General features: G+C 42.7%; 1 protein-coding gene across 2 annotated transcripts; it reads right to left on the bottom strand.

Moving 5' to 3' along the window:
- Window positions 1-38,531: 38,531 nt before the first annotated feature.
- Window positions 38,532-217,141, bottom strand: FGFRL1 (fibroblast growth factor receptor like 1). 2 transcript variants are annotated; one of them, XM_042808251.1, is made up of 7 exons: window positions 216,658-217,141; window positions 215,333-215,442; window positions 128,638-128,910; window positions 52,057-52,137; window positions 46,356-46,640; window positions 42,057-42,410; window positions 38,532-39,110 (listed from the first exon to the last, which is right to left on the bottom strand). In XM_042808251.1, exons 2-7 carry the CDS (start codon window positions 215,391-215,393, stop codon window positions 38,701-38,703), a joined length of 1,464 nt encoding a protein of 487 aa, XP_042664185.1. In that variant the 5' UTR covers window positions 215,394-215,442; window positions 216,658-217,141; the 3' UTR covers window positions 38,532-38,700. The 2 variants fall into 2 exon arrangements, with proteins under 2 accessions (XP_042664185.1, XP_042664186.1); XM_042808252.1 differs by lacking the exon at window positions 216,658-217,141 and adding an exon at window positions 216,131-216,195.
- Between the last annotated feature and the right edge of the window lie 71,217 nt (window positions 217,142-288,358).

Raw genomic sequence — 288,358 nt, forward strand, 5'->3', positions numbered from 1 at the left:
GTTAATGAAAGCTTTTTGTTTCCAGCAGATTTCTCCTTGGTCTGTCTGAAACAATACTGCGGTTCAGCTCTGTGTCTATCGGACACCCTGTGGGTCTACATTCCCTCTGGGGCACTTTTGTTACTCTCTTGCCATTCCGTGGTTTCTTGGTCATGGATTCAGATGGAGCCTGCTCTTGCCAGAGGGACCTTCCTCCATGAGGATTCAAGCATATTCATAGGCAAATGTAGAGAGGTCTGGGGTTTTGGGGTATATATTTCATATATCAAGGGTCTGATGACTTCAGGGCAGCTTGTGCTCAAGGGCGACCTGGAATAGAGGATGCTGCTCACGCTTTCACATAATCAGTTCAAAACATATGCAAAATACATTTAGGGACAGGATTTATGAAACAGCCTTGTATTAGGCAAAATCTGCTCCCATGGTGATATCTGAGTGGTACACACACATAAATGGAGCCATGCTAGGCCAGCAAAGAGTGCTTTTGGAAAGCTGCCAGAGTACACAGTTGTGGGATGACATTTCTCAGTCACGCCCCAAATTCTTATATTCTTCCATCCTGTTAGAAGTGAAAGTCTTGTTACTTGGAAATTGTTAGTTATGCTTCCAGTTCCTAAACAATTATTAAAGAGGGCTATCTTGGGTTGTTTATGGCCCAGCTGCAATCAGAAAAAAATGGCTGTAAAAGTGCCATTGTGGATATCTGGTTCATGAGCAGCTTTCTTCACTCTGTTTACAAATCAGGGGAATTGTCAGCCTCACAAACTCAGCCAGGGAACTGAGATTTAAATGGGGTCATTTCTGGCTCAATAATCATTAGCAGTACTGAACTTTCTGCAAGATAGAGTCCTCCATCTAGGCACAGATTTATATCAGTAGGATCAGAGCCTCCAGCACATAAATTCTTTCAAGGCCAGCACTACCTACATTTATGTTTTTAAAATACCTCACTGAAAGGGGCCTCAGAGCTATATTATATCAGAATTAAATGTTATTTTAAAATCAATGTGTTCCTGAATCCGTAAAGCAGTTTTTTCCAACCCGAGGCATTACTGTTGATAGAAAAAAAAAAATAATTTAATTTTATTGGCTAATTCATTCCGGACACCTTTAGATGAGGCAGTGACCTGATGTCCTTTGAGACTAGTGGAGAGACAGAGGAAATACAGGAGAGGAAAATCTCTGAAGCTTTGACTAGGAAGTCCAAATTTGGAGAAAAGGATTCTGTGCCATACAAATTTGGTTATTGTGAGTTTGGGACTGAACTGTATCATTATTTTTTATAGTGCTATAAAATGAAAAACTCTTTTTAATGAATCCAGTTCTAGCTGTCCCTTTTGGGTTGTCAAGTCCAAGCGTGCTGTGCACAGGATATAATTACCCTGATGCACAAGTTAATGAAATAAATGGACTTTTAATGATGCTCAGGGTGCTCAAAGAAAAGACTAGCCAATGCAAAAAAATGCATTAGAACTGGAAGTGAAATAATATTGCTTCTTGTAAATTACTTTCTGGCATGTTTTCTCATTTTGTGTCTGGATGTCTCTTGTTGCTTTTTATTTCTTCTTTTCTTGTTTTCTTTTGACTGAATTATTCTTCATAGCTTCCAGGGAGGCAAACCTGCTGCAAACTTCTCTATCTGATCTTCTTACCCTGTCCCAAACAGCTGCCATTTCCTACATTCCCTCACAAGAAACAGACTTGCCAGCTCTCCCCTGGCCCACTGCCCTACACCTAGGGGCTGTCTGATGAGGATGCCCATGGGCCAAGTGGGCTGCAGGCTGATGAGGCTGAGCCTCAGCAGAAGTGGGAGTCAGGAGACCTCTGATCTGCCCCTTCTTCACTGTGCAGGAATTTCATTCAATTTTCTGTCTTGCTTTTTTCCTGGAAGTGGAAAAACTCTTCTGAATCCCACTGACTTCTGCTTCTGCTCTTTCTCTTCAAGAAAAAGCAAGTTCAGTCCTGAACTTCAAGAGCCCTTTGCTTAGAAGCTGCCATTTGAAGAGGAATTTTTCTGGTTTTAAGTGATTTCAGTTTTCAAGTGCATATAATTTATAAAGACCATAAGTCTCATGTTAACTATACATATCCTGTAGATGTTCATACTGAAAGGCCATCCTTCTTCCACGATGTACTGAAAAACAGAAATGAATCACATAACACAATCCTCTGTGAGTTGGACAGAGTGCAAGTGTCTCCCTATCTTGGTTCAAAGAAACTTTTGGCTCTGAGCCCAAGATCCATTTGAACTGGTGGCAACCTTCCTGCATCCTCCAATGGCATTGAATTTGGCCTTGGACATTTATGTTGTTAAATGCAACTAATAGTCCCAGGAGAAGGGTCCCCTCCAGCCTACAGGGTCATGGAGCCTGACTGTCACTTATTCAAACACACTAGACAACACCATCAAAAGCTCATAAACAGTATTGAAGGCTGGAGGTTAAAAGAAATGTCTGCTTCACAGAAATCCAAAAGCAGTTGTGCAACTGCAAACACATTAAAGCATGAGTCAGCTCGGCATTTGGAGGGAAAACATGTCCCATGGTGGACAGATATAGTGGGTAGATGGACCACATGGCCCACTGCCATCTTAAAATGATGCTATTTTAGGTGTCTTATAGTACATTATTTGCAAAACAATCCTTTCAAAATTACTTTTGTGCCATGAAGTGAGGTGTATCTTCCCTGTAGGTTGGGTTTCTGTCCCGGATCTCAGTATTTTTCCTGTTACACTCTCAGCTTTCCACTTTCCTTTTCTATGATTCTGCTCCCATTTTTCTTAACAATGTCCTTTTTTTGAGCTGCATTCTCCTCCCTGCTCACACCTCCTTAATCCCAATGTTTGTAGTTACTCTCCTGTTACTTTTCCATCAGTCAGTATCCTTCTGTCCCATTAAACAAGTTATTTATGGAGCCCTGTTTAATTGTTACTTTCTTCTCACCTGATTCCGCATTCCATGTTTTCTTTAACTCTGTGCCAGTATTGGTGCTTGATTATTTGTGTTGTTATTATTATTATTAACTGGTCTGGTATGTGCCCATATTTATGCTAGTTTTTTTCCAGTTCAGTCAGTACCCTCACCTACCCTGTTTGATGGACTCTCCCTTTGCTTTTCTAAGGACCATCTTTGCTAAATTCTCTTTTCCTTAATATGTTATGGAAAATCCAGACTGGGGAAAGCTCAGCTGTTAAAGATCTTCTTATTTGGGAATAGCTGGAAAAGTGAAGGTGAGTCAAGCCACTGATGCAAGATTGCTTTGAATGCAGTATTTGTTTGGTCACCTTCTACTAACAGGTGAAGTCAGCATCCCTTTACTCACCTCGTCACACAGCTGTAAACCTCATGCAGCTTGTGACAACATCTACAGCAGTCAGTATGTGGGAGAAATACAATTCTGGCTCTAAAATTTTACACACTGTTGTTATGAACTGTGAAATGATGGCAGCTTTCCATCCGGAAACAGCTGGACTTGTATGTGGGTTAAGTAAGCCCAGTATTTTAAATCTATATTTGTCTTATCTACAAGGTAAGTATTTCTGGAAAATGGATCAGTCACTGCATTAATATACAAAAGCATGTTGCTATCCTCGCAATAAGTGTCATAGAATGTAATGAAATTTTCACACACAACCCATGATCCATTTACATGTAGATTTTCAAACCCAGTTTGGCACATTTTATTGGAAAATGTGACTTTTTTGGTGAACCAGCCATTCAGTTGTTAAAATACTGCCTTTTTGCAGAGCATGATTGAATGTGTCTTGGATGCCAATCAGCTCACTCGGTGAAGACAAAGAACAGACACAACTCTTGGAGAGTTAAAAGGCTCCTTAGCTGCCATCTACCTTCCTGCTTTCCTTAAGCAGCCAACCTGGTGGGGAGCTGGTTTTTCTCTCCTTGCAAAAATACTTGGGCATGGGCGGTGTAAGGCTTGAGCAAAGCAGCTTTCAGCAGAAGCAAGTCACTTCTGAACTAAGAGCACGACTAAACTCAGTGGAGACAGAAATGAAAAATGGAAGGTTAATATTTTGGCTCCAAGGTCCTTCTGGCAGACTTGAGATTATCTTTGGATATGTCAAGAAAATGTTTCAAGACAGACCCCAGAGCCAAACATTTCTGAAGTGACTAGCAGTTTTTGGAAACTCAGCTGTGCCATACCCAGCTTGAGAAAGAGACATCTGAAAACTCACCTTGTGAGAAATCAGGCTCTTTTGCAGGGCTGGGAGGAGGTAACTCAGCCCTCTACCTCCAATAATTCCCTACATATAAAAGCATTGAGCAAAACCTTCTTGAAGGTGCCTTCATTCCGTCCCAGTAAGACATCTCTGCAAGATGATTCTCATTTCAACATGAATGTCTGGACCACATTAGCTTTTGAAGTGTTTTTGTGTTTCTGTTACTGAGGTTTAATTGCTTTCAGTAAAATCCCTCCCAGTAGAAAATTGATAGAAGTTTTGTCACCTATTTCAATGTCACTGAGATTTCTCACAAGTGAGAGCTTAGATGTCAGCCTGCTGCTTCAGGAAGGCCTGGTAAATCACATTCACGAGGAAAACACAGCATGTTTGGACTCATGTTCATTGGTTAGACCTCAAATTTGACACCATGAACTAAAAAAAATTCTCCCATCCCCATAAGGCAAATGAAGAATTTCCTGGTGAAATCAGTGGGGCAAAAATAGTATAACTGAAGGGAAAGCCTGTGTCAAAGAATCAGCCTTTTAAGGCTGTATTCTGATTTTATATACACTAGGTCAGGTCTGGTGTATGCCTGAGACAAAGACTCTGCAACTTAAAACTTGCACTTAAATGTGAAAAATTGACAAAGCAAATTAAATATTACAGTGCAGTTAGGTATGTAGCTCAGCTGTGAATCCTTTGCTACTGTAAAGTCTTCAAGCCTGGTCTATCTTTCCTACAATTCTGTTATATAGCCACAGGGTAAAAACACACACCTAAAAAGTAGGAGACTGAACCCAAGATGTGAAAACAATATTCCTCCTCCAGCTCATCTCTCCCTGGCTCCCTGACCTGATGGATATTTAAATGTGTACAGAAAGTATGAAAACTTACTAGGGGTGCATCACTTCATCAGCTTAAAGGCTTTCTGATCTTGCAAACAAAGCATGAAGTGATAGCTCAGCTTCCCATAAGATGGAGGAGAGGTTCTCTGCACAGCCACGAGTCACTCAGCTGACCTTGAAAGGCCATGCCCCTGCATTATGTGAATACACCTATACTTTGGTCCATAGGCAGGAGAGAGAGAGGAATGTCTGGTATGCGAATCCCTGAGGCTCATGCACATCTCCAGGTGTCTTAGCTCTGCCAGGGCTTGACAGGTGTGCTTAGACTTTTTGGTAGAAAATTAGGCACCTGCTGCACGTCAGGTGGCAGCCGACATGAAGGTTGGAGCATCTCAGCAGAGCCTGTGTGCTGAATTCAAGCACCTCATCATCCAGCCTGTCCCCAAGTCTTTTCTGGAATTAATCCCTTAATTTCTCTGAAATGTTGCTCTGAGTTCAGACATGCAAAGAGGAAGAGCTCAGATTGAGATGGTAAAAAATTAATTCGGCTGCACCATCACTTTTCCAAGTGCCATGGTCCAGAGGTGTCCAGCAAGCAGATGTACACCTCTTCAAACTGTGATCTGCCCAGCATTGCACAAGCTAATTATATTTCTTTCACTGAAGAACATTCCTTCCAGCGTCTCATCAGGGCAGGGATAGCTTCATCTGTCAATTAAGGAGAAAGTTTTGATTACTGATTTTTGTGGATGGGTTGGGGCAATAGCATCTCAGCTGTTGCAGCAGCACACAAGCTCCAGACTCCAAGTTGGCTGCCTGCTTCTACTATGCTCTCAACATTCAGCCTATTTGGGCCTTTTTTCACCCCCAGACTTTGGCAGCTGAGCAATGGAAAACAGAACATGTTCAACATGTAGGAGTGTTTACTCTTGTCATGACACAATCTGGGATTTTCCATTTAAGCTTGAAAAACAAACCTTAAACAGAGTTTATTAGGAAAATAGTAGCTATGAGGTAAACTTATATCAACGGATGCCAAGAGGTCAAACAGCTGATGCATGACATTTTAGTTGAATATTCTGTGTGCTCCTAGAAGCAGTGTGAAAGATGGCTCACAAAGTATTTGTTGGAGCATTATAGTGGCTGGGGAATACGACAAGTCTAGAAAGTTCCTGAAAGCAAAGCCTTATTCTGCTTTGTTGAAACAGAGGCCTTTTCTTCATATACCAAACCTGAGTGCTCCAGATGCCAAGGTTGGGGGATAGCAGGAGATGCTAACACTGGCGTGGTCACATTGCCAGCAGTAGCCAGAGAATGCAGGACAGGATGTTGTTGCGGACATCCCTGCTTCAACCTGGGTGGAGAGTAACTCTGAATTTTCCCATGCTGCTCCCAAATAAATAATTCGTAGTTCCTCTGGAAAGCATTCCTAACACCCCACCAAGGTGAGAGATTCACAGCTGATTCTGGTGAAGGTGTTCTGCTCTCATTAACAGAGACAGAAATCTGCTCAGCCAGCAAGAGGAGAAGTAAGACTAATGGTGAAAGCTGAATATGAGGAAGAGGAGGATAACCACCCCTGCTTCAAGTAAGGATTATAAGTTGTCCTCAGCAATCACGAACCTGTATGATGCACTTCACTCATTTTTACATCTCATTCATTTACTCATTTTCACATCTCTTTCTTCATTTTTAAGTCCATGAGCGCTGTTTTTAAGAATTTCACATGACATAAGGTTTATAACGGATATCACAAATTAGACTATTCCTTTATTTAGGCAGCAGCTGGAGACTGGGTAAATCCTGTGTTGTCAGAGCTCCTGCATTCCTGGGTTACTAGTTCTCTACCAAAATCTTTCCTTTGTCCATCTTCAGGATGCTTTGGCATAATACGAATAGAAATATTGAATACATATAATATCATATGTAACAATATGTTTTAACAGTTATACTGTTTTAATATTTTCCAATAACACTGCAAAATTAACATTTAATCATGTTATCTCCCCTTTCTTCTTATTCTGATTGTTGTTTCAGTGCTAATAATGCCATTTCCAGCTGTGCAGTTCCCTGGTATACATTGCAGCACACAGTGTTTGCAGACAGTGAATAAAATTTACTGAGCTTATGAGAGGAGAATTAGAAGAAAGCCACCAACAGAGGCAAACAGGGCAAATTACCATTCCTAGAGCACCCCAAAGAAGTTAAGACTTCAGTGTTGTGTAGAACTATTTTGCAGAGAAGTAATACACTCCATAATGCCCTCTCCTCTCAGTAAACAGGGAAAATGCTCATATAGATACATGCTATGGGTTGAAACACAGTGATTCAGGAGAACTCACATATTACAATTAGGTGTGCAAGTTTTCACGGCTGTGATAACCACACTGTGATGGGCATATTCCAACAGGTCTCTTGTAAGCTGCAAATACTACATAACACTGTGTTGTACACAGGGGTTCCTGGAAGATGCCATGACAGAATTCAACATTTTGCTGTGTATCTCTCATATGAGGTGCAAATTCACATGCTTTATGAGACTTAATTTACAATGCTGAAAAACAGGAAAACAAGTAATACAACAGGGAAGGAAAAAGGTGGAAAAGATAAGATATATTAAATGGTGGAAAAAAATTTCCTGCTGCATCTGTGTGACCTTGGAGGGTAAAGGCACAACTGTACCAGCACATTTCCGTGGACAAGGACATAAACAGGAGAAAACCTGGTATACGGACTGTGGGCCACATCATGATGACTAAGTGTAGGAATGCTCTGGTGTGACAGCTAAGACCAACTACTTTGATTGACCTCACACCCTGTCATGGGAAAGAACAAGCATTTACACAGAGTCAGTGAGGTGAAATAAATCCATCCCCTGGCTCATTCTGCGACGACTTGTTTGTGCCTCCATGCCCTAGATTTCAAGTCACAAAGTTCAAGTAACTTTGAAAAACAGGAGTTTGGGTAAGTCATGATCAATTTTTTGCAACATTTGTGGTACCTAAAGATGCCCAGTAATATTTCACATTTGAAATCCCATTAGGATCACAACACGTCTGTGATTTCAGACTCCAAAAGAGTCTAGGTGTGTAAGGTGTGCCTATGTGCAAAATGTAGGTCCACTGAGCCCTTCAGCTATAACTCCAAAGTTTCCCCCTAAACATTTTGACTTGTACTGTGAACAGCAGTTTTTCTTCCAGGCACCTAATTCACGTTGAAGCCTGGTAGGGAACAATCACTGCTGTGAATGGAGGTCCTGGGGCAAGCTCCTACTCAGACCAGGTGGGATGTAAATGTACAACCAGCTTCCTCTGATATCCCAGTGGCTGGAAAATTAACCTTTTACAAGAGAAAGGAAAGAGGATAAATCCTGGGCTCTGGTAACATTTTACACGTATATATGTCATATAGTTTGAGATGTAAAGATCTTCATGCTTTAGATGAGTACTGAATTGAGATGCTTTAGTCAGCAGGCTGTCACTTTCCCAAGTTTCAGGAGGTGCAAGATTGCAAACATAGGCCAATATTTAGCCTTTTCTTGGGGTTAATCAGTGTGGATCCCCATATGTTAACTGGTCCACACTCTTTCTTAAGTGATCTGTGAAGTATATAAACTACAGCCCCTGACTCACCGGTCTGGACCCCTCCCTAGAAACTAAGCATCTAAGTCAGGTTCTTAAGTGACAGATCTTCTTCAGTCTAAATCCTTTATTAGTTCTAGTTCTCAGCCTCTAAATAGGGCTAAAGGTGTGATAATTAGACTCAGGAAAAATCTTATTCCTTCTCTGTGTAGAGCTGCATCCACACCTCTGGAACACCAGCACATCTTTTTTTTGCAGAGATTAAGAGCTTTGATGAGGCAACCATCAGTGGTGCAATCTGAAATCCAGATCTTAGACATTTGCCAGTAGGATTCAATTTTAAGTACAGTGAATTTAGAGCTTCAACATGTCATTTTTGAACCAGTAGATCCATCTGCTCCTGACATGGTGTAGCATAGAGCTGTAGGACTGAGATGAATAAGATAGCAGAATCTGGTCCTCTCTGACACAGGGGAACAGAACCCAGATCCTGCCTTGGGTACCCTGGCTAGAGCTGGCTGGTGTGCGGAGGCATTTCTAACACAATCCCACAGCAAATCTCAACAAAAAGACAAATGGAGGTCAACGCACTTCCCCACCAAGCCATTCTTTGATGCTAGCCCCCCCCTTCCATTCACCCACACAAACCCTTGATGTAAATGGGTCAAGACACGCTCTCCATATGGGGCAGTGCATGCTATTTTTAATTTTTGAAAGTTAAACCAGCTCTGAAGCTGGATTAGTGATGGCAGATCCCCCTAAACTATAGGCACGTAAACTGAGGGTGGACAGCTGCTCCGACGTTCCTGGCTGGGAATCCAACCCTTAAACACACTAGATGCACATACATGGCTTCTTGGCTGCCCCATTTATGCCCATCTGTTACGATGGCACACTGCCTGCTTAGAAGTTGGTCAGATCGTTGCCCTTGGGTAATATACCAGGCAATGATGGATATACAAGGACAGTCTGCATACGGTGGCAAGAGATCTCTTCCCCAGGAAGTGCCTTCTCCTGCTCTGCCTGAACTTTGCAGTTTGGTGCAGTGGTACATCCTTGCACTCCAGGCACACCTGTTTCATTACTGGCCTCCTAATAAGTAAGCAAGCTGAGAAGAAGAAAAGTAGCCTGTAGACTTCATGGAAAGTTCTGGCTGTCAACAATGAGCCAGGTTGTATTACAGAGCATTCCCGAAATACATGCGGTCACCAATGGGGACATCAACATGACAGTTCCGCCCACTGCCACCCTGCATAACAGGCAACAGGACCAGGAGAGAAATCAAATTTCAAAGGATTGTATACATCTGAGCCCAAGATACCACTTGTACATTTGCCTCAAGAAGAGAGCCAAGGGACATAACCCTCCCTGGTCTTTAGTAGGGTACATGGTGCCCTTTCACATGGGAGCATGATGACATGAATAACTATGTCAGGTGAAAAGTGGGGATTTTCTTGTGTTCCTTTAAGATGTGTCCATTTCCCTTTTCATAAAGTGGGACCCCTTAAATTGAAGACTGAGAATTTTATGAGCTTCTCTTTCCCCTTGCCCCAAAGATTTTTTACCAGAAGCAAAGATCTTGAGTCTATAGGATAAGTAATATTTGGCTTGATGCAGAAAAAGGCATGCACTGATCTGTGTATGTATTTGCAGTAACACTTAGAGACCTCAGCTGAGATTGAAGCCCTAGTCAGTCTTCAGTACAGCTTCTATCCTGGGAAGCATAAAATATAAGCTCATAATATGGAAAAAGGCAAAAGAAGAATATTATCCTGCAGCTAACTACCAAGAATTGGATAAAATGACTTATCTGTGCTCACAAAGGAAAGTTTTATTTTAGAAAAGCACCTATAAATCCCTCACTCACACTTTATCTATGAGATAAGTCATCCTATATTATAATTGTCTCAAATACATTTGCACTAGTGCAGGTTGGTACCAGTGCCTCTATTGCTGCCTTTCTCTCTAAATATTTTGCAGAACCTCATGATTCTGCATCAAGTTGATTTATTTAGTTCAACAAAAGCTTAAGAAAAACAAAATTGTTTTGATGTCACCTTGGAAGCTGTTGTTAGAACGATCTCCCAAGATCCAGCATCCTGACTCAGGAGAGCAGGAACATGGTTGATTCAATGTATAGTACCAGTGAGGATGCTACAACTCTCTCAGCCTATTGTACTCTCCCAGTAAATCTGCATCTATTTCTACATGGTCTGCAAAGCAGCTTCCAAACCCTGTGTGAGATCTGGTGCCCAAATGAGTGCAGTGGGTCAATGCACCAGTGCATGTGCACTCTGGCTCCACCATCTCATGGACAGGCGGTTGGCAGCCCTTCAGAGGCCATTCTTGTATGATGATACATACATCCCCAAGGGTAGGTCTTGGAAGGGTAACTGCATGTCTAGATCACACTGAAATCCTATCATCTCCTTGTCCCCCAGGCTTCCATATAAATTGGGAATAACAGGAAATCTCTAGCTTAGAAGAGTGCTATGAGGCACGTAGATACTGATGTAATTACATCTATTTATATACTTCAGGTGCACGGATCTGATGTATTACCCGTGATGGTCCTCTTACTGTCCAAACCAGCCTCCAGTGTGTGTTCATTTCACTGCAACACGCTGGCCCATATCCCATAGCTAACAGATATTTACAGTGTGCTTTGAGACTTTCTGGTGAAACCTATATTGTTCAGTCACCAGGATGAGATAACATTTTAATGAAAGAGAAAGTCCATTGTTTTCTCACCACCACCAGTGAGAAGCCCTTGATGTGAACTCCTGTCTCTGGAAGTGTGGTGCAGGGTGCTGTCCCACCGACCTCTGGGTCTGGTTCAGCCCCAGAAGCCAGGAGTGGACAATGTATGCAGTTTCTGACCATAGGCCATTTCTCTCACTCTAATTAAATCTGACAAGCCTAGTTTCTCCTTACACATTGAGCTCACATGTTCCCATATGAGAAAATTTTATTCCAGCTGCCATTGTATAATCAGAAGTATTATAGGTTTTGTACTTTCTTGCCAGACAGTGTTTTTTCTCTAATTGGATCCATAACAATGCCCTTACTCCTGAGATGAGACAAACTTTTGCCAAGACTAATGTCTGCAGAGAGGAGCTAACCTCATTTATACCTTGCAAAGTCATGCTTTTAATCCAGCAAAAGGATTTTATCATTGTGTTATTTGGATGAGTGATATGGGGTGGAAGCCACCTAAGTAACCTTATCACTCTTAAGTAGTTAATGGTATAACTTCTTCTTCCTAGAATATCTTCCTTCAGTCTTGTGTCTGCTGGCTACATATTGCAAAATGTGTGTCCTAACAGATGCCTTGTAAACACTATTGGGTGCGCACATTGTTGGTGAAACAGCTGGAGAAATGTTTCTTGTATGCAGTCTGGCAGGATTTAGCTGTAAGTGAGATGTGTCAGTGTCCAGCAAGTTCAAAGTTTAGCTGGATGTGCACAGGGTGTACTTGATGTATATATATATATATATATATGCTTGGGTATCCAGCAAACCATCCCTAACTTCTGGCAAAACATGTGCCAGGTTGTTCACAAAAGACCTGTCCCATCTCATCAGTCTTCCAGTGTCCTTAGGCACAAGAAATATCCATGTAAAGGACCCCTCCTTCCTCCTTCCCTGTGGTGGTACTTTTCTGTATGTCCATACCACAGTGAAACTCATACTATAAAGTGAACACTTGAAGGCCCAAGTCCCCATGCAAATCATGTCCAGAGACTTCAGTAGCACACACAGACAGCAGCTGAGCCAGGGTTGGAGGATCTCAGTTTTGCACTTAGGACCACAGGGAGTTTCTTATTCATTTTGTGGAGCTAGGTCAAGAGCACAGATATTTCTTTTTCCAAATGTCTCCTACTCGTTAAATTATATTTCTGTTGGCAACTGAGGGCCTTTGACCTCTCTGAGCAGCATGTTCTTTCCAGAAGAAAGTTTATATGTAGACTAGCTAGTTCATTACCACACAAAGAACCACTTCTTTAAGAATAGACTGTACTTGAGCATAGTTAAAGATGAAAACACAAAGGAAACTGGTCTTTTCCAGGCAGGATATCATGGATATGGGCTTCAGCTCTGAGTGAAGTAACTGAACTGCTGCTCTTTACAGTGGCATGAGACAGGAAAGGCACTATACAAAGCTGCAATGTGATGCCGCCAGGTAATTGCTAGGGTTGGAATCACTCTTGAACCAAAGACCCAGAGAATCAAAGGCTAAGGACCGCCAGTGTTGTCTTTCTTAAAAATCTAAATGACAAACAGATCTAGCAAAGCTTTTTGAGCTGATGTAGGTTTGAGAAACTCTATCCTACAGAATACTTGAATGCAGCTATGCTACAACTTCAGGCTGTCTATAGGAACAATGCAGAAGGGAAGGGGGAAAGCATAGGGATATGTCCAGGATGTCTGCCTTACACAATACCTTCCAGAAGAAAGGCCAAGATTTCTAACTTCTTGGATGTACTCACCCAAAAACTTGCCAAAGCTTTTCATTCTCTGTGCTGTGAACAGGAATAAGGTAATGGTAACGGGAGGTGAAATTCAATTAGGTGGAACAAAAGGGACCTTTTATGAATTTTCCATCATAAATCCTATACTCAGATTTTTTTTTTTTTTGGGGGGGGGGGGCGAAATCATACTGTTTAAAGAAATGAGGCATAACATATAAACTAGTAATGGTGATTAAATAAACATAAATCAGTACTTAGTGAAAAGTTGGTGCAAATGCAATAGCAGAACAATATGTCATTGTCCTTTTGCCAGGAAGACTGCTTAAAAGTAATGGGTGAAAAACTGCTCTTATTTAGACACCATCTAGTCATGAGATGGATGCCAAATGGCATCTGAGATTTTAAATCACAGTCTATGTTTAATGCACTAGGTTCAATGAGTCTCAAGCAAGGGACTACTTTCATTTCTTAGACCTTCCACACTTACTTCATTCTGATTTCCACCTTTTCCTGTCCCAATATAATGAGGAATTACAAAGCATAAATCTGGGCTTTGTCCACTGATAGTGAGGGGACTGACTTGGGTCCTACTGATGTCAGGGCAGCTGCTGCAAATTTAGACCCTGGCTAGCTTCCTTGTGATATTATTTTGATTTTTTCATTGGCATATCTCAAAACCCTTTCATGGTATAAATATTGTCACACTGATATTTGTATTCAACTGTATAAATTAATGATGCATCTACATCACAAAGACTCTCTCCCCATACCCTCAAAAACACTCAAGTAGTAAAATGAGGAAAGCGACCATGCAGGATCTCGGTTTTCCCTCCTTTTCTCATCCTTAGGTCATAGGTCCAGGGAGAACAGGATCATGACCCAATAAAGATTTCTGGCAGGTGACCTCAGTTTAGCTGGTAGTGTTGCCAAAGGCAATGTGGGATTCTATGGGCTTTGGGGCTGCTGGTACAGGTGAGTTTTCTTCCCTCCTCTCGAATAGGTCCTTACTGGACCAAGGAAGATGAGGCTATCATCTCCTACATCCCACCAGATAGTTTTACATTCCTCCAAGGCCAATGATTCTTCTCCAAGAAAATTTTGTCAGTCATGGTCTCCATGCCACCCTCTGGAGCCTTCAAGGCCTTTGGGTCATTTTCCATTTCAGTCACAGTCAAAAAAATGGTTCATTGCTCAGCACCTTTTGCACAACAGGGTCTGACAAATCCCCTGGCACTGCAGTCAGCCATGGGGGGTGAAATGAACACTGGATCTGTTTCTTCAGATGGTGGATGAGCCAGAGCCATGGACCCCAGGGATTGTGCAGAAGTGGGGGTGGTGGTTCAGGTGATGGAAGCATTCAGGAATGGCAAGGGTGACATCACCATCATCTGCTCCTCTGCACGTTTTGCAAAGGCAGGTAGAACTAAAGCTTACAGTGTCATTGGCACCTAATGAAACATTGAACAGTGAAGTCAGGAAGAGCTGTTTGCATGGTTAGTTAACTACAATGATTAGATCCTGAGAGTGCTCTATGTCATGGGGCTGACCTATCTTCAGTGATCTTCCAGTTTTACCCTGGGAGAGTGATTATCAGCAGGAAAGCAGAAGACTTCTGGAGCTTAATGAAGAAGAGCCCAGGTCAGCGTTATGTGGATACAGGCACTAGATCATGGGAGTGAAATGCTCAGAGCCTGTGGCTCCATCTATACCAGCACACAAACTGGAGCAAAGAGCAATCTTGGTCAATGCAATTCAGTTGTTTTTACTGTGCAGTGTTAGAACAGGCACTGTCACGGTTTTGTCCAGGACTGGATAGCATTGCCATAAACATTTCTGGGCATAGGTCGGGAGTTAACGGTTCCCAGTGAGCAGTTTTCTCATGGTTACCACTTGGGAGACTTAGAGACAGTGACTGGGATCATTTGGTACTGGCAAGTCTCAATGTATATCAAGAGCATACTTTTGTTGATCTCGAACACAGATCAAACACATACTTCATTCACCACTACATACACAGCGCTTAAGGCCTGAAAGGTCTATTTCGAGCAAGAAGGCAATGGCTGGAGCCCTCATCCCTCAAACCATTTTTGTTATGTCAACTTAAAAGAGGGTATCCCAAGGACAGAAGAGCATATATGACTCTTCAGTTACCCATTGTATCATACAAGGTCCTGTAAAAGCTGCATTTTGGATGGAAAGGCAAAGGTGCATACTTATCCCAGATATAGCAGCACGAGGCCCATCCCTGTTTAAAGCTGTAATTCCTTGAAGATGGCCCACAGCTCTCATCTGCTAACTCCAAGACCTGAGTCAAGAAGCTCCATGTTTTCCAAGTGATAGAAAACCTCCACGGAGGCAGTGTTACTGAGCTGTTGAAAAGGTTTTACATGAAGGCCAATGCCTAGAGGCTGTGGAGGAGGAAGAGCTCTCTATACTGTCTCTGCTTTTAGTCATATGATTTAGTTATAGGTAGTCCTGTGAGGAGCATGGAGTTGGACTCAATGGTCCTTTTGGGTCCCTTCCAACTTGAGATATTCTATGATTCTATGTTTTTACCCTTGTTGCTCTGCTGGGTCATGATAATCGCAATCTCCCTCAGGAGAAAAGAAAATAGGTCCTGCACTGATTAGGTACCTTAAATTTCTCTTCCTTGATGAAGCAAATATTGCAAAAAGAATGCCTTTCTTGTACGGTCCAAATCCCTTAGGTAGAGCAGTTTTTGTACACAAAAATAACACATACACTATATTACAGAAAATCACACTCCACAGACATCAAAAGAAGGGAACCACACATTTCGCCACTCCTTCAGGAGCCCACAGCAACCCAGGCCTTGAATGGAGAGGATGTGGGCACACCAGTCACTCATCATCAGGCAGCATTTACTGGTCCTGCCCACAGACAGAGACATTGGTCACACGTACACAAGAGCTCAGAGAATGGACCACGGTGAAGTGTACAATTTAAAACCCATCCAGTTACATTCTTGGAAACATTCTCCCCCAAGTCAAACCAAGAAAAATATGTATTCAAAATACCAATAAGAGGCACAAGGAATTGCATCACTCTCCTATGACTCCAGGGTTGATGCATGGCCAAACAAGGAGGTGTGGGAAGGGCAGGATGCAAAACTGCAGCCCTAATTGTTACCTTGGAGGAGGCTTGGGGGTCCTTGGGTTCAAACAGGAGAGATTACAGCCCTGAACCTGAACTCCCCTCAGCTGCCAACACATCACCCATAGACGTGGTGAGCTGATTTTGTATAAGTCTTGCCCTCAGTGAAATCGGTGCCAAGACTTCTCCTGACTCTTACTGAATTAAAGGCTTATGCAGACCTGGGTGCAACCTTGCATCAGTGTGTCCACCAATGTCCAGTTGTGTACACAGCAGCACACAAGTGTGCTGGTAACACAGTGAGCCCACAACAGACACACAGTAGTGCATCTGCATGGTTACATGTGTAAATAATCTGTTTTTAAGTACGATGATGGAAATGAGTGGTTTAAGATGGTCTTTAAGGAGGTGAGGGCTTCTTTTGGAGAAAAAATGATTTTTTTTTTCTGTCTTTTGAAATCATGAACAAAAGAGTGGTATGTTTAATTAATGTTCTTTTTCTGCAGGGGTCATTATTTGCAATTTCAAGAATAGAGATCTTAAAAAAAAAAAATCAAATACAACCTGTTCTTTAATCTGGCCTTTCTTTGAATCTCTCCTTTCTTTGTAGACATGTCCACTAGTCCTTAACCTTATTTATGTGATTGGTCAATTGTGAGTTAATGAAGGGGATAAAATGATTTCTGGAATGCTGGGATAATCGACAAATAGCAATGACCAGTAACTGGACCACGGCCAAGACAGGAACTTAATCCCCTGAAGTCCAAGGGTATTGTGAAGTTGCACTGAAGTGGGAACTGAAAGAAACCAGTTACATCATTCTATTTGTTTCCTTAGATTGGGACAAATTCACTCACTCTAGTAAGCATATTTGAAGACCAATTATATAGGGAGAAAACAAGTTAGGAAGGAATTTCTCTCCTAGGCATATATGATCTCAAGTGCAGTTTAAGTGTTTTAATCCTCTTCTTTTCTGGCAACTTTTTACTATTTGATGCATTCAGTGTAGGTTGTTTCTTCCAAAGGTCACACACTCTCACCCCCTACCTCTGTTTTCCTTAATGATGCAGAGCAGCTCCCTTGCCCTCGGCCAAATATTTCGCCTAAATTCTCAGTGGCAACACAAGAACCGAATGGTTCAGTTGCAAGGATTAAAGAAGTGGGTTTAAAATGTATGTATATCCTTCAAGTGTAAAATTTAAATTAGAATACAGAGACACCCTTGCTTGCTCTGTCTTGGATTTCATGTAAAGGTCAGAATTCATCACTGCTGGAGTCCCCCTGAAGTTAAGCAGTTTTGTCAAGGATGAACTTGGGGCTATTCAGTCCAGCCAAGGCTTCTCAGCCTGAATCCTTCTTGTTTTGAATGCACACCTCAAGACACATAGTGGGGGAGGACAGGGAGAGAGGATTTTCAGGTGGTTGGTACACAGTCATTGAATTTAAAAGTTGAAGCTATACACATGAAACCTTGATCAATTCTTACAAGTACAACACACCTAGACAGGGACGGAAGCACAGCACCTGTAAGCCCGCCAAGAAGTAAGTTATCGTGCCTTTGGTGAAGGGAAAAGGATAGTCTAGAGGCAACCCACTAGTGATAGCAAGAGGACAAAGGGGATTCTAAATACTCCCTCTGCCTGTGGTGGGTACCACCAGCACCAAGGAGCTTGCCAGGAATAGAGGGAGGACAACCCAATTTGCCCTGTGCCTCCAGTTTTGAGATGTTAGTCCAGGTCTCCAATGTATTTCATGATATATGTCAGTACAAAGAGGTTCACTGACTCAGTCCTTGTATTAAGACTATGCAACACTTCTCCCAGAAAGGCAATTTTGGGGACACCGCAGGATGACCCTTGTTCTCTGATCAACACCCAGATGCTCAGTAATATTTTCTCAAATATACATAATCTTCTCAGACCCTAGATCCTTCTAGAATAAACCCTCCCCTCTACAAACAAACTGAAGCAACAGATATTCTTCATGAACTCCCTTGCATGGGAAGGCTAGCACACTCCCATATGTTTCCGTGCTGCTTAGACTCACTTTTCCTTCAATAAGTAGTTAATTTTTATACCATCTTATAGATATTTTTCTGACAAGAGGGTCTGGAGAGCCAGTGTTGCACATGCAGATGGACTGTAAATTCACTGGGGAGAAGGCTAGGGTTTATTTGCCTCATTTGCACCTCAGACAGTGGGCCCTGATTCCACTGCTACGCCTAATTCATGTAATTGATGGGCAAGTAGTTGAACAGCTTAAAATGCCAGGGAAGGCCCAGGAGAAGGTTCAAATGGAGCCATTGCTTTTCTTAAAAGAACAGTTGGAGCTTGTAATGATGTGAGCTTTGAAGGGAACAAGAGATGCTGTTTGTGGTAATGAGATTTCCAGAGCCAGAAGTCCATGGGGAATCATGAAGAAGAGTGAAGTGAGACATGAGGAGTGAGGAGAGATTAATTACTGGTAAGAAACATCCTCTTGGTGCTCTCAATATTCGTATATGTAAAGGTCAGAATATATAACTGTGTTAATAGCCCATGGTGAAGCACCGCATGGGCCAGCACCACGGTCTACACCCAAATGTAGTAGCTCTGGGGCAGTCCTGGTGCTCCTCTCCCTGTCTGGCTCTGATCTGAACTTGCAGGCTCCTCATCATCCTGAGCCACCCAGACATATCTCTGATGAAGTCAGATGATTCTTCTTCTACCTCTTACTGGCTCCACCACACTGGTCTCTTTATGTTTCTGTCCTTGCTTTGTGTGTTACTTCTGCAATTTTGCCTCTTTATTAGCATTTCAACAAGCTAATTGCTGTCTTCCTACAGCTGGCTGGATAACAGTATTGGTCAGGCAGCTGCACCTCACTTGTGTTTAGGGATTTGTTGATTAAAATGATTAGCTCATCTAGTTTGACCCTATCAGCTCCAGCTTCCTTTGCTGCTGATGAGAGGCACATGTTGGTGGGCCTGAAGCATTTCACAGCAGAGCTCATCGGCAAGAGAAGGGGCTGGACAGCAAGCAGGTGGGCTCTGGTAATGCAAATTCCTTCTTGCCATGGTTTCAGGACAGATCCATAGGGACCAGTGGTAATCACCAGCATGGAAAATGCTGCTGGTACCCTGGGATTCCATTTAAGAAAAAATTCAGCAATAGGTGGCTTCAGAAAACAAGGTCCTTCTAGAGAAAGGTTGAAAAAGATGGTGTTGGTTGGGTAAAGTCTGTGAACTTAAGGGAGAAGACATAGTATTTAGATCTAATTTGTTAAAAAAGACAAGAATTATTGTAGAAATGCCTTGTGAAGAAATAGAAATTCTCATCAAGTTTGTATGTGGTGTACTGAGGACATCTACTAATACATTGCATAAATTCAGGAGAGTTGTGTATGCTCTGTGTCACAGGTTTCAGATGAAGCTTTTGTTTCTAGTCAGCTTTCCAACTCTCTGAACAAAGATAGATCTGATTAGGTTACAGCCCAAGCTGCTAAACCTCATCTCCACATCCTTTTAGTCAAAGAAAGGACTTGGAGGAGATGTCCAGAAATGTTTCATTTATTCATTTGCCTTCAATCCTTAAATGCCATAAGGTACAGACTTTTAAGGTCTAATCTGAATCAGGTTTAAATCTGGAGGACAATTGCTCTTAAAGACAATGAAATACAGATGTCCTGAAATGAATGTCTACAATAGTTCAGATCAAGGCCTGATTCACCTATCTCAGGTCTCTTAGAAACCTTTCAGTAGAAAACTTCCTATGCAGCCTATTCCAACCCTTGCCTATCCATCGAGTTATAGAGCTTTCTGGTGTTCAGTAAATTTGATTCTTTCATGTGTCCATGGTTTTTCCATCTATCTTCTCTCCTGTGATTGGGATCTCATGTGTCTGGAGTGCATATTACTTAATCTGTAGCGCCTGAAGCTGGAAAAAGTGCTCCACATGTCTCAGATATGCTTCTCAATTAAAACCATAAAGTAGAGCTGCCAAGTACTGATTTAATAACACATCTATTAATAGTGACTGATAGAAGGAGAAAAACAGTATCAAATTAGACATTTCTCTGAAAACATACTTCATCTTAACCACAAAATATAGTCAGATAACGTGCAGACTTATGGCTATGTCGATGATAAGCCTCCCTTTAATTTTTGCACAGGAAATTCTTTCAAATTAACTTTTTAGAAGGAATAAGAGAAGTAATTTACTCCTACATGCACAAAACCCCACACTAGCATGTTTATGCACTGCCATGGGCAAAGCACCTTCCAGGCAGTCAAAATTGTTCCCTTCTCTAAGCATTGTGCAAAGCAGACTGGTTTTGTTGCTTATTGGGTTATAGCAGCACTGATTATTAAGTTTGTAACATAAATATTTAGAAACAGCAGTCTAGAGGGATTAAACAAACACAGAGACCAATGCTTACAGGATTTACCCTGCATTGTTATTCAACTTGCACATTTCAGAGGTAGCAAAACCAAACCATATAGGGCTGCATTGATTATTCCCAAAGACTAAATGCCTGTACATATGGGACTAGATTGACGGGAAGGATTTAAGGATCAGTATTAGACTCTGTTCCTAAATCCTAATTAGGTAATTCCTAAAGATGGTAGTTCACAAACCCCAGCACCATGAACACAGCTGTGCCTAGTACTAGAACCTTGATTTAAAAAGCAACAAAATGCTGAAGGGGAGAAATTTCATGTGAGTTTAACAGCTCAAGGTTTTTTTCTTAAATCTAAGTACTGAATCAGGTCAGTCATTCCTCTCCCTTTCCTCAAAAAATATTAGAGTTGGGGTATCTTGTGCAGAGCTTGTGCTCCAGATGTTAACCTGCACAGGTCTGACATGAGGGACCCCCCTCAATGTCCACATCCTGTGCTGAAGACCATTTTAGAAGTTGGGTCATTAGGTCTCCTGGTGTAATTATTAAGATTTTTTCAGGCAGAGGGGATGGCTTTCTGCAATAGCCTATGCTATATGCGCTTCATTTCCAGCATGCTTTTCCCATCCATGGCCTAAAGAAAACCTAAAACTAAGGTCTGAGTGGGAGGAGGCAGCTTTATGTGGTGAGCCACTGGGCTTATACACAATGAACCCTATTTTGGATGGAAAAGCTTCAGTTCCAGCTCCAGAAACATGCTAGCGTCAGGGGACTGACCAAGTTATAATTGAATCTCTTTGTGTTATTGGTCCTTTGGCCTTCCTAAGCTGAAGCAAACTACATTTGATTTCTTTGGCATCGTCTAGCATGTGTACTGCCAGCGTGTTGCCCTTGGTGCCTTGTGTAAGCCAAACTGCCCACTTCTGTGACCTCTTGTTCCTTCTATACATGGAACATATTTCAATGATTTTATAACTCTTCAAATAAGGTCTCTTTTATTCTAATCTGAATTACCCTGTTAACTTGGTTTTGGATCCTCTCCCAGTCTCCAGAATACCTGATGCTTTATATTTTGGATATATCAGACTGCCTGTTGCTCCAGGTTGTGAGAGTGTCTGATTAATACACTTCTCCCTTTAGATGTTAGACTGCTTATTCCAGTTCCTCATCATCAATTAAAAAAAAAAAAAAAAAAAAAAAAAAAAAAAGGGAGGGTAAAAGATCATAAATAACTTCCTTTGAAATTCTCACTACAAAAGCTGCCTGTCAGCTCACATATGCTGTCTCATCAGCTAGCAAAAGCAAGAAGTCCCTCTTGTTGTTCACTTCAGTTTGTCCAGCCCATGTAAGTGGGCAGATTTTGAATTAAGAAAGCTCAGTGTAAGTTGTTTCAACACAGGTCTAAAGGCAATGTCTGAGGCATGGGGCTGTGGAGATGAGGATCTCCCAAGCACTGTAGGAAACTGGCATGAGAAGAGCCACATTTCCTGGAAACTGGTGTGTCAGAAGCCAACCTGCTTTCAGGAACATTTGGGGAGGGAAAAAATCTCCAGACTAAACATTTCAAAAATATACTTTTCAACTTGCCATAATGTGTTCTCTCTCTCTATCTCTCTTTTTGTTTTCCTTAACTGAAGAATTTCTTTTGATTCTAAAGCACCTTTGAAATTGCAGTACACCAAACTTTTCTAAAGTTTTTCATTATCTTTAGATATCAGAATTGAAATAAACTGTTCCCATATGCTTCAGATTAAAAATTTCAGTGGAACCAATCTGAAACTGGAGGGGGAGAGTTTGGCATGCAGAGTTTTACTTGTTCTTATTTATTACAGAAAGAGAAAAAAGAAAGCTCTGAAACCCCTGACAGGATGGGGAACAAGTTTCCTACTCACTTGTGAGGACCAATTTCTCCAGGCAGAGCTGCTTTCACAGCAAACCAGACCTCGTGCAGGTTTCTCTCCATCTGTTGGTGGAGAGAAAATACTCTTCTCTCAAATATAAACTGGTCATAGAGAGTATAATGAAAATTGGGGTGTAGATTAAGCCAAAGTGATCAAGCCTTTCTCTCATTCTCAATTAAGCTTCCTCCTCTTCCTTCAGATTAACTTGTTTCTTTGTACATCTCCTGCTTAGTGTTAAGCATGCAAACTGCAGCTGTAGTCATGGAAGATAAGGGTGTAGTTATATTAAATTATAGCAATTGACCCCAAATTTCTGCTTTTTACACTCTTATGGTTGCCTTTGACTTCTCCTTCTCTCCTTGGCCTTGAACATTTATTTCTTGAACTTCATCCTCAAAAAAACCTCTAAAATCCTGAAACAGCCTCTTGTATCTCCCTTGTCTGCAGATTTTCCAGTTGAAATATCCCAGACCATGCCAAACTTGATATCTTTTAGAAAACCCTCCCAGAGGGAAGATTCAAGTGTTTCCTCCTGATCTCCCCCTGCTCCACTTCACACCTTTTTTTTTTTATGGTTTGAACTCTGGGCTGTATCGTCTCTGCAACCAGTAAATTATCCAGGAATTCAGCATGTGTGTTCCTATCAGTTTCTTCACCATGCTCTATCTACCACAGCAGTCAGGAGAAAACAGTGGTTTCACCAGAAAAAAAGCAAGATGAGCAGCCCCAAGTGCCTTATTGGTCCTCTTCTCCTGTGACATTGGGAGGTGCTTAGAAAAGGCTACTGGACATCCAAGACTTCAGCTTCATTATGGACATGACTGATGAGTTTTCAAAAGGTCATGAGGTCTTGGAAGTGTGGACAAGACTGTCTGTCACCCTTGTCAGCTATTACAAAACCAATGTTAGCCTCTCTTCAGGTGTTACCATGAAAGCATGCAATTGCTTCTTAAATTCTTGTCCCTCATGAACTTTCTTTTGCACTCAGATTATTACAATACAGTTTTTTCTTCTTATTGACTGTCCCAAACTTCCAGTCAGGAAGAAAAATACTAGTCAGGAGCCAGGGACACCTTGCCAAGAGGGCACACCATTTACCAGCCCAGGAACAGCAGCTGAAACAAAATGAAGCCCAAACCGACTGCCCCTACATCTGTCAGGGGAGTAAACAGGGGAAATTGCTCCAGGTAGCAGATATGACTGGGAAACTCCAGGCTGTGTTCCAAAGGTCTTGCTGTATTGGCAGAGGATGACTCAATGCCACGTGAAGTGCCATCCTGTGTGCTGGGAGCAGTTGCTGCTTGCAGAAATCCCTGCCATGATTTACATCCATAATCCTGGGCAGTGGTGAAGTAGGGGTTCCCACAGGAGTCCTGTGACCAGCTAAAATTACAGCAGTGAAGAATTTTTAACAGAATAGGTCAAGTAAGGCTTCAATGAGGTCCTATGAGCAGTAAGAAAATAATTCTAAAGGTCCTTCTAAAATCCAATTTGCCTTTTCAGCTCTACACCTTTCTCTTTACAGGGAAGGAATTTTTCTGGGCACTGTTGCAAGGATGATCCTAAAGGGACAGGGAAGTATGATATTAAAAGGAGGTCAGGGATAGAGAGAGAGATGGAAACGTGGGACTGGCCTAGATCAGAAATACAAGACAATATGAAATGGCGAGGACTAGATACTTTACCTTAATTTCCCAGGTAAGGATGATATCCAGGTTTTCTAAGCCATCTCCATTCAGAATAAGAAAAACAGAGAATTGCAATCAATCTATCCCTACATGTCACTGGTGTTCTGAAGCTTAAAATAATAGCCTGTAATTCCAAGTGAGGAAACAATTACTAATTATAAATGTAATATAGAGAACATTTTTTTTTTTTTTTTAAAAAAGTCTCAGTTCCTCTTTCCTTTTCTCATAAATCTTTCCCTGAATTTTGTACAAGTGTTTGCTATTCATAAACCTACATTACAAATTTTGAATAATAACTTTCAGGAAGTGGGATGCCTGTGAATTGCTCTCTTAGATTAGTCTATATAGTTTCCCAGTAAGAGATTGCCACAAAGTAATTTGCAGTGTCAGAGTGACCAACTAAACCTTCCAGCAGTATCTGTATACTGCTATAAAATTAACTGTACTACAGCACGAGCTGAGCTAAAAGCTGAATTAAATTATTCTTTTGTCAGAAATGAGTAGTTACAGAGATGCAAACATTTTGAGAAATCCCCAGTGGGTGTGTTTGTGAATATGTTAATTATTTGATGGGCTCTGGGTTGCTATGGGAACTTGATCAACTTGGAGAAGACACAATAAAATGAGGCTCTTCCACTTTGGACTGCGATGTCTTCGGTCCCAAGCACTTCACAATATACCACAATTATTTAAATGCCAGAAGAGTAGTGATATCATGCAAACACATGACAGATCACACTTTTCTCATATTAGGAGAGAGTGCTGGAACATGTGAATATGTGTACAGGAGCCTGTTTGTAATGAAACCGCTATTATGGGGCCCTTGTGTGCTTGCAGTCTCATTTCATCAAGTTAAGAGTACTCACTGTTCTTAATGCTTGCTTAATGTGTTTGCTTAAATATATTTAATAGCCCATGGAGTCCATTTCCATTTACTGTTGGAGGTTTTTTTAGAGCATCATAGTGGCAAGGCTCCATAAGATAACTGTGAGAGACTTCAGTAATGATAACATATTTAAAGCACTGAGGAGTGCATGTTCAGGATGTAAGACATCAACCTTAGTTTTCTAATGAAAATAAGTAAATAAGGAAAACTGTGGGGACATATTAAAATACAGCAACCAGCCAGGAAAGTAACAAATTACTCTATGTACCCAAAGGGAAAGAGTGAAGAGGGCCAGTTTCTTTTTTCGGATGTTGCTTATTGTGAAAGCAGTAAATGCCCAGTTTGGAAAAAAAAAGTAATAATAGTACAAGATATTGCTCCCTGTGCTCCCTGTTCAACATATGACCTCATCACCATTCAATTCCTGGCTGGAAAAAAAAAAAAAAAAAGCTCAGCTTCAGGGAAAAGACTGGGCAGCTCTCAAGAAATCCTATGACCTGGTGGCTAGGACACTCTTAGTCTGAAGGAGAGGAAGGTTTAGTGCCCCTTGGTCTCAACAATCACCTCTTTCTTCCTTGGTGAATGCAGTACCATGCGAACAGCAGCCACTGCCAAGACCAAAGGCAGTGGCTGTCCTGACCCCACTCTGGGATCTTCTCTGGGAAACCTTGGGTTGACGTGGCTGGCTGTCCAAGACTGTGATGGAGCTCTGGTTAGGAGAACAACCACCTGGTTTTACCATAACAGGCTTTTCTGACCATGTCTGAGGACTAAAGCATCCGGGGAAATTTCAGGCCAAGTTGCTGCAGCTATTCATGTTTATAGGTCAGTATAGAGGAAACTCTGCTCAATGACCTGGGGGAAGAGAAGCAGCAGAAGAAGCTAAAAACATTGAAGCAGAAGCACCACATAATTGAGAATCTACCCTTAAATTGCAGGAACAGCAAGGGGATTTTGCACTCACCCCTTCTGTGTTTCAATGCCAGGAGTCTTGTTATTCCTGCTAGAGACATCTCTATGTTAGAAAAGCAGGTTCTGGTGGCAAGGGACACAATGATCTCTTCAGAATGGTCCCAGCTGCCTTTTCCTGTTCAGTGTCACTCATACTGCTGGGCCCAGGGAGCCTGTGCTCATGCATGAAAAATCACTCTTTTAAATTTTCTGTTTCTGAAACATGACCTATTGCTATACTACATCTTCATGAGGCAGAGCTGTCTGGAGAACATCTGTTGCAGTCCCAGCTGTTCGAGTACTTCCTCTGTCTGATGTTTCAGCCCTGATATGTGCAAATCACTGACAGTAATACATCCCCCAGTTCCTCCTACAAATCCTATTTTCTCTGTTCTCACAGGGAGAGGAGGAGGGGGGAGAAAGATACTTTGCATGGTTAAATATGGGCTAGATGCTTTATTCTCACCAAATCACACCAGTAGGGTCATTGTGGACTGACTCATACCAGACAGACAGTAAAAACCATCCCAGTGTTTATTCCCTTTGGAGCCTATATAATTAAAGCTGCCCACCTGCTCCTGAATTTTTCTGTCATTTTTTGATGCTATGGGCAATGTGATACTCAGTTATTATCATAAACTATGTTAAGCTCTACCCACTGTGGGGTTTATGACAACAATCCTTGAGAAAACTGTAATCCTCTGTGCTCAACTGTATCTCCTTGTTATAATGCTTATGATTCTTGGCTTGAGATGATGGCAGATGATGGCCATGAAGGATTTCCAAATATGGATCCTGGCAACTTTCTCTGTCCTGAGCTTGCCTGCGTTAGATATGTTAAATGAATCCATTTTCAGCCCATCTCTTCCAGCCTTTCAGCACAGCCATCGTTCCTGTTCCAGGATGCATGACTGAGAGATGTGATAGCCTGCCCCAGAGTAATAGTGCCCCTCTCATCTCCAAAGCCATCTTGTACAGATCTGCTGAGGTGGTTGCAAGGAGTTGGGGCGGCTGGGGTGTCATCTGAACAGCTCTCATGCAGCTTCACTCTGGCCTTTGAAAGTCACTTGCCTTCTTTCCCTGGCTGGTCCACAACTCTTCATCTCCACACAAGAGCAAGCAGAGGGTGCTCACTAAGTCAAGATTTGGGGAAATTTACAGGGCTTTGACCAGAAAATTCACTGGGCTGGAATGTATGGAGCCCTTCTCCCACATCTTAAGTGAGAGTTACAAGCACCAGATTGTCATATTAAAGGGTGGCAAATCCTCTGGGTATGTTTTAAAAGGAAACACTGCTTAGATTTTGAGAGAAGGATTGTTCAGAAGAGCACTCCAGGCTGTAGGTTCCATGCAGACTGATGGACTTTGGTGCTTCCAGTGTTTGATATTTCCCCTTGGAAAAAATGGGAATTACTGACTAGTCCTCCTTACACACTGAACAGGTATCAACAAAGATGAAAACATGTCTCTAATGCTCAACATCTAATCCGCTACATTTTTTTTTTTTTTAAATCTAGTTTCCAAGCTCCAAATACTGTGGAATAAACTAAGAACATCAACTTACACTATTAAAAATAGAGCTCAAATATTTGATAGTCTTGGAAACAATAAAATGGGTATCCCTATCATCCAGCACTGGTGACACATATGTTACAGTAATCATCATTAAATGATTACTGTAACTTCATGACTGAAAACAGCAATAACATGTTTTGTCTCTATAAAGTCTCTTTATTGGTTTCTGGAAAATTAAAAAGCATCAAGAATACATCTTTATACTATTTTTTTTTTTTTTAATTATACAAACATTGAAGGTTTTGGAAATTCAATTTTTTTGTGACCATTTTTTAAAATTCTGAATAACCAGACATCATAAATGTAACACCATATGGTTACAAAATAATCCACATCTGATATAGTTTTCCCTCTACTGGTGCCTCCAGCTACAGTTTCAACAAAGAAAAACTATCAAGATTAACAATCCAAACATGTTTCCTAGGCAGTCTGGTCATCCATAATTGTTGGAAGCAGCCACTTCTCTTCAATGCCAAAATATTGTCTATCATTTGTTGCCTGATACTCCTGGAGGGACTTATCAGTGTTTATTAAATAATTTGAATGTTCTTGGTAAAGTTTCCATTTAATTAAAGTTGAAATGTGAATTATCATGATATTTTTTTCTTCTAGCTTTCTTAAGGACAACTCATAGTTTTTGATAAAAGGTTTTGAATGCTGGACATACATGAGGTGGAACCACACACAACTAAGTTTCTGTAGTAGCTGTAGGACAAAGGTTTGATGTTGACGCATCATTCATGGTTCCTCCATGATGGTGCAAAGCAAAGTTACCCCTTGTATTTCTCTTGCACATACTTGCTCAGGAAAAAAAGGAAAAAAAAAAATACATTGCTCAGTGCTGATGACAGCAGTTGTCAAAAAGCTGCTAGCTTCTTAAGGGAAATGAGCTACTCTCCTAAGAAGTCCAGCATAAGACTCCCATTGACTTCCATGAGGCCAAGTTCAACCCAAACCACTCTGATGGCCTAACCTAGTGGCTGGGGAAAAAGCTTCACCTTTTAGACCATGTTTTGTGAGAAACAAGGATAAGTCAAAACCCTGGATGGAATAAACAATAGAGCCATGCCTTCCACTGACTATGGAACTGAGCTCAGCACTGGGACACAGCCACCCCAGTACAGCCTCCAATATCTTCACTCTGACATCAGCTCAGGTTTGGGAAATGATTGATCCTGGTCTTTGTTTGCTGCCCCTGATGCTCTGAAAGACAGTAAATGTCCTGTGATTTTCCTGTGCCAAAGAAGTGCTACTGATATAATGAGGAATGTGATGGCTGTGAATAGATATTAATTTGGTGCATGGATCCAAGTCCCCATCTCTGTTATTCCTGCTTAAAAAAAAACTTTTAATTTCTCTGTATTTCAATGTCTGTTCTACACAGTGAGAGAAATTATTGCTATAATTCACATGTACTGATGTAGTGAGAATAAGTGGGCAAAGGTATCTGGAGAGCAGATACTCTGGAAGTGGAGTCACTCAATTATTTACTTATACAATGTATATATTCTTTTCTCTTAAAATTATTTATCAAGTAGGTTATTTTTAAGTTCCGTTTTGACCTTGTTTTGCCCATGTGATTTTCTGCCTTTTGGTTTCTAGGTGCCGGTTCTAGCAAAAATGGCAAATCAGATTCAGTGCTGCAGACCTGGCACTTTAAAAGCTGACTGCAGAGTCATGTTTGCACAGAGGCCCCAGCAGCACTGTCAAGGAACCAAAAAGCAAGTGCAGACAGAGTAGTGCTGACTTTATGGCCCTTTACAAATCTTTTCTGGCATATGGGAGTATTAGGCCTTAAGACACCAAAAGTGGAGAAATGTGTTTTATCACTTCTCTGTGATATCAGGTTGAACCTGTCCTTACACGCAGTCTCTACCGTGCACACACATTTGGAAGAGAGCTTCAGCTAAACATCAAAATGCGCCTCTTCTGATGTCAAGCAGGAGAGCTCTGTGCTCTTACTGAACCGTGACAGAGGGCAGCTTGTGCTCCCCTGGCAGTGCAAGGCCGGGGCCAGCAAATGGCAGCTGGATCCGTGCGATGAAAGCCGGGGCTTGTACCGGCAGGCAATCCCACCACGCACACCTCTCCTCTCTGCTCCTCCTGGTTTCTTTCCTATTCCTATGGGCAGCGAGAGTTCAGGAGAACACCAGACTCCCAGGCTCAGTGGGATGCTGCAGGACATAGCAGCATAAGGAAAGTCACAATTATCATATGACAGATTTGGGCAAATTGAATGTAGATGGACACTTCACCAATTTGCTTCATATTTTTGTAATTTTCCAGTGTTGTATTTCAGTGCCAAATCCAGGTGCATCCTTTTGTTTTAGGGTACTGGATGAAACATTTAGTTTATCTCGTTGAATCCAGTGGAACAGTAAACACCATTGGCCATCTTTCTCCACCCAAAAACCCAACCACCTTTTGGTAGCGCCAGTTTGTCTTCCCTATTTAGAGGAGCTCATGATTACGCTGTCCCTAACTTTGTTACCTCCCTTAAGAACAATGAATCTAGGCCTTAAAACACATCTTTATTTCTCTTTGAAATCCACGCAAGGCAAGAACATCCTCTGAATTAAAGATGTTCTCCAGTGATACGGTCAAGAGAAATTGCTTATTATAGTGGGCATTGAGTGGTCTGGTTTGTCCTGGATCTGGGGGGAGCACCCTGCAGAGCCCCTGGCTGCCTCCCAGGCACCAACCAATGTGGACCAGCCAAAGCAATGACTTGACTTTACTCTGGAAACCTCCTATGGCATATCACCTCTCCCCCTCTTTTTTAATTGTTCCTCCTTACCATTCATTGCTCCTCTTTTTACATTCACCTCCCGTCTTAGATGGCATTAGTTAAAATATTAATATTTTAAATGTTCAATATGAATAACATTGATACTAATAACATTAATACTGAAGTAACTTAGCACAATTTGCCTTAACCCATACCCAGGCCCTCAGCAATATTTCAGATCCCAGTTCTCACTGGTTTCAGGATCTGGGCCTCCATCCTTATCTCTCTGATTAAATCATTAGCTTTAAAATCCTTTACCATTTCCAACCTGATAATAAAACACAGGAAAACATGGCTGTAAGTTTCATGAATATTTATTTTTTCAACAGTGAAGGAGCAAGTTTACCTAACAGCTTTGCTAACTGATTGTCTGCAGAACAAGGAAGTTATGGCCATGTTAACGCAAGCAGTAGTAGTTTATTGTTTTAGTAGACACTTCTTTTTCCTTCCTTTTGAATAAACACTCTGCAGGGTCTGGAAGGACGTGTGCCAAGAGCATTACTGAGCACAGCAACAGCCGAACAAAGTGCGGCAAAAGCACAATCCTAATCATAACAGAGCAAGCAAGTATTGTTACAAATGTTCTCTTTAGTATGGAAATGAGCCAGGGGTAATAAAAACACCATAAAAATGTCAAAATGACCGATCACCATGAAACACTGGCCTCTTTATAACCAAAACTTGCAATGAACTTAAAAATTTTCTGTTAAAAGAAATGTCATTTTTACTTAAGTTTATTGTTTGACTTATCCTCACCTCGCTGCACAGTTAAATGATTGCAGAAGACAACAACTTCAGAAGAGCATCAGTAAAGACTTGACTGATATTAAATGGCATTAGAGTACAATGTTAGACTCTGAATGGAAACAAACTGTTAACCAGGGCATTAACATTAACACTGCTACTGTCTCTTTATGAGAATATGGGACATATTTAGGTGCTAATTGTCTGAATAGCAGCAATAAAACATAATGCTTAATAACATACAAATGAAGAGCTCTGTAACTCGTGTAATTCCATCAGAAAATGCTTAGGAACAGTAGTTTGACTTTAATTACTCAGATCAAGGGAAAAAGGCATTTTGAAGTCTAGTCTAAAGTGTTATTTATTACTCTGCTCACTATAGCATAGATCAGCTTAGATAGAAATAATATTTTGGACTAGATTTGGTTAGAGAAAATGGGAAAAAAAAATCATTGCTTTGCTGATGTCCACGTAAATTGGGGATATGTTAAACCCTAATTACAACAGACTGACAGAAAGGGAAAGAGAGAAGAAAGAAAAAGTGTAAAAGCTGAAATAGGGACAAATAAAGGTCATCGTTCCATATATTGCTCTCTGAGTCCTGTAGCTGGTAAATACACACAAAGTTGTTGTAGCTAAACACAAAATGTATAGTGGGTATCCTCTTTCCTCCAGACTCCACTCTGTGCATAGACAATATGTATGCGCCACTTAACAGTCAGTGCAACACCGATATATTAAATATGGTTTTATCAGACATTACTTCCTATTTTCAATTAGAGTCATCCACATTTTTGCTGTTTTTTTTTTCTTTGACCTTTATAACAAACTTTTAAAAGCTGGGAATCTTGGCCCAGGAATTGCTCTGCTGGCAAGATAAGATCAAAAGAAAGTCTGAAATACTTACCACTTCCTAATTATTAGTGTTTTCTGGCAGGTCCAGAATACGGAATCAACCTGGCAGGTGGCCTTTGTGCATCTAAGCACATTTGGATGACAGACCATAAACCTGTTCAGTACCTTCATGCCTCATTTTGTCCTCTGTGAATTTGTTGCTGAAATCTATAGGTGAAAGCCACTCTGTAAAGCTAGGTATTTTTGTGACTATGCCCCTCACATCCTCACTACCTCCATCGATCCACAGAGAAACACACTCAAGTGCCCGCCCTGTGGGTCTAACACCCACTGGGATCCCATGAATGTAGGAGACCTGCACCGTCACTTTGGCCAAACAGTACAGCACAACATAAAACCCCTCATGCCTAAATGAGTGTGCTGGGGGTGCTGTGTCCACCGCAGGGCGAGGGCAGGGCAGCATCCCAACTGGCTCCCATGCATGGCAAAAAGGGAATTGGAGATACTTACACCAGTAACCAGTTTATGCAACTGAGCAGGCCATTAACCACATGTGTTTATATTCAAAATCACATGTAAATCCTTTGTGACACTAACTGCAACACAGCCAGTAAGATTTTCTAAAATGCTGGTAGCGTAGAGAAGCGGGGTGTGTACACACAGGGCTGCACTGCTGTTCACCCAAGGGGATTCTTGCAGACGCAGTAAATGTCGATGCACAGCCCCAGTATATATAAATAATGCCATTACTGTAGCAATAAGCCAGAAAGTGCTGAGATCACATACTTACGGTCTGGAGGCAAGCGGAGCTGGGTGTGCAGCCTGAGCGAGGCTGCCATGTGCCAAATGTTGCTGTAAGGTCTGTGGTGCATGTGTGCAGCTACAGCGCTCTCCAGGAGCAGCACAGCCGGGTGCAGGGGACCTGCACTTACATCTCCTTTTTTTCCACAGCTCAACTACATTTTTTAGGGCCAGAAGGGACCATTAGATGACTCCATCTGGACTAGATGTATCCCTTTCTCCTAACATTCCCAAAATCTTGCATCCAACTGAAACATCCTGTCCACAAAGCACCCAGCCTTGTTTTGAAGATTTTGAGATGCAGTGTCTACCCCTTCCTTTGATAGCTCCTTCCAAAATGTGTGCATTTCCCATTTAAATGTGTCTGGCTTCATACTCTGGACATTAACTCCTGTCACATCTTTCTCTGCCAGGGGGTCAGCCAGAGCAAAGATGTAAAAACTTTGCAATGACTCCATGCGTCCGACTGATTCCCCAGTGGACATTGCAGGGATTTTTTTCCCACTGGCATCTGCAAGAGCTGGAATAACCTCTGTATGTGAAATAATCATTGATTTGGGGTCTTAGGCACACTCAACATACCCCATGTAGACAGATGAGATGCCCAGATAGGAAAGTCATGATAAATTCCCCATTAACCTTTGACCACCTCCCAGTTTTTGCTCACTGATACATCTCCTCTGGGTTTTATTCTGGTATTTCAAACCTCTGAAGAGTTTCAGACAGCCACAAAAATGGAGCTGACAGAGAAATATTTCCTCTTTCCCACCCCAAATGTGTAATTTCTGCACAGGGCTCTTTGGGTCCAAGGTCTAGGTCAGGTCAAGATGAAGTCTGGGTGAGGGCCAGCTTTTCTGAACTTAAGACGTCACAGCTTGGGTGTTTGCTGTCTCTGAAGTGAGTAGTGAGACACTCACACATTTGCCTTGGAGGGGTGGAGGTGCTAGTCTTGACCTTGAAATCCTTGCTCTGCTCCAGGCACTGGAGTTTGGCCATAAGCTTTGGGGACCCTAAAATTTCATCTTTTTAATTGCAGTTTGGCTCCTGGTGTAACTATGGCATTTGGCTCTAGCAATAAAGAGATCAAAACTAGTCCCTTTTCATTAAAAAACAGAAACCTTTTCCAAACCATTAAAAAAATAATTCCTCTGCTAGATTCCCAGCACCTACACAAAGTATCAGACCACATTGTGGTGCAAAGGTAATTTTGTAGTATTTTCTGCTTTGCCTTGACAGCATGTATTCCTGATGTGTGCTAACACTCACACAAGCACATCCTCATACACACACACATGGCCATCCTTTCCTTCAAAACATAGTAAGTTTACAGAACTCTATCGTCTATTAACACAATTCCAGGCTTTTATTCCTTTTCTTCTGTAACTTTTATTACACAGACACCGACATAGGCACGCTCTGCCATCCTGCCTTATTTTAATGTGTTCAGTTAGATTTTATTGTCAATGACTGATAAAAGTTTTCAATTTGAAAGGGACCGAATGTACAAAGATTGTCCATACAAAGTTTAAAGATGGCACACACAAACTGGCATGTAAGGCCGTGTTTGATCTGTAATGCAAATAAACAAAGATGATGAGCTTTAAGCCTAAAATTCCTTTGATCTTGGAAGCCTCGTGGCTTTAAAATTAAAACTGCCTTCTGTAACACAGCCTGGCATGTGCATTTATATGCCTATATGTACACAAATAGATAAAATAAAATATTTTTGTGTTAAAAATAGTCAGTAGCTAATATGAGACCATGCTTTTATTTAAACACCCTCTATTCATGATGAAGATGAGCCCAAATCTCGTCCCACTGAAGAAAAACAAATTCAAACATAATCAGGACTTGGCTGAATTTATTTAGACTAAGGAAGACTTTGCAATACATGCAAGGCACAATCAAGCCCTAAAAATAAATGACATGCAGTAAGGTATGGGAGAGAGTGACTCTTAAAAGCACTTACAGGTACCCAGTGGAGGCAAATAATTCCTCAGAAATGCAAAATCCACCCAGGCACATCAAGCCAGCTCAAGGTCCAGACAAGATATACAGCCCCTCTTAAATAGGGCACATGATGATACTTTCAGAGGGGGAAATTTCACATCAATTGGGATGCCCAACAGAAGATGCTCAAGAGGGAGCTGATACCTAAGGCAGGATGAAAACCCAACACTTTCTGCAAATTAAGACCTTTATAGCATCTCACAAGGAGCATCCAAAACCCGAGCTGACTTCTCAGCACCGTGGTTGAGAGCTGCAGCTGCACTTGGCTGTTGCATCGTCCATGTTGAGTGGTCTTCTGCAATGTTTATCTTTGGAGATCTCTCCGTCAGCATCACTAGATATTTGTCTCTAAAAGCAGGAGCTTTAAAGGGCAGAAAGAAGCCACTCTTTCTGCTTGAGCCATGTGGCAATATGTAAAGTTTTTGACTGCATGGTACAACACTACGGAGCTAGATCACAAAGGGTAGAAGGCACTGGTGGAGACCGCTATGCTCAGAGTGGAAGATTGTGATGTATGGGAAATGCAGGACTGCTTATTTTAACGCACTAACCCTCTCTCTGAGAGTCAGAGGTATAGCTGCCATTTGAAAAAGTGCCATATTACAGTCTCTTAGGGTTTTCTTAGGGCTGAACCATACAAAGGCAGAGTTCACTTCCAACTTTGCAGCTGGTATGTTAACACAGCATGTGTATAAGTGTCTTCTCACTGCAGCACCAGTGCAGAGGGCAGGGAAGGACTTCAGGCTTTCAGGTAGATCCTGCTTTCTGCCATGCCCCCACTGCTGCTGAAACGCTGAAATGTGCTGTAGCTTGGGACACACTGAGGTGCAGTAAGTAACTTCCCATATGTATGAGATATGAGATGTGGCCCTTAGTATCTCTCATGGACACACTTACTTACTGCCTTCTTAAAATAAAGGTGATGCACTTAGTGTATAAATGTTTTTCAGTTGTTTTTTTGTTTAGTTTTGTTTTGGTTTGTTTTGGTTTTTTAATGAAATGACTCTGTAAGCTACCACCATTAAGAACTCCTCTCTAAATCACACCTTATATCGGAAGAGAACCCTCTGTGCTCACATCTAAGTCTCCCTGAAGCTGAAAGGATGCATACAAAGATATCCATGATCTAAATTTACATATTATGGACTTCATAAATTTGTGTTAACAAAGCGTAACTGAATCCTCCTGCTGAGAAAAAATAAAATAAGCAATGGGTTGCTTTATTATAACCTCTACAGGAAGACCATCATGAGGGATGGTTTTCCTGTAGAGGTTGTAACATGGATTTCCTACTACAGCACACAGGAAAGCAGCTGTGTGCTGTGCAGTGCTGTACTGTAACAGTGCCAGTTGGTAATTCCATGTGGGTAGAAAGGTCTCCCTCTTCTGCTTCCTCCGCCTCCTCTTCCTCCTCATTTTCCTCTTCTTCTTTCTCCTCTCTTCCCCAGGGTTATTGGATGGCTCCAGCCAGCACCAGCACAGTGGGCAGGAATGGAGCCACTGACCCAGGTGGCTGAGGCAAAAAAGGGACTTTTTGGAGCAGCGTGTCTTGATGGAGGAAAGTGGGAACTTATGAGCTTTGCTGAATCGGGGCCCCATTTCACAGCACTACGGCTGAGCAAACAGGGAACTGTTTGGTTTGCTGGTGATTCAAACAAGCCAGCAGAAAAATCACTGCAGGTCAACCCAGAGCAAATACCTTCAGAAACATTCAGAGAAAAGCAAAGCCTAAAGAACTGTTTTGTTTCAGGTTAAATTAAGTGTTTCACTTTTAAATGGAGCAGCTGGTTTCTTGAAGATCTCTTTCATGGAACATGCTTGAGAAGGAAGTAATTTCAAGCTTAAAAATGGGCATGTTTCAAATGTTCTGGGTTTTTTTAACAGCAAACTTTAAGTGAAACTCAAGTGAACAGCAAACAGCTGCAGCATGGTTGAACCTGCCTTTTCTAATGAAAATTTTGGCCACTGAAGGCTTGGGTGCCTCTCTGTGGCATGCAGCAGGATGAAGGTGTGAGCCCTCCTGGAGTGGAGCAGCTCCCCGAGTGCTTTTCTTACTGCACCCAACAAACCCTCCGCTGACTCCTTCAGCAGCTGCATTTACAAATGAAGTGTTTCACCTACATTTCATATTTTCCCCTCCCAAGCACCCTGAGGCCAAAGTTCATTTTACAGGCTCACAAATTATTATGTTTTGATTTACAAAATTTTCTTTGAAAAAGAAAACCCATTGCAGGCTTGTGCTTAAAAACCAAAAGTAATATCCTTCCTTCCCCCCCACCCCCCCACCCCCTCCAAAAAATGCATAGTGAGCAGAGAACTTTGCTACTGAAGATGATAAGGGGTCCATGAGAAGTGATCTGGACACTGCAGACCCTCACAACCAGAATATAAACAGTGGGAAACGACAGTTTCTGATGGAAAGGGTGGCACCAGCAGTACCTGGGATGATGTTAGGAGATTACAAGTGGCTAGTGTAAAAAAGGCATAGAGATAGATGACCTCGACGTTAGAAGTACAGTTGGTCACATGCTACATTGACTGTATTCTGAGCATGGCATCTATAGAACCTGAAAAAAAAATCTTTATTTTCTTTGATCAAAAATACGTATAGAAATGCCTGTTTCAAGGAAAATATCATACATTTTTTTTTTCTTGTTTAACAAAATAAATTAAATATACATGACTTCTGTTTAAACTCTATATAGAATTACAAAGGTTTTATATTTGCAATTGGATTAATTTCCAGTCCATATAGGTATTTAATATGGTCCTTATTTATTTTCTCTTCTTTATGTTTTTATTGTTGTTTGAACTGCAACAAATTTGCATCATTTCCAAAATGTTATCTGAGGGGAGGGGACAACCACACACAACCTAGGTGAATATTTCTTGAATTCATTTTTTTCTATAAGAGTCTCTCTTTGTTTCTTACTCTTTTTTCTAATGTTTCCGTGTATTTTGCATTGATGTTGAAAATCCAGTAGCTTGTCACTGTGAGCCATCAGAGGACAGCGTGTTTTGCTTTCTTCACCATCAGCAGTTCAATTATTATTATTATTAATTATTATTATTTCTTAAATATAAATATAAAGGTGTTCTGTACAATGTTCCTTTTTCCTTCTTTCTTTTTTCCTGGCAATGGCATTGAGTCCTAGGACTGGGGGATTGGAGCACTTGTGGTTTGATCCGCAGAACGTCCCATGGGGAAAATGATGCCTTCAACTTCCAGAAATCAAACCAACCAGCTTGGTTTGCATTTGAAATTAGTTTTTTCAGACCTTCTTGTGTTATTTTTTTCTTTCCCCTGGAAGCAATTAATTGGTTATGTCTTCTGTTGCTTTGGCACTAAACCTCAGGTACTTTAGAGCTCGAGTCACTCAGAGTGGGACAGGGTGGGGGCTTCCCACTGGAACAAGTGATGTGCAGCAGGCACAGGAACAGCCGTGCTCATCCAGAAAAGCACCACTGTCATCTCTTGCTCTTCTTGCTCTTTTTAGCAACACAAGAAGTAGGTGGTGGTTCACGTCCTTGTCTCCTCTCTCACTTGTTGCCACTTTGATTAAAAAAATCCGGGAACACTCCACTGTTGGAGACGGCCGCCTCTCTGCTGAGATTTGAAGTTCCTTCATTATTCCTCGGCTACATCCTGATTGCAATAATTAAAAAAAAAAAAAAAATCTCTTTTCTCTCTCTGTCTTTCTCTATTATATATATATTTATATAGATAGATATAGATATATACACATATATATATACACACATACACACACGCATATACAATTATATATATATGTATATATATATTTAAAACTATATATATAATCTTTTCTGTCTGCTTTGCCTATTGCTGGCAGTGTGAGCTGACTTGGAGCAGTCTCTTCTGAGGTACCATGAGGAAAAGCCCAAACGAGCTACTGTACACGGCCACCCTCTTAGCACTGGTACTGAATGTGCTGGTGCTGATGGACCTTGCCCTCCACGTGCGAGTGGGTGTGGGTGTGGATGTCCGTGTAAATCTTTGGGTACATTTTTGATGCCATGGCCGGGGCGAGTGCAGGCCCTTGGGACAGTAAATGCTGCTGCTGGGCGACATATTCCTCATAGTTTATGGAGGAGATGCAGTCTTTGTCCGGGACCTGGGAGACACAGATCCTGTCCCGGGGCTGCGGCCGGTGCACGGGGGCAGCAGCTGGAGGGGAGCAGGGTTTCTTCTTGGTCTGGCAAAGCCACAAGAGGATCGTCCCAAAGATGAAGACAGCTCCGGCAGGGATGCCGATGATCACGGGCCAGGGCAGGCTGCTGGCCGAGGACGGGGGCACAGGTGCACTCGGAGGCTTGGGATCTGGACATTATGGCAGGAGAGAGACAGAAAGAGTTAATTAAATGCAGGCAAAGTGGATTCAAAACAGATGTCATACTTGGGCTGGCTTTTGTACAGGCTGTCTGGCAACCCTGCCAGACCAAGTAACAAGGGAGAAATCAAGCCAGCACATGATGTTTGGTAACTGCTTTGCTTTTCAGTGCTCCTGGAAGGACAAGCAAGTTATTTTCTCTGGTTTAGGGGTCAGGAGGGGAGTCTTTGGGGGATTTTTTTAACTTTCTTATCCAAGTTTTAATGGATGCACTAGAGCCAACCCGAGAGAGTTTCCTAACACCCTCATTCTGCGTTGGAGTGGGCTTCGCTGCCCAGATTGGAGGCCACAACACGGAACGTGTCAGTAATACCTCCGTGTCAGCAGCTCAGGAAGCACGATCGAGTTGCGCAGAGCCACGGCACGTTGCCCACTTGCCTCTGACAGGTGTAGCTGTGTCCGTGTGGGTTTTAGATGCTATTTAGTATCCCTGTCTAGCAATACTGGAGCTATTCAGCACTGCTCTGCCGTGGCAGGCATCGTGAATGTGCTGGTTTTTTGGAGGGGTTGTCCTGAGTGTGTTGTGTGGCTGAAGGAAGGATGGGAAAACATAGGTGAGCTGGCATCCCCTCCTTGGTACCCAAGACATGGAGAAATGAAAGTTCACACAACATTAAAGTGAGTGTTCAACTCCCCATGACAAATGGGCTATATCTCCACAAGTCTCTTTGGAGCTGCTGTTGCTTTTCCAAGGGCAGCAAATGCAGCTACTGTAGGAGATAAGATGCTTCAGGCAGCATCTTTCACACCTACCTCCCCCTTCCCCTCTATGCTGTTGCCAGCCTGTACATCCCTGGGTAGCCACTCTGGTTTCTCAACTTGATCTCTTGATTTATAGACCCAAAAGGAGCTCTGGGGTAGGATCCTAGATATCAAAATCCCCATCTAGATAGCTACCTGCTGGGATTTACAAAGCCCTGAAAATTACCTAGGCACAGAATTCAGCTTGCAGGGAGACACTCAACGAACTGAAAATCAGAGGCTATCGAAATTGCCAAATATGTTGTAATCAAACATATATCACTTAACTTTCAAACCAGACTTCTTTAAAACACTAATGTCTTTTTCTCTCCTTGACAAATAATCCTACAGCTAGTTTGAAATATTAAATATATACCATGTGGTCTCTTTGAAGTCAGAAGGACCTATACTGTTGACCGTAATAGACAAAACTTTGATTCACCAACAGTGGAAATTACAGAATAATTTAGACTGGAAGGGGAGTCTGGAGGTCATCTGGTCCAGCCTCCTGCTCAGAGCAAGACAGGATCAGAGAAATGACCCATTATCTGACCACAAAAACTACAGTTTTCACGTTGGTTGGCAGAAATCCTCTGCTGGGCTGAAATGAAAGTGTTTTGATATTCATCTATGCTGTTCTTCAGAGCTGTCTATGTCAAATCTGGTAGATTTACAAGCAAAATGGTGTTTTTCTAACTCATGGCCTTGCAACCACATCTTTGCCTCTGAGGGCAAACTGGGTTTTCCTTCTCCGTCACTGCCAATAACAACAGGCCTGCAGGCTCTGGTTCTGGTATGAGGCCTCATTATATTCCCATTTAAATTAATGGAAAGTCTCCCACTGATTTCAGTGGGAGCTGGATCAGATTCTCAAAGTTCAGAAACTCCCAGAGGCTTTGAATTATATACCACCCACGCAGCCTTTTCCTTGGGATCAATAGGCTTTCAAGTTGGAGTTTAGTCCCAAATCTAAGTGATGCAAAAGAAGACACCAAGAGCATTCTCTTACTTGGCAACCCACTGTCAGTATCTAAATTCAAGCTAGTGACTCTCAGTGGCTTCTGAGACGCAGAGCTTTGGTGATCGGTGAGCAGAAGAAGCTGTGCTGTCTTAGTTACAGCACTCATGAGCATTTACCCACTACCTACACAAAAACCATTCCTAACAGCTTGGGAGAGTTAATGATCTCATTATTTCACTGGTGTCTTGACTAGAGAGACCCCATTAGACCTGACAGCTAAAATGTTCTGATACTGGCTCCAGCTCCTGAATTCTCTTAGCTGTGTTGTCCTTGTGACAGTGAAGGGAAGAAAAAGCAGTAAGATTGATTTTTGTCATAAAACTGGTGGATCTGGAGATAGATTCACACAGCAAGATAAGGAAGAAAGAAATGTCCTTTTCAATAAAAAATATTTATCAGGGCAGAACTGCACAGTCAGGCTGCAAAGGAATAAATGTCAAAGAGAGGTTGGTGTGGCTCAAGCACACTTGATATAGCCTCAGTTGGATGTGGCCATGAGCTTTGAGGCCTGGGGAGAGAAGGAAGCAGCTGTAGTTTGGTACAAGGGTCCCCAGGGGATCATTGGGTTAGAATTTAACTTATCAATCATTCTCTCTTTCACACTAGTTCTTTTCCTTTCCTTGTGACCGGGACAGTTTTTATTTGTCTCTCATTTTATGGGCCTCTATCATTGTTTCCTTTACCAGTAAAAGCAATATAAATAAGAGCAAGAGAAAGGAGAAATGTGATGGAATGGGTTTTCAAACTGTGCTGTTGTTCAATTCCCCTCTCATGTTCTGCACCCTATCACTGAAGTGATATAGTGCCTACAACTAGAGTATCTTTTCCCAGCTCAACTTCCATAGAGGAGCAGAGCATTCATTTTATTTCACCTTGCTGGAATTATTATTCTCCATGAAGGGAGAAAAGGAAACATCATAGAGAGGATTTCAACAGGGTCTGATTTAAATTAGGGTTGGTTTAGTCTCTCATGCATTCTTATAAGAACTGGGCTAACATAAATCAGCACAGCATTACAGAGAGCCATGGAGCCCAATGGGCATCAGTAGTTGTATTAATAAATAACATGATGCAGACTATTGGTTCAGACGCAGGGGAAAAATGCGAAACTCACCTGGCAGGACTGTGAGAAAAGCACTGCGAAAGCTGTAGCCCATGGTGTTTGCCCCTAGGCAAATATACATCCCTGCATCCTCTTCCTTGGCTCGAGTAATCATCAGTTTGTTCAGGTAGGAACCATCGGGACGGGACCAGACCTCCCCAGTGGGCAGCACAACAAACTTCTGTCCCCCAACATCGATGGTTGAGTTGTACTTGCTTTCTGTGCCATACTCCACCCTTTTCAGCCACTGGATGACGGGTTTGACGTCGCTGCGGACTTTGCACTGGAAGGATGTGGTCCCACCATAGTCTACCGTTGTGTTGACGGGGTGTGTCCCTGTCAGGATGGGCTTCGACCTCGTCCTCTCTGCACATAAACACAGGGAGCTCCATGGAAAAAGGTGTTTGCCAATCTCATTAAATTGTGATTGCAGAAGCATAGGAAAAAGGTGTAGGAGGGATGCAAAATAATTGTCTGGTCCAACTCCCTACCCCAAGGCAGGCTGAGATTTCTGCAAACCTCTCCTGATATAAATTTGCCCAGACTCTGCCAAAGCCTCTAATGGTAGATGCTCTCCAGTCTCTCCAGACAATTCCTCCACTGTCTGAGGCTTAGCACGTCTTTTTTTTTTTTGTGCTCAACCTGAATCTTCTGGTTTCTAATAAGGAAGTTACTCTATCTGCATCAGACCTGGAGAAAAGTTTGTCCTCCCTCTTAGCTCTTATACTCTGGAAAGTTTTCTTCAGCCCTCTCTTCTGTATGCTGAACAGCCCTCCTAACTGATAAGCAAACAAGGTCTTAAGAATCTCATATAGAAAGTTTTTCTGTCTTTGCTGTGTTTCTGCTCTCTCAGGTCACTCATGAAGCATTTATATTTGGGTACCCGGTTTTTGATGGTATTACTTGACATCACACAATTCTGATCTGGCCTTTTTGCTCCTTGGGAAGTATTGTAAGTCCAGTTTAGTCTGCTGAATTTTCCCATTCCCTTGCTGTACGCTGCAGGCATGGGATGTCAAAAGGGGCCATCCTACATTGTACTCTTACTTATCCCCATGTCTCAGGGACCATATCCTAGAATAATGGGATCTTAATGATGTACCTTGACCTATAAGGCCATAGGCTACAGTGATCTTTCTTGAGTCTTGACCAGAGAAGAAAAATGGCCTGATACTAGCCAAAAAGGCCAAGACCCATTTCAGGATTAAATTTGGGCAATAGTACAGGTCTGGACACAAATGAAGTGGATTATTTCACTGTAAATGTTCACTTGATATTGACCCTGATGATGTCTTTCCAATGTTTATAAATATCTGAAGGGAGGGTGTAAAGTAGATGAATCCAGGCTTTTCTCCATGGTGCCCAGTGACAGGACCAGAGTCAATGGGTACAAACTACAACAGAGGAGGATCCTTCTAAGGAAACACATATTCTCCATCAGAAAACACATTTTTACTCTGAGGATGATTGAGCACTAGCACAGAGATTCTGGCATCTCCATCCTTGGTGTTATTCAAAAGCCATCTGGATGTGGCCCTGCCCGAGCAGGGGGGGGTGGACCAGATGACCTCCTGAGGTCCCTTTCAACCTCAGCCATTCTGTGATTCTGTGATGCTGTGTCTCTTACTACCATGTCTGGTAGGGTGCAATTTACAGGTGAATATGATAGAACCTTATGTATTCTCAGACACAACCTCATTTTTTTACCGGATTATTTACCAGTATATATCCATTGAGAACCACTGTGCCTACCCGCAGTTTGGGGGCAGTGAGGGGTAGGGTAAGATATGTTCCTTCTCCTTTCGGTCTTCCCAAATGTTCCCTAAGGACAGATAAAATTGGATAGGAAAAGGCCCCTTCTTTCACAGACTAATGGCAGACTGTGGATATTGTCTCATCTTTTGTCTGGCATTCCTTCAGGAGATATCTGCCCATGGGGACCAAGCTCTACTGGAAGCCATCCATCCACTGCTGGGGGAGCTGAGACCACAGGTACTACCGACGAGGAAAACCTTCACTTCATCCTCACCTCCCTTCTTTTATTATTTCTTTCTTCAGTCTAATCTTCCCCCCACTCACTATGGAGCAAATTTTTTGTGGAGGAAGAGCTCAGAAGGCTTTTTCTTTTCTAGCCAATAATAAAATCTTTCTTACTTTTTTTTTTTTTTTTTTTTTTTTTTTTTTGCCTCAAGTCTCAACTGATGAAGGAAACAAGATGGTAGGAAAGGAAATCAAACATAAAAGGTTCACAAGACCATCCTTTCCAGCTTTTCATTGGATTGTGTCAACACCACATAAAGTTAGAGGAAAAATATATCCTTCATTCTGAGGAATGTTTAGATTTTTTTTTAGTGCTAGCATCAGAGAAACCAGTCACAGCTTCCAGACAAGGAGGCACTGCGAACCTCTATCCTAGGCACAGAAAGAAATTATGGTATCACAGTGGGTGGTAACTGCTGGCAATCATCAACTGTTTCTGACAGCAAATGCTGTTGGATGGAGCATGTAACAAAACAGCTCCCACCAGCATTGGCTTTGGGGTGAGAGGAAGGAACAATGGACCCTCTTTCAAAAACTCAGGATACATTCAATAATGAGGTCTCTAAAGATGTGCTTGGGAAACAAAAATACCACAGTGGTCTCTATAGGCTTTGCCTTGAGACTACAAGCAGGAATCACAGCTGGGGAGACTGAGACTCAGATAAGCAGGACTTAAGAGTGGAGGCTCAGGGGAAAATCAAAAAAGAAGGAAATTGAATAAAACCTGTAATGCTCCACAGAATGATGTTAAAAATAGAAAGATGTCTGAAAACTGCTTAATGCCCTTATCTCCTTGACTCTGGTTCCAGCTTTGGTTACTGTTTTCACTCCTAGCCAGCAAAAGCTAATGAAAACAAAGGTTACATACATCTTTAAGTTGATAAAAACCAAGATAAACAGGGACACAGAAAGGGGTTTGTTGCTGGTGCTGTCTGGTTTTGATGAAGTGAAAATGCCACAGCTGCCATTAGGATGGGGCTTGATTCATTTCCCTGTCTCTGCTCCTGGTTTTAGTGTAAACACATGTTTTTACTGTCTCCACACAGCTGCATCTTTATCAATCCCAGATGTCCAGCAGGTTTGTGCCTTCGGAGCCCAACAGACCTCCCCACATGTGCTTTTAATTCCTGTGATTCTAGAAAAAGGACTTATCAGAGAACAGATTTTTACCTTTAAGAACAATCTTTCACACTGGGATAAACCTTCTCATGCTAAAATGTATGCACAGACAGACAAACAACATGCTTTCCATGTGGCTGGAAATACCCTCCATGCCCCTGCTCCTCAATAATGAAGGGTATTCAATCCTCCCTCCACTCAGAACATCTTCTTCACTTTCTTGAGTTGGCTGCTCTATAATAATTTCCATGACCACTTATGATGATGTCATAGAAAAAGCACAATGATTTAAGAATAAGAGCTCTTCTCTGGTAGAATTAGGTAGGATTTGAGTATAATTATCTTCAGTAACAATAGAGGAAACAGGAGATTAGAGACCAAGAATCAGAATAGCTAGATAGCAAGAAGAGCAATTTACCCCACCACAATGCAGGGTAATCCCTCACAGCTCATCTTCTAAGGGTTGAATCTTTAAAGTGGTGTAGGCATCTAAAGATACAAACAGGATCCTAGTAGGTTTGGTTTTTTTTTTTTTTTTTAGTATCTCATTTGTACCCACCTGAACCTTCAGGTGGCCAAATGTTTTGTAAAATCTGGCCCTAAAGCCTTGTCTGGTCAATCACTCTAGTCATAAGATTTTTGCTAATTCCCTTGAACAACTTCTCTAATGAAGTGGGCCTCCTATTACAGCTATCTGGACTAAATTTTCAATTGATTGGTTTCAACCTATTACCACTCTGATAGAGTCATCTGGGCCATCCTAAGTATTTCCACCCCCTCTTCTATGGTACATGAAAGGGCTTTCTCCGTTAGTTCTCAGTCTGTCCTTGAATTGAGTCTGTTGGTAGCGTAAGATTGAACTGGGCATTGCTGAACTTTTATTATGCAGTTGCCCTTAGAGACGACTGTTTCCCAAGTAACCCTCCTCATTTCAGCTACTAAATTGTATTATTGCTACTCTGTTTTGCCCAGGTTTTAGGGTTATTCTAGAGTTTCAGTGATATTTTCTCTGTCTCTGCTGATGTTTTTAACAATTCCCCATTTCTGTGTCCAGCTATCAGCATTGCACAATTGTCATCACGCTCTCTTTACTCAGCCAGCCCCCCTCTCAAAGCTCTCTCCTTGCCTTTTCACCCCAGAAGCTGCACTTACGGATCACTTCAACTTTGTATGTTGCATTGATTTCTCCAACTTTGTTAAACACTCGGCAGGTGTATTTCCCACTGTCCTCTGGCTTCAGGTTCTTCAGGTTCAGTGTCCACTTTTTCTTCTTGTTCTCCCCAATCTCCTGGGGTGTGAGGGGCTTATTGTCCTTCAGCCATGTGATATCAGGCCGTGGGTTCCCACTGGCCACACACTTCAGGCGGATGGAGCTGCCGACAGGACGGGCAATCACTCTGCGTCTCATCTTGGCAGGCTGCGTGAACCTGGGCCGGGCTGCAAAAGGTGTGAAAAAATGACTGTGGTGAGCAAAGGACATGCAAAGAAGGATGCTGCTGTCAAGTGTTAAGGTCAAATTGTCTTGAGAGGAACTCAGCAGTCCCATACATAGCAGTGTATCATTCTAATATCAGCTCAAGCTGATTTCCTTAGAAAGGAGACACCATCCAGTCTGATGCATTTGAATGTCTGCTGGACCGCTGTGGCCACTGCATTAGTCTTCTGCATAGCACAACCCAGGAATTTCTCAGTGTCCATAAGGCAACTGTGTCAGACCTTCTCACAAAATAATACCAAGATCATGCTATTGTAGCTGAAGGCAAAATGTGGCCTCATAATCACATTATAATTGTTACCATATTCCATGCCACAAATGCAAGCCCTTAGCCAAGACGAGAGGAAAAACCTCAGATTCCTGTCAGGCTGACCATTTTCTTAATCTTTTACTGGTCACTTAATTTTCTGAAGATGTTTTGCCCCTTAGTTCTCACTAGCTTTAATGGAAATTAGGAAGAGTCAACATCTTTTCAATATGTAGGAAAGACTTAGAAGTGTGCCAGGCTTTTGTACATTGATCTGAATGTAAGTGTATGCAATTAATTCACCATTAATTTATGAAACATTCATGTTGGAAGGCCTGAAGAAGCAAACAAAGAAATGGAAAGACCCAATAAAAATTTGATTTGAAAAACCCAATAAATTGAGTTTTTTATTAGAAGATACTCCATGCCAGTCCATCCCAAAAATGGAGAAGCTGAAGCAATAGCTGCTGGTGGACAAAACCATGGGTTAAGACAGTCACCTCGTCTTAGCAAGGAAATCATCAGTATTTCTAATGGCATGGTTCTAGTGACAAGAACACTTGAGAAATGCAAGGTCCACACCTGGAAAAATCTGAAACTTGGCTGCACCTAACTTTAATTCAGATTATGTCAGAATTCCAGAGGGAAAAGAGGTGGCACATTTACAAACCAGTAGGTTTACTGATATTACAGAGTTTTCCTGTGAAGTCATGAGTTGGTCTAACTAATCAATGGAAAGAAAAAAGTTCTTTGTAAAAACTTTTAAGACAGTTGAAACAATAGAACATGATCTGTTGCACAACAACGGCTTGTAAGAATTCAAAAGAAATTACAAATTTCTCACAGTTATTTTAATTATGCGACGCCAGTCCAGGGCCACTTCTAACAGCAGTCTCCTGCTGAGATTAACACCACTGCTGGCTTGCACTTGGCACTCTCCTACTTCCAAAATACTCATGCCAAAATCACCTGTCTTCTTTTTTTATTTTGGCAAAGCCAGTTTCTCCTCCAAGTCCATTCAGCATTTCCACAAGAGGTTTCTCCCTCTGCTTTTGAATCCTGTTTCTTGCTTACCATGATCTTACTCTTCAGCCCCAAATGGCAGTCACCCTGCATTTTTGTACTCCCCTGGTAAATCCTCCCTGATCCTTTTATTGGGAAATAAGAGAAATAGGTAATGAGTGGCCTGCTCTGTGGCACACTGGGTTGAATTATGTCCATCAGCCACTGGCCTTCACCAATGGCAACTGGAAAGCCACAACCTCAGTAGCATATAACACACCAAAGACAAATGAGAATGTTGTGCTTCAGGTATCAGGGAAGTTAGCTACAGGACAGCATGGTGGGACTCTCTACTAAAGAGCCAGACCTGCTGCCCAGGGCTGAGGACCAGAGGCTCTGGGATGCGCATTATAGCAGAGTTTTGGTGGATGGAGGAGGCTGGTCTGCAGCTTCTCTGCTCCAAGCCCTGGGGAACAGTAGCCATTGCCTTCCAAGGTCTGAGAACATATCCCTTAGTCCTTCCCCCACTGCAGCCTTGCCCAACATCCCTCCCTCTCAGAAGAAGACACCCTTTGGCATACCACTCTCTTCAGAGTCCTTTTCTGTAGGGGAAACCATCTGCCTCCGCAGCCTTGCCTTGACTCCCTTGGCTGTCATTTTGGGTCCCAGCCATTTCATGTTATTTCAAACTCTTGCTCAGAAATGCTTTACTCTCTATACAGAGGCTTTCATGTGTAATCTAATGAACAGGAGCAACTCCGGCACTGAAAGTCTTTGCCCTGACAGCTGAGCAGCAAGTGTGACATACTAACCCACTCCACAGGTCATAGTGTGTAAATAGCTGGGTATTCCCTTGGGGGTCTGCTGCAAGAGGAGGCCCCCTCCCAGCAAAACCAATCACCCTCCCAGAGAGACAATTAACCCTGTCAGAGCTGCACGTTGTGAGAAATGACATGCTGAAGTTTAAACCAATTGAAACGTGCTGATAAGGGCTGTCATTGTGGAAATTGAGTAAATGTCTGCAAGGTGCATGGGGAGGTTAAGAACCAGCCATGAAACGGGTCTAAACAGTTATCCTCTAATATGGCAGGAATTTACTTCGAGATGAGGAACTGCAGGTCCAAATCTTCACTGGATGGGATTCCTGGGCTGGGATTAACATATCAAAGAGCAGGTTGGAGACAGGACAGTCACACTGCCCATACAGAGTGAAGCGTCAAGTGAGTGACTCTAAGCTCTCGCTTTCCCTTACCTCTTCCCTGCTTCCACAGCAATATTTCAGAAGGACTTGGTGGTGTCCCTGCTTAGTAAGGGCATTGAAAGACAGAACTGTCTTTCCTCCCATAAAAGCAGGCCTGTAACATTTCTGATTTTACTCCCACTACAATTCCTGTTAATCTGTCTGGAGTTTTGCATTCACTCCTCGCACATTGTTGCCCAGATACATACCAAACTACAGGTAAAGCTAAACTTCTTTGGCTCTTTCTGTCTTTCTTTCTTCTTCTGTTTAAAGAAGGTTAAGTGATTATGTGGTCTCAAAAGCTATCCAGGCTGTGTGCAATATGCTGAAACCAGATCCCATTTACACAGTCCTGAATGTTTCCTTGACAAAAGCCTGAATTGGATAAGTTTAGAAAAGCCAGTTAACAAAAAAGGAGAAAGAGAGAGAGACACACACACACATAAGAGAAAAAGAGGCCCAGCAAGCACAAAGGAGGAAGAAGGAGAGGGAGAAGCAGCAGTGTGAGAGGCAGAAAAAGTCTCTTTTGAGTTGATGCTAGTAAATGTCTGTCCCCAAATCTGTACCATTTACAGAAGTTTTGCTTGTTGGAGTGCCAGCAAAGGCCATTACAAAGTGCCTCTGTGTTATTTATACTTCACATGCTTGTTCTCCACATCACTTGGCGTTTGGTTCATAAACATGAACCACCCATTTGTACAGTATAAATTATGCCACTCACAAGAGCAAGGGAAAACACAAGTGGATGGGGACAAAGAGACAGTGTTGTGTATGCGTTCCTTGCTGAAATGCTGTTTACCATGAAGATTTATTCAAGCTAATAAAAATTAAAAGAAACAGAAGGCTGTTGGCCGAAAGATCTGGGAAGGAATTCAGCAGTATCCTCTCTCTGTGGGACACCTTGAGGTGTATGGATTTGTCCCAGAGGCTCCTATCAGACTTTGCTTATACAAAATGAGGTGGTTAGCTGAAACATGTAGTCCACTGTGATCTGCCACAACTGCCTCCACAGAGTGACAGTCAGTACCACTTCAAGCTTTCATGATACTTAAACAAAAAAAGTGCCATGATATGACTAGGTATTGAAATACTTTCAAGTCTTTTGGATAAGAACTCTGTCAGTTATAGGAAGACGTGGATGGGGGGTATCTGTCTTTCCCCACATCAGCTCCCTGCTCTTGATCGGGACAGGACTTATCCCCAGCAACACCACTCCATGATGGTAGCCGGAAAGCAAAGTGGAACATTTTTTTTTTAATGATGCTTCTCCTCTCCCACTTCTCTAGGGCCCAGGGTTCTGCAAACAGAAACTTCTCATTCATCCATTATCCTCCAGAGACCTGCAGACACACACTTACCCTTCCTGTGCATCAGCTCACATCAGCAATTTGCTGGTGAACACTGCTGGATGGAAAGGGCTTGGCTATGTGTGTGGCATGCCACAGCCATTTCCCTGCTTGGGGAGAGGAGACAGGAGGGAAAGAAAGGGGAAAAAGCAGGGGTACAGGAACACTGCAGCACAAAGAAGGACTGGGCCAGGGCAGCACAGAGTGAGACATAATCTGAGATTTTCAATGTCTAATAATTTTAGTAGTGCTTACATCCTTTTTCATATTACTGTTGTATTGATCCATCATCCACCAGCTCTATCAGGAGCACATCTGCCATGGCATTCAGTGTCTGCTCCTATCTCCACCAAGGTAATGAAGAGTGGAGCTTTTCTTGCTAGCTGCTGAGTCCCTCCTGAAGGATTCCTGACCTGTAGTTTATCTAAGCCACCCTTTCTCTAGCTCTGTAATGTTTTCATCCTTTTCCAGAATGCATGGCAATTACCTTCCCCTCCCAGAGCAAGCTCTGTCTCAGATGAATCTGTAATTCAAAGCTATTATGGCACTGCTTCCTCCAGGTGTGGCCTGGACTACACCACAGCACACCACATCCCTTGTTTGCCAGCTCCTAAAGAAAACTGGCAGCAACTCAGGTGGTGGGGACTCATATGGTGAAAGCTTGACAGGTTCCACCCCTACCATTGCTATGAGGTTACTCCCTGGCCATGAATGTGGTACAAAGCCACTTCTGCATTATAAAATTAAAAGGAGGTATGTACTACTGCAAGAGAAACATGTAAATACTGTGCTTCATCCCTTGAGGTCATAAACTCACATCACACTCCTGTCAGTAATGTCCAAAAGCTGTTTGGCATCAGACTGACAACTTATTGTCCTTCAAGGAGTGCTTGGACCAAACTTTGGACCCGCAAGTCTTGCGGTGATTCAGAACCTGTTCCAAGTGAGATTTTAGCAGTTCCCCAAAGCTCTGAAAAAGCATCAATATCCTATGTTTGAACAGTCCAGGGCTTAGAGAAGTTCATGCAGGTGTATAAAAGAGAGGGTAATTTTAAAAAATGCTCAGCTTTGGCCTAATGTTAATTCTCTTGAAATGAAGTCAGACCTCTCATTTGCCCTCAGTGGGAGCAGTGTTATGTTGGCACTGAAGGCTTCTGGAAATATTGCTGTAAAAGTCAATATACCTTTTATAAAGAGTCTATGAAAGCTATAATAGTTGCACATGCAAAAGAAAGTCACTGCCCAGAAAAACAAATGCAAGGGAGAACCATGCTGTGCTATATGGCAGGGGGCCCTACAGCAGACCATGGGTTGTATTTTGCAGAAGGACCCTTGGATGGGATCCTTTCGCACCGACATGTTCAGCTGATGCTCTGTTTATTATTTGACCATCTGTAGGGAGAACTCACTCCAGTCACTCTGCCTTGCCTTTCCTTCTGCAACTGAGAAATGTGCCACATATACAGCACTACAGCACTGAACCAAGAACTGAGGAAAAGCAGAAAACGTGCACTGCTCCTTACCCCATTGCTTCCCAGAATGATCTTCATATTCTCCATTGGATCCTTCAGGTGCCTGGCTATCCTTTCCTGAGCTGGCATCATCTGCAAAGCAAAGGAAAGGGAAGATGTAAAGGTCTCCTGCAGTGCAACAGTACGGTAAGAAGAGTTTGCATTTCCTCCTGGAGGCACCATGCAGCTGAAACACATTCAACATACATTTGGCATCCACATCCTGGCACTTACAGCCTGGCCAGTTTAATGAACAAATTAGTTTGCAGCTTAATGAGCTTTTCGGCAGGCTACCAAAGCAATGGGAGATTAATCAATGTTTCCATTAATAACTGACAAAAGTCTCTTTGTTTATGCTTACAGGTTGCTGTTCCCTACGAGAAGCTGATCTGTTGTATGTTTTATGCAAACAATATAAATCAAAATTACAGATAATTAAACCTAGGAGGTGGGGGAAGACTTATGTGATGAGTCGCACAGAGCACAAGCAGTGGAAATAGGGCCACTAAGTTGCTTTTCAGCTTCCATACAAAATCAGGAAAGCAAACAGGTCCGGGGCCAAATGAGCCCTCAAGGGATGCTGAATGCAAAGCTATAGCTGGAGAAAGCAATACAGAATTGAAAAGCTGTTTATGTTTTGTTTTGTTTTGTTTTGTTTTCAATTAAGATCACCCATCCACCTGTATCAACAACACACCACTTTGGCTGAGGGAGCAGGAAAGTGTCCTGAGCCTCCTTTTGCAACCCAGGTGATGCTGGAGGCCTCATACCTCTGCAGTGCCCACATGGGAAGTTTTTTTCTCCTCCAGTAACAGCCTGACGTTCACAGCACAAGCACTCGGCTCAGAGTAACCTCTTACAGTAATGCATCACACCAGGAAGGAGCTCCACCTGAGGCACTATGGGCATCTACAGGTGACGGCGCAGCAAAGCGTGGCTCTTCTGGAGCTACTTCTGGTGCTCTAAAGGTAACATAACTCCACACAACACCTGGATTTGAGGTGAAGATATTGATCAAGAGCTACTCAGCTCCTAGCTAAAGTGCACTGAAGTGTGTTAAGTTTGATTTTCAGAGACAGGTCAGGTGAAGGCATGGAAAATGTTCACCTCAATAAGGAACTTCCCTGCAAAGGTGTAAAAAAAAATAATCAAGAAAAGTGGAAACATCTGACCTAAGGAATTAATACCACAGAGTGCCCAACTCCTAAAACCCATAAGAAAAAGGTCTCATGAGCAAAAGAGAGAAAATTTCTTTCTGTAATCTCTGCAGCAAAGAAGAAAAATTTATCTCAGGTTATAGATTAGCAAGTTGCCATGAAAATGGGCAAATAGTAGAACTTCTCCTTACAGTTGCTTCAGAAGTTGGGTTGTGTTTAAACAATGTCTCATGCATAAACTTGTGTGCAGCTTTTGTGTAAGAAGAATGTGTGTTTAACCTCATTGTCACCCCAGTTTCTGCTATTTTGGAAAATCACCCCTTCTCTTCAGCATGGGGCATTTTATGCCAACACATGCTCCGCTCTCGTTTGCCACTGTGTCTTAAGCAGAGAGGATGCAATGCCATATGGGTTTGTCCCCCCTCGCCCCTGACAGATTTTTCTCTTCTCCTTGTGGTTACTTGGGCACAGTTTCCCCTGGAGCTATGTACAGCTGTCACTTGGAGGGAAAAAGAAAACTTTCAGGGCAGCAGCATGCTGTGCTCTTACTTCAGCAGCTCACGCTAGCTGACTGCTGCCCCTTCCCACCTCCCTCTCACCCGGCTTTCCCGGGGCATCCAGCCCAAACCACAGGGAAACAGCATGAAACACAGTCACACTCAGGAAAGATCAACTCCTGCGAAGTGCACTGAGTACAAACGTACCGTCCAGGCTCTGACGGAGCTGGCCCACAGCCTATGTTATGGAGGAGGCAAGTAACCCGTGTGCTGCATTTTGCAAATATTTTTTTATAACCTTGGCAAACCGAATGCAGGGAATACAAATATACCCATTATATATGATGGCTTGCATATGACAGATTGTCTCCTTTCAGTCAAAATACTGAATCGATTATCTTCTGGCACTTGTACAATTTTTCACATAAATATCAGAAGTGCTACGAATGAAACTTTGGATGGTCTCTGACAGAGAATTTAGTAAAACCCTTAGCACAATAAGAAAAATGTATTGGGTAACAGAGAAGAAAGAAAAACTGTGGTCAGAAAAGTAGGATTCCTGCCCATTGTTAAGTGGTGAATATCTAAAAAGTAGTTAAGACATTTAAGTGGCGATGTTCTGTCAATTATATCTTAATCCTACTCAGCTTGATGTACAAAGAGCAGAATATCCTCCCTTGCCTCCTGCCTCATGTTACAGTATGTCAGCCCATGTGCACTCCTCCTGCCTACACACAAGGACTGACTGGCGTTCTCAACACCCCTTGACATGCTGCCAAGCTTTTGATGTAAGTAAAATTGCTCTGAATCTGTTTGATCCTTTGAAGATACTTCTTCAGTTGTTATCCTGCCAAATCGCAAACCTGTGGAATAACCCATCAAACCCAGAAAAAATCATTTTGGGGGGAAAACATCAGGATAACTAATGCCACCATGCTGAGCCTATGCAATAGATAATTTGGCAGGGGATCAAGATTGAAATAAATAACTTCATGCATTTAAGCATGTTGGTTTAGATCCATTGGAACTCATTTCACGTTTGTTAGGAATGTGGTAATGTTAACAACATATAGCATAACTCTTCAGGTGGGGGGAAATGTCATAAACATGGAAACTCATGTGGAGTGAAACTACTCCTTCCCATCCCCAGGGCTGCACACTAGGTGAGGGATGTTACAGCAGTCTCCTTTCCAGCTGCAGTATGCAGTGAATTGTGCTCCTACCTTCAGTGTGACTGGATATGAACAAATTCACACTTACAAACTGTAGGAAAAAAAGCTGATTCATGTGATCCAGTAACTGGATGAAACTCAGTTCGGGAAGATTTCCTGAAGCCCAGGAATTGCCAATCAAACTTAAAAGTGTGAGTGACCCAGCAGAATAGCCAGTGATATAACAAAAAAGTGTTAACCTGAGATGTGAGTGACCCAGGGTTAAAGTTCCTCTCCTGCTGCATTCAGAGATGGATTTGAACATCCCCTCTTGCACCTTGGGTGAGTGTCTTAAGCTCAGAACTATGGTCTCAGAGAGCCAAAAAAGAGCTTATTATTACATAAAGTGGAAGAGCGCTGTGGGAGACAGATATCTCAGGAACATCCTTAGGATGGAAGACCCTTGTCTAATTCAGAAATTACCAAGATTTGACTTCCACCCGCCCCATCCAAAGTTAGTACTGTGGCTGCATGGAAAGAATCTGCCTCTCCCTATTTTGAAGAACTTTCTTATTTATTTACTTTTAATATAAAGAGGTTTCCTAGGGCAGGGAAAGACTTTTGCAGTTGTTCTAGTCCCCGTGCTAACAAGGATGGATGGATACCTTTCTGTACCACAGATACACTTTGGTCAGCCTGCTCACTCACAGGGAGCAAAGCCAAGTTTCCTGAAAGTTCAGAGGTATCTGGTTCAGCACAAATCTGCAGTCTGAAGCCTGGTAATAGTGTCAGATCTGAAGAAAAATTTTGTTTGCATTTCACCCCAAGCTTTACAAATGCAACTGGCAATACTCTTATTAGACAGATAGCAGACCTGAAAAAACAAGCCACATTCAGATATGTATGACCAGCATACAAAACAATGAATTAGTAGCAGAAATCACATGAGTCTTAGCTATATTCAAAAATGACCTAATAAGCCGATTGCTTACTCATGCTCTTGTCACCTCCCACAGAGGCAGACAGGTCAGGGTGATAAGTACATACAAAAAAAATTAGCCTGCAGCCAAAGGGCAGCAGGGACCAGCTTTGCAGCACTGTCAGTTTTGCTGCCAGCAGATTACAGCAAGAGGCAGTGCTAAGAACGATGAGCTGCTGAAGTTTCCTACAAGCTCCCTTTTCTGTGACCTATATTGGAAGGTTATCCTGTACTGGACTTCTTGGACAGTATCACAGACTTAGGAGAGCAGCCAGTTGGAAGATGAAGTGGAAAACCTGCCTTGAAAAATAATCACTGACTAATTTTATGTCACGAGTATCTGAAACTAAAATAATACATACATGATTTAGGTGTCCTCACTGTACAATTTAGTTCCATGGTGTTACAAAGAATGTTGGCTGGTCAAGAAATCTGAAGTAGGAGGCTCCAGTATCACGTCAGGTGATAGACTTGGAGACATGGGGCAATTTCATGTAGCCCCTTTCCCTCCAAATACCTCACTGGGCCATACAAAGCCAGGATGGATCCAGAGGCATCATCCCGTTGTTCAGGAGTGTCATCCCAGTGGCGTGATGCCCAGCCGCTCTCCAGCCATTGCCTCTCTCTTGCTTTAAGACCTTGTTCCAAGGTGGTCTCTAGGTCTGAGATGCCACAACACTGAGATGCTGGTGCTGTGCTGGGGAAGTGTGTGGTGGGGTGGTAAGGGGCTGTCATAGGGTTGGTTTTGCATGAGATTTGACACATTTGGGTGTATGAGGCCTATTTCTCAGTGCTGACGTCATGGGCCAAATTGCCCTTTCTCACCCCAGAAAGCATGATGTTCTATGCATAATGCTTGCCATGTGTCTTTTTGGTCTACCTCCTGTCCCAAAGCAGTCTGGATTTCTGCAGAAAAGGAATTTCTGTATGTAACTCCATCAATTGACAAAGCACTTCAGGGATCCTATGGGACAAAGAGTGCCACATAAGCGGGGTATAGTTACTGTTTATTACCATAGCAGAATTGTTCCATTCCCTCTTAAAAGTTAAAACAAATGGAAAATTCTGCATAACGGTACAGCTCTGAGAGAAACTGATGGGAAATATTCACAGACTGTTACTGATCCTGGATCAAATTTTATTTACCCACAGACTCTCCATGAAGGCTTCGTGTTTTAGCTGAACTGATATGACTAGTTTTCAGGCCAATACTACGTGCTGAGCATCCTACCACAAGTCAAAACAGCAGCCCAAGTTTTGAAGCAAAAATGTAGCCGTAATATTTCTCTATGATTCACAAAGTTGCTTTAATTTGTTATAATGCAAGGCCCGTCCCTGCTCTGACTTGATGGAACCAGCTTTGGAGTCTTTGATGTCAGAGGCCTTGAAAGCCCCATTTCACAGATGAGCCAGCTTTGCATAAATAAACAAAGTGACCTCTGAACTGGAGCCTGAGACCTGAGCACACTTCAAAGCACTGGGGGAGGCAATGGGGGCGCAACAGGGAATGAAGTGATCAGCATGCATCATTAAGGCAGCCCCCGCTCAACACTGCCGAGGAACAAGGGGTGTAAATAAAAGGAGGGAGGCAAGCGGGGAGGGAGTGAAATGAGGGGGAAAGTGTTGTAATCCAGTCAGGCTTGAACAATTATAATGAGGCCTTCTCCGGTGGATGAATGAGAGAGATCTCTCTGAACTCCAGCTTTAAGAGCTGACTCTTGCATTTACCCAGATACATCATATTTGCACATCATATTTGCTCCCTGATGTCCTTTGCTGCTACAGATGTCTAGTAGAGGGACGAAACACAGGTTGCTTGTGGGAGGTGGGTCTTGGGCCTTCCTAGGAGTTAAGTCAGAATTTGTTCTGTTGAGCCTAACCAGTAAAAGTGAGGGGTGGGAACACATCATAAACTTAGACCAGAAATTGATTGGACTTATTTTTCAGTAGTCCTGGTGGTGCAGTAGAAAGAAGATAAACACACATTAAGGTAAGTACAATCTGAAAAGTCTGTCTCTGCAGTTCATCTCAGATAAATTTAGGATTTCCTGTAATACTTGCTGGAATGTAAGGGGAAACACAAGGAAAAGATGATTCTGTATTTTGTGTTAGTGAGTCTTCTGCTATCCTGACTGATTCATCTGATGCCCGGATGAATGGTCCATGAGGTATATATATAGGCAGGCAGTAACAACTTTATCAGTGGGTTTGTGGGGATTAAGGCACTTGCTTCCCCCAGATCTCCTTAATGTGGATTAACACTTTAGGTTTCACTAGAATTTCAGCTGGTATTAACCTCCAATGGACAGGGAAACACATCTCAACCTATTGGCTAGCACATGATTTCCATCTGAAAGCTATAACTGCCAGCTGCCAGGATTTTATTGTTCATCTTGTGATATTTGGGGTGTTTCTGGAAGACTACTTGAAAATCTTTTTTTTTTTTTTTTTTTTTATTGAATAACAATTCTTAACATCTGTGATTGTAAAGATGAACTCTACATAAATATTCCCTAAAAGCTTGGAGAAGGAACAAAACACTAATTTTGCAGATCTTGAGATTTTTTGGCTTGTTTCATGGTTTTGTGTGGTCTGAATTATGGCATCAGGACCCTTGGGACCGGTGATACATAGATGAATCCCAAGGCTGATTTGAAATCATGAAAAAGATTAAGATGCAAAGTCCTCATCTTGACTAATTCTGTATTTCTTCCCATCAATGAGGTCTAATTTAGCAAGCCTCCTTTTTGAACCCTCCTTTCTGCGAGACGCACACAGAATAAAACTCCAGTGAACTTATCCCACTAACACAAACCTGGTGTAAATCTTAGGTACTATTTTGAATGGTTTTTGTAATTCCTCCATCAACCCTTCATCTCATGCTCACCATTCCTTAACCTGCCTACTACATTAACAGTGTCACCTACTGTATTAACAGTGCTTATGCTATGGAAAGACAGGAAATGTGTTTAGAATTTATTTGGAAAGGCACAGTGAAAGCAAAGGAATGGGAAGGGAAGAAAAAAGGTCTCATGGAGGAAACCCCTCTCCTTGGGCCCAGCCAAACAAAACCCCTCAAGATGAAAAAGAAGAAACCCACTCAGATGAGTGTATAGCCAAAGAACACTCTACTTTTCTGAAAAAAACCCTAACAAAATCAACACAAACTAAGGTTACTGGCAGAGAATTTGCCTCTGTAACAAGAACTGAAGACTTTACTGCCTACGGCTTTTGACTCCAGTTGGGCCAAAAATAACCAGAGGTATTGATATTGGAATTTCCTGAAAATAAAAATAAAAAATTATTGTGTTAGTGGCTTTCTTGGTATTTTCAGCTCTGGCCATTTTCATGTGAATTTCCATGCAAAAATTTTCACGGCTTTCACTTCAGCCCCAGCACTGGGAATCTCTCTGTAAGCAGGATGCTTTGCAAAAGAAACGTTTGCAGCCCCCATGCCTCCTGAAACACTGGAGAGGTTCCACAGTCTGCAGACCAAAGCCCTGTCTGGGGAGTGACGAAACAAGACTTCTGCCCCTCACACCTCTAACTCACATTTTTAAGTTTTAATGATGTACAGGCCTGACTTATTATCTGTAGATGACAAAACTCTTAAATGGTGGATATTGTTGCATCCCACATCTCAACACACAGGTTAACATATATCAGAAGTGACTGCTTTAAGGCCAAAGAAGATTTAACTCCCTTCCACAGAATGAAAGAAAGAGGGACTATGGGGTAGCATAGACATATCGGAGTCGGGTTATTTTATGGGCTGGTACCAATGTAGCTCCAACAGTACCAGTAAACCACTCCTACTTCACTGGAGAGTTTTAGCAGCCCACAGAGAATCTAGCACTGCTGTGTGTAAGCTGCTACCAGCACCTGAGCTAACTCTTTTACCACCATTTCCTTCTTAATACTGCAACCTCTGCTGGGAATCCAACACAGACATAACCCTGCTCCATACACTTGCAGACCACTAAAGAATGCTGTGGTTTATAGTTTGGTCTTGATTAAAAAACTTTGGTATGGAAGGGATCACATATTTCCTTAGAGAGGAAAATGTGTAAGGTGGAGATCTGGAACTTCAGAGAAGTGGGGTATTTTAGGCATATAAAGGAATTAACATGCAAATAATGAGATAGAAAATGAGAATATATAAATTGAACATATATGAAAGCTTCCCAGAAGAACATCTGCTAGGCTATGGAATAGTCATCCAGAAGAGAAAGACATTCTATTTCATAGAAACATAGAATCATTTAGGCTGGAAAAGACCTTTAAGATCATCAAGTCTAACCGTAAAACCTAACACCGCCAAGTCCACCACTAAACCACGTCTATAAATACCTCCAGGGATGGAGACTCCACCACTTCCCTGGGCAGCCTGTTCCAATGACTGACACCCCTTTCGGTGAAGAAATATTCCCTAACATCCAATCTAAACCTCCCCTGGCACAAGTCGAGGCTGTTTCTTTTTGTCCTATCACTTGTTACTTGGGAGAAGAGACTGACACCCACCTTTCTACAACCTCCTTTCAGGTAGTTGTAGAGAGCAGTAAGGTCTCCTCTCAATCTCCCTTTCTCCAGGCTAAACAACCCCAGTTCCCTCAGCAGCTCCTCATAACACTTGTTCTGTAGACCCTTCACAAGCTTCGTTGCCCTTCTTTGGACATGCTCCGGCATCTTGATGTTTTTCTCATAGTGAGAGGCCCAAAACTGAACACAGCATTCAAGGTGCAGCCTCATCAGTGCTGAGTACAGGGGGACAATCACTTCCCCAGTCCTGCTGGACACACTACTTCTGACACAAGCCAGGAGGCTATTGGCCGCCTTAGTCACCCGGGCACACTGCCGGCTCATATTCAGGCGGCTGATGACCAATGCCCCCAGGTCCTTTTCCACCAGGCAGCTTTCCAGACTCAGTCTCTGGAACATTTAAAATTATAATGGCCTAACCCTTGCTGAACTAGAGATTTTACAAATCCATTTGCCAAAGTTGGCTCATCTAGTTCCCAAAGAGAGCTTTAGCAACTCTGTGAATACTGTATGATCAATAAGAATGAAAAAGCACAACAGAAAAGGATGTTGATGAAAAAGGAGTCCTTGAAGACCGTAAAAAAAAAATCTCTGTTGTCTTTATCTATGCAGAGGAACTTTGGACCTCTTCTGATTTCCTGCATGGAGTTCTTCTGATTTCATGCAGGATAAGACTTGTGCACACCATGTTCATTTCTCTCCTCCCCTTCTCTGTCCCCATGACTCTCTATCTGGTTCAGATCTGCACCTACTTTATAACTCTTTCTCCATCTCCTTCCCCAACCACTTTCTATAAAGCTATGGAGGGAGAAGCTTTCCTGAAGGTTTAGTTCTCCCTTGTTCCTTGTGGTCTACTGCTATCCACAGAGATCACAAATTCATCTGAGACACATTCTCTGTCATGGCAAATCTGCACATAGGGATGCTCCAGGTCCTGCTGTAACCACACAAAGAACCACAAGGAGAAAAGGCTGGAGCTTTTCACTGAACCACTGTAATTCCCTGCCCTACCATTAAAACAACTACATTATAAAGGCAATCACAGGCCTTCCGCCATGATGACTCCTCCAGACACCAGGACCTCCCACCTGGCTTCAGGTCTCCGTTCCACAAGGAGAAAGAAAATAATTCTTCCTTCTTTGTTGTTGTTGTTACTTTTTTTTTTTTTTTTTTTTTTTTTTATCAGCATGCTCCAGCACACACAGACAGCAGTCCCAAGAGCTCTGCACCACAGGCACCAGTCTGTGGTTATATTCTTGATCTACTACTGCAGAGGATGAAAGGGAGAAGAAATCAGAGAACAAGATGAGTGGTTAGGCTTCTGCCTTGTCACCAGCACTTTTTAAGCATGAAATAGCATCACCAAAAAGAAAACAATTACCAATCAGCTGTTCCAGACCTTAAACAAATTGATAATATTTCCCAGCATTTTTTAATAGTTACTTGAACAATGATAATGTCAAGGATTTATTGGAGACAGGTTCCCTGTATATTAGATATTGTTCACACACAGCACAAAAGACAGACTCTGTTTAAAGAGTTTACTCTGTGGGGGTAGTATAGGGTACAGGCACAGAGTACAAGTCATGAATTAATAGGTTCCTTAAGAAACATATTTTTTAGCATCTACATCTTTTGGCCTGCTGGGGAAATTATGGACGTCTTGCTATAGAGTTGAGAAGCAAAGCTTTGTTTATAACACCAATCAGCCTATCTGAATTTATAACTATTTTATTGCACTTACTATTTATAATAAAAAATCATTAGTTATTTACAATAAGTTTAGAAACATTGGGAAGAATTATGTGATTTTAATTGTTATCTGACAAATAAAGACATTGAAATAGTCCTTACTTTAGCAACCTAACTCTAGTGCTCAAGTTAGGAGTGAGAACAAAAAGAAGGTCAGGTTGACATCTACCTCTCTTCCCTGGCGGCAAAGGGATGTTGGAGAGGGCCTCAGCCGTGTACAGTGGCTGCCAAAAGTGAGGTGGTATGAACACTCCACCCAAGAACATAGGCCAAAATTCCATCTTCAACAATCCTAAATTGCTTAGGCTTGGGGGAGGGAGGCATGCCACTGAAAGGACTAATGCAAGGTTAATGATAAGAAGAAGATTACAGCAGAGCCGAGGATAAACTGATAAGACCTGGCTCTCAGCCTTCTATTTTAACCATTACGCAGCTGCTGTTCCCCACATAAAGTTATATCTCTATCACTCCCTTCCTAGTAGCACTGATCAATGTTTATTATTACCTTTACTGTGTAAGAACATCATTGATACATGTTCTATCTCCCTGAACATTCATATGGTCAAAATAACTAGCACAAAGAAATTCCCAGAGGGGTTGGAAGGAAAGAGAGGTCATATATGTCAGTGACTGAGTACAGGAATTATTTTTGGATGGCATTTATAATCAAACAAAAATAATCAATCTTACAGTCTTGTCCCTTCCAAACACTGAGTTAATTCCTTAGTGTGGAATTACCCAATCCATCATAATGAACAGGGAATTGCAATACTGGACTTTACAGACAGGAATGTGGATCCAGCTGTTTCTGCAACACCAGTACGAAAACTATTGAAATGTTCTTTATGGGCTGATATATTTCATAGTCTTCTGGTAGAAAAGTAAAAATATCTCTAATGGAAGAAAATGAAACATCCTATGCAGTATGACAATTACCAAATGAAACAAACTCTCAGAGAGGACTGCTGCTTATATCTTTAATGGGGAAAATGAGCCACATGTGTGCTTGCTTGAGGCAAAAAATCACACCTCATCAAGATCCATCACTAGCCTATTATGTTTTAACTTTGATTTCAAGAAATAATAGTGCTTATAAGTGGTAAATGTGCTAAGAAATCTACAGAGAATGACAGTTTTTAATTAGACATTATAAAACATATAAAAATCATAGAATTATGGAATGGTTTGGGTTGGAAGGGACCTTAAAGATTATCTAGTTCCACCTCCCTACCATGGGCAGGGACAACTTCCACTAGACGAGGTTGCTCAAAGCCCCGTCCAACCTGGCCTTGAACCCTTCCAAGGAAATCTCAGTGTCTGAGATGTTAGTTATATTCAGTAAGGCACAGAATGTTGTTAGGGAATTCTTCTCAGATTTCAAAAGTAAATAGAACTATTTCAGAAAACAGTCCATATATGTAATAAATATGGATTTTAAAAAATTATGTCATTTGCAGCTGCCAGCCCCTCAAGGGTCATAAACATCTTACTATATATTCAAATATCTTTTGATAAATGGACTTGCTAAAGGACAGGTAAACCACTAAGACAGAAAGTACAGAAAAGGCATTTGAAATGGTAGAGAGGAAAAACAAATTTCAGCTTACTTTAAAAAAAAAAAAAAAAAAAAAAACAACTTAGTTTTATCTTTTATTAACAAACGTGTATGCAGTAGTGTAATAGCAATATGACAGTGGTGTAATGTCTCTGACCACTATAATTTATAGCATGACAAGAAGTTAAAGTTAAAGGAATTGAGATTTTGGGGTCCAACCATGAAATATAGAAAGTAGCCTCAGTGTCTGATGATGTCAAGTCTTTCAACATTGCCCTCAAAAGCTGTTAAATACACAATTTTATTGGTGAAGGGTCATATACCTTCTACATAATGTTCAATGAATGCTACCTGTATCTCTGGGTCATTGTCAGACTAATAATAAAATGGTTTAAGTAGCAAAATGTTACCACTTTCACAATTCTGTCCAAGAACAACTCTGGGCAAGTGGCAATTTTGTTGGCTCCCAAAACAAACGGAATACTTGGCACCCTACATAACGTGAGGATTACAGTATATTACACTGGATAATATGGGCCTATGTCTCGCCAAAATTAAACCTAACCTAATTACTTGCAGTAAATTATAGCTTTCCATGTGGGGTAAAACACAAATTGTAAAAATGGTTGCTCCACAATTAACTATATAATCCCAATGCTGTCATTACAAATTTCTAAAACATACTTCAAAACAATGACTAGTGTAGTACGGCCATTCCTGTGGGATGGAATTTAATTCCCTTGTGTTTTTTGCACTGGTTTTATTTGAAGATGCCTGTCCTAGCACATGACCAGCAGAGTAGGAGAACAACCAACAGAGTAGGAGCAGAAAGGACCAGAGATGGCAGCTATCTAAGAAAACATGTGAAAACCAAAATTTTTTTAGGTAGAATTCAACAGCTTTTGGGTGCTCAGTCACAGAGCTACTGTATTTTTTGAAGACTGAGGGTGAAGCTCTTCCCAACACTCAGAACCCTCTACAGAGATGAAATGCACCCCAAGTCGGTGCACTTCATACCTTGACCCTCTTTTAAAGGCTTCACTGAGATGAAGAAACAGAGGCAGAGACTCTGCATGAGTAATACCGTTTTGCAGATAGGGAACAAAGGCACGGAGACCATACAAAGGCATTGAGAAGACAGACTAGGGCTGCAATTTTAATTCAGTGCTTGTCAATGAACCAGAGCTAGATAACACCTAACCAGTTAGTTGTCACCTATGACATTGCCTAGACAATCCATAAACAACTTTTTCCAAGAAATATTTCACCTTCTTTGATATTTAGAAGCTAAAGCAGGTGCAGCTTATTAGCTTTCTATGTGAGTTACCCCATAAGGACTCATCTTGGAGAGCACTGGAAGCCACAGTGTGCACCAAGGGTAGAAATGGGAACAGTTAAGTCCTCTATTTAAAACATGAAGAATATATCTCAGTACTATCTATGGGGGAAAAATATTTATTTTTTCACTATCGAAAAGCGCTTTCTACAAAACATCTAAATACTTACTCTAACAAGCACTGCAGTTACACACCTTATTTTTTACTGTGATAATATATAGTATTATTAACATACTCATATGAATATTGCATACTGAATGTATCCCACACGCTGTTGGCTATTTTAAACAACAGATGTGAGAGGGATTTAAATGCCAATTTTAAAACTGTGCAGTTGATTAAAATCCTGTGAGCCATTCATAGATTGCCAGATATTCTATTTACATGTATTCCTCCCATGTAAAATACTTCAGGGAATACTCTAGACCCTGGCATATGGTTTAGAATGATGATAACTGATGCTGGAGATGCCACACAGACAACAGGACATATTATCCAGTTACATCTGTGTGTAAAATGCTTTGAGATTTTTTGATGGAAGGAGTTATGAATGTGTGAGGCTGGGATGTTACATTTATGTCCCTCTAAATCATGCTCACAGATAACAAGCAGTTAGAGCCCCGTCAATGCAAAAACAAGCACTTTTATGAATGCATTTCATTGCATCCATGTGCTGTTATCCTCTAGGGTAATTATGACTTGTGGGTGAACCTTTAAAAATAGCTTAGGATCAGCTTAAAAGAAGCACTCCAATGCCAAAATGCATCCAAACATTGAAAATGGAAACCTTGTGAGAGTAGCCTGTGCACAGTCAGATTGCAGCGCACTCAGGGCTTACTCTTCACTTCTAACACTGGGGAAACCCCTATCCATGCCACAAATCTCACTGACTTTAACTTCTGCATCTGTAGCCTCACAAATCCCATGGGCCCAAAACTCCCACGCTCTATAGCAGAGGCCCTGCCTGACAGATTACATGCAAATGTTACAAATACATCATAGGTTATAGCAGAGGAATGTTCACAGTGCTGCAGACGTGTTCGGGAAAAACATTCAGCAAGACCCCTTGGTAAAGTCCCCATGGAAATACATCCTGAATGAGCAACTCTATCGTGTGAAAACATTCCTAATAATTCCTTCTGTTTTCATTAATAATATTAAATTTCCTGCTTCTGGGGTATCTTTTTGTTTTAACAAGCACAGCTTTTTGTCTCGTCTTCTGAAAGACTGCACCACTGTAGTCTATTATTACTGTTTATGCTGAAGTCATTTAAATGGGCCAGGCATCCATATCCAAAATCAGCAATTTGCAAGCCATAATCTCATACCAACCAGATTAATGTGACACCTGAGATGTGTTTTCATTCAGGACATAGGAGTCTGAATGGCTGAAAGTGTCAGAAATGCATGAAAAAGTAGTCTTTCTGCTTTGGAAACGTATATGCAGTTGATTCTGCAGTTCTTGTAAGTGACCTTTGGTGATTTTTTTCTTGACAAACAGCCAACTAAAATTGAATCAAATTGTAATTGGCCAATGGTTTGAAATCACTAGAAAAAAAATAAGAGAGTTGTTTTCTTACTATTTGAAATACCTCATTCTGGCACAGAAATAATTAGGGGTGGATAAATTATCTGGTCTACCATTTTCTCTGGCATATTATTTTACTCATGTCTTTCTTCTTCCTCTGCAGGGGGTGCTTGTGGTCATATTGTTCTTTTATTTATGGCTCACAGCCTTTTCAGTGGCAGCACGCACACCAAAGCACAGTCACAGAGCAGGAATGCGAGGTAACCAAGAAGAGAAAAATGTCCCAGACCATGCCAAATCTTTACAAGACCAGCAGTTAAGCAGAAAACTATATACTTAAAAAAATAAAACCTGGGAAACAACAATGCTTAATTGGAATATCATGATTTGTTTATTTACGAGCTTTAAATACAAGACCTGTTTCCCTATTGAAGCCTAATTGGTTCTTCTGAAATTCTCTTATAAAACAGTGCTCATATTATCCAGCTGATGCACTCCCCTACTTATTTTGCTCAATGGTAACTTGCTTCCACTTTGAACTGGTTGCTCCCAGGACTGCTCTCTGGCTCAGCTTTCAAGCTGATTTCTCTGACAAGCTGGCAGCAATAAAATAATTCATTCCAGAGGCTGAGAGAATCACCCGCAGCATATACTGCAAGTATCATCTGGCAGCAGTACAGAGGCCTACGCAATGGGAAGCCTGGGGTAAACCCTGCGCTGGGATGCATGAATGCTGAGGGGAGGAGGAAAGGCTTCAGTAATTTGACCAGGAATAAAGACTGCATCACGGCAGTGGGATGGGAGGAATGCTGGAGAGGGGTTGCTCTGAGGAAGACTCACTGAAAGAGGGAAGAAGCAACCAATGAGAGGAACATTTAGAATAAATCTGGAATACCCAAGAGAAGGAGCAAGCCCCTAGGATGAACCCTGTGATGTGGCTCAGGTTTTCAACCTGTGATCTGCATATCCATGACTGCTTCTGAAGGTCCAGGGAAGACAACTGAGGAGGACAAGCCAAACAGCAGTAGCCATGCTTTTGCAATGATTTGGTATAGTTTCATCTGTATTTCTGTGGGAAATGATGGGGATTCACAACGTGAAAAAAAATTTCTTGTGTTAAACAATATGATGCAGGAAGTCTTATAACTATGAAACCCTGAAAAAAGTGAAACAGCAGATCTACTCTTGTTCAAAAAAAAGGTAAAGTCCTCAGAACCTAGGAACAGCATGGGGTTTTGTATCATATCTGTGCCTGGGGTTTCTATAAGAAAAAATAGGCTAGAGGTACTACATCTCCCTGATGAAGTCACTGGATCTCTGAGTGCTCAAGGCAATCAGGACTTTCCCATATCAGCATGACATTTAATGGACTGGGCCTGTTGCAAGGAAGTCTGATTACATATTCTCATGTACTTCCAAACCAACCACATCTAGATAGAGATTAGTCACTGTTTTTACAGTAAACGCCTGGACTAAGATCTGCTGTCCGATGCATTTCCAAGGGCTAGAGACCCCACTACCTATATACCCTGAAACCTGTATTAGCAGCAGCTCCAGCTTGTTCCCACATACTCCCTTGGAGTCCCATGTAGGGGGAGGCAAGTCAGGGTGATTTGGCAAGTCCCCTTTGAGATAACAGAGCAGGAAATCAGGTTTTAACTGTGCTGGCTTTGTTCTTTGAGCACTCAAAAATTATACCATTGGAAAACTGTATCAGCCTCCTCATGAATCTTCCTTAATTTGACTCTGGCTGGCATAACCATAATTTGTCAGCATTTCAAACTGCAAGAAGTCTGTTCCACAAGACCTCATAACAGAGAGTTCTGGCCCTCCTGCACAACTCAGTTCAGCTCAGCGGACATCTTTCTACTGCCTCTTTTCAAACTTGTCCACATTGTCCTGGACCAGTCTGAATAAAGTTCATTGATCCCTAAGGATGACCTGGCCAAGGTCAACTGCCCACCCTGCAGCTAGAGAAGCTGTCTAGAAGGTGATGCACCATGTTGCCCTTTCACAAGCAAGAGCTAATGCAGCCACACTGTCAGTACACCATAGATGAAAAACAGACTTTATAACATGACATTCAATCACAGAGGCCCATACTGAAATCTTTCCATTGAATTGCCAGGCTGAAGTTGGCAGAATTTAAGATTATGTATTAAATGAAGCAGAAAATTGCTTCTATTTTATTTCTACGCTACATGTTACTCAAGTGACCAGATATTCCAAATGAAAATGCATTGGAAGCTTCCCAGAAACCAAGGTGTGGCATTAATTCTGTATAAAGAAGAGCAGAAGGCAGCTATCTCCTTTCAATTGCATGAGTGGTTAGTTGGTGCCCAGCAGTCTTAAGAAGATTAAATATCACCTTAATTTCAGAAGCCTTTTGCTCTGGTTATAAAAATGCTACAACTGCAATAATAATACAACTGATTGCAAAACTTCAGTGTTTGGCTTGGATTAATACCACTGTTACTTTATTCCACAGGGAAAGTGGTGCAGCGGGTCTTATGCGTTATCTCCTCCAGACAAGAAGGGTTAATTGTCCATTATTCGTTACAGTAATTGTGTTTCTGCTTGCTCAATGGAAAAATTGTGTTTTCTGCTTTATAAACAATGGGTTAATCAAAAGAAAAAAAAAAACCTTTGAAAACAGATTTCTTTTTTTCTGTTAGCCTATTTTTTTAAAAAAATATAAAAAAGTGAAAAAGTGTTTTTAGTTACTGATTTTTTTTAAAAATTAAAAAGCTAATTTGGAGACAATAAAGCTGGGAAACATACCCACCTCCATAGGGAAACACGCCATATAACCATTGTTCAGGAGACATCTTTCAGAAGAGACTTTCATGGAACTATTATCCCAAAGCTATCAAAGCCCCTTCCCCTTCCTCCCCTCCAAAGGGGAAAAGCGCAGCAAGCGGCACGGCAGTAGCCAGGGTCCAGGCTCTGCTCTACCACCAGGGAGGTGACCTTCCCTGCTAATGGCCCAGGACCTCATCTGTGAAACCCAGAGCAATAGGTTCCCACCAACTGAGAGTAATATGAAGATAAATACAGCCAAATTGTGAGCCTCCCTAGTACAAGGATAGATACAGAGGGGCAGGCATGTTGTTTTAGTCAGTGTGTGTAACTCACTTAAATCTACCATGCAGTTTCAACTTGCGATCCCATATTTCCTGTCCTAATCTCATATACAATGTGGGTTTTGTACTGTTAAACAGTTTTTCTGTGGTTGCTTCATAATGATGGGCAAATTGATTCCTATATGAAAGGCCAGACTCTGCTTTCAGATACGTACACTGTTTCCACTGGTCTGAAATGGGAGTAGTCGGTGTGTCCAAGAACAACTGGTGGAAGAATAAGGCATAGGTATAAGGCACAGAGGAGCTGACTGCTTCTCAGATCTGCCCAATGCCTCTGAGTAAAAATAAGCAAGTTATTTACTCCTCTTATTTCCTCAAATTTTTACCCATGGTAATATTAAATCTACATTTTCTGCTGTTACTAAGATTACATATTCTTTGGGTAACAGTTGTTCAGCTGTCCATAACCAGCTGTGCAACAACACCCTACTACAAGGAGTTAGTAATGACTAAAAGCAATGTTGGTATATTCCTTAGAGAAAATGTTAAATACAAACTCCTTTTAACAACCTGTACAGCATGACAGAAACGTTATACAACTATCACAGGCCTGATGAAGGCACACTAAAGCCAATTAAAATGTTTTATTGGCTTCAAAGTAGAATGGATGGAGAACATTAATGTTTATGGATCGATGTGAACAACACTGAAAGACCCAATAACCTGAAACTGTTCTCCAATGGCATCTCCCTGAAGGGCTGAAGTGTTCTCCGTCATATATTAGGGATTATATCAAAAAGACTGAAGCAATACCACTGGAAAAAAAAAAAAAAAAAAAAGAAAAAGAAAAAGAAAAAGAAAAAAAAAAAAGAAAAAGAAAAAGAAAAAGAAAAAGAAAAAGAAAAAGAAAAAGAAAAAGAAAAAGAAAAAGAAAAAGAAAAAGAAAAAGAAAAAGAAAAAGAAAAAGAAAAAGAAAAAGAAAAAGAAAGAAAAAGAAAAAGAAAAAGAAAAAGAAAAAGAAAAAGAAAAAGAAAAAGAAAAAGAAAAAGAAAAAGAAAAAGAAAAAGAAAAAGAAAAAGAAAAAGAAAAAGAAAAAGAAAAAGAAAAAGAAAAAGAAAAAGAAAAAGAAAAAGAAAAAGAAAAAGAAAAAGAAAAAGAAAAAGAAAAAAGAAAAAGAAGAAAAAAGAAGAAAAAAGAAAGCAATGGAAAGCACAAGCTGTAGAAGGTCCCAGTAAGGGAACAATAAAATTACTTAGGAAAAAAGCCTGGATAAAATTACCACCTTCACCCTTCAAAGTTTCTGCCTGAAACCAAATCTAAATCACACCTTTGCTGCACAGGGGTGTTACTGGACAGGAAGGTAAAATACCTAGTTAGCAGCAGCAATGCAAGGACACGCAGTGAAAGATGCAAAACCATCTGCTTAGTAAAATGTTGCCTCAGGTCGACATATGTTATGTACTTTATTTGTGTGAGTTCTTTGATACCCGATTTGATCTACACCTTGGGGTTTTTCGAGCTTAACAAGCAGTAGGCCTTATGATAAATCCTGATCTGCATACACACTCAATAGTCCCATTGGCAATTTGTGCCAGAAAGATCTTGTTCTTAGCAAACTTGATTATTACAACTGTTGTTTTAAAAGGAAACTGTTTTTATAAAATATGTTATTGCTTGTCTGCACATAGTAGATAAGTAGACACTGATTTGTGCTTCTGTCATCCAACCAAAGGACAAGCTTCCAGCATCATCCACCAAATGAGACAGTACACAAGCACGTTCCCATGTGCTACAGGCAAATGGACAACCCCATGTAAAATAAACAATACCTGACCATAAGTTCTTCTCAGTGCCCGTGATTTCTTAAAACCACTCATCTTTGCCATGGCCACAAAGTATATTTCTGAGGAACCTATCCAACCCTCCTGCCTACCAGAGCTGAGGAAATGTCAGGTGCTTTGCCTTCAGCAACAAATATTCTCTCTGGGAATGATGGACAGTGTAAAGCCACTCCAGCATGGGCAATTCATCTGATAAAAGGGTGACGATCCAGCAACATATACAAGGAGGCAAGGTTCCACTGGGAAGAGATGAAATGCTGTTTGATTGGAACTGCACAGGCAGAAAGTAGTTTCAGAAAGGTAAGAATTGAATTGTCTAGACAGCCTTACTCACTGCAAGGAGAGAGACTGGACAGATAATGTAATACCTCCAGCCTTTGCCATTTCCCCAAGGTGAAAGATAAGTCAAAAGGTTGTCTTTTCCAGCAAAATCACTGCATTTCACTGCAGGTCTCAGCTGTTGGATTTTTAAATCATATGTCCTCAAGATCTAAGAACAGGAGCTGGTTATTAAAATGGCAACAGCTATGAGTGAACACAGTTGAAAAGTGTAGCCCAGAAGGGAGGGGAGAGTTGACTTTCATGTCATACATTACTACTTCTGAGCAAGGAAAACATAACTGACAATATATTACAATGAAAAGAAACAAGCTGATCAAATACTCAGCACTGAAAAAAATTGTTTAGAAGAAACTGATTTAACCAGCTGCATTGTAATCCATAATGACACATTTGAGTTTCGCTCTGTGAAAAGCAAATGAGATGCTCTTGGAAAAGGAACTAAATGCCTCATAACTTACAGAACATAAAAGCAGAGACACCTGTACTGCAAAGTCACAGCTGAGAACATTTTCGGCTCCAAATCCAGGCCCACAAATAGCAGGACAGAAAGAAGTGTTCTTTTTCTTATGTCTCAACTGTTGCATACTCAGCATGAGAAGTAGATACCTGCCTCCTTCACTCCAGTCTAGCCCAGCAGGACAGCCTAAAGCGAAGTGAGCACTCAGAGAGAAGTGGCCATCAGTGAGAAATTAGCTACGTATCAAGACTTGCCTTAAATCTGCTGCGATAATCTAGCAGGTCTAAAGACTCTGATTCACAGTTCAAGCAAGGTAAGATTATATAAATGCTACAGGGGCCAAAAATAGCAGAAGAAAGCAAAGGAAACCAAAAGCCAGTGCAGTTGCTCTGGAGGAAAGGCTGTTGTATTGGCTGACTGCAAAAGCAGTCCCTTTCTCCAAAATTTGTTTGTAAACAACTTTCTAATATTTCAGAATGGAGTATTCTCTAGTACTACAGAAAGTATTGGTAACGTGAAGAAGTTCAAGACAAATCAACCCGCCAAATAACCTCACCTCTACTATTAATTTCTTATCTTTCAAGAAATTCTTCCCAGATCCAGATAACCCTGGTGTCTGGGAAAATTCAAATCTACCTAAAAATGGGGCAGGTCAGACCCAACTGGATGCCTGCATCAAATTTACAGCACAAACAGTAACTACCTGCTGCTAAGGCACCCATTGCAATTTTTCTCTCCAGAGCTATGGGAACGGTGGGCTTCATCCACACAAGTGTCTATTAGCACAACGTGCAGAGTGCTCCAGGAGAAAAGCGGAAGGATTATGCTACAAACTGTTCCGTATCCTTCAAAAGCCTTCACTATGTTAATAGCCTTTAAAGTGACATTTCAGAGCACCAGTGGCACCTGGTCCGGCTGCTCACGGCTCTGCTTCCATCTAAACCCCTCACTACTCATCTCCCAACCCCACAGGCCAAGGTGAGGAGGGCTTGTGCCTGCCTACTCAGTGCTAAAATTTATTGGTTAGGCAAGAGGAGAGGACACAGAATTCTCCTTCAGTTCCTTGTACACATTCTCCTCTACAGCTGCTGAACGTAACTTTAGCAAACATCAAGGAGAACAGGAGGCTTTACTGAATTAAAATATTTAACATACTGGCTAGTCATCGTTCCCTTTGAAACCAATACCCATCTGGGATTTGACTTCATGAAGACTGCTACAGTCTTTCCATACCATGTCCCAAAAAAGTTCAGAAGGGAAGCACATTGTTGTATACTTTATGTAGGCCTACAGAAAGATTGGGTTTGGAGTGCACATGCACACAAAAACTTTTTATCTCTAGGGACCTAACCTTTGATAACTGTCATTGCAAGCATTTTATTTTGCTCACTTAAGTAGCACTATCAATATCTGCTCTAAAGACAAACGTGGTCTGCTTTTCCAAGCAAAGGAAAACAAATTAAAGACTTAAAACACACATCAGTTGTTCACTTCAGCAATTTGATCGCTATCTTTTTTTTTAATTTATTTCCAGAAGACCCTTCAGGCCAGATAATAGTCACTCACTGCTTGCAATGCTGCACTTCAGTCCACAGCACGTGTATTTTTTGAAAGCTTTGATGAAATATGAGTGAGAAGCACAGATTAGAATCTGGCCTGGAATTACGGTTTGAATTTTGCAAAAATGGATACAGCAGGTCAAATTCTCCTCTCTGTTACACCAGAGTAGCATTCCAATGAAGAACAGAAAATCCATGTTTTTAGCGTTCATTTTTTAGTCTATTTATACAACCCAGAATGATGGGGGGGTTTTAGAAGGATTAAAATCATTTCTAAGAAATACATGGCCAAACTGCATGTATACAGCTCACTGGCACATCAGCTGAATGCTTGGCTGAAGAATAAAAAAATGTGTGGCTCTGTGTCATTTGGGAGAAGGCAGATAGGTCTTACTGCCTTGCAAGTCTTCGGCCTCTCTGTGCCAATTTCTGGAGTCTGGTTGAATTTAGAGGAAGCACTTCAGGCTGTAGAAATTTAGTTGCAGCAGCACAGAGCTCAGCAGGGGCAATTTTACTCCAATACTCAGGATTCCTCAGTTGTTCTGATTTACTCTGCTTAACAGTATGATAAGACACACAGATTTTCACACCACCATGGCTAGGTGGATGCTGCTCCCCATGATATCTAGTCTAATTGCATCTGTCATCACTCCATTACACTGAAGACAGTTGTGGAGGCATACCCAAAAAGCAGTGAGAGGAATTTAACATTTACCTTTAAATGGAAAGAACAGACATAAACATGGTGGCAAAGAATAACATCAAAAGGACCCTGTGCAACACAGTCTGGGGAATGCTAGTGTAGGAGCAATGTAAGGCATTTCTGATGTGCACACACAAAAAAAAGTAGCAGTTGCAGCCCCACACACATAATATGGACATGAGTGGGTGCAAGTGTGAGTTGCGCCCACATGCACCCACGTGCATGTGAGAAAGGGAATGGGGCACTTGCACTTCTGGTGCTGTGGCACCGCAGTTTTTCAAGAGACAGCATTTATTGGCCCTGGTCCTCCACTTGCTTACAGTGGAGACACATCAGGGATAAATTTCATCCTGTGATTCTAAGCAGCTGGCCAAAACAATAAAACTGCAATCTGTAAACGTGCTCAGGCTTTTTTTTCCCCAAAAGGTAATAACTTCCCCTTACATACACACATGCACATTGTTCAGAAATATTAGCCATTTCTCCCCTGCTCCAGCTCTGGTAAGTCAGGTAATTGAAGCTTCAAAGGAGAATCAAGGTTTAATGGAGCTGTGCTTGCCAAAGAAGACAAAGGACTTTCATTACATTTTTTGCAGCTTATTTACATGACTTATCTTCTTATAAATTCAACTTCCTTCCAAAATTGATAATGAGGTGCCTTGAAAGAAAGAAAGAAATGGAATAGTTTATTTTGTCGCAAGACAAGTGATTATTTTTGTGATAGAGTATGTCTGGTGTAAAGTTCAAAAACAATGGAAGTAATAGTCTTTAGGCAAAACACATAACTGTTCCTGATAACAGCCTACCAGGGAAAAATGTTGCTTTTCACAATTCTGCATAATAGCACTGACAAATACCTTCCAGGAGCAGCTGTCATAGTTAATTTCTGTTCTAAGATCTAAAACCAGGGATGGCTTTTCAATGAGACATTATTCATAACTTTTTTGTATTTTATTTCTTTTGCCTGAGTAGAGAATGGACATTTCCAAGACAGGAAAAGAACCATTAACATACTAGATTAAAATGTTTCCATGCATTTCAGCCCTTGTCATTCTGACTTGGACACAAATATATCCAATTTCTCCACTGTGGATTCCTCATAAAATCACAGGCATGATGATATTTTCCCATACTGGCCTCTGAAATGTGGCAAAGAGCCTTGTAAATATCAAGATTTTAGTGAAGGAAAACCAGAAACAGAGCAATTGGATAATTTGAAATAATGATAGAAGTTACTTTCTAGGTAATAAGTGGTCAAAAAATAGGCAAGGTAATTTGCCCTGATTTCTCATTCAGCAGCTGGGATGCATGGAGAAAATATACTCAAAACAACAAAAGGGGGTAGATGATCAGAGAAAGGACAGAGCAAACCATCCCTCTCTGTAGGGAGTCAGCTTCAACGTTTAAACTAACTGTTTCTTTATGGCTTGCACACAGAACCCTGACAAATAAGCACTCACCCAGGACATCTGACAAATTAATCTGAGGGTCTGCCCATGTGAATTTATCCCAAAAAATTACCACAGTTAAATCATGCCTTAGCTGAATATAAATTCACTTGAGAAGCACTCAGTTCTGGCTACAGGATTCTTATTTCCAAACTTTTTCAATGTATACATCAGCAAATGAACAGCTTGTAAGTTTGAGCTTCACTTTTAAAAAAAATATTATTTCTATGTCATGAAATAAAAACAACATTAAAGAAAAACTATGTGTGCAATAATTAAACAAAAATAAAAAGCTCTAGCATACTTGAACAGACAACTAAAAATAGTTTCCAAAGAGATTCTCAACATTTCTAAAAATAAAGCTGTCATAATAAGAGCATGTTGCAATAGCAAATCTTGATGGAAAAAGTTCTGAACCTTATGTGTGTGAACTAAAAGAAACCAAAGCAAGAATTTTTACAAGTCACTTGACTCAATATTACGGTACGTTAACTTTGATTTTTATTACCGCTCAGCATTTTTGCTTTTGGACCAGACTAAAACCCAGAAATACAAATGAATACACATATGGAGGTGGGGAGAAGACAATAGGAGGATTTGTGTTGTAATCACTGAAAAAATGCAATATGAGTTCTGTCGCTAAAACCTGAGTGGCTTGTCATTTTACCTAACTGATTAGTTCCATCCATAATTAAAACCCAACTTTTCTCCCTGAAGGCTATGAATCAAAACATGTGTCTGAGAATGGTGCAGGAGGGACAGCCTGGGATGGGATGTCGGCTCAGGTTCAGGGCACAGCTCAGTCTCACTCCATCGAGACTAGACTCCAGAAGGAAAGTAACTTGCCAAAACATCCATTTAACTGACCACCTCTTATTCCGTGGAATATCACATGTTTGCAAATAAAGTTGCTAAAAATAAAAAGGGTAGCTGCTCTGCCTCTACACTGATGGGAAAGGCAGATGTTGCCTGTAGCTCTACCCACCACAATTTTATTCTCAATTTACCCGCCACCTCCTGTTTTATGGCTCACCCTGCGGTAAGATACTGGAAGTAAGAGCTGCTGATTGCCAGTATGAACCTCGTGCTGGTGTTTATAGTGCTTCATACCAGCAGCCTTTGCTGGAAAACATTTTGGAAAATATCAAGAAACATTCTCCAGTCATTCCAGTGGGAACCCATGAGAGCTCTGAATTAACCTTGGCCAAAAAGGAAGTGAAAATGGAAATAAAATGAGTGAAGATAGCGTTCCTGATAATGCATTCAGTTTACATGCCAAAATCCTGCCCTGAGATAGAAATGGGCGACTCGGCTGCTAAACAAATGCTTGAGCAAATAAATTGGCACCCATATTCCTAACCACAGGCTATTGCAAAACAAAACCTTGTTGCTACCCTTCGCAGCACTGGAAAAGGTCATTTCCCAAAGATGAAGGGCTGCAGGGGTGCTCCGAGTGGGCCAGGAAACCCCAGAAACACCGTGGCAGAGCACAAAATGTGGCAGGAAGTAGCAAAATCACTTAATCTCTATCTCTTCTTAAGATGACTGAGTCTTTCTGCAGATTTCCAGGTGTGACCAAAAGCTGCTTGTGTTTGACAGAACAAGATGTCTGTGAGCTGGCTGAAGTCCCAACCTTTCCAGGCTTCCTCTCATCTCTCTCATTAAGACTCTAATGATCTCGTGATCATCCTAGAATCATCCTATTTCATAAATTCAAGCTACACCAACATAGTGTGGATGCCCTATCCCACCATGTGTTTGCATCCCTCCTTGATTAGACACACCTTTACATTTTTCTGAAATTAAACATTAGCGTGGAACTTTTGAAAAATAAATATTTGAATTGTGATTTCTCCTGGAGGGCTCCTGCATTGATTTGTGAACACTGTTTTTCTACACCATGTAAAATCATGAGCAAATCAGCAGATGCATTTTGGAGAATCCAGATTACGGCAAACACACTGGCACCCAAAGCTAGGAGACAACACAGCAAAAAATTAGCCCAGATTTCGTTAGTCACACTGACACACAAGTTGTTCAGCTGTGGCTCATCTCTAGTGGAAATGCAGCATATGTTGAGTATTTCAATGATGTGGTGAATGCGGTTAGCACAGAAATACAAGCCCAGAGAAAGTCATGGCTGGTTTTACAGGAGGTGCAACCTAATCTCATCTCAGACTCCCTCATCTTCAACCCACCTCCATCTATCCAAATATTTTTGAAAAATGCCTAAACTGCCTACTGGTCAGCTGTATACCCCCTTATCCATAGAGGTGTGCACACTGGCCTTTACTGGTCAGAAAATCACAAGAGGGTACACACAGGTGAAAATAAAAAACTGGAACTTGTAACTTGATTTTTTTCCTCTTAGTTGGAGGCATATTTTTTTTGTATTACTCAATTGTGGCTCTTTCATTAAGCTAAATGATTTAGATGCCTTTATGTATGCAGGCTGGCATGGTGAGGCAGCGAGACCGGACCTCCAGGCCCACCAAAACTCCCACTGCTCCAGAGGAAATAGCTTTGAGAGCATCTGTGTTTGGAGTTGGTTCCGGAATAACTATTTTGCCAGCAACCCCATGGCGATACCCTCGTTCCCAAACTCTCAATCCAGATGGGGAATGAATGGTGAGCTCAGACATCTGCAAAGAGAGGTTTGAACCCCAGAATTGGTGTCTAACAATGAATTTATGTCACAATACCCTTTCCAGAGTTTCCAAGCTTTAGTGCAGGGGAAGCAAAGTGGGCTGCCTGGATGAATCTCTGTGCCAGCTAAACCTGCAGTAATTCTGCATTTGTTCGTACTCTCTTAAAACGACAAGAACTATTTTGGTTGCAAAAGGAATGTTCTGTAGGAACAGCAGGAGGCAAATCCTGGAGCCTTGACTTGCCTGTTATACTGGCTGATACTCAACCGAGGTTCCCAGCAAGGCCTGAGGGAATTTAGCTGCACCCAAGCTTCATGTTTCAGACCCAAGGGACTATTGATACCTTAAAAAACCCAAAATAATAAAGCCTCTCTTCCTCCAAAGCAGGAGCATTTGGGAATTCAGGGGAAGTCTGAAAGCTCCTAACGAAGGGAAACATTTCTATGGAGAAACTCCTCAGTGCAGGCAAATTAGAACTGGAAAAAATCAAAGCTCTGAAGGGTTTTATGCAACAGTAGCCAAAACCTTGAAAGAAAACATTGTTAAAGGTTTGTATTTTCTCTACTCTTCGGGGAGACCATTTCTTCTGGAGTGGCCTACATTCTCAGGCCTGAATGCTCCAAAATTAATTGCTTTGCGTCGTCTTCCCTCCCCCCACCCCTTTTCCTTTCTCTCTCTTTAGCTTAGTCCCAAGCCAGTGAAGTCTTGGCTGGGGCCCGTAATGAACTGGCAGAATGATAAAGAGATGCTGGGCTGGAGGGAGGTGGGGGGACCCAAAGCCCACTAATAAGACCAGGATCTCCTACTTACGCCGTGCCCCACTGCAGGGAAGCCATTAAAGACCCACAGAATAGAAGAGAATAGGAAGAAAGTTCTTACAGAGAGACCTCCCCTCCCCAGGCCCTCTCCAGCACTTGTTCAGAACAGAGCCCTCGACATGGCTAATCCCTCCACCGCTTAATGAACTACAAGCTTCCCTTTCATTCGGACAAAAGTTTCTTTCCTTTCTCGGGCCTAATCGCAGACAAATGGTCCCCCCACCATGATGCCTGTTAAAAACCCATTCCCTTTTTTGAGGCTGCAAGGCAGGAGGAATGCCACTGGCAAGAATAGGTACCCTTGAAATGAGCTCCTTCTGCACTTCTGAGAGATAAGTGGGAGATGACATTGGAGCTATAATGGAAAAAATATTTTCACAAGGCAGCATCTGTTGTTTCAGTGGAAGCAGCCCCATTTTTGTTCCAGAATGCTTCTGTGCATCTGTCTATATCTTTTCTGTCAGTGAAACAATTACCTCCCGCCCGCCCTCTCTCTCCACACACATATATTACTGGTAGGAATGTTGCATGGCTGCACAATAAAGCTGCCACAGCCTGTGCCGAGTTTCGTACAGACAACAACTTACTGCAAGAAGGAGTTACCGGTTTGTTTCCAAAATGAAATAGTAGGCATGACTGTTACAATTTATTACTTCACAATCCGTGGCATGAACTCAAATATTGCCAGTTCCATACAAGAAAAGGAAGATATGCTATCTAATTGAGTATAATATAGTTGAGCATCCAAATTTTATTTTGGTACATAAATAATCATCCTTATTTCAGGATAATAAAGAGGCAAAGTGTTTGCAGCTCACTTCCGCTAAACAACAATGAAACCAGGCCATTTATTTTACTATTTAACCTCCCAAACACAGTATGAGTATTTTCTCTTGGTTGACTTTTTAGATAACCACTGAAAGTTGATTTCCCCAAGTTTAAAAAATACACCAGTATCAGAGCTGGGAATGTGCCAGGTCTGCCAAGCCTCCCTCTAGATGTATGTCCTCTGTCTCACACTCCTGTGTGACAAGAAGATGTATAGACTTTAAAGCAAGTAAGGACTGTTTGAACATCTAATCTGAACTCCCATCTAGTCAGTGCTGCTGTATTTGGCAAAAACATTTTTTCAGGAAAACTTCCAGAAATAAGCTGAAGACATCAAAAGATGGAAAATTCATCCTTTCCCTCAGCAGTTTGTCTCAGGGGTTTTTCACCTACACTGCCTGGCTAGTTTCTACCTTGCTTTTGTCCAGACTCACCTTTTAGCCCTCATGTCAGCTTATGCCTTTCTTTTGCTAAATTAAAGTGCTGTTTAATATCCTGTTTTCCACCCATTAAATTCTTGCACATTACAATTAAGTGACCTCTCAGTCTTCCCGTTGATAAGGTTTACAGGTGGAGTTCTTCAAATCTTTTTATTTAAGGCCCTATATTCACCCTGTCAAGATTTTTGTGGCTTTTTATATAGCCCCCCTGATATGTCAGTGTGCTTTTTAATACATGGGCCCTTTGGCTGTGTACAATGTCTTTCTAATTCACCAACGCTGCTCACATGGCAAAACAACCTCCTGCTCCCAACAAATGAGACCACACTAGCCCTTTTGCAATGGCATCGTTTACATCAATATCTAATCATATTTGAGAAATAGAGAGGTACTTAGCATATAAAAATGCCTTTCTGGACTTTTTGTGGGAATGGATACTGCTTATTTTCTGCACCTGGACTGAAGGAAAAGGCAGATTTCAATTTGTTCCAAGATAATATTTAGTTACTGAATTTGACTAGAAGAGAAGGGAGAAGGAAAGATTCCCAAACCTATCCCAGCACAGAGCCTTGGGACACAGGTTTCTCTCATGCTCCCATTATAAGGAAATGCTGAAGTTTGAACCCGCGTCTCAGTATACTTCATAACCAGTTACTTTATATTTTAAAAGGGAAAAAAAATAATCCGTGTGTGGCTTAAATAAGCAGATGTTAATCAATTAAGAACAAATGCTTACAATGGATAAGTTTACATCAATCAGCAGCTCAAATAAGACCTGAAGCCTTTCTCTGGGGCATCACATAGTCAGCGTTTCCTTTCCTATTACAAATCATCATAGCAATAACAACTGCAGTTTCCTAACAGGCCCCTGTGTAGATACGCAGAGTTTTGGGTATGTCACCAACAGTCCACAGAGCCTGTCTGGGAACTCACAAATGCATTTTTCCCAGCAGCTTATATTTGTTCCTATACTTCTGCCTGTAGTCTGGATAGATCCAACAAATGCAGAAGCAAATGAAGAGATTACAAGTAGGAGCACTAACACAATCTGAGCTGTGCAAAGCAACCTCAGATCACCACATGCTGCAGAGGAGAGAGAAGCTGAAACCCGCTGGTGCAAAGAAGAGCTCTGTGGCACCTTGAACCACCACATTTATCTAAAACAAGGGTGATGACACACATTTGGAACAGCGAAGTTTTAAAATGAACCAGTAACAGCTATATAGAATCAGGAAAATGCATTTTTGACAGAAGAGGACTCTTCTAAGGCTATTTCCCACTATTACACCATTGAGTTATGGCTCTCTTAGGAGAGGCTCTCCCTTTTCAAGCAGTAGAGCCCCCCCAGTACCCAGGTTACTCCAGGTTTTCGCGAAAGTAGCACAGAGCTTATCATCACTGACTTGCAGCAGAATTCACACCACAGTCTAGGTGAATCTTTGCCAATGTCTGCAAAGCACCTAGGACATGAGAAGTGACAAGTATTAGTACTTTCAGCCATGCATTTCTGACTCTCTGGAGCAGGCTCAGTTTCAAAGGGCTGGGTTTGGTTCTTATTTCTCTCAAGCTTGTCTGCCCATCATTACTTGCAGGGTCAGGCACGGGAGGAGGGGTGTTCTACCCAGCAAATCAAGCAGCTACAAAACAAAAGGAATCCCGTTCAATTATTCCCAGCAAGCGGATTAAGCAATGAAAGCGACATATGAGTCCTTTGTGTGGTATTTTTGCAATTATGTTCATTTTTCCTACATTACTAATACGCTACTAGAAACCAGACACCATGCCCAATAATGCGAAAACAAGACAAAAGAATGGAGCCAAGAAGGGGAAGAAACAGAGTGGAAAATGCAAAACAGTAAACTATTCCTCTTAGCAAATGTTAAGTACCAGCAAGGGCGCATTAAAGCTGGGCCCCTAGACTCATGCAGCAATGAGCTAGGAGCAAAGCAGCAGATGGTGATGCAGCAGATTAGAAATTGCTACCAACTGCCTGTCTGGAGAGCTTTGCTGGGATTATAGACTTGAGGGCAGAGCAAAAACCTGCAGTGAGAGACATGAAAATGTAGGCAACCTTGAACCAGGAAGGGTCCAGGCTTCACTAAGTTTTTATCTGCCCATGTGGACTCTACTCTGCCAGTGTCGGAGAAAGCAGACAGAAAGGTTTTGTGAATGTGTTACTAGAAAAAGTAACTAGATCATGTTACTGCTGTGAATCAGTGTAGCTGCACTGGCAGCAGCAGATCTAAGACAAAATGTACTATGAGGTTCAGGCTTCAGAGACCAGACAAAAACTGACGAAGGTAATTGTCTCGTGATGGGCTTACAAAGGAGTGGGAATGAAAAAAAAAACCACCATGGCCTATGTACATCTTAGAAGGAAACACTAAAAATGGATTGCTTCTTTATGTTTTTTTGTTTTTTTTTTTTTTTTAAGACCACTTACATACTATGACCAGGCAGGACTGGAGCAGCTCTCACAGTTCTCGTAGCCTTTCTCTACCCTTTCACATAGCCTGGTGTGCAGTGTGCTGGACTCTCTATGTCTCTCTCTGGTTTCTGGACACAAGGAATCAATGCACTAAGACTTCTAGTACAGAAATGTACCTGTGGTGGGAGAGTCTCAAGTGTGCCAAAGTGCATATACAGTGCTCCCTTCTGTGGAGATCAATGATTAATTTTCCTTTACCTTTCTATCCTTTTTGCCTTCCAGGTGTAATTGTAGAGCAATACGTTAATATTTCCCCATTAAAGTGCTATTATAGAGAAATCCTTTTCTCCTAAAGTGCTGATAAAAAGTGATGTACGACATCTGAGGGATGATCATCTTTACCATTGGCTGCTTGCAATAGTGACTGCCGCACAGATACTGAGAGCAGAAAGCATCGCAGCACCCTTTAGTGTGGAACAAGTGTCTAACAAACTATTTCATTCAGAATTTCATTCACAAACTCATCCTCATGTTGAATGGTTCTCAGTTAAATTCCTGTTAACTACCAGCAGCTACTAGTTTATCAGTGCATCTCTAGCTACACAATGACAAATAACACACCTAAGCAGGAACTCATGAGATCAAAGGAACTGACTTCAAACTTTACTGGATTTTGTTTTTCCCTTGTATGACCAGAGGTATTTTCCAGAGCAGCAGTTAGATGAAAGCTCAGGAGGAGATCTACTGTATCAGGATGGGTAAATGTGCATGTATGCATATATTTATCCCTGCAGTCCTCCCAAGGACTCAAAGTGCCTTCTGCAGAGGGATACAGTTTCTTTACTGGGTGATGTCCAAGCATCAACTTCTGTTGTTGGCTTTAACTAATGAAACATTCTGACAATAAACCACAGCAAGCCGCATGCTGCATCCATCGTGCTGAACCAGTGTGTGTTTGCACACGCATTTTTGAAAGCACATTTTCCTTGATGAGCATGTAATTTGACTCAGTGGGTCAGTGTAATGTGTGCTACATGGGATGGGAGAGTCTTTCATGATACCATTCACATGGCCAAAGATCTGAAGCAAATCTATTAAACACATTATGTTATTCCAGATATTTAGCTGTGGAAACAAGATCAGGATCTGGCTTATGATCACAAGAAAAATGTCCTTTATGACCTTTGTCTTTCAAGAGTGAGGGGGGAAATCTGCCACTTGAACTTATAAGGTTTATTGATACAAATTTCAACCTGGACCAAAGAGGACCTGAGTGGGATAAATGTTAAATCAAAGTAAATAAGTATTTTACAGCAGTTTGGATTTGGGACTCCAGTTGTCAGTCCATCTAAATGTTAATCTTTTTCTATTCCAGCGTCTTCCAACCAAATCAACACAGGATTCTCAGTCTCTCCTGAGAATGTAAAGCTACAAGTAGCTTTGGAGTTTTACTGTACAATACCTATATACATATACTTTAGAATTGCACATTTGCCTCAGCTTGACCCCATTTAGTTTATGAGAAAGTATCTTAATAAAATTCTCTTAAAAAAGAGTGAGGAGGGGATTCTCCTCCCATAAATACTGCCCTGCACTCATGAAGGAATCCCAGTCCCCAGAAAGGTAGTTGCTCCTGTTGTAGAGGGAAAATACAAGGACATGAAATACCTGACTACTCCAGTACTAACTATTTAATATGATACATATATATATAAATGGTATATATATAACAGTGTGTGTTTATACACATAATGGTTTCATTTGGCACAAATTAAACCATTTCCCTTTAGTACAGGTGCTCAGAAAGTTGGTATTTTTATATTGTATTTGTCAACCAAATAAGACTTTGCTGGGAAATATAGAAAGCACACAGGCTGCCCTATTAATGTTTTTTCCAAGAAGACTGGTGACATGGGCAGCAAGACGTGTCACCACTTGCTGCCCTGGGGGACGATTAGTGGGTCTGATCGTGTCAGCAATGCCACATGCAATGTACACACCAACGCACACTGTGACCTGTGGGAAGGGAGCAGTTGGGGTTTATTACCATTTCCATAAGGAATAAACTCTCATTAGACTGGCCAAGGCAAATGCTGGCCTGCCCTTCGGCCTGCCCCAAAGGTCAGGGCTGGTGGGGCCAAGCCAAGTGCTGGCCGTCATCTGCTGAACCTGTGCCACTCCCCACGCAGATGAGGCTCTGCTTTTCCAGTACGCAGCTACAGCCAGGCCTGGCAGATGCTCTTCGTTGGTGATGCCAGGACTTTCGCCTTGGCTTGGCTTCTCCCATTTGGATGGGAGTCATCTACAGCGGCAGACAGGCTGACGCCTGACAAGGGCTGCCCAGCAGGCAGAATGCGACCCCTTGGTGATGACTGAGGGCTCCCTTCTCTACCACCTCTGAGTCCATGCTCCAACTGCAGAGGCAGAAAAGAGACAAGCCTGTGGTGCACAAGGGTGCTGGATCTACCTCTTGCTGCTCAGCAGCTGAAGGCAAGAAATGTGGTCAATCTATCTGCTGCAGGGAACTTAGGTCTATAAAATAGCAGAAATGGTCAAGTTTCTTTTAAAGCCGGTGCTCTTTGTAGTGAAGGCAAAATAAATCTGTTAAACTAAAACCCCAATTATAAAGGTCTTTTCACATCAAAAGAGAACTTAGTAGCTTTGTTGTTTCCACAATAATAATAAAAAAAGAAACACTTATCAGGAGACACAAATTAAATATTTGTTTTCTTTGCTGATAGAAAGGGTAAGGTTTCTCTCATCTGCTGCACAAGTAATTTGTGCGCGCTCCCCTCATGTAACACTATGCCTCTCTGCCATCAAAGCAGTGTAGGTAGAGTTTAAGCACTGCCCCTACTTGCTCTGCTTACAAGGCTTGCTTAGAAGACAGGTCTCCCTTTGGAGATGCATTTTACCACCAAATCCCTCTTTTCAATGCCACACCCACTGTACTAGATCACAAAGAAAGGGGACTGTTTAAATACAAAACCACAACTGTTTGATCACAGCAGTGTTATAATTTATAACTACTGCAACATTTTTCAAATCTCCAGGTATTTATATAAGAAATAGTTAATCTTCATTCCACATCTTAAAGATGTATTATTCCCTCTTTACCAGAGACAGTTGACTGACTTAAACTTGGAAAATGAGAATGGCATTTATATACATAATACATGAATAAGTTATACTCTCCTACCTATGCATTAGAGATCTACTTAAAGATCAGCCCAAGCCAAAAAACAAGATCTAAACATCAGGTTGTGAAAACATGTGCATTCGACAGAATTAAGGCCTATTTGCAGTAATGTATCAAGAGGATACTCTGCAGCAGAGAAATTAGGGATGCCTTCTCCATCTGAACCAGACATAAATTCTAACAGAGTCCTTTCTTCAGGCTATATGGCTTCCTAGAACATCAGTATTGGTTATGTGTTATTTCTGATGTAAGCACTATGCAAACCTATAAGTTCATTGAACTAAAAAAGGAAGATGGGAAAACTAAAGAACAAAATATACAAAATATCTTGAAACAATTAACTGCATGGTTATAGCCCAGTGACCTTACAAAGTTGTATATTAAAAGTATGAAAAAACAACTAACACAGAGCTCTTGAGACGACTATGGAAAATTCTGACATTTCAACATTTGTTTTATATCTTGGGTCTAAAACATTGACACCTTTCACTATTTGTCTAATGGACCAAAACATGTGTTTCATTTTCATGTTGCCAAATCAAAACAAAACACTCTAATATTCTCAAAAATTAGACACCTCATTGTGATGTATTTAAAAAGCTTGAGATGCTTAATTTCTTGCTGTGTTGACACTAGACTGTCTTCTCCTCCTCTTGCATATTGCCTTATGGGAGCTGTAGTTCCTGGCTATATTTCATCTTCTAATAGGTATGCAGAATGACTGATTTTTGCAATGGATCAAACAAGTTTGGACAAGAGATACAGGCATTGTATTTCAAAAACAGCCCATGGGAAAGAATGTAAGACTGAAGTAGAACTGCTAGAAGGAGCTTGCTGCATTAATAGAAGCAACTTAATACCTTATTTAACTGACTCAAAACAAAGTTGAGTCTGTTTCAATAAAACAGAATATTTTAATTTGAATCATGCATACTCAAATAAAATTTCTTTGGGATTTTCCCAACAGAAGAACTGATATTTTTGGCATAATCAGAAGTTTTCTGAATTAATGGATTTATAATTTTATGGATATTCCATTTTCCACTAGAAAACGTCTCCAGGAAAAAGTTTCCAAATAGCTTTCATAAACTTTGTTTGTTGAGGCAGCAGCCATCTTTCTGTTCATTGTACACTTGCTAGTACAATAGGGTCCCAGTTTCTGTTGGGGCTCCTAGTTGTTACTTTGTTACCAATATCATTAGATACTAGAAGAAATACACTCCTGTTATTTTGTTTTGTAACAGCTTTTTTGGTTCCTTGTGGTATATTTCTTTAATTTTCAAGCCATAAGTCATTTCTACATTCATTAAGTTTCTTGCATTGCCATATACAGAACTTGTCCTTGGATCAAGAAAGAAGCTGGCAAGGCTTACTAGCCCTGGCAAAACTTTACTGAACATAGCTCAAATGCCAAATTTACTATGAAAACACCCAGAAGAGAAGCCTCACATTGATTTCTTGTTCTTCACCAATACACCACCAAATAGGCCTTCTCCTCTGGCTAGCAATTCAGAAGCAGGTGAATAAGTGATACATTTCATGCTGGGCTTCATTCTCACAGCACACACCTACTTCTCCAGGCAAGAGAAGTTATTTTCTGGGTCTGAGGGAAAGTATTTGACAGTAACTGATCAGGACGAATGGCTGCTGTGTGCCTCTCCAAGTCACTGAAACATGGTAATACGCCATCCAGAATTCGTACTACTGCAGCTTAAAACACATTAGGAAAATAGCCTGATCAATAAATCCTCAATGAATGCACTAGCACATTGCTGCATTATCACACAAGTGGAAACAACAAATGTGTCACTCCAGTGATTGTTTGATGTGCAATCATGTGGAACGCCTCATTTGGAGAGCAGCCCAGTCGGCCTCTCTGAAACCAATCCCCCTTGCGCCATGTTAATGTATGCTGGAGCGTGAAATCCAACCTCGCATCTGCGCTGCTGCAATCTCATTTTGTGCCCGCTACGTGTCAGCGTCTGTTTTTATTTTCTGGCACCTTGAGCGAGTGTTAGCGACTCTAAATAATAACTGACACACGGGCGCTTTGCTGGGAACAAGCACCTGGACTGGTGCACTGCATTCATTAAACCCCAACACATTCACCCTCTGCACTCTTTTCAGTACCTTCCTTTCTTTCCCTTACCACACGATTACTCATGTGCCTACTGGCAATGTGAGAAATGGAAAATATAGCATGCCCCACTGGCCTAACAACTGGACCATGATTCCAGCAAAACTCTCCTCTTCTATGGTCTCTTTTATCCTTTCTGCATGGCACATTTAATAAAACCACAGGCACACCTTGGTCAGCTTCCTCATTAGAGAAGATTAGGCATCTATTTTCCTTCACTGCATTAAAACCAGGGATGACATACACAGGTGCAGCCAAGCTAAAAGGGTATGTATGTTTTGCTTTAGATGAGAAAACAAATATCAGGGGAAATTAACTGCATCTCCATAGCTTTGTAACATGTAAAAAGTCTGAATTGTTGATGCATATCTTCCATGAAGTTGAACTTGAGAGAAAGTAAAGAACAGTATGCACCATGATGGTGTGGAGACTTGTTAGTGCTCTCTTATCCTGTGTATCTACTCACCATCACAGCATGACTAGGGAAGAAAAGAAGAAGGCATACTAGTCAATCATTTCACAAGCTTGAGGGGGTGAATTGAAATTTGTATTCTTGTAGAAAACAAAACAAATGTACCTTGTCAGCTTGGCTGGTCTAGCCTATGGCATCTTAGTTTCTATTAAAGGATAGACAAACTAAAGGTCTTACTCGTTGCAAATGAAGAACATAAAGTGGCTTTCACATTTAGTTTCAGATCCCAGTTTCTATATCTGATGAGTCAACAGAAACAGAAAAACACAAAAGATGCATGTTGGCTAACTTGTGGGTGATCAGGAAGTTGCCAGCAGTCATCCTCCTGATAAGATTTGCTGAATTAAACAGCTACTATCTTCCAAAGAGAAAGTTGTGTTTAGAAGGGTGGAGGGATTATAATGGCTATGCCACTTTGTGTAGGGTAATGCAGGAAAAACTAAACATTTCCAGACCACGTGAAAGAGGAAGACAGATGTATAACCTTTACCTACAGCAAGCTCAGTCCAATGAGCTAAGGGTGGGATGAGCATGAGGGTTTTTCACAAACCATCTACTTTTACCAGCTGACTATCCACTGCCATTAGGAAAGACCATGACTGCTCCTTGAGACTCTATTCATAACATGTGTGAGTTTGTTTTGTTTGTTTGTTTGCTTGTTCGTTTTATAAAAAAAAAAGCTTTCCATAGATTACTTGGAGCATTTACCTGGGCACCCATTCAGCCTGAACTTCTCAGTAACAAAAAACTGTTGACTAAAATGATGTGTGAAAGTAATACTAACACATTAAGAAAAAGCATATATATATATACACATATATATACACAGGTTCCCTGAAAAACAGGGAGAAGAGAAGATTGATGACAAAGAATGTCATTAGTCTTTAAAAAACACAGTGTGCAAAAACCTTGAGTTAAAGGAGTGAAACACCAGGGAGTCATCAAACCAAAATCAATAAAGTAGCATTTAAAAATCCATTTCCAGTTCAGGATAAGCCCATTACTGTAATGGGAAAGGAAAAACCATCACTGGTAGCACAAAAAGAACAGAAGCAAAAACAATCTGTGGAGACTGTAGATCCTGAGAAGAGTGATGACTGTTAGAGCATAAAATTCATCTTCTACTTGAATAGGTAACCATTCAGCAGGTTGAATAAATGTGAATACATCTGAGGCAGGAAGAGCACAGAGCTTCAGGTCATGAGACTGAGTCTTCAAAACTAGAGACTTTAGGACAATCAGCTCAACTTGAAGTCTCGGGCAAAATCTATGGCGAAAACAGCTAATGCATTATTTGGATACAAGGAGAATATTACCTAGAAGTGGACAGGTGATCTGACTGTACGCACAATAGTATCTGAGATAGCATTCTGGGTCCAGACTCGATGTCATGGCTCAAAAATTAAATGGAAAGAATGAAAGAAAAAAAAAAAAGAGTACATAAGTGAGCCAAAAACAATTAAGAGAGCAGGAGAAACCACTTGTAAATGTTAAAGTACTCAACACATCCTAATAGTTTGAAAGAAGGCTGAGAGGTGAGTTAAGTCCCCTTAAAAGATACTACTACATGACCAACATGTAAAACAGGGGCCTCTGCAATACTGGTGAACCAGGCAGAATATAGCCAGTGGCTGGTGGTGGAAGTCAGCAAATGTCAAGAGAGAATTTGAGACATTACAAGTTTTTATGTTTCATTCAGCAGAATCTTCAAGACCTCGAGTAAACAATTTTCCAACCTTTTCCTGGGCATATACATAGATGTAGAGCTCTAACATGGGACTGAAGAAGTCAATTGCTTTTCACAGCAAATCTTTCATGGATTTCTAAACCTATTATTTTTCATTAACTTTAATCTTGGAAGGTAGCAATGTTTAACCCTGTTTTCTTTAAAAAAAAAAAAACGTAAAAACCAAATGACCAAACACAAATATTTTACCATTTTTCCAAACAAAAGGAACTAATGTAGCATAGGTAGAAATTGTGATGACATTTGAGATTATCCTATAATCCAGTTTCAATCTTCCAGCTGGAGAGTGGAGACTGGATGGTTTAAAATCTGTGAAACTATTTGATTTTAAAGGCTTAACTGGCAAATAAAAGTCAGTGTAGGCCAATGACACCAAATTTGCTGTACAACGTGTACTATGCTGCATCCAGATTTTATACATGTCCTCTGTGTGCTTAGTCTCATATAAACAGTTACAGCAAACCAGAAATATGTGCTGTCTGTGCAACATGGACTGGAATTCTGTCCTTGTTCATCTCTGATCTGTTCACACAGAAGTCTGCAGGATCACCCAAATGAAGTTCTCAAGACAGAATGTATTTAACAACAACAGAAAAAAACCTAAAAAATTTGATCATGAAGGAGGAAAGGTCATGGGGAGCAGAGAATGCATCTTTATATTCTCTGTTTCATATTGTAGTGTGTGACTAGCTCTTGTCCACTAACTTAATCAGGAAGACATATTTTAGAGAGTGACAAGTAAGAATGAATACAATCAGTCTAGTTTTCACTGCAGGACACAGAGATTGGGTTTGGATGTCTTTTTGAAACATTCATTTGCCAGGAAGAATGGGAGCCTCAGGGCAGAAGAAAAAAGTACATATCCCAAAAGTCATCTAAAATATAGGACTATACTGTCAGCTAGTGTAAATTAATGTAACTCCACTAATGAGAAAGAACATCTATAGTACAAACCAGAGGAAGATTTGTCCATTACAAACTGAAATTGTGCCTTTGGTCACATCTGATCTATTCAGAAAAATATGCATGCCTTCTGGGGCAAATTTTACTATCTGTTCAAGTTTGTTTGGGGAGTACGTGTGGCTATGTCTGCTGGGAGAACCAGGAGGGGCAGAGGGAATGCTCTGGCATAAAAAGCACTACATCATGAAACGTCTCAAGGAGCAAATTCCACCCTCAGTTGCACAGAGGACAATTAACCCTCTCTGGAGCTCTGCTTCAGACAATCAATCCAATGCCCAGTTCTCACCAGTCTTGTAAAAAAACTCCTGGTACAGTTGTTCTCTCCGAACTTTGTGTTGGCACAAAATGGGAGTGATCTTGCTGAAAAAAACATCACAGACATTCTACCTTATGGACAAGCCGCTTGTGAGGGGAACACAATTAGAAATAAGAGAGAATTTATCTGTCATGAACGACAGTGTGCTCCAGTTCAGAGCAAATTCCTTGTCATTTATGCATGCAGCTCTGTGTGGTTTTAACCTTAGCATAGTCACTGGTAAGTCAATAGTAACAGAAGGTGGGGGGAGGAAGAATGATTTATTTTTCCTTCTTGCTGCTGGAGAGCAACTGCATATTTTCCTTGTCAACAGCTGTGGTTCATATACACTATAGAGATAGGCAGAAAGAAATAAAAAAAACCCACCCAATAAATAAAATGAAGGACTCTGAGGAATTGTTATTACATGCTGAGCATGCCAATATACTGCTATTCGCAGTCTCACTCTAGGTCACTAGAGATTCCAGTGTCCTTTGTCCAAAACAGTTGCTCTTCCCCAGGCGTCTGTGCAAACTCGCAAAGGAGTCTTTCTGCTGTACTGCCAAAGCCCGATGGAGGTTTTAACCAAGGAAGAGTGAACAAGTCCCACTTGTGCACCTAGCTGAAATGCCTCTGCTCTTCACACCAAATTACCACATGCCTGTCTACCCTCTTTCTTTGTATCCTTCTTCCACGCTTCTTTTCTGCTGCCTTCCATGTGACTGCTCGTGTCTGTAATCCCTTCCCAGTCCCAGTTCTCTAATGCCTTCCACACGCTTCTGCTGGAACGTTTTACTTAAGTCAGAGTCCACAGGGACATGTAATTTCAATGCTGTCAGGCAATGACACTCCTACTCGCTTTTCACCTTCTCCACACACGACTTCTTGCTTATGGCTTCGGGTATCGGAAGCTCCAAGAGGACAACTACGGTTATGTTCCCTTTTAGCATAAAAGCTCACAACCAAAGACGGTACAGCTGTTGTGTCTATCCCAGCCACCTCTTTGTCACAGTAAATAATCACTCAGTCTGCCCCAATAGCAAATGAAACATGGAAATCTAAACTGCTGCAAATGTGATGGCAAATGAATGCTGTTTCAGCTACAACAGCTCAGCTGATGAGGAGTAGCTCATTAAATGGTGATCATATCAGCACTGTTCAGCCAAATCCTGGGATTTTAGGTTGCTTGAATTTAGCTGTAAATCCACTGGCACCTTCCTGGCATGAAAATACAAGCACGTTCAGACTCGGCCCTCTGCCTCAGCTTTCTTCTGGGTAGGATAGCAAATACCATCATCTGTCTATGAACACAAAACACAAGTGCTGACCTAAACCTCCACCCACCACGTGAGCCAAACTAAAATTGTATTCAAAGGGATAGGAAGTCCGTCCTTGCTTTGCTGTAAAAACTGTCTTGAATTATTTTGGCACTTTCCAAGAAAGCTGATGTCACAGTTCCATGATAGAGGCTGTTCACTGAAATGCCAATTAACGTTTATGCTGTGATAGTGTCTCAAAAAACCTCTCTTAGGCTCCCTCTGTCTGCAGTACTCTCTGTAAAAGCATTCAGCCTACTGAAACCGAATCATTTTACCTGGATGAAGTTGGAGAGGACAAGAAATTAAGGTCAATTATTTAGAGTTCCAGTGAAATCCAAGCAAAACTATACATGCAGTTTTGAGCTGATTTTTTTCTTTAGGGGAGCTCAGCAGGAGTTGAGGTCAATAGGAAAAACAAAATTTAGTTTTTCACTGTCTTACTTTCACTGGAGAGACTTGTGGGGTTTTTTTTTTGTTTTTTTTTTTTTTGTTTTTTTTTTTTTTTTTTTTTTTTTTTTTAAATAACACAGCATATGATTTTCTCACAGCAACCATGCTATCCAAGTTTTTCAGTTCAAGATCTCATTTCATGTATGTAATACTGGCTCCGTAAATGGCTCTTGGAGAAAATCATGCTACAAATACAAATGTATCAAGAACAGATGCAGTCCTGCAGAAAACTAGCTGTGTTCAGGTGGAAGGGTAAGCACTCAGAGCACCCAAAACAATTTCAATATTCATCTTCATAAATAAATAATAGAAAATAGTCAGCAATAGTCACAGTGGCCTTGCAGCCAGGCTGAAATCTGATTTCAAATTAAACACTCTGGAAAAGTGAGCAGCATTGCTGGCATTTTCACAATGCAGGTTGGAAGGAACGCTATAATCACTGATTGACACTTGACTCCTTCCAAATAACCTTCAGGAGTTGCACAAAAACATCTGTCTGCACCCACTTGCCTTCTACTCCCGCTCCCCAGAGAAGTGCATTGCATCCTCCCAGATGGATTGAAATTTGATATTGGCAACCAAACTGATGAGAACAACAAAATGCAAAAATCTTGCTCTCCTGGGCTAGGCACTGAGCTATGCCTACGTGTCTAGAGCCAGATACTTTCCTGCTTGGCTTTCTCAGTGCCATCTTCTCTCTTGTGCAGTACGTCTTACACAAGGAACCACGTATCTGCTTTCATTTGCAAAGAAAGATCACCCACAGAGCAGGATTTCCATGTGCCTGGAGGGAAATCTTTCTCTTTCACTTGGTGGGTTTTATGAGGGCTATCTTCCAGTTTGCACTGCAAACATATGGCCTGATCCAAAGATCATTCAAGTCAACAAAAAGGCTCCTCTTGACTTCTATAGGATTTGGCTTTTGCTGCTCTGGAGAGCAAGGAGCTGTAGTCCTCATAATAAGGCCCTGGGCCAAAAATAGGGTTGCACACATGACACGACTCTCACCCCAACCCCATTCTCATCCCCCACCTGCTTCTACAGGTCACAGCTTTGTAGCCACAGGAAGATGCTTACATCAGGGTTCTATTGACACAGGTCAGAGTTCAAGGAAGCCCAGTAAATCATGAGTCTAAATAGGGTAGGGCTGGAGCCAGGCAGAGGAGAGAGGGCAAATAATGAGAACAGAACCATCTCTTTGAAGAGGAACAAATGTGAATGTTTAAAGTCCCCCTGGTGCATCCTCCTTCTGCTGAAAACATGTTCAGACGCTTGTTGACTAATCTGCCTTCTGAGAAGTTCTGCTGAATGGCAAGGAGCCATATTCATGCCATCAACAATATCTTAGCCTATGCTTCAGTTTACCCTGAAAAAATCCTAGTGGCATGGAAGGGAGCCAGTGCATTAGTCCTGTATTTTCATACATACTGTACCAAAGAGACTGAACTATGCATTGTGTATTTCCAAAAGGCAGGTGAAATCAGACTTAGTCCTGGCACACAGAGGGATTCTTCTCAAAAGGTAGAAAGCAAAAAAAAAAAAAAAAAAAAAAACAACAAAAAAAAAACACCCCAAAACACCAAAAACCCATTTAACAAACAAGACAGGGCATGTTTCTGGACTAAACCACAGTACATAGTTAAACAACCTTCCACAAATCTTCTTCATTTATCATTAACCTGAAGACAACTTCTTTTTCCCTAGCAGAGGATGTATGATCCAGCTCCCTTAAACTAATTTCTGTGTTTCCTATGTAGTTCAGAGGATCTCAAAGATATTCCCACTACCTGTAATTACTGCAAAATGCATTAGCACTTCACTCTCTCACTCACTGATTTCCTCTGTCTCAGACTCCATGAGTGTCTGATGAAAGCATTCAATAAAAGTGAGTGCAAATGGATAATAAGGCCTCATGATTCTTTTGTTCATCTGTTGATCAGTAAAGGGTAAACTCAAGGGACTGAAGGGGAAAGTCCAGGACAAAATGATTGCAGGAACAGTAAAAAAGGAGAGACAATGTCCGAGTGTGGGACACTGACTCAGCAAAATCACATTTCACACTGAGATCCACGTAGCAAGGCTGGACACGGTATTAGAAATGCTTGACCTTTCTTCCTTTTAAAAACAGTCCACATTTGAAAGACATCTGAAAAGCATTTGCGAGACAGGACAGTCCTGTCCACGAGGATAGGCTTCTAAAGGGAAGTGTGGTCTGCCTGCCAGGCTCCATCCACTTAGCAAACATAATCCAACCTGTCTTCAGCACAGTCTCTTTACTGATACCTCATCTACACTAGAAATATTATACTTGCATAGCTCTATTGCCAGACCCTTCCTTGCTCAAAGAGACACAGAGAATTATCATATGGACAAAACCCTGCTACTACTAGTAAAATCAATTTATTCCAGCTGAGCAGCTGGTTTTAGGAGTAATATTCTCTGCAAGAAAGTCCCAGCAGAGATTCACACAAAGAAAATTATCCTCAGGTAAAAACAACGTTCATTTTGCTTACCAGACATAGCCTTGGCTGATACTACTTTTATTAGATGGCCGTTTAAGCAAAGAAAACATGTGGGCAGTCAGCCTCCCACTTCTGTAGCTTTCAGTGAAATCTCCAACTTGTCTTCAGCCCTTTAAAGCCACAAATATTGCCCTTGATCAAGTTTCTTTATAAATTGCAAAGGCAGCTACTGCATTTTGCAGAAGACAGTAATGGCCTAACTTTGCAGCTCTACAATCATACAAATCCTCATCCACAGAAGCCAAATGGCTCCTCCCTTGAGGCAACCACAGAAGAGTCTGTGGGATGAGATTGGCCTTTCCTGCATAACCTGCACATTTAGATGTTGTAGCTGAAGGTCAAAAGAGACCACAGGAACATCTATACTGACCACCTACCCATCACATGGCATGACACATTGCCTATATTCTTCTCTGGAAATGCAAAAGTCTTTAGTTAACACAGATTCCTATTTTCAAACAACTATATTGAGCACAACAGTGATGGCTCAACCACTGACACACTTTACAGGCCTCAGTGAAGAAGCAGGTTAATTGCCTGAAGTAAGCTCCAGTACTAGTGGTATCCCTGTGTATGCAAACACGCACACACAAAATATCTTGAGAGATCCCTGCCAAAAGCCCAGAAGAAAAGATTGCTGGCTCCTACTCTGGCAAAGAAAGGTCCTTGTCATGTGAGAAAGACAGAAGACAGACATTGAAACCACTGTGCTGCCTGAGAAATAAGACAAAAGGCCTCCATTTTGTTGGCATGTTTGTTGGTAAGAATTGGGCTAGAAATCAGGATAATATTAATTATTCCATGGCAGTAACTATTTTCCTCATTCTTTCCTGAATTTCTTTTGGGTAACCTGTGAATTTTAACAACATAGGATCACAATCATTGCAATGACTGCTGTTTTGTTATTTATTATTTATTCTGTAGCTGTTGCTCAGGGACTCCATCCAGGCCATGAGACACACAGACCAGGAGCAGAAAGCACAAGGTGATGGATATGCGAAGAAGTCTTATGTCTGATTTGTAGGTTTTGAGTCATTATTATTATTTTCTCGTTAGGTAACTAAATGTGAGATGCAATGGTATCAGTCATCCTTCCTGGCACCTGACTAGCCACACGGTTGATAAACAACACAGCCACAGTATTGCTTCTAGTAGGGGGCATGCACAATTCCCTCCTCCAGCTGCCTGGAACAATATACTTCAGTCTTATCTGCACAGGAGAAAAGCATCATGTCAGCGAACATACTTGTTACCAAAACATTCAATATAATTTATCCATCTGAACAATGATTGTCGCTTTTAAAAACATATTAAGTGATCTCAGATATTTTGCAGAAACTCAAGTTAGTGACTTGTTAATACATTTAAATATGTCTTGGCTCAGGCCCTCTGGAAAGTCAAGGGCAAGCTTATCTCTCTACCTGCAAATGACTATCTTTTTTTAAGAGTTGGCTGTAATATTTAGTTGCTGAATTCTCTACTGCTTTCCGTTTTGCATATTCTGAGGCACTGAGCTGATGCAGGTATTTTTAACACCCCTCAATGAGAGGCAATCCAGCATACGTCTGGATGAGCATCCAGCAAATGGTGCTCCCCGCTCTGACGGGGATGAGGTCCACCAGCTGCAGCTGTTCAGACAACTTTCCTAACACCATCCCATGATGCAATGTCTCCTGCTCAGAAATTACTCAGAAATCCCCACTCACAAAAACAGGACACAGGAAGAGGGTTTTTAGGACACCCAGGACAGGCTGGCATAACCATAGCTCTGTCAAAATATGTGTCCCTCTGTGGGCATAGTAACGCTCTTGCACGGTTAAGTGAAGCAACCTGCCATGTTCCAAATAAGCACCAGCTGCAATTTTCTCCATATTTTGAAAATTACATTTGGAGCTCAAGAGCCTGGCAAATTGTCAACACAGCCCCTAGACTGGTGCAATTCAAGTGTCCTTAATCCAAATAGTATAAAAGGAAACAGTTACAGAAACTCTGCAAATGAAGTATGATGTTGGGTTGATGGTTTTCTAAATATTTCTTAAAATCCTGGGGGTGCCTTCTGTAGGCATCTACTTTCAGGCAAAACTTTAACAGCCTGAGCTGCCATCACGTTCCAGAGGAGCTAGCTTAAAGGCTATATTTAGAAGATCGTGTCAAAAAAGTTTCCTTTAAATCAGGCTGCTTAGTCCTACCTAGAAAAGGATGCCATTTTATACTAATTTGCTTAACTTTTAGGTATTTCTCTACACACACATTTTTTAAAGGAGAGAGATGGCTGGGTTACCTACTAAACCTAAATTAACCCATCATAAAAACCTTGCAGAGAAAATCACAGCTTTGTGCCTAGTAAAAATGAACACAGTATTTTTCTGGCACTGTGCAAATGACTGATCCAGTGGTTGTTATCTTTGCAAAATGCTCAAACTATGCAATTCTTCATTGGTTGGCAGTTACCAAAAACTTCTGGGAAGAATCTGGCTTATATGATTTGAGCACTGCTTAGCATCAGTCACAAGAAAGGCTTAGGATGAGTTTTCTTTTGCAGGAATGAAATGAAACTGAAGTAAGATCTGAAAGCATGAGGAAAGAAGTAAGGGAACAGAACAGCTGAGTTACTACTACTGAAGTGTTCTTCAAGCATCTTTAACCATCAAACATTAATGTGATCCTGTCTTCGTGGGGATGATTAGATGATCTCTTTCTATAAGTCTTCTGCAGCTCTTACATCTATGATTTGTCCCTCTTTTGGGTAAAACATAAAATCAATGTGCTGGTCATTCAACATCATTAAAAACCTCACTGCATTTTTCACAAAAATAAAGATGCTTGTTCTAGCCAAAATTTCAATTTGCATAATTACTGTACACTGCCTACCTAAAAAGCTCCCTTCAGTTTGAATCACAGAGGCATTACTCTAGAATATGTTCTAATCAGAGAAAATTACCTTCATTCTTCACTTTCTTGAAGATGGTGCAGTCATTTACCCAAATTGGATATAAAACACTGTCTACACATGTTGTATTCGAGTCCTCCTGGGTAAAGCATCACACAAAATACTGTCCAGGGGAGAAATGAGCATTATATGTGGAACAAGTCATGGGAGTGTAGCAACAAGGACAGAAAAACATTTTGTATGCTTTCAAGACATTACTTCCTTCTTGCTGCAAAGCTAAAACCTTCATGGGGAGAGTGGGGACTGGTCCCTCATGGAGGGACCCTTTGATTTGGGTTTGGTCAGAAAGGCCTTACAGCTATGTTACACTCTGTTCAAGGTGACATTTTCTATGGAGGTATTTCCCTTACTGTTTTTCTTATGGAGATGTGAATGTTTTTTAGCACAGAAACTATCTTCTGACAGAAAATTCTGATTCCACCAAACTCCAGAAAATTTTCAGAAAAGAAGTTTGGGTTCTGCTCTCAGAATGACTATTGCTCTAGGCACTACCACAATCTGCAGTAAATCTGAAAAAATGACTGCATGCTACTTGGAAAGAAACAAAAGTGATGGAAAGACTATGGTACAGCACCCCCACTGTCATTTTGGGTGCTATTTTTAGTAATCCGCACAAAGTACAAGTACATCTCTCTCTATCATTGCAAGCCCATAGATATCACAACCAAGGTAAATCTGGAAGGATTTGTGGACAACTGTGAAGGAAAACAAAAAGATGACCTTGTGGATCTTTGAAATAGTGGATGCTGACTTGTAGCGACTGTAGAACCAGATAATGGCTTTTCAACAGTGAATTTAATTTGGATGTTCTTAGCATGAAGGTTCAGACCTAGAGGGCTCTTGTCACAAGGATTGAGTTGGGACGAAGACTTCAAGGGCTTGTTGTCCATGGGAGGTGAAGGAGTAAGTTCTGCTACAAGCCACCTGGAGCTTCAAGACCTGGTGGCCCTTCAGCAGCAGCCCTAATGTTGTTTGTAGCTGTGGAAATGACTAGTCACCCACTGCAACCCACTCTGATAGGAGGGTGAAGCCCACTGTTGCTCTCGCAGCCAGTGTATTCCACAGCACAAAATCCAGCCACATCTCCTATACACTAAAGAGGGCCATTTACTCAATTTTTAATTACAACGTTTCCTCCGTGCTGTTGTTAATGAGCCAGCACAGGTTGGGAGTCCAGTGCTTTGCATGTTGTACAGAGACATCATTGTCTGTTTCAGGGAACTCCCAAGGAGCAAACCGTTGGAGTCTAGGCAATTATGTCAGGGGGATACCACAATATGCTTTCTCTGTATTCTCTTCACTTTTTCTTGGGTGTCTACTATCATGAGTGTTACAGACAGAATATTGTGCTAGATGGGTCTCTGCTTCAGTCTGTCCTGGGCATGCCTGTGTTCTGATATCCTGTTCCTAAGACTAGCATGTAAGACCCTATCTGAGGAAATTAACTCAGTGATAGTAAGGTGATAATATGGTTAACAGTAATAGTACAGATAATTTCATAGCACAGTGTCCAGCCCACAATCTAAGCTCAAAGACTCCTCAAAAAAGCAAATTCTTCAGGAACAGAAGTTATATTTCATTTATTGTAATAAAGCTATAAATGCTGTAAAATTCTAATACCAAACTGCTACTTCCAGAGGATCAAAGAGATTTACAGCACCTCTGGTGCATTGAGACACACTTAACAGATCCTTCTAGGTCCTTAATTTAACAACTAAAATATGAAAAAACCCATGCATGTAAAATAAATCAGGACAAAAAAAAAATCCAAACCAAAATTCAAATTAAAGTGGAAAATATCCATCATAGTCAGGGTTTAGGTTAGACAGCAGAACCTTCTACATTGCTAAAAGACTGGATCCTCCACATTTGGAACAGATATGTGTGCATGGAGGCACCTTTATCCCATGTCTTCTCCTCTTCACACTGAGACATTATAGCTTGCCTTAATATACTTTTTAAGCCTGTGACTGCATAATACCTTCCATATGTGTTAGACAAGTTCCCTGATGCACCAACAAATCTTATATCTGTGTGCAGGAGCAAACCCAACAGTCGCAGTTCTTTATCATGTAAGTGTGTTGTCAGTAGTAGAAAGCCAAAGCCAAACCAAAAGTGGATATTGCATACTTCAGAATGTGTTTACCTCAAACTAGAAGAATGAAATTCAAAAAGAAAATATTTAGGTTCTATATCAGGAAAACGGAAAAAAAAAAAAAAAAAAAAAAAAAAAAACAAAACAAAACCCTATCTGGTAGAGAAATAACATCTATTAACAAGTTTTGGAAAAGAAGGACAGAATTCTGATTATGGCACTGGGACTTGTACCACAGAGGCACAGTTTCCAGTTCCTATACAAGTTTTCTTTAGGACTTCAGGCAGGTTTGCTCACTGTTTAAAATGGGACAGGGGCTGTGACTCATTATTTGTCTGTGCAGTTGACTTAGCCTGTAAGATCATAGGGCTAAAGTCTTTTTCTTACTGCATGTTAGAAAAATGAACAGCACAACATGGCTTTGGTTTCCATTTGCACCTCTGAGCACTATCATATAAATAAGAAATAACCCAAATGTATTTAAAACTGCTTTGGACAAAAAAAAAAAAAAAATCAACTGAATGGAACAAAATCATTTAAAAGATGTTTCTTGCAATAAATGAAGGCAAATTACACTGTTCAAAGAAGAAAAGACCAGTTTTGGGGTGAAACAGGCAAAGTTCATAGCTGGGAAAGGGCAGTATGCTCCCAGGACCTGGCATATGAGTGCTGCTGGCTCAATATCCAGGACAGCAGGATGGGAGCTGAAAGCAGCTCTGGATTCCTGCTGGGCTCCTCCTCTTATAGTTTCTGTCCTAAACAACTCTGAGATGCTTCTGGGGGCTCTGTTGCCAGCTTCTTCTCTGTCCTCCAGAACATGGCACCTCGGATGACTTTGATGCACTACCATATCTTCCAGCCTGGTGGATACCCTTTCCTCAGTCCCTTACCAAGGGTCTCTCATATCACCCAGCCCTGCACCCAATGGATGCATTTTTCTGCTGGGGTTTCCTCTGCTGCTAGCCACTTCAGGAGAGGTACAAAAGGACATGGAGAACAAAAATGCCATAAGCCCTGTTCTCCTGTGCATCCTGAAAAATACATACAATATTTTCCCTCAGACTGAAAGCAGATTTCAAAACTGGAGAATCAAATTCAGCTTTGGGATATTCACAAACAAATGGACAACTCAGGCTAGGCTGAAGCTCAAGGGACTGCACAAGGCAGCATCCTATTTTTTAGCAATGTGCTTTTGACCATCACACCACCACACTTCAAGCTAAAGGTCTGCAAAAGCCTCCACTTCATAAACATCTATCAGGTACTTCTATGTCATACAAAAACGTAAGTGACAGAGAGAGGTAGGTGGAGAGGGAGGGAGGAGAACTAATGCACTAAGGAAATCAAATGCTGCATGCACAACTGACAAAAGCACTAAATATGTACCTCAGTTTAAAAACTTGAGCTATTTTCCTTTTCTGTCTTATCAAATCACCTTCCTAATCATACACACTTGTTATTTTTCCCCAGAGACATGAACACAGCTAGTAAAACATCTACTTGAGGAAAAGCAGTGTTGCTGGTGTGACATGAATTGCTGAAGAAATTCTGCTGAGGGTCCAACCCAAATGGAATCCTGAGTCATGGGCTTCTAGGAATAATGAAGACATGAGTATGAAAATCAATTCTCTCTCTCTCTTTGCATCTTCTGATTCAGTCACTCCATGCTAACCTTTCAGATTACCAGAACGCACATTTCATTTTATTCCTAAAATAGGAGAATCATAATGAAAATCTGAGCTCATCTGCTTTTGCCTGAGCCTGAGATTTGCCTCTTGAAATAAAGGGTCTACTTTTTCAATCTCTATTAAATTATTTTTGCAAGGAAATTGTTTTAGCAGAAGCTACGCAAATGCTGAACCTTTTGCAAGCTGTGAAGATCCACAGGAACTGCAGAAATTTTCTCCCATGACTGTTGCATTGTTTTACACAAGGAAGGATGAACAGGAGGTCAAAAGCAATGCAGGAACAGGAGCCTTTGGCCAACTTTGTGTGCTGAGGACTAGGAAGTCCCACTAGGAATGTGCTCTGCATTATATAGAACAACATGGTTTCTTTTCAGAGTCCAAAAATCCTGCCCCACCTCCTCAACAGTGGCACATAAGCCCTACAGCAAGAAAAAAAACGCTTTAAAATATTTCATCCTGTGCTCTAGCTTAAGTATTAAACCAGGCTTCCTTCCACCATTCAAAGCTCACTGAAAAAAAAGCCCCAAGATCTCTGCAAAGACAATATCCAGAAACAGGTCTTTGAATGCTCTCACATCCAGGATAGACAGAGGCAGAAATAAACTTCTCTGTCTCAAGAATTACACATAGAAATGGAAAGAAAAGTACTTTAAAATAGTCTCGTGTAATTTAAGTGTGACTCTCCACTAATGATGTTCTTTGAAACCTTAATAAATAATTACAAAGTATTATTGTTATAGTGTTATTAAATAACAGTGTGAAATAATGCCAGATGTAATGAGGATGGAAAGGAAGAGAGTGCCTCATGCTCCTTCAGAATTATATCTTCAGATCACTTTCACTCTAGCTGAAATTTCCCATTCTGTGTCCCAACAGTGGAGGTCTGCAGTGCCTTACACACTGGAACTGCTAAGATGAAGCCCGTGATGAATAATAGCTCTTTTGTTTCAAACAACTTCAAATTCCCATGGTTTCTTTTGAGATCTTTCTCCCCCTTCACAGATTCTATATTTTGCTGACTTTTCCTTATATTTGTCAGCCAGCAAAGAATTGGCAACAATTGTGGGACAATTGCTTCTTCTCATCTCTCCCTTGCAGACAAAAAAAAAAAAAAAAAGGAAAAAAGGAATTTAAAGAGACAGCCTGCATGAAGCAGTAACGCTTAAACTGTAAGCTGCACATTTTCAGAGAGCATGAATCTGTGAAACGGAGGGCTTGGGGAACTGGAGAGATACAGCGCACCTCAATATCTAGGTTCTTTACCATGCCACCTGAAGCGAAATTTAAGGGAAATGGACCTGTATCACAGGGCTCTCAGTGACTCACAAAGTCAGATGCCACCCGCACAAGTTCACTTGGTCCTCCCTAGCCCATGAGTGTGTGCAGGAAGCTGAGGTGGACTGAGGTGGTCAAGTTGGAAGAGCATTGACTTGGCAATTAAGGGACCCATAGGGCATCCTGAGTGGGATTGCTCTGTTGCCACCCACACTAGACTTCAGAGCCTTGTAAGAGCATCCTTGGTGTCAAACTATTAAACATGAAGAAAATATTGTGAATCTCTGGAGTTAGTTGGACAGGGAGCTATATTTTCCTCCTGACATGACATGCAAGGGGAGGAACAACTCCCTACCTTTCCACTGTATTTTTACATAGACCTAGACTACTTGTTACATGGACAAGCATCCAGTGAAGTACAGGTAAATTATTCTTAATGAACACAAGGTGGTCTATGTCACTTATCTGCTGTTGACCCTTTGGAAACTCCCAGGAATGGGAGTTTGCTACAAGTGAACTCAAACAGCAGATGATTTTTCTCAATTTGGCAAAAATAACACTCCTCTTATGTTTTCTCCCATAGCATTTGCAACCTGTTGAACACAGCTAAGGTCCCCAAGGCAAGGGATGTGGGATATCTATTGCCATGTTGCAGAACCATCCTGCATGGAAACATTAATACTCTGGTCACACACTTTTATTTATGATCAAAAAAAACAGATGATGGTCTCAGAAGTTTCTAATGCAGTCCTGGGTGCCACAAAACTGCGCATATTCTTAACCTGACTCAGCCCTCCCAGCATCCTCTGTGGGCAGATAAAAGTTGTAGTCACAGACAAGTCCCACTTCTGCTCTGGATGGAAGCTACCCTGGTTAGATGTCCCTCCTACCTCTGTATGTGATCAATGGTGATGCTTTATCTCCACAGTGCATAAGGGACTTGGGACGGCATGGAGGAAGAAGACGGGGTAAAGACAAATAGGCCCAAACCTGGGATCCATACTGGCAGGACACATGAAATGCCCAGGAGACTGGGAACAAGCTGACACAGGAATCTCCACCACCTTAGACTTTATGGACATGAACATGGGCCCTTTCTAATCTTTCACACAAGAGTCCCTGGGACAAAATGTCTGGCTTATTCACTTTCCCACCTTATTCTTTTCCATCTTCGCTGATGCCATTAGACCCAATGAAACCCCAAGAGTCCCAAGAAACAGCTTTGCCATTGCTCTGGTATGAATACACTAGTTGCACACAGGAATGAGAATTTAGCCTGGAGACATAAACCCAAATATACAGCTGTGTACAGTATGCTGAAAACTAACCCAGCACAGAGAGCTGCTTTTATGGGCAGGATTTGTTTTTCCAAATGGGATTTATTTAAAAGAAAATTGAATGGTTATAAAGAGCTCACTCTAACAATAACACAGAAAATGAATTCAGTGTTCACTGCTGGCTTTGCTACATGGTACAACACAGATAGAGAAATCTTCTTTAGAGGGTTCTGGCAAATTACCTGCCCTGCAGAACAACCCATGGGGAAACAGCTGGCTGAAAACTGGGACTGGCTGAAAACTGCTAATGACTGAAGTTAAGGCAGGAATTTCACTGGGGGAGGGTGAGGCAATGCCAGTGTGAGGAAGTGATTATGGGAACACCCTGTTTCTGTAACCTGGATCAATATCATAGCAAAGCTCTAGGAGACACACAGGACTTGCCCCCTTCAGGAAATCGTTGGTGGTCCCCATTCTCCATTTCACCATCTTCACCGGCAGGATCAGGACCCCTGAAGTTTGAATGTCACTTATGTTCCCAGTGCTCCATCCAGCTGTATAAAACTGCCTCTTTACAACATCGTTTCAATTTTGACTACATTTGGGAACTATCCCGTGGGTACCATAGAAGTATGTATCAATAAAAACCTGATGCTTTAGGTTTCAGCATAAGGTGTCCATAACCTGTCCCACTGACTTCCTTAAAAGAAAGCACTTGGGACCTTTTGACCATTACCCTCTACGAACCCTCTTCTCTATCTGCTTTTCCCAGTGCAGTACAATGTGCTGCTTCTTCTTTTGTCCTGTTTGTCTCCTTCAGTATGTGTCCCAACAAGCCAATACACCGTCACCTAATTGCTGTTTATCCAACTATCTAAAAAATAGAAACAAAAATGGTTCAAAGATGTGCCAGGGGAGGTTTAGACTGGACATTAGGAAGCATTTCTTTACTCAGATGGTGGTCAAACACTGGAACAGGCTTCCTAGAGTGGTGGTCAATGCCCCAGGCCCACCAGTGTTTAAGACACATTTGGACAATGACCTTAAGATTATGCTTTAATTTTTGGTCAACCCTGAATTGGTCAGGCAGTTGGACTACATGATGGTTGTAGGTCCCTTCCAACTGAAATTCTATTCTATTCTATTCTATTCTATTCTATTCTATTCTATTCTATTCTATTCTATTCTATTCTATTCTATTCTATTCTATTCTATTCTATTCTATTCTATTCTATTCTATTCTATTCTATTCTTCTATTCTAATTTATATTCTTTTTTAAAAATAACTAGTCATGACAATGTTTCTGATACAATTTTCTTCAGAACTACAAATCTACTTCAGTGACTAATTAGAGACACCATTAGATGTTTTTAATCTGAGGCACATCAAAGAACTTTCTTCTCCAATTAGGCAGTGGGCTTCATTCAATCCTTCCCAGGACAGTAAACCATGCACTGTTGCACAGATGTTTTCAAGTCACAAAGCAGAGTGGGTGCAGGGACAATTTTTACAGCTCTTACTGGAAACCTATTAAGGTCATGATATTGAGAAAGAGCACAGTATGGCCTTCATATTTTAAGCTTTGGAAATATCAACCCCAGAGTTATAAGTTTATTTATACTGGAAGCTGGCTAGCAGGCAGCTGCCAGGGTAGAGCTCATCAAGGGACTGGCTGGCCTATTAATCCTGACATATTCCCCAGCACATAGTCTGCCCATAGCCTTCTATGACTGCTCCAGTCAGCAGTTAATCTATTACACCAAGAAGTTCTGATGAAACCCCAGATGCAACCAACTTTTTTAACCTGCCCCAACCATATTAAGATCCAGGCAGGGAAAAAGCAGCTGATTATTTAGCTGCTATGGACAGAAATCTAGAGATGTGGATTAGCCTTGGGAGAACTGTCCCTTGAGATCACCTGATCCCCTTCCAGAGCCTCAAGAGCTCCACAGACTTTTTCTTTCTAGAGAGATGTCACTTTTGCAGTCCTCCCCATAGATGCTTTAGTTTTAATCCAAATTAGTTCTCATCTCCTTATCCCACAGCTTATATGTATGCCAGCATTGCCCAAGCCTTCATCCCCCAAGAGCCTGGGATAACACCTCCAAAGCACATTGGAGAATTCTTTCCTTCTCCCGCACTCCAAGTTCAACACTCAGCAACCATCCTGCACCTGAAGTAGTGGTCTCCATTGCCTTTACCTCATAATAGCAAAGCTCCGTCTTTTCTCCAGCAGCTCCTGATAGCAGGTGAGCTTGATGCCATGTGTTGATGCCAAATCTACCAGACCCCACTCAACTTTTAAATTATCTTAAAGGAATTCAAATTTCAACAGCAATTCCAAATATACCAGCTTGCCCTTAAGCAAAGTAGATTTCTCATGCATAAATTGGCTGTGCTGATATACCAAGCTCCATCTTGCCATCAAAAATATGTTTATTTGATTCCCTTGTGGATTATTTGAGGATTAATTCACTCCAAATTGTATAACACCTTGAAGAGGTAAGACATTTTGTGTAAGTGGTAAGCTGCAAAACACAAGTACAACCAGCTGGTCAAAAGAGGGGACTGTCCCCCTGTATTTAGCAATGGTGTGACTTCATCTTGAGTACTGTGTGCAGTTCTGGGCCCTACAATTTAAGAAGGATGTGAAGGTCCTCAAATGAGTCCAGTGGAGGGCAACAAATATGGTGAATGGGCTGGAAGGAATGTCCTATGAGGAGCAACTAAGGACTCTGGGCTTGCCTAGTTTGAAAAGAAGGTTGAGGGGTGACTTCATTGCTCTCTACAGCTTCCTGGGGAGGGGAAGTGGAGAGGGATATGCTGAGTTCTTCTGTCTGGTATCCAGTGATAGGACATGTGGGAATAGTTCAAAGCTGTGCCAGGGGATGTTCAGACTGGACATTAGGAAGCATTTCTTTACAGAGACGGTAGTCAAACACTGGAACAGGCTTTCTAGAGAAGTGGTTGATGGCCTGAGCCTATAAATGTTTAAGAGGCATTTGGACAAGGACCTTAACAACATGCTTTAACTTGGTCAGCCCTGAATTGGCCAGGGAGTTGGACTAGATGATCATTGTAGGTCCCTTCCAACTGAAATAGTCTAGCCCTGTTCTGTTCTGTTCTGTTCTATTCTATTCTATTCTATTCCATTCTATTCCATTCTATTCCATTCCAGAGTAGAGTATATTAAGCAATAGTGAAAATTAAATGGGGTATATGAATTATGTGACTCAAGCAGTTTTGTAAGATCTCTGTACAAAACCTGCAAGTAAATGTTTCTTTTACCATTACATTGGCACATTTGCTGAGTAATCCAATGTTACCCAGTGCTAAGGAAACCCTGTCAAATAGCTACCAGTGTTATAAAGAGGAATTTCCCTTACTTAACCTTTTGAGGAACAAGAGGTTAGCAGAAGAGGTAAATGGTAAATCTTTCCAATTTAGAAAGTGCGACCTTTTCAACAGCGTCTTCAAGGAAATCTACTGCCAGAGTGTTTCTAGAATTAAAATGGAAAACCTGACACCTTTAAAAATTTCCTGTCACTGTATAACTGTCAGCATTGCATGGGTTTTATCAACCCAAAAATTAAGTTTCTAGGTTAGGAGACATTTGCATTCATATGCTTTTGAGTTGGTTTTATGCAGTTTTCTTTCCTCTGCAGCTCCAAGATACCCAGCTGAGGAATCCTGGGAAAAGGCAGGGCTTGTTTTTTACAGGTTCTTCCTTTTCCCATGAAACACCATGTAATAAAGATCAGAACTAAGTTTTGGACCACTCCCATGATTCAAAAGAGCTCAAATCTGTTGCACTTCATGTTAGATGACAAGACATTGCTTTCACAAGTGATGGTGAAGGAGCAAACATCATTGGTGTGGCTACTACTTGCCATGCAATTAAATCTAGATGCCATAAGAAAAATCAGAGCCCCACAAGGATGAAAACTCTCCCTCTGAGAGTACACAAGTGGCATATGTAAGACTCAGGTAGGAAAGTAATACTCAAGGGCACCCAGTAGCTAAATGCCAGAACCAGGAATAAAATCCCTGTTTCTTGACTCCTTGCCTCATGTCCAGTATACTGTGGCACCCCTTCATCTATACTGTGGCATCCCTTCCTCTAGGGTAAAGTGGAAATTTGGTTTAGCTACCTGTGCTAAATATAATTTAGGGTAGAGAAGACTAAGGTGAAGACAGCTTTTATATCTTATCAGCCTAGATAAACTTTTTTTTTTTTTTTTTAAATTAGTTTATCTCTTTCTTGGTCTCTCTCACATGCTCTTAAAAGTCAAATCAGCATCATCAAGATCACAATGAACATTGCGAGTCACCACCATGGAAAAAGGTCCCAATATTTTACTACTCTATCGTGTTTATTACAGAAAAAGTGCTGGCTTTCTTCTTCAGATATGTTCTAGGGTATACCAGGCCATTTTAGTCACCGTGAAGACATTCACATGTCCGTGTCTCAGCCAGAGGTGCTCAGGACTCCGAGGGCACTACATGTTACAATTTGATCAGCTTTAACAACTAAAGAAGTATAACATTATAAATACAATTCAAAAGGCTCCCCCCAAGCATGCACATCATTATAAGGACAAAAGCAGAAGACCTAACAGGAAAGGAGCTCACATGGGAGGAAGAGACTATGACTATAGAAAATGTTTCTACAGTGCTGTTAATTATTTTAAAGCCGTCCTCACCATCCCCCCAAATATGCTATTTTTAATTTTTTTTTTTTTTTACAGCAGAAAGAGCATTTGAGGCAGAAGAAGGCATTTGATTCAACTGTCCGCTCTCAGCTCTGCAAAACCACAGGGCACTCTCTGTATTTCCACCTCCACCATGCTGGGGAATGACATCACCTCTGCTTGAGGGGGCTGGCGGGCCAACAAAAATAACTGTTACTGACCAAGAGCGCTATTGCAGGGAATATTTTTGGAACCGTACTCTGCATTCCTCTGAGTCCCCTGCTTCCTAGTCCAAACATATCATGGCCTAAAAATTCCTCACATTTTCTATGCAGTGTTTCCTTTGGGCTCACACAATGGAGCAGTTCTTCTGCTGTGCAGCACTAGTGTTCTGGAAAGGGAAGGGGGAAAAAAAAAAAAAAGCTGAAGCACTAAATAACCCTAATGGCAACCGCAGGGGCCACAGTGTTATTTTTAGGTTGGAAAAATGATGCAGAAGGCAACAGAGTCACCTCAGATTTACCTTCCACTGCCCTTTACTGAACAAAAGGCCAAAAATCTTGGTCACTTCTTCCACATGGTGGTAAGGCAGATTCACCTATGTTTGTGGCAAAGACCCAGCTTTTTAGTGGGTTTTTGCAATGAAGGAGGAGGCCAGGATGTGGCATCTCCCTCTGACAGCACCTCTGGGAATGTACAGGGGTAATGTAGCCCCAAAACCTCCTCACCTCTATGTTCAGCTGCCCGTCAGCTGTGAGAGGCACAAAAGAATAGAGGCAAATTCTAGGTTGTGTCTAGGCTACTCATCAGCCACCATTTTCCCAGAGGAAAGAGCAGGAGTCCCTAGCATGGACTGAACCTCCTAACATGCCACCCAAGTGACACTGTACTGATCCATTCCACTCCCACATCTGCCAGTGTATTGACATAAGGTCATTCTAGAGGCTTTCTTACTAGCAGACAAATGATTTTGGCAAAATGCATATACCTAAAAGTATTCCAGCCTAAGCCAGGCAATGGAAAAAACTCATTCCTTTTTCACTATGCATTTCTACATTTATTTCTTTTCTCCTTCATTGGAAGAAATCCAGTTATCCATATTATCAAGGTAAATCATGACTGATCTCGCAGGGTTACACATACCTAAACAGTAGCTCCATTCCAACCCTGCTCTGTCCTAAGCAAAACAATTTACCCAGTCTTTTACAAATTTCTATTTGAATAGAAACAGAGGCTATTAAACAACATGTACTTTACTGGCCAAAGCTTTGTTTCTTTTTTTAGCTTCCCAGATAAGAAAAACAATGCAAAGAAGAAACTAATAGGGGGCATAAAGAGGCCACTTATGTCACCGATGTTCTGCACAAGGTTTAGAAACTCCTTTTATGTTTTTTAATGTCTGTTACTCCACCAGTCCTTGATCAACTTCATCTGTTTAGACTATAAAGTCTGGTTCTTGCTTTCTGCTGTGCCTTACTCTTCCCACTCATAGCTGGGCCTGGGAGCTTATTAAAAATCATTATGTTTTTAAAGGTATTTAGATTTACTGCACATCCACAAACAGACCAGTTTCCACAAAACTGTTTTCAAACACAGGAAGAGCAAAGAAAATTCATTCTTTGGGGTGTTGCAATTGAGAGATGAGGAATGGGCTAGGGAAATCAGTATTTAGGTGGAACTAATTAGCAACAACTAAAAGCTAAATGACAACGTAATCCATAGCCCCCTTGTGGGATATTCTAAAATGGCTGTACATGTCTGAAGCATTTCAAGGATTTTCATTATCTGCTTGGTCTACCACTTTCACAGCTCAGATAAATCATTATTTTTACCACAGCATTGACCTTGTTGCCCTGTGGAATAATTCCCCAGTCATAACTTCCAGAGATACAGAAGTATACAAAATATGATCTCTTTTACTAGGCTAATAAAAATCAGAAAGTATACTGTATAAATTTTATAGACCTCAAAGGTCTATCTTCCGTAGGAGGAAATTGGGACTTCAGGCTACTATCAGCACCATAACAGAGAGAAAAGTATTTTTCGGCTGCTTTGGAAAACCCACCAGATAGAAATCACCAGCAAAGCAAAATAACATAACTGTAAACTTACCTGAATCTTTCCTCTCTGTGGAGCTCTTTCATGTTATGGTTTCAAGTTGCAGATTAACGGTCATAGAGCCACAAGGAAAAAAGGACCAACCAGCAAGTAAAATACGTCTGACTCTTCGAGTCTACCCTGGGCAGGCAACTCTATACTATCAGAATGCAAAGCACAAGGGCCATATGGGTCTCGCCCGCAGCTCCTCTGCATCGCTGTGCTAGCCTGCTCTGCGTTGTGTGTGGGGTCACCAGCTCCCTCCAGCTAAGCCGGGCCGGGGGCGTTCAGAGGAGAGAAGGCGCCTGCTCTGTGCAGAAGGTCCTGCCGATTCGATAGGGCGATTCAGGGAACTGTCTGTGCTCCGTTTCTGAAATGCACTGGCCCTTGAGATATTGCAGTGTCACTGAGCGCTCTGAGGTATGTCAAACATAGCCCTCATGGCTGTGTTGCTGCTTGCTGAACCGGCAACAAGAGATCAGAAACCCAAACGCCATCCAAAAGCCACCCGGATGCCTCCCAGGAGCTACAACCTGAGCCGAGAACATCCATATGGATTCAACTTCTCCACAAAGTAGGGGGAGGCAGGGTGTGAAAACAGGGGTGAGAAGGAAAGGAAAGATTTATGCAGTTTTCCCTAAAGAAACCAAGATGCTAAGCTAATGCTTTTATAAAGCTGAATGACTAAGCAAGAGGTGGGAAGGAGGAATTTTTGACTGTCAGATTGGTGAAAGTGAGAGGAAGGTCTGTACTGGGGTCCCAAGGGAGAGACTATGCTTTAAGCAGAAGCTGGGAGCTGCAGAAGGGAAATCCAGCAAGTGTGACCTGGAGACCCAGAGAGGCACTAATAGAGATTTTGGAGATCACCTCAAGGTTGGAAGGAGGACCCTTGCATCAGCAATAAGTTTACTTCTTTCAATGTAGCTCCTGCATTGTACAGAGCAGAAAGTGACTGCTTCAAAGAGCTTTCTGAAAAATCCATGTCTGTTTGCTGGTGGGCAAATCCTCATTCCTCAGACAGGTGAAATCAGGCACTTCAATATATGTCCTGGATTCTCAGAAAGTTCCTCAATACCCCAAACGCCATCCAGTTACCTTGATATCAGAGATGAGAATGATGGCCTAAGCGCAGACCTGAGAAAATGTGTTTTCATGTGACTTAGTGGAAGGCCCCACTTTTAAAAGCAGTTATGGACTTCCATGAAAGGAATCTTTTTCCCCTCAGGTTGTTTGCGTCCAGGGTGCCTGCCCACATGGAAATACCTCTTCTCATCTTCATTTCAGTGATCCAGGACTGAGCAGTTTCAGAGGGAGAACACAATGGTTGTGCTAATAAAACCATCCAGGGACCATCACATTTCTTTGCTCCTCCAATGACCAAGGACGTCAAAGACTATATGGTAATACATGCACAAGTGAAAGCCAGAAGGTGTATTTTACTTCCCCCATGATGACAGTTAGGTTGGATTGCACAAAGAAATCTGATTTTTGCCAGGGTAAGCAAATTGTTCTTGGCCCTGAGATAAAGAATTCCCCGGGTCTTTCCATCTCACCCACCATGGATGTGGACAGCATTGACCACTTTCCACTTCAGCCATGCCTCAGGGAAGAGATCTGTTGCAAAGGAAGACAGACGGGTATTTGTTGTGACTGGCTTCCACCTGTGTAATTTAGGACTTAGTCCCAAATTCATTAGCTGATTTTCTCTCTTTCTAACAAATGAACAAACAGAATCCCTCCCTGGATTTGGAGAATGGGGGGTGACTGCAGTAACCTTGACAGGTTTAGGAGAAACAGAGAGAGGAGAAACTCTATTGAGAAAAAGTTCATCAAGTGAGATTAACCTAGCTAATATGAAGTATTACATCTTCACAGGAGAGAAAGGGAGCCACATGACAAGTTTATCCCAGGTTAGTGAGGTGAGGAACCCATCCCCACAGTCTAGTGGAAAAAACAGTGGATGTCTCTTCAGCCCAGCTTTAGTCCTAGTTTCAGTGCTAAAAGTTGGAACAAATAAATCTGGCTCTGACATTTGCTCTGCTATCATCATCAGCTCTATCTGATAGGATGACACTACTTAAGCTGTGGTAGCCAGAGGAAATCCAATGCTAAGGAAATGGACATTCATTTAATGTTTATCTAGGATCAGCTCCACCAATGAATTCCAGATGTTGGCTTTAATTGTCGCATTCTGGTATGTTTAAGCAGCAGGAGTTTGTAAGTCAGATTTGTAAATCAATCTGGCAGACTCATACTGAATCCCATCTTTGCCAGCTTTACTAAGTAGAGAAGATGCTCTTAAAATACTAAGTACTTAATATGTCTGCAATGCAAAAGGAAGAAGAGATTTTTTTAAAAATCCCTCCCCTGATGTTTTTCTCCTTCTGGTCCTTCTCTCCTTCATTTCCTCCCTGTAGAACTACAAGGCAAGCCATTCCCTTCAGATGAGTCCAATGATCTTTAGCAGTCCTAAATCTAACAAGGGCAGGTATCGGGATGCTGCCCTGCAACATGGGCAGAGTACCCTGCTCATCATTCACATATATTCCTTCTGAGTAACTCCACTAATTTCCCACCATGGCCAATGACAACTGCATGCATGGAGTACATCCAACAAGTGTTACTGATATATGAGTGCAGAGTTTTCTTAAAGCCGAAAAAAAAAAAAAAAAAAAAGTTATCAATGCAACCTTGGGACTCTCTCAGGCCCCAGCTTCCATGTTCTTATTAATTTGTATTTAACTGTTACAGCAGTTACTGCTCATATCCAGAGATGGTACAGAAATGTTTTTCATATGGCTGAATCCCAAAGCATCATACAAGCTCAGAGTTATACACTAGCAAACCTTGTAATAGTTTGGCACTCAGCATGACTTCACACAACAGCTGAATGTGTTGGACTGGTAGAGGGACTGCTTATTGCAACAGCCAAGTTATCGGTTATCTCCTACTTACAGGAGAGAAAACTGTGTTGAAAAAATAACTCCAGCTTAAGTACTATGTCCCTACTGACTAGGGCAGACACTATAGCTCATTAAGATTGCTTTAGAAACCCATTTTCTCAATTTCCTTTCAAAACACCTGCTTCTGAGAAAGCACCTCAGTATTCAACACATGTGAACCCTACTTACATTTTCCCAGGAATGTGTGCTTAGTACACACAATTTTCAAAAGGTGTCACTGGATGGTTAGGCAAGGTTTCAAAAGCTTTCAGCATTAGCAATACTCATTCCATGGAAGTTCATGGGAATTCTTCAAAAAAGGGGTTGACTCAGCCTCGGCTGACTGCTTTTGAAAAACTCCCATTTATCTTCCATCTTTGACAGCCCCAGAGATAAAGTGCTCTAAATTCAGTTTACCATCCTTCTTTAAAAATGCAGACCTGTAAGTGAAGTCCACTTCTTCCCTCACTAAGACCATGAAAAGCATTTCACTTGTGACCTGAATCATGCCGTGTTTGAAGAGGGGCTTGAGAAAAGCAGTGGCTACAAGCCCACCCATTACTTTGCACTGTGAGCAAAGACAAAAGTATCCGCAAAGAATTGGCTGTATCATCTCAGTTTAACAGTGTTTAACGTTTGAGGCTGGAGAAGAAATCCAACTTCATTGCAACAGCAAATCCCCCCAAAGAGTCAGGATGAAGTGAGGAGTCTTGAAAATACCTTCTAAGTTTATGGGACCATATCTAAGCAAGGCACAAAAGCAATACCATCCCAAAAAGTTGAATCATTATCACTGCACATCCTGCTGAGCTGGAGTGGCATCAGGTATTGTGCCACATCTGAAAAAGGAAAAGACAGGTCAGAACTCAGGGCTCCCAACATAAGAACAACATGGACCTGTTGAAGTGAGTCCAGAGGAGGCCACAAAGATGATCAGGGGCCTGGAGAACCTCCCTTATGAAGACAGACTGGGAGAGTTGGGGTTGTTCAGCCTGGAGAAGAGAAGTCTTCAGGGAGACCTTATAGCGGCCTTCCAGTACTTATAAGGGGCTACAGGAAATCTGGGGAGGGACTTTTTACAACGACATGTAGTGATAGGACAAGGGGGTAATGGTTTTAAACTAACAGAGGGTAGATTTAGATTAGAAGTATGGAAGAAGTTCTTTTCTGTGAGGCTGGTGAGACACTGGCACAGGGTGCCCAGAGAAGCTGTGGCTGCCCCCTCCCTGGAACAGTTCAAGGCCAGGTTGGACGGTGCTGGTCTAGTGGAAGGTGTTGCTGCCCATGGCAGGAGGGTTGGAATTGGATGATCTTTAAGGTGCCTTCCAACCTAAACCATTCTATGATTCTTTGAACTCCATAAGAGGATAAGCAAACTGGTTATTTCCCCACAGCAAACAGGCTTCCTATGCTAAGTGTCAAAATAGCTGGTACAGGGCTCCAGGGAGGTAGCTGTCAATAAGAAAATCAATAAAATATTGTAAAAAAAAAGGCTGGAGCAGAGGTAACAAGAATGACATGCAAGCAACTTGTTGGTTTTTATTCCCCATGTCTGAAATTATTTCTGTGATCCATAGCAAATGAGCGAAGATGAATAGATTTGGCCCCAAACATAGAAGAGTTCTTTTTCCAAATACCAGGTGGAAAGGATCTAGTGAAACTTTTAAAAAGTTTCCCCTTCAGGACATGCCAAGATGGCCTTGGAGAAACAGAAATGCTGGCACAGGTTATTCAATATCACCTCCCTTGATAAAGATGATGAAGGGTGGCAAAAATGTCACTTGTGAGCAAGTTGCATAGTGTGCAACACATCCCTCTGTTAAGCATGTAGCATGGACTACAAGAAGGGCCAAAAATTTCTAAGAAAAGCTAACATGGGTCAAAAAAATAGCAGTAACCACATATAAGGTGTAACTTCTGTATTTAAGGTTTAACAGTTTAATTTATAGTTAGTATGTCCATGACCCAGATTTTGCCTAAACAAGGGTAGAACATATCCAAATAATTCCTGGCAAAGGGATTGGAGATACACATGAGCACTGACTGTACTGAGGATGTTGGGTGGCCAAATTCCTTTCTGATGCAATTTCACTAATTTACCTCTGAAAGCTGTTTCCCTTTTGTCTGTTTAACATGGCAAGGTTTCAAGGGGCCACCACAAAGTTCTCCCTAATTACCCAAGGACAGAGCACCCAGAGAAGAACCTCTTTTTTTTTGAAGGTCACATAGACGCGTTTTTACAATGGCCATGACTACAGCTTCTCATACACCTCCCCAGAGGCTTTAAAAATAATCCCAGAGGAAAGGGTATGATGGAGTCCCTACAGACAAAGCCAACCAATCTACCAACACGGGCAGGAGACAGCTTGTATCTCAGGAGCACACCTGTCAGAATGGGAGGAGCACGTCTAGCACCTTGCTTGTATTTCAAGCCAAAAGCATAGACCAGCTTGTCAAAATTCACCCTCAGTATTATTCACTTCCCACAACTGAAGGCTGCTGCATCCTCCAAGCCTCCTTGAAGGAAAAGGATTAACAAAACCACACTCAAACCAAAGCAGCTCACAAACAACCTTGGCTGAAACAACCCTCTTGATGTGAAATTCCCACAACTTTCTCCTGGGTTGGAGTTTCTCCTGCCAAAGCACACGCAAAGGCTACCAGGAGAAGCTGCAGTGGCCTTGCAGTTGTCAGGAGATGCTGCAAACAGAGCATAAACACTGGGCTGTGCTGGGGACCGGGAAGGCGCAATCCCTCTCCTCCACAAGATTCCTGGGATTGCTCTGGAGAGAGAAGCAGGCAGGTCTGGGAATCCCAGCCCACATCTGAAGTCGATCCAACTCCCTTCCCAAATTCCCTGCTAGTGAACAAGGAGGACTGTCAGCAGCTCTCTCTTGTTGGCTGCACATTCAACAAAGGTAAGATGGAGATCCTTGTTTACTTCAGCAGAAAAGTCACCATAATTTACTCTAGTTTGAAGAAAAACAACACAAAACCAACATGCCAACTCACATGGCTCCTCTTTAAGAAGAGAAACTTCTAATATTGGACCAAAGAAAACTCAGCAGAAAATTTGGTGGTGATGCTTTTTCCAGATCAAAATAGTTTCACAATGGAGGATTCAATCCCAAATATCTCAAAGCCTTTTGTTGACAATCAGGCAGAAAACTGACTCAACTCAATAGTTCAACTGACTTGACAACATTTTTCAGGGAAACAACAAATTGGAACTTTAAAAAATAAAAAAAAGTTAATAAAAGTCCTATGCATCATTTGGATTGTATGATAAACTCAGGTTTAGTGGCTTGGCTGGTGTGAAGAGATCAGAAAACTATCCATATTCTGCATTTTTTACCCTATAATCCTTGTAGTGTGTCTGTAAGAAACTTATATACACACAGAGGAACAAACGTATCTGTAGCAAGATAAAAGAAAAGAAGGACATCAATGGCCTTTCTTGCACTGAATCATTGCAATGGAAAATAAAATCATTTGCTTCCCTTTAATTTACATGAAATACTTTCTGTACAGGCCTGTTAATAATTTAGCTTGTTATTAAACAACAACATTGTTCTTACTGTTTGTCTCCCTATTGTTCTGTTACTTTCAGTAATTTAAAACAACCCCAACGAAATCACAGACAGATGCATTGAGTGCAGACACATAGACAGATGTGTTGACCCATGCAGTGCTTTAACAGCTAAGCTTGCAAGGTATGTTTACGTTCTTCTCTTTTACTGTACATTAAAGGAAAGTTCTCTTTAAAACATTAACTTGAGAGCTGCAAAATATATCATGGGAGCAGAAAGTGAAGGGATAGGTTCTATGTTATCTGATTCCCTTTACTGCTCGAAGGGGTTTTATTTCTCCCCTCTTTTCCTTGGCTTCAGTGTGAGGAGCAGGTTCCACCCCGTCAGCACGACCAGAGTAAAACTGACATTTTATGAGTGGAAACAGTCCAAGGATGGTGGCTTATGCTCTTAACATCCTGACATCTCAACCTCTGAGAGCAGCAGCAGCACTGCTTCCAGTGGCTGCAGAACACCTTAAAAAGCAGCACAAACTGACAATGAAAATAAACTACGATTGCAGCACTGCTGGAGTCTGGCAGCCCTTAACAAATACAGCAGCGTCTGGGTGTTAAAATACATAAATCTGTCATCATTACCAGGCTAAGGGGTCGTCATCCTATTCACAAAATAAAAGAACTGTGCATAATCAGTAGGGCAGGGAGTTCAGAACAAAGTACGCCTTTTACAAACTCTCAACTGCTGATAGATGGATGTTTGCAAGGGGCTTAATGTCTTTAACAGGGTACGTTTAAGAAGGAGTATAGGTTTCAGAACTCCTGGGATTAGTGATTTTTTTTTCTCTTCTTTTCCAAATTTATTGCCAAAAGTGTATAATGCAAACACTTGGGTCTTCTGACTATGAAACCCACATTATTATAAAGTAAGAAGAATCAGAATGTTCTAACACAATGATATTATTCATCAAGCACAACACAGAATATGTTCCCTCTCTCATCAAACAAAAATAAATTGGATTGTAAAATAGGTTTATACACTAATTGTCAGCAGTTTGCTGGGGGTTTTTTCTTCCTTTTCTTCATCTTTTTTCTTAATGCGAATGCCAAAGACAGCACAGGAAAGGTAGAGAGCAATGCCCTACAGGAACATAAAAATACACCTCTTCAACAACCATACATTTTAGTAGACAACATACCTACATGTATGGATCAAGAGACAGCACATGAGCAATCGATGGTGTGTGTATGTGCATTTACACATAAAGAGGAATTCTCCACAATCAACATTCAAGCTACACCTTATAACCTAGCCCAACTTGTTGCTGTTCTTTCTATAATAAATATACACTGTTCCTTAATTTACAAGTGTGCCTTTTGTGCATTTCTGAGTTAACTGATATCAAAGGAACTAAAATTTGAATAAAAACCACTATCAGTGGTATTTACTTGGCACACTGAGAACAGCAGAGCTGTATGATGGCGCTAGTGAATGGGCACAGTGTGCTCTGGCAGAGATCACCTGGAGACACTGTGCCCATGAAAATCAACCCAGCTTCAGTGGTCCACTGAGTCCAATGAGGCCATGCTAAGTCCTCTACTCCCAGCCTTTGGCAAGAAGAAGAGGAATGGAGCACAGGTATCAAGGAAACACTGTCAGGAAAAGAGGAGGACAGTAGTAGCTGTAGGAAAGTTAACAGAAAGATCCTGCTACGTAGGGAAGATGGTCATCTTGGATGTTTGGCAAGATGGGAGATATCTCAAAACTGTTGATGACCAGGTCTGCAAATAGCGTGATGGTTTCTCATTACTTGGTGTGCTATTAATTAAAAGACTCTTTACTACTATTCTGCAGTCACGGCAGACCTTGACTGGTAATTTAGACCACCTTCCACATGCCTCATTTCCACACACACACAATCACCTGCTTGGACCAGGGACTGCCTTGGCTTTACTTACAAATGCAGCTAAGCATTATAGACCCATAGATGTGGACAAATAAGTGGCTGTGCACATCAGCATTGCTTCAGCATGGGCTGAAATTCTGACCATTAGTTGTATGGAGGACTGTAACAAAGACAACTCTGATTAATAAAGTCAGAGGTAAAAGATGTTTTTAGCCTCAGACATGCTGACGAGAAAAACCCAATATGTACGCCACAAACTCGTTGGGATCAGAGGCTAATTCTATTAATATCGTTTAACAGAAGGAAGCCATAAATTTCTCAGATCAAACACACTTTTAATGTCAGCCTGACTGGTATTGTGTCCTGATTTAATTCCCCAAAAATATTCATGCAGTAAACAGAGCTGCACTTTGCTGTTTGCATGGGTGTAGCAGCAGCTACACGCTCCAAAGCATCTGCAAAGGATTGTGGGCTAAATGCATCCATATGTCCTGCATGCCTCGAATTTACACTGGCTGCAGCTCTGGTTTGCCACAGTCTACCACAGGATGGAGTATGGGGGGAAATTATATATCCATACATATATGTATGAATTTCATGCTTACATGCATGGAAAAAAATCTTTTCATTTCCTTTAAATTGTGAACAGGTTTTGTCACCTTCTTAACTTGGCTTCTATGTTACAGCTTCACGAAGGAAAAAAAGAAATCTACCCGAAACAGTGAGGCTTTTGTTAGCCAGAACATGATGTATTGATAAGCATACTGTAAAGTTTGTTATAAAATCAAATGAAACTCATAAAACCTAACAAAGATCTTGTAAAAACTGTGGACATTATACAGCATTAGCACTGAGTTACATTATAGATCTGGACTTGGAAGAAACAGGACTGCTGCCCGGTTGGGATATTTTCCAGCCTTTTACACCCATTCACTGGGAGTCATCAGTCAAATCACTTGGTTCTACATTTCTGATCAGTCATTTTTAGGATAGTTACAGCTAATATTGGCACTCACATCAACACCTCTTTATGGAGAAAGAGCTTTTCAAGAACAAATTATTATGGGCTGTTGTGACATCAATCTAGTGTAGCAGTCATCAAAATTACTAAAACTAGTGAAATCGTTTTCCTGCAACAGTCCAGGAATAGTCACCTTTTCATTTTGGAGTGGTTTTCTCTCCTTTCATCTCCAAGGACAGTGGACATTTTCCAGAATGTAGAATGCTGTATATGGGGACAGGGAGTTTGTTGGCCTCTGAGAGGTATTCCCCAAACGAGGAGGAAATTAAGTACTACTGCAGTTCACGGGATAGGAGTACTTGATTGCTTTTAGATTTCTTTTAACATGCTTGTGCTGTCCCGGAGCAACCAAGTGTGGTCTGGGTGTGTGTCTTTATGCTTATGCTAATAACCACTCAGAAGGAAGAGCCCTTGCTTGGGTGAGGGTGTCATTAGTCAATGATGAGTCACTTCCAGTGGAAAAGGAGCTTCATTTCCAAGTGAACAGTTTTTAGCCACGAGTTTGCACCAAAACTTGAAAATACTTACATTTTATGTACCCAGCATTTCACTGACTCCTCCAGTCAATGGGATCGGTTCATGCAAATTGTCAGCCCCTTCCCACAGGCTGACACACAGGACCCCCTTGACTGGCAACAACACTAAGATAGGTCTTGTTATGAACTGAAGCCCTACCTCCATCTCCACAGAGGGGTTACTGTGACCCAGTGACACCACACCACATGCTGACAAGAGGTCCTTGTGCAATGATTGCCATTGCTAGGCCTTGAGTCGTAAACTAAGGCTCCCCTTTTCTGCTCAGCTCCCAAAGGCCAAAGCCAATCTGAGCTTTAATTAGCAACATAACCATTACCAAGCATCAGTGACTATGGCCAGATCCTCATCTGGTGTTAATCACGCTGCGTATGCACAGGAGGCCACCAACATAGATCCAGCTGCCGGATTGGGGCCTTAACAAATTAAACATGAGAACTTTGTTACTGTTTATTGTCACAAGGAATTCTTCATTTCCATATAACAACTGACTAATCATCATTAGTCATGATTATATGCCCTGTGACTGTGTTAACGGTCCCACGCTGGATGGGCTGCCTTTCACACTTCTTGCTGAAGTAAATGCACTAAAGGAGGATTGCAACATCCATACCACAATCAGTATAAGCTACACCACCTTGTTCTCAAATGCAAATTCTGCACCTTTTTTCCCTTTTTTTAAGTGTTGACTCATTTCAGTTTTTGCTTAGCATTAGCAGTCCCTTGGTGCACATATTGCTGACTCAATGTTGATTCACATCTTCTTGCTGAGCACATCTCTCTCTGGTCCCCAGAGTTTATTAAGAGGCCAAAACCCAAACATAAATGAATTTGTCATGCTTTTCCAAGATGGCTGGTGGCACCTGACTCTGGGCTACAAATGTTTTCTCAGCTTTTTCACTATAAATGAGTTCTGAGACACGGATTGATGACTTCATTTGAGAACTGTAATGCAAACCATATTTTACTGTACTTGACTTTTTTTCACACAGTATTTTCTACTACTATGGCAGAAAAAAGCACATTAGAATAAATATCCATTCAAACATTGCCATTTTTTTTTCAGGATACTTATGCTGACTGTTTAAAAAAAATAGGTTATTTTAATGCAAATTTTTCACATATGCTTGTTATCGAAGAGAGCTGTCTTTGGACTAGCTGTAAAAAAAAGCATAAAATAGCAGCTGGCTCAGCAGGAAAAAGCTACTTTAAAGATAAATCATCTGATGTCAGGGAAGATTCTCAAAGCAATCCATTGCAGTAGTCAGACAGTAGACATTTAATGACAAATTTGATTTATTTGAAAATGAGATGTAGCTCAATTTCTGAACAGCCCATCAGAGGTTTAGGACAACAAGCTGCACTCTTTCTTCTGCTCTCTGCATCAAGATTTTACTACTCTACAGCCTAAATGGGGCCAACTGGCTTGGTCACTCAGAGGTCCAGGCACCAGAGGGGAGTATGAACTGGATGGATGATGGATCCTTCACCAAAATCTTCCTCCAAATAAAAACAAAGAACAGGAAAAAAAACAATTGCTGCAGTCAGATACAGGGCAAGAGAGGGAAACACTGGGGCACCTGTTCCTTGGACTTAAATGTTGATCTTTTTTGTGCTGAGATGCAAACAAACAAGATGTGTCTTTGGCAGTTTACAAACTCAAGGGAAGCAGGAAGTCTACAATGCCGAGACAATCCTAACCTCTACTCTTGTTGCTGTTTCCTTGTTGTTTGCTACAGAAGGTAATAAGAAATACACATGCAGATGCAAAAATAGAGACAGTTTGGTCTTTCATCACTTAGTTGAGCAACTGGTGCAAGATGAAGTATTTACTGGCAGCACCTGTAGCAATAGCCCTGCATGTTGCAATGCTGGCACACCTTGCAGGATTTGGCCCATAACACTTCTGCAAGTGAAAAGTCCTCTGTGTTGTGCATTAGTGAAAGAGATCATTATGCTACAGCATAAATATTTACTAATAGTCCTTCCTACAGCTGTTCACTAACAATTTTCCTTTCAGAGAATGACCAGACTTCTGGAACAAGTGATAGTGTTTATTACTGCAGAAGGAAATGGTAATGGAGGTTGTCCAGCACTTCCTTGTTAGAAGATTTTGTTTTCAGTTATTTATAAGTCAGGAAAATTTCACCCATTTGGTCTAAGATTTCCCAGGAACGACCTGATGGCTAGAGCATGCAATGGCTCCATGTGTGCAAACTCACATTTTCTCCAAGCTGGCCTTCAGCTACACCATCACATGCTATTTTTTTCTGCAGAACATACCTCCATTTAGCACACAAGGTGGACAGTTTTCAAATAATGAGCAGTTATTCAACATTTTGTTTCTTCCTCTTAGGCCTTATGCTTCCTTTTAAAGCACACTGGCAAGGGAGTTTTATTCTGCAGTAAAGAAACCACAGGTTTCAACCAAGCATCAAGAACCAAAATAAAGTTACTTTTCACACCTGTAGATTATAAATCAGCTCTTCTGAATTGATTCAGCTGGGAAAAAAACCTTAAAGATAAGATTTTCATGGGCATCATTGTAGAAATAACTTTTTGGGAAGGTACAGCACATTTGTTTTGATGAGCTATAGATAATTCTCCACAATAAGGAACCATTGTATTTAATAACAGTAATGCTGATTTAATACTGATTAAAGAGAAGTTCCTCTTCCAGCATTTGTAAATCTGTCTGCAGTATAATTGGCATCCCAAATCTTGTGGTAAGCCACAAAAACTATTAAGGCTGGCTAGGAGAGGAAATTGTAGTTTTGACTTACATTGGTTATCTGCTTTTACTGGCTTGCATTTCATGCAGGGGTATATTAAAACAGGATTCCTTGGATCTTTGGGATCCGGGCTCTGCAGTCTGAGAAGATGGGGAAATAAGCAGGGCAGAAACCAATTGCTACCATCTGCATTGGCAAAACCTTTGTCTGAGAAGGAAGATCAAAAACCTAGAATAAGAGAAGACTCTCTTCCAACACAGCAGTAGGAAGATGCTAAATTAGGAAGAAAAGACTTTAGCAAGTGTTATGAAGGAGGAATAGTCTGTTGGGGTGAAATTTAAGAGGTTTAGACTCGACTCTGAGCCACAGCTCATATTTTATGTGGTCTTGGACTAATCACCTGGTCTCTCTTTGCCTTAGTTACCATCTGTAAAATCACAGTAATCGTTCTCATCCGCACTTGCAGACTGAGAAGTTCTCCAGCCAGGCAGCATATAGGTATGTCTACCAGACGTGTAGAGGCAGACTGGAGTTTGCTCTGCTCACGCACTGAGCTGGCTGGCTGCAAGCAAGATCTGTCATGAAGGCCACAAGGTAACATTCAAACAGGCTTATACCAAAATTATTACATCTCATAGAGACCAACTTGCAACATAGACAAGGGAGCTCACCTCTGCCATGTCTGCTGGCACCCATTGATGTTGGTGGATCCACTGCCCTTTTTATTCCTTGGTACAATGTCACAGATTTTTGTTGGTTCTCTATACTAATAAGAGTTAAGATTAATAAGAGGTATATAGCACTGAACACAGGCTGAGAGGTTCAAGGCTGCTGCATTTTAGTCTCAGCTCTCTGTAGGATCTTGGGAAAACCTTCACCATATCCTGCTGCAGTGTACACATATATAACACAAGGGTGACAACTCCTCATTTGCCAGTAATAAGGCAGAGCTCAATTAAAAGCATACAGTATGACTCCAAAGACTTTCAAGAAGCTACTGTATCAATTCCAGATATTACTACATAAATTCCCAGAATGTTTTCATGTCAAAATTAATTTTATTTTTTCAAGTCTCAACATTTAAAGAGTCATTTAATGCTATTCTAGATTTAATATCTTAACCACATTGCCCATGTCTGACTGACACCTGTGTGGTTTTACATGTTTGGTGTCAGCAGTAAAGCTGGAATAACAGGGCCTTTTCTCCTTTGAAGGAGTGGGAGAATAGAGAGGCCATATGGTTCAAAAAGCTACTCTGCTTAATGAAGTTTGTGCTTTCTGGAACACAAACAAAACAGCTCATCAATTTGATCTTCATCCTCAAAACTGACATGCAGTTGGTTTTAAAACACTACCTCCTTCTCAAAAATCAACAAAGGATTGACTTGCTCTCAACCAAAAGCCTTTTCACCAAGATGAAGAAGAGCATCTGGCCAATGCATTAAATATTTGGGTCCTTTGAAAGAATAAGTCAGTGATACCTTATGTTCACTTGCAGACCTTGACAAGAAAGACACTAGGGGAACATTTATTTTCAGGGGAAATTGTTCTAGTGAAAAGCAATTGGTTTGAAACATTACATGAACACATCTGTACCACTGGAGATGAGGGACATAAGTAATCCATCAAAAATGGCCTCAGCAACAACAATGCACAGGGGTACACTGTGAGACAGGGAAGGAAGGTGCAAAATACTGGGTTTAGCCAGCATTACAACAAGGGTGCGTGGACATGAAAGATAACTCAGCCCATACGTCTGCCACATAGTTAGTTTAAAGTTACTCTTTTCTTGGCACTTGATGAACAATATTTGTTTGCATAGGACTCAATCTCACACCCACAGAGACCAGTGGGAGCTTGCCATTTCCTTCCATAGCCGCCCGATGAGGATCTAAATAACAAGTGTTGTTGCCCAGGGCTTTTCAGTGCCAAATATAATGAACACTATTGTTCTTAACACAATTAAATTTGATAATCCAATTTCCCTGAGCAACTGAATTGGACTTTTTGCCTCAATCTTTCCTGAATTCTATTCCAACTTTTACCCTGTGCCTCCTGGCTTTTCCCTTTCGTTTTTTTCTGTTGTGCTACCAAGAATAGTCAGAGCCTGCTTTGACTCATAGATGCCTCGATGCCTCTTTGGCTTGGAACAATAGGAGCTGGATTCGGCCTTGAGCTTTATAGTAGATACTGGATGACACACAAGATCAAAGACTTTGGAAACCACACACTGCAAAAGCAAAATCAGGACTGAAGCAGGCTTCTATAGCATTCTTCTCTTCACGCCAAACAGTCTGTAAAGCACATCCAAAAAGAGCCTGTACAGACATGACACCATAGATTATTTCCACTTCACACTTTTTGCTCAGTGTAGCAAAGAAAGATGGATGAAGTTGGATAGGAGAGAGGTAAACAAGGAAAACCAAATCCACAAACTGCATAAACCATATGATGGCTTTGGCAGCTTTATCTCACTGATGTTACAGGAATCATATTGAAAGAGGGTTTCCCTCACCTAAACTTCTCTTTCATGATAAGACATTTACAGTCTGGTCTCTTTCCCATACTGGCTCTGCAGCAAAGTGCTTTCTCCAAGAATCATCCTGTTATCGGGTGATAATCCTCCATCAAGAAGCACCAAGTGTTTGCTACATGCTCTAAGTCTACAGCAGCCCTCCTACTGTGAAGAGGAAGAAAAAGAAATAGAAGAAAAACAGGCCAAGTGCCAACCAGTAGGCAGCTGGAAACTGCCCTAAACTTTGTCCTCACTTCCACTGAGAGAAACAGAACTCTGTAGACAAGATATTTGGGGTGCTAATTAGGCAATAGGGTGAGCAAGGTACCTGATCTCACCCCCTGCTTTGCAACCCTTCCTTTTGCACCCTCAGCATACTCCACCATGATGATTTTCATCCAGTTCTTTTCCTCCTCACAGGTAAGGACCAATGAGCATACTTCTGTGGCAGCCACAGCAGAGGAATCCCTGATTACCCAGAGAAGTGTCTTTGGGGGCATTCAGGAACGCTCAGCCCTGCAGGTGACCCCAAAATCTCATTTCCAGGCCAAGCAAGCCCTTTGAAGCCCGTCAAAAACACAGCCAGTGATCACCAAGATGGCATCTGAAGCTTTTTAAATTCTGCCTCCACCAAGGGGATTTCTCAGGAACTGAGCATCCCTGGGTCATATGCCTGCTCTGAACTTTGTTTCAACCTAAATATTATTACTTCTGAAGACACCATGCTTTTCAAAAACTCAGTACATGGATCTTTCATCTGTGCGTTTTTATATGGGTACCTTAACATTTGTTTTGAGAACTATCCTGTTCCAACAGCAAACATAAAGATCAGTGTGACCTCTCCTTATCACACAGACTTTCCTGTGTGGAATTCATTGTGATCTGGACCCTAGTGACTATTGCATCATTTCTGTTTATTTGTAACCTTTGGCACTGTGTAATCTTATCTGCCTGCAGCCAGCTGCAGCAGAAGATGTGCAGCAACATAGCCAGCTCTGGCAATCCTCAAACACTGGAAAGGGCCAGTTAAGAGTGGAGGTCAGTAAATGATTAGCAAAGCAAATCTGCAATCACTGACAGCTACACAGAAATCAGCTCACTCTCCCCCCAGAGCAGGTGAGGCCTGGCTTTCCTCCAGCTTTACTCACCAATCACGATGAGCGTGTAGTTCACATTGGTGCTGCCGAAGCCATTGGTGGCTTTGCAAATGTAGGTTCCTGCGTCTTCGCTTTCCACCTCCTTGATTTTCAGTCCTTGCTGAAGGATTCGGAACCTTGTCCAGCCGCTGTGGATAGTGCGTCCGTCCTTCATCCACATGGTGAGAGGTGGAGGGTCACCCTCCACTGGGCACAGGAGCTTGATGGTCCTCCCTAGCCTCACGGACTGACGGTGAATCACTTTATCGGCAATCCTTGGGGGGCCTAAAAGAGCAGAGAGAGGAAGAGCTGTTACTACTTTTGCCGGTGATACAGCACTGATGTAAAGATGAGTCATCCATCAGGCCATAACAGTGACTGCTATAGAGAGATATAGTGAAATGTGCTTACCAAAAATCACTTACAACCAAGGATAAAAATGCAGGCAATTTCAGAGGGTTACAACAACAGACATACTGACTTGTGCAAGAACTGAAGTTGTAGCCTTGCAATCATCATCAGCTCATGCTAACCCACCAGGGAAGCCTGGTTCTGAGTCTCTTGCTTTTCCAAAGCACTCCATTTTCTTATAGCAAGGAAGAGTCCAATACACAAACTGTTCAGTTTTATTTGCTAAAGCAACTGTAGTTGTTTTAAACTTAACACCTATCCTGAAGGCAAAATTAGTAACAGCACCGGTACTTAAAACAAAACACTGCCTGCCTCCCCCCAATGTTATAATCCTTTCATGTCGTATGTACAGTAATTCCTTTTAATGGTCACCAGATGGGCTTTATCTGAGGTGCATAAGCCTGCAGTTGTTGGACATAAAGCATTCATTGGGTAGTGCTTCACCAAAAGATACAGCATAGTCTGACATATTAACATTGCTTATAGTCCAAAAGAGGATATTTTTATAAATTGCCTTAGCAACTCTGCTGGTTTGACCTGCCTGACAGATATTTGTTCTTTGCATAAGGTGATAATTTCATGCAAAATTGTGTCCCTGGAATGTCACAGGGCAAACACACTGTTTGCCACATTATAACAGGATGCACTTGGATAGGCCAACCCTCAGAAAAAAGAAGTGAAAAAGAATCCAACAGTGGGAATGGTCCCATATCTGAATTCAAACCAGAATTTCTTCCAAAGGCTCTGAAAAGTTGAAGCAGAGAGTCTTTTTCCTGCATCCATATTTTCTGCCTTTTCATTACTTGCACAAGTTCCCCGCACAAACTGCAATAGCAGTGCTCTTCCCAGAATAGTCTATTAATGGGTGTGATAATAAGTGCTCTGCTCTTGCATAAGGGCAAAATGTTTTGCTAAGAATTGCTGATGCTGAGTTGCACCCAAAACCCACAAGATGTTTGTGGGATTTGGAACTGTTCCCTCACATTTTATTCCTGTTCCTAGTGTTTTGCAGGATTGGACCCACATGGGATAAGCTACAGTGCTCATATTTGCACTTCCTCATGACTAATTCCTATTATTTCAATGTCTGCCTGAATTTTTCCCAGCATGACTAAGTCAATACATACAATCCAGCTCATGAATGACTACAGAGCTGCTGTCGCAGTTACACATGTTGAATCACACCCATTAATTTCACAGCTTTGCTGGTGAGCAGAAGTGCTGCTCAAGCTGAGAAGAGTCATGAACTAGCTTGAAACTCATTAATTAGTTTAACTAAGAGCCTGGTTAAACCAATGGGTCTTAGACACACTCAGATTCTGATGAACTGATGAAGACCCAAAGGGGCGATCTTGAGACCACTTATTCTGAAAAAGTCAGTCTCTGGCAAAGATAACACCTGCTCCTGAACCCGTGTCTGCAGACACCTGTGGGACAACATCTCAGAGGTTATGGTCCCCTCCCATACTCCAAGGGAAGTGGCAAAACACCATAAGAAATCCAGCCTATCAAGGTCCTTCTAAGCACTGCAAACCACACTGTTAATGTTCTTCACCTTGGGACACCTCCAATCAGCTCTGTGAATGAAGAGATAATCCCCAGATCCTTTGAATGCTATCTGACACAAGTCACATTGCTGAACCTTTTAAAGAGGAAATCCACCCATCAGGAGGGGTTCTATGTGTTGGCTTTGATAAAGCAGAAATCACCACTACCAGCTGAGGACCCAACCCCAAATTCTGCTCCATTTCCCTAAATAGTGCAGTGTCTCCCTCAGTGTAAAGGATCAGAAATGTCCAGACAAGTCCACAGACTTGTTGAAATTCTGGGTTGGCCCTTGGAGAGGTCCTTTCAAACCTAGAGCCCCACAAAACCAAGTCAAACTTTAAGAGCAGCCTCCTTGCAATCTACTTGTGAGCCAGGATACTACTCCATGCATATTCAAATGGCAAAAACATATCTATAATTAGTGCTGAGGAAAAATGTTTGGTGCAGGGCAAGCAGGGACAGTGGAGAGAGAGCACTCTGCTCCCAACTTGGAAACCTGCTGTAGCTCCTTCAAAATCCCTTTCCTTCCGACATTCAGGTTGACTCCTGATGAATTTTGAGACCTGGAGGAATCAGATAGTTTCCCAATCACGTCATGTGCCTCGTCGGGGCAGGCTGCACAAGCGACTCTCATGATGGCACAGGAGTTGCCTCTGGATCTGTCACATGTTTGGGTCAGTGGTAAGCTTGGTCCTCCTAAATGCCATTTTCCTTTGATTGACCTTTCGTTCTGAGGAATTGTTGGATCACTCTCTGTCATAGGATCTATTCGCAGACCTTTATGACATTTAGAAAAGGGTGTGCTTCTTAGAGCCTTTCTGCTTGAAAAGAAAAACAGTAGCGTGGTCCTCTGCAGCCCTTCATTAGCCCCTCCAGTGACTTTCTCAGGATGAGGGATAAAAATTTCCCTCTACACTTTTTCCTGCTGTGAATTTTACCAGATACTGCTGCGCACACTTCTCCATAAGGTATGGCCCCAGGACAAAGATGCTAAACCTTGCTTCTGTTTGTTTGATGCTGTAAATATTCTCATTTTATCACCTATCATCTCTGCATTAATAACTTTCTGCAAAAGTAGTACTATCTCTCTAGAATCAGTGTCTTCGCACACGCCAGAGGCACCAGAGGCCCTGACAAGCCAACGATAGCTGGATCTCCTGTAAATGTCTACAGAAATATTAAAATGTTGGTATCATCATGGATCTCTGTCTCTCTTTCTAATGTACAGGCATCCACTGGGTCTTACTTCACTACATATCTGTACAGCCCTGCCTTGGGACTGCAACAGTGACAGATGAATGTTTTTTAAGGCAAGATACACTCTGGCACATCTTGCCACTCTGCACTGTCAGTGTTTGGAGGGGAGACAATGGAGAGGCAGAAGCGTGTTTTGCAAAAAGATCCTTCTGCAACATCCCCTGGGCAGCAGGTGCTGCTGACACAGAGCTGCTACACACAACGTACCATGGAAATCTCATGCTATCCAGATAAAAATGTACTCCCCCTCTGAACCCACACATTAATCTGCCCAGAACCACTCAGGTTCCCCTGGATTTTAATTTCCAGGGTTTCCCTATGACAGTTCCATCTTCTGCTGTATGAACATAGCAAAAAAAATATAGTAAAAAAGATGATGAGCACCCCAATTTCTAATGTACACCACTGTTACTGAAGGGAGCTCCCCATCTTGCAGAACTGGCCCATAATATGCCAGGGGGTGGACATGAGAGCAGAGTCCCCATTAGCTACCAGGTCTCCCAAGGTGTTGATTTTGGGGTGTCCCTTGGTGGCTGCCTCCCACAGGGCTGGCACACATGTGTGTGCGGCAGTGGGCGAGCAGAGCCCAGGGCACAGCTCCCGGCTCTGCAGTCTGGCTGCACTTCTATGGCTGCTTAGAGAGCCAAAATCCCAGGAAAGCACCTGCTGCATCACCTACAGCTGCCAGTGAGGTAAAACCAGTCTGAACCCTGGCTGCTGCCGACTTCCCATCCCTTGTTGCTGCTGGCTTCTGTCCTGTGCCCTAAATGCAGCATTAAAAAGCAGATGCAATTGCTCCTCAATCAGCCAGTGTCATGATCTCAGCTGTCCTAGACTCTATCTTTTTGTTGCATGTGAGTGGAAATGATCTAGCATATTTTGAGAGCAATACCCTATGGCTGCTTTTTGTGGTGCTTGTTTGTGGGTTATACATTAGGGCAATGCCACAAGAGCTGAATAGAAACACCATAAGGGATTATTTTGAAACCTGAAATCATTTTGTTAAACCAGATTGTTAAAACTGTGAATTCATATATCTACCAACACAAATTTTTTAATGCAAACATATACCATCTTTCTGGCTATGAGGGGAATCCTGTGAATTGCCATGTGCCTGCACCCATGGGCTAAAGGTCCAGACTGGATCCTTTCAATACAGAGCAGGAGAGAGCGGTGCTCTCTCGTCTTGGGTGTAAATCCTGGGGTAGGTGTACCTACACAATTCTCCCCCTGATTTCTTAGCCATTACGCAGTGATTCTTGAAAAAAACAGTCTGTGTAAGCACTGAGAAGAGACAGATATTACTTCCTGCAGCATTTTGCCATGGGCTATGGGAGAAGGGGCCAAAAGTGAGGTCCCAGGTACATATTCCATCAAAATTCCTGACAGAGATTTTTACACATTTTTATAGTCAGGAAGGGAGGGGGAATGGTGGGGAGAGAAAACAACCACCGTTTCTTGCTTCCAGTCTTGCAATTTTCCATTAGGCAAATGCAGCTCTCTATGGCCACAGGGCACTACTGAGAAACATGCTTTTAAGTCACACTATCCTGGAGAGGGTGCAGCTGACTTCACAGCCTGTGAGAATAGAAGAAGCTATTACAATAAATTAAGCCCTACCACAACACAAACCCAGCAGGGACAGGTTTTCTTCAGTCCCCCTTGTCCTCAACCCAATAGTTTGAGAGAATAATTTCTTAATATTTCGGCCGAGGGGGAAGGGTGGGGTTTGACATCCATGAATGTGACTTGGGAAGAAGTGACAAGAATGCAGCTGCCTCCCCCTGCGCCTGGTTGTTATTCTTTCTCCAAATACAAACTAAATATAACTTTGCCCCATAACATTCAAATCATTTTAGTTGCTAGAAGGGATCATGCCTGGAGTTCCAAAGGCCAGGGTGCAATCAGGCTTAAAATGTAATTTAAACAATCCAGACTCTACATTTTCCACCAAGTTATTTTCTTGCTTGTAGTTTCCCCATCGGCAAATACGTGCAAGTATACCCAGAAAGAAACCAACAATCCCAGACAGATGCCAAGTTTTCTGTTCAAGATCATATAAGCTCAGTCAAACATTAACAAGGAAATGCCATGATCACCTCATTTGTTTTAAATATTTCTGCTCACATACACACAGACAAGTGTGAAGATTTATTTGCCTCATTTACGAATACAAGCAACTGGAATCTCCATTCTGTTCCATTATATAAAAGACAGATCCTACACCTGTCTTACTGAACAGCTGGGCAATTTTCAATTTATATCCACTATCTTATACCACAGAAAAACCCCACTTGCTGCTCTGCTGCTGACACTGCTTTACAAGAATTCCTGTTTTTTTCCCCTCCCAGTGCCTTGGAAGGACTGGTGGTTGCCACTTCTTGGCAAAAGGAGTTATGTAAAACCCAAGAAAGCCTCTTTGCTTTAGCAAATAGCTATTTCCGGGAAGCAGCAAAAACAATTTCTAAAAACGTATTTAAGACACAACAGTGGAATAGCCTGGAGCTTCCTGTCCATAATTCTCACAGTCAAAAACATGCACACATGTAATTATATTTTCCTGGATTGCATTGCAAAGTTCATGCACTCGTTCAACTCATACATGTAGTAAACATGATTTATAGCTCTGTGTGAAAACCCTGTAGATATATGGTGTTTTGATAGTGACTCGAACCTAGCGCTATAATTTAGTAACACCTAGCAGTGAAAGCTAAATGATTTCCCACTCCACATTCCTAACTTTCCATGAACCCCTTTTACTGCTAACCTGGGGAGGAGATACTGCTTCTACAATTGTTTGGACTTAGCCTTGTTATTCCTTCAACTGAACTGCTCACTATCGTCAAGCTTCACATATGGTGAACACACCAGTACTGACCCACGTCCTATGAGACCATTTGCCATGATACAGTTCAAAGTGAACTTTATTAACACATTAAACATAATTACAAAGAGGAAATTCCAAGGAAGGTCAACCAGCCCGGACAGTTTCTTGGAATGGAAAGTAATTTATAATATCCACATACTGTATTGTAAAGTTTATAAAGAAGTTAAATAATTTTTAAGAGCCCCATGGGTTATGTATATTTTATTATTTAATACCAAACACATTCACTTTCCATGAAGATAAGATTTCTTTTGAAGTGCTGTGTTAGCGAATTAGCAAACTCATTTACCATGAAGCACCTAAACAGCCCATCAATGCATGCAAGAAATTAACATCAGGGACTGGGGTACCACAGACAATGTGTGTCCTATGAGAATACTGCCAAGTGCAGAAATCTTTCATTATGACAGTGATATGAAAGAGTTGGACAAAGGCCGCAAACCAAACCACTTGTTCGGTGTGAACATAATCTCTTACATCAACACTTGAGGCAACATTTGGCCTTCATCATACTCATCACTGTAAAATCTGATCCTCCATAGTCCTTAGTGCAAGGGTGGCTCACACCAAAGCTGATTTTTTTTCTCACTTCTCCCATGCTTTATAATGAACATAGGTGGCTGGAAAGGACCATCTAAAAGCCATGTTTTAAACTTGCATCCAGAGTTGGATAACTTGGGGCATCCATTGCTAGAAAGCTGGGCTGGACAACACCTGCTGACAGTAGTTTAACTCTTTCCACAATAGTTTCCTGCTGACAGTAGTTTAACCCTTTCCACAATAGTTTAAGCCCCTCTACAAGACCAACATGAGGATTACACACTTACACTCTCTGCACATCATTACTATCATTATTTGTATGAGCATTCAAGCTGTAATGATGGATCAATGGCTAGAGGCCCTGATATGCTGGGGGCTGGAGAAACACCTACCAAGGAGCAAATCCCACAGGGAAGGATTTACAAAGAAATGATGGCAAGAGTTTCAATTAACATGAGTAGGTGTTCCTGAAAGAGAGGAACTCTCAGCGCTTTCCACATTGGGAAGCCATTATATGGAGAGCAGAACTGATAAAAACAATTTTTGAGAGAGATAAAAGGATGAATTTTTGCCCATGTATACCATTGGAATAAGCAGTCCAAAGGACTGGTGAATCCAACATCTTTACATACATTCAAAACAAAACAGCTTTTATTTCCAAAAGGTATGCATTAGCCAAGTAAAGTAGGGGTCAGTGTAGGGGTAACTGGGCCAAATGCTTTGGTATGTGACATGAGGAGATCAGATTAGATGAGCTAATGGGTCCTTCTTGGCTTGAAAACACAGGCACCCACAGACAAAAACAATGCTTATCAAAAACAATCAAAAGATTAAAGAAAAAAAACAACAGCATCTCTGCAGAACAAAGACTCTTAGAGAGGAACACAAAAACACCACAAGTATTTGCTGACCAGCCCTGACGACTGGTCAGGCTTAGCTTTGGGAATAGCACACTGTTTGGAGAAGCAAGTTCTAGGCTTGGACTGCACAGCCGAGCCCAACAACCTGATGGAGAAAACAGCTTTGCGGATTCATTTTACAGCAGGTGAAGTGACATATTTTCTCCTTCTTCCCTACCTCTGTAGTAGGAGCTGCTTTCCTCATGAAATTGATATTTATTGATAGCACAAGAAGTGCTTGCCATATTTTTACATGAGTAATAACTAGCCCCTTGGGTGAAGGCTGCCAGTAAATTTTCTACTCTAGATGTTCCAAAAATAAAAAAATAGAATATTTGGGAACATGTTCCATTTAATTAAGTGCCTTGCATACACATTTCACTGAGATTTAATAAAATTGTTATTGTATGTTAAACAATTGGCACTTGATTATTGCATAGATTTACTGCAGTTCAACAACAGTAGATGAGATACGTATCTCTTACATGGTTTTTAAATCCTTTGAGCATATGTTTTCAATAATCAGTTGGTATTTATTTAACATGAAATTACAATCTTATTAAATTAAATGTGCATGGGTGACATTCAATTTCAAGTGTTGCTGAAGATTTTTTCAGCAGCAAAAAATAGTAACTTTATCCCTTAGGTTTTGAGGTAGCAAACACAGAGGAGAGTTAGGATTACTTCAAATTACTTTTGAAGAAACAGACTTCATATGCTAGAAGGTTTCTCTTCTAGTGTGGAAAAAAAGATATTATTTATTGTTTCTTAAGTGCTGCCAATGGGCTTAGTGTGGGCCAAAAGACAGGACTAATATTTCTACTCTAAGGCTAAAATTATACTGACGGCGCAGCTCAGGTATGCAGTTCAATGGATAACCAGAGAACTTTTTTTAGAGAAAAGTACAACAAAATTGTGTTGGCACATGTATCCACATAGTCTACCTTTTTCATTCCCATTCAAGAAGGCAAACCCATCTGTATAATGGTATTCCTAATTTGTTTTTTCAAAAGAAATGGCATTAAAATATGTTTTCAAAATTCTGAAATTAAAAGGCTATTTTATTAGCCTCCTGTTTCCAGGAAGGACAGACTGCCTAATTCTGGAAGAAAGCTAGAAATCCTCTGGTTTGAGGGAGGCAGGAGGATCCAGAACCGAACTGAAAATCCTGTCCCATAGCCCCAATCTGCTCTCATCAAACCTAACCCAAACCCCCAGCATCACCACAAGTCACACAGGGACCATTGCTGCCAACATGAGGCATTTGTTTTCTTCCCATAATCTCTGGGAAACAGTCCAGTCAGGCAGCCCTGAATTTGCTTCTAGGAGTAATCTACCTCAATTTTAACATATATACTATTGTACTCTGCCCTTCCAACTGCTTCTTAACCATGCAAATACTGCTTCATGAACCTGGTGGATTTCCCAGCCAAATCACCCACCATCTCCAAGACTTTTAGCAAAACAAATGAGACACTTTTCAAATCACAGTTTTATTCACTTATTTTGTAACAAAACTCCCCTTTGAGCCACCGGTTGCAATCATGTTCCAAAACACAAGTCTTCCAAGACCAGGATTTAATTCTGAGGCAATCTGTTCCATTTTTTGTTCCCTTCTTTGTCCCTCCTGCCTACGTGCAGTATTCTGCCACCTAACCATTTTATTTGAACAGCTCCTAGTAAATAGGATGCCCAAGTTCATGTTTGGTGACATGGATTCCCCTTGAACCTTGGTAGTTAATATTTAACCCAGTCTAAACACAGTAGAAGGTTTAATGGGTAATTAGCCATTTCCCTTATAGACAGATGTTAGTGTCAGAGCTGTACAAGCAGGAAATTGTAAGTGTCATTGTTTATGTCTGCAGGGAAACAGAAACCACGATGGTTGACTCCGTGCCATATTTAGGAACGATGTGAATGAATATCTTTAAATAGTTGTTTTGCCTTCCTGATAGTCCACAACAGCAAGTCTTCAGCCGTACACAGACACAGGAGCCTTCTTCATTTGTATCCAAGAATTTGGTTTTCCTCAAGATATTCTTTAAAATCTTTTTAAACAAATTTCTCTCTAAGGGGTGAAATTGGATAATACTTTAAACTCTTTCATTCAGTGTTGGTTCCTACTGGCCTTTCCCAATAGCCAAGATGAAAAAAGTATGATTAAAGAATTAAGGGCTCAGAAAAAAAACACATATTGAACACTCACTCATGAACAGAAGACACTGGCAAAATATCCATAAGCCTTTTGCTGTTGGGCAATCAGTGGCAGTGCCCTACATGGTGAGGCTGCTTTCAGCCCTCTATTTGCTCTGCCCTCGTCACTGGGGGCTTCTAAGTTTGGTCACCACAAAAACGTGGTAACAACTGTTTGTTGGTGACCACAAAGAGATAAACACTGTGGTATTTAAGAACTGAAGATATTTTCGGAGGCTTCTCTAGAACAGAAAGCACTTCTAGCTGAATGACTGTAGAGCAGACTTAGTATGGAGTATTTTGCAGAAATGTTTTTCTAACAGAAAATGATATTTTTGTCAACAAGGAAGACTCTGTCAGGTTTTCTCTTTCAATATTCCCTTTTTCAGTTTGAGAAATCTTTTGCACCAGAATTTTGGCAAATCAAAATGAAACACATACAAACAAAAAAGTTGGGATATTAAAAGTATGTTGATTAAGCAATGGTAATCTTTTTTTAATGGGTTGCTGTATCCCTAAAAAATAAAAACAGCTTTGATTTGGGACAGGAAAAAATTAAAATAGATTAAAAAATCACAAGTGAACCCCCCTCCTTCCCAAATATATACATTAAAAGAAACCCTTGTCTTGCTCCAGAAAAAAAAGAGGCAAACAAAACAAAACAAAATACAACAACAAACCCACCCGCATCTTGCTCCAAAAGAAAAATGCAAAGCAGAGCTGACATTCCACCTTTTAAGACAGCAGCATTTTAAGATTCTGCCTGAAACCATTCACCGTTGCCCTACCAAAACCTCCAGTTCATGGTAGGTGTGATGGAAGTGCTCTATTCAGCTCTCTCCAAAGTAAATTGTCAATATAAGGGTCTACCTTATGTGTGCCTACATCACTGTTTTAGTTCCGACCAGGGGTGTGTTCTAAAGTGAAATCTTATCATCCCCACCAATTATACTTTGGTTCACATTATGAAACAGTTTTGGTGTATGTGAACTGAGTTGCTTCATATATAATTAAGCTGCAATAGGTGCTCCAGTTCCGGTGGGCATTTATTTCATAGGACTGGACTAGGGCTATTCTGAAGTGAAACACCCCTCTGAAATGGGGGTGTCAGGTCCTCAGCACCAAATGCTTTGCTTTACAGATCCAATTTTACCAATCTCCACCAGCTGCTAATGCACACACAGCCAGCAATCGCTAGCTGGCTCTGTGGTAAAACAAAAGCAGGAGCTGTGCTCTTGATTTCCATTAACGAGTGTCCAATCTACACAGCCAGACTGGATCTAATCCAGAATAAACTCCCTAAATGCCTATAGCATGAACATCACTGCCTCAGCACCAAATATTTCACTTTAAAGACTTGTTCCCGCTGTGCCATTCTACAAGTTAACTTAGACACACCTGTATATCTCTTCCAGGAGGGGAAAATACTTAAATGCATTTTATAAGAAAGTGTTCACAAGGTTGATTCAGTGAAAGCTTACATTTAAACACAAGAAACACCATATCTCCCGCATATGAAAACAGGGAAACCATCACTGAATTCTTACAGAATTCACATCTGGTTTCTGCTCCCCAGACACTGAAGCATACATTATCTGATGTAAAAGCACATGATACCAGATAGTATTGGCAGGATCCAGGACTTCTTAATGCATGAAACTTTCATACCTGCAGAATATTGTCAGATCTCATATAGGAAACAGCCTCAGCTGCAGGCAATACCCAAAGGAAAGTAGTAACACTTTCTTCAAATGGATCAACCCTGGTTCAGTGTCACAGCACAGTGTTAAAACACGCAGTGATGCCTGCACAAGTCCATGCACAAGTGACCTTCTGGCTATGAAAACCCAATTTATCATTGGCACAGTCTGAAGTCTCAGCTGGTGCCCTGGACAGAGGCTAGACCAGATTTCTGCAGCCTGCTTGCAACTGGGACAGTTTCAAACAGATGCACATCCTCTGCTCCTCCTCTTCTACATGCTGGATAGCTCATGATGACAGTTAGTGCACTCGTAAGTGGCCTTTATTAGTTTTTCTAGTAGGAGATAGTAAAGACTTGTTGTTTTGTTAGGCTTACTATATCTGATCACATTGCCACAGTTTGTGCCTAGGATTGCCAGGTGCTTTTCTGAAATCCTGGGACCGTTCAGCTTCTAAGATAGACAAAATCAGTGCATTTCATCTGGTATGTCTGAAGCTCTGCTGCACTCCTTGCTGCTCAAAAACTGCTTCGCTTCATCTGGAGGAAGGTATTTTTCCTATACCTCTATTGCACACCAGTGTGGCATGTTTCAGGATGAGTGGTATTAACAAAAGAGCACCTAGCAGTGTGCATATTCTGCTTAAATCAAAACACTAGAAATATGTATTTAAAGAATAAATCAATTCAAATTCCTCAAACTATCTAAAAGATTTGGAAATATTTCTCCTTTGCTGAAGATCCCAGATTTCCTGCCTTTTATCTCTGAAATCTGCATGAGTAGAAAGATGGTGTCAATTATTATCTGAAACACAGGCAGACTACCAGCCTCCTGGTCGTAGCACAGCCTGTGACAGTCAGCATGGTTGCTTTATTTGAGCTGCCCAAACTTCAGAAGCTACAGAGCGTGCAGGAGTTTTGCTGACATCGATTGCTCTGTAATTTCAAATGACGTCATTCCACTGGCGGGCTGCGCACTGGTATGTAATGTCGTATCCATCAGGTAGATAGAGCTACACTGGAATATCAATTAATGTGCACTCCTATTACCTCACAGTCTGGTAATGTGCAGTCCCAGCTACCCTCCTGCGAGCGTGTGCGGGGGGAGAAACCTGGAGAGCATAACAGCTATCTAGGAAAGCTGTGCATGGAGAAATATTGTCTCGCCACGTGATTACATAGCTGCTTTATCCCCCATCGCGCGCTTGCGTGTACCAACACACGCACAGCACATCAGCTGTCAGCAGGAATTTCTGACTGCAGATTAAAGTGTTGCCACGGTCTGTCTGCTCAGCCTGTCCTGATCGATGCTCATCAGAGCAAAGTGTCCACTCACACAAAGATTTCTGAGCTTCTCTGTTCACAGAAATAAGAGTTTTTACTGTTGCAATGACTTGAACTTGTTCTTGAGAGGAGCCACATCAGAAATCACTCAGTGCTGCATGCTGGCATTTCTAAGTGAGGAGTCAAGAGGTCAAAACCCAAGGTCAGAAAAAAGCAGACACACAAGACCCCTTGCTGTACCTGTGGCTGGGTAAATCAGCACTTTCCTAATCAGTCACTAATCCCCTAATCTTTATTGCATGTAAATTCCAATCCCTTCCTAACGGCTGCACCAGGGTAATCTCCAATCTGATTACAGTGAAACCCCACTGGAAGACTCATTGATAAAAGATGGAAATGTGTAAAATCAATTTACTATATATCACAAACAGTGCTGCACAGCCCTTCAGGGATCAAAGAACTGCCATCAAATACCAACAAATAAAGGGCTGTTAAAAACACTTTTTATCTAATAGTGGATTTGACCGTTTGACAAGACAAAATTTACTTCTAAAGGGAGAACCAGGGCATTGTTTTACATAAAGGATCAGTCGGTGACTAAGGAAGAAAAGGCAGCAACAGAAAAGTTATCATTTAAGGTCATACTATAAAAGTGAGAGGGCAAAAGACAAGAGAGACTAGATGCACTTAGGCTCACAATTTACTGGCAGGAGCTCAAACTCAGCCAACAATCTCAGTTTTGCCTCCAGATGGTACAGCAGGAGCCACGTTGGCATGGAGTGGTTGGTCAATGATTTTGTAATTTGGTATTTATCTTGATAAAGCAATACTCATTGGTAAGGGTGAGCAAAATGTTCCAACTTTTTGTCCTGAGCTCAATCAAGATTTGGGCTGAAATGAGCCCAGCAGTAGGAACCACAGCTCTGGCCCACTGGTTGCAGCCTGGGCTCCATCTTTGCTAAGCACAGTGGTTCTTAGTTTTGAAAACAACAGAAAATTGATAACAAGTATAAAAATAGAATATCTTGGCAGGATCTTGCTCTCATATCAATTTTCTACAGTGGGCAGAAGGGTGGCCAAAGCCTTCTTCATGCAACTCACCAGAATATAGAAAAAACTATTAAAATAAAGCAGAGGTCCATCTAACTCCTCTGTTTCATCTATTAAGGGGAATTTGCCAGCATTCACAATTTTATTTTATAAATCTTGTGATATTAGGTGCTTGTTTCTTAACATCTCTTTGCCGAGGACATAATCCGGAAGGAGAATCTCCTGATTATTTGAACATGAAAGGAAATTTGTGACCTTTGTGATCATGGGGAATGATTAAATGCTCTAAAACCAGGAAGTAAATAAATAAAATCCAATTTGTTGTAACATTCATGCTATTTAAGCCAGAGTACTGGTTTTCTGGGGTTTGACCTAGGAGTGTTGAACACTCAGGATTAGTAACATGAGTGTTTCCCACGGATGTGTCCCATGAGATATATTTAAGCATCTTTATGACATGCATTAACAAAAAGCTACACTGGCTGTGGGATCCAATAGCTTTAGAATCTAATATAGCTTATGCTCCATTCACCATCAAGGAGATTATAAGCAGGTGTCTGTCCTAGAGAAACTGGTATACTGCAATCAACAGGAACCTGGCTCATACCCCCAGATGTTTGTCATTATAGAAAGGGGGGAGAAAGAGGGATGTTAAGGTCAATAAAACCACACTGCTACTCTTGCAGCACCTACAGTCCAAGAGGGACTTCAGTAGCCTAGCTCTGCCATTGATAAAAGTTTTACAAGACCTCTGCTCCAAGCAGCCCTGGAATCAAAGGTCTGTTTACTTAGCCTTTGCTTGCTGGGCTTTAGGATAGTACAGAGAAGATCAAAGCAGAGACCTCGTTTAACATGTCCAAGTACACAACCAGCCAGTCTGTTTATGTTGGATTCCTACACACTGAGTGTGCTGCTGTCTGTCAACACTTCAGGCTCATTTACAACAATATTGGGTGAGGAGGGAAATATTCAGAAAGGCCCCACAGATTTTGGTCCTGCTGAAACAGAAGTGAAAGTCAGAGCAAGGAGCTCTGCTTTTAACTGTGACTGCTGAGGTCAAATATGAACTCCTTGCAGGAAAAAATAAATAGTTCTGTGGTCTATGCTGAAGTGTTACACCATTAAAATACAGCTGGAGTCTGCATGAAGAGCTAGAAAAGAGAATTTTTGTTCTGTATTACTTGGGTCCCACCTGTTTTTATTGCTAATGCGCAATGAGACTAGGGTACTTGGTTTGGCACTGGTAAGGGATGACACCCTGTGCACCTCATGCACAGAAAGAGGTGCGATAGCCATCAGCAATTCACATCTTCCTGTAGTCTCCCAATGGTGCCTGTACAGCCCCACACTGGGGATGTAGCAATTTTCAACGGCAGGCCATTTATTCACCGTATGTAGTCTCTCTTTCATACTCGCTGCTGGTGGGACTGTCAACCAGAGATGGTGTTGCAGTTAACAAAATGCATCAGGACTAGCAAAGCTTAGTTTCCGATGGCCCTATATTCTGTGGCTGTATTTCCCAGCACCTATTAAGGGACAAGAAATTGATGACACCTTCATTTATTTATTTCCTGGTTTGTTGATGTTGCATTCACATCTCTCTTTATAAAATCCATCTAGATATTTAGAAAAGGCTGAAGCCATGCAATAGCCTTTGCCTCAATCATGGTGGTATTGGGATGCAGCACTATTACAATCACTCCCTTCTACATGGCTTCCCATTCTCATAAAGTTTTTAAGATCTTGTTATCTCCCACATAACTTTTCAAACAGATGTGTTTGAAATTGGCTAATAGGCTTGAAAGCTACTGCAATGAATGGGGATGGATCAGCCCTCAAAAAATGTCACCACGTGGATCTCATCTCCTTAGGACACCAACCTAAAAACTAGCTAGACATGGATAGGTACGGAAAGGGCACTCAGGCAGGAGGAGGCAGCTGGTTACCTATTTAACTTTGGAAGTAGGGTTCTTTGAAAGATTTCTCTGAAGATATAACCTCCATCTGATATCACAGCAAAACCTTCAACAGAAAATCAAATCACAAAACTTGAGGCGGTTCCACTTTTTGCCGATTTCTTTTACTTTTCTTGGTGCTTCTGTTAAAGCTTCCTAGAAAAATCCTCTCATGTTCTGACCAGTGTTGCTCAGAAGAAATAAAAACCCAGGGCCTGCAAAATATGTGGTAGTCTGTAACCAGTGTTAGGAAACCAAGTCTACCAACAGACAGCTCGTTCTGGAGCTGCATCCTGTAGAATGCCCTGCATCTCCCTCTGAAATACCTGAAAAAGACATGGGCAGAGACAAGGCACTGGACTGCACAGCCCACGGATGAGCCCAGCACAGGACTGGGATTCAATATACATGATATATACTATTCTTCCATCTCCCACGTGCTTTCTTTGTGACCTCAGATTGCGTCTACTTCACCAGCTGGGAAACTGAGTCATTTTTTGAGAAGCATTGCATATGTACTTTGAGATCATCAGCTGATGGAACCCAGAGTGGCACTCCTAGAGCAGAAATTGAGCCATTTGGTCTAAATTAGACCAGTCTGTCATTTGTTTTAGGAAAATAAACCATACAGCTGACAACCAAACCAACAGTTACTGTAGCTGCAACCAGACAGGAACTAGAAACATAGTTCAACTGTATATGCACCCTATTCCCACTGCTACCCAGGGAACTGATCAGTTCTAGATGTATTTGGGGCAGAATTGCTCGAATCTTAACTCCTTATCTAAACATGCCACTTCAGTGATTGCCTCCCAGATCTGCTCTCTTGCACTGAAGGGAGGAGCTCATGCAGGCATAAGCAACAAATACCTGCTACTTCTTCCCTTGGCTTCACAGAGGAGTAAAAGTTTATAAGGAATAAAAGGTTACAAGAAATGTGCATAGAAGACCACACAAACCAGGTTGCAGAAGCCCTGATAGGTCTCCTTCCCATCCATTTCACTGTACTATCAACAGGACTGACCATTTAAAACAGAGACAAGTAAAAGGAAAGAGAGTCTAATTGTTAAGATACTTCCTTAGGTCCTTGATTCAAATCAGATAGCAAGGGTCACACACGGTACCAAAGTGCCACGACACAAAGGAATATCTCCCTCTCTTGAGGTGTTATGAGAACACACACTAGACTGCCAGGCACTCTGTGATGACAGAGGTGCAGATGGGTACCTAGATGGATATGCAGGTTTTAAGACTCACCAAAGAGTCTTCCCAGTTTCACAGGGGAGATGTTTTCCCATACCAGGCAATACAGCCTCTTTGCCCCACCTTATTCCACTGTCTATTCAAAATCCTCATCTACACTCCTAAACTGTTCCCTCCCCCTCCTTCTGGCTCCCGTATCCAATCCCTTCATACATTTGTAGACAGTTACTGTCCCCTCAGGTGTCACTTAGCCAAGCTATACACATATTTACAAGCAGCTCTTTTAATCTTCTCACATAAATCAGTCCCCGCACTTGTCTGATCCAATCATCCGGGCCTGTCTCCCTCTGTCCGGACGAAAACCTTGCCTGTCTCCCTGACATCTCATGGATGTCGAGCTGTCAGCTCAAGCTCAGAGCTCTTAATCTTCCTCCCCCTCCCCACCATCCTTAACAGCAGCAGACACTGGTACTGTCCTGACTGTTGCTCATGCCCATGGCCTCAGTGCTATTTTTTTTACTTTGCTCTCCCTCTAGCTCTCCACATCCTGGCTCAGACTGTGAGCTGCAGAGTCTTTCTTCAGCTCACTGATAAGCCCCAGCCTTGGCTGTCCATCCACTCACTCGCAGTTTGTATCCAGACTCCCATCGTATTTCATCATGATTCCTCTGCTCCAGCCTTGATGAAACACACTATTGCCTCATTCATACTCACTTTTTTCTAGTCACCACTCTGGCTACATCTGCTTCTCTTTACATCTAGCTCTCCCTTTCCCTGCCACATCAAATGGCTGCTACTTCCCTTCACTTGTTGAGGCTCCTCCTGGCCTCTCCCCACTGTTCCTATCATCTTTTCCCTATCAGAGGTCCACCCTATCCCAACTGGCCCAGAAGTCCAGTCTCTCTCCTCCCTTTTTATATTTTTCAAAGAAAATCATAGGTGTTTTCTGACAGGATGCCTGTCTCGTGTGGGAGCAGCTCCCCATCCACATTGGCTCTCAGCTCAGGTACTGAACTCTCTCCCCACACACTCCTTAAAGCTTTCCTGCACCAGGTACGCACCATTACCAGTCAGCAGCTAAGCCTGACACTTCTGCTGGTCCTCATGGTCAACACCATCTCAATGCTGCTTTACTCCACCCATCTCTCCATCTTCCTGTCATCATCCTTTAACTCATACCCCCAGGTAGCTCTTTGGGCCCAGCCTTCTTCTGTTCAGACACCACTTTGCACAGTGGGGTGAAGGCCCTGAGCCCAGCAGTGACACACACAAATCATGCTAATCACAATAGCTTCACTAGCACCTCTCCGCTCATTATCCTAATTTCTGCATCCACAGCATTAAAGTATAATTGCATTTTAACAAGCTTCATTAGCACATTGCCTTAGTGAAGCTTGACACAGCCCAAACACCCAAGGAAACCTCATGGTGCTTCTTTTCTGCTCAATATAATTTTCAAGGCTTCTGTAACCTGATTTGTTAGGAATAACCTCAGGGCTGTAAAGCTTTTCTTCTGCCATCCAGCAATTAAGGAATAATTTGTCACGGAGTAAGTCAAGCTGCAGGGTAGGGAAGCCCTGTGCAATACAATGAAGCTGTGTAAACCATAGTCCCTGGTGCAGGAATGAAGCGAGCATCCCTCTCCTCCTCCTTCATTAGCCAGGAGCCTGTGCTCAGAAGAAGCTCCTGTAAATGCTGCACAGCCTCCTAAGTAATGCAACTCTTTGGCCCACAGGCAGAGAAATGTTTGTATACATCCTGCCAGCGAACACTAACTGTGGCTCTGCCCTTCCTGCACTTTTCTGGACATTGTGCAGAAAGGGAAACAGCCAATTGACAAACTGTACCATTAGCATGAGCTATATAATGGAATAAGATTAAGAAATGGACTTCAAAACTTTTTTAGTAAGTTTTAGGAAGCTCCAAAGCATAATTGAAACTCCATCAATTAAAAAAAAAAAAAAAATACCCAAACCTACACTGGGAAAAAAAATATTAGCATCTTGAGAATAAGAAAGAATAAGCAAAGATAGAACACTCTAGATGCCTTGAACTCACTCAATTTATGTATCTTGCTATCCATGATAAGCATGAGGTACAGTAGTCTGGGCAGTTCAGAGCAACTTGTGGGACATATTCGACAGGATCAGGATGTGACCCTGGGCAGTGGCTCCCAAGGGACACACTCTGCATTTCGACTATCATTTATGGTCTGATAATTGTTCATGTAGCCATGGACAGATGCATACACATGGGGAGAAACCAGTATTACATTAGAAAGATGGAAGAGACAGATCTTATGCCTATAGGGTTTGATGGGTATTTCTGTCTGGTTAAACTTTTGCTAGCTTTAAAGTTATTTAATAATTTCTCCAGTTATCTCAGTGGCATAAAAGTCAAACACTTTCCCAAGAATTCCTGGAAAGATGTGTCCTGTTTTGGTGAGGGAGAGAGGGTGTTTTTAAATAAAAAATTATCTGACTATGCTCACTGTGTGCTAAGCCCAGTCATAAAACCAGAAATAATTTTGCAGATGGAGGTTGTTACCTGATTTTTTTTTCCTTAACGTCCATAGTAGCCAGATTAAAGAACTGCTAGCAAGCCTCAGTCACTGTTTCCAAAACCATACGTAGGAACAGTGTGGCAGGAATAGAAAGCTATAGAGTATCCACTGCTACAGGGCCCCAGACAGCTGTCTGTATAAACAGAAAACATGGGGTTAATGGTTCTTTTATACTTTTCGTTCAGTAGTTGTAGAGAACTGAGGACTGGCATGGAGATCATTGATCACTGCTGGAAAATCTGCATGCAAAGAGACAGTCTGATCTCATGAATATGAGCAACACTCAGTTCCCATTAATTTAAAGGGAGATTAAAGTTGTCCAGCATTTTGTAGGAAATTCTAAATCTGTGGACAGGTAGGCTTCCATCTTACTATAAAAAGGGTTCTTCTCCAGCAAACCCCTCTCATGTCTCTATTTATCCATGCTTTGTAATTTTTCAGCTTATGCAAATAAAGAAGGGAAAAAAAAAAAAAAAAAAAACAACGGTTGCTAACTATCTGATATTACAATAGTACATTCTTCAGGAATATGTACTTTTCACATCCTACTACCATTACTACCATTATTTTAACGTTCAGAGGTAGAGGAAAAACTTCACCCATCCCCACCTTCCTCCCCCTTAACCAGACAAATAAGGCATTCAGCTTGTCTGAATTTAAATTTTTATTGGAGTTGATCCAGCAACCAGAGTGCATTGCTAGAAGCCAAGGTCCCGCTTCCTTCAATACACCTCCTTCATTCTGACTCCCTGCTTTTGTACTGCTTTGGTAATCTCAATCTGTGGTCAGGGATAGGATAAAATTTCAGCTATTTCCCCCCTCAACTGCACAGAACAGGGCTTGCTCTTAAATCAAAAGCCCTGCACCCTAAACCTCTGGTTAAGTACTTAACTATAGGCAAGTCTTTGAAATCATCATGGGTTTTTTTTTTTTCCCTTAGATATAGCTCTGAAAACCACAGAATTAAACTAAGTTCTCAGGAATATCAAAGGTATTCAGAGGAAATTGGGGGAAGGGGGCACGTAGGGTGGCTCCACAGTGCTTTTTTGGCCTGATCCTCTGAAGTAGATGGCATTACCAGTCCTCATCAAGAATGTGAAATTTCCTCCCTTATCCTCTAGGGCATGAGAAAATATTGTTAACTTTCTGGAAGCATTAGGAGCAGACAGCAAGTAGAATCCAAGCAGAAGTCACATTTCTGTCATTGCCTTGGTAAATGACCACCTTTCTGCACTGGATGGTGTGGGCTTCCACATACCTTCTACTAATGTTTATATTTTCCTCTCTGAGTTTTTCCTTTTTCCCCCCATTCCCTCTCCTCTATACAAATAGTAATTCAAGAATCATGATCAACCCTTTGCTTGGCTTCAGGTCGCTTGCATGGGATAAAGTTACCTCCAATTCTCCAGCATGGTTTGGGGAATTTATTTATATTCTGTGTTCTGGAGATAGACCTCATGTCTTGCCAAGGACTCACATGGGTCTTACAAAAGGAACACTGACAAATATTTATGGAACCTAAAGTGAAACTCAAGACACTGTTAAAATAAAGTTTGCCTTATTTTTTTTATTTTCCTGAAGAATTGACCTGGCTTTCTTGGCAAAAAGACTAATCCAAATGCTATTGGTATCTTAACAGCTCATAAGAACCACATGCTTCAAATAAAGCCATTACTATCAGACACACTGAGTGGTTCAATTAAACAAATATGAAAATAGACACTTCATCCTGCTTTAACTAAGTGGGATCATTTCACTCCTGAATCCAGACTGACAATGAAAATTATATGGTATTTATAGAGTAGCTTTTTATCCTGAAATATCCCAAAGGATTATGCAGACTCTGCTTCACACACTACTGAGATGCTGCCACTTCCAGGGAGGAACACATGAGCTGTCCCACAGCCCCAAGGATTGGCACATGGCAATTTAGACAGAGGAGCAGAAAAGAATTTCACATTCATCTGAAACTACAGAAGGGAATTTAAGCAAGCAAAATGGAGATTGTTTAGACTGGAGCACATCCAGCACAGAGGAGGTATAGTACTCCTGTGTTTTAAATATAAAAGTTAAGGCAAAACAATAAAAAAATTCTTGTTTAAACTAAGCGAAAATTACAATTTAGAGCAGAAAGTGATATGCCATCTTGAACAGATTCATTCTGTCCACTTCATTTGTGCATTGAAAATTCTCTAGAAGATTCTCTTGCTCACTATTCTCTTCAGGATTACAAGAATCAGGGCTAATAATACATTGCATTACTACCTGCTAAAATAAGGATGACACAGAATAGTTTATGAATTAAAAGCTTGAAAATGCTTTGATTGGTAGTCTCACACACTTCACGAAGAAGAAAATACTGCGTCCATCTATATCACACAAGGGATCACATCAACTGCTGTCAGGATCCCTGCTGGCGTCTCAGCCCTATTTCACATTAGCTGCACATTATAATGCAGCCCAGCGCGGAAAGAGCGAGTGACTTGCCCAAGGCTGCCTTCCAAGTCTGTGGCCACAGCATCAGGAATCCCATTTTGACCCCCAGTGCTCTACTGTGATGACCAGGTGATGCCTCCCCTCTCCAGGACATGCTGCCTCCTGTGAAACTTTGGCCATGCATGAAGAGCTCAGCAAGCCTCAGGGTTTTCAAATATTACGTTAATAGGTGGCCAGAAAATTTCCAGTGAGAAAATTCTGTGGAAGACGGAAAATGAAGCTGCTGTTTTGTGGAGCAGCAGCATGGCAGATCACGATGAAAGAGGGAATATCCATCATTTAGGAAGCTTTGGAGAGAGTGATATGACACAGAGTCACATGGGGGTGCACCAAATGTCAGATGCAACTCTAAGGGTTACAGCAAGGACTGGAATGATCTCAGCATGAAGAGCTCAGCCATATCTGTAAGTCCAATCAATGCAAAATGCCACATTTAACTCTTTTTTTCTCCCCTGAAAGATTTACACCTGTTCCCCACCCCCACCCCCCCCACCCCTCCCCCCACCCCTCCCCCCCCGAAAAATATCAGTGGTCTTTATTCTGATTCACAAAGACACATCTGAGAAGAATCATAGAATCATTTTGGTTGGAAAAGACCTTTAAGATCATGGAGTCCAACAGTAAACTTAACACTGCCAAGCCCACCACTAAACCATGTCCCTATGCACCACATCCACACGTCTTTTAAATACCTTCAGGGACAGTGAAAAGAGGCAGTCCTCCCAGTACAGAAGTGTGAAAGAAATACAACTGTGCAGTTAGAGATTTTTACCTGGCACAAAGACTAGAGCTAGCAGAAGTCTCTCTGCAGAACAATTAGCAGAAAGCACCAATCTTATAAAGCTTCTTGCTTTTTTTTCAGTTCATTTAGTCTGAAGTAGAGCAATCAAGGCTCTTCTGGCAGGATATCACATTCTCAATATGTAACCACTTAAAGTAAGAGGACAGCTATTGCAGATAAATGTCCCAGGAGAAGAAATCATTATACAAGTGAAGGGGATTTTTTTGGAGTGACTTTTAAAATAATGTGAAGCTGCTCTGTTGTTGTTTTTTGTTTTGTTTTGTTTTTTTTTTTCCCCAGGACTGGACTACAAATTTTTCTTTCACTGGTGAGCAGTTGTTCACACACCTAATCTTCTGTGATTTAAATGAAACCCCTCGAGCAGATAATCATGTACCAGCAGGGGGAAGGGGCTGAATCTGTGGCCCTAGAGCCTCCAGGTACAGCAGTAATTTTTCCCTGGAGTGGAAGGGGATGGGAAAAGAAAAAGAAAAATTCTTGGTTTTAAGAGATGAGTAAAGAGGAAAGGAGAAGTTGCATGCTGTGTAAAGAAGAAAACTCCCAGCGGCAATACCAACTGTCAAGAGCTAAGCTTATTCTCTTATTTAAATGTATTTTAGAGGGGGTTCAGTACTCATAGAACTCCTACTCCTGACAACAGGGAATAAGGCACATCTATACAGAAATGGTGCATTTCCCTGCTGTAACAGGGAGCCTGTCCTCAGATATGATGGAGAAGGAAGACACAGAGAGGTCAGCCCTGTCCAGCTCAGGGTCCTGTGACACACAGGACAGCAGAGCTCCAGACCCATGAGTCGGTGCAGAGGAAGGCTGAAAGATGTATCATGGCTAAACAGGTAAAGAAAGTGGGTGCCTGTTGTGCCAATTCCAGTGGGGTGGTTTGGGAGGTGTATTGAACTGAGGCCACTAGGTTAGCTGCTGTTTTGGAACAAGAAACCCTCTATTTTCATTTCTGAGCAAGAGCCAGTTTGGAATAATGGGCAGCAGGCGGGGCTGGAAGAAACTCTGTGCATCAAACCTTGAGGTGAAGCAGCCCACATAACCCACAGGATTCAGTATTTCATACAGAAGTGACTCCGTTCCTCTGTTCCTGTGTGAACATGCTGTTGGCAGTGAGTAAGCCTGTGTCATCCTGCAAGCCTGGGATGTTAGAAACACACCCAGCTTCAAAATGTTCTGGATGGTGAACGTTTGCAATGCCAGTCTTCGAACTGCAGTGCCGGGGTGTGCATAGCCCAGAAAACCACGAATCTGTGAGCTTTAAAACTGAGCAGTGAGACAGATGCTCGCGAAGGCGTGGTGGTTAGGGCTTCTGCACAGATTAGCAACCAAAACGTGTGCCTTGGAGGACCTCTGGCTGGTGTCCAAGGTAAAAAAACAAGGCTGACGGAGAGCATATCTTCTCTCTCCCACCCCTCCAGTATCTTTAGGATGATCCACTGTGGTCTGGCTGTTGCTGGTGCCGATATACCCTTGCTAATACACCCATGCAGCAACAGCATCGCCGCTGCCTGCACAGCCTGAGAGCTCCTGCTAATCCTCCCGCTAAACTCTTCTGACACTGGAAATGCCCAACAAGCTATCCCTGCTATGGAAAAAAATGGTGACTGTTGCTGGGAATAGAGGCAAGGTGGAAAGGGCAGAGGGGAAAGGGGATGCTTAAATAATGCAGCAAATGACTGAGGATACTACAGATAATTTAAATCTATTTTTCTAAATTAAAGAGAAAGATTTTTGTAAAACTTAACGGTTTATAATTGGTTCCTCTGCATATGTATATACATGCACACATGAAGAGCACATATAAGCACATACACACGTGTGCACACACAACCTACATGTAAAAACGCATGCATTTTATCACCCCACATACAAAAAACACATGTGTGTGTACTGCCACATATTTCATGAAAGTAGATTTGGGAAAGCATTGCATTAATGAAACGTATGATGCTACTCCACAGCCACGAGGGCTCTCTCTCCATATCTTGAAATACATGGCTATTTTACCACATGCAGAGCCTACTTTCTGCAACAGCATGACATCACCCGCCCCACATTCAGAGAATAATTATAGCCTTGTCTGCACTGCAAAAACTGGCCCCATAATTAAAAAAAAAAAAAAAGTGCTGTTCAGCCAGTAGCAGCAACAGCAGTGCTCTAATACAAGACCGGACTCAGCTGTTTTTAGTGTTGGATCATCTAACTCTGCTTAGAGTGGGGTTAGAAAAAACATTGGGAAAAACTCCCACACCCTGACACCCCCTCTCAACAATAGCCCTAATGGCAGCAGCCATGAGGAAAAGTGAGGGGGAAATAGTTTTCCAGTCCCCGGAGATTTTTCTGAAATTTCAGAAATAGACTTCTATTCCAAAGAGGGGTAACAAATAATAATGAAAAGTAAGAGCCTAAGCATTTTCTCAAAATATTAATCTAAGAACATTTTCCTATCTGGTCAAATGTTATATCAGCAGTTTGGGAGTGTTTCATTTCAGTCCTGGGAGTTGCTATTTGTTTTTAATCTTTTCAAGCTTTTTGGTAAAAAGTAACCTAAATTGCAGATCAAACCCAAACTATTCCAAATCAAAAAATGTTGCTTTTCACTTGAAGAAAGTAAACTGCAATCACAACCTCCCTGTGTGAGAGATAATTTTTCTCCTACCATTCTTTATTTGTACAACAATTAGCCTGTCCTCATCCAAGATAAAGTCCCCCAGGCACAGTTGTGAAACAGATGATAATAGCAGCGTGTTGGGTTTTTTTAAATGAACCTGGTGAATTGTTAAAATACATGGTGAATTGTTAAAATCAATAATTTCCTCAAAATTTCAGTTATGATGAGCTAGAATCTTGCACCCCAAAAATTTTGTCTCCAAAAATTCTCAGCTAGACCCAATGGTGATATAGGAGCATCCTAAACTTCCATGTCTCCCAGAAGTTCATGGGTGTTATGTTATACCATGGTGGTTCTGCAACTGTGTGTTGGCACAGCCACTAGCTTCTCTTTTTAAACACAGAATACATAAGATTTCATGCGCATTGGACCTTAAAATGCAAAAGTAACCCCTTCCACTACATGGCAATGTCAATGAAAGATTAAATTAATTGAATTCTTTCATGCACAGAACCAATGAGCCGTAACACCAGGCAGCACACTAGCTCCTCACGTCAGCAAGCAAGGAAGAAATGCACCGAGACCTCATGCCAGATGCACCTTATCATTTCACTCACATTCAGTGACAAACACATCGGTAATGGCAGCCCTTGCCTCTGCTATGCCCCTATCCCTCAATTCCCTGCCAGGGGAAGTGAAACACTTGCAAAGAGATCTACTCTCTGCAAGCATCTGGGAGGCCACCCTGTGCAGCAAGCTATCTGGCACGGCCTTCAAGATCTTCCATTCCTCTGCACAAATTACTTTGGTCATTCAGATAAAAGCAGAGGGAGATGAAGAAGCACTTGTGTCTGGAATTCCCTGAATTTCATTACCAACCACCGAGGACTTAGCCAGAGCCAAGCTCTGTGGTTATTGCACAGCCACACTTTGATTTCAGGATGATAAAGCTCCATTCACTACCACCGGCAAGCCCTGAAGTTCAATTAGGAGCAAGGAAACGGTCCTCATGGTGACACTGGATTGAACTCATGCAAATGGGGTGGCTGTTGCAGCACCCCCACTGTGACATGTCCTGCCAGACTACTTCTGCTGCACTTGTAGTGCTTAACCTATGTCAACGGCCTTCTGAGCCGTCCGCTTCAAGACCTGATAGTGACAGATGTGCAATTCGGTTTGGGAAGGCATGAGACTCGACACTGGCTCTCCCTTACCACCTCCCTCCCACATCTATCCACTTTCCCTGATGCTGGGTTATGTCAGCCCAAAAGCTTCCCTGGGGAGGAGAATAACAGCTGGCTCTCTCCAAACCATCTCACCCAATTAAAGAAAAACCTTCAATCAATGCTTACATGCTTTTATTGTTGACGAGGCACAAGACTGGTGAGAAGCAACCTCACCCTCCCTTGGCTGTGCTGCTTTTATGAAATTCCTGAAAAAAGTCAATTGAACAAGAAGATGCCACTTGTAGCCCACTCTTTCTGAGAGCAGAGGCAGGCTTGTAAATGTTTGGGCTTATGTAAAACTTGTCACCCGTGCTCTTTTCATCCTGAGTAAATTATATTTAGTATGTTTTCATGAAGTTCCAACTTCTAGAGCCGTGGGATAACACAAAAGGATGAACCTTAAGGAATATTGTAGTTGTTGTGGTGCCAAGCTTGTGGAAAACTTGAGAATTTGAACCCTCAGCCAGAAAAAAAGTAACATGTGACCAAATGGGAATTTGAAAATACCTTACACTATCCTCCTGAGTGTTGGAAACTGAGTCATAGTTCTGGGAAGGGAAACATTACATCTTTATTGTCTGTTACAGGACTTGACTAGGATGAAATTAGGGTTTTTCTGTAATGATTTTGGGTCTCTGTCTGTTCTGTGAAGGGGATGGTCCGCAGCAAGTAGAAAGGGATGCCTGCCTGTTAAACTGGCATTAAATTAATAGCATTACAAGCCCTTAAAAGCCTTCACAGATCAGGACATAGCAGCACATTTAGGTGTCTAAGCAGATTTAAGCATCTATCATTAAACAGGTGAGTTTGAAGGCTTGGGTCCTAACATCTTAGTGTTATTTATTCCTTATGAAGTAGGACTAAATCTAAATCTCTGTCTCACCGCAGCGTCATGAGGTTATTCTAGTGCCTGTAGAGTAACCTAAGATTGAATGAGATAGGCAATGTCAGTGTGATAACTAACACTTAGTAAGGGCAAGTTCTAGAAGAAGCATTTTGTACTATGGACACACCAAGATAATGTAAGAAGAGCAGGGGAAGCTTGACTAATGTTTCTCAATAATTCCTAGGCAGGACCTCAAGTACAGCTCCTCTATCAAGAGGCCAACTCTACCAGCACAGCCACTGCAGTGCAAATCTGAGATCAACCAATGATCACTTGGGCAGGTCATGGATTTAGTGACTAAAACTATTACAGGCCACTTGCAGACAACATGCTAACTGTACTTTTTACTGTCCCTTGACCCTCCCATCCTTACTCTCTCCTCTCCTCCCCAAACATAAGCAAGTGGCACTCCTTGAGGAACTCACAAAACAATTTTCTGATGTTTACAAAGCAAAGTATGATGTGCTGGGGGATATGGCAGGGATTCACCTTTCTCTCTGAGCTTTTTTACACACATATCTGCAGAACCCAGGCTCCCGTGGCTCCAAGTAATGGGTGCATTACTACCACCTTTCTCCAGAAGAGTCAGCTCAGCAACCGCCATGTCTATCAGCTTTTAACCAGGACCTTATATATTTTGTTACACCCCTATATCACCCTGACACACAAAAGCCCCTCTTGTCTTTGAACAGAGCCCTCAACTCTGCAGCCATGCAGCCGGGTCCTTCTGTAGCCCCCTACACAGTATTCACATATACCTTGTTATTTATTAACAGAGCCATATATTTTCTGCCAAATACATTTCTCCTTCCTACAGCTCATGAGGCCATTCAGCTCTTTGCCAAGTAGACCTCTCAAGTATATAGCGTTAAACCTGAAAGGACCCTTGTAATTGTGCAGTGTTGTGCAGAGAAATGTTTCTTCCCTGCTATATATTGTACCCTAGGTACAGCAACAGACCTTATTCACAGAGAGCTGAGGGCCACACGGTAACGTTGCTACTATTACCCCAATGCATAGGGAGCAGGGTGGGGGCACAGGTCTGTTCCCGAAAGAACAACCTGATGACCTGGGTGCATCCAGACACAGTTCACCCTGTTCAGCCAACAGTCATGAGACAACTGGTGTTTAGGCCTGGGTTCATCACACTGGTCTTTGGAATTTTCAGGAGACATTGTGCTCTACTCTGCAGGATCCCTGTCCTTGGATGTGAAACTGCTCTGGAGGAAGGTCCATAATTTGACCAAACTGGCATGTAGTGCTCCATAAAACTCAAAATTTCAGGCATTAATCATCTGCAAGCCCTCACACAATAGCAATTCAGTTCACGAAGGAAGGGATTCCTTTCCCGTAAAAGTCCCCAATAATAATAATCACAAACGTAAAAAGCCCTTACACAGGTACAAATCTCAGCAGGACCCATCAGGCTACTTCCACTGTTTGTGCAGAGCAGAAGGCAAACGGCACTTTGATTATCAGTCATCTTCGTTACATTCACAATCAGGAACAGGGAGGGGGATTTTCAGTAGTGCCGGATGGCCTGGCAAGCACCACTAGTGCTGAAAGATGAAGGGACTTTTGCTCCTCAGCCAGCGAGGAACTTCAAAGACTTTTTCATTCAGTTGCTGTTACCACTGTACACACATACACAACTGCTGTTAAGGTATCACAAGCCTTGGCGGAGGTCAAAGCTGCCCAACTCATGCTACAACTGCCTGCTGCAAACACAAAGTAGACTGCTTTCTAAAAGGTTTTTTATCTACATGCAGCTTATGTTCTGTGCCCAACAGAAACAATGCAGAAATTACCGTGTGAGATTTTGTGAAGCACATTATGCAAGAGGTCAGATGAGATTACAATACAGCCATTTTCCAGCTGCCTGGATTTCAGTCAGAAGATGACAATTTGAAGAAAAGTGCAAATTTGGGATGAAAGTACATCAAAATGTATATACTGTAAAAAATATTTCAGACGTAGGATGGAAATTTATGTTTCCCAGAACAGCCACAGCCTAGATCAAAAAAATCTCAGTTCAAGCCCTGTAATAAATCAGTGAGAACAAGACTTACTTATTTCTCACAGCTCTAATGCACACACAGATGCACCTCTACAGCTTTCCTCTCTTTCTGACTTGAGGAATACTGACTTTATAATAATAAATAGCTTAAAGAAGTGAGAGTGAGAGAGTGTCACCTCAAACTAGCTAGTCTGGTGAAAACCAGATTCCCACCCATTCCAGTGATTTCCCTCCCATGGAATAGGTTGGTGCACCTTTATGACTCTGTTTGTTTTGGTTTTTTTTTTTTTCCTAGGCAAAACAACACCTGACTCCAAAATACAGTGGAAAAATTGAAAAGCTTATTTACGATAAGAGAATCCAAATGATCCCTTTTGCCTTTCAAGTCTAGGGAAGATGTTTCTTGCTTCCAAAAGGCTTAAATTTTAGGATCAAACTCTATGAGGAGCTTGGCACCACAATGCCAAGTCTCATTTAAGGTGAGATGCAACAGGTAAGTGCAAATCTGCAAAGGACAAGGGGTGAGACAGGAAGAGGGCTACTATAACTTTGCACCATGAAACAAACAGAATAAATAAAGCAAAACACATTAAAACTCTTCCTAGGTTGGTTGTTTTTTGTTGTTTGTTTGTTTTTCCCTGAAGTGTTAGATTTAGTCATGAGGTTTATGTCCATGGTTCCCTTTGAAAAGGAATATTAACCCTCCTCTGCTCTCAGTAGGTTTTTACTGAGCAATTGGAAGATGCTATTTTCAAAGCCAGGACTCAAGTTGGTTAATTGTTACACCTCTCTGTGCTGCCTTTTCTTTCAATGAAAAACAGCTAAAGGTTTGTTGGAAGGAGCCTCAGGGCTGCAACAGATGTCATGAGCCACTTCCTACAAATTAGAAAAGGAAAGTAACCCCCTCAGGTTAATTACGGGGAGAGGCCACACACAGAGCTGTGTAATGAGCCTGTGGGATGGAAAGAAGGCAACTGCTTCGTATTGGATTTCAAGAGACAGAGCATGAAATCTCTCGTGCTGACTACATGCTTTCACACTGCAAGAGCAATGCCTTCTCCTCAGGGAGGACACAGGCCATACTGTCTGGGGCAGGCAGCGGAGTTAAGGAAGGATACGCTTACACTGCTCGACTACCCACTGACGACATCTCTTAGCGTGGGTGCCTTCCCGGCGGATGGCTACCACAGCAGGCTGCTTCTGCAGCTCAGCACATCGGCGCTGTGCACCTGCCTTCCTATTTACACAGGTGCAAGGTAGTTGGAAAGCCATGGCCTAAGGACGAAAGCGTGAAGACTGGGACTTGGCTGACCTGGATGTTGTTGTTTTCCTGGTGGGATGAATAGGTCAAAGTCCTTTCATCTTTCTCTGCCTCATTTCCCCATCTGTATAATGGAGATGGTGGTATTTACTTTATTTTTTTCTGTATAAAGTGGTTAGATTTTTACACTAAGGGAAAGCACCAGAACGGTCCTAGGCAACTTCAGTTACCTAGGTAACTTTTTACAAGGACACGTAAAGATAGGACAAAGGGTAATGATTTTAAATTGAAAGAGAGTAGATTTAGATTAGATGTAAGGAAGAAATTCTTTACTGTGAGGCTGGTGAGACACTAGAACAGGTTGTCCAGAGCAGCTGTGGCTGCCCCCTCCCTGGAGGGGTTTGAGGCCAGGTTGGATGGGGCTGGGGGAAGGTGTCCCTGCCCATGGCAGGGGGGTGGGAACTAAAAGATCCCTTCCAATCCAAACCATTTTGTGATTCTATGATTATTAACAGAGAGCCCTGTGAGAGCACAGCTTATGGCTTTTTTCTCTATTCTCCTTGTCTTTTTCATTTCCCCCTCCCCATAAGGTTGGTCCAGGATTGTCTGAGAGCCCGTGTTTCATGAAACTGTTTCCTTAGGGATCGGGTCACTTTAAAAACTCACAGATGATTGTTTAAAGTAAATTGGTGTAACTAAGCAATTGTAACTCAGCCATGAACCTTAGCTGAAGAATCAGCCCCATGTGTCCTTCAACTAAAATATACATCTGTGTTCAGGTTAGCATGACCTGACAACAAAACCAGCAACGACAAAAAAAAACAACCCTGAATGAGCCAGCTAGTGTGCCTAGAAGATTTATTTTAGTGGAGGGGGAATAGCTTGATGTTTACTAAAAGTATGATTTGCAGACTGGGGCTTTAAGTGTCAGGTAACGGGTTCATCCACAAACAAGGAGAATCCTGATAAAAACTGTGCTACGGCTTCAGCCAGGAAGGCATCACTGTCATCAGAGGAAAGTTCAGTGGGATCTAGGCAACGTTGGACAGGCATAGCTGTACCTTCTACTGCCAGGATGGCCACGTGTAATTGTTCCTGAATAAGTAGGGATAAGTATCTGCATGTTTCAATAAACTCGTACATTGGCCAGAAGAAATGAAAAAGATCAAGATTTTCAGTCCAAAGGGGACATTTTGTTGACATTCCATCTTGTGGGAAAAAAAAAAAAAAAAAAAAAAAAGTGAAATATTTTGGACTTGGTTTATCTCAAAAAGGCAATGAAAGATAGATCTGCCATCCCCTTTGGACAGCTGCAATCCCTGCCTCCTCCTGTAACATCTTCCCAGTTGTGTGCACATCACTTCTAACACTTTTGTTGACACTGTGCTCAAAACAGAGGCCAAGAAGAAAAGTTGGAATCCATTCAAACTTCTCATAAAGCAGGACTGGTGCAGAAAAATACACAGTTCCCTCAGTGACAAAAGCACCAAACAATGCTCGTGGCAGTGGATTTTCATCAACACCTATCACTTCCAAGTGCACAGGAGGATATTCACAAACACTAAAAATGACTACTGGCCAACGAATATTAAATGTCTTCCAATTTTTACACACCTAAAGACAAACAAGTAGTCTCTATACTGGAACTGCTGGTTTGTATGTCATCTTACTTCCCACTTCTTCCAAAACAAGGCACACCAAATCCACCCTAGTTTCAACAGGTAGATTAGAGGCTAAGTAAAACTGGTTTTCTTAAACAGGATTAGCTTGAGGTGCTTCTGAGATAATCTGTCTGCCTTCCAGGCACCCTCTAAATACTTAGAGGCACACATTTGTCATCACTGCTGCATTATCCTTGCAAAATGCATCATCCTTGCACGATGGAGCTACCTGATCTGCAGGGTAGGAGTGTGCATGGCTGTTACCTTGTGTGTGTATCTACTGGGGAGAAAAACAGTTTACGGCCTGCATATTTCAAGCTGAACACCAAGATTGCTCAGCTATTACAGGGAGACACACTTCTGAACTCTGACCACCCTGTCCCAACAGTGCAAGATGGCACTCAGGAATGTGGCACGGTAGGTCTTCAAAAAAGATGACCATTCAACAGGTCTAAATGAGCAGCTTCAGTTTTTTGCAGTAGATATGGGGGGCACAAACAATCCAACTGGGCAATTATCAATGTCCTGTTAAGTGCAACAGGGTGGCAAGGCAGCCTGAAAAACTGAAAAAATACAGTAAGTCTTGTTCGTACTTGTACCACATTTTCTTGGGCTCAAAGGATTTCTCTAAGATTTAAACAAGTAATGGGATCAGAAGGTTTTAAGACACTCCCACCGGCTTGCAAGGGGCTTGATCTAGCCCCCAGTGTAGTCAGTGAGTTTAAAAACAGAAAAAAAAAAAAAAAAATCTCCAAATTAAACACAGCTATCACGATTTACACCAGCTGAGGATCTCTCACCCTGACTTTAATGGAAACATGACCAGGCTGCTTGCCAGCACTTTGGCTTTGCTGCAGTAGGAGTGACGTTCAGGTATGCGTGACCACTCACCATCAGATTTCTTTACAATGACAAGCTTTGAAGTCAGAGTGCTTTGCTCTCCTTTCACAAACCATTTTCACTCAAAACAATAACTATTTAAATAGGAACCTCACCAAAGCCATTTCAGATTTTTTTTTTTTTTACTCCTCTGTCAATGCTATAAATATAGCCAAATCACAAGAACAGAGACACCTGCCTGCTCCATAGTATCTGTTCAGCATAGGCTGGATATCCCACTGCTCAACCACCTCCATTATTTTTCAGCGCTGTGAAAGGAGGCACCAGTGACTTCATCCAATATTGCATTGAAACACAAGAAAGAATAAAATTGAGTGAATTAGTCCTTTTGCTGAAAATCTTGTTAAGCTCCTCCCTACAAAAGCTACTACAAGTTGTCTTTTTGTAGCCAGCGGGGCTGCTAGAGGCTTGAATGTGATTTGTGGACCTCATCCTGCCTATTCAGAGCAAAAGATAACACCTGCGGGAAGCAGGCGAAAGGTTAAAACCTGGTACCTCTGTGTTTTCCTAAGTGCAGAGCTTGGCACCAGAACAGAGGTTGTGAACAATGGCAGGAGCATTGTGCGTGTTTTCTTTTCTCTTAAAGTAACATTTTTGCTGCAGTGTCATCTTTCTGCTCAGCCAAGCAGGCACTCTGGGTCAAATCAGCTGCGTGAGCCGTCAGCAGATTTTTCTGGCCCTTTCAAAAGATCTTCAGGCATTGTATTAAGAAGCCAAATCGGTGAAAAAACAGGAAAAAAAAAAAAAAAAATGTCGACAGACTGCCCACACGTTTTACCGGTCAGGCGCTTGCATGACTGTGAAATAATCAGCATTCTTTTGGTGAAATGTAGCAGCTTTAAACCAGCAATCTGGCTTCACTCTCTGGAAAACAGTGTGCTTTCTCGAAAAAGCTAAAACCAGGGTATTACAGCCTGACAGCTTCAAAATTCCTCAGACCTCCCGTAGGAATTGCTCACAAAAGAGCAGGCTATTCCCCAGGGCTGGATGTCAGGGAAACAGACCCTCTGATGGAAAACCCTAAGGGAAGGCATACTTCCATTTATACCATCTTTTATGTTTTGGCTAAGCGGCTTGTTTATAATTGTTGGATTTAGGCGAGAGAGGCTTCACCTCTCCTTACAGTTCCTGTAATGCAGCAATAAATGCTTTGGGGCCTGTTGGGTCACTTCCCAAACAGAGAAGAGAAAATTTCTTAGAGTATTTCACGTATCTTGGCAAGCATCCTCCAGCAGACATGGACACATATAGCATGGAGGACAGTCCCACTTTCACAGCCTTTTGCACTAACTATACCCATTTCTAGGAGCCACCATGCACCAACAGAGCACAGAGAGAAAAGGCACTGAACAAACTTCATCACTATTTCCCAGGACTTCCATAAAAGAAATAGCATTTTTAAAAAGAAACAGCATTTTTAATAAACCCCACCCTTTCTTCACAAAATTTCTTCAAAGGCTATTACTATCCTAAACAAAAGAAACTGAGGAGTTACATATGGGACTTCCATACATAACAGCCATCACGAGTCTCTGTGGTTATGGAGAGAATCAACAGGTTCTTAAAATTGATGAAGGCAAAAGTTTAATTGCTCATAATTTTGCCAAAAAGAATTGTGTGGGCTAAGACCTTCCCATGCTTGGGACATGTAAGTACATTCTTATGAGAGAACATCTAATTAGAAATTCTATGATTTGACATATGCACACATGAGATGAATTAAGGCAAAAAAAACGGATATTTTCTTCAATTCTTTGTCTTGCAACCTTAATAATTTGTTTAATGTAATTTTATGTATTTGTAAATGTATTTAATGGATGGTAAGTAAATGAAAATTCCTAATGCTTGGGAAGCAGAGGAGTTGAACTAACCATTTCTGCATATTAAATAACAGATTATGGCCTTAATTTCTATTTGTATGGTACTAAAAGAGTGGCCTTCAAGCTTATGTTCTCCCTGCTGCCTCTTCTCATGTGAACTTTCTCCAGTTTGCACTGTAGTGAAAGACAGATAAAATCATTTCTAAAATGAGACGGAGGCCTGAAATGCAAATCAGAGGAAGAAGTCATCAGAAAGGGGTCTTCATACAGATTTGGTAGGTTATCAGGTCTTTACCTGCCTGGTAATCAATCCTAGTGCCTGATCAGCTTCAGGGGATGGACCCAGCAGGAGCACAAAGGCTCTTTATTCCCTCTGCTCATGTTGTGACTCTGCTGTAAAGCCTAATTCGCCGGGAAGGGCAAGGTGGAGCTGGACATAGGGCCTATCAGGTAACATTAATGTTCAGCCAAGATATGGACCTTGTGTTTGAATGAGACAGACAGTCTTTGAAGAACATAATCTGTGTTGCCAACAATGGCTGGAGTGAAAGGAACTCGCTCTGGTTACCTTTTAGGATGGACTGGTAAAGCACAGTTGGATTCTTATCAAGATGTTGGGTTTGGGATTTTTTTTTAATCATTGATTCATATGGTAATGGCTGTGAATACAAAATGCAAGGTCTTCAAAGGGAGGAAACATGAGAAGGGTATAGCTTTACCCAGTTCATGTTAAAGGTGCACACTTCTGTTCTGTGTAATTTTTTTTAAATATATAAACCCTGCTATCCTCTCAGGGACTAATCTTATCCATATCTTTTCAGATTCTCTCCAATTCCAGTTGGATGCAGCCTCGCCAGCAGCAGTGAAAAACAGCAGTTCTCCTGGGGTGCTGTGTTTCTCTGATTGACCTTAGCTCTGTTTACCCTTCCTTCGAAAGTCTGGGTCAACATCTGCTAAATAAACTGAAGTGCTGGGGTGTTGAGGAGAGGGAGGTGGAGTTTAAAGCAAATGGGATTGTTCTGAAATGAAAGGGTAGCTAGAGGACCTCTTGGAAGATTGTTGAGGGTCAGAATATAGATGCAATTCCCTTTGATTCAATAGAAAGATTTCTTCTATCTCTGATCCAGTTTTGAAGCACACAGAACATACCTGTCCAAAGGTAGTGTTTCCAATTCAGATTGAAGCACTCTTCAAAATACCCACCTAAGCCACACTGCTATTTTTTTTTTGTTTTCATTTGCAGAACACTTCAAATACCCATATACTTCACCCATGCATGCAGTAGTGGCTTCACTCATGCAGTATGTTAAGAAGGGTAGCTGCTTATATTTAAGATAGCAGAACCTGTTTCCCCTTCTAGCTAAATTCAAGTTAATCAACCCAACAGCAACCAGCTGCAATCGTGGAGGATAGAAAGGTCTTTTCAAAGCCAAAGGTGTGCTCATTCCAATACATCATTGTTTAGCCCCTCACTACCACCAACGACAGCATTCACAAGCCATCACAGCTCCTCTCTGATACAAGAGGTGCTTGACTTGTCACACTTTGGACTTTAGGCCTGCACAGCATCACTATACTGCAATCATTTCTCCCTCCAGATGTTTGCCAGGGGCACAATAGTCAAAGATCACTCACTCTTAGTGAGTGTAAATGGCCACGAGGATGTTCAGTGCTTTGCTGAAAAAGCTCAACACCTTGATGGATCAGACATGCAGGTATTGCCTCATACCTACAGCCTTCCTGATTTGAACTTCTTACCATCTAGACTATCATCTAGGAACTAATTCTGAAAGCCAGTTACACTGGATGAGACAACATGCACTTCTGCCTTGAGAAATCCAGAAGTAAACGGTAAATCTTGGACAGGGCCAGGAAGGAGGGGAAAGGGGACATCATATAGGTTGTTATCACCCTTAATTAGTGATAAGGCTGCATAAGAGTGATCCCAGACTCACTTGGAAGGCTCCAGTGTAGACAATACATATGGGAAAACCTGCAGCTTCTTGAGTTTTCAGAGGATGTTTTAGCTGTGTGGGCCAAAATACAGCTTTGTTGTAGCAGCTATATTCTCACTAAGAAGCTACTGATTGCACAGCATACCATTATATACCAGTAAAGTATTTCTTAAACAACTGTATCCTCAGTATTCAGCATATGCCTTTAAAGCATCATGATTACTATCCCTTAAAAAAGAAAAACTGGGTAATATGAGAGCAGATATTCCCATTATCAACATATCTACATATTTTTTAATTCCAACCAGCACATGGCTCTGGTATTATCTCATGGCAGTATGCTCCAGAGCTTATCTAGAATAACTTTTCATCACCTACAAAGTTCCCTGAATATTTCCTCGTTTGTCTGTCATGCTCCCTTTGGCTTACTGGACAGCTCTGTTCATACTCAAGGCATCTGAGAAAGGAACAGATCCCAGCTGACTCAAAGACACTGTATGGAAAAAAAAGGTAAATGAGGCCCTCCTTGACAGTAAGCTGTCTGATACTGGTTTTCATACACAGCAGTAGTGAGACTGGCACTGCATCATCTGAGGTGAGTACAAGCCCAAGAATACAATCTTAGTACTATACAGTGCTTTATAGCAAATCTTGAAGCCCCAAGCAATCAAAAGTAGGTAAGTAGCCAATAAAATTGGATAAAAAGCAACATTTCTTAATCAAAGATGCCACCTAACTAGGAATCTTCATCAAAAACTGATTTTGTAGACATGAAAAAGTGAGGCTGATTTTGAACAGATTCATCGGCTCATGCTAACCACACAGAGAAACAAAAATGAAGTGGAACTCGTCTTGTCCAAAAGCAACTTGCTGAGCCACACTGGAAATTTTCATTGGGCATGATGAGATGGGGACCCATGAGGTGAGTTGGTCAGTCAATGAGCAGGAAATCACCTGGCATTCTGCTAAAAAGATCAACCTACAGGATTTTTCCTAGTGGAGTTCTTCCAAAAGGGTCCACAGGGTAAATCTTGCTAAAGAATATCACTAACAGTTTTGGCACCAGAGCATAGCATGGTGTTTAGAGGCTGGAAGGCTCTATCTCAGATGCCCAACCTGTGTATCAGTCCAGGAGCAGAGCTGGATGCCACATCTCTCCAGGGAAAGCCCATTATAGGCAACCTGGTGTTTTCCAGTCAATGTATTTCTATGAAGCAACATTATCCTTGTTTCACACTTGGAAAACTCATGCACATAATGGTGATGGAAAAGACAAAAGAGATTTCTCTCAGGTCATTCAGGAAGACTGCTGATTCACAAAGATTTAAACCATAGTTTGTTAAGTGCCAGATAAGAATGGTAAAAACCAAACCAGTCTTTCTCCCCTCTAGGTTACAAGTCCTTGAACTCCTCTCTTGGAACAGATCTCAGGTACATCAATCCCACATTGGGATATTTAAGGGTTAAATATGTCTTACAAAGCATTTTCTCTGCTGATGGTAAAAAGTTCAAAATATATGACAAATAAAATCAGTAAAAATTGCAAAGGAAACTCTGCTGATAACTGTCACAGTGGGAACTCCCTGAACTCTATTTGTAGTCAAAAGTAGCAAATAGTAACCTAAACCTGTTCAGTTCACCTTTAAAAGAAGAAAACTAGAAGAAGCGGGGAGTTGAAATCTGTGTCACTTGATAGCTCCTGGCAAACTCTTCTTGGCTTTATGGTTATGCTTCTAAATCCTCTCAATTTAATGGCACAGGTTTCCCTATTTTTAGATCACAATTTAAGGCAGCTCTGCTTTTTTCCTGGTGTTATTTTTTAACCAGACCATCGTCATTAAACATAGCAGCAAAGGAGAAAGAGCGCACTTTAAGTAAAAAAAAAAAAAAAAAAAAAACATACACACGGAATAACTACATGGCTGGAGAAAGGAAATCACTCCCAGGGGCTGACAGACCTCTTGAGTTTCCACTTGGCTGTCCCACGAGGCAGGTCTGGTGCTGGGACTCCCAAGACCCCAGAGGTGCCAGGGTGCTTGGAGGCTGACGCAGAAGCTGCCTTGGCACAAGTCTCCCACCCAGCACGGGTCACCAAAAGGTCTGCAGCAAGCTTCGGTCCACAAGGTTTTGGTTGGATTATAACCAAATAACCCCCGGTTTAATGAAATAATCAGGATGAATATGGCTCCTTGCTGCCTCCTCCTCTCTGCCTGGCTGCGGTCAGGCTGGGGGGGGACGACTCTGCACCGGGAGGGCATGCCGTCCTCCAGATTGTTTTGAAACAACAAAAAAAAAAGCTTATCATAATCCTCCTGGCAATTAGAGCCCCGGCTGGCTGTAAAGTGTAATGCATTTATCAAAACCTCCTTTGAAGGCGCTGAGGGAAGTGAATTTGAAGCTGTTGGGGACTGCAGGAGTAAGAGGCCAGCTGCTCCCAGGGAGCCTGAACTGGGGCGAGGGGGCAGAGGGAGGAGGGAGAATTCCCTTGTCTGGGATATGCACATTTTCCATCAGCCTGTTTGTGCAAGGATAAATAAAATGTTATCTCTCTCAGTGTATCTCTCGAAAGCTCAGCTGATTACAGCTGGCATGCTCCGGGGTCTCTTCCTGCAAAGTTTGCCAAAAAGTTAGCCACCCCTGGAGCCATAAATCATCCCAAATCAGGCTGCTTCTCCCCTCCTCCCCATCAACATGAGAAAAACCCAAACTGTTTAAAAAAAAAAAAAAAAAAAAAAAAAAAAAGAGAGAGAGAGAAAGTTGCCAGTTTTGTGAAATATCAGCAGAACTGAACTGGCAGCTTTTGCCTTTTTTACAACATGCATGAGCACCAGTTTTTCAGAGGCAATTGATACACAGTGGTATGTTGAAGGGGGATCATCTCCCCTTGTCACACAATGAGGCCCTGGTCCAGCAGCATCAGGTGGGATTACAACAGTGCAATCTTTTAATAACCATCTAAAATAACAGGGTAGAGCAGTGTTCCCAGACCTCCACTAACTGGGTACTGGCATCTGATTAAATTCTCCAGACCTCTTTCATTTCCCACCTAGGGCCTTCTGCTCTCTCCACAGGCCTACAGACCTCTGGACATCATTTTCCCTCTCCCCCCTCTTCACAATTACAAGTAGTTTCCTTAGAGGGCAGGGGGAAGAAAATTGCTCATGATGCTTTGTCCTCATCTGTTTCCCTCTGTCTGGTGTGGGCATGAAACCTCTTTGGCCACAGGACGCCTTCCTTCTCTTGGAGCAAAGACCATCTTCCCTTTGAGCAAAGATCATATCCCTGGATTTTTATGCTGTAATGTAAGTGGTCTCCCCACAGCAACCAGGGAGGTTGATCAGGACACCATGCCTCTCCTATCACAGGGAAAGGAGCTGAGTCCAGCCCATGTTGCCACCATTCAAGACTACTAGGCTCTTTGTAAAACCATGTTGGCACGCACATGCCCTCAGTAAGAAAAAGAATGTCAGAATAGGGAGTGAAAGCCAGTGAAGGATGTAAAGAAGCAGACGGGGAAGTAAAGATGAATTAAAGATTAATTAAATTGTCCAGAGCAAACTGTTGGCAGAGGGTAGGACCCCAATGTCATCTCCCTGCATATGCTCCCCACACAGGATGGGATTTATTTACTCCATAGAGATGCACAGTCCTACACCCCCTTCCAAAACAGCTCCTTGCCTCTGCAAGGTTTTGTTCATCCAAACCCACTGAACAATCATTGTCCTGAGTATTTTTGTTTTAATCATTCCTAAATGCCTTTCCTTTGGGGAATTCCTGCTGAGATCCCAAGCTGGGTTCTCCAGTGGAGTAAATCAGCCTAGCTACACTAACGGGGCGGCTGATTTACATCTACTAGAGATCTACCCTGCTCCCAGCCAGCTTCACTCCCTATGCTCGCTTGTGCACAAGCCTTGCCTAAAAAACTGCTGGTGAAACCTTGCAGTGCATCCTCCCCTGTACAGGGCTATTCTTGGGATTTAAGGAATGCAAGCATTATATTGCTATGAAAAGGGGCACTGTACTGAATTTATACACGGGAAGGTTGCAGGGATGAGAGCCAGAGTGTAGTAGCCTTACATCTGTGACAATGTTACAGGGGTGACAACAGCAAAAAAACTTTGATCAATCCCTGAGTACAAATGCAGGTTTATATTCTTGCCATCTGGCAGAGTATCATGTTAAGAGCTGAGCAGACAACAGTGGCTGCTACTACACAGTGTACTATATACCAATAAAAGCTGAATGGATCTACAATAAAGCAGACTTTTGAAATAGCTGTGAAAGGAAAATCTAGGCCACTAAGTGCTGTTAGAAACAATGTCCTTATATTTTTTCCCTTCCCTTACTATTCTCCTCTGTCTTGCTTCTGCTCTTGGGATTCCTCTTCCCTCCTTTTTCCCAGCCCTGGTGGCTGCACAGAGAGCTATCAAGTGAAATGCTGAACCTAAACTAAAGGTTGCGTTCATTTAACAAGCATTAAATAACAGTCAGGAGGGGCAGACTGGCAGCTGCCTTCACAGCTGAGGCCAATCCCCCTCCATAAATGGTGAAGCGTAGCATCCCCACGAATGGAGGAGGTGTCTGCAGTCTCTTCTTTTCTGTAGCTCCCTCCCCTACTCAGCACAAAGTCATACAAGACCCACATGGAGTCAGAGACACACGGATAAAATCTTGGATTAATGTAATCATTGTCTTTTGCACTTCTCCAGAGCTTCTTCATCACAAGGAGCTTCAATCATTCTCTGGACCTTACCCAGAGCAGCTATAAACTCCCAAATATGATCAAGCCACCACTGCTTAGTGGGCAACTGTGCTCTGTATACATCTCAAATGCAAATATCTTGGCTCAAGCATCTTTCATTAGAAACTAAGTGAACACACTCTGCCCTGCACTTTCCACATGCCAAGAGCATGTTTGCTCTGACGCATGCAGTAGTACCTTACACTTTATTTGAACTGCAGAGACACAGAGTATTCCTCTAATGGTCATCAGTAGGGACAAACCTTATTTCGCTCATGAGTTCACCGTAGCTTAAAGATATCTTCCCAACCTAGTAGCAAAGTCAGGAAGAGACTCTACCCATCCGGGTTCCCAGAAACCAGTTTCAACACCATGACCACTTGTGCCTTATTCACCTTCACAGGCCATAGACCTCAACACAATACATGCTTGGTATAATTTTTCACAACAAGCTGTATAAACTGTCTCAGTTACCAAATCATTGCACCAACTGTATACAGACAGACACGAATGCATAAATGCCAAGATGTACTCCCTAGTGATGCACTGGTGAAAATACGACGGACAATGGCAAGCCATCTAAAAGGCCCTTTTTGAGTATGTATTTCTCATTAAAATTAATATGAATATTAGTCAGCAATTAGACGGAAGAAAGATTTAGCCTGGCAATTATTTCTCATTGTTACTAAGTTTTCCTATCAGGAAATACAATGGTCTCAGAAGGGAAGCAATGGAAACTATCACTTGAAACAACTGAACAGGTTGCTAAACTAGACACTACAGGGAACAGTCCTGACATGGCAGGAAGACCCAATAGCCCTATTCTTCCTCTTTGGCATCTGCAATCCTACAATTGCTCAGTCATTTCAATAAATCCTTCGGCTCCTCTATTGGATTTCGTTTTTTTATGGGCTTAATTCTCAAAAGAACTCACCGCCCATCATTCAGGGCAGCTTTTCGTCTTCAGTTGCAATTCTGAGCTTTCCAAACATGCTCAGCACCCAAGAGGCTATCTTCGGAAAGTCCCAGAGGAGGTGGTATTACTTTGCCAAGACTCTGAAGTAGTAAGGGTATATTTGATGGCTGCCTGACTCTTCAACAGGAGGAAATGTTTTCATGATGTTCTTATGGATGTTCACACTGTCAGAAGGGCTAGATACTATTTTCCCAAAGTAACTTGACCCATTTAAAGAACTTCTCCAGGAAAGACAGTTGAGTATCTCTGACATCTGCATTACCACAGACACTCTGGTAATAACCATCCCCTTTATCTCACTATATTTTTGTTGATAACTAAACTATGCAATGCAGTGGTTCTGGCATCCCAGCAATGACTAGTTATCAGGAGCAAGAAAGCACGAGGTCTGGGAACTCACTGAAAACATTTAGAGGCGATACGTGAGGGACAGGGAGAGATTAGACAGGGTTTGCTGGGACTCCAGGAATTCCTGTAATTCAGGAGTTACATGGTGAGATTTCTTTTTTGCATGGGACAGCAGCAAGCAGGAAGATGGAGTTTCCATTTCTCTTTAAAGTTGTTTTCCCAAAACTGTCACACATATGTAGCTTCTCCTGTTTTTTTCCACTGTTTCAACCATCTGGGGTACTCAGGGCAAGTCCTCAGAGTAACAACCTCCATGTAAGCTGGAGAGGCTCAACTGGGCTCTCATTTCACCAGGAGCTAGACTTTGGAGCCTGACTGACAACATACACAGCTGCCTCCCTAGCGATTCACCACTTAGAAAGGGCTAATTAGTATGAGGTAATTAGTTTCAGGCAAAGAATGTTTGAAAAATAATCTGTGTGTGTAAGGTCAGCCATCCTAGGTTTTGTTCAACATACTTTTTTTTTCTCTGCTGCTGAAACAGATCCCAGAATGATGATGTAAGACACCTAAACTAGGCAAATGCTGGAGATTCAGAGAATCAAGTGTTTAAATGTACTACAATGCTTAAAGATTCAACTTCAACCCTAAATGCTTCTGATTTAACAAGCATATAGAATGTGGAAGTTTCATGGACGATACTAATTATCCTAATAGCTTATCTCCTTTTCCCATACACCACCACACCTTAGGTTCTTGGTTTGCCAGGGGAAACAAGCAAAACAACACAAAAGCAATCCAGCAGAAGACAGATGTGCTGACAATGAGGTCTTGCAAGAGTTGCGGCTACATTAATTTGCCACTCGGCTCCTGCCCGGTCATGGGGCAGCTGTGAAAACAAGGCCACTTGGAAAGTACCACGTGAAGCCAGAATGGAAATGCCAACACAACCCCAAAGTAATAGCAGCCAATCTCAGCCACAGACGCTACAGTGGGAGCTTTCTTGCATTGTTGTTGTTTTTCCCTAAAATAGCCTGTAAGATAAAGAGAGCTAGTGATTAGCTAAGTGCCATCTCCCCTGATACACATTCGCCTATTATCTGCTCCTGACACCTAATATCTAATTGCACTGAAACGTCCCAGCAGGACAGTCTGTTCTAAGAGGAACTGAATAGACTGATTGGGGGGGAGGGGGAGAAGAAAAAAAGCTTGCTGGCACATCCCAGAAATGAAAAGGCTGCACTCCAGCAGGGTTAGGATGTCAGTATGGAGATTTCAACAGCAAGGGTGCAAAAGGTTACTTCTAGGAAAGGTTGGCTACCTCTCAGGTACACATCCAGGTTCCAAACTATTGGGTCTGGTAAGGTTTCCTGTCTGTAAAAATAGCTACTTGCTCTCTACCGACAAGACCTGGACTCTTCCCTCTTTCCTTCCTATTTATAACACTTGCTTCAAGGATGCCAGCAAGATCAGAGGCTCTATGTGGTCCAGAGAGAGACAGTCCCTGCCTTGCCATGTTTAAAATCTGCACACAAAAAGCAAGCTGATCATCACAGCTGGCAGAGCAGCGCAATGCGGCACAGGAACAGATGAACAGAGATGAGAAAGTAAGAGGATGAACCCCACCTGAAAAATAATCAGCCTGAAGTACACTGGTATCTCCCAGTGCAACACAGGGGACGTGTGGCAGAGCCCAGTTCCTTCATGCTTCAACCGAGAAGGATGAGATCCACTTGCTATTCTATCATGTGGTAACCAAGGAAGCATCTCTAGTGGTGGAAGAGCTACATACCAAGCCCTGTGGGCTCTGGGACAGACACAAGTCATCCTGCCCCTGAATGAAGGACTGAGTCCACCATAAACATGACATTGTTTAAGTGTTTGTTGTAAACTAAACAGGAAGGTATCAGTTATTTTGAAACCTCAGGCTGTCCATGCTGCAGAGAGAAAACTCTTTAATCCTTAAAAAGCAGCAAAGAAAAATTCTGGAGTCTAGCTCTGCTGACAATTTTTGGCTATAAGGTTTGTCTTATACATTATCTCCTCTCATGAAAAAGTGATTTTGGGTTATGATCTGCAGATGCATGGAAAATACCTAAAGCCCAGGAAGAAGGCAGAGGGTTTTTTTGATTAGGCTGCAGTGTTTTGTGGCTTGCACATCAACAAAGCAACAGCCATGATGAACACATGCATCCATGACAGTTCTGACACAACATAAGAGGTTCACTGTCCCCAAAACCTGTGATATACTTCTCCATCCTCTGACACGCCTGCCACATGCCTCTGAATACTGCATTACCCAATGCAAAATGTAACTCACGGCACTCGTGAACATTGCCTTACTTGGCTTTAAAATCAGTCTGGAAGCATCTCAGTTATCCAGTGTTGGAAATGGTCATGATGCATTAGATTGCTATTCTGCCAAAGATCTGTGCAAGCATCTTACAGCCCTAAAATCATGCTGAGCCCGCTAATCTAAGCAGAAGCAGTAGTGCTTGAGTCTTGGTCCAGACTCAGTTTGCTCAGGTTTTAGGATTTGAATTCTAATCATAGTTAGGCTGCAGAACTAATTTCCATGATGCTGGAATTGTCTAGGCTGGTCTGATCAGATTCATACCACCTAGAGAAGCATAAAAAGGCTCCCAGTCCGCACCTCACATTGCTGTAATGTCATTTCTGTTTTCCTGATCCTCATGTTAAATGGGACCAAACTCGGGAAACAGACCTCTCCGGTCATGCATTTCAAATCCAAAACCAAAACCCATTAAGTCTGGATTTGGACTTAACAAAAGTGTTTCCTCCACATAAAAATCACCATGTAGATTGACAGATAAAGCCTTCAATCGTTCCCCTTTCCTTGTGAAATAATATGCCATAAACAAAAGTCTTACTACATGTACTGTTGGGCCGTATTTGACATACAGGCCACAGGTTTGCAAGACAACTGCAACTGTTCTTTCTTTATGTGAAAAAAAAAAGGAGTTCATGCAGCTCTGCTAGGGATGGATCATGAGCCAGCTGAGAGTTTATGGGTCAGGATTAGAGAGCAGACCACTGTGGTCAGTGCTGTGATGGTTGTCTCTAACAGACCATCTGCTCAGGAAAAATAAGTACATGAAGCCTTCAGACAACTGGAAAAAGCCTCACATTCACAGGACTTTGTCCTCATGGGGGATTTGAACCATCCCAATATCTGATGGAAGGGCAGCAAGGCACAAGCAGTCCAGGAGGTTTCTGGAGAACACTGATGATAACTTCCTGACACAAGTGATCAAGGAAAAGGCAAGAGGAGACACCCTGCTTGACCTGATACGTAAGAAAAAGGAAAAGCTAGTCAGGAACATGAAGTTTAGGGACAGCCTTGGCTGCAGAGGCTATGAATGGTAGAGGAAGGATCCTGAGAGGAAGGAGCAGGGCAAAAAACAGGATGTCAACCTTGGACTTAAGGAGACCAGAGTTCAGCTTGTTCAGTGATCTGCTTGAAAGAGCCCCATGGGAGAAGGGTCCTGGAGAAAGGACAGGTCTATCAAAGCTGGCTGATTTTCATGGATCACCACCTCAAAGTTCAAGAGCAAGTTCCCCATGAGCAGGAAGTAAAGTAAAGGTAACAGGAAGGCTTGCATGGATGAACAAGGAGCTCCTGACTGAATTCTGTCATGAAACAGAAGTATGTGGAAGCCAATCAACCTTACCTTTATCCCTGGGAAATTGAGAGAGCAAATAAACTTGAAAGTCAAACATATTCCAGACAAGAATGTGACTGGTAGTAGTCAGCATGGATTTACAAAGAGGAAATCATGCTAGACAAACTGGATAGCCTCCTATCTAGACTATTACAGTGGAGATGAGATCATCAGTGGATTTTGTCTGTCACAACTTCAGCAAGGCTTCTAGAATTGTCTCCCATAACATCCTAATTGATAAACTGATTAAGTATGGAATAGATAAACAGACAGCAAGGTGGATTGAAAACTGACTGAACTTCCAGACATAACAGGTTCTGATCAGCAGCATGAAGTGCAACTGGAGGCCAGTCACTAGCCTGGGATCAATACTGGGGCTGATACTGTTTGACATCTTCATCAATGTCCTGGACAATAGGACCAAGTACGCCCTCAACAAGTTTGCAGAGGATACAAAACTGGGAGGACTGGTTGTTGTACCAGACTGTCATGTTGCCATTCAGAGGGACCTCAACAGGCTGGAGAAATGGGCAAACTGAAACCTCATAGCGTTCAACAAGGGACTATGCAAAGTCCTACTTTGGGGAGGAACCATGCACCAGGACAGGCTGGAGATATCTCCATCTTGGGAGATATTAAAAACCAGACTGATCACGACCCTGAGCAACCTGCACCAGCTAGTGTCAAATATGAAGTCCTTCTCTCTCTTCGTTTCATTTTATTCTTACTGCAGCTTTTATTCAGGAATGAGATTATAGTTTTGACACTGAATGTCAGAGGTACAGGGTCAAGGGTCTCTCACTCACCCTCTTTCAAGCATACATTTCATACCAGATCAGAGATTTGAACCTAGAGCTCTATATCCTGAGCCAGCAACCTGAACTCAAGATGAGGAACATCACACTGTCTTGCTCTTCCTCTGTCTTGGCCTCTCTCTTGGGATTTTCTTTAAAAGTTCTATGTCTTCACAAGTATATTGGTCTCAACAAAAGTACAAAAATAATTTCAGGAAACCTTCATTTCACAAAAATGTTCCCATCACTTCTAGTGGTGACTTAACTTTAAGTATACACAACATGAATCCAGCTGCAATGTATGTGTTGTGTAAACCTGGTGTGACTGCTGAAGTCAGCAGATGTGGTCCAGATTTGCAGTGCTTTCTTGGAATGAAGAATTTAGCCTTCTATTTATAACATACTTCCTTGCTAGAGAGAAAACCTTAAAATGGCATTTACTTTTTTCAATAAATGCTTTAGAAAAAGAAACAAAAAAGAACATCGATTAAAAAAAAAACCTTTCCTATGCAATGGCAAAAAACAGCTTGTAGTCCAAGTTTTGCTGTTACATTGACACAAAGCTGGAGCCATCCTGATCTTGTCATTAACATGACAGCACATTCACTCTAATTTAAAGTGATAGCAGAGAGCTGTTCTTATGCAAATAATACACAAATCTGCCAGGAATTGGTAATACTTAGCTCAATTTGACAGCTATGCATACCATCAGACAAGTATTGATGATGAATAAAGATAGTGAATGAGAAACTTGTGTTTAGGAGCCTAAGCAATTAATAACTAAAGACAGACAGATTAAGTCTGTCAGCACATGGAAAGTGTCCACTAATTACATTGCATGTAAATTGCAAAAGTTGACAGTTGTTTTGTTTTTCAGAAAGACAAACTTACAAAGAAGTTTAAAATGATTGTGCTTATCTGTGGCTGCAGCTCCCCCCTGAGCTGGGCCATGCCATATGTTCCAGGCACCTTTCAGGTGTCCTATCCCCAGCTCCTCTGCTCCACAAGGGAACTAAGAAACCAACAGCACCCCTGACATACTTAGACTTTCCTCCTATTAGTCAGGTGACTTTCCTGTTGATTTAACTCCCTTTTCTTTAATGTCTCTAAGGCTGATCTTGCCAACATAAGTCCCATTCATATTTAATCTCTACCTCTATTTAACTTGTCAAGGCTCTAATAAAGGAGAGCACTCTTGGCCGAAAGTTTTCCTCTGATCTGCTTGGTCCAAATACGTACACGGAAGTAGATATATACTTCAAATGATTCAGCACATGTCTTGGAGGACACACGTGAGACTGTAGCCAGCAGTGGGGTGTGCGGGCACACCAGTCACCCAGTAGACCCACCACCGCACCTCTTCATATTGAGATAGATATCAGACTCCAACACTCACCTTAGCCTTGCTTGCACATCCCAGTTAATCCTCAGGACAAGGGAGGGAACGTCCAAAGAGTGAAAATGGCCACTGAGTAGGTTAAGTAAAAGCAATTTCAAGGACTGCAGGAGGCTGGGATGCTGGTTTCACTATGGTCTCCTCCCACCTTGGAAAGAGACCAGTTTAGAAGATCTTTCCATCTTTTTTTTTTCATGAGTAGGGACTGATCCCACTCCCTTGGCCCAACAGGAGAAGCTTTGGTTCCAAGGCCTCATTCCTCAGTGCAACTTCTGCTGGAAAAATGGGGCAAATCCCATAAACACCCTTTAAATGAAAGTGTAGGACACCTGATGGGACAAGAGTTGGCCCTGGCTAGCTGAAAGGGCCACAAACACCAGAAAACAAGGCTCTAACTGCTGCTTTTTGGAAATCTTGCTTCTATTTGACTGGACTTCCATCCCTTTTCCCCTGAAAACATTGGTGTCCCTGTTGCTTCACAGCCCCAGAGCCAGCTCCCATCATCACCAGGACCTTCCCCTCTCTCCCTCTTGTCACACACTGCCCTGGTCTCCCACCCTCACCCTCCAGATGCACTGGGCCTGCCAGGCACCTCAGAGGTTTACCACTTCTGTGCCCTACCCACCATATCATGCTACATCCACCATGTCACGACCTACCCTCCATGTCATGCCCTACCCACCACACTGCCCAACCTGGCTCCGCATGGCAGGTCCCAACTGCTACTTCAGCAAAGAGAATGAAGCACAGGCTCTTCTCTTCCTCAACTGCCAGTTTTTCTCCCTCAACCTCCACACCAGTAGGCATTTATCAGAAAAAAAGTCACCTTTGAAGCAAAAACCCATGTGGGTGCTGGATGATGAGAAGAGGGGGGCCTTTCTGTCCATGATGTCCAGATGTTCCAGCAAGCAGCACTGTCTCAGACTTGTCTCCCTCCTCAGCCCCCAGACAAATGTGGCTTTCCTCTTGACTTGCAAGCTAGAGCCATTAGCAGGCAGGCAGTGTCCCAACTGCTGCAAAGCACTGGGTGCCCCCACAGCAGAGCTGCTGCTGCCTCCATGTCAGATCAGTCTGTTTATTTACTGGTGGCTTTGTCTTATTTTTTTAATTTAAGGAGGACCACTTCTTAAAACACATTAGAAGCTCCAACTCCAGGGAAGAGGAGACTCAGTCATGGATATATATTGCATAAATTTGAGGTTTTATTGCATTTACACATCCCCTCTCAGCGCGCTTTACCAGAATAGCTCTTTATCTGCAGACATGGCTCATTGACCTGGGCTGAACATGAAGTCTGCACCAAGGCAGACAACACGACCAAGATCATTTGGCTCCCTGAGTTGTGTCCCTCCAGACATCTTGCTCTGTCTAAAGCCCACAGCCTGGCCAGCACACAGGGCAGGGGATTGAAAGCCTCTTGCCATCCAGAGGTAGGCAGAAGGTGGGTATTCTGTTTCACACACAATTTCCAAGATTGCGAAATTCAGATCGATGTGGAGCAGCAGCAACACCCAAAGTACGGAAATTGTCTTAAAAGAAAAGCACTATTTTCAAGAGTACTGTTTAGGTCTGAAGTTCAGTAAAGCCCACACAACTCTGTGAGGCACTTTCATTTCAGTGGGATGGGGCTGTGATTTTTGATGGAAAATAGTTATTTTCTCTGATTTTTTTTTTTTTTATTCTCTATACCAGAGCTAATGTAATTACATATACAAAAAAGAGAAAATGTATATTTGTCATTCTGCTACACACAGGCCAATCATTTATAGTGATGCAAAGTGGGTTAAAGCCCTGTCACATTGACGCAGTAGAATTTTACATCATGATTATTAGGCAGTTCCCCCAGGGTCCCAGTCAGGATCAGAGCCCTGATTGAAAGAGGTACGGTACAAACACACGAGAGAGCACATCCAAATGGAGTGACTGGATAGAAAGCAGGAGAATGAACAGAGCTATGAAATTAATTGGCCAAGGTCCCACAGCAGGTTGACTGCAGGGATAGGAATCACCCCAAAGTCAGGTCACACCACCCTTCACACAGGTTTGCACAACCATAAGTGAGCAGACACTTTAAAATCAGAGTCGTTGTATAGACAAACATGGTTTTGGGGCACCACCAGTCCAGACATATGTGCCAGTGGCCTCCTCTTTATAGCTCACAGCTGCAGTCTTGTTATCTGTGGCAAACTGGGACCAAAACAACACTATCAGTAGATGGTGACATCAATTAATACTTTTGCTTGCTTAGTGCACCTGGCTGAGAAAAACTGCAGACATTTTGTGTTGATTTGGGACGCAGGTGAAGAGTTCTGCACTAGGTTGTATCTGTACTGCAGGATGAGAAGCCTGGGAAGACTGATGAGGGGTAGAGGAAAAGAAATATACAGCAAGAGTGAAAGTAAGCAATTGCAAGAAGATCAACAGTGGTGGAGCTTGGGTGATAAAAAGCAGTCACAAAACACAAAGCGGCTTTAACATTCAGAAACAACTCAAAAAACCCCACCTGAACATGGACAGACATTTATGTCACCCTTGTGCTAGCATAACGCAGCTCCATGCAGATGGGGTAACCACTCGGGCTGTAACCATCTGAAGGGCAGAAGTGACAATCTCCAAAGCCAGTGGATGGGAAGAGCCTCAACTACAGTCGGTTAAAACCTCTCAGGAAGTTGTGGGACCGGCTTGATATTTTACATGGCCATGCTGCACCCTATAAGCCATGGAGTGTTACTCTCCTTTCAACACGTCCAGCGATGACAGCACAGCCATGAGATGATATCATCTCTCAGGTAGCACCATCAGGTCATAGCATTCAAAGAGAGGGGCTAGAAGCTGGAGGGGCAACCTGTGGGGATACAACTTTGTTACCCTGGAATTTCTAGGTTGCTGAAGCCTGCCAAAAACAAATGGCTGCTATGGAAGAGATCTGATAAAAAAAAAAAAAAAAAAAAAAAGAACAAAAGCAATTGTATTTGAATTGCTAGAAGTGCACAGCTGAAGTCCGTAGAAAATCTGGTCTAGGATTCCTAAAATATAAGCTGCATCCTAGATAAAAAGCCATCTTGCTGAGTCCTTGGTGGGCAATATTTTGTTTCAAATCACACACTCATCCTTTTTAAATACCCCCTATCAAACAAGAACCTCATCCACACCATCCTCCAAAAGCACTCTCCAGAACAGCCACTCACATGACATCCTCCACCTCCCACTGGTGCCCACCCAGCAGCACAAGGACCATGAGTGAGAAGATGTCTCCACTATGCCAGCTTGAACCCAGGCTGGCACAGGGTTTGGAGGTGGCTGGTTCAGAGGACAGCAGCGAGGCCACCCGGCCCAGGCAGTGGAGACCCACATGCAGTCCGTGAATTTACTTGCAACCATTTCTGCTTTGTAATTTGTGAAAGCAGTTTTTAGGGGCCAATGTTAGAAATGAATCACAAGATTATAGAGGGCTTGTGGACAGAGACAGGCCCACCAGAGCTGAAACTCTGGGGACCCCTAACAGTGGACATAAATTCTCTGGGAACCTCAAGCCCATCGCCAGACACTGACTCCTTTGTGTCCCTTCAGATTCAGATGAGGAGAAAAGGCATCAAATCCTCAGCAGATCTGTAGCTTAGGACTCCAGTTAACAAGAGGGACTTTGCTTTGTTTATTTTTACATTCCAGTTATACAAAAACAAAGAATATCATCTGCTTTTGAGAATTTAAAGTCTGTAGATCTTGTTGTCAATGTTAAGGTGCTTGGCCAGTGCCATCAGCCTCTGTTCACTGGGTCTAATGTGCAAGGTTGATTTTTTTCTCCCCTCTAATGTTTTAGAAAGGGAAGGAGCACTAGAGAAGGGAAAATTGAGGTGGCTGTTGAAGAATTGCTTGCTGTTAGGGAAGGTTGGGAAGCACTTCTGGTTCAGATTAGCAGGGTTGGGTAATGACAGGGGAGACTTTTCTCTACCAGACCTTGCATTTTGTCAGCACGCGAGCTCTTTACTGGTGCACTGTCCAGCCCAGTTCTGGCCATTAAAGCAATGTCATTTTCATCACTGTTTCCCTCCAGAGGCTATCCCGTAAGCTCAAATGTCTGGAGCTATTTACACTGCCTATCTTTACCCTTCTGTGTAGCTAATGGACAGAGTGGATACCACTCTGAGTCCTCACTCAGATACCCAAATTAGATGCCTGCAGTTAGATGATACCATTACTTTCTCACACACGCCCTTTCAGGTCCTTCTCACACTATCAGACTGAAGCTAACAAACCTGAGCATCCACAAAAATAAGCGGCCTCACCTTTTAGGCTTATATTACCCCAGGACCCTGTTGCCTGGGAGCTACAGTTTGACTGGTTGTTGGCCATTGGTTTGGGCAGATTACAAAAGAAGGCTCATTGACTTCCCTGCACTTTCATGCACATAAAGAGAAACCACAGATGAAATACAGGACCAGCCTCCTGCACTCAGACACCTGTCTAGAGAGACAATGCCTTGCACCCAGGGGTTGATTTGGAACAAGAAGGGGAGGAGGAAAGAAAAACCCCTCTCAAAACGCACACACCACCTGTCCAAGTGGTCAGCTTGCCTCCAGCGGTCTTGCTTTGACACATTACACACTGGATTTGGGCTGTGAAACATTGGGTTGCAATACATCTGTAAAAGTAACAGCCACCATAAAAGGAAGGGGGAGCTCCGGGTTTCCTGCAAAATATAACTAGCAGGAATTAAAATGTGAAAGAAACGCCCTCCAGGGTCTTCACAGAAGCTATAAACCCAAGCAACTGTTTTGCCAGGTGTTATTGTGCAGTGCCTGCTGTTAAAGTGACTCTTTGCTGGCACCTTGCCTGTCTCATCTTCCCAGTACCCCTGAGCCCACTGGGCAGGCAGCGCCGAGTGGGGGCAGCCGGGGAAGTTATTAGCCAGCACAGCTCGGAAAGGGCTGAACCCGCGACGGGGCTTTGAGCAGCTGAATGAAGTGTTGTCATTTCCCAGCTGGGAGCGGGAAAGAGCATGGTGCCGCTTCCTGATGCTGTTATTTTATTTTGCAGCGGCTTCCCCTTCCCGCTGTCTGAATGTCACAGATTACTTCACTGCTGTGCGAGCCTCGGAGGGGGGAGCAGAGGGGGAAGTGAAAAATCTGGCGAGCACTTCCCAAGCTGCCGGCATCCCCAATGGCTCAGTGGCTGCACAGAAACCAGAGGCTGGAAGGAATGGGTGGAAAATTCACCTTTTGGGAAGCAAGAGCCATGCACAGGTCAGTAATGCACCTGTCAGTGTCTGCAAACACCCTGCTCTCACTCCCGTCTATTTAACCCCTCCGTACTAAGGCTCGTGATGTCTTGCTGGCTCAGGAAATACAAGCCCTGGGCTGCTTTTTGGAGCCTGTCAGCAGCGCTCTTTTGTCAAGCAGAGGCCTTCCTGTCAAGTGATACAAAGTGCTAGCTCTCCTTTTCCCCTTGGGAGCTGCACATGCTTCCTCCTGCAGCAGCCCCAGCCTTTGTCAGCCCAAGGGAGCCAGGCAGCTGGCAGGGAGCCCGAGCGTCTGGCAGGGAGACCGCTCTGCGCGGCCCCGAAGCTCACCACCACGTCACATGCAAAGGGCCTGGGCAGGGGAGACGGTGGGGAATTGGGGGGGACCAGGCTGGAGAACAACAAAGATCACTGGTCTGGATGAACGGCAAGAATCTGTGCGTTTGCTTCAGAGCAAAGCAACTTGGCTGGAACCACTCAGGGTTGATGCCCCCACAGTAGGGACTGACCTACTGCATGGCTGCAGGGAGACAGCATGCCAAAATGGAAAAAGCAGCAGTGAGGACTACATCCAAAAGCAATATATGCCGCTTTCTGACCCTTTCCAACCTGTCTGGCTTCAAACTAGAGGCAGACAGAAAAGAAAAGGGTCTATTTGATCAAGTCAGAAAAAGTGCCAGAGACACATGATTTTATATAGTTTACAGAAAGCTCCTTCCCACAGCAGAAGTAACCTTTCTAACCAGGGATGAACTGAAGTACTCAGAGAACTAACAAGAATAACTAAGAATAAGAAACAAAAGAGCTGTGACAAGATTTCCTCAATAATGCTACACAGCTACAGCAGTATCAGTCACAATGTCAAATTCTCCAACACACGGGAGAAGTCCCTTTCATCAGAGCATCCTTGTCTCCACTTATCTCAAATTTCCTTTGGCCATGGCCCTGTTTCGCGGAATTGGCTCCATATCTGCAAATTTACACACTCAGATTTGTACCCTATAGGTTGTACACAATAAGCTGGGCCAAATTCAGTTCTTTCTCCCTATCTTAATAACTAGCAGCTCCAACCTCGGGTGAAGAGCAGACAGTACTAGTTTGAACTGGAGTGATCTAATACCACCTACAACACTACCACTGACTATGAGGTAACTCAGATTGTCTTTTCCTTGCTGTTTGGTTTAGTGAAATCTCTTCCCTATATCTTGGATTTGTAAAGCAGGGACAAGAGTATCAACTGTAAAGTATTTTAAGACCTATCCACTACAAGGTGCAATATCCATGAATTTCAGCAGGACTGATGCCTGAATGAGGTAGCACGCAGAGGGTAGGCTGAGGCTACTAAAATAATGTTTTAAGACAAAAAGAAGATGCAAATAAAAGTATTCTGCCTGATTTGTTCATTCTGAAAAAGATGGACAGTGCTTTCTTCAGTATGCAAACACAAGAAGGATAATTAAACAGCAGAGACTGGGGCAGCATGGCATGTCATTGCAACAGTCTTGTTTGTGGGCTTCCCATATAATTGTCCTATCGAAACAATTGTTATATCTGTAACACCTAGTAAAAGTTCAGTATTGTCAGGACCAATTAAATTTACTTTTTCAATTTTTAAGCTTAAAGAACACATTAAAATCACTGCAGAAAACGCAAAACTCAGACTTGATGGCAAAATTAGAATTTCAAGAAAGGTTTCTCCTCCAGTTGCAAAGGAGGTCCTGAATTACATTCTCCTCTAAGCAAATTTCCCTTTTACTTACACAGTCAAAAATACAATTCATTTTAATAAGCAACACCAACAGAAAATCCTATGGCTCATGCATATCACAGCATCAAGAGAGGAGGATCACAAGGGTAGCCTGGAGCTCTCTTTCTTCTGTATAAGTCTTCTGGCCATCTATCTGGGAGGTTCTGCAGGACAGGCAGTAAAACCTCAACCTGTATCAACTTCTTCACGAATTCCCCCAAACTAGACAAAGATTAGTGTATCAATGCTTGGTAGGAAAGGGTTGAGCTCCCAGACCACTTTTAACTCATCTAGCCCCATCCTGCGTCCACGTTAGACAACCATAAGAGGAAAGTAGGGCTGTAGTTGCACAACTTATGTTGGCCTAAATCACTACTGTGGCAGAAGTTGATTGTAAGTGAGGCCAGTTTATTACAACTGTTTACAGCAGTACTAAGGGAGGGGTAGAGCAGGTGTGGTAGGTGGTCAGGGGCAGCAGGTAGGTAGGACCACTTCTCTCAGCAGCAGTAGCAGCTTGTGAAGGCTGAAAGTACCAGTTAGACACACAATCACACTGCCAGCTCTGGGCTGAAGAACAAAAACCATTTGGTAGCACACAGCACTGTTTCGCAATAATTCAGGCTAGGAAGCATTTGCCACCACACAGCCCCATGGTTTCAAGGAGCGTTTAAGCAGACAGGTTGCATTAAAACCCATGTCGACGTGCAGCCTCTGGCTGTGATGTTCAGATTGAGTCAGTGTAACTCTCCACTGATCTCTGGAGTGACAGGGAAAACACTATCCTCACATCCCGCAAGGCACAGAGAAAATCTTTTTGTTCTCACTTCTTTTTTCACCCCCCTTAAAGTGATGGCATTCCTCACCAGCTGTAATCAGCATGCACGCTCTCCCAAAGTGCCATTTAATACCATCACACAAAACTGCAGCGTGACCCACTTTGGGTCATTATGTGCAGTAATTGCAAGACACAGCAGCCCTGGTCTGCCAGGCTCCAAGAGACTTTCTGCAAGGGCACTCACTCAATTCCCCCTTTCTGTGGACTCAGCTACATGCCTGAGAGATGGACAGCATTTCTCTCCATCACATCCACCCCCACCTCCACTTAATTTCATGCTTGGACTGTGACTGCACTAACAGGGCATATCTAGTTTCTCCCTCATATGCTGATTAAACCGACATGGTGCTTTGCACAGTCTTTCACGGACTCCTTATCTCAGTAACAAGAGGGAGGAAAAAGCACAAGGACAACTCTGAGCAAAGCAATACTGTCTCCTGTTCTGACACTGGCAGAAGTCTCTCTGTGAAATGGTGTGCACCCTCTGTCAGGAACTTAGGAGAGAAAAGTTATGATGGCTCAAGGGCTTGTCAGAGCATGCCGGTCCTGGTAAATGGGAAATTCTGGAAGTCTATGTAACAACATCATTTTCCAACCTTTGCACTATATTTTTCAACTGTATCTCATTGAAGAGGTGGATAGAAATCAGAGGCTTGGAGAGGTTGTGAATAAAGCTTTTCAGAAGTGGCTTCTGCTTCTGAGATCTCTGCAAGAGATGACCAGAACTGGGTGTTGCCCTACCTTACCACAATGCCTATCCAAAAAATCAGGATCGTGGCTATAGAGGCAGGGAACTAAAGCTACAGATGAGTGCTGCTACTTTTCATCAGTCCAAAACTTATTAGATTAGTTTTAACGGAATTATTTTTCCCAATAATGCCTTCTTATCTGCCAGGCTTTGGTGTTTTTGAATGTACTCTAGCAGCCTTATGAAGTTTTTCCTGAGAAACATAGTGTTTTAGGACTAAAAAAAATACTTAAAAGTATGAAATCAGGGATTTACATCTAATCCCATTTTCTTGATTTTTCAAATGGTCATGAAAGTGGGAAATATGCTAAGGCCAACAGTAATTACAAAGGGAATTGCCACCATACCAGGATAAATCAGTGGTAGTGCCATGGGTAGATGCAGGGATGGGAGTCAGCTCTCCCGACTTTAGAGCCTTGAGTCACTCTAAATATAGGATGCTCAGGGTACCACAAAATGACCCAAGTCATCCATATGAAGCTGGCAGATAGGACACTGAACCTATGGGATGCCTATATTCTTGCAGGGTAGCAGAGACTTGGGTAACAGCCCCATGTACCAGTTATTTCTGCTTGGGAAACTAAATAATAGTCTATATTTCCACAATGCAGCTATCTACAATCAAGCTAGTTCCTGTTAGCTCCTTGGATCACAAGTATAGAAAGACTCAGTTCATCTCATGATAACACAGGCACTTAAAACAAGTCTGTAAAATAAGGATGGCCCCAAGACAAAACTTTAATCAGTCCTATGATCTGAAGCTCTAGGAGACCTGTGGAAAATGCAAATGCATAAACTCATCTTTCTTTCCTGCCATCTTCTTGGGGTCTGGTACCATAACACAGGCTTTTCACTCCTAATGGTCTTGCGAAGTACTCGCATCTCCTTTCAGCTCCTATAAAACCATTCAACACCTTTACAAGTTTCTTGATTTCTCAGAGGAACCAGTCTAGCACCTCCAGAACCCACTGTAGGAGAGCACAATGCAAGTATAAAAGAATAGACTCTGATTCAAACCCACAGGTTAGAGGCTTTGCTTAAAGAACATCCAAATCCATCACAAGCATATTCACTGTCTTCAAAGCCCTTTGTCATAACGCTTACAAAGGCAGCACCTGGCAGAGAAATGAGGGGACCTGATTCCAGAGGCAGATTGATTACCTGGGACACACCTTGCTGATGTAAAAGGACCAGCTTGGACCTCATTTTTCCCAGCAGTACCTTTGCTTGTCACACAAAGCTAAGTTTGAGAGAGACTTGTTCTACTCACACATACCTACAGGTGACAGTTGTGCGACTTAAAACAGGCTATTTTCAGGAGGAACTATCTTTATTTGGCTTGAGTTTTTTGATGGGACCAGAGAATTGCAGCTGATATCACTATTGAATGGAGCTAGGCCAGGTGGGTTATCGTTCCAGATAGCCAGTCTGCTGGAAAGTGCTTTCACACTTGCACACACACACACAGTTTGGCTGGGCTGGTTAGAACACTGCAGCACTTATTGCTCCTTGAGGCCTATGAGTTCACTTCTAGGCTCCAGGCCAGCTTGGAAATCACATAGCCCACACGAGCAGCAAGGTTGTAAGGAGACGTTTGTCAAGAAAAAAGATAGCTCCTGAGCGCCATTCCCTGCAGGACATATCTCAAAACCCCTGAAACCAAGATAGTAACTAGTCAACACTTCTGGGACTATCCTTGGTGAGGTCAGCCAAAAAATGACTGCCCACCACCATGAGTGAGAGGGCTGCCATGCTGAGGGAAAAAGAAGAAAGAATCTTATAGGCCTGGCTCTTTTCTGCAGAGAAGCACAGAAATTTTGAGTCCTACTCTAGAACTTTTAAGTCAAGCAAAAGGGCCAGGGAGGCATAAAAGGGCCCTAAGTTATTTATGCTGTCTAGAAAAGTCAGAAAAGCATGGGTAAGTATCTTCCAAGGATGTCCTTGCTGGCATCAGCAGAAGGGGCAGGAAGAGGATGCCAGGTTATCAGAGAATGGCAAACTCATGAGGCATGAAGCAATAGTGGATGTCTCTACATCATCCACCAGGCACCTCATTTACAGACATGCTTCTAAAGGAAATTGCAGACAATCATTGATATCTTTCCCTCACCAGAGCAAGAGATGATGGGCTAGCAGCAAGGTGGAGAAATGCCTCTCAGACCTCAGTATTGATCTACTCACCAACAATGTCCTTTCCCCCAAATCCTGGCAAGGTGCTGGACCTTCATAAATCCATGTTGCTGTTTCCTCCATCTGCATTACCTGTGCATCACCTTGGATCAGAATGGGGGGCTGAGACATCAGAGGGATTAGGCAGTTTTATCAGGCCAAATTCTGATACCTCACAAGTACATGCCACTACTGAGGAAGCCAGTGGGGTTTTGGGACATCAAATGGGGATGAAATTTATGATGAAAACAATCCAAATTAAGGGCAAACTGCATGGTGTAACAACATGCATGAAAACGCAGCTATTGATATCATCATACTTCCTATCTCTAATATTCATTTTTTTTCTTATTTTGTTTTAATTTTTGCTGTTAAGTGGTAGCTCATTATTTGAGGGGGGCTGGTTATGTTTTTTTCAAATTAAATTGTGTGCAGAGGAGCACAGCACTTCCCCTCTCTCACTGGGTAAGCTGCAGCACAAAGGCTTGGGGCTGATCTCACATCCTCTTCAACAATTAAAAGTCAAGGCCAGCAGCACAGCCAAAACTTGACACGCTCTTTAGAGAACAAAGGTCACAAGATTGAAGTCTTCACTCCCCGCTTTGGCTGAAGCAGCATGAAACATCCTCTTCAAAACCTAAGGCAGTTGAATCTTTATCAGGTGATGATGGCTTTTTGGAGAATAAAGACAACTGATCTCTGTGCGCTCCCTCCCACTGTTCCACAAGAAACCTTCAAGCCACCTAATTAGTATAAATAATTTTCCAGTAAGTGCTCCTGCCCCATGACAGCCTCATCAGACACCAGGTCCAGAGATAAAGCTCCTGATGGCCTCAATAGCAGCTGGGCCAACGCTGGGTATGATGGCTGAAGCAAGCCATAAGCAGGGTGGTCAAACGCTACGGTTGGTCCCACCTCCCTGAGGAGCAGAGTGGGCTGAGGTGGTCATTGCAGAGCTGCAGGTGTGACCTCCACGGAGCTGTAGGTGACATTGCCACCCAGCAGGGGACAGAGGGCTGGAGAGAACAGCTGGGCAGGAAATGAGCCAAAGAAATGTTGCATTAGAAACTCCAGCACTCCTAATGCTTTTGCATAAATAGCATTTTTGGAAGATTAAATAAAATAAAAAGTCATTACATGGTTAAATGGTTAATTTCACGGCTGTACTCATAAAGCTGACAGAAGTCAATGCAGCCACAGGGAGGCCTTGTCCAAGCCTGACAGCACCGACACCCCCCAAGAAACGAGGCTTCACTAAGTCATTTGGTTTTGACTAATTTAAAATTAATCCTCAGAGCACATTGATTGGTCAGCCCAGGAGTCTCACTCTTGAAAGAGTCCAAAAGACAGACCCATATGACAAAAGTCAGCCATCTTCTTGCCCATCATGGGTTAGGACTAACATCCATCCCAGAGTGTTTGTAGGTCCTTCCTGCCTGTTGTCCCTTTTCAGTGGAGTCTCTTCTCTACTTTGTCCAGCATGCTGAAATCTTTATCCAATTCAAAGGTAGCCTCCAACTTGAGGAAACCTTTCTGTAAGTGGTGAACAAGGCCTAACAGGGTCCCTACTCCATCTTCTTTGCTCAAGGCAAGGATGACCCATGAAGAGAACCTACCACAGTGGGCTGAAATTGCCTTGGGATTCATAGGATTTGTCTTACTCTTTCCTACCTCCTTGGACAGACTCTGGAATGGAGTGCAGACTTGATTGCATTTCTCCACACACTTCGGTTTGCTTCTAGCATAGCTCTTGTCCCAGAACAGAGCCTTCCCGACATTTCTCTAGTAGCCAGGGAAAACCCTCACAAAAAAAGGGTATTTTTAGGAGCTGTTTCCTCCTATCAATATGAAGAGCAAGAGGCATTTTCTTATCATTAGCCCAACAAAAATAGAAAGCACAAGGCACCACAGAATCACACCTCTCACTTCCATGAAGAACTCGAAGATCTAAACCCGAGCTCTTCTAAACTTAGGCTCAAATTGCGAAGATGAAACCAAGCAACCCCCACCAGCACCAGCACCAGGAAGGCATTTGGATTCAGTTATGAACTTGGAGAATTCTAAGTCTGAAACAATACAAAAGCAAAAATCAAACCCACTCTTCCCTTAGAGTGTGGTCACTCCCTAGGTACTGATGTGGTAATAAGGAAGATTCAGGTCATTAATCCAGCAGAAAATGTTTTGTTGCATCACTTTTCAGTCATGTTATAAGTCCAATTGGCCCAGTGCAGCCAGAGAAGTGTAAGAAGGCAGCAAGCAGCCAGGAGCGGGAAAGGACATGGGGAAAGAAGGGCCTCCAAAATGAAACTCACCCGAAAATATGATTTTTATATGAAACAGGCTCTGCTGACAAATACTTCTTTGTCCCAACACAGAGAGCATGCTTCAGGCAAGAGCTGCTAAGACAGAATTTCCCATCCGCAATTCCCTGCTCAAGATATGCTGCAGAAGTTAGTACTTCCTCCATGTGCCCTACCTGCTCTGGGGTTAAGACAAAGCATTTCCAGCCATGTCCTTAAATATATAAGTACTCCCTTTTATGTACTGATCTACTCCACTTTTACTGAGCCAGACTCAAAATCTTCACCCAGTATCACTGAAGTCAGTGAGGCTGCACTGTGTGTAATTCTAGTTTTAAAAACTTTGTCTCCATCAAAAAATGTAAGAGGGAGAAAAGTCCCAAATTTTCTTCAGCTTTCTTTCATGGGATGCTGAAAGAATTCTAAAAGATGGATAGAGTAAAATAAATTGTATTTTAACTCTGGAGTCAACTGGCTTAATACTGCTAAGATCCTGGATCAAAGTTTATCCCTAGAATACTGGATTCAGGTTTGTCAGACATTAATTACCTATATATTATTTTTTTTTTTTTTTAAAAAAGCCCACCTCTTTCTAAAAACTGGTGATTAAAAAAATAAAATTGATAAAGAAGTCATAATGGATGAACACACACATGCATTCACCCTGTTACTTACTAACCACAGCTCCTAATAGGAGATAATGGAAGCTGCTTTCAAATGAAACGTCTAAATGGGTCTAGAGCTTGTTTTCACCAAACTCAGCCAGGCATTACTGCTGCCACAGCCACTTTCAATCAAGCTTTTACTGCAAAGCAAAACAAAGGAAGAAGTTAAATCCATGGGAGATTTCCAATGAATACTTTAAAATCTTTTCATGGGACAGAGTGAGGAAACTCTGTACCAGCAATGACCTCAGAAATCTGGTGAGTTCACTACATTGCAGACTGTTCCCTCTCTCCACTAGATTTTAATTAGCTAATTCAAGGCCTTGTACAGAGGAGGAAAGAGTACTGCTTAAGCAGCAGAAATTTCAGCTAAATTTGCTGTGTGCTTGGAATTTAATACATAAATACCAAGATTCTTTCGGGGACTGTTATTTTACACAGTTAAAGGTAGACATGCGGCCACTCGGAGCTTTTCAAAGGACCATGTACACAGACAGTGTGCCCATGCATGCAGATGCAGCAGCTTTTCTTATTATCAAGTAAATGCCCAGATTTGTGCACCATGCATACACCTTCTAATGGGATGGGGATGAACTTGTGGGGAAAGATGCTGCCCCACTGTACACGTGCAAATTCGCGACTGTGCAGACACACAACACACCAGAGGCATTTTCACTGCCTGCCTGTTTCTCTCCTATAAGCTCTTTTCACCCATCTGAGGAACAAAGCCAGCAGTTGAAAGATTCAGCAAAAGTGCCTTGTTACGCAGAAGAAAGAGATACTTTAACTCAGCTGTCAATAAGTTTTGCCCATTTACATGTGTGCAGAACACTTTGAATAAATTATGTTTCCAGGATTTAGCTCCACGACACCGGCCTAACAAAAGCAGACTTACAGCTCCGGGTAAGGGGAGGGGGCCAAGGGGGAAACACATTTTGCACAAGATAAAATCCCTTCCAGAACCATGAGGGCAAAATGGGTTGGTGTTTTCCTTTGAAGAACGTGGTTTTTACATCACTTTCAATCTATTTTCAGACACATTTTCTGCTTCAAAAAGCTGGGTTTGAATCAACCATAGAGAGTCAGTTCCACATATGGTATCTGTGGGGGTGAGGATGGGATGGTTTTGGTTTTTTAATTACAGATCCAACGACAGTAAGAATGACATGGGGGAACCATGGGGTGCCACTGATGTCAGGTGGAGATGTGCCCCTTGGGGGTCAGATTTTACTTGGAGAGTAAAATCTGCTGTTCCAGCTTTTAGGAGAACCAGCAGACAACAGAAGCAGTTACAAGACACTGGCTTGGGTTTATATCTTATTTTAAATATGCACACGTATGTCCCCAAGTGATTACTCTGTCTGCAGAAAATTTACCTGCGGGGAGTGAAACAGGGAGATGTAGTCTGTCACATCACCGGGGGCAGAAAAAGCAGCTTTGTCATGGACCAGTCCTACACCAGGGGAATCACTTCAGCATTTTACTAAGTAAGAGACGCTAAAGAGGCAAATCCCACTGGGGTAAAGTTGGTGGGATTTGTTAAGAAAAAATTGGGAAATTAGTTTCCTGATTATTCATAAGAGGCGGAGACTCACCTCTATCCTTTGCTTGCCTGCAGGGAAATAATCATATAGGGAGATACTAGAATGAGTTTAATCAAACACAAGTTTGTGCCCCCCATCAGAGACTAAGTAGGTAAAGCTCCCAGCTCTGTGCCAGGCAGGACAGACCAGCAGCTACTTTAATGGTACGCACTGATCTCTGCATCCTTCAAACTGTAATGTCATTAAATAAAGCCTGGCTTCCTTCCAGGGTTTCACTGGTCAGTGACTTTAATAAAAATAAGTGAAGAAAAATATATCCAGGAGGCTGAAAGATCAGGCAGGTTCCCCACAAAAACAGCAACTGAAAATCTCCCCAGCTGACAGGCTCTACAGTGCTTTGATGACAGCAGTTTGGGATGGGCAGCCAAAAAGAGCTAAAGACTACATGATTCCTTCCTCCTCAAAGGCAGCAAACATGAATTCCTGACCTCCCTGATATGAAAACCAAATACAATAAATGCGAGAGAAAAGGAAACCACCAACATCACAGCTTCATGTTTAATATCAACGGGAACATGCAGAACCTTTCTTCATGGCTTCAAACAAATGAGTGACTCATTCCCTTCGCAGCAGCAACCCTCACAGTCACTGCCAGCGAAAGAAACAACTTGAAAAAAAGAAATCCACCTCAATTAGGTGAGTTCTCTGCCCCTTATACCATCAGCAAACAGTGCTTGACAAATGATAGGGGAAAACTTTTGAAAAATTTCTCATCATCGTCCAAAACGGCATCTCTGCAATTACCACCCTAAGCCAGTCAAAACCACTGCCAGAAGTGTGCCGATTTCAATGCTCTTAATCTTATCTGCAGAAGAGGATCCAGGGCATCAGCTTCACTGATGTTTCCAGGAAAAAGAGCCCTAATCAAGCATTTCTCCCCATGAATAACAGACAAGGAATGTCTCCGCTTGGCCAGTAGTAGCCTGTGAAAAATTAACAAAACATTGTAAAATCCGCTTTGGAAGCAGGGAAGAGCTAGCAGAGGGTGCGACTGCTGTCTTATCTCCATCAGTGCAGATGTTGTGAGGCCAAGGCTGACCCACAGATGGCTTGTCACTCCAATCTAGCCTAACCAAACCTGCAAGGCCAAATGCAGACCTAGGGAACTGATCCACCATGTTAGATAGCAATCACCTAAAATAGAGTTCCCTGCCCAGTAGGTGTTTTTATTATTATTAAGAGAGCTGTAATCAACACTGATTTTCTTAAAGCTTCAGCTGTGGCAGCACTGCAGCAATGTAAAATTTGTAGTCAAAAAACACCCATGTTTTTTTAGAGAACTCAGTCTGTGCAGCAGAAATAGTCAATGAACCACAAACCGCTTCAGCTATGAATCTGAGACTAACCAGCCCTATCTTGGGGACTTGACTGATTGCTCCGGAAGGCACCAAGTGAGCCATGTTGACTTTTTACTAGAGGGTACCCCTGAAAAAGAAAAGCAAATGTTTAAAAGTTGTTTTTCATGCCAACTGGTCCTGGTCATTCCCAACCAAACCCCATGATCCCACATGGTTAGCAGATGGTACTGCATTTGCCAGGAATAATTGCTAATGTTGGAATGGCTGTTCCTAAGAAAGTAAAAGCACTTTCAAGTGCGTGCATGCATGCAGATTTGCTATGGCACTTCTTAGAGATCTGACAACATGCAGCAAAGGGTCAACAGTTCTCTCTGAAAGGCTGTGTTGATATCTGCTGCAAGATAACGCACCCTGCAGTCAAAGAGACTTACTTATTTTCTAGGCTCGTTATCAGTTGTTATTGTAAGTAAAGCAGTACTATGTCAAATGCCCCTTCGTTTTGACCTTACCATGGGCAGGACTCACTAAGATCTCATGGAATGTGAAATAATCATTAATACAGTCTCTGTGGCAGTGCTAATAAATCATACAGCTCAACATCTTTTAACAAAGCAATAAAACTCTACCAAAGACACACCAATAAACTGCACATACAAGAACTCTTCCACCCCCAGCCTCTTCCCTCACATTCCAAAAATGCAGAAAAGCAGCAGTGATGTTGGCTCCCATCCTCTAATCCCCAAATCCCCAATTACACCGAGGGAACTGAAGATAACACAGATTTAAGACCTGGGAGGAAGCTTCTTCCAGAGGTAGAAGAAAGGTGTTAAATCAACAATCCTGGGTAATGGATTGATTTACCATGACACTTCTCCATGTGCAGACAGACAGACAACATAATGTCTATAGACCTTTGGCCTCCCATGCGAGCCCTTAAGAGGGGGGTTTTGTGGTACCTGAGCCTTCTGCAATGAACTAAATTTCATGCCATAAGGAAAAGTTTTGCCTCTGTAAGGAAACGGGCTGTCTCACATATTAATCCTTCTAACACTCACTGGAGCCTGAGGGTGAATTCACGTTTATTGGCTTTAAATTAGCCTTTCCTTTTCCACTTCAAAGAAGCCATTAGTGATTTACACCAGGACATGCTCAAAACCAGACCCTACCAGGACACCTTCACTTCTAACTTCAGACACAGTGTATGCACCTGAGGGGTCCCTCACCTCCCTTTATAGTAGGAAAAGGTGCTTTTAGGGCATGATGCATCCCAATCCTATGCAGGTAAAAAGATTTGGCCAAATAAATCCTGCTCTGCAGCATAGAAGGGGCCGGATGAACTTCTTTCCTTCATGCTGTTGGAGGGACTGTTTGGGCTCTGCAGAGCACTTTCTGTTGGTGGCTTTTTCCAAATTCTGCCATGATTTGATTCTCCCTTTCATGACAGGGGGACTCTGGGCCATCATGTCCACCTTTTCTGGTTCACATGAAGCAGGAGCTGCTGTATCAACCCTATATCTAGCTATGGTGAAGGCCACCAAGTCCCCTGCATGCGTCACCAGCCTTGTCAGCAAGGGCAGGATTTGCAGCACTAACTCAGAGAAGAAAGTTTTGCTTCCAGCTCCTGATCCAGCACCCACAACTCCTCCTCCTGGATCCAGCTACAGTCCTGCTGCTAGAATGCTTAAAAAAAAAAAAAAAAAAAAAAAAAAAAAAAAAAAGTAATGTTTTCAGGGTCACTGTGAAATTATGTTGTTTTCAGCAAACAGAACTGCCTGAACCTGATTTTTTGATTTACTGTGCATCCCGTCTGTGCTTTACAAATAAAATACCACACAAGTTTGCAGGTCAGACCTTCGAGTGCCCAAGGCCCTCCTGCTTGGGATGCTAATTCCCTGCATGGTGATGAGAAAGCCCCAAGGGCTATTAATCCCTCTCACTCTGGGGTATAAATTCATCACCAGGAGGGAGAAAAGCCACCCCTTCCCTCAAATACATATAACATTACACACTTATGAGCAATTACCCGGTGTGTGAAGCTCCCAGATGTAGCTACTTCAGCTGATAGTGGCTAAACCATACCATGGGTCTGTCCTCAGATGTTTGTCTAGACAGTGTGAACTGCAATGTGTCCTCAGGCACTGGCACCCAGCAGGGAGGAGTTAGGGCTCTGGGTAAGGGTGGCCTAATCTTGGCTGAGGATATTAGGTAGCTAAGGAGTGATCTAGAGCCCATCCAGGCTCAAACTCAGGGGAAAAATCCTCACTTGATTTACCCAGAGGTTTTAATTACTGGCACTGCATGCAGATAGATGAGCCGTAACCATATGTAGCATCATCACTAACTATCCCAGGAACTTAAATATAGTCAGGACTCAGCTCTTGGATTCACCTCAATTTAGGTGTCTATCTCCCATTACGATATGCAGAGAGTTGGACATTACTAGCTCAATGCCCTACTTACTAACATCTCCACCAACTTTGAGGTCATTTCAGACATCAACACATAGATGACTTAATCTATGATCTGAACACCTCTCATGGTGCCTTGACTTCATGCCATGGGACAACATTCCCATGGCTGGTGGGGTGAGCCCCATGGAGGGGACAAAGGGATCCCCTGGAGCACCTTCCCCACATGTACCCACCTTCTCACACTCCCCACTGGTGAAGAGGCTCCTTGCCCACCCAAGTATTCAATGCACCAGCACAGCTGGCTCAGAAAATAGTTTGCAGATCTGCAAATGCAGGGGGATCAGCTCTACCTGACCAGGAGCACAAGGAGGGATCCAAATGCATGTCAAGCCTGCACCTTCATGGTTCTTCAGGGCTGTCCTTGTGCTCCTTATAGGCTGCTGCCTGCTTGAGCAGGGAGCCCACGAGGAGAGCCCCATGTGCCAGCAGCAGTTTTCAGAAATGCTTTTTCATTCTCACTAAATCCTCAATCCAAACCTTTCCCTTTTGCTGGAAGTCTGCAAACACTAGCAAAACCTTTCCCGTTAATCTTTCTTCATCTTGATAAAACAACACAGACTGTCTGTCTCCAGGGAAGGCTGTCACAGGATATGGGGGAGGAATCTATCATTTGTAATGCACGGAAATATAACTTACATATATCAAAGGCATTTTCTGTGGAAAACAAATACACAGCAAAGATTGGGAGGCCAAACCCCCATTGCCTTCAAGCTACTGTGCTTAGCAATCGGGTAAGCAACAGCCTGAGCAAACCCAATTAACTTGATTTGTAGATTGCACAGATTAGCAATTGTGTTCCAATAGCAAATCCCACAAGGAGCCCCTCTCACTTACGTTTCTGTAATGCTCCTCATTTGTTACCATAATCTAAATCCCTTCAATTTATGTACTGCCAGGTATGCATCCCTGCTTTCCAACAGCACCTTCTGACCAAGAACTGTGGAAATCTCTGCAAAATTTAATTCTGAAAACTCTCCAGTGTCTACATAAGGTATGTAAGCAAAAACCTTGACACTGAAGCACTGAGTGGCTCAATTTAGCTCTTAACACAGAAGGACTGGAACAGAACCGAACTGCCTTTAGGACACGATTCCTGATGGGCTCCACACTTTAGTCACCAGCCATGACAGGGCTCCTGCACCCTCCAACGCCTCTGGCTTGATCCACATTTAACTCTCAATGTGATCAGATCCAAATGTGAGACCCCTTGCATGGTAACAACCCAAATGAGGGGCATCTAAGCAAAAAAAAAAAAAAAAAAAAAAAAAAAGTAATATGAAAAAATGAAAAATGTTGCACAATCTACTCCTAGAGTAGAAATTATTCTTTCAGCTTTATGAACAGTTATCTCTCAAGTAAAAATGCCTGACATTGAAGTACACAGTCAAAGTTGGATGAGATTCTAGTAATGTTTGTTTGAAAGTTAAAGATGCCCCTCTAAAACGAAGAGGTTTGTGAAGCTGAACAAAAAAAAAAAATAATACAGCAATGACAAAGGGGTAGGGAAATCTTTTTCTTTTTTTGTACTGCATCAACTAAAGAAACATGTTCTGCTGGTTAAAATAAAAAAAAAAAACGAAGATGTCTGATGAATAGTTCTACTGATATTGACCGGATTTCTATATTTTTAAAAACATGAGCACTTCATAAATACACTGAAATATTCTGTCATCACCAGACAGAACATGCCAGTTTTCTATAAATATAGACATCTGGCCGTGGTTTCTTCTACTGTTATGGATTTCTGGTGTGAAGAACGCTACTTTGTGAGCAAATGTATGTTGGAAATTAATTTCATATGCGACAGGTTACGTAAAAGAGCAAGAAAGATTTGTTGGGCAGAAGCGCATAACAAAAACACTGTGTTCTCATAGTGCTCCTGACCCTCGGTATGAGGTTGCCTGCACGATACTGTAAGCATAAAATATGTTACTCCAAGCAGTGCTGTGAAGCTTAATTAAAGCATGCCCACAAATTGCATTGAAACTTGAAAATGGGACTTGGTGTTTGGCGTCGTAATTCCATCTGTAGTGAAACATCACTGAGAAAACAATAAATACTGAATATCAGTGAATAACAGTGACCTTTGTACCAACCACCTGAGGGGTGCCACAAGTGTCAGCCAGGTACATAAAATCCAGTGCTATAGGGCTGTGCCATGACTTTTTTTTTTTTTTTTTTTTTTTTTTGGTGGGATTTCCAGCCAGATATCTGTCCTAATCTGGCCCACGATGCAACCACCCACAGAGTTGCATCAGACAGAGGGCAAGCTGGGGACACACGGAGTCACTGCAAAGACACGAGCGTGGGGGTGACACCGTACATCACTAGGGGCTTGCTCAGGCCAAAAACAGATACTAATCTTGCACTCCAAGGGTGACAGAAGACATCTTTGCATAAGGGCACAGGCTACATTTTCTATCCCCATCTGCCTTGCTCACCAGTCTCCCTATAACAAAGTCATTAGCATCAGCAGGTAAATCAATTTTTGTCTGGAGTTTCCTTTCTGGTGAACCTAAGCCAAACATAAACACTCCCTCACAGGTTAACAAAAGCCAGCAGCCCAAACAGGGATAACACTTCGAGAAAAGTGGAGCCTGAGTCGTGGGCGGAGTTGAGAAGATAATTAATCACAAGCTTTCCTACACTGTGGAACATTTTTGCCAGTGATCAGGAATTTAGGGCAACTCTGTGTTACTCCTCACCCCCTTTAAACCCTGGTTGGGGTTATTTTCCAACCGGAGCCATCAAAAGAGCGAGGCCCAGAGCCACCCTTGGCATCCAGCCCCAGCTGCCCACCTTCCCTGCTCCCTTCAGTAAACACTGCTAATTCACCAGCTCCATTAGCACTCTTTTTTTTTTTTCTCTCCCAGATCACTCTAAAAGCATTTTGGAACCAAAGATAAAGAGAACGGGTAGGGGGGAGAACATGGGGGACCCATTACACCCAGAGTCTCCAGACAGCTCTCAGAGTGTGTCAAATACTTGCTAAAAAATCCAAATAAAGACAAACCCAAGAAGCCTTGATACCCTATGTTATCTTTGCAGGCTGGCTGCTGCCTTATCAGCTCCAACAGAAACCAGCATTTAAGAAAAAGTTAGTAGCCTTTGGGTGGAAGCTGGTTCCTAAGAAAACACACAGCCTAATTGCTGGAAGTCAGTACAAGAGAAGAGGGTGAATGAGTAAGAGATGGCCTGAAAGTCTCTGCCACTGTCTTACAGTTCTCTGTCAGGAAATATGCTGCCATGTATGATTTTGAATTATTTTTTCATAATTCACTCCTCATACTTCACACTCATTGCACAAACCAAGAGCTACAAGGGTTAACAATTACTCAAAATGCCACTTGCTCTCGTTAGGGACCGATGGAGTCCAGGCAAAGGTTTCAAAGCATATTAGAAATGGAAGAAGGCAGAAGATCATGTCCAACACTGGTGTTAAGTACCACTGTCCCGATGAGGAAGAATAAAGATGTTTTTTTCTCTACCCTCACAAAAAAAAAGACTCTCTTTTTGGATAAATTCTCCATGGAAGAATTTGAATATTAAGGAGCATTTTTTTCTTGAAAAGCAAAAGTCCTGTTTGCTCTCACATATAACTCGCTGCTCACAGATTTTGGCAGTCACCTCACACAGGAGTTGGACTTTCCATTTGCAAGGGCGTGAGGGTCTTGTTCTTGAAAAAGTTATAAAATACTTATAAAACACCTTTACTTGACATTAATTGATGGGTAGAATGAGCTAGAGAGAGAAGAGCTGTCTCAAGGCCAAGGGCTGCTTTTCAGCATCTCATTTGTAACTTGACAGAGGGAACAGCTGGGGGGAGGCCGTCTGCCTCTTGTCAACCCCAGAGGGAAGGACAGACAGACAGACTCTCCCCAGGGAGCTGCCCTGGCATTATAAACGCCTCCGGTAGAGGGTGAGTGGATTTCTACCTCTGACCCGACCCTCTCTCCCCCAGAGAGTCCTCACAAATCTTCTTCAACAACTAGCAAAAATTGAAGTGACACAGCTGGGCCCCAAAAATGTCCTTTTTTATTTTTTTAATTTTCAAGTTTTGCCCCTGATAACATTGCAGGGGAGGCAGAGTGATGAAGCAAAGTGAACTGCAAGCGTGGAGGGTGTCTGCATGACCTGGCTCAGGCCCTCACATGACAGCACTCTTAGGTGCATTGCCCCACCCCAGCACCCAAAAATCATAAAACAGACTCAAGAATAACAGGACTGGCTTAGAGAAGTCATGAAAAACTTGCTTTTGTTCTGTCTTTATTTCCCTTCTGGCATCTAAACCTGCCAACAAGGTTGATGCACACAACATTTTCTATGTATCCTTCAAAATCATCAAGGCTGAAATCCTGTGGGTTTGTTTCTCTTTTTTTCAACTGAAAGCTGAGTTATCTCCCAATTTCTATGATCCCAGAAAAATAAATTTAAGGGGGAAAACCCAGTGTCAGAATCCTTGTGAAATAATTGCTACCCCTTCAGCCTATGTTTAAATCCTTCATATTTCAAATAAGCATAACATACTGTGTAATGAGTCCTCATCAAGTGTTTCTTTGAATACAAGTGATCCTCAGGTGCTTATATACTTGGTAAAAATGGTGTCTGAGATCAGAAACTTCTATAGTTGCAAAAGTGCATTGAAGTACTCGACTTTGTACTTCTCCTTGCATGTCTCCAATGTCATGCTACATGGGTTTCAGTGGATTCAAGCTGGGATGAATTCAAATAGATGTGTCATACACTATTTTCCTTGTTTTATTTGACTTTAATTACTTCTTAACAGTACTGCTGTTTGAAAAAAAATCTTTCTCAATTGAGGGTGTTGGTTCTGCCTAGGGCTGCTTGGCCCTTTTCCACTGAAATACCCTTTCAACAACCACCACATCCTTTCCAAGCAAAACGAAATCTTTTGGAAGAACCTCTTTTTCTGTGCCAGTGTGAAAATTTACCTCTCAACTCTCTTCCACTCCCCCAGATTTTAGGTTGGCTTTTCTTTGCACTTTTCCAGGAGGGACGAGAAACCCATGGTGGGGCTCCAGTGGGATGTGGGGCAACACCTGGGAGTCTTGTTGTTACCACATGTGAAAACACCTTGCTGCTAATAATAATAATGCTTGCATAATCTCTGGGTTTTTTTTTCCTCCATTTGAGGACTTTTGACGGTTGTTTTCTTAAAAAATAAGCATGGTGTAATGCCTAGTTCTCCCCTAAAGTCAACACTGAAGTTTGTACCCAGCAGAGAGGGGATGACCGGGCTTGTGATTCCCTTATAAAAACCACCTTGGGTGTGCGGTGCCAGCCCTTCAGCCCATGTGTGAACAAAACCTTTGCACCTGTTTCGCCTTGGGCACTTGCCCAGGGTTTGGGCACAAGATTATCAGTCCTGGGGGTCTGTATTACAGCAGCAGCGAGAAATCCTTAATGGGGCAACATCTACTTTGCACAGGGTACTGTAGGAAAATATGGGATCTCAGGTTTACATGGGTAAAATAAAACTCGTCTAACCAATGGGTCTGGTTTTTGGAGGGAGCCTCTGTCACAGCTCTATACAAAGAGCTGTTAGCAACTTGCATTTAAGACTGTAGCTGTCTGCCACTCATTCTGGGTTTGACAGCTCTTAACACAACAACAGGGCTTCGGTACAGCTAGGACTTCCAGGCACCAACCCCGATACTAAAAAAAAAAAAAAAAAAAATCACACCAGCTATAACAACAACTTTGTCTTATGCTGCATTCATTGTATCAACTGAAACTGTGGGTCATTTGCTGACCTGCTCTCCCAGAGCAATATTAAATACTTTAGAAGTTGCAGTCCTCCTCCAGTTCTGCCTTAATATCTATGTCTTGTAGCAAAATGCCCTCCAACACATGCCACAGGTGGAAGGCCCTGCTCTGGTTTTAAGGCTGGAATACTTAAAGCACAATGATCCTTCAATTACTTCAGTTAATTTTTCATCTTCCTCAGTCAAGTTATTGGGTTTGTTGGTTGTTTTTTTTTTTTTTTTATTTAGCATAGTAGCTACATTACTCTTGCACAGGTAAAAGGGAAGGCGCCTGCAAGTATGCAAAGAGAAAGATCCAAATCAAGAGGATGTTGAATTCATTCAGGCTTGTTCCTCTCTGCTGTTATTTCAATTAGCATCTAATATCCAAGCTGTTCCCTTTTAATTCTACATTGCATATTTTTTTCTTTCAAACACTTGTCTCCGTGGAAGTTCAACACTGTTTTTCCTTCTGGAGAAAGAAACCCCAAAGATGTATTTTCAACCTCCTGGCTCCATGTTTCCCAGATATTTTGAATCAGGGACTGCTGCCAAGATTCACATTTTTCCACAGATCACCGCACACCCTCACACTCTCAGCAGAAAGCCATTGCAGCGACACAGATGCAGGGATGGACCCTGGAGCGGTTCTTACTGCCCTGTTCTTGTTGCCCTTATTGCAGTCCATGAGCCAGCATGGGAGTCAGTGTTTGCCCCCCTTGCATCATTCAGGCCTGAGAAGATCTGGCAGATTTTAAAGGATATTTTTTTAAAAACCACATCCCTGATGCCTTGGGTTAGTTATAATTATTTAGTACCAAGTTCTGATTTTCCTGAATGTACCAGACTCTAGCCTTCCAGTGCAGAGTAACCCCAGCAGGCTTCACATGGGTACTGGAACATGCACCAGGATCTTCCGCTCTCTCCAAAAACACTGAATCAACAGGCAAGTAAAAGCCACAGTTTCTCTGGGCTGCAAGATCATGGTTCACCACATTAGATGTGTGTCAATCATCTCCAGACAGAATTAACCCACCATGTCTCACAGGCCAACATAAATATCCCCCCCCCCACAAAACCCCCTAAAATGTTGTTAATGTAGCCCTACAGCTTTACCTGTTTAGCCTACTGGCTCTGTTCCCCTGGAAAATATTTTCACCCGCAGGGAGTATTTTGCACAAGTTGTTTTCTCTGCCTTATTTTTGCAACCCCCCTGAAGCGGTGTCAGTAGACAGAAGTCCACGTAGAGGCAAAGACCAGGTTGGGACGGGGAGGAACCTGGCTCTCTCTCAGGCCCCAGATGTACCACATTCACCTCGATACCAGCCTCGATGCACATTGTGCCTGGACTAGAGCAAACTTGGTCACCAGCAGCACTGGTTGCAGCCCATCTTTTCTGAAGGCTGTGCTTCCACTGCAGCAGCTCCTTCCTTGCAGCAGGCAGTGCCATAGGAGGGCCAGCAAAGGCTGGCATCATTAACTTGCTATTTCCCAGCTCCCCTAAATGATCCTCTTCCCTTAGAAGCCAAAAGCAGAGGGCAGAAGAAGGAAGATTCCCATTTCCCTTTAAAGCAGTCTGAATTTCAGGAGAACACCGAGACAAACAGAAAATGTTCGTGAAATTAAGTGTGAAAGCTGAAATCTCCCAATGCAGAAGGGTCAGCGATGCACTACCCTTTGACTGAACTGAATCAAGAACAAAAGACAACGAGAAATAATTACTGTCTGTTCAGAATGGCCCAAACCACTTGTGGATGAGAAGTTTCTACCAGGGTAATACACAGTTTTTCCAATGTAATCCACCAAGGGAAGACCCAGGATCCAAATCTAATTTTTCCAGTCTTCACATTCACTGCCTCTGGGAATGCGACATTTTGCAGAGTGGACCCTGCTGCATTTTACATTCTTAAAGGGTCATTTTATAAATGTTCACATAAATATCTAGTCCTTCAAAGTACTGAGCTTTCCTGACATAAGTGGGAATAAAAAGGACTTGCTGCCTGTGGTCACGCTGTGATATCCCATGAGCTCAGGCCATGCTCCTCTAACAATTTAACCCACCACGTTTTTTTCCAGGTTGGCTTCCTGCTCAGGTTACCTCCCCAAAACACCCAACAGCAAGGTCAGAAGAGCTCTCACGCTGGCACAAGGGAGTTACAAGGCTGGGAGCAGAGCAGGATGAGGACAGGACAGTGATAGGGTCAAGTTCAGTCATCTTCAGCTGCCATAAGAATACACCTGAGAAACATTTATTGCCAGGATCCAAGCATCCGCAGTCAGGCAGAGGAGGGGGAGTCCTATTTGTGCCGCTAATGACCCAACTTCACAGGACAGAAATCAAGTGCTTGACCTTTCCCAACATCATGTGAAGCAAATGCTCCATATGACATGGCTCCAGCATTATCTACCAGGCACAGGTGCATGACTGCAATTAGAAATGACTGGCATTTCATACATAACAGCACCTTTCAACCTAACTCAGCCCATCCAAAAACACTTGGAGGCTCAGTTACCGTCTTCTCCCCAGTACCTTGCCAGCTCAGAAAGCACCAAATGATTCTCCTGAAGTCTCGCAGATATTAATTGGAAATTAAACTGGAAGTCACAACATCTCTCTGCAAGCTGGTAGATCTCAAACTTGGCACTTGGTTTGTCCCGAGACCATTTCTCACCCCCACCCCTAAATCAACTTCCGCATAGAACAATGTTGCTGGTTTGTGTCTACAACAGATTTATTCCCCTCTTCCAGCAGCTCACACCGCCTGTACCTTCAAGGGGCAGTAGCTCCTTGAAGCGAATGGTTCCTTCTGGTTTCTGGGAATAAAAGGCTGCCCTCAATAATCAGGGTATTGTTCTCCCTAAATGGACCCAGACTCTGTAAACACACTCCTCTGCACAGGGAGGGCAACTGCGAGTGTGTGTATACATTCATGCAGGGAATGTGTCTTGTTCTAAAAAAAACAGCAAATGATGTTAATTTATTTCCTCTGCCTAAACAGTGGTAATAAACTTCGGGAAAAGAGGAGGAAAAAGTAAACAAGAGTCAGTTACAAAAAGGTGAGGGGGAGAGGTAACCAAATAACTCCACTAAATGTCTCCTTTGGGAAAGGACATTCACATTACAGCTTGGATGGGCTCCACGCAGCCCTCCCTCCATCCCACTGGAGGTGTAAATGTGACGGTAACAATTTCTTTTTTTTTTTTTTTTTTTTTTTTTTTTTTATATAAGCCTGTTTTCACGAGTTCAGTCTTGAGAGCTGGGGAATGAGCCCCCACCAGTGCCCTGATCCATGGCAAGTACATCCCCCAGGGCTTTGCTCCACATGTGATGTGAGCGCTCCAGTGACTGAAGCCAATATGAATAGTCAGAGCCTATTTGTAATTTTCTAACAGGAAAATAATTTCACTACGCAAACTACCATGCTTTGACTCAAAACCCTGATTAGCACAGTTTGAAAACAGGGCAGCATACTGTTCTGGGAATTAACTTGCTTGACCCCTAGTCTATAATGGCACTCAAATAATCTGCGAGTCAGACAAAGTTGAAAAACTCTTGGAAGACCACACTGAAAGAATTTACTGGATTTATTGGATTTTCTAGGATAAAAGAAAAATAAGCCTCAAACTCCACTTAGCTAGTCTGCGGTCTTCAGAAAGACAAGCTTTTTCTCCTGACACTATCTAGAAGAGGAATGCTGCTTACGCTGAGCAGCATTTTGGGGGTGTCTTTTTTATATTTTTTTTTTCTTCACTGAAAACTCTGAATAAATAGTAATAATTATTATAAATATGCAGGTCTATTGCCATGACTACTTTTGAGTAGAAGCTTGCTGTTTTATTCTTTGGTATCATCAGTAAAAAGGGATAGATTCTCATCCTTGTGAATCTACAATCCTCCTCCCAACAGGAATATTCAAGGGGAGAAGAGCCCTGAATTGAACTTCAGATTAAATATCCTGAGGTTACTTTAGCAATTGCAAAGAAGGACTACTCTGGTGTTTCCAATGAACTTTCTATGCCAGGATTAATCCTGTGTATAGCACTGTCACAAAATACTGCTTGAAATCCTCCAACTCCTCTGGCCTACCCCTGTCTGAGCAAGCAGGGAAACAGGAAAAGCATTCTTCAATGCTTTTCAAGCAGGACCTTGCTCTGTCTAGATAAAACACTGACCCTGTCCCTACCTTATGGTTTCTCCAGCTCCTGAGCAAAATGTTCTGACTGGTCTCTACGACTTTGTGTCTCTTTGTATCCCACAAACAATAGATGTGTACTGAGAGCAGTGGCAAACATTTTCAGATAACAAATCTGACAATTAGAAATCAACTGTCCAAAGCCAGTTCCCCTGCATATGCAAATATCTCCCTAATAGGTTTACGATTCCTTGTCAATCAAACCTGTCAAAGAAAAGCAAACACCTGTCCCAGCTATGATTAAGTTGAAAGCTCCACTCTCATTAGCCCTTAACAAAATTAACCCTGGCAATACTGCATTTCTGATTGGTTATGAACACCAGGAGGAGGAAAGATACTCATCAGCTCTGATCTGTTAATCTAGTTTTATATTAACCATTGCAGATCACGATGAACCCTCCCATGGCTCAGTGCCACACTGTACAGAACTGAAACAAAACCTGGTCTTACGAGGCCCCAGTTTCTGCTCTCTGGTAGGATTATAAATTTAAATCCTACTCACAGCTACTCAGCTACAACTCACTGAACCTAAAGGGACTGTCACCTTTGTAATAGAGAGCAATATCCAACCCTGAATGTTAAAATATGAAATGCCTTATCAAAGCACAGAGCCTGATCTCCATATGCCAGTGGAGCTGGCAACTCTTCTCCCAGTTTCCCACTTTAAACTGCCTTAAAATGCATTAAACACTTCCTCATATTACTTGTCTGGCTAAAGAGGCACTGTTATTGCCACCAAAATGTTGTGTTAATTTGAAGAACATGAAAGATTTTGATCCACTCAGAAGGCAAACAAGAGGTCTCATAGCATCCTCTCTCAGAAAGGGTATCCACACTCTGAAGAAGTTTTAGCTGCCAGTTTTGCATTGACTAGTCAGTGCCAGACAAGGGTTCTTCCTTACACAGAGAGCCTGCAGTATCCCTGGCGAGATATTCCACAATGTCCAGAGGTTTACCCTGTTATTCATTAACACTTCCATCCTTGACATGGAGTTCATATACCTGTAACTTGTCTGACACTTGTCATTGCTTAACCAGTGTTAACAGGTCTTAACAGTGTTAACATTTAGGTAAGAAAAGTAAGAACAACCACTGAGAAAAATAGCTTCCTCAATTACTCCAACTCACACAAATCTATTAGTCAAGAAGAAAAAGGAGGAAAATAAACCAATTCCAGCTTCTGCAGCAGCTTAACTCCCATAGTTTGGCTTGTTCAGCTTTGGAAGGCTAGTGAGGCTGAGTAACTGTCCCTTCTCCCTTTTCTAGGGTTCATTTGACATCACCCCATCCAATTCTGTCCAGAAAAAGGAAGATTTAAATCCATACATGGCAATAGTAAGATACTAGCTACCACAATGAAAAAAACCCTTTTAGAATAGAATGTTTCTATTCAGAGTCACACGTTGGTCAAAAGCCAATTAAGCATCACACCTATACATGGGGGAACCTGGGAGGACACTGATGAAAAGATATAGAAATACATCACAGGCTTGGAAAAGCCACATCCCAACATCCTCTTCAGAGCAAACACGCTGACCACTCGAGATCCTCTCCCAAGGCTTGGCTGCACCAGGCCTCAAAAGCAGCAGTGCACCAATCCGGCCTAAATTTCCTCTGGGAGGTTGGATAATGCTTACATTTCCCTCCATGTCCTCCTCCAGCTTTTTCCCTCTCCTGAATATCATGTTCTGGGCAGAACTAGCAAGCCCAAAATTGCCATGAAGAGTCTGCACAGTGCCAGTACCAAACTCCTACAGTCATCAGTTCACTGGGGAGGAAACCCAGCAAGGAGAATGTAAATTTTAAAAAATGCCCATTCCACAAATTAAATATGCATTTGTCTGCTGTTCCTGGGGTCTTATCTAAAATGCACAAATACTGAAAGCTCCTAAAATACTCACCGAAGTCAACACCACCCGAGTGGCATCTAGGGTATGACACCTCTTGCATCACTCACTTCTCAATCACTTGACAGGATACCCAAGACTGTATAAATCTTTGATGAAATAAATTTACCATACATGAGGAGAAATGATTTTGGGTCCCATCAAGCTAAAAGCGATTCATAGAGAAGCTGAGAATAGAGATGCAGGAGTCCTGAGAAACATTAACCTGCTGTAAGAAGCCTCTGTTCCCAATTTACATTTTTCTTCCCTTAGTGAAGTTCAAAATTAAGTTTGAACACTTAATGGAAGAAGTAGCCTGGAGTTATTGGCTGTATTTCTTTATGAAAATTGGAGTGGTTGGGATGAAATAAAAACGTTAGGTTATTCACAGCACTGCCGGATACTGAGTTTCTACTGTGATACAATGGGGAGACTGTGTAATCAGGGCAACCAACCAAACTCCATGCAGCCCACATTTATTTGACTCAGAAGGGTAAAAAGGGAAGAAAAAAAAAAATAAAAAACAAACAAAACAAAACAAAAAAGAAACACAGATATGTGAATGGATTCAGCAGCAAACAGCATATATTAACTTGTTAAATAACACGCAGGCCAGTTTTCAGCTCCTCCACACCCAGCAACACTGCCCACAGAATGGCACTGTTTCTTGGGGGATAAACCCCTCTGCGGTGACCCAAAGTTAAAGCAATGAATTTCCAAATTGCCCTCAGCCCTGGCAGTGCATGCTCCAGCCACCAGCCAGAGCTCGCAGCCAGAAGCAGCAATATGTTTCTAGGCTGAAAAAATTGAGTCCAAGCTGTCCGGCCAAGCCGGCAAATGGCAAGATCCAAAATACTACACTTAGCCCACATCTCTTCCACTGTCCTACGTGAGGGATCCATACAGAGGTCGGTACCACAGATAATCTGTGTAAGTCATCCTTCAGGGATGGATCCAAAGCCCACGGGAGTGAGTAGGAGTCACGGCATCAACACTCACAGGCTCCAAATCAGGTCCTAACCTGTTAAAACTTGGCATGGGCTGCATCTGCGTATCTCATATGACATTCAGATTATTCAAGCTTACTTTTGGAAATATTTTTCCTTTACCTTAGTACCATGGTGGCTACGAATGAGCACCAGACTCAATAGGCTTGCATCAGACAATGGTCTTTGCAACTTCTAGTTTCACACTGGTTCTACTCAAAACTCCCTTATATGACAAAAAATGTTCCACCTCAGTGCAAAAGATTAGAACAGATCAACACAGCTAAACATGTATGGAGGCATTACTATTAGACAAAGCTCCATGTCAAGGCTGATTACAGAGAACAGGAAAAGGAATAGAATTCCAATTTAAATGTTCAAAACAGGATCAAATGCATTTCAGCTTGAGCAGCCCACCAGAAAACACAGGAAGAGGTCGGATGAAAGACAAACTCCTTGAAACAAGGCAAAATGAGCAGGTTAACGAAAGAAAGGGGAGAAAGGAGCATTTCCACTGACTCCTGTAATGCTGGGGTATATTTGCATGGACCCTTTGAGCAACATGATTTTACAAGTCACTGCAGACACAACCAGGAGCTTCACATCTCAGGAAAACTAGAAAGCTGCAGTGATTCTACTCCCACTGAATAAAGCTATGACTAAAGGTCATTGGTTTGGGATTTTTTTAAATTCAAACTAGGCACAAGAGAACCTCTGCATTATTATTTTCCCTTTTCAGTAAAATTTTTTATCTTTTCCAATAATTAATCAAAAATGCACAGCCAGACACTGACCATCTCCACTACATTCGCGCTATTCCGTGAGTATTCTGCACCCAGATGTATCAGCGTCACTTGCGGCGAGACAGCCGCTCGAAAAGAAATTATCAGAGCTGATCTTTTCCAACGACCCATCTATCAGCCAATTCATGCCAGATGATAAACTTCATATTTAGTTAATAAATTAGTACTAAGGTTTTGGACCAATGAAAAGTGGGTTCCTACATGCTAGCAAATGTCATTTTTGCTTTTCTGTTTTTGAATTACATGTTTTTTCCCAAAAGAAGCATTTTCCTGTAATAAGCACCACCTCATGGCACATGAAAGTTTATTCTGTGGCTAAGAGTCAGAATTTGGAGTCTAGCCCTTGCTGTGTACAAGTTCTTCATAGAAGAGACGTATTTTAATTTGCTGCTTGCGTCTTTTAATGAAGGTCAAAGAAACATACAGACTTGGAAAACAAAGCTATAAAAACTTTAAGGAAAATCTAAATGTATTTGAGCAATTTGCCGAGTTTTGTAATATTCCTAATATAAAAAAAATTTAAATCAACCCTAATTTTCCAGTATGACGTACACTGTATTTTATGTTTAAACTCAGCCGCAATTTAAAGCGGCTGACAGCCTGAGAAGAAGGGAGGAACCGGGGTTTAAAAAAATAACCAGGATTTTCTTAGATCGTCGTGTTGACTCTAGGTACAAGTCATGCTGGCAGATTATTCATGAGCAAGTTCCCCAAGCGCACTATCCAAAAAATGCCCCAAACTTAACCGGAAGATGTGCAGTGAGTTACATAAAATCTGAATCAGGCTGTTAAATCTGAACATGCTTCTCCTTCACAAGTGAGAAATTACCTAATCATTTTATCTGATAACAACCATTCAACAAGAATAAAGGAGTAAAACAGAAGCCGACAACTATCTCTCTTATATTATCATTATTTATCTTTCCCACATTCGCTCTTATAAATCCCAATGTTACAGAATGGTAAATATGTTCACCAGAATGAAGAACTCATCTCCCAAGAAATAAAAAAAAAAAAAAACTTCTAGCGTCCTATTCCCTCTTCTCCAATATTCAGACAAGAAAAAATGGTACATAACATTATTTCTGCACAAAACAGTTTAATTTTGAGGTGGCTCCATCAGCAAATTCCCTGTAAAGCAGGCATCAACCAGGTTTGCAAGCCAAGTGTCACACAGAGAAGTGCCAGAGCAGAAAGCAATTAAGGTCCCGTTCTTCCCCTCCCTACGCAATGCACCGAAAATGAAATCAACATCCAAACTAATTAGTTTCCAGCAGAATATCAGTTTACTCGCTAACAGGAGGGTTGTTACTGCTCTTACCAAAAACTTCCAAACATACCATATGAAATCTTGTTTAAGCCATGGGACCAAGCCAAGCACTTCCCAGTGTTACCATATACGGTCACCATAGCGAATATGATGGCAACTTGACAGATTTGGAACAAATATTGCGTTGTGTGTCACTGAGATAACATAGGCAGGAAAATATTAGATTGTATTACCTGTATCCGACCGGAGGTATGGAGTGGTAGGAGCTACATTGCTGCAGGACATCGTCACTAAAGGTTAGTGACACAAGATGGCATTTGTCCCCGCGGAGGAGGGCCAGGGCAGGACGCTGAGGACTTTTATGCCCAGTATAGGACTGCTTGGAGAGAACAGGAATGGAGTGACATGAGGGACGAGCCACCGGACCTCCAGATTCAGGGCTGACACTATCTGGTGCAGCTGACAACAGGGCTGAAGCTGCCCCCCTACGCCTTGGCCGTCAGCCGGAAAGCATAGTCCCTCTTAGAAAACCACAGCAAGCAGGTTTTGTTCTCAAAGAGTGGATTTTTTGCACACAGAAGTTCTTGTCTTCACCCACAAGTGAAAGAAGGGGCTTGGATATTTACCAAAATAGCTCCCAAGGAAAGCATTTTTGGTACAGGCTCCCTCCAGGAGATCCTTAGATTCGAATAAAATCGGTTGGTGAGGGAGTTATTCCAGATTAAATTTTTTGGAAGGGTGATTCCAGTGCATTTGCAGGTGTAGACAAGCCCCTAGCCAAAGTCTTTAAATTTTGGCCCCAAAAGCATTGGTTCAAACTTAGCCAGAGCTACTTCATCCTTCATCCCTCCAGACACTGCAAGTTCTGCACCTGGACCTCCAAAATCAGACCTGTTCTCTGCTTTGCACGGGTACTTTGAATGTATTGCCTCTTTCTTAAGAGTTTATCTTGGTTTGCTGAGATATCCCCTTTTTTGCAGTTTTTCGTACATCGGTGACATGACACATTGAGTCACAAGAAGGGACAGAGCCAGTAAGCACATCTCCAAACCTGGAAAAATGTCCCCATTTGCTGGGAGGAAAAAAAAGTTGCCGCATTAGTCCAATCAGTCATCACTGAGGGGCCCTTTGCCTTAAAAGGTATCACCTAAATAAAGATATAAAAATAATACAACGTAACATTTAATGCAAGATTGCAGCTGAGCACTCAACTGTCAGGAAATATCAAAGCTGGAGCGCGTGGGCAACTTAATTCTGCCCCCTTGTGCAAATGCACTACGGCACAGCCCTTCCCCGAACACGGGCACGCAATCAGCCGCCTCCAAATTAACATCCTAATTCCAGCATAAGATACTTTTGCCTAATATGAGTAGAAGAGAAGGACCAGCACTTTCACTGAGAGCCTCTTCAGCCACCTTCCTCACTTGATTACAAGCCAGCGAACACCTATTTAATTTCTGACACCTCAGATTAGGAGGCGTTGGCACACTTTGGGTCACACATGTCTAATTTGCTATCGGGATACAGATATTAAATGCTGTTTGGCCTAAACAAAGAGCCCTTCTTCCTCCAGAGTAAAGCCTTGCAACCTCAGGCTGAGCTTTGGCCAAAGGACTGTCTATAAAACCCGAGCAACTGAAACAGGTAACATTTATACATCTCCAGCGGCCGAACCCACCGTATGATACATTCGGAAAAAATCCACAGGCACAGTAACAACTGGGCACATTTTTCCGAGAATCTGAAATTATCCCAATGTAAACATCTAATAATTGGAGATATTCAACAGTACAAAATAAGGTTGCAACATGCTGGAGAGTGTCTTCACCTCTGCTCACTTACAAGTTTGGTCTTTCATCTACATCCTCCATTATCAAGAATACTCTCAACCTCAAGAGGTGTAAAGCAGGATTTATGTGTTAGGGCTTTGTCTGTTTTTTTTACAACAGTTACACCTTTTCCTTCTTCACTTTCCCTCTCTTGATGTGAGCATGTGAATGAATAACATTTTTCATGGGTTTGGCCCTGGTTTTTAAACTCTATTTCTACTTTGTTTTAAATAAACAGGACCACCACTCCATCTACTTACAGGACGGATTTTTCCAGCTCTAAAAAGAGTTCAAAATAACCCAATTACCAATATGATCCTATCATAGTTACATTAAAAAGACCTTTTCGTAGAATAAACAATGATGTCCTGAGTTACCACTGTTAATTTTCTGTCGCTTCTTCACATGACAACAGCCCATAGCACTTCATTTCTCAGGGGCAATAAAAGAGTACAAGCAAGACAAGTGCAAACCAAATTTAAACAGGGTCGGCCAGTAAAGCAGCCGATACTAGGCTCACAACAGAGACAAAAATCTTTTTGTCTTCTCCTGCCCACTTCAGATCTTTTCCGGAACTCCACCAACTTCTCAGGTCCATTGCAATAATATACATCCATGAGGTCATCTTAATTCATACACTGCTGCCCATTGCCTACAACTTAAACTGAGTCTCCATTGTAAACCTTGCCTGGAATTCAGACTTGCAGGACTTGCAGCCTATATACTGTTTTCTTTTTCATTCAGCTTCCAGCAGAATCATTTTATAGTGCTTTTGCCTCCATAAAATATTTGCTTAGGAGCCAATGCCAAGAAGGAAAAAAAAAGCAACTCACTAACCAAACCTTGGGGTTTTAGAGTAACACTCCCCCTTTCCTTTCCTACCCTCACCCCCAGGGTTTATTTCTGGCAAGTTATGGCCCAAGCAAAGGGCAAGTTTAAACCTTTTAATTCTCAACTCCATGGCACCGGGTGATTTAAAGGTCTTTCAACAATTCATGCAACTCTGATACTGTTGGGAATTGCAGCTGGATCAATCTGCATCCTAAAGCCATACCCCCATTCTCCCGGAACAATGCAGCCCCTCCTTTGTGACCAGAGCCGGAGGAGCTGAAAGCATGGTTTCTCATTCAGGCTTTCCAAGGAGAGCACCCTCCAAGGTACAACACAGGCGAAAGCAGAGGAAAAGCCACTGCTCCTTCCACTCTGATCCCAGAGCTTTGCTTAAAGCACCTTCCCATAAAGAAACTTCTTTTTTTTTTTCCCACTGCCCTCTTTGCTCCCAGGTCAATGTATTTCAATTTGTCTCTGGTAGGATAACCTGTTTATTGAAATCTGATCAACTGCTGGAGCCCCAGCATTAAAATACACTCTTGCTGTTGGGAACTGTCATTTGTCTGTCACCGAGGAAGTTAATGGATGTGTTTGTTTAGTTTGCTAGTGGGAATATACAGGGCAGAAGCTGGAGGGATTACAGGAGGGGAGAGGTATTTCTGATCCACAGAGGAATGCAGTTGCTTTTCTTTAAAATTGTCTGTGTACTTTTACACATGCACGAGAAAAGCCCCTGGAAGTTCACCTGCACCCAAGAGACCTCAGCAAACCCGGAGTGACGACGCTCCATCCTAAACCGATGGCTCCAAAATGCGCAGGTAAGGAGGGCACGAGCCTGCACCCCTGCGCAGATAAGCAACATCAGGGGACGAGTCCACACCGACAGCAACTCCCCGACGGGGTCCCTCCGAGGGCACCGCGGGTGTTTGCGGAGCACGAGCCCCGCGGAGCAGAGGGAAGGGTACGAGTCACAGAGCGGTTGCAGCAAGCGCGGGCTCCTTACCTCTCGCCGAGTCCGAAAATGCAATTATCCCTGCGAAAAGGAACGCGAGCTGCAATTCCATTTTGAAAACCAGATCCCTCCGTATCGTACAGACTACCGTCCTCTCAGACCTGGAGGCAGGGAAAAGAAGAGCAAAATAATTACTGGGGAAACAACCCACAACTTTACAGAGTTTTAAAACCCATTGCGAAGACTCAAGAGCAGAAACAGCAAATGAAAGAGCAATGTACTTGTAATTCATTCCTTGGTGCTCAGTGAGTAAAACTTTGCCCTCCTCTCTGCTTTAGACTGATATAAATCAAGAACCCACTGAGGCCAGTAAGCTCCTCTAAGTTTACAGTTAATGCATAATTCTTTGGTATCCTGTACAGAACCAGTCTGGAAGGCAAACAAAACACTAGCAAGTGGCCATAAAACAAGATTTCAGGTTAACAATTTGTGAAGGAACTTGGGGAAGGGGGAGGAGGAATGTTACCTCTCCCATCAACAGCCCAGAAAACTTTGTGTTGCTGCTTCAGTGCCCCTCAGACAGGCTCGGCTCTGGGTAAGCGCCTTCCTCCACTCCGAAACTTCTCTGAACAGCACTGATTTTTCCTTTCCTATTCCCGCCCCCCCAAGCCCCACTTGTTTCCGTGTGCTCCAGAGGTGCGTCCCAAAGCAAAACCGCACTTAATTATCCAGATTCTTGAAGATGCCTTCGCTGTGATAGGCAAACCCGGGGTAGATCAGGTTTACATTAATTACACCCTGTTCTCCTCCTAAAACTCTCACTCTCTAAACACTGTCTGAATTCCTCACCCTTGTAAACTCCCCGGTTTAAACACTCCGTGCCCCCAGGACACACAACAACCCGTGTACAGCATCCAGCGAAGCAAACACGGACGCTTTGCCATGAGCTTCACAATTTGCAGCGGGGAGCTGGTACGTAGGGAGGGAGGGGGGGGACGCCGGCGGGGGGGCGGGGGGAGAAGGCGAGGGGGGCTCCCCCCCGGGCAGGACCCGCGGCCCCGCGGGGCCGGTAACGGGATATTCGCAGCCGGGAGTTGGGGTCTGGGGGGGGGGGGGGGGGGCGGTGGGGGGGGGGGGGGTGTTGGGTTTGGGGACACACACACATACCCGGCGCGATGCCACCTGGTGCTGTCCCCCCTCCCGCACCCCCCCCCCCCCCTCAACTTTGGGGCAACCCCGGCGGCTCCCAGCTGTCGCGTTAGTGTTTCCCCGACCCATTGGGGACCCAAGCCGGGGGGGGGGGGGTGGGGAGGGGGGGGGCGCGGTGAGGAGGGTGGCGGAGGGCGAAGAGGGTGGGGGAACACACACACACTTACCTTGGCTGCTGCCGGGGCTCTAGCACCGTGCGCTGGCGCCCATCCCCGCCGCTCGCCGCCTCATGCCCTCCGCGGCCACGGCGCCCGGCGGGGCGCTCCGCCACCGGCCTCTACCTCATCCCCCCCCGGGGGCGGGTGGGGGGCTGCCCGCTGCCTCGGGGGTGCCTTTCCCACGGAGCGGCTCCCCCCCTTCACCACCGGCTTTTTACCGATAACCCCCCAGCCTTCGCCCCAGGGCGATTTTTTTTTTTTTTTTTTTTTTTTTTTTCCACTAGGGAGCTAAGGAAAAGAGGGAAACCTTGTAGATTAATTTTTTTTTTTTTTTCCTGCTTTCCGGGTCGGGCTGAGCGTGTGTGTGCGGGGAGGGACAGCGGGGACCTGACAGATCCGCCGGGGCTCCGCAGCCGCGGGATGCCCGGTGATGCCGTCCCGCGGCTCGCCCAGCCGGAATCCCGTTTAAGGAGCGAGGGGAGGAGGGGAAAGGGGCTGGGGAAGGGGAGGGGAGGGAGGGGAAGAAGGGGTGGGGGGGGTGAGGAGGGGGGGGGGGGGGGGGGAAGAGCCGGGGCGAGAGAAACAAGCGATAAAGCAACTTTCCCTGCAGGGCTTTGTGGCTGTGGGGGCAGAGCCGCCGAGGAGGGCGGGATGGTGCCGCCCCCCTCCAAACTTCGCACCAATCCCCGGGAGCCCCCGCCCTCCCCGCCGGCCCGCTCCGCGCCTTCGCTCCCCTTAACCCTTTGCGGGAGCGGCGGGGGGCAGGACCGACGATCCGCCGTGCGCCTGGGAGCGGGGGGGGGGCCCCGTCCCGCCACCCCTACCCCCCCGCCCCCTTTAAGCTCCACGGCGGTGGGAGCCCCGGAGGGTTCTAGAGCTCCCACCCCCTCCTCTCCTCCGGCTCCTGGCAGCCCCCCGGGGCAGCGGGGCCAGCCCGTTGCCCTGCTGCACCCCAGAGCATCCCACCCCCCCCCCCTCTGGAGCCCCCATAAACCCGGCGGCGCTGGAAACCTCCAGCCTCGCAGCCCCCCGCCGTGCACCCCACAACCCGTCCCTGCCAAACCACCCCTCTTCCCGAGGCAAAGAGAGAGCCCCGGCCGTGAAAACCCACCGCGGAGGCAGAGAGGGAGAGATTGGGGTCAGCTACACCGTTTTGATCTCTTGGCTTGGATGCAAATCATGCCAGAAAAAGACTGGACTGTACTAAACTAAACCAACTGGTAAATAAACTGTGGAGATGTCTGTTCCTTAGATTAACTGTTACAATTATTTATTATTTACTTTCAAACAGGACTCAGCTGATGCATATTCTCTTACAGCGAATTACTCTCCACACAGGATAAAAATCAACCTGGCAGAATTCACCAAATAGGCTAAACAAATGACAAGAAAAAAAGCTGCCTTAATAGCTGTGCTTTTATATCTGGAGAGAAACATTGTTACTGTTGATGTTATTGTTTAATACTGCTTATTATTTGATATGCTCCAGCATGAAGGCCCCTTGAAAATGAAGCTGTCTCAATAGTAATTCAATGTGATAGGCAGCAGGAGAACCCGTAAACCCAAGCCAAGAAGTAGTTTGAACATCCATTTTATCTATTTTGTTTGGATTATGAAATCACTCCCTCTATTATTGTTATTATTACTAAATATTTTTACTCAGTGGTTCCTGACAGCATTAAATCTTGATACACAAAATCAATGTGGAAAACTTTGAAGACTAAACATTTAAACCCCCTGAACCAGAAACAAAGTGGCTGACAGTACTGTTTTTATATTTTACATATTTATATCATCATTTTTATTATTAAAGTTCATTCATCTGAGAAATCCCAGATGGACTACTCCTCCTATCAGGCAATAACTTCAGCCTCATTGACTTCAAAGATAGTGTTGACTGAGGCAAACCTTCAGGACTTGACCTACATGGTCATATTCATGCCATGGATTCTGATAAAAACACTCCAACTTGCTCCAGAATGAGCACTCACCCACACGCTACATCTCAAGGGATGATGTGTAAAACACCTCTCTGTAACAGTTCCCAGCCATTTCACCACTCACAAAGCAGTCAAGGTCTTTGTTCCAAGGACATCACCATCCTGGTGATCCAGGCCCAAAACTGTTTACACAACCTTCTGCTCCTGTGCAGACTGAAGCCCAAAGCAGTCTCAGTTCCAGCTCAGATGTGGGACCCCGGCTCGTCATGGGTGGGTTTCCCACCAGGTTAGAGGGACCCAACCGAAGAGCTCCTGCTCATTGTTTCATTTTTCTGGGTCATGCACCAAGACTGAGGTTTAGTTCCAAGCTGCACCATGGCTTACTCATCACAGCCTGCGTAGAGACACGGGTGAACTCTGGGCCTGGATCAGCTCTGGTCTGGAAGAAGAGATCTTCCAACCCACACTGTGCCCAAGCCCAGCACCAAACGTCTAGCTCAGGTTGGGCACAGAAGAAAAAAAATCCTCTGATGGATCCACTTCTTCCATCCTCACTTCCTTACTAACGAATCCAACGTGTGCCTTTGTGTGCTCCAACATCTCCAAGACTGTGGGCATTTCTCCTGCTACACCTATGAAGCAGCCTTTCAGTAGTGGGAAATTCTGGGAGATGGAGGATTACAGAGGTGGTACACAAGACTTTGAAAAGCACCCAGGTGCCTGAACACCTTCAGATCCCGCCTTAAGCCTCTGTCTTTAGGCATCCAGAAGCTTATTAAGAGTCTGACTCCAAGTGATGTTGCAAAGGGATTAGATGGGGCAGGGAATGGAGCCCACAGCTTCCATACCCCAGGCTAAAATAACCAGAAAACAACCCCTACTGACTCCAAAATGTCTGCACAATTATTATTTTTTTTTCTTTTCAGAGGCTTGGGAGTGCCTGAGAGACAGTCTGAAACCATGCTGTAGACTTCATCCATCTCATTCTTAATACAGCACTGGAGGAATAAATGTAAAACATTGATACAACAGAAATAATTAATATCCCTGAAACAGTTCCTAGTTTATCAGAAATAAAATCTCATGCTGTTTTCTCAACACTTCTACCTAAATAAGGAAACATGCAAAGCTGTGTTTTTTCTGGGCTGGCTGTAATTTGCAGGATGATTGAGTAGTCTGAAAGTCAACAGCCCCAGTTTACTCCTGCACCCCACGGTCCTGAGGCAAAGCTGTGGGAAAACAGCTTTCTGGAGCTGACAAACAAAACCGAATGCTAAGCAACGAAGTACGTGTCTCTGCGTGGCCTGAGAAGCAGCCTAACAGTCCATTTGTATCCCAGTCGTCCCTAAAGTCCTGTTTCCAGACCACGGCTTTTCAGATTTTGTGTAGCTGTGATGGTCTAGTGAACATCCATCCCCAGAACAACTTTCCTCATGTCTCTGAAACCATGACTTGGATTTTTTCCAGCCTTCTTACCTCTTTTCTCCCAGGATCTGCTCACCTCCCTCGTCACAGAACTCAATTTTTCCCCATTTTCTCCCTTCCACCTTGACTGTTTTGCCTTTTCTTTTCCCCTACAGATGATTTGGGAGACACAACACCTCCAGGCTATAATTCCTAATCTGCTTCAATGTTTTTTTCCAAACTGCAGGTGGTAGCCATGTGGCTGAATTTTCCCATCACACTCAGCATCCTGGGGAGGGGGGGGGGGGGGGGGGGGGGGGGGGCTGAGGCCATCCAAGAGATTTGGGTTGGCAACGGTGCCTTGCAGAAGCATGAGGCCCCGTGGCACAGGTCCACAGGGACATGCCACCGGAGCGGAGGGTGTGTGGGACCGGGCTGCTGGGCGCAGCTGACGGAGCACGTGAAGGTGATGGAAGGGCACGGCCAGGATTAGGTGCATTCTCTCCACCTGCCACCCTGTTTGTGCAGCCCTCCTCGGGTTACCGGGGGCGAGCAGCCGCGTGGGGTCAGCCCCAGCATCCGTCTAGGATGCCTGGTTGAGGGGATCGTTCTGGATGTGGGGAAAGGAAAGTAATGAGATTAATGGGGGGGGAGATTTCCATGGGTGGGTCAGTTCTAATAAAGCACTTGGCAAGTGACAAGACAACACAGAAAATGTCACAACTGGGCAGACAATGAGCGCAACACACATCTTTCTATTTGCACACCATCAGAGTCACTGTGCTGATCTGTTCGGGTCTATAGTTAAGGCTGAAACTGTTTTTCAGAGAAAACAGTGTCTCATGAGTGCTGAACCACCTCTCCCCTGTCTGTGGTAATTGAGACCTGGACCTAACCTAGGTAATATTCAGAGGGGAGGTATGGGCTGATGGAAAGATGAGCCAGGGTGATACGGTCCTGAAATCTGTAATTTTTTTTTTAATAAAAAGGAACATTTCTTCTCCCTACATATACATGTATTCCTTTAGACTATGTTTTGCTCTAAACAGTGTTGGAAAGAAACAAATGGTTCGTCACATGCATGAGGTTAACTTTTATACATGAAACATGAACACCACTGTCAGGCAGAGAAGAAAAGATGGTGACGGGGTTAAATGTCCTGTCAACCAAACCTTGGGTCCTGTGCAGGATACTGGGAGGTGCCAGTGCCCCACAGCCCTTGCATCGGGGCTTTTGAGGCTTTTTGCAGGCACAAATGACCCCTCTGCTACCTTGTCTTGGTCTGAAGTGCCACCAGGAGAGGGTTCCCAGCCTTTCCCCTGAGGACTGGTTGCACACGCTGCCCAGTCTCACTGTGCCTGGAGAATGCGCTTGGATTTCTCATTGATGCTAAATTTGCACATGACGGCATCTGCAGGAAATGCTTTCCACCATCCCCAGTTGGCCGGGAGACCCTATCTCTCTTGGCCAGGTTAGGCACGCTGTGTCAGCGCTCCCTGGCACTAGGGAAACGTGACAGCCCGGAGCAGGGTACTGGCAGCGCTCGGGGAACGCCAGCCAGCCCAGCCCAGGAGGATGCACCTCGTGCGAGGCCCTCACACTGCCTTCCCAGGGGCTGCCAAATGAAGTTCAAGGTCTCTGTGGCTAGGAAAGACTGCTCAGCATCTCAGGTCAGGTCTCCAAGATGGATTATAGCAGAGGACAACTCCTCCCTCTAGGGTAAGCTGAACTCTCTTCTTGAGGGCAAAACTTGCTTGTTTGGGAGAGCCAGAGCATCCCAGGGCACAGGATCCCAGAAAGTACAGACCAATATTCCCTGGGTGACAGCTTCAAACAGCCTTCCCTGCTCCAAAAGTGTGTTTAAGAAGGTTCTAGTATAATAAAACACTACAATCCATGCAAAACTCTCCTTCCTTGAAGGAAAGGTATGCATAAAGAAGGGGCTTAGATCAAGCAATAAAGATGGAAGAACACAGAGGTGGTTTTGGATGCAGACCTCATCTGCTTTTTGTCTGACTTCTCTCAGTAGATCTAGGAAAAGATATTACCTCTCCCAATAAAATTTGCTTCCCTTCCACCCAGCAACTATACTACCATGACTTCTATAGCAGAAATAAACCAAATCTAATGCTCAGCACACCACTTCTACACTCATGGAAAGTGCTCAGCTATTTGGATGAGGAATATGTTATAAAAAGGTTATGACAGATCAAGTTGCCATTTGTTTAAAAGAGCTGTACTCCTGCTTTCTTTAATTGTATCTCATTCTTCTTTCTCACATCCCTTTGCATCACCTCAAGCAGTTTGCTCATGCTCTGTACTTTTTTTCCATTATTAAATGTTTGCAGGCAGTTCCTTTCCTCGGTATTTGCTCAAACTACAAGTAGTTAAAGTTTCCAAATGTTCTCCATAAACACATCCTTCCTCAGGCCCCTTATCCTTTATATCACTCAACACTGGGTTCTTGGAGTCAGTCTGACACTGATGTATGAAGGATTTGATTTTGCTTTCCTTTTACATCTGGCTAGTGGAAGAATAATCCCACTGGAGCCATTGGAATTGTCGTAAGAAAAAAACCTGATCAAGCCAACAGATTCATCTGTGCAGCAACTCTTCAGTCCAGGTAGTCTGAGCTGAAGACTCTGAATATGCTTCCCTGAATCTAAATATCTTATTTGGGGAGGTGACCACAGTTTTGAAGGCCTAAATCCCTTCTCACTGCTCCCTCACATTATCCTCCTGTGCAAGGAAATTTGTCTGTATTCATCAATGCTGGGTTTAGCAAACAGATGTAACAAACATGAAAGGATAGATGAAAAAGATAACAACAACAACAACAACAACAACAAAAATCCCGAGATCAACAGAGAGAGTGAAAAACAGAAATGTCAAGTATTAATTACTGCACAGACATGAGGAATGTTAAGGGAAACTGTTTGGGGATTTATGTTCAAAAAAATAAGACAACTTCCCAAACTATTTCCTTTCAAATCTCTCAGCATTTTCCATAAATTCCATGTGCATGTGTGGTGCTCTCTGACAACATACAAAACTGCATGCATAAACTGTTTTGAAATGTTTGTACAGTTTCATCCAAAAATATGACTATATGTTTGTGTTTTAATTGTCAGCAATAGGATATTAGGCAATAGCCACATGCATCGTGTCAGGGGCACTGGCTAAGTTTAGGTGGTACTAGCAAAACCTCCCCCTTTCTGGCTGGGTCTCCATAATGAAGAGAAACCAAATTATCTGAAGGAAGAACCTAAGCAGGGTGCAAGCGACAGCAGAGCCTGTGATTTCAGTGATCGGGGTGCTGGCCCAGACAAACCCACTGAAAACAATAAAGCCATTTCAGATTCATACAAGTGTATTCAGGGGCAGAAATTTCCATCAGAGCTTTTGCAGCTCTGCAAAAAAATAAAGCCTTTTGGGGAGGGGGTGGGAAGGAATGACACTTTGCTTCAATCAGTGTTGTTTGAAATGTCTTTCATTTATTAACATTCTTGCTGAAGCTGAACATTAGTTCCACTTTATCAGGAATATAATGCAGCTGCATTTTCTGGATGGGAACACTACCAAAAATATGTTAACTATATAGTCGACAGCTACGCCTTGTTTACTCTCATGCGTAAAACCATACAGAAACAATCCTCATAGGAAGCCTCTTTTCTTTTTCTCTATCTGTATGCAAATAAAAATAATAGGAGAGGCTGGAATGGGATGCTTGCTGAGAAATGGGATGGGAGGACTTTGCTGTTCTCTCCCCAGTGAGCAGCAGGATGGGGTCAGCCATCAGTGGGTGAGGATTTGTCTCCCAAGTGTGGCAGAGGGAGCTCAGCACCACGCTGTGCCTTTGCAGAGGAGCACTGGGTGCTGAGGAGCCTCTTGCTCCATCCTGCACTGGAGTGGCAGGAGCTTCATTTTGCCCAAGGTTTGCTGAGAAAATCTCCTTGATCTCCCCAACTGTAGATCCAGATAGGTTGGGCTGCTCTGGTACAGCAGTAGGGTTTGCAGGGAAGATACACCCATCTCCTTAATGCTTTCCCTCTAGGACATCCCTCTGGGACATGCATTTTTCCTGAAGCAAACACTGCAGGCGAGGTGCTGGCTTGTGGCTGGCTCTCAGCTCATGCAACCACAGCACCTTGATGGCTCAGCCTTGACATCACTCATGCCAGGGGATGAGCTGCTCAAGGAAATTGCCTGGCTCCAGAGATGGGTTCCCATGGGCACAGGACATGGGGGCTGCAACAAAGGAGGCATCTCTGGAGAGGTTCCTCCTGAGTTCAGGGGGGACCTCTCAGACCTTCAGCTGCTCAGATGTTCATCAAACTCTCCTTGTCCTGGTGCTGTGTCCCTGGCTTCATCCAACAGTGCTGGCAGGGTGGCTGCGGGAACAGGGCAAGGCTGAGGGGAGGACATTCACACCAGGAGGACAAATCCTGATGGACCTGAGGAGCACTGTCTGCTTGCCTACAGTCTAAAGAAGATGGCTACAAAATCAATCAGGATGTGATGCACCAGAGAGTACATAACAGAGCCTCCATCTCACCCTCTCCAGGCACAGGTAGGGTTAAATATTAACCACACTGGGTCTGCTTAGTCTAGGGTGCTGCAAGAGAGTCCCTCCGGGTGGGCAGCAGCCCCCACAGCCGTCCCCATATGAAGGGACGAGCAAAGAGCACGCTAAGGAGCCCTGGAAATATGCAAGGAGCTGCCAACATTTGCTGCCAAACACTTTTATCTTTAGACGAAGATAAATCCGTTGCTTACTTAACCCAGCCTTTATGAAACTCACAGCTCCGGGTTTCCAAAATAACAGGAGCAGAGTAGGGCTGGCTGGTGTCCTGGTGAGCAGCAGAGATATACAAGGCAGCTAGAAGGTGACAACGTATCTCATTAGAAAAATGACTGGAGAGTAAATCATATATTATAGAAATAAATAAGAACTTAACCTCCCTGGGCCAGAGAACTTATCTTCTCATGTTTCTGTAAAGTGCAGGTGTCTGTTTACTTAAGAGAGCAATTAAGTTATAACGTTAATAATGAACAACAAAAAAATTTGCTACTCAAAAAGAATATTGAAGAACATACAAATCTTGTAATGGAATGCAGATGTAACGCAATAGTGAAAGAGCAGAAATGTGCCATAAATACATCAGAGGGTGTCCTCAGCTGTCACACGGTTTGCAACCCAAGGCCAGAGGGAAGAAAGATGCTGGCGATACAAGGTGCAGCCCCCACTGCAGCGCTGGCTCTGAGCCCCAGGGTCTGCTCACCGAGGTGCTTTTACCCATGTTCTACACCACTGTGAGTTCAAACAGATGGCTGTCATCACAGGGTTTTGGTGTGGAGCTTTGGTGTGAATTCAGGGCCTGCCTCCTCTAAGAGGTCCCATGTCTGACTGACCGGGCACTACCCATTTACCAGGGTTTTTGTCAAACCTCAGGATTCCTGCAAAAATGAGCTAGACTTCACCCTCATTTTGAGGTCATTTGCTTAGTTTTTGCAGGTATAGGTGCTGCAAAACCATTGTAAATATTGACTGGGAATAGCAACTCCCTTTTTAGCTATACAACTCACCAATCTCAGTAAATACTATTTTTTTTTTTAATACTAGAGTTATTATCTGACAAGTATGTAGCTCCTTCCTCTGCCATCCGTGACCCAGGCTGAACCTGTTTGGCCTGTGTTATTGTGCTAGTGTAATTCAGTGGAAAAGAGATTGGATTAAATGGGCAGCTCTGGAGGAGTAAATAAAAGGAACATGCTTTAAAGAGTAAATAGACAACTCTGGGTATAATGGAATAACTCCTGGCTGTGCTAAATCAAAGAGAAAATAATGCTCTTGCTAAAATCTGAACGTGGATGTTTGTCTCTGCAAGAAAGGGAACCTAACAAAACCCAGAGGGAAGCAGAGGATGCTCTGGGGGTGTCCACAAATCCAGACTAGAAACAGTACCAAAAAAAAAAAAAGTATTAAAAAAAAAACCCTGAGGCAAGATCTCTGTAACCCCCAGGCTTGCACTGGGGAAGAAACCCAATTTCTGAATGATCTGTGCAGGTTTCCTAAGAGGAGTGTAGAGAAAGCCATGTTAGCTCCGGGTAATTCCTCACTGATTCCAAAACAAATCTGTTTAGCAGAAGAAATACTATTTTGTTCCCCACTGCCAGCCCTGACGTTCAACCTGGACTGGCGGGTCAAGTCCTCGACTTCACCTCCTCTTTTTCTTTTATGCTGCTCCAGCTAAGTCAAGAGCATGTTTGAAGGCAATAATGGGATTTCCCTAGCACTGGTGATCCTACAAGAATAGCCAGCAGCTCCTGCCCGGGCCAGCAGCACGATGTCCCAGGGCAGGAGAGGACTGGGGGGATTTGATGCTCCCTGGCAGCCTCAGTATGCCGATTCCCACTTTGGGAATGGTTAGCTGATGGCATAAATCATCCAGGCTGTAAAGACAATTGATTTGTCTTCCTCCACAGGCTGTTTTAGGCTCAGCAAAAAGTTGAGAAGTGGATGATACAAAGGTACCTGCATTCCCCTGCTGCTCACCAGTGCTTTGCACCCCTAGGAGCCCTGCAAGAGAAATGGAGCACTCACCTCTCCAGGACCAAAGCAAGAAAAAAAGTTTTTTTGCAACCCAGGGTCTGATTCTGGTTGTGCTCGTACCTGTATAATCCAAGGTGGATCCTGGTCTGTCCCTGTCTCTTCATACCTGGGTTGTCCATCAGAGTAGGGGAAAAGACTTTAACAGCAACTCTCATCTGAATATATGAGCAGTCAGTATCCAAATGGGGTAAAGTATATGTGGAGTTGCTTTTCAGAGCTGACATCTTCATTTTCATGCAGTGGTATCAGAAAAAGTACATTCTGAAAGATCTGGGGACATTTGTTTCTCATCAGCTGCAGAGGAAATTCTTTGTGCTTGCAAGGTGTGAGAGTCCTTCCCATGGGAAAATGTGACAGTGGATCTGAGAGCCAAAAATGAAGTTCTCTTATTTTCCTCATTTCTACAGTAAATCTAGTGCCAGAGCTTTAATGAAGAGTTTGACAATATATAACATATTGTTATATGTTGGCTCAGCTTTATGGATATATTACCTCTTTGCTAACAAGGGAATAGGGATCATCATTTCAGTTGAAAAAAGACATACGAGTGCAGAAAGGATAAATATATGCAATTTTATACAGTAACTTTCCTAACCATACCCCAAATTTCTTCATAAATTATTTGCTAATATGAAAAGGATAAGAAATTTTGAACATTTTGGGGTCCTGATGTGACCATTAATTGAGATACCCAGATTACAGTCACAACCACCCCTACTTGAGCATAACACTTGAAGTGAATAAATGGAGAGAAGGAATTATACATACTGTAAAGTTATATGGTGCAAGAGAATTCTTCAAGGAATACCACATCCTGAGACTTAGACAAGGAAATCCAGGCTAGTCATTGTGGAAAAAATTAATACATTTCAAGACTAGGCAGAATTATGAGGATGATCAATCTGAATAATCCAAGGTTCATAAACTCAGCCGTATTTTCCAACAAAATGGAGTAAGTGTGAATCTGTTGTGTGATCCAGCACCAAGGCAAGGGGCTTGGGTTAAACACCAAAATCATCTGCATGAAAGGCTCTCCAGGGCTCCACTTCAGAAGAGTTTCAAAAGCAAAAAGAGAATTAAAACTGCAGGTCAGAATTTCCGAATCACTGACCATGACTCCAGGTGGGGAGAGCCACTCTGGTTAGTGTGCTCCGTCAGCTTTACAAATCCCAGTGCACAGGGCAGATGGGCGTTAGTGGAAGGCAATGGTCCATCAGAGAGTTCTGCTTTCACCAGCTAAGGGTTCCTACCCAGCCTTACAGCCCTCTCAGAGGCAACCAGTCCTAGAGTTGCTCTTTGCTTACATCTGGGCAAGATTTACTCCCAAAGTGTGTTTCCCCAGCAAAGTTGCAGGGCACACTCATGTTGACGACGTCCCTAAGCAATACAACAAGCTATGTCTCATGAGAAGCCCTCTGGAAGGTGCTTCAAGACAAGTTGGTAGAAATTTGGGCACAGGAAGTAGAACTGCATGGCTTGAAACCTAGGAGGCCGGGAAAGAGCAGCATCCTTCAGCAGAAACACAAAGATTTGGCCATGAAAAACGGCTTGTCAAGAGAATGTGGAACAGGAGTGCATCTGAGCCAGTGTCTATAAGAAGGAATCAAATAGACCCTTCTTTTTGAGTAGAGAAACATTATTGCTAGCATCTATAGCCTTCTATAATTTACTTTTTTTACACATAGGTCCATGCTCATCTGAAGATACAACCCAAGAAGGCTAATATGGCATGTGCAAGAACATCTTAGTAGGTACTTTTTGCACAGCTCTCAGAGGTGTGCTGGGGCTAAATAGTTAAAACATGTTTATTGGATCTGAATAAAACCTCATGGGTTACTCAAAAGTAACACAAAACTCAAAGTGGAGTGGATGTTAGCCTAGTGCCATTTCTGACAAGTCCTTTTGAAGGCAGAGTTGCAGTTTATTATATTAATGAACTCCAACAGAGTGGTCCTCCAACGGGCCTAGAAATGCATATTTAATTTTTAGACTAGGTGTTTTGCCATCTACTAAGAGCTTTTGAGCTTTTCTTTCGATCTTCCCCAGCTGGGGATGAGAATGTGCAAATTGACCTTGCCTCTTTTCACCCATCTGATGTTGGCACTCAAATAAACTGATACCTTCCCATATTCAGCTCTTGTCAGGTTGGTTTGCATCTTCTGTCTTTGTGTTTCCTTCAGGAAGAAGAATAACAATGAAAGTCACTTTTGGCAAGAGTACAGTCCTGTGAGAAAGAGAGTGCAGGTTCTTGAGGGAAGTGTTCTGTTGTTCCCATCACTTTGAGGCCTGTTTGGTACCACTCTTCACATTGATACTGTGGACTTAATTGGAAGCAAAATCCCCATTGCACTATGCAAGAAGGCACATCATGGCTGCACTGGAGAACAGTTTGCAGGTGTGATTCTGTAGGAATCCATCCAGGGCACTGCTGAGTCTCAAACTGGTTTTATAACCGGGGTGACCGGAATCCCACGCATCAGAACAGTGAACCATATACTTGGGTAAGTTGGACAACATCATATTATGGCCCTGCCAAAATTAGATATCAAACTGCTTTAGAGTTAAATACAAACTTGGTTGCTGGCATGGCTCAAAGGTTTCTAGGAATAAACCACATACTTTAGTTTAGCTCTGTTTTCCCAATCAAGAAGTTCTTAAAACAAACTCAGGTGTACAAAAGGCAGCCAAATCAAGAACTCCTTATTCTGGGAAAACTGGTAAAGACACAAGGAAATTGAGATGCTTTGAATTGCAAGCTGAAATACCACATGTACAATGTTGTAAGGTCTCCAGCCTTACATGTGTGTTTTCTGTATAGACCTAGGGTCGTCTTTGGATGTGTCAGGACACCAGTATAGCCAATACCTCAGTCATTAGTTCTTAGGCTTGTGTAAGAAGCTGTTTGGTTTCCATATAGCTATACACTACTCTGTTTACTCATGCATCTCTAAGTATTTTACTAGCATTTATAAACTAAATCTCAGTGAAGCCTTATGCTCATCTGTGAGTACCTCCATTTGATGAAGAAGCAAGATGCACTGGCAAGTTCAGTCACTTGGCTGAGGTCCCCCAGTCAGCTGTAACTCTGGAGCCCAGGCTTCCAGTCCTTGCTAATAAACCTTAGTGCTTCATTATGGACACTTTCCATTTCAACAAAGAGCAATGTAAGGTGTGAGAACAAGTCTGCCTGCAACACACATACTGCAGGAGAGACCTCATGGTCCCAGAGCAACGTAGCTGCAGGGCTTTCTCTGGAGGAGGGTTTGCCACCAAAGACAGACGCAAGCTTCGGCACAGAGTGTGCATAAGCCAGATGCCAGCTCTTTTCCTCTCACTGCCAGTTCAAATGTCAATCGCATGCAGTCTGCTGATTTATAGCAAGTCATGCCACCACTCTTGCGAGCTGGAAGTGAGAATGCCTGCATGAAGCCCCGGATGCCACCACAGAGTGCAGGACACATGTTGTGAAAGTGTCTCTTAATTATGCAGTAGGTGTAGGGCAAGTGGCTGACACCATCATTATCTAACAAGGGACATTTTCACAAAGAGCATATGTGAGCATATGGGTTAAGATTGACAAAATACTGGTCAGAGATGAGCTGCAGACACAGAATTCACCTCTGAGACCAAATTTTTCCAAAGCTCAGGAGCATTTAGGCCTGGATCTGTTGTTCAGCCTGTTGGAGACAGAAGCTCTCATAAAGACACTGTGGGACATGTACTGCTTTGGTTTCTAGTACTTGATCCAAATACCTATGTGAGCACATGGCATTCCCAACCTCTTCCCCTCCCATTGTCCTGACATGTTCTCATCAACTTTCTTGAGTTAGAATCATGTTCAGGGAATCTTTGCAGCCACTTCTTCTCAGCTTTGCCAGGAATTTATCTCCTAATCCCAGTTTGTCCTGAAGATAGCCTAGGAGGCTACATGTTTGTCTAAGCTAAAGGAACTACCCTTTGCTAATCATCCTCCTTCCTCATGCCAGCAATAAGACAAAAGAGAAAGGGAGAAATAAATGCTGCCAAGTCTCAGTTATGGGTGAGTAACAGATGGGTGGTTTATCCCTCTGCTGCTAAAACCTCCTGGTGGTGCAGAGACTCCATCAGACACAGCATGCCACCACTTTGCTCCCTACATTTGATGCCGTGTAAACTGAACTGAATGATTTCCAGGGCCAAGTCAAAAGTCATTGGCAAGTTCCCGCATGTGGATAAGTCTTCTGAGACCCAGAAGTGCTAGGGAGCAAAAGGAAAGACAGGTAAGAAGCTCTGCATAGACTCTTCCAGACCTGCTCAGACAGGTATTGATTACCACTGGAAGGCCCATATGGCTCAGTGCAGACTCTGTGCAGGCATATCTCCATTGTACTCCCAGTGCACTCCAGAGTTACCTCAATTTTTGTCAATATCTGATTATTCATGCCCTTTCATAGATAAAGGAAACACTGAAAATGCCAACATTTACTTTAATTTCTTCTTTTCTTATCTATGTCTCCTTCTTAGCTGTTAAGAGCTGCACAGCCTCTGTTTTGCTATGTATAGCAGTAGTGTGTGAATAATAAATAACAATGATATGCTTTCAGCCAGAAAATAAACCCCATATGTGTCCTAAAGTCTCTCTTTTTTCTTGAAGAATTCATGCAAACATTGGTTCCAGAAACTTTTATAATCCTGTTTATTTGTCAATGCTTGGAGTGAGCATGTAATTACAGTTCCACTGTAAGACACTTAACATGTAATTCAATGGTAAAGAGCTGCCACATTATTATAGTCTTCTAAGGTTGGATTTATGCCCTGAAACCTAAATTAGTCCCAACAATTTCTGTTCAGAGGAGGATAATTTAATGCAAATATTATCAAGAACACTAAAGAGCAAAATTCACCAAGACAAGAAGCAACAGAAGCAAGTATTTTTTTTTTAAGCTTTGTTTGTCACCACAGTTTTCTTGGACATGTATCTTCCTAGACAGGCAAAAGGTTTGAGTGTTTGGGCACAAAACTGAAATGAAATATATCAGTGGCTATCAAAGAAACCTTAGGAATCAATTCTGTTCTTGGAGACAGACACAAAACCTCTGGGACACGTCTCTTATGGTGATGCCCAGTGGTGCAACTTTTATGTCAGCATTGAGCTAAAGGACAAAGAAAATTATAGGAGTATCTGGCCTTTGCTCACTTATTCACCCCAGTGCAACTATGTCTCTAGGATCTGTTGTTAAGCTACTGCCTGTCATACCGTCATCATCAACAACATTAATTGGGCCCTGCCTTTAAAATAATCCATCCTCAGCATCACAACACTTAGCACTCCTACGGGCCTGTTCATACAAGACTCTCAGAGGGCTTTACATGTCCCGACTGCTTAAGCAATACAATGTGCCCAAGAATTTGGTCAGAGGCACAACAGGGGTAGCTGTGTTTGCCACAATAGAGCTACACACTTGCCTACAGCCACAGCCGAGGCTGCTCAAGGAACAGAGGGAGGACTCCAGCTCTTGGCTGCATTCATTTCCTGCATACCTAGGCCCATATTTTGTTATGAGCCTCAGTTTCCCATCTGTAAAAGGAGGTTTGAACTTTCAGTCTTCTCAAGGGCAGGGTGACACTAGCCATGGGACGCCTCTAGAGCAGTGGTTATCTACAGCAGTGGAGATGCCTGGGTCTCCTTCACCACCTTTCATCAAGGTTGCCCTTCTCAAGCCATTCCCTGACTCCTGAAGCTCCTTGCCAGCACTTTCAGTACAAATATAACGCAGGCAGTTTTGTTATAAGATGTAGAGGCCACAGCTAGGCTAAGAGTCCACAGGAGTCATGCGAACACGGGTAAGAAAGTCCCCAAAGCTCAGAGGAAGGAGAGCAGAGGAATGCAGCACGAGGAGCACCTGGGACCCCACGCTGCCAGCAAGCCCAGGTGTGCACCACACAGGCGGGGGGACCGTGACCGTGAGCCAGCGATGACAGCTCAGGGTCCCTAATACATTAGTTCTTGGGGTCTCACGTGCATCTGTTTGAGGGTTTGAGATTTGCTGTGGGCCGAGGGGATAATTAAGCAGGTGGGCTGCTGGCTGTCCAGCACGCCTGCCAAATTCAGGCCTGCTGGAAGTGGGTGGAACCCTATGGAAATCGTGCAGGCATGTGGATGTATATGCAATATCCTCACCCATGCATGTACACAAACGCATGGGGGAGAGGGAAGAGGTGAGCGCACGCACTGGCTTGGATGCATTTGCAGAAGCACAAGAAGATCCCAGGAAGAGAGAGGTGTGATCCGCAAAGCAGAACAGATCACCTGAGAGACACCATATGCCCCTTGGAAAATGCCTAGCAGTCTAGCTCTCCTCTCAGCAACTCTCCACTCTTATTTAGAGACAGCTCTCTGACGGGCCGCCAGAATAGCCAGGTTCATACAACGGTTACATTGTGCCATCTTCTGGTTAAAGCCTGTGGACTCCCTCTCCAGGAGTCCTGCTTAACTCCAGAACAAAAGAAAAGCTTTTTTCTTATGCCTTCAAGAAGTAATATCTGGAGACACCCAGGCGGCTTGGCTGTTGTGGTGTAACAGCATTACCTGCAGAAATGAACCGCAAGCACAAGGCAGTTTGTGAGGATCACAGGGATGTAGGAGCTGCCAAACAGAGACCTGGTCTGCCAAGTCTGCTGTTCTTGCCTCCGGGAGAAATGACACTTCAGCATATCTCTTCAATGTGAATTGACATACCCCTATATCCATGTGGCCAGCTGTGTGGCTATGAACCACCTGTAGATGATGAGCAAAGCCACAGGAAAGTGAAAAAGAAAGTAAACTCAGCAGGGTCCTCAGAGACAAAACATGTTCATCTCTCTACTAAAGAAGATCATAAATATCCATAAATGCATGAGGACACATGTTCAGAGCAGCTGCCAATTACTCATCTGGATCATGAATATGGGGAACTGGATGTTCCCAACCCACCCTTTGCTGCAGAAAAATGAAGACGCACAACTGCAAAGGGATATGTGATCTTGGAAAGGGTTCTTCATGGAGAAATAACTGGTCTGAATGTGCAAGCCTAGACTTGATGCAAAATAATTAACTGACAAATCCTCTTGTTTTTCAGCAGCACAGTTTATAATCCGAGTTTTAAAACATGGCCCCTGAAAGTAGAGCAATTTCCAGCACTGCCACATCACGCCCAACTGAGCTCACTTACACCAACGTAGCTCACTTGATTTCGACAGCAACATTTCTCCACCTACCAGGATCATTTCACAGAAGTAGGTGTGCAGAATGATGAGTTCAAAAGGAGCTAATTAGGCACAGATTAGGCAGACAAATTAGAAGCGACGACTTCACTAAATACCGGTTAAACAAACACAGCTTCAGGGAAGATCCATGCTAGGGATTGTCATCAGCAGTACGAGTGTGAGTTGGATGTATTAGGTGCACAGCAGTCCCCACCAAAAATTTGGCATGTAATGATGTTGCTGCAGGAAACGGTATGAAAGGATGAAATCATCTCCTGTTCCAAGAAAGGGAAATAGCCGCTGCTTTTCAGACACTGCAGAGTATGGGACCTGACAGACCGGTGGCTGCAAGCATTTGCCGTGCTAGTAATATTTAATTATTTGGCTGTCATGAGCTCTGAAAATGTGTTTAGTCTCAAAATGTCTTTTTATAGTGCTCTGAAATGTCAAGTAAATCAGGATCATTATGAAAACAGTCTTGATGATGTTACACACAGGTATCAGCCAGCACTGAGGTACCATTTCGTTCTTAGCTTAACTAAAGCAGGAGGAGAGACAGAGTTTTACAAGATTTAGATTACTTCAGCCTAGTCTGCCCACTTATAATCTGCCTACACTTCCTAACATGCTGGGTATCTCCTTGCACAAGTCTGTCATCAGGAGGAGATATGGGAACATGTCCAGATTTTGAAGTAATTTGGTAGGTCTGTACCCTCAATGATCTGGCACACGAGCAATCAGGAGCTTGGATTGCACCATGCTGCAGTCCAGTGGTACGTGATGTCTCTGTGCATTACTTGGAGAGCAGGAATATACTTGTTGAGGCTAAGCTTATGCTTACATCAGGGTCACCAATAGCAGAAGAAGGATTTTGGACACGAAGCTGGATTCTCAGTGGTTTGAAATGAGAATTGAAGCATATAACCATCTCATGGCAAGGCACAAGCTTTGCTAGCATCTGACCACTGCTGCTATCTAGTCATCTCCCAGGAATGAATAAGTCCCTCCCTACAGTTGCATCATTGCTTGAACACATTAGTAATAAAATATGAAGTGCTTTTCCTGCCTGCAAGCATACCAAAAATCAGTCCTCCTTATATATCAGCTTCTAAACCTTGCAGCATTTTTCTTTTGATCATTTCTATGCCTACATTTCTTACATTGTATGGGCCAAGACTGATTAAAATATTCAGCATGGGGTCTTTCAGGGCTGTGGTGCTGTGGGCTTCCGAGAGCTGCAATATGAACTTGTATTTATTTATTTACGGCAACTTTCAGATTTTCTTTTCATTCATTTTTTACTGTGGATCTGCTTCTGGGTTGCTGTTCATTCATTGCTGCTACAGTTTTTCTCCTCTCCACTCCAGTGTGGCTTTGTCTTCCTCCATTTTTGGCATCACAAGCTGACAGTTAAATTCAGGTTTTCTGCCAGGTCACCAGCACTGATGAACCCACCCGTCCTCAGCGTATTTTAGAGGATCCCATAGAGCATGGCCTCACTGTCCTTTCCTAGAGGACAACACCACTTCATCCCCTGTCTCCATTCCCAGCTCTGAACACGGCAGGACTTTTTGACCTATCCCACCCTTTACCTTTTTGCTGTTCATCACCTGCAATAATCCAGTATTTCACTGCTGGGGAGTCCCTTCCACCAGACCCCCATTTACCATCCCCAGTGACTGCTCTCGACATTCCTGTGTCTGAAGGTCCCAGTGTCTGGCACTTGATGCAAGCATCACAGATGGTGCCCACAGCCCGCGAATTTCCCTGATACTCTCTGGGGCCAAGAGAATGATCAAGTCCCTGGATGACCAGGAACTAGCCTGGTCTTGAAGGCATGAAATAAGAGTCACCTCCACTACTGACCTCCTTGGCACCCTGCTGCACCCTGGGGAGCTCACCAATAGCAACAGATCCCTGCTCCTGGATAATATATAGTCTGAGCAAGTGTATATTTAACCACTTAGTATTTTTATCCAGTTTCTAGCACAGCGCAATATCAGATACCCTGCTGAATCCCAAATACATTATGGTTGTGCTAGATTCATTGCATCTACTAAATCAGGAAGTCAATTATACATTTGTTTGTCATGATATGTTTTTAATATGCCCATGTTGCTTGCTGGATATTGGATGCTTTTCTGCCAAATAATGTTACACAAACTCCTTCAACACACTGTCAAGTCTGGACACTTCCCCAAAACAGACAACAAGCTAATAACACAGAAGATGCCAAGACATGATTTCATGGTCTTCTTAAAGACAGGTACCACACTGGTTTGTTGCCAGTCTTCAGATACCTCCGACCTGCAGATTTATTGACTTAATTTTCACTGGTGTTTTTTTTTTCTCACTAGATGCCAGATCCTCTCATGTTGTCCAATTCCCACTGACAGCAGAGAGAATTTGGGCTGATCAAGGGCTAGAAGACATGGCCCTGGCTTTTTTCAGCTCCCCTGGGTGCATTTCAGCTGCTGATTTATGTGAGAAATAGTTAGTTTGCCTTGGTGGAGAAACAAAAACACCCAAGCGCAAAAAGAAAAGGCGACTGAAGACACAATGGTCATGTCGTTATTGAAATGTGCTTCTCACTTCAGAAACAACAGTCTGTGCTCAAATGAAGTGATAAGTGGGGACAGAGATTAAGCCAAAGTAAACCTCCTTATCTTAAAAAAATTCAGCTTCCTAAAGCCAACCTGGATCTGATCTGTGTGAACAACGAGAGAAAGTGCAAGAAAGCTGAGATATTTCTTAAAATAATATTACTGTAGGACCCAGCAAAAAGTAAACTCTGCTCATGGGACAAAAGTTATTTACAATTAGCACTGACACTATGCCCATGAGAGGTCAGATGGAGAGCAGAGCACTAACCCTTCTATGTCTTGCACGTTTAATTTACAAACATAGGCAATGATCCTGCGGGAAGATACCTTGGCTGGACATCAAACACCAAGTGGTTTTCATTGTCTGTGAACTTCCCTTGAAAAGCAACATGATTCCTACCAGCACATAAGGTTAAAGACCTTTGGTTAAAAACTGTGTACTGGACCAATTTCACAAACTTCACTGAGGCAGGAAGGATGACTTCCAGTGCATAGCACTGAGTAAAGGGCTTTGTTTAGAACCCTGGCCCTGCGGAAGACTTCTTGGGTACCTTTATCCACCAAATTTATTTTCTTTTAATCCCATTCCTTGAGGTTGGATTGAAATAAAAAGAATAAATCCTGAGTATATTCTTTGTGAAGGGATATAAAACCCTCCTGGACACCAAATCAAACCCTCACGCGTTGTAAACAGATATGACACAGGAAACAACAGTTTAGGTTCAATAAGGTCACTGACTGTACGGCAGGGGAGATGTCCCATGCCATGCCTTGAACTCATTCCTCCTTAGTCCCCTGATCCAACCCAATAGAGGTCAACCAGAGAGCTGTGTCTTCCCTGCACAGTGCAAACCCTCCTAGTGTCAGACACAAATGAGTCTGCCCCAACCCCTCTCCCCACCTACAGCACACAGATCAGCCCTGGGTTGGGGCATCCCCTCCTCCTTCCTGCCTTACTGGAATTGTCACTTAAGATTTGTTTTGCTTGCCTGTTGCGCAGATTACTTTCCTTTATGTGCAAATTACAAATGTACAGGAGGTACACACATACATATTTAGATGCGTGCACACCCGTCTGTGTGTATGAGCTCCATCTTTGTCTTTTAGTTAACATAACCAATCAGGAAAAAAATGGAGGAAAGAGATGTCATGTCATGAAACCTCCAGGACCTCCGTGACTTCTGCATGTGAGAAGCTGTCTGGTTGCCACCATGTGCCACCACCCTTCGTCCAGCCTGACTTTTGTTCTTCAGTTTAGCAACAAACTGGCCTATCCCAGGGTTTTGCCTAATAAATTTTCTGTAAACTGAAATGTCCGGCTAGTGGTTCACACAGACTCTGAAGGACTTTTAGGGTGCCACTACTACACAACCCTGAGGGAGGGGTGTGCCAGATGTGAGTGACCCCCGCCGCAACTGGCTCACCGTCCTCTTCCACTCCAGGTTTACAGCAGTGTTAGCTCCAAGTGAACGATGCTGCAGGTGCACCGTGACACACCTGAAGGAAACGTTGGACTGTTTGAGTGATGTTATTATCCACATAGAACAAGCAGTGCTGTTTACCATACGGTAAACTTAGGGCTATGGATGTGCCCAAGGGGCTGACAGTTCAATGCAATCCCACAGGAGCCAAATCCATCCTGAGCTCAGACTAAAAAAAGCCTGTGTCTTTGTTAAGTATTTTGCAGAGGGAGGAGAAGGTCTTCACCTGGGACACTGTTTCCCAGAAGGACAGAGGAGAAATGACACGTCAGTCGTGCCCATCCTGCCTGGACATCTTCTGGAGCCAGATCTAAGAATGTTATCCCCCACTGAAGCCTATGGCCAACTGGTATGGGTGCTGGAAGAAGTCCAGCCCCACCATCAAACCATCCATGAAGGGAAGGCACTAATGAAGTAGAGCATCCACTGGGAAAGGCTGTTTCTCCTTTTCTGACTTGCAGAGAGTCTCTCAACACTATTTCAATCATATGACACACTCGGCAGTAATGTGGCCTGAATTGTTGCTCCTCTGGGGTCTGTCTGCCAAGAAAACTGAGGAATGACTCATGTTGTGGCATTCGGAGTGAGGGGAGGGCAGGACTAGGAGGTGACTAATGATTCAAAAGTACAGAGGTTTAATTCCAAGGGAGGATGGGCCAGTCCTACACATGATGCAGGAAAAGGGCCTTACAGCACATCGAGGCAATGGAGCAGGGAAATGGGTACGTGACTAGTGGGGAAATGTATCCCTGTCCTGAGGCAGAGACAACATTGCCATGAAGAAGCAAGTAATACACATCTGATCCACTGCAAACTGGGAGACTCAGAGGATATGGATGGTTCAAAGGTGAACCAGATCACTAGAAAATAAATGATGGCTGTTTAGTGGCAACCTGAAATGGTGTTTGGAGGTTTCTGCTTAATTTCTTCCTCAATCACAGGAGAGACTCAGTGGGGATATTCAAGAAAAGGGCCAAGATGGCCTTTCCTCTGTCAGAGGAGAAGAATTTGTTATGCCTGTGTTAAATTCTCTCCCCATGGAGATGCACTGTGATCCATACAATATCTGTTTTAGAGAGACCCAGATCTGCTCTAATGATATTTCTGGGAGATGCACCCAGTGAAGCCTTGAAAGTAGGCTGCACAACGGGCAGAATACATCCCCTCTGCTTCTCCAAATATCTGCTTTACACCCATGACTTTGTCCATAACCACCCATTTACAGAGACCAAGTGGCTCTTCTTTTGCACTCGTTGCTGTTTAACAAATTACATGGAAAAAAGCTGTACCTCTTTCCCATCCCCTGTCCAAAGCAGACAGTCAATCAGTGGGAGGTGGAAAACTTACAAAACTGGTGGCTCCTTGTTCCATCTCTGCTTTCTTGCATATCTTTGTCCATAAAAGTCCCATCCTGCTAGGTATACAAGCATCCTCCAACCCAGGCTGGCCATCTCACAGGAAGCAGGATCGGGAGCCAGGAAGGACCATATGAACTTTGGAGAATATGGTCAAGTTCTGGAGAAATCATACCCAAAGAGGCAGTTTTGCCTTGAAACTAATATAGAATATGTGCTTATGCAACACTTGACACTGCTGAAAGGAATGTGGAGTGGGAAAATAAAATGCCTCCCACCTCCCCACTTGCTGCCAGCACCAAGCGTGTACAACTGCTAAAATGGAGACAGCTCACCAGCTATGGGGCACTGGGTCAGGCTGCAGCTTGCTTGCTGCTGCTGGTGGGCATCAGGAAAAGCAAGAGGTCACCCGGTGGCCCTGGGGACAGGTGGCACCAAGGGCAACATTTGACCCAGGCCAGCACCTTCCAGGCACAGGGCTGGCACGCAGAGGCTGAGGCTGGCTCCTGGTGTAACTAAAGCATGGATGGGGTTCACGTTTGGCAGGGGTGGAGGTGTTGCTGTGCCATTGCGTCAGGCCCAGCTGCTGAGACGATGTCTGGACCCAGGCACTGATTAGAAATTATCCCAGACGGAGTAGGGTGATAGCAAGGGGGGAGAAGTGAGTGATGGACTAAACCATTTCGAGTCACACTTTCCCTATAAAGAGCAGGTTACTTTCTGCTCCAATGCTGAGTTACGCTAACAGGCATTGCTGAGACAGGGCCTGGGCAAGATTTATTTATCTTGAATCCCTTTAAACATTTCAACACCCTGTGACTGTGCAACCAGCAAGCCTGTGAAACCACATGCCTCGCAGTTTCTACCCTCTCCCCACTCTTTCTCTCTTGGTTATTTCACTCCCTTCTTGTTGCAAGCCAGATTGCTTGTCAAAAATAAAAATTAAGCCATGGGAGGCACACACTCAGATTTCCCCTCTGCCCATCTGCTAGGGCCCAGATCCTGCCTGGGTATGGTGGGACTTCTCATAAGCACATAATCAGCGCTAAAAGACCCCATGGGCTCTTTTTTTCTGTAAGGTCCAAGGCAATATGGATGCCGGGGAGTAGCACAGCATGGGTCACTCCCTTGAGAGTGTGTTAACTTTGGAGTGCCTTGTGCTGCACGCAGGGTGAGGCTTTGCATGTCTTGGGAGGGGCTCCTACATCTGCAATCCATCACCCACAGACGGGGCCAAGGAGCCAACATGATACAGCCCATTTGTTAACTTCTCTGTCCTGCTGACTAATGAAACACAACAGGGATGGTTTATGGGCTAACCCTGAATCATTCAAAAGTCCCGGCATCCTTGTTTCCATCCAGCACCTTTGGAGCATGTAATGAAATTGTTAGGGCTCTCTGTGGGAACAGGGAGCTGTTAGTTATGCATAAGCTGCTCCACCAACTTAAAGAGAGCTGCAAAAATGGAAAAGGACAGTAGTTTATCCCAAAGACTTGCTTACAAAAGGAAGAGTCAAAGCACAAAGATATGCCCTACTCTTGCACTACGGGATGCATTTTTCTTGCCTCAGCCTGTTGAACTTGATTTGAAGGGCTTGCAACTCAGCCTTACCCTTCCATGCTGCCCTCTATTCAAAAAACACCTTCTTCCCCACTTCCAAAAACATGACATTCACTACCCATCAAGGCAAGAAATCATTGACAAGACAGGTGGACATTTCAGGCTGCTGCCTCCCAAGCATCCTCAGTACCTTTATGCTAGAGAGACTCTCCTTACCACACCATCTGGTAAATGCTATGCTTCACTATCCTGCTGTTTCTACCATTACAATATTTTAACACCATTTAGAACAATTTCATCTAAAGATCTCAAAGTACTTTACAAGGTTTAGTTAATTAAGCCACTGAAGTATTATTACATCTCTCTTATGGAAGAGAAAGCCAAGCAAAGATGTTAAATGACTTGCCAAATGTAATATGAGTCAGTAGCTAAGTTGGGAAAAGAACCCAGGAGTCCTGACTTTTAACCCATGGCTGTAAACCATTTTTCTCTATAAAACAGAAATTAAGCAAGCAGAAGGGTGGCAGCATGGCTTTTCCTTTTACTCCAGCTGCCTTATAATTAGGACAGCAAGAAAAATATTGGTTCCTAATCTTAGAACTTGGTACATTTGTTTGAAATGGACTACACAGAAGTTTGTGGCGGCTTGATACCTTTTGAAATTCTCACGTTGCAGTCATATTTAAAGGTGCTATTGTTCTAGCAGGCGTTATGGGCTTGCTGCAAAAATGAGCTCTGTGTTATCTAGGAGGTCAGAAAAGATGATTGAAACATTACTTCAAAACAGCCTGACAAATCTGTGACATCTTCCTGTTAACTAAAGGCATTAAAATCACAAGAACAAGTTATCATTTGTTCTGTTACTAAAGACCCAAAAGAAGGAAGGTAAAGGTGATTTCTCTTTCAGAAAAGGACCCCTCTTCCTCCAGCCCAGCCCAGGATCTTCAAGTGGAACTGTTCCAAGTCTAAAGATAAACACAACGATAGCAAGGGCATTTCCATAAGGAGGCCAAGGAATTTGAAAGAGGAAGGAGTAACCAGGACCCCAATGAGCCATTTGCCTGTATCCTGCTGTCCATAAGTTTTATAAATTATGGGGGAAAAAAAGGTGTGCGTAACTGAAAGCTGCCCCTAGGCACCAATAATTTGTCTGACCTGCATTTAGACGACCAATCTGCTCAGCTCTAACTAGCCTTGGCAGCCTCGCACGGGTCATATTTTTACATGGATGAACTGTTCTTCAACAATTTCCTCCAGTGTGCTAGCAGCACAAACAGGCTTTTCTTTGCAAGCAGGTATGTGTGCCTTCTTTTTTCCAGTTATTTCTTTTCTCATACACGTGGTTCATGTGGCCACTTGCAAAGAAAAAAAAGACCAGCCCCCACACTCTTTCCTACTAGCAGAGTTGCTGTGAGCCCTGTTCCAGTTTTATGAGGCAGAAATGGAGGTTTGCTTAGGTTTGGACTCCTCTGTTTTAGGAGGCAACAGAATCACCATTTTCTTCCATTTCTCCAAGTCCTATTCCTATCTTTCCCTAACATTTGTTTGCAGTATCGTGTTTTATTACTTAAGAAATTTACTTACATTCATAGTGACAGCCAGAATTTACAGTTGCAAAATTCCCGTTGCTTTCTGGGGTATTTCTGAGGCTGAATTGGACATCTGGGAGAAATCACTGCGAAGAAGGGGAGGGAGCTGAGAAAGTTGTGGCATCACCTCCCTATATCCAGCACTCTCATCTTATGAGTTTGCTTGCAGTGGTCAAAGTCCTGTAGTCCCCTGGGTCTGTGGGATTGAAGATATGGTAAGAAAAGCATTAAGAAAAGAAAGCAGGTGACAAGGGCACTGTCAGAGATACATAGATAAGTATGCATACACACACACAAAAATATAAATATGTTTGTCCTTCCTGGGAAGGGATTCATCATATTCACCAAAAGCTACATGACCTCAGGGTGTAGCGCAGGATTTAAGGCCTTGTAGGAATGTGCCCCTGCTCTTTATTTAACGCCGAGTAGGATTGCGCCTGTATGAACAGAACAGTGATTTCCCTCAGACATTTTGATGATGGATTGCTGGCATCACTTGTTTTCTTTTGAAGGCAATTCATTCATCAGAGACAATTACTCAGCTGATAAGTTTAGTGTGTTCAGCTGTTCGTGGCTACACAGCAGCTACAGGCCAATAAATATGAGTTGCAATTAGCTTGATTAATGATTTCAGATCACTAAACTGCAGCTTTGTTTTAGATAGGACTCTAATAAGCTTTTCTGCTGAATCTGGCAAGTTTACCAGCATCGGTGACACTACCTTCATTGTCAGTGCCCTAAACCCAGCAGCTCCTTCAGTCTGACTTTGTGATAAAGCAATTCCTGCTCCTCGGGACCTCTGCAGAGCTCAGCAGGTGTTTGGCGGGTGAGTACAGCAACAGGGAACACCCTTCTATCTGCTGCTTAGCAAAGCGCTAAGGAAATTGTTTCCAAATGTCCCTTAATTTAGAAGTTTCCTTCCCCCTCCTCAGCCTCCTGGTTTACTCCTTGGGGCTGCTGACCCTCACCTCTGCTGCCATCCTTCAGCCACCACACGAATCCTGACACTGAGCCAGCCGTGCGTGGTCTCGGTGCATGGAGCGACAGGCCAAGGGAAGAGAAACTGTAAGAACACAAATACTGTGAGCAGACTTGTAAGCAATGGAGACCGGGTTTGAGGAGGACCACGTATGATTTAATATGTTGGCAGGCACAAACACTGCAGACTTGCAGAGCACTGAGCATGTGCTGATAACAGTCCCTTCAGATGGAATGGCATTTGTGTTTCATTCATTCTCTGGTTGTAAGGAACATGAGCGTGAATGCATGTGTGCATATACGTGTACCTACATGCTCTTCACCTGCTGCCCCCCTGCTAAAGGAATCAACATGATTGATTTTTGTGCCACAAGCCCAGACTGGTAAGGACCGTGCTTGTGGAGCAGCAGTTTTGGAGTTACAACCCCTGATAAACTCCAAGCATAGGCTCCAATCCACAAAATAAGCTGGGGTTCACCACACTGCATCTAGTGCACTTTACACAGACGTAATCCCACCTCCCGCTCCTCCCAGCAAAGACATTTTCAGGCTGAAGAAGAACTTCTGGGCATTGAGACCTCTAGAGATTTGATTTCAGTGTTCTGGGGAGCAATGAGATTGACATTTTGCTTTAGATGGACATCAGGTGAAACTCAGATGTTCCAGCTATAAAAGGAACTTGACTCAAACAGCTCACTCAGGGTCTGTAAGTGAGGTGTCCTCCCTGAAGTTGAGGGAAAGAAACAGGCAATTTGCTGCTAGTAGGAATCTTCTGGTTTCTGGGCTCAAGGCAACACCATGCACAGGGATGTGGCTACAGACCCAGCCCTTTCTCAAGATTAGGTGTTAAATTAACACTGCAGATATTTCATCCCAAGGTGAGAGTCCTGGGTCTGCTTCCAAGGAAGAAATGTTGGAGAAGGCATCCACCACTTGAGCAAGGGTCCTGCAGCTGCAGTGTTTGCTTGTGCAGTGCAAGATCTTGGGTTCAGTTCCTGCATCAGTACAGGGAACAGCAATGCAACAGCTTCTGCATTTCACCTCCGCGTCTTGAATTTGTATCTCTACATGGCCACAGGAGCAGGGAGGAGAGCCATGGAGCATGCAGCAGCCACAGCCAGGAGGAGGAGGAGGAGGAGGAGGAAGAAGAGAAGGAAGAGGACGATGAAGTTGTCATTCCTGCTTGCTCTATTCCCCAGGCCCTTCATGCATTTTACGTTACACTTTAGAGGAAAATATGTTGCAGCTGTTAATTTTATGCCCTGCTCATTACTCAAGTCTACCCTGAGAATCCATTTAAAACACGACATAAACATTTGGAAATCAATACATTTCCCTGGGAGGTTTCCTCACAAATGACAGATAACAGGTATATTTTATTAGCTTAATTGGAATTGCTCTCTCCCATACCAGCAATGCAGTAATCTATTTGTCAACCACAGCCAAACATTGAACTGTTTACCCAGATGTCCCCAGGGGCTCAATAAAGGGAAACATACAAAACAAACCTAGCCCAAACTGTAGGCACACAGAGCTGTGTGCTGAGGGACCTGGATGTGCTCATTTTGTAACCAAGCCTGAGGCCAGGAAGGCCCTAACAAACCCTCCTGGAGGAGCCTTGGTCCTGGGAGTCATCTGCTCAATTGCTGGTCTGAAGGGCTGAGAAAGGACAACAGGAAAGAAGGAGAACAGGAAAGGGGGCATTATTGATCCTGAGATTTAATACAGCCCGTGTAATCATTTGATCTTTGTTTTAGAGGGAAGGGAGATTTTGGTGTGGATTTTGTAGTCTGTGGCTGCCTTATTACATCATGAAAAGGAAATATGACCATCAGAAACTTCACCTGTATCTTTGGGATTGGTTCAGATGAAATCTCATGGTTGCTCAGACCTCTGGATTTGCCTCGCTGAAGAGATTTATCTACTGAATCCAAAGCGAAAATCAAGTGTCTTCCAGTAAGAACCTGCTGATGTGATTATAACTGTACAACTGCAATGAGAATGCCTCAGAAATGAGACATGAGAAATCCTAGATTGTTTTGAGGCCCATAAAGCCTTAATCCAGCATTTCAGTCCCTTCTCAAGGCTGCATATCTATTAATTTCAATATTTCCTAGGTTGCCACAAGAACATCTTTCTTTGGGGTGATACTGGCACATTGATACCCTGAGAACCCAGAAGCATGCTAAGAGGTTGGAAAAGGATATTCTTATTTTACACAGATCTCAAAAAGAAAGTCTGTGTCTGACTCCAGGTTCCTATGGGTTTGTGAGACTTAGCTAAAAACTCACGTTCTACTCCTACAGAAAACCATTAGCAACCTGTTTGGAGCTGGTCAAATCTTAAAAGGAGCTGCCAACAGAAAACAAGGTGAAGACTATATATAGTTTTAGATCCCACAGAAAATCTTCTAGTCATATAGTGTAGCAAAGGGAGACCAAATGTAAAAGTACTACAATATCACAGGGAATAATAACAAAGGAACCTAGCTTACACTGAAGGCTGGATCAAAAATGTGAGGGCAATATTATCATGACATCAGTTTTGCAGGGTCCTACACTAGTGACATTGGGGGAATTATTTCTAATGTTTACTGGGACAAATGTGCTCAGAAAGTGGCCAAGAGGTGAATGAAGCCAAATCAACTCACAGTGATATGACCAAATCCTGGGCTTGACTACACCAGAGTCACTTCCAGCTGATCAGCTTTGTTCTCCCTGGAGCTACTCTGGCTTCACATCTGGAAAGCTAAATGTTGACCTTCATCTGCACGCAAAAAGGATACAAAGCAGCAGGAAGCTGGACCAAGTGGGAGGGGGAGATGAAAAGAGGAGGAAGACTTTGCTGAGATGAAAGACAGTAGCAGTGACAGTCTGAAGAAGACAATTTCTGGACCAATTTCCACAGCCTGGTTTCTAAAAAAAAAAACCACAGTTCTGGCACGTGTGCTATAGTCCATCCCTTGCCAGCCCAGCTGGGATTATAGCAGGCATGATGGCAGCAGTCCCCTGTGAGAATTGAGTTATGCTAACAAGTACCTTATTGGCTGCAGCATGGCCAGGGGAAATAGCAAAGGTGACGTGATGAGGTGCTAAATGAGGTCATTGAAAGGGTCTCAGCCTAAGGTGGAGAAGGGGAAGGCTATAGCCAGAGTCACAGGTCGTGCTGTCAATGCAACCCATGCCAAACCCACCAACTCCAGCGGTGGAGAGGATGGTTTGGCTCAGCACAGAGGGAGAAGTGGTGTGAACAAGGACAGGGAAGACTCAGCTGCCCATGGGCTGCACCATGCCCACATGGAGGGAAAGGTCAGCACACTGGACAGGGAAAGGAAACATCCACCAGTATGAAAAGCCCTGTAAGAAGCCCTCCCAGAGGAAAGCTCGCCTGAAGGAAAGACTGGCCAGGGGGATGTTGAGGCTTTTACTATTTTGACTCAGACTCAAGAAGAGTCCAGACCCACAGCAATGTAGAGGTCTGGCCTATGGCTTCATGGACAGAGTGTGACAGCTTCAGCTCAGCACTTGGAGGACTCATCACCAAAACCATAAGTTAAGAAGAAAATCAATTTTACCAACTACGTCATCTGGAACAGAGTCTCCTAATCACCTTGTTCCAAGCCTCAAATCCCACATAGTTTATTTTGAGCAGTTTGGGACACCTATTTTGAAATAATTGTCTTTAACTGAACATTTACTTTTAGTCAAGACCTCATTCTCCCCTTGTTAATAAAAAAGCTTGAAAAACTTTTGCTAAATCTTACCATCAGTCTTGTGACAAATGAGTGAACAGACAACCACAGTTTCATTTTAGTCCAGTTCACATCTTTGTATTTCTTTTCTGATCAGTATAGGGCAGGATGGGAAAGCTGACGGTGAAGGGTCTCCCTCCTGCATTACCATTATTCCCATTTCAAGCTGGTGGTCTGTCACCTTTCCCAGGCACTTAATTCACATCAGTTGAAAATAATAACTTAATCCCAGTGATTACTCCAGCAATACCCCCTGGGTACCGGAGGCTATTGAAGCTGCACTGAAAGTTTCTGAGTCTGCAAATGTCAAGATCTCCCACAAAATTGGATGCAGTGATGCAAAGAGGATGAAGAGGCAAAATTGCCAGTTCCCTCACTGATGGGCAGATCCTAGCCATGTTGTCACCATCAGTTGGATCACATGTGCCATCGAGTGATGCCTTTGGTGAAGGGGGCTGGGACCATAGATGATCCCAATTATAACGACCAACAGGCAAGCATGCAACAGAAGGATAACAAATGGCCACAAATATTTTTTATGGAGCAAGCGAGGGGGAGGCAGGAGTCCCCCAGCCCCTGTGCTGGGCAGAGGAGGTTTATTTAATCTACCCGTCCCCCTCTGCCGACCCTGGATTGTTTCCTCCTTCAACAGCTGCAGCTGTGGGGGACAGAGGAGAATGGAGACATACAGCTGTCCCCCGCCAATCGCCGCACACCCCCACCGGGGCTTGCTGGATCCGGCCCCACAAGTCCAGCCCTGGGACCAGCTCCCCTAGCCTCTCCTCAAACCCCAGGCCTTGTGAACTGTACAGGACAATTTGCAAATTTTCTGTTTTCATGCCTCAAGCATAGCAATTTGGAGAATAAAAGATACAGCCGCTCCTTGAAAACTTTGCCTGGTTTACAGATTTCAACTAGTAAAGCCACAGTGTGATGTCAGAAATGCACGTTATTTGCGAAGTATTTTTTTGTATTTTAAGTACTACACATAAATATGTTTCTCCCTGACCAGCATACCAGGTCTATGAGATGATTCCAGCAGGTGTTGCTCTTGATCTACACCTCTAGCATGTGAACAGGAATAATACTTACTCTTTGCAAAATTCAGCTGTCGTGAAGCTTTTAGAGCAGTTTGTTAAATCTCCTCTCTAAGGATTACAGTCCTACCTGAGGTGAAGGGTTTTGGTTATCTGCATGAATTTTTAGTGTTTTAGAGGAAAATTTTGAGGGGTGGGGGGGTTGGGAGGTGGGTGGTGTGCCAGTCAGCTGAAGGGGATTTCTGAACTGGAGACCTCTCACAGTGGTGAATGTCACATCTCACAGGGAGGCCTTTTTGCATGGCAAGATTTTCACAGTTGGAATCTGAACAGAATAAACCTACAGACTGACCAAATACAAATGGGGCTTTTAAAAGGTCTGCATCAGATTTGTTAATGCTGGTCCACAAAGACCTGGCTGCAGTCATGAGGACAAAGGGTTTAAAAGAAGACACATCTTCAAATTAGGCTGGATTCCCCAGTACAAAGGGGACCAGAACAAGGGCACTAACTGCATTTTTCCTTTATTTTTGTCCTATTTAGTTTGACCCTACCCATAGCACAGTTTCCTGGCCTGGTTCTGTATAAATGGCAACTTTATGAAGTTGAACTGCTCTGTTTCTAACCTGCAATTTTTTTTTGGACACAAAAAGTTCAGTATTAGACATAATCACTTTTTGGCATGCTATATAAATATGCGTTTTGTTAGATTGATTTGGTCTGTTTAAAGACCTAAAAGGAATAAAGTTCTACTATTCACCATTGTCAAAGCAATACCCCAGACCCCTAATCAAATCTGCTGCTGCAAAGGTAGAAAAAATAATAACCCTGCTATAATTAACTTGCCTGGAGCCACTGCTCCGACACCATGAAACGGAGTTTTTCTGTGCTGCATAGGGACTTGACTGATACATTTTTTCTAAGTCATAAAGTCCTTTTCTTGATGGCACAGCATTTTCTCCCAAGACACATCACGAGGTGCACAGGCTACCGATGTAGCCTGTACCAGGGTTGATAGGGAAAGAGCACAACTGTCTCAATGTATGTAGACTAAATGTGCGGGAAGGCAGAATTAGAGAACCACAAACTGCCCAAAACTGCAGTCACATCCCACCCATACATATCCAGACCGATGAAAGGTCCTCACAGCAAATTTAAACCATCTCAAAATGACCACAACTGAATTAGGGAAAAATTCAGTATCATCACTGTTCAGCTACCTTTACTTGGTGGCAGTAACAGACCCGTTGTTCAGCCTGTTTTATACTGACGATTTCAATGCTAATGCTTTGAGCTCTGGGCAAGAGGTTGAACTAGATGATTTCCAGAAATCCCCCCATCCCCTGTTTCTCAATAGTTGTGTGCAGGTCTGTTCTTTCCTTTGCCACCAGTAGGACTTAAATATTTCATTAATGAATTAAAAAATCTGCTTCAAAGGGATCACTGGATACAGAAAAAAAACAAAACAAAACAAAACAAAAACAAAATACAAACCACCACACATTTTCATGCTACTGTTTACATGTTTTGAAGTATTAAAAAAATTTGAAGCTTCTCAGTGTCATAATTGCACAGACTCTTATCTTATATATTTCTTATTTTATTGTCAAAGGTGTACATTTTCTTAAGATTTCACACAAGCAACACACTAACAATGCAAACAGCCTGGCACATTTCAAGGAAAAGCAAGCATTGAGGAACAAGAATTTTTTCAGAGAGATTAGTGATCTAGGTGCTTCCATTTGCATTTTTATATAGAAACAGAGTCTAATTTTACCTTTGTGCATAAGACAGTACTTAGGGTTAAAGAGACCAGTGTCTGAATCTCTTAAGAATTTATTTTTTTGAAGACTGTGGCAATAAGCACATGCCTGACCTGGCATGCTGCTCCATTCTTTCCCAATTCTCCAAGTGACATGAAATGTTTCTAAATTAGATTATTAATTACCAAGCCACCAGAAGAGCCTCACAGCAACAGCATAAAACCAGCTTTACCAGTTGTATTGGTAGCAATGTCATCTCCAGAAAGAGTACAGGAAAGCAGATTTTACACATGACCTTGCTGAATAGCAACAGTCTACTGCTTTACCTCACATCTCCAACTTCTCCTTTTAAATAAAAGATGTTCCTTTTATTTCTGATCAGCCTTATACATGTTTTCCCCATTTCACACATAAGGAGAGGTTACCCAGATAGACTAAGTGCCACAGTCTGACCATGCAGTCTAATTTAATCCTTGTGTAGAAGATGGCATTTAAGATCAAGGGAGCATCAGAGACATGTCCATGAGCAACAGCTTAGCTAGGGCTTTGCATTCCTGGGCCTATGGTCCTGTCCAAAAGTGAGATTGAAATGAGGAAAAAATACTTTGGAAAGCTCTTTTAGCAGTATGTCTCTGAAAAAGTCCCCGTTTACTAAAGCCACTCTGTCCGAGGAACACAGGAGCAGTGGAGGACATATAGGCAAGCATTAGCACTGCTGGACATCTTCCCAAAACTGTCCTGCATGTCATTGCCAACGCAGGGTGTGCTTTCCAAAATGCTGCCACCCCATATCATGGAAGGCAGTGGGGTAAGCACGGTTTTGATTTGAATCTCAGCCTAAATATTACTGCAGCTTTTTCATCAGGGAAAAATATTCAGTAAACTGATCAAAACCACTTCTTATACTCATTGCTAACGGGAGGTCGAGGGCAGGGAGGAAAATATGATCCTCACTGCTCTAGCACAGGCCTTGAGCTGCTGGCTTGAATACTTGAAGGGAAGCTGAAAGTGTTCTTACAAGCCCTGGCACTCCTCTGCAATTCCACTATTGGGACCAGGAGGAGGAGAGGAATTTGGGTGAATGACCATGAAACTTATCACACAAGCAGAACCCAGTGTTCCTGCCTGTTTCCAAAGGGGAGAGGGGAGCCAGTCAGGAAACAGTGAGACCTAAAAAAACACACAAACCACATCTGATTAATCGAAGAGGTGAAAGAACAGCAAGTTAGTCTCACTTTGAAGGTTTTATACCAATGCACAAAACCACCTTTGTGTTTAGGCTTCGAAGCCTGAAGTAGTTGTAGAAAGGAAGAGGGGGCTCTTTTCATTAAAAATATTTATTGAAATTTTATTTTAAAGAGGCCCTAGTGCTCTTCAAAATACAACACAAAAACACAGTTTTGACACTGGTCTCCAGGTGGAGAGGAGACCACAGCCTATTGGCACAATGAGGATGGAGGGAGGGAAGGCACTGAACGTACATAGGACACTGCAAGAGCAGATTTGCAGAGGTAAGGGTCTGTAATGCACGTGAATGAGCTTTCTAGATATCTTAGCACCGAAACAAGATAAACCCATGTGCACCATGGAGTGAAGTCAGCCCTGCCAGTATCCAGGCTGCTACGATACGATGCCCTTGGTCACTGGTAAATGAGTGTTCACTGGGTGAGCCAGACTATCACTTAGACTAGGAAAGTGGTAAGGCTGTGCTGTCTCTTTTTTCACTGTCTTCATTCCTGTTCCGCATGCTGAAGTGGCTCAAGCTGGGCTGAACGGAGTTTCACTCAGATGGTCTACACTTATTCTTTTGGATGTCAAGAACATCACTCGTGCTATGTAGTCAGGCATCCCCCTGCACCACTGAAAATGGCCTTTGTTCCTTTGTGAAGGAGCACATGTTCCTCCCTGAGTGATCCACAGCATTTTTGAAAAAACACATCACCATTCCCATGGTTGCTGCACATGGACTAAGGTCTCCCAAACCACATCCTGGTCAAATGGACACTGATCCAGGCCAGTGCCCTCTCCTTCCCATACCCAGAACATGGTCCCAGCAGCAGGCCTGACCTTTGGATGAGAACGTGAGGGTCCTGCTTGCACCACCCTTTTCAAAGAGCGCATTAACCCTGATTGTCTTGGCTAACTCTCTGGAATTTCCTTCCTTGCCCCGGAGACAGAGCATTCTGTGGAAATGAAAATTAATACTTACAGGCGGCTTGAGTTTGGGCGTGTTTTCAATTATATATTTAAAAAAAATAAAAAAAAAAAAAAAAAGGAAAGTGAAAATTCAGTGGCTGCTACAAATAAGCCCATTTTAATTGTAAATTCATTTAGCAGGAGGTGGAATTAATCACCTAGAAGAGAGTGGGGGGAGAGCCCTGAAGTTGCACACAAAGCACGGAGAGTGCAAATCACACAGTTGGCATGAGATCCCATTTCATTTTTGTTAAGTGCAGGGGTTTTAAGTCCCTGAATATCTCACTGTTCTTTCCCTCCTGTTCTCCAGAGGGAGAACAAATGCAAATGGTGTCGTGTTAGAAGGGGCTAAAAGGGCACCCGGTAATAATCCAGTGTGCAAAACCCCATGGATTCATCAAGGAGGGAAGGTGTAACAGCCCTCAGGAAGCCTGCAATAGCCTCTGTGTACACATAACACCTCCAAAGGAATTTTCTGCAGCTATTCAAGAACAGACCCTGGTCTATTCACCCCGGCTTCACCCCATAGCTCACTCGCAGATGCCTAGGCAGCGTTCGGGGGAGCACAACGGAGCCCCGCGCCGCACCAAAATAACCCCGGCCAGATGAAAAATAGGCTCTGTTGTTTCTCTCGTGGTGCTGGTGTTGGAGTTTGACAGGCAAGGGGAAGGATAGCCTTTCCACAGCACGTACCCTAGAGCACAAGTTAGCAAGAGCAGTAACAAACCCCCAGCAACAGCTGGTTACATTATACTGATTCCCCATGCTCTGCAAGCCCCTTTTTCCACCCCCAGCAGGGACAAGAGAGCCCAGGCAAGACCCCAGAAAACGAGATGCTCCATGACAGCGAGCTCAGAGCCTGAATCCAATGCAGCCAAGTCCTGACAGACATAGCCACAGCACAGCGTGCTGCTCCAGGGCCACGGGCAAGATGAAGATCCCATTTGTGGAGTGTCAGCTGAGGGGTGGATCAGCTCCAACAGGTTTTCCATACGCGTTTTCCTTGAAGGCTGTGAATTAATTCAGCTGGGGCAAACTCATCTTCATTTGACATTCCTGCTCCACAAACATTCAAGCTTTAGCTGTACAAATACTTAAAGGAAAAATATTCCACATTTTCAGCCAGTGCTTGTCACCTTCCACATCAGTGACAACTGAATCTTTCTACTGTTGATGAAATTGTCCAGCTCCTCCTTGGGCTTGCTGACGCTGTCTCCACAACCTCCTGTGGCAGCACAGTCCCACCTTTTGCTGCCCCTGCCTGAAGAAGCTCTTTCTAATACCTATTTTAAACTGGTCTTCTATTAGTTTTGCTCTCTAGTTTTAAAGGAGGTTTGGTGTAAAACAGTATCACATTCAGCTTATCCATTGCCATGCTTATCCATTGTCATGAAGCTTTTGAAAACTTGAATTACATTCCCTGACCAGTACCCTTCTCCTCTCCAGCTATTGTTTACAATATTGCCATATTCTACAATGACTCAATTCAGACAGCTGAGGCTCTGGCCCAAAGGAGAGGAATCATAAGGCCAGTTCATCACCACCAGTGAGCAATCCTCATATAATGCTTAATTCCCTAGTTAGCTTATTTTTTTAACTATTATTTCAGACTGGCTCTGTGTAATATACTGAGAACAGTGTGTTGCACAAGTTTTTGTAGAAATGCAATTTTGAAATTGCTACATGCAAGAACACATACTGGCTGTGACCATGAAAAAAAACATGGGTCTCATCCAACAGACCACAGCTCACATGTAGAATATGTGCAGTCAGGCCATTACATGGTTTAATTTACAGGGAAAAAAAAAATCTCTTTTCAGTTCACTAGTAGGACTGAGAATAATTAATCTGTCGGTTTGGCCACCAAGCCAAAAACATTTTTGTTTGGTCTGGGTTGAAGCTAGATTTTTCTCTAGTTTTCCTTAGACACAAGTAAGATATCAATCCCCAAAATAAGGCATGGAAAGCCTCACACAAAAGCACTCATTTAGTTTTCAGAACTGCAAAACTGATCTTCTAAACCACTTTCCAGGAAACATTCTGTGAACCTTGAAGCACTTCTCAAAAGCGAGCTGAGCAGAAGGTTTGCACCCTGGGCACAGCTGAACACTCCTTTAGCTCACAACCCTTCAGCCACCAGTTCTTCTAACACCCTCCACAGCAGGGAAATTACTTTTCCCCCACTCCACAGGTGAGGCTTTAGACCCCCAAAGGATGCCCAAGAAAAACAAGGTCTCCAATACCAGGTGCCTTAGACCTTGGTAGCATCTTCACCATTGGGCATGCATCCCTCAGCATGGGAAAACGGGAAGGAGCCTGCAAGGGAGACAGGCAACAAAGAAAGAAAAAATATAGCAAAGGAAACAGTTACAGTAAAATTGTGCAGCTGCTGGGAAGGCTTGGTTGGGGACAGAAGGTGATGTATGCTACAACATTACAGGCTATAGCATTGCAGAGGAGTGACAGGTCCCTGCACAGTGAAGGCAGAGACTGCATTTAAAGATTAAACTTGGTGCTCTCCCTCAGGCTCCAGCATTCAGATACTTGCACTGCAAACTCACTTCTTGATAAAATAAAGCAAGCTTTCAAGAATCCAGCTACAGGACACAGCCTTGAGGGATGGTATATATAGGTACATAATATGTACAGATTATAGACCTGCTTGATTGACAACTGTCATATACAGTTTGATGCAAGTGATCTGTAAAGCTCAAATGTTGAAATTATTTGGCTTAAACATGAGATCCAGGGGGAAAAAGAGTAAAATCAAGTTCATGATTTTTGAGGGATGGACAAACAATTTCTGAAGGCAGGGTCTGGCCACACTTTCTAATGAAGCCTGTTGGGCTCCCCCTCCCCATTTAAAGTTTTTTATTACTATACAAAATGATTACTTTATTCCAGTGAAGGCAGTGGCCAATTCTGCTAGTTATTTGCAAGCAGAGGATGACTGGTTCCTAAAAATTATAAGGAATTACAGAGCTTAAGGGCATTTACAGAACCTTCCTCCAAGTGTCTACATTTGTTACAGGCTATTTATTTCAAAGTAATCTCATTACTCCTGCGCAGTTAGATACCACCGCTGTGCTGGCCAACACACCCATGAGCCTGCCAGGCACTAGGGACATTTATGAAACTTTCCTACCCAAGCCCCCTTTATCCCTTCGTCCTCTCCATACGTAACCAGCTCAAGGCCACCACAGCAAGCTCCCTTTAAGCCCTCATCCTCTCTATACATCACCAGCTCAAGGCCAGCATGGCCCCAAACAAGGTCCTCATCTCAACATACTGGCGATGATGCAACAGTGGTTACATTTGCCCAGTCAAACCAGGTAAAAATTGTTCCTTTCTGATTTGCCACAGAGTGGCAGACCATACACAGAAACAGATTTGTAAAAGGGAGCCCTGTCACCATTAGCAGCCTCTATTCTGCATATCCACAGCAGAAATTCAGGGTGTTGAGGGAAGAAAATCAGTTTCATGTAGCTGTTTATTCTTAAGCACTGCAGCTAAAAGAAAAGCTCACAAAGGCGGAGAGAAGTATTTCAGAGCAAATATGATCCCCATACAGTTTGGTTTCTTCAGAGCAGCAGGCTGAAATACCAAACTCCATTTCTCCCACTGCTGGACATCTTTGTTCAGCCCCAGAATGGACAGGCAGGAAAAGGCTTTAAATAAAGTATTCATTTAGAGGATATCAGTGGCTCTTATTTACATGCTATTCAATAGGGATATGTGGGTGCATTTGTTACCAAACCCCAGTAATCAGATGTTAAAGCAAAGATGTGCATTGCACAGAGCCCTCTGGGGCTTTGCACAATGTTCTGATCACTAAAAGTCAAATGAGATGCTGGTAACGCCTTCCTCTGTTGTGCAATTGCACAGAAGAAACACTGCCTCTCTTTTCAATTTTTAAGGAAATAAGCTGAAAAAAAAAAAAAAAGATTAAAAGGTATGATATGAATCACCTGCCATATCTGGGGGAAATGCACAGTAAAAGGGAGACATGATAAACCGTTTGCTCAAAAAGGAACATTTCAGTTGTGAGGATTTTTTGGTGCTGTTTTTCAAGCCCTAAGAGGGACTTTGACTAAAGATGCACAAATGTTACTACATCAAGAAGTGCTGTAGATAGGTATTACTAAGACAATGTTCACAATGGACAGAAATTTAAGAGGAGAGTAAAAGAATGGGTACAAAAGAGTCTCAAAGAAAAAAAAAAAAAAACATGACCCTACTACTTGCAACACCGATATTGATACGTGGGAACCAAATATCTTTGGCACATCAATATTACACAGCTGGAAACTTGTGAAACTTGTTCCACAGGTCCATAAACACAGCTGAGGAGATGCAGCCAGAGTGCTGCAGAGAAATGACACTGGGGAAAAGCAAGGTTATGGACAGGGCACCAGCAAATTAAGCCAGGAAGAAATTAAATTGAGAGGAAGCAAGAATGGGCAGTTATAAATGACACTGGCCTTCAGCAATTGCCTTTCTGCAGGTACCTCTGCTGCACGTCAAGAGCAGACGCCCTGTGCAGAAACACAGAATAGGCTCAAAGAGTCCAGTATGATGCTCCTTTAAAAATAAAAAAATGAAATTAAATTAACTTGGGATGCACCAAGATCTGACAAACCCCTAAAGACAGAGGAAACAAGTTTTCTCCATCTGCATGTTGGCATGAGGAAAAGCATTCCCAGTAATTCCTACTCCTCCTTCACCAACAGCTCCTTTTTCCTCACATCTCCCCACACAGCAGCCCCTGCTCTCCTCCCTCTGCATCACACAAGGTCACACAACCACAGAGATCAAGTTCCAATGGAACAAATTTAGTATTCAAACCCAAATAGCAATAGATATCTTGTTTGCAAATTAACACCATTTCCCAAGACAGCAGGAAAAATGACCAATCTGGGGGCTGTCATTAGATTAAAAGAGATTTCATTCCCCTCTCTGTTAAATCACCAACCTAAATCTTACAGTGCTTGTTTGGGGAAGGAGGAGAGACAAAGGGGACAAACTCTCTTCACCTCATCTATCATTTTAAGGGTGCAAAATCATCCTTGATGTTTTATAGACAAGGTCCACTGGGCTTTGTAGACAGCTTTTTTGATTTGCCTGGCTAATAACATGATGGAAAAAAACTATCACTTCAGCTTCTCGGCCCTGCACCATATAGATTTATGTTATGGTATCTGGATCCTTAGGGTAACCTAGCACATTATGCCACCACTTGGCCAAATTTGGAGTTTTTCCATGCTTAGCAAAACTGCTTTACAGCAAGGCTTGTTGTTCAAAGCCCCTCATGTGCAACCATGCCAATTGCAGGGGGTTTCGGTGTATGTGACAGTGACATAAACATTGCGTGACAGCAAGTGGCTCAAAAAACAAAGTCTTCCTGGAGCTGCAACTCTCCAAAAGCAGCTGCTGCTTATAATCCAACTGCACAAATTCTGCCAATCAGCTAGTTTTGCCCTGGAAAGCACCTGATCTTCCAGTTTAAGTGTCTTTTCATCATTTCTGTGGCCCATGACCTTCAGCTCTATAAAGAACACCAGCCTAAAAGCAAAAACCCTGCCAGCCAGCCTGTCACAGCACATGCAAATAGCTTTTCTTAAGAAGAAAAGCCATGGACTAGAAAAGTGCTTAAAGGGCATGTGTGGAAAGTCAGTGGTAGATAAGGGCTGTGTTCACCCAGTCATACAGAAGTTCATGGTTAACTAAGCACAAAGAAATATTAATCATGCTTACATGGGCAAGCTTATAAATAATCCCAATGGATGGAGCACACTGCTGGCAATTTCCTTGTGGAAGTGAGAGCTGCAGTATCTACAAGGCAACGTTAATGTCCTCAAATTTTAAGGGGGTATTAGAGTCTCCAGAGACCTCAATGATTGCATTGCTCCGATGGCATTTTAATAGCTCATAGCAGTGAGGCAGCTGCATCTCCATGTACCTGTATCCTTTTCTTTCCCAGATGAGCAATACTAACACTAAATCTAACATATCTGCAACCTGGCAGAATTACCGTGCAAGACAGACACTTCCCAAACGTCTCTGGCTTTTTGCACAGAGATATGTAAGTCTGCGACATGCCCTGTGGCTGTGCCCAGAAGCTCACGACATATGGCAGCCCAGTCACAGCCACTGTGTGATTACAGATATCAGAGGGACTAAATTAATAGAAAACACCCCCAATAGTCTTCCTGGACAACATTTCTAGGAGGGAGACCTGACTGAGAATATATGGACAGACAGCAGCTCTGCACAGGAGAGCCCCAGGATCCCTAACAGGACTTCAGTGTCCCCTCCTGTCACTGCAGGCAGAGCCCAACTGTCTTATCCATGTCACCCAGGGAAAGCTGCACATCATATTAGGAACACAAACTTATAGTAAGGCCCTGCTGTGGCCTTGGACGTATAAAAGCCAATGTATTTTCCACAGCTATCAGGGAGTTACACTGCTTATATAGAAAATATCTTCATAAAAGCAGTGATCCCAAATGCATCCTGCGAGTATGGTCTCACTGGAAGATCCCAGCCGCTTCCTTTCATTAGGGGTGGGGGGAAAAAAAAAAAAAATCAGATTTGATCTGCAGTGGGAAGGGAAACAGGGCATGAATGCACTCATTCAGCTGGTGCTCTTACAATTAACAGGGGCTCAACTTTAGTACAAGAGTGGAAAACTTTCGAAAGCTCCAGCAAAAGGGGATAACCAGATGGGTTTGTGATGGAGCAAGCAAACCTTCCCCCAACAACAGCTTAACAGTACCACCTGGTGGAGAAATCCAAATTTGCTCCAGCTGCTTCAGAGTGGGGCTGCAGAGGAATGCAAAAAAAAATACGAGAGAAGATAAAGATGTAGCAGGGCTATCCAGGCATGTTTTTCCATAGAAACTAAATTTTCCACCCCTTTTCAGTAGACACTCAGGGAGGATGAAAATCTCACTGAGTTTAAGCTGTTTAGTTCAAGGTCTCCCACTACAAATGTGGCCACGTGGCCAGCAAAGAGGCAGTTGGCATAAATTGGCATAGGGCATCCGGCAGCCTCCTCCTGAGCTGTGCTGCCAAAATAAAGCACCAGCAAAGACTTGTCAGGAGGCAGCCAGGCATCTAACATCAACCTACATGGTACAAACCAGTGTCTCTCAGTGATAACCATCTCAAATTAAAGGTATTTCATAGCTGTGTGTTTAAAAAAAGCAACTGAACAAACAAACAAAACAAAACAAACAAGCAAACAAAAAGCCACCACCACCAAAAAACATAACAAACACACCAAAAACAAGGAACAAAAACAAGCTCCCTGAAATCTGTATTAGCAAACAAGATATTTGAAGAAGCTCTGGACAAGAAAAAGTATTTAGTCCTCTAGTTTTGTAGCTTCATAAATTCCTAAATCTGCACATATCTCTGTATCTAGCAGTTTTGAAGTGTTTAATTAGCGGTCTTTCCAGAATCTGCAGACAAAACATTCATTTTTGACAATGTGAGGATTTTATTACACTTAAGCAGCCTCATTATGCAGTTCCATCCTGGTGTTGAATCAATTAAGCATGGCAGCAATAAAGCAAAGTGGAACTAAAACTAATGTTCTAGTGGGAGCTAAATCACCAGGATTACTCAGAGTGAAAGGTTGCTTAAGGAGATCCAGGCAAAGTTTATTTACTCTCATGAGCGTCTCTGTGATATGCCACCCAACCTGGAGATCTTGACCTCCTGCTGCCACCCCTCTGAGAAGCAGCAAATTAAATATCTAAATCATGGGAGGTGTTTGTACTCATAGCTAAGTTAGGCCTCTGAGTAACTTTATTTATATATATATATTATATAGATACATTATATAAATATATTTTATTTTTATATATGTGAAACAAAATTATAACAAAATTAAAGCTCTAAAGGAAGTCTCATTCAAAACCAGAAATATCTTAACAGAGACAGGGTAACTAACTCCCACTATTTATAAAATTGTGCAGTGAAAAATTATGAGCAAGAGTCTTGGCTACTGTAAACCAGACAGTGTTGACTTCTGCTCAACTATGACAACTTACAGACTCCTCCATAATTTGCCATGGCCACTAATTAGCTTATTAAAGACTCCCTGCCAGTTGTGAACTCCTGAGATGATGGAAGCTGGAGTGCTGGTGTTTTTTAACATGTAATTAATTTTTCCATTTGTTATTTTCTCTCCCTTTTTCTCTTGGCTCAGCTCAGGTCAGACTGCTCTGTCTTTGGACCAAGCTGAGCTCAGCTCAAGCAAGGCGCTGAAGCTACATTGTGCTCAGCCCAGGGATTTTGTACCAGATGTTAATGGTGTTTATTTATTAAGAGGAGTGACTGTGAACAGGATTGCTCTGAATTTCAGCCAAAATAAGTTTTCATTTGCTCAGGCTGTCCAGTTCTGCAGGAAAACCAAGTTTGGGGCATTTTAAGCAGAAAACTTCTTCTATTTTGAAATGTTGTGTGGAAGTATGTTTTGGGCATGAGTCACCCGCTCTTCTTTGCAAGAGTCAAATCAGATTTTACCTCTGAGTCTTCAGGCCTGAGATCCTGTCCCTTACAGGGGAAAAAAGGTATAAAGCAACCAAACTAGATCATTAAGCTGTTGCTGCAATGTCTTGCTCAAAATACCGCGGTTTCCCACCACCGCTGGCCCAAAACAGGCAACTTTTGCACAGAGCCACGTATTTTGTGAAAGCTTCAAGTCAAAAGCTTAGTGCTCACCCTCAAAAGACAATTTCATCAAAATATTTCCTTAGATTAAATTATTTTAATGACATCTCTCCAGACACCATTTACATACCATTTGCCTGGAAAGGAACCAGCTTCCAGTCGGAAAGCAGGCAGTCCTGATCCAGCATTTCCCCAACCAGCTCATGAAGATGGGAACGAAATTAATCCTCGGATGACTCCCCAAAAGTTGCACAATTAGACAGAAAATCCACTCCAACACCTGAGCCAAAAAATTGTCCAACTGGGGAGCAGAAAATGACACCGCTACTTAGCCTTCACAGGTGAATAGGAGCTTGGCCATTGAGCGAGGGGGCACTCAACTTGTTGGGATGGGGTGGAGGGTTAAACCGGAGGATGGAGGACAGCAGCTCTGAATCATCCTGCCAGGTCAGGCTGCAAGGAGCCAAGGAGTTGGGTAAGAAAACAGCCTGGCTTCTCTCACAGTGTCACAGAGGCGATACAGCCCTGTGGAGTGTTTCCATTGTAATGAATTGGCATTTTCTGACGGAAAAAAAAGCACTCTGCCTAGAAGCAGTTCTGTAGTGAGTGCTGCCAGCACCCACTGGAGTCAGGGTGTTTTTGAGAAGTCATTCGCTTTCTCAGGTGTCTAAAATTAAATTTTGGAGCCCGGCCTTAAGCTCCCCCTTTCTCACCCTTCTTGGCTGCTCTTCAGCTTTCCATCAGGTGGGTCAGCAGCAAATCTTGTGGACACCACGCCACCATCCGTTGAGTCAGAGTTGCTCCATGTCAGGCATTCTCAGTCTGCTCCTTTCTTGGATTTGGGCAGATGCAAGGCTTGGAGATCTTCCTCCTTGAGATCCTATTGCCAGGAGGCTCTTTTTTCTTCCCTGTCCTTTTTGTTGTTGTTCAGGCCCCAGGAAAATAAGTGTTTTCATTTCCCATCCCCACTCTTGCAGGGGACATCCACAGCCTGAGGCATCTGCGAGGACTTTGGAAAGGCAGAGGCTGTCCACTTTTTCCCATGCAAGGAGAACCGGAAAATTTTGTGTTTGGCCCTGCCATACTGTTGCTTCTGGATTTTCAGTGTTGCAGAGTGCCCTGGCGATGCACTGTCCTAAAGAACAACCTACATGGAGAATGGAAACTGCCAGTGGGGAGCCAGAGTGCAGGGTCCAGCACGAGCTGGGCAGCGAGCAGAGCAGCCGTTCCAGCTGGCAGCTCTTCCCTGGTGCTTCTCCCACCCAGCTCCATGGGCCTCGAAAAGCCTTTGAGAAAGTGCAGGCCCGTCCACAAGCCTCCCCAAGCTCCCCCAGCCCCAGCAGCGAGCTGCACGGTTCCTGTCCCACAGCTCGAGCTAGAAGTTCATGGGCCTCCCCAACCGCTTGTCTTCTGGAGAAGATTGTCAAGAAAACAATCACTCTTCAGATGTAGCATCCCATGCCCTTCTCAGAGCAGCAGGGAAGCTCCAGTTTCTTTTTCTTACAGGCATATCTGCAACTTCTTCTTCCACTTCCTTTGCAGGCCCATCCCTCACTCTCAAGCCAGTTTTTCCCCCTTGCGCCATGGGCTCCAGAGAAGACTTTGCCGCCCATTGCACCCTCATTCTGCTGCCAGGGCCTTGGAAGGACAGAAGGACACTTGTGTGGCTAGTGAGTATACTGGGTCTGGCTGAGGTGGAGTTAATTTTGCCCACAGCAGCCCTCATAGTGCTGCACTTTGTATCAGTAGTTAGAAGGGTGATGGTAACACACCAGTGTTTTGGCTACTGCCAAGCAGTGCTCACACAGCATCAAGGCTCTTTCACCAACACTTCCACACCACCAGTGGGCTGGGGGTGGGCAAGATCTTGGGAGGGACATGGTCAGGAGAGCGGACCCAAACTGCCCGAAGGGATATTCCATACCAGATGACGTCTGCTCAGCAGTAAAACCCAAGAGAAAAGAGCACGGTGGGAGGCCTTCCAGTACTTAAAGGGGGCCTGCAGGAAAGATGGGTAGGGACTCTTGACTGGGGAGTGTAGGAATAGGATGAGGGGTAACAGTTTTAGAAATAGAGGGCAGATTTAGATTAGATATGAGGAAGAAATTTTTCCCTGTGAGAGTGGTAAGACACTGGCCCAGGGTGCCCAGAGCAGCTGTGGCTGCCCCCTCCCTGGAAGGGTTCAAGGCCAGGTTGGACGGGGCTGGGAGCACCCTGGGCTGGGGGAAGGTGTCCCTGCCCATGGCAGGGGGGTGGGACTAGATGATAATTAAGGGCCCTTCCAACCCAAACCATCCTATGATTCTATGATTTCTTATTATGATATTTTCCTTCCAGAGCAACCGCTACATATACTGAGGCCCTACTTCACTGGTAGTGGCTGGACATCGCCTGCTGATGGGAAGTAGAGAATAAATATTTTGTTTTCCTTTGCTTCCACATGTGGCTTTTTGCTTTATTAAGCTGTCTTCATATTGAGCCACAAGTTTTTTCCATCTTATTTTGTCCCCCCTAGATCCTGCTGAGAAGGGGAGTGATAGAGTGGCTTGGTGGGCACCTGGTGTCCAGCCAAGGTCAACCCACCCACAGTGAGAGAGAGAGGACTCACAGGTCTGTGTCAGTGTGGATATGACACAACCTGCTATCAGCACTTGGGGCTCACATTTCCAGCTTAGGTCCATGGCCTTTCCTTCGCTCCAGCATCTCATAACTGGACCTGTCTGGTCCCTCCTTGGAAGAGCCCTCCATAACTACCAGAGCCCAACCACAGGTTACTGACTACTCTAATTACTACTGAGTTTTGCTGAAGGCTCAGCCCTATCCCGTGCTGGCAGATCTGCTGGTCTTAGGGTACATTGCAACATACTGGTCAAGGAAAGTGATTTGGAGGCTTCCTAGAAGAGTCTCAGGGATGCCCTGTGTGCTTATGCAGCTAAGAGAATAGAAGACAAGTCATCACACACAAGAAGGATTTTGACCTGCACTGCTGATTTTCAGAATGTGACCCACCAGGGTTTAGATTTCCAAAAAAATCAATAGGTCTTAATAATGTCCAGCAACGGGCGCCATTTTCACTCCAGGCAGCTGAGCAGTGTCTTCTCTCTCTTCAAGACCCTGACCTATCAGTCATACATAGCAGCAGACAACCCAAAAACTTCCTCTCTGATTCAGACCAATCAAGCAAAGCTTTAGCTCATCCCCAAAGCTTCCCACCATCTGCCTTGCTCCCCATGCTCCCGCCTTCATTATTCTCACAGATCAGATTTCTCATAGCTTCAACCTACAAACTGAGACCACATACTGGCTCTAAATAACCTTGGGTTGAGCACTATGACTCCTGGACCCACCTCCCTCCACCTAGGCAAACAAGTCACACCAGTCTCAAGTGAAGATGAATCAAACTTTCTTACAGGGTTGTGAGTACCATCTAACAGTAACATCCAAAAGAAGGCTTGCTTTCAGAAATCATGGTCTCAACAAATGTCATCTGCTTCACCTAAGTGTCTTCAGTGATGAAAATGTAGAATAGGAATAAAACACAGTGATAATAATGGAAACACAGAATTTTTTCAGGTCATGGTGGTTCCTGAAGACCCGTTTCCATCAGCGTGTACCAAGGATCCCAAGGACTAAAACTGGAAGTCTCTGTAACAAAATGGATGAACTATTTGTGATTAAGGTAAAGGAAAACTTATGGCTGAGGGGCAGTAGGAGACTTACTGGCCCCATGGGGAACCTCTGTAGGCCATTTCTATGGATAATACACATATCGTGCCTTCTTGACTCGCAGTTATAATGTTATTGCTTGGAGCCAAAGGGAATCATTCTCTTAGTTGCAGAGAGGGTCCTGAAGGCAGAAAACCTGTTGATTAACACAAATTAACTACTGAAGGCTCTCAGACTCTGAGAGAGGTTACTGCAGAGTGGCAGTGGTGGGGATCAGCCAGCCAAAGCAGGGCATGAGGGAGGGATGGGAGAAGAGTGAGAAATAAAGGAATGGGGTCTGGAGAATTTGCAGGAAGGACTGACTATATTGGGAGGGAGGGAGGGAGGGAGGGAGGGAGGGAGGGAGGGAGGGAGGGAGGGAGGGAGGGAGGGAGGGAGGGAGGGAGGGAGGGAGGGAGGGAGGGATAATGGCACCTTGGGCTGTAATGAACATAGAATAAAGTTATACTGCTGGCATAGATGTGTCCCAACATTCTACTGCTCCACTCTGTCCTCAGGACCATCCCAGATGGCTTTGTGAAAAAGAAAAATTGGCCCCTTGTTGCTGTGAAATGTGTTATATGCAGAGGTCCTGAGGAAGATAAATGCCCATAAAAGATCCAAATTCACACACGAAAATAATCAAAGCAAGGATTCTGAAGCCAACAGCAGAGAGTGGGGGGGCCAGGACCCAGAAGGAGGAAGGTGCACACCTGATTTTGAGATATAGTGTGTCTTGGGGACCTGTCTTCACCAGCCAGGGCCACCAGCCAGAGTAGGAGAAGACCTGGACAGAGCTTTACATGCCAGGAGAACTGAGACTGCCCTTCCCCCTGCACAGACCAGTCCTGGATTAGCTGAATATTCAGTGGAAGAAACTCTGAGCCCCAAGCATGAATTGGCTAACACACAAAGGAGAGAGAGATCTTTAAATAACTTGAGATTAGGCAGCTCTCTAAAGTCCAAATTCCACTTCCAGAGCTGAATACGAGACTCAGGCATATATGCCCTCTCCTTTCATACAAAGAAATCTGGGAACATTAATGCCAAAAACTGAATCAACCAAATGCAGTTTTCCCTTCCTACCAGAAATTGTATATCCCAATGAGCACATCCAGAATGGCTCCTTGGCATCAAAGCCTATGGGCATGTAACCACCCACATGCTGTCCTCCAGAGCAGGGTGGCCACGTCCAAGCTGCCATGGGGATCAATCCTGAGCACCCGCCAACTCCCAAGCCGTCTGCATTCACTGGCCAGGGACTGACAATTTAACAACACAATTGAGTTGCGGTGCCTGAGGACATTCCTTGGCTCTGCTCAACTCACTGGTAGCTGCAGTTCCTCAGACCACTCCCTTCCTGCCTTTCATAGCCAATGCCTCTTTGATGTATTTCCAGTGTAGGTTAGGTTATAAAACCTCTACAACAGAGAGACCCTCGCATGATCACTGCTCAGGGAGGACTTCCCACACCCACCTCTTGCATCAGTACTCATCATTATGTAAATAAAGTATTTGCTTTTAACTCTTCTGCAAAAGAACACATGGCAACTCACCCAGAAATGTCCAGACTGGTGTTGCATTACTTCTAGCTGTGATATCAGGATAAGGTGGATCTGCCCCATGCATTTATACCGCCTTGACTATTAATTTCTACCAGTAACTCAACATGTGCACAAACATCTGGGCACCAAGAACCATGTCAGGTGTGCAGGAAAAATGATTTTTCTGGAAGTGAAGGGGCTGGATGTGGCTCAGAGTGACTGCACAAAATACTGCTGGCACAACTCACGCACAGAAGGTGATTGAGAAGCCAGGGTAAGAAGCAAGGGCACAGCAAGCCAATATTGCTAACCAAAAGACAGTGTTGCATGCAATCACAAACCCAGTCAGTGACTGCTATGGTATTTGCAAGTTCACTCTTTTAAGCTAGCATGACAATGGCAATAAGAGCTGCAGTCGTGAAGCAAAATGCCATGCAGACATACTCTGAGTGGAGAACCTCTCAATGAAAAAAAAAAAAAAAAGAAAAATGCATTCTCAAGAAGTTGGTTATATTTGACCTAAGAGCACTGTGGGAACAAACGTCAGCAGTACCGAATATAGGTGTCAGTGCAAATTTTTCTTCCTAAACAAGCAATCTTTTGCTATTTAAAAAACCTTCTTGTTCTCAAGAACATTCCAACCCTGAATTCTCCACACAAAGCTTGGATCGGATGTCTACTATTCATATATTTTTCCCTTTTGGTTTCAATATTCGCTGAGGAGCATTATCGGCAGGAGTTAGAGCAGGAAATAGGAAATGAGATGGAAATTGTTAACAAGAGGGGAAAATAGTTCAAGGAGGTTGGTCCTTCTAAGAACTGCTACCTTTTACAGCCTAGAATTATGTGACACTCCAGAATGAATTTAACAAAAGGAAAATTCAACACATCATGTTGGTCAGATATCTTGTTATTTGCTATGTTTTATTGTGCTTTACAAACACAGAACATGCATGCAGTCCTTGTCCAAGAAGCTGACAGTCTAATTATGAAAGAAACAGTAGGTGGATACATAGCCCACAGTATGAAATGGAAGAAGGAGGCAATAGGGCCAAATGGTGGTCTTAGCAATATTTCTTGATAGATTTGCCACTGTCTCTTCTTAATAAACAAAACCTTGACATGTGCCCTGTATTGGAGGTGGCACTGCATACACAGCACTTACAAGATTAAAATGTCAATAAGGTGAAGTCAAGATGTGAAAGAGATATGCCAAGCCCAGCTCTATCAGGTGCAATCCTGATGCAGCTTTAGTTCCAGCATATGGCTCACACCCCAAGGTGGAAATGAAAAGGGTCATGCCCAAAAGCAATCTCATGGGATGTGTTATTATTTAAGGCATTCTTATCGATATTAATAACCATTCAGGATGAGACAGACAGTGAGGTACCACTGTTCTCCACATTCATATCTTGCCCTCTTTGTACTCTGTGCATCGTGTTGATAACCAATAACAGAAAACATGGAGGGAGAAAACCCAGCTGCAGCTAAATTTGACTTACTTTTGGTACACATTAAACAGGTACTACAAGTCAGGAGGACACTAAATAACAAATCAATGCAGCAGGCAATCTTAAGTGTTTCTTTCCAGTCCTTTTCCCATATGTGCTCTACTGAAGTTAATGTCTTATCTTGTTCAAATAATTTCTCCCTCCTGAAGTCCAACCCTCTGTAGTCTCTGTACTCATACTAAAAAACCTGGCTGTATGCTAGAACATACCAACATCCCACTGGCTGTGAAACAGGTTTTTGAGAGGCACTGTAGATGTTTATTGCTGGTAGCTATTTACAGCTAGAGCAGACAAAACCAATAGTTATGCTCATATGCTGGAGAAGAGCCTTACCCTGGGGCAGGATGACCTAGGAATATCTACAAAAGATCTTAAGCAATCAGATTTGTATGACCTGAAAAAGTAACCTCCTCTCTCCCAGAAGCTCAGACATGAAAACTCATGTGCAGCAACAGTGACATAAAATAGGCTACCTTAAGCTGTTTTGTGTCCTGTCTTATTTTACACTCTCACCAGCCAGGGTAAACACAATTGCAGCTGCAGGAGGGTAAATTCTTGCCATGTGCCAACCTGATGATTTGCTCTCTGATCCTACCCTAACCCTAGAGAGAGGATGCATCAGCTAATTCTTAAATTCTCTCCAGTTCCCCAAGGAGCAGATCGAACACATTATCTGTACGTACACAGCCTATACTGGTGTCATTTCAACATATGTTGCTGAAATTACAATGTTTTGCTGGCATCACCATTTCAGATTCAATTAATACCCACAGGGGAATCCCTAAGCAGTGTGATTCGGCACCGCCAGGAGACGTGGTGATGCTTCTCCCAGTGTTTCTCAGGGAAAAAGGGCCATCTGGCAAATTGCACAGTAAAAGAATAACATAAACATATAGACTGGGAGCTTAAACTGAGTACCGATTCACTAAATGTGTAACAACCACAGGTTTTAACTGTGGATTTGATCAAAATGGTGAGCATAATCCTAAAAAGAGAGTATTTAGTTAACTGAAGTGCAGGTCCGACAGGCTGAGATCCTGTGGCTTTAGCTGCAAAAGAATGAAGCTAACTTTGTCTTTCTTGATTTTGGTATGAGTAGTTTTGGAATCCCTGCAGTTTGCTTCAATTTGCAAGCTAAGCTGAACTTTAGCAAAAATAGTTTGCCTGGCTTCAGAATAAAAACATTCTCAGTCATGTAGGGACTAGTATGTTTTCCACCTTGAACTGCTCAGAGAAAGGCAAAATTCTCACCTAAAATTAAATTCTATCATATCCTCAAAGTTTTATTTTGACTTGTTGCTGTTCATCCTACCTTTTCCATTGCTTCTGAGCTGCATACACAGACAAATGGGATTTCTCCATGCTTTAATGTTGAGTAAATTACACATGAAGACTTCATAGGGGTTTCCCATAAACAATCTCGCATTACCCATCCACTCTGCAAATCCTGAGACATGGCTGTGGACTGCAGCATGCATGTTTTGCTACGTGACATCCATATTTTGCCTCCCACCTTAGGGCACATCTCTTCATATGCTGATGTATCTTCCATCACAGCAAAGCAGTTCAAATCAAGAGAGACAGCTTCTGAACAAGGATGACCCTCATCTTGCCCAGAAGGATGCAGCTTGAATATTTTGGTCTTCAATAGCAACAGACATAAGGACAGCACCTGAGCATGGGTGTAGAACCTGACATTCACTTCCAGAGGGACTGAGTGTGTTTGTATTAGTTTTTCTGCTCTGGATACCACTACTGCATGGATAAGATTTGAGATATTTTCCAAAGCACTACTTGCATTCCCAAGGTTTATAAACAGTATGCACTACGGGAAATTAAACAAATACAAGCAAGGGATGGAGAGGCCTTTCTCTTGCACTCACAGAGATAAAAGCAGACATGGAGATTCCAGCTGGCATGTTGAACCATCATAAACATTGATGTCCAAAAGACTCTTTCCAGCCCCACTGATCTTGGTCTCTCTGAGCCATACAGTGCCCAGAGGCAGTTTCAGCCCCAGCTTTCTGTGAATGGATAGGGCACTGGCTTGAACTGGATCCAGACTCCCTAAAATTGTGTATGTAAAAGGATTATTGGACTCTGAAATGAGCTAGGTTAGCACCTCAGGAGGATAGATGATACACGCCTATTTTATTAACCTGCCAAAAGAATTAGTAGCTCAGGTTCTGCACAGGGTGCTGCCAGTAACCTCACACAGTCTGATTTTCAAGATAAAGCATTCCATGGGCTGCTCTGTGCAGCTTTTTGCTGGGGCCTCTAATAGCATCTTAATTTCCATCCTCTCTTCCTCCACACACATCTCTTCTGCCATGGCTGGTGTAGGCATCTCCCAAGAAGAGACAAAGTTAAAACCCCCTAGTCCAGTCACATTTCATTATTTGTCAGCTGTCTATATGGGGTGGTCAGAATGTACCTAGAAGCTTTTATCAATTTAGCTTTCCCACACTATTGTTGCTGCCCTGCTTCTCCTATCTAATTAGAAACTCATTTCCTGAGGGATACACATCTCTCAGAGGGGAAACAATAAGAAACATTCAGTAATCACTAGCCTGTGCTATAAGTTTATTTTAAGGCTATAATTGCTCGGAGTTCCAAGAGATTTGGGGGGATATTTATTGTTACAGCAGAGCGAGACAGAGAACTGGCACTAGGACAGAAAGCCTTTCATCTCTGGGTCACTGATTCAAATACAGCATAGGTCAACAGTGGCTATAAGTTGTCTTCATCCAATGAGTCCTCAGAGGTGAACATGACATTAGTTTGGTGGCCTTAATTTATTGCCTAGCAGGCAGATGCCAGGCTCCCAAATCTGCTGCTTCTGGATAATCCCACAAGCAGTTTCAGCAAGGCCAGTCATGGCATGGACCAATAAGAAAGGTGTTGTGCAAATTATTCCTTTTCATAAAATCAGATGTATTCATGCACTTCTGAAAGAGGGAGCTTAAAGACAATACCAGAGTAGCAATGTGACTGAGTCTCATCTTTCTCTGCTCCTCCATACCCCATTCCTCCCATTTTTCTCCTCTGACTTTCAACAGTGTTCTGACGTTGCCATGCAAATTTTTGCTTGATCAGCTGTGAAATTCCAACATGAGAACCCTTCCTGCAGAAAAAGGAAAACAAATGCTATTATTGAGTGTAAAATCTTCACTGAGTTCGCTGGTTGCAGGTGGATCTGCCCTGAACATGTGTTTTGTGATAGATCAAGGGGTGTGGATCTCAGACCTTGTCCAGGCTTATACTGAAATCCCCCATTAGCCAACCAGCCTATCAGTCATACAGGGTAACAGACCCCGTGAGCTGCTGGCTATAGATTCTTTATATCTCTTTGAAGGCTATGGACACCATATATCTTTCTCACGCTCAGCTCCTGCGCTCCTGGGCTTTCGACACTTGCCATTGAAGCTTTGCACCTTGGACCTTGTCTCTTGCAATTGTTACTTCCGAGTCACCAAAGATGTTTTCACACGGACACAGCATGAGAAAGCAGTGGTGTCTGGCCAGTCAACATGATATCTGAGCCTGCAGCAGGGCTGGCCCAGCTCCAGCATAAACGTCAGGGAGAGCTGGAGTTTGGGAGCCAGTTTGTAGCCTTAATTACATGAGCTTGACTCCTGCATATCTACCAAATTCAATGGCACAACTGTGCATGGAGTTTGTGCACAATCAAGACCAGAATCTGTCTCTGCAGTTGCAAACACTGTTATTATAAAATTTGGCTCAGGAATGAGTGGTTATGTGGGCTTTGCCATCTGGCAGGCTGAGCATATGCACCTGCCTTTTGGGGAGCAAATTTCCCATTTATGAATTGAAGGCTTCTTCTCAGATCTGGTGACAGCTCTTGGTTTGGCCAGGCTTACCTTGGTTTCTTGGGAATGCCTGAGGGCAGAGCTGAGCTTTGAAGCATCTAAATCTGAAAGATCCAAGTTCTACAAACCAGAAAAACATAAGGTGCACTTGGTCTTGACACCTTGTCCACAATTTGCATGTTTTCCCAAACAAGCCCTGCCTAAGCTTTCCTAGGGCTCAGCATGAGATCTGTAAATGTGGACAATTTAACAATTTTATTTTTGACGAGCAGAGATAAATTACACATCTTTTCTCACTCTGTTATTTAATTGGCTGAGACACTTGAAATTAGACCTAATTACTTTCCTTGTTCCATTAATACTCAGTGACAGTTGATTTCTGTTTTGCAAGAAGCATTGGAGCTTTTGCTGAATTATTGAACTATCACCTCGTTGTGAAGGATCCTAGGAAGTAATATCAACAACAGCCATAGTTAGTTTATGCCAAAATGCCTTATGTACACAACCTCCTTTTCACCCATGTCAATTGGCTGTAGTTAAGACTCCTTGGATGACGCATTACTTCACTTTGTAGAGAACTTGTTCTTGTTAGGTTGCTGTGGATGGGCTCCCACCACTCTCACCACTGGCAGGTGCTTGACTGCAACCCCATGCTTCTTGGCTTGGCACCAACTTTTGCACTTGGGTGTTCATCTTTGCCCCAGGTTACTCTGGCAGGACCTCTCCCCACCATTTAAATTCTTGTGGGTGAGGAGAACTTCACCATGTTGAGCTCAACTAGCAATGAGGCTGTGTAAGCTTTCCAGTCACCATCTCCATCTGTGCTTGCATGTGTATCTCTTCAGAGCACTGCCTTCGCTTGCCCTGCCTCTTCACTATAGAGATGAGAATTTGTAGAAAGAAATTTGGAAAGCCTCTTAACATCTCAAAAGAAACCTAAGAATACAAGGGAAAGATGGGAACAGCATTCATGGACTGAAGAAATACAATCTTTCCATCATACTTGGCCTTAAAATTAGAATTGGGAACAGGAGTAGTTGTGCACTGACTCTCCTCAACATCTTCCACACCTTGGCTGACACAAACAGGAGAGCCATCACATGCAAAGAGGCTGACCTAGGTGTCTGGGTGAAACTGTGAGGACAATGGATGGAAAACCCACCAGTCTTCCAAGAAATGGCCTTCAGGAAAGCATTTCCTGGATCATGTTCAGGAAATCAAAAGGGTGCAGGTAATTTTACAAATGTACAATTAAGACAATTCAGAGATAGAAGACAGCAGTGAAGGTCTTGCAGCTAAGTAGACTATTTTCTCCTGTTCTAGTCTCCTGGAAAATACAGAGAACACTCTGATGTGACTGACACTTTTTGTCACAATAGTTTGAGGATCTTCCCAATATCTACCTCCAGTGGAAATGGAAAAGGAGAACCATTCTTCTCATGGCTTCAATTATGTGATTATACCAGGTGGCTACAATGGCTGTGTTCCAGTCAGATCCACAATAAGCTTACTGATAGAGGGGGGGGTTTTGTTGGTTTGGTTGGTTGGTTGGTTGGTTGGTTGGTTGGTTGGTTGGTTTTGGGGTTTTTTTTTGTTTTTGTTTTTTTTTTTTAAGATTCAGTGCATCATTTTCTCTGTTTTTTATGAACTTGGATACATTAATTTTGTGCAACTAATATAGAAAAAATATCATCAAAGTGCTGTCTAACATTTCTAAAATTTTACATCCTCCCAGAGTACTGCTTCTAGTAAATCAGAAATCCATCTTCATTGTTTCAGTGTATTTCAAAGCAGAAGCACAATGCACTCCTGATCTTCCTGTCATGATGTGGGGCAATTTTTCACCTGTCCACAATATGTCTGCTCCATGTCATACTCCAGCATCTTGCTTGGTACTACATAGCCTTCTCCAGGAATCTGTTATCTCAAAAGGAAACAGATGGGAAACAGCCATGATTAACATGGGGCACTGCTTCTTATCTCTTTGTCTTCCAGAAACACATAAGACTGGCATCCTCTTCTAAACTTTCTGTGTAAGGATAAATAGAGAGCAGTGAGAATCTAATCCTCCTCCAGAATGCCTAGAAAAATCACAACTCCATCCATGTCCTTAACGCAGCCATTCACTGGCTTGTTTTGTCCAGAAGGTGCGTGATATGCAACCATGGCCCTTCTCAGACTGTTATCACATCAATATTAAGTCACCTTTGCATCACAAAGAGACATCACACCATTCCTGATGAAATGGCCATTGCCCAGGTGTCCTGGGTTGAGTGAGTGGTATTCCCATGCTGAAGGTTCTTCTTGCTGCTCTGAGAAATCCCTGTGAGGGGAAACTGCCAACAACTCCCATACACTGTTGGGCTCTAAGGTCTTGGCAATGCCACAGTCCACACCCCTAGACTTCTTCATGCAACCCAGGAACGATTGGGGTTGCAGACTCATAATGGCCATGCTGTGGGACAAAAGTCATCGTCAAAGAGACCCCAATCAGGGTTGCATGCTCCTGTCCTGGGAGAGGCACAAAGCTCAAGTCTGGTAGACACCTCCATCCATGGTTTCTTAAATATGTACTACATCTCCCATGTTTCAATGTAGTCTCATCTCAAGGGCTGGAAGAATTTAAAAAGTCTGAGTGTTTTTTTCTGACCTCTCCAACTGCAGCAACAAAACCATCACTGTGCTGATTGTAACCCATGCCCATGAGTCATGGTCAGAGCAGCCAGAAACAGCCCTCCACTGCAAAAAACAGTGCCTGATAAATCATCCAGAAAAAACAACTGCCTCATTAATTTCTCCTCAGCCTGCCCCTCCTTTAGCCACTGTGCAGAGCCACAGCAGAACAAGTTGTAGGAAATATCAGACCTTAACCCCTTCACCTGTGCAGCAGGCAGTGTGTGTGTGTCACTGTGATCCTGCAACTGGCTGTTGTGATCACACTGCTCAGAAAGATTCCTGGTAGCACTATCTGAATTGACAAATGCCAGCAGAGGAAATATCAGCAAGTGCTTGTTTATCCTCTCTTAGTCCCAGAGTCCTTATATTCTGCAGAAGACATCGCAGCAGCTGTTAGAAAGACCACCACAGATCACAGAGGTGCGGGATGGGAATTTGTGCCGTGTGTTCCTTGCTCAGGGCTATCCCTTAGTGCACAGCCTGGTCTGCGCGTGCACCGTGAGGAGCCTTTCCCAAAGGCAGGTGAATTCCCCATCATTTTAAAACTTTTCCTGAAGAAAGGACATGACAGAAAAACTGAATTTGATACAGGTATCACCTGTGCTGGGGAGAGGTCAGATTACTTGGGTATTAGATTCTGTTTTGCCATTGAAAATCTGTAAAAGAAATACCTGTACTTCATTTCAGCCTAGCTACTGAATTGCTAGCAGCATCCCAACTAGTGACCATCAAGACATAGGTCTGGGAGGACCTCCTGATACTTGAAATTCTAAGCAAAAACATCATAAAAATCCTTCTATAAATCAACCACACTCTATCTTCTACAGACACCTCTTTTCTTCCCTCCTGCTTAAGAAGGAGCTCATTATGCCAATCGCTAACAGCCTTACCCAATTTCTAATCTAGATTTATTCATAGTCACTTCATGCCCATTTGTTCTTGAGCCAACATTGTCCTTAGCCTGAAATAAGTCTTTTCTCTCCCTAGTATATTTATAGGCAGACGTCACATCCTCCCTTGAGCTTTTGTTTTGCTAAACTAAACAAGACAAATCCAGCAGTCCCATCTCATGTGACAGGTTCTCCATAGTCCTGATCCTACCCCTGCTTGGTCCAGCCTCAGGTCACCTTCCCAGTTCCAGGAGGTCTGGCCTACTCCAGATGTCCAACCTAGATATCCAGATTGCTGCAGGTCCTACACATAGTGTCTGGGTGAGGGAAAAACAGAGAGTAATGGTGCAGCAGCTGGGTTTTGACCCAGATACACATGCCAGTAGCTCCCAAGTGCTACCACCACAAACAACTCATGCAACACCTGTGATGGGGCAGACCCATCATGCTGTGTGGGAACCACAGCCCAGAGCCAATATGTGAAGCAATAAGCCTAAGAGATGATGCATGGTGAATACCAGCTGAGCACTTACTACCACAGCAATTTCTTCACCAGTTAGGATTTCTTCATGCATGTCCTGGTTTCTGTTACTGTCACGAGCCCATCCTATAAACAGATTTTGTACAGTGACTAAAACAAAATACAGAACAGCAGCACAGTGAGTTGCATTAAATCAGGGGCAGCTCATGAAAGAAAAAATAGTTTGTGGGTATTGAGGAAAGGCGGACACATCTGGACACAACCAGTGATGGGGTGGAGAGCTGGGAAGGGGAGGGAAGAAAAGCAGCAATGCTATTGTGTGATATGAGTACAGTTTGCCCCATGGCACAAAGTTCTTTGAACTTCTCCCTGCTCCTAGCAAGCTTCTCCCTACACAGAAGCATACAAGTTGCAAAGAGAGCCATAATAAATTATGGATACTAATTAAGCTCCTGATTAGACACCTAATCCAAGCGCTCGCTTTTAGAACTTTGATCTCCTTTGCACATGTATTTTTCCCTACACTTGATCATTTTAAAGGTTATATTTCAAGTAAGCCTCATTTTGGTCATTCTTCTAGCAGCATTTCACCATTGAGATGTACATCACTGACGACAAGCTGCCTGCCCAGAAACAGGGAGGTTATTATAATCACCCTATGATCACAAAGAGTCAGCCTCTGTGTCAGCTCTCAGAGGCAAGGGATAGAAAGATGCTGAGCTTTCCTGCTAGTGTGAATTTATTTTGATTTTGCTGATGGATGGGTGTTTGGGCAGCTGATTCACCTGGGTTGGGATTTTTCTATTCATCTTGTTTGGGGAAGGTTATAATAACTTCTCATAAAACTAGTAGCTCAAATAAGGCCATGGAAAATTACTCCAAAGTGACCCGATGTCCCAAGATATTGTGTTTCATTGTTTATTTGTTTATTTACTAGGAGGAAAACCTAGCAGTAAGATCTGCTATGCAAAATGCTAAATGTTTTGAAATTCTTGGCCTGTGCAAGAATTTTCCTACTTAGCAATGACCAACAGTGACCTAATTCAGATGTGACTGGACTAAGCTGCAGGGCTCCAGTGTACTAGATATGTCTCAAAACTTCAGCAACACATGCTGCATGGCAGAGAAAATAGAAATCATTATTTTTAAGAAGCTCATGCATGGCTAGGAAGTTTTGCCTTTTGAACCAAGATGCCTGAAGGAAGACTGATGCTCTGTACACCTCTTAGTAGTGTTGTACTATGTCCAAAGATGGCCTGATGGTGAGGAGCTCTTGGCCAGCAAAGAATTGCCATCACCACAATCAATCACCTGCTTGTCAGCAGCTCCAGACACACCACTGTGAGAGCAGGAGTAGAAAAGGCAGTAACAGAGGACTAGTTTTCAAGGCTCCAGCATTTTCAGCAACCTGTTTTCCATGTTTTTAGGTTTTCTGCCCAAATTGTCCTCTGATCCCATTTAGCTTTAGGATATCAAAAACGACTGTGTGCTTGGGGGAATAGGTGCACTCATAAAACTGTCATGGGAGAAGTGCAGATAGAAAAGTCCTACAAGCCAAATAATTCCAAACAAAGTCAACAAAGGCACTCAGTGAAACATGTCCTGTTTTTAAAAGTCCCCAAATTTTTAGCTGTCATTGAAATCACAGTAAATAAAGGTTCTGAACTACCTGTTATATAACGATCCATTAATGTCTGAATTATTATATCTCTTCTGGGAAAGACAATAGAGAAAGTTGAGACTGAATATAAGAAGTGAAATATAAGGAAATGGTTCTTATGTTGTTGTTCAGACAAGGGTTATTTAAGCTATTTAATAAGAATTTTTTAAAATGCATTTGAATGAGAGTGGTAAAATTCCTGACAAACAGTTTACAATTAGCCAAATTCTTAGACTCCCTCTTAACATTTACAAGAGAGTTCACTACACTTTTAGTACAATTAATAATTCAGCTTCCATCCAGCACTGAAACCGTCTTGTCCTGGCCAGTCCATTTGATAGTTCAAGTATTCTATTTTTGGGTTAGTTCAGTATTTTATTAATAAAAGGCTTAACTTCAGTGAAGTTTCTTGGGTTTAGGTGAGTTTATGTAACAGCTCTAATAAAATATATAAAACTGAAATTAATACTGAACATATCTCCCTGGAGCAATGCTGCTCCAAAATCTTGGAGATCCTAGAGCAGATGCCAGCCAGTCAGTTAAAAGGCAGTTTCCCCCACAATAAATCCATGCTCTCACACACTGGGAAGCTGTTAACAGTGAGAGTGGAGAATTCTGCTTGAATAGTATCTGACAGCAAAGGATCACACAAGGTGCAAGACAGAGAAGAACTGGGCCATAAATTATCATTCCATTATGTTACTATTTTAATAGCCTTATGGATGGAGATTGCCACCCTTCTACCATGTGTTTTGCTGTCTTCCACCTCCAGCACATCCCTCTCCTGCCCCAGTGCTCCCCAGCCTGCCTGATGGAGAGACATTCCACACCTGAACATCACCGTCCTCTCCATGGGGTCTCCAATTCTCATTACTGGCATGTCCTGTGGATGGAAGCAATATAAAGTGAGGATTTTGTGCTTATTGGGTGTGTCTTTAGTGTAGACCTTCACTGCACAGAAGGCACATACATTCAGGCCACCAGAAGGAGCATTTTGGAGTAATCTGTGATGGCATTGGTGTTCAGAGAGACCATCTGAAATGGTAAATAAAAGCTCATCCTTGGCCATTCAAAATTTGAGTGAAGAGTTGCTAAGATCCACCAGGGTATTTGTCATTAACTTACACCTTCTTAGGATGTCATGGACACAGGACCTTGGTCCTTCCCAACACGGTCCATCATCAGACTCAAAGCAACACTACGAAGGCAAATCTGTTTTCTACATAATTGTCATAGAGCCTAATTTTCTAGAATCCTTTGGCATAAACATTTTTAGCAAAGAGGAAATCGGAAGTTTGTTTAAAAGTATTTGGGTACTTACATCTTGCTTTGTCATCACAAATGGATATGTGCCAGAAAGCAGAGATGGGAGGCAGGGGGCACAGGAGGGAGCCTGTATTTACAATTCCTCTGTTTGGAGAGTGAATAACACCACAGTCTGCAAACTACAGCCCTATCAGCCTGTACACGTATTTCAGGTAACACATTCTGCAATTAATACCTGCATACCAACACTCCTGAAGGTGCTGCAAGCATTTAACTTCTCTTTTGGATTGATATTTTTATTTCCCAATCTGTGTTCACATGTAACACGGTAGCTTTCCCAGATAGTTACAAGAATATAAATATTGTCAGCTAAAAAAATTATTAAACCCAAAACCACTCAGTTCTTCTACCTTTGGAAAATCGTTTGAAATGAGAATACTCACACATCACATCGACAGCTGATAGATGGTTTCACCAGGAAAGAAAAGAGAAAATACACCTCTCCTGAAAAGCTCAAATCCTTCCTCCCAAGGACACTCTCTGCTAACACCAACAAGAGAAAATGGACACTTAGGAATGAATACCAAAGGCCTTAGCAGTCCATGGTAAGATGAGAGAGGATTTCCATTGCCTCCTCTTCTGTGTAATTGCACTCTGTGATATCCATGGGCTGGAGACCTCCATGACCTCTTCCCTCCCGGCAGGCACCTGTACACCTTCTCACCAGCACAAATTCTCAAGAGTTTATATTGATCCCAGGGCAGAAGTTATTTCTGCCAGCCTTCAAGAAGACCACAAAGAATTATCAAGCAATAGACACTCAGAAATGGTAAAAATGGAAGAAAATAGTGCCCAGCATTTTGCTAAAACCATCATTATCTATAATAAGCAAAGAGACTGATGGCAGGATGTGGCTCCTCATTTGGCCATGAATTCACTTTGTTCTTGGAGCAGGACAGCCAGCCAGCAGAGAGGACAGGACGAATTGCCCCATATCCCCAGAGCAGAGCTGATATTTACAGACAATGCTAAAAATTATGGCACAAGGAAATCAACAAGCTGGAAATCCATGCTGGTTGCAGCTCCATAGGAAACAGCAGGGCGGAAAAGCAAAGTGTTTGCCAAATGGATGAGGAAAAATCTGGTAGGGATGCTTTTTCTTTCCTTTTTTTTTTTTTTTCTTTTTTTTTTTTAAATCAAGTTTCTTAGGATGTTTTACAAACAATGAAGCACAGAAGAAAATATAGAATGTGTTTTTTAAAACAGTGAACGTCTGGAGAAAGCAGCTGCAGCTCAAGTGGGGCTGAAATTAGTGAATGATGGACGTTGTCTTCAGATTCTTGGTTCTATCTCATCTTGTCCAATCGACCTCCAGAGTAGCACAGATATCATAATCCTCATTCCCTCTACCTGGCTAAACTTTCCTCCTGCCCTTGCTCATTGCAGTAAACGTAACCAACAGGAGCACTGGGATCGCATTTCTCTCTGTATCTGCCCAACCAGTTTTTGCTTTTCCTCTCTCCACCCCAGATGCAACAAAACACCTAAGCACCTGTTTAACCTTAAGCCCTGTAAGCACCTGTTTAACTTTAAGCCCTGTGTTTTGATCCTGCTTGCTTTAGATGAATTCAAGCACATGCTCACTGCTGGGCTGGATCCAACACCATCACTGACAATGTTGCATGGCCCCAGCCTTCAGGGCACCAAATACCCAGGCCTAGACTCATCTGTGAAATATTTTGGCTTGCACTCCTCTTCCACCTTGTTCAAGGTAGATGGAGCAGCAAAGTCAGCATAAGAGTATGTCATTCAAAGAAGAAACACTAGTGATTTGTCCCCAATGGTCATTGCACAGCCACAGACCTCACATACAACTTCCATCGAGCTTCTAAACTTTGGCTTTTCCACTGTGAAACACAGCTATCTCAGTATCCTCACTTCCCTGGCACCTTCTGTCAGATTCATTTAAGATTGGGAAGTATTTGAATAACATTGGAACAGCAATGAAATGTATATTATAAACAGATTTGGCTGCACATTCAGATAAAGACCCCTGGAAGTGGTATCCCTGGTTGCTGGCACCCCTTGAGCATTACACAGGAAGGCTGTGCCTCTCCTGGTCAACTCAGGCTCGACCAGCAACACTCACATGCATGAGAAGCTTTTGCCCATGAAAGGAAATTTTTAGACCATCCCCTGATGTGAATTCGTCCCAACACAGTTAGAAATATCTCCAAGCTATTCCCAGGCTTGGTGCGGGGTTGGAGTAGTCCAGGACCTGTTCCCATTTGGTGTTTTGGATGCAGTCAACCTGGCTCGGTGGTGAAGACATTTGGTAGGGTAGCTGAAGGCCATCACCAGTTGGCCTCAGTGTTCAGAAATGTCTCCAGGCACATATCATTTCCTAGTACCAATATAGCTAGAGAGACCACCACATCCCTGTGTATGTTCCCAGTCAAATAGAGAGGCAAACAAATACCTTCCAAAGGAAAAATATTAAATTAAAATAATTAAAACAATTAAAAAATTTCCATTGAAAAATTATGGTCACTTTTGACCATTTTTACTAAATGTTCTGATATTTTTTATAACCTTCACACAGAAACTCATCACATGAAGAGTGGAGTTTTGTTTTCTTCTCCTTTGCTGTACAGGTCTAGCTGCTGCTACATTGAAATCTGATTCTAGTTTTCATTTTAATGATCTGACAGAGGCCCATAGGGCAGGGCCTCTCTCATTTCTTACAAACAAAAATAATTAAATAAGATTCAAATATAGCCTTTTGGAGACATTTTCCTAAAAGCTTCCATAAAATAGGTTTACAAGTCACTCTAGGTCCAGGTCTTTGTAGTCATTTTTAATGATAAGAGACTTCACTCATGAAATTATTTAAAGGGGAAAAAAAAAAAAAAAAAAAAAGAATGGCACTTTTGCATTAGCAGATTGTGTGATTTCTTGGTATTAGGCGTATTTGTGAATTTTAATAAAAAAAAAAAAAAAACAAACAAACATATTAGAGGGGACCACCAATTGTGACATTTTAGCATAAATTTGAAACCAAGCTCAGTTAAAACTCTGGGTGCTCAGACCTGTTACTTTGAAGTTACTTGTTATGAATATGAACTAGGAAGTTCCAGTTTATGAGTGGGATTACCTGACTCAGACCTTAGGTCAGAGGACCTGCTGGGTCCCTTTTGGAGCCACTCCTGGGAATCTCAATTAATTTTATTTCTTAACATCTGTGGAGGACCTCGCTTTGGCTAGAGGATCCCTCACTTGTAGCAAACATTACGTACTTACACAGCATCTTCCACTCTAAGACATCCTGAACCAACTGCTCCTGAGCCTCTTCACCCATCAGTACAATGCTATCCTTTTCCTTTCGGAAGTTGCTAATGGTTTAACACCCTGCAACATAATACAAACTTTTAGAAGAGGAATTGTAGAAGACAGAGTCCAACTGAAACCTTACAGAAATGCCCCCTTTCCTTTGGAAATACAGAGTGGAGGCAAAATTCTAGGGCATTAGTTTGGTTTCCTGATCCAGTGAAAGTTGCAATATAGAGAAAAACCATCCCTGTTCGTAACCCTGTATAACCCAGCTAAAATCAAATGTCAAATCCCCATAAGCATCTGTCCCTCAGCCAGTGGTTGTTTTTCTTCACGGATGAATCAAACATACTGAGTAAATCACATGAATCACCAACGGAAACATCATCCTTACAGCATCATCTCACATTTATGAATAAGGAGCTTGTTTTGCAGGTCCCTAGAGAAGAAATAAAGCATTGGGAGCTCAGGGAGGGGCCCAGAACTTTCACAAGTGTTTTGTTTTAATAGATCACGTACAATAAGGTGTCTCCCTCCTAACATCAAAAAAATTACAGGCGATTGCTTTACAAACCATCTCTCAATTTAGCAGTCCTTTTATTAATAAGAAAATACTTATGCTGATGACATAGCTCAATAACCCAGTTATAAATCGTATAAATCTGTTGCAACGGTTACAAATGAGCAATGTGATTTATGAGCGGGGCCACTGACTTCTACACCTGACATAAAACTTTGTAGGCAATCAGCCACATGTTTCATTTTAGTTTTATATTTGACATATAAATCAGGCAGTGAAAGGGACTCTCTCTCCACCCCCACTCCTCCCCCTTAAACAGACGAAGCAAATATTTTACAACCAACATGTAACTCACTGTAGCAAGGACACAATACGAGGTATGGAAAATATTATGCCGTGATTTCATTAGTTGCATGTGAACCAATATGAGGTACAGTGACCTGCCCTACAGAGCATGAAGGAGAGCATGCAGTTAAGAAGGGAATAGCCATGCAGGTAACCATGGAAAAACACTGGAGAAAACAAGTAGTTTTCAGTACGTGTCCTGTTTATTTCCAGTTTTTGCAAACCTATGAAAAGTCCCCGTCTTCCCCTCCTGCTGAGCAGAGTTTGGCCCTGAGTTTAAAGTCAATGTATCCAACACAACCCCATAAACGTGATGTGGCCATCAACAGAATGAAGTAGAAAAGGAAACTCAGGAGTCACTAACTGGATTTTTGAGGGTTGTTTTTCATCACAGGATCCCTCCTCTCTTCAGACGCTACAGCAGATGGGCCTTATAGCTTGGAGCTTCAAATTTGAGACTCACCTCAAAACTGAACAGCCATTATTTTTTAAAAAAATATGCACTGAGAGAATGTTTCAGTCATTTTAGGGCATTCTGGGATAACTTTTGTGTTTCTTCTGCATTTGTGTGTGAACCAGCTCCAAAGTATGTCAGAACTAGAAAAACTCCTTCATTCATCTGAATCTCATGAAGAGTCAGATCTTTGTGCAAAATGCTGCCTGAAATTAAGTAGCTGGATATAAGCCTTAGAAACCCCAAAGAATGCTGCTCCTATTGTCTAGATGCAAATTCAAATGTCTGATTTTCAGCAAGTGCAAAATCAGACCCACAAATACCAGAAATTTTCTAAAGGTAGTATGTACTGAAGTGAGATGAAATGTAAAATAATATATAACAACATAAAAAAAAATATTATTTTAAACAGGTGGTATAAATCTGTAGTACTTTCACCCAACTGCACAAGTTAGCTTATCTCAGTTGGAGAAAGTCCTCTCGAAGGTTTTACATGTTCTCCAGGGATGTGAATTTTTCCATAACAGAGGTGTTGGCCTTTTCTGGAAAGCTCTCTCTATGAGTCAGGCATGTACTACTTTTCCATTTTCTCAGAAGAACTCTTTAAATACACTTGAGGCAATGGAAAGCCATCTGGAGGCAGAGGTTGAAGGATGGGTTATGATTGCTTTGTTCAGTGATGCAGAGCCCTGAAGGTGGGTTAATAAATGGACTATCCAAAATATTTTTGTCAGAATTCATCCATTATTTCTTTACTTTTAATCTTCAGTGATTTTATGTTATATATTTTATAAGTACAGGCCTCTTAGAAACTTCAGTTAGGCTCTGATCAGACATGCAGGGTACACCACCATCTGACTACTCATGCAGATGAGGAATTTGCATAACCTCAGGTGACAAGTACATCTTCAGCAACACAAATATCTGCACTCCCACTAGGACTGTTAATGTCTTGTCTACTCTAAGAAATAATGTACGATCCAGCTTAATCAGACACCATCTGATTTCTCTAGTGTGTATTCAAAGTGGAAAACAGATGATTTGTTTATCAAGACGAGCTTCTTGGAAAATAGCTGACATCTCACTGTTTATAAAAAAATAAGTTGTAAAAATACAGGAGAAAGCCAAACTTACACCAGCTGAGAATTCCCCCTGCATGGTTTTCAGCTGCTCATGACCGTATGTCTTCCTTCTCACTGACAGGTGATGGAGTTGTTTTCCCCCTAAACAGAAGGGGCACTGGATACTGGAAAGTTTACACCTCTAAGTGTTTGTCTTAATTAATTATGTTGAATGACTGCTGGAAGAATGATAATTAAGATGTTAACTGCATGCAAATTGGCATTTAGCTGGGGGTGATAAGATTGAAGCAAACACAGCAATGAAATAATTCAAGGTCAATATAAGACTGAGCTGCCAGTGTAGTTGGGTGTTAGGTCACGTCTGGATCTGACAGCAGAGGAATCCAGTAGCCCACCAGCATCTGAAGCCCTTGCCATGGCAAGGAATGCACTAGGATATATACATCCACATGAGTCCATAGTCCAACTTTGTTTATTTGGCAGCCATTAATTAGCACCAAGCTTTTCAGCAATCAACAAGCTGGAGAACTGGGCAGAGAGGAATCTCTTGAAGTTTAACGAGGGGAAATGCCACATCCTGCATCCAGGGAGGAATGACCCCATGCACAGGAGCACGCGCTGGGGGGTGGCTGGCTGTAAAACAGCTTTGTTGAGAACGACCTTGAGGTCCTGGTGGACAAGAAGTTCACCATGAGCCATCAATGTGCCCTGGCAGAAAGAAAGTCAGCAGTATCCCGGGATGCGTTAGGCAAAGCATTGCCAGAAGGTCAAAGGAGATGACCCTTCCTCTCTACTCGGCACTGGTGAGGCCACACCTGGAGACTGTGCCCTGCTCTGGGCTCCCCAGTGCAAGAGAGACGCAGGCTTACTGGAGCGAGTCCAGCACAGGGCCACAAATACGATTAAGGTATCGGAGCATCTCTCATCAGGAGAGACTGAGAGAGCCAGGACTGTTAAACCTGGAGAGGAGAAAGTTAAGGGGGATCTTATCAATGTGTATAAATACCTGATGGAAGAGAATGAGGGAGTCAGAGTCGTCTTAGTGGTACCCACTGGCAGGACAAGAGGCACTGGGTACAAATCAAAACACATGAAAATGTTTACTGTGAGGACAGTCAAATACTGGAACAATTTGCCTGACAATGTTGTGGGGATAATTTACAATCAGACTGAACACAGTCCTCAGCAACCCTCTTAGATAACTCTGGTTGAGCAGGGTTGGACTAGATCTCAAGTTTGGACTAGATTTCAAGAGCTGCCTCCAATCTCAACCATGCTGTGGTTCTGTGACTGTAATAACGCATGGCACAACAGCAGCATTGATCTTCTTTGAAGGCCAAGAATATCCAAAATATGACATTGCTTATTAGCCTATTAATTGTTCATCAGCATAGTTCTCATTGACATATTAAAGTCTGTAAGTTTTTAGACTGTGTTTTCAGTTGCAGGCAATTTGACACACTATAATATAATAATTATAATTGGAAGTGCAGCAGTGATCAGATCCAAGAAGCATTTTGGCTGCAGACTCCCAAATTTTCAGGAAGTTCCAGTGCAGATCTGAACCTCGCACCTGGTTCCTGTCTGTGTAATGGGCAGAACCAGCATTTCTTATCTGAACAGCCACCTGCTATTTCAAGAAAATCCAAACCCCACAGCTTTGGACACATTCTTGTTTAGATTCAGACTTAATTTTTTTTTTAGCCAAGGTCAAGACTGTAGCTGTAAAATTTTCTACCTGCTCTACTCTATTCTGCAACTCTTAATGTAAGAAAAATGCAAGCTTTTAAATGTTTTAAAAGAAAACGGGTCATTGAATTAGTGCTGAAGACAAGAATAAAAAGGTTTTTAAATGGATTTGATTTTCATTTTTTGGCAAGTTTTTCAAATAGCTTTTGATGATACATGTTAATAAAATGGAGCCAGAAATAAACTCTTTACAATAAATTGGGTTTTCCAGTAAGTGAAAATCTAGTTATTTTGATTCAAATTTTGTGGGTGTTTTTTTTTTTTTTTTTTTTTTAATTAACATTTTAAAATATTTGGGGGATTGTTCTTTAAAGGAAATAAACAATCTCAGTCTGCAGAAGAGTGCTCTCCAAAGGCAATGGCCCTTGTCTATCTGAAGAACCAGTCACAAGAAGCAAAATCCTGAGTCCCAGATCTTCAGTGAGAATTACAAAATTACATCAGGAGGGTCTAACTTCAAAAGATGAGAATGTATTTGCTTGGCAACTTTTCCAACAAGTGTGAGCTCCATTACATGTAAATGTGTGTTTTTAAAATAATACTATCGACCTAGTAGATTGTAAATTCAGACTGTAATTATTCACATTTTCTGTTGGGGATTTCTGGTGACACTTATTTTTTCTGCAATTGCTTACATTCCCATATCACTGGAGTTCTTTTAAACCACAGTTGGTGTGGATCAAAGTTTTGACTCAGATTTTCTGAGAAGATCCCCCTAAAAGAAGAAAGCCTCACTCCAAGAGCATTAGCAGTAGATATTGTCTGTGTGGACTTCAGCAAGGCCTTGGACACTGTCTCCTGTAAGATTTTCATAGACAAGCTGTTGATGTATGGGCTGGATAAGCAGACTGTGATATGGGTTGAAAACTGGCTGAGAGATTGGGACCAGAGGCTGGCGATCTAGTTGGAGGCCAGTGACTAGTGGTTGTATCCCAGGGGTCAATACTGATCCCAGTCCTGTTTAACATCTTCATTAACAATGGGGATGATGGGGCAGAGTGCACCCTTAGCACATTTGTGGGCAACACCAAAGTGGGAGGAGTGGCTGATATGTCAGAGGGTTGTGCTTCCATCCAGACGGACCTCAATGGGCTGGAGAAATGGGTCAACAGGAACCTCATGAAATTCAACAATGGGAAGTGCAAAATCTTGCACCTGAGGAGGACCAACCTCATACATCAGTCTATGCTGGGGACCACACAGCTGGAAGGTAGTTTGGCAGAAAAGGACCTGGGGGTCCTGGTGAACACCAAGCTGAACATAAGCCAGTAATGTGCTCTTGTGGTCAAGAAGGCCAACGGTATCCTAGGCCTCATTAGACAGAGTAGTGCCAGCAGGTCGAGAGGTGATCTTTCCCCTTTATTCAGTGCTCGTGAGGTCAAACCTGGAGTACTGTGTGCAGTCCTTAGTGTAGACAGTCAGACCTACTATACTACATGAGATGTCACTTGGCCCTGTGCTCCTCATTTCTGTTTGCTCCCCCACCAGTACATTTTCATGTATTTTGTCCCATCTAGTTTAAAAGATACCATGTGCTGAACCTATTACCATTTCTTAGGTACCATGCATGCTACCTAACTTCAATAAAGAAATCCCTGTACTCTTTTCTACCTTTTACAAAGTACTGCTAGCCCATGTTGGGATTAGAGAGTAACCTGCATGGCCATGCACCTCTTGCTGTCTTCTTCACCCCTTTTTCCTTGTGTCAGTTTGGCTCAGGAGGGTTTAACTTCAATAGAGACTTTCAGTATCATTGGTGATGGAGAGGCCATATGGAGGATCAGTGTCCCATCCTCACTCACGTGCTAAAAAGTGTGGGCTGTGTCTTGAACACAGGCTCCTTGTCCTCCTGCAACCCTTGGCGCTGGCACAAATTGTGCAGCAGGCTGCTCTGTCTGTCTTAGAGGTTGGTTTTCTTTTGTGTTGAAATTTCATGAAGCCTTAATAACTTTCACTCATAACTTTCCAGCCAAAACTTCACTGCCATTGACCCTGAAAAAATGAATATATAAACAAAAGTCTAAGAAGTGATCGCAGCTGAGTTGAACGAACTTACTGATTAGGACTATAATGGCTTAATGGGTAAAGTATGTACCTTCTGAATCTCTTGCTTTGGCTTACTTGTGGTGACAGCGAAGAAATAGAGACCAGCTCAAGACAGGAAATCAGCAGACAAGATTGACCTGGCATTGGCTATTGGCAATTTTTGTTCCTGCAAGGTATCACAGGGAAGAAAACCTCACATCTGACAAGATTTGTTATAAGAACTGTTATACTGTCTCTCTATTAACAGTTTTATCACATTCTGAAAAGAAGGTATTGAGAAAATAGTGTACCAGAGGAATTACATATATTTGTAAAAAGTATCTTCTCCATCAAAGTTTGACAAATCCTGAAAACACTGAGCTAACGTACATCACACAATAGGTAATCAGGCATAAAACAAAATAGAAAATATTGCAAGTTTGGTTCACAGCTCAACAATAGCTCCAT

Source organism: Tyto alba, unplaced genomic scaffold, assembly GCF_018691265.1.
Source record: "Tyto alba isolate M040663 unplaced genomic scaffold, T.alba_DEE_v4.0 Super-Scaffold_6, whole genome shotgun sequence".
NCBI lineage: Eukaryota > Metazoa > Chordata > Aves > Strigiformes > Tytonidae > Tyto > Tyto alba.

Coding starts and splice junctions, on each gene's coding strand:
- FGFRL1 (XM_042808252.1), bottom strand. CDS start 216,195: ATGCTGTACACGGGTTGTTGTGTGTCCTGGGGGCACGGAGTGTTTAAA. Junction 215,443..216,130: donor AAACCGGGGAGTTTACAAGG/GTGAGGAATTCA, acceptor CCCTGCCTCCAG/GTCTGAGAGGACGGTAGTCT. Junction 52,138..128,637: donor CTACACGCTCATCGTGATTG/GTGAGTAAAGCT, acceptor TTTGCTTTGCAG/ATGATGCCAGCTCAGGAAAG.